General features: G+C 44.8%; 35 protein-coding genes and 2 non-coding genes across 50 annotated transcripts in view; 21 read left to right on the top strand and 16 right to left on the bottom strand.

Annotated features, from left to right (window-relative positions):
* LOC4325505 (uncharacterized) overlaps window positions 1–1,201 on the top strand; it is a 4,328-nt gene extending 3,127 nt beyond the window's left edge. For 2 of the 4 annotated variants that reach the window (XM_015783055.2, XM_015783005.3), the window contains exons 6-9: window positions 116–237; window positions 327–402; window positions 706–765; window positions 851–1,201. In XM_015783055.2, the coding sequence (XP_015638541.1) occupies window positions 116–237; window positions 327–402; window positions 706–765; window positions 851–979 (387 nt within the window). In that variant the 3' untranslated portion in view covers window positions 980–1,201. The remainder of the gene's footprint in view (window positions 1–115; window positions 238–326; window positions 403–705; window positions 766–850) is intronic. The other 2 variants (XM_066304289.1, XM_015783097.3) reach the window with 1 other exon arrangement.
* Window positions 1,202–1,968: 767 nt separating this feature from the next.
* Window positions 1,969–2,791, top strand: LOC4325504 (uncharacterized). The gene has a single exon (XM_015780300.3). The coding sequence runs from the start codon at window positions 2,019–2,021 to the stop codon at window positions 2,502–2,504; it is 486 nt and encodes a 161-aa protein (XP_015635786.1). The 5' UTR covers window positions 1,969–2,018; the 3' UTR covers window positions 2,505–2,791.
* Window positions 2,792–10,736: 7,945 nt separating this feature from the next.
* Window positions 10,737–14,357, bottom strand: LOC4325503 (BTB/POZ domain and ankyrin repeat-containing protein NPR2-like). Its single transcript, NM_001397722.1, has 4 exons — window positions 13,631–14,357; window positions 12,340–13,090; window positions 11,944–12,138; window positions 10,737–11,456 (listed from the first exon to the last, which is right to left on the bottom strand). Exons 1-4 carry the CDS (start codon window positions 14,330–14,332, stop codon window positions 11,197–11,199), a joined length of 1,908 nt encoding a protein of 635 aa, NP_001384651.1. The 5' UTR covers window positions 14,333–14,357; the 3' UTR covers window positions 10,737–11,196.
* Window positions 14,358–21,992: 7,635 nt separating this feature from the next.
* LOC4325502 (DExH-box ATP-dependent RNA helicase DExH6) lies at window positions 21,993–32,258 on the bottom strand. The gene is made up of 15 exons (XM_015756470.3): window positions 31,671–32,258; window positions 30,390–30,480; window positions 29,916–30,225; window positions 29,712–29,786; window positions 29,295–29,339; window positions 28,830–28,920; window positions 28,691–28,749; window positions 28,027–28,188; window positions 27,172–27,224; window positions 27,052–27,085; window positions 26,554–26,643; window positions 25,474–26,475; window positions 24,774–25,332; window positions 23,437–23,936; window positions 21,993–23,016 (listed from the first exon to the last, which is right to left on the bottom strand). The coding sequence occupies exons 1-15, from the start codon at window positions 32,107–32,109 to the stop codon at window positions 22,609–22,611; spliced, it is 3,918 nt and encodes a 1,305-aa protein (XP_015611956.1). The 5' UTR covers window positions 32,110–32,258; the 3' UTR covers window positions 21,993–22,608.
* A 218-nt stretch (window positions 32,259–32,476) lies between these two features.
* On the bottom strand, window positions 32,477–35,662 carry LOC4325501 (protein TUNICAMYCIN INDUCED 1). The gene is made up of 3 exons (XM_015756483.3): window positions 35,449–35,662; window positions 34,977–35,327; window positions 32,477–33,441 (listed from the first exon to the last, which is right to left on the bottom strand). The coding sequence occupies exons 1-3, from the start codon at window positions 35,581–35,583 to the stop codon at window positions 32,659–32,661; spliced, it is 1,269 nt and encodes a 422-aa protein (XP_015611969.1). The 5' UTR covers window positions 35,584–35,662; the 3' UTR covers window positions 32,477–32,658.
* A 6,979-nt stretch (window positions 35,663–42,641) lies between these two features.
* TRNAQ-CUG (transfer RNA glutamine (anticodon CUG)) lies at window positions 42,642–42,713 on the bottom strand. The gene has a single exon. It is a non-coding gene; the product is annotated as a tRNA-Gln (tRNA).
* Window positions 42,714–43,206: 493 nt separating this feature from the next.
* Window positions 43,207–43,280, bottom strand: TRNAT-AGU (transfer RNA threonine (anticodon AGU)). Its single transcript has one exon. It is a non-coding gene; the product is annotated as a tRNA-Thr (tRNA).
* Window positions 43,281–44,458: 1,178 nt separating this feature from the next.
* LOC4325498 (uncharacterized) lies at window positions 44,459–47,872 on the top strand. Its single transcript, XM_015757605.3, has 10 exons — window positions 44,459–44,960; window positions 45,057–45,243; window positions 45,389–45,522; window positions 45,611–45,723; window positions 45,809–45,932; window positions 46,155–46,304; window positions 46,464–46,616; window positions 46,886–46,965; window positions 47,078–47,127; window positions 47,440–47,872. Exons 1-10 carry the CDS (start codon window positions 44,577–44,579, stop codon window positions 47,616–47,618), a joined length of 1,554 nt encoding a protein of 517 aa, XP_015613091.1. The 5' UTR covers window positions 44,459–44,576; the 3' UTR covers window positions 47,619–47,872.
* Window positions 47,873–49,773: 1,901 nt separating this feature from the next.
* Window positions 49,774–54,708, top strand: LOC4325497 (protein CROWDED NUCLEI 4). The gene is made up of 8 exons (NM_001397721.1): window positions 49,774–49,970; window positions 50,891–51,100; window positions 51,262–51,515; window positions 51,705–51,975; window positions 52,056–52,139; window positions 52,219–53,834; window positions 53,937–54,153; window positions 54,253–54,708. Exons 1-8 carry the CDS (start codon window positions 49,785–49,787, stop codon window positions 54,376–54,378), a joined length of 2,964 nt encoding a protein of 987 aa, NP_001384650.1. The 5' UTR covers window positions 49,774–49,784; the 3' UTR covers window positions 54,379–54,708.
* A 4,663-nt stretch (window positions 54,709–59,371) lies between these two features.
* LOC4325496 (probable xyloglucan glycosyltransferase 1) lies at window positions 59,372–64,135 on the top strand. Its single transcript, NM_001397720.1, has 5 exons — window positions 59,372–60,615; window positions 61,366–61,674; window positions 61,780–62,070; window positions 62,167–62,280; window positions 62,925–64,135. The coding sequence occupies exons 1-5, from the start codon at window positions 59,878–59,880 to the stop codon at window positions 63,543–63,545; spliced, it is 2,073 nt and encodes a 690-aa protein (NP_001384649.1). The 5' UTR covers window positions 59,372–59,877; the 3' UTR covers window positions 63,546–64,135.
* Window positions 64,136–69,356: 5,221 nt separating this feature from the next.
* Window positions 69,357–71,208, bottom strand: LOC136355493 (RNA-binding protein 1-like). Its single transcript, XM_066308121.1, has 4 exons — window positions 71,070–71,208; window positions 70,379–70,560; window positions 70,212–70,275; window positions 69,357–69,802 (listed from the first exon to the last, which is right to left on the bottom strand). Exons 1-4 carry the CDS (start codon window positions 71,206–71,208, stop codon window positions 69,357–69,359), a joined length of 831 nt encoding a protein of 276 aa, XP_066164218.1.
* Window positions 71,209–75,737: 4,529 nt separating this feature from the next.
* On the bottom strand, window positions 75,738–78,938 carry LOC107275749 (uncharacterized). The gene is made up of 2 exons (XM_015783912.3): window positions 78,553–78,938; window positions 75,738–76,552 (listed from the first exon to the last, which is right to left on the bottom strand). The coding sequence occupies exons 1-2, from the start codon at window positions 78,850–78,852 to the stop codon at window positions 75,914–75,916; spliced, it is 939 nt and encodes a 312-aa protein (XP_015639398.1). The 5' UTR covers window positions 78,853–78,938; the 3' UTR covers window positions 75,738–75,913.
* Window positions 78,939–79,523: 585 nt separating this feature from the next.
* LOC4325495 (uncharacterized) lies at window positions 79,524–83,632 on the bottom strand. The gene is made up of 3 exons (XM_015774594.3): window positions 83,005–83,632; window positions 81,363–81,550; window positions 79,524–80,293 (listed from the first exon to the last, which is right to left on the bottom strand). Exons 1-3 carry the CDS (start codon window positions 83,564–83,566, stop codon window positions 79,850–79,852), a joined length of 1,194 nt encoding a protein of 397 aa, XP_015630080.1. The 5' UTR covers window positions 83,567–83,632; the 3' UTR covers window positions 79,524–79,849.
* A 3,755-nt stretch (window positions 83,633–87,387) lies between these two features.
* LOC4325494 (uncharacterized) lies at window positions 87,388–88,820 on the bottom strand. Its single transcript, XM_015787074.3, has 5 exons — window positions 88,544–88,820; window positions 88,342–88,437; window positions 88,118–88,243; window positions 87,992–88,031; window positions 87,388–87,852 (listed from the first exon to the last, which is right to left on the bottom strand). The coding sequence occupies exons 1-5, from the start codon at window positions 88,685–88,687 to the stop codon at window positions 87,800–87,802; spliced, it is 459 nt and encodes a 152-aa protein (XP_015642560.1). The 5' UTR covers window positions 88,688–88,820; the 3' UTR covers window positions 87,388–87,799.
* A 3,902-nt stretch (window positions 88,821–92,722) lies between these two features.
* Window positions 92,723–93,649, top strand: LOC4325493 (uncharacterized). The gene has a single exon (XM_015778527.3). The coding sequence runs from the start codon at window positions 92,856–92,858 to the stop codon at window positions 93,402–93,404; it is 549 nt and encodes a 182-aa protein (XP_015634013.1). The 5' UTR covers window positions 92,723–92,855; the 3' UTR covers window positions 93,405–93,649.
* A 10,519-nt stretch (window positions 93,650–104,168) lies between these two features.
* On the top strand, window positions 104,169–105,903 carry LOC4325492 (uncharacterized). Of its 2 annotated transcripts, none has more exons than XM_015761469.3 (2): window positions 104,169–104,667; window positions 104,930–105,903. In XM_015761469.3, exon 2 carries the CDS (start codon window positions 104,946–104,948, stop codon window positions 105,618–105,620), a length of 675 nt encoding a protein of 224 aa, XP_015616955.1. In that variant the 5' UTR covers window positions 104,169–104,667; window positions 104,930–104,945; the 3' UTR covers window positions 105,621–105,903. The 2 variants fall into 2 exon arrangements, with proteins under 2 accessions (XP_015616955.1, XP_015617035.1); XM_015761549.3 differs by having other exon boundaries at window positions 104,328–104,641.
* Window positions 105,904–110,128: 4,225 nt separating this feature from the next.
* On the top strand, window positions 110,129–112,629 carry LOC4325491 (protein DETOXIFICATION 33). The gene is made up of 8 exons (XM_015779882.3): window positions 110,129–110,631; window positions 110,723–111,264; window positions 111,353–111,439; window positions 111,534–111,590; window positions 111,685–111,923; window positions 112,032–112,150; window positions 112,246–112,332; window positions 112,423–112,629. The coding sequence occupies exons 1-8, from the start codon at window positions 110,197–110,199 to the stop codon at window positions 112,495–112,497; spliced, it is 1,641 nt and encodes a 546-aa protein (XP_015635368.2). The 5' UTR covers window positions 110,129–110,196; the 3' UTR covers window positions 112,498–112,629.
* Window positions 112,630–113,017: 388 nt separating this feature from the next.
* On the bottom strand, window positions 113,018–113,611 carry LOC107281095 (zinc finger A20 and AN1 domain-containing stress-associated protein 3). Its single transcript, XM_026021244.2, has one exon. The coding sequence runs from the start codon at window positions 113,588–113,590 to the stop codon at window positions 113,093–113,095; it is 498 nt and encodes a 165-aa protein (XP_025877029.1). The 5' UTR covers window positions 113,591–113,611; the 3' UTR covers window positions 113,018–113,092.
* Window positions 113,612–122,510: 8,899 nt separating this feature from the next.
* LOC4325488 (putative calcium-binding protein CML19) lies at window positions 122,511–123,569 on the top strand. Its single transcript, XM_015777786.3, has one exon. The coding sequence runs from the start codon at window positions 122,601–122,603 to the stop codon at window positions 123,261–123,263; it is 663 nt and encodes a 220-aa protein (XP_015633272.1). The 5' UTR covers window positions 122,511–122,600; the 3' UTR covers window positions 123,264–123,569.
* A 3,959-nt stretch (window positions 123,570–127,528) lies between these two features.
* On the top strand, window positions 127,529–130,426 carry LOC4326899 (uncharacterized). Its single transcript, XM_015779239.3, has 3 exons — window positions 127,529–127,677; window positions 127,792–129,794; window positions 129,992–130,426. The coding sequence occupies exons 1-3, from the start codon at window positions 127,647–127,649 to the stop codon at window positions 130,082–130,084; spliced, it is 2,127 nt and encodes a 708-aa protein (XP_015634725.1). The 5' UTR covers window positions 127,529–127,646; the 3' UTR covers window positions 130,085–130,426.
* Window positions 130,427–130,898: 472 nt separating this feature from the next.
* On the top strand, window positions 130,899–132,546 carry LOC4326898 (serpin-Z1-like). Its single transcript, NM_001408979.1, has 2 exons — window positions 130,899–131,360; window positions 131,490–132,546. The coding sequence occupies exons 1-2, from the start codon at window positions 130,950–130,952 to the stop codon at window positions 132,312–132,314; spliced, it is 1,236 nt and encodes a 411-aa protein (NP_001395908.1). The 5' UTR covers window positions 130,899–130,949; the 3' UTR covers window positions 132,315–132,546.
* LOC4326897 (uncharacterized) lies at window positions 132,418–141,289 on the bottom strand. Its single transcript, XM_015763364.3, has 8 exons — window positions 140,873–141,289; window positions 138,716–139,455; window positions 136,546–137,900; window positions 135,349–135,410; window positions 134,665–135,265; window positions 134,499–134,580; window positions 132,949–132,996; window positions 132,418–132,847 (listed from the first exon to the last, which is right to left on the bottom strand). Exons 1-8 carry the CDS (start codon window positions 141,219–141,221, stop codon window positions 132,644–132,646), a joined length of 3,441 nt encoding a protein of 1,146 aa, XP_015618850.1. The 5' UTR covers window positions 141,222–141,289; the 3' UTR covers window positions 132,418–132,643.
* A 2,248-nt stretch (window positions 141,290–143,537) lies between these two features.
* LOC4326895 (uncharacterized) lies at window positions 143,538–149,511 on the top strand. Of its 2 annotated transcripts, XM_015770640.3 has the most exons (9): window positions 143,538–143,824; window positions 143,929–144,004; window positions 144,611–144,650; window positions 145,453–145,511; window positions 145,712–145,749; window positions 148,363–148,426; window positions 148,518–148,571; window positions 148,871–148,972; window positions 149,050–149,511. In XM_015770640.3, the coding sequence occupies exons 1-9, from the start codon at window positions 143,610–143,612 to the stop codon at window positions 149,146–149,148; spliced, it is 747 nt and encodes a 248-aa protein (XP_015626126.1). In that variant the 5' UTR covers window positions 143,538–143,609; the 3' UTR covers window positions 149,149–149,511. The 2 variants fall into 2 exon arrangements, with proteins under 2 accessions (XP_015626126.1, XP_066164974.1); XM_066308877.1 differs by lacking the exons at window positions 143,538–143,824; window positions 143,929–144,004; window positions 144,611–144,650; window positions 145,453–145,511; window positions 145,712–145,749 and adding an exon at window positions 147,290–148,011.
* Window positions 149,512–150,265: 754 nt separating this feature from the next.
* On the top strand, window positions 150,266–156,397 carry LOC4326894 (uncharacterized). Of its 2 annotated transcripts, NM_001408977.1 has the most exons (8): window positions 150,266–151,442; window positions 152,916–153,137; window positions 153,242–153,479; window positions 153,561–153,751; window positions 153,975–154,210; window positions 154,817–155,060; window positions 155,146–155,253; window positions 156,046–156,397. In NM_001408977.1, the coding sequence occupies exons 1-8, from the start codon at window positions 151,398–151,400 to the stop codon at window positions 156,172–156,174; spliced, it is 1,413 nt and encodes a 470-aa protein (NP_001395906.1). In that variant the 5' UTR covers window positions 150,266–151,397; the 3' UTR covers window positions 156,175–156,397. The 2 variants fall into 2 exon arrangements, with proteins under 2 accessions (NP_001395906.1, NP_001395905.1); NM_001408976.1 differs by lacking the exon at window positions 150,266–151,442 and having other exon boundaries at window positions 152,890–153,137.
* A 1,031-nt stretch (window positions 156,398–157,428) lies between these two features.
* On the bottom strand, window positions 157,429–161,173 carry LOC4326893 (probable indole-3-acetic acid-amido synthetase GH3.2). The gene is made up of 3 exons (NM_001408978.1): window positions 160,731–161,173; window positions 160,461–160,562; window positions 157,429–159,250 (listed from the first exon to the last, which is right to left on the bottom strand). The coding sequence occupies exons 1-3, from the start codon at window positions 161,078–161,080 to the stop codon at window positions 157,858–157,860; spliced, it is 1,845 nt and encodes a 614-aa protein (NP_001395907.1). The 5' UTR covers window positions 161,081–161,173; the 3' UTR covers window positions 157,429–157,857.
* Window positions 161,174–189,231: 28,058 nt separating this feature from the next.
* On the bottom strand, window positions 189,232–192,763 carry LOC4326892 (uncharacterized). 3 transcript variants are annotated; one of them, XM_015766355.3, is made up of 7 exons: window positions 192,536–192,763; window positions 192,047–192,309; window positions 191,076–191,133; window positions 190,531–190,602; window positions 190,341–190,442; window positions 190,111–190,203; window positions 189,232–189,947 (listed from the first exon to the last, which is right to left on the bottom strand). In XM_015766355.3, the coding sequence occupies exons 2-7, from the start codon at window positions 192,193–192,195 to the stop codon at window positions 189,879–189,881; spliced, it is 543 nt and encodes a 180-aa protein (XP_015621841.1). In that variant the 5' UTR covers window positions 192,196–192,309; window positions 192,536–192,763; the 3' UTR covers window positions 189,232–189,878. The 3 variants fall into 3 exon arrangements, with proteins under 3 accessions (XP_015621841.1, XP_015621840.1, XP_015621842.1); XM_015766354.3 differs by having other exon boundaries at window positions 192,047–192,217; XM_015766356.3 differs by having other exon boundaries at window positions 190,347–190,442; window positions 192,047–192,217.
* Window positions 192,764–192,938: 175 nt separating this feature from the next.
* Window positions 192,939–198,453, top strand: LOC4326891 (isopentenyl phosphate kinase). 2 transcript variants are annotated; one of them, XM_015766353.3, is made up of 13 exons: window positions 192,939–193,073; window positions 193,142–193,378; window positions 194,247–194,344; window positions 194,520–194,562; window positions 194,936–194,997; window positions 195,138–195,194; window positions 195,603–195,638; window positions 195,757–195,834; window positions 196,077–196,143; window positions 196,285–196,347; window positions 196,785–196,888; window positions 196,981–197,092; window positions 198,092–198,453. In XM_015766353.3, the coding sequence occupies exons 1-12, from the start codon at window positions 192,998–193,000 to the stop codon at window positions 197,065–197,067; spliced, it is 1,008 nt and encodes a 335-aa protein (XP_015621839.1). In that variant the 5' UTR covers window positions 192,939–192,997; the 3' UTR covers window positions 197,068–197,092; window positions 198,092–198,453. The 2 variants fall into 2 exon arrangements, with proteins under 2 accessions (XP_015621839.1, XP_015621838.1); XM_015766352.3 differs by lacking the exon at window positions 198,092–198,453 and having other exon boundaries at window positions 196,981–197,288.
* Window positions 198,454–200,797: 2,344 nt separating this feature from the next.
* On the top strand, window positions 200,798–205,352 carry LOC9269022 (clp protease adapter protein ClpF, chloroplastic). 4 transcript variants are annotated; one of them, XR_010740224.1, is made up of 12 exons: window positions 200,798–201,422; window positions 201,509–201,677; window positions 202,270–202,690; window positions 202,921–202,980; window positions 203,054–203,145; window positions 203,247–203,325; window positions 203,401–203,494; window positions 203,741–203,853; window positions 204,263–204,308; window positions 204,417–204,570; window positions 204,650–204,808; window positions 204,897–205,352. XR_010740224.1 is itself a non-coding variant. In XM_066308862.1 (12 exons), exons 3-11 carry the CDS (start codon window positions 202,367–202,369, stop codon window positions 204,803–204,805), a joined length of 1,005 nt encoding a protein of 334 aa, XP_066164959.1. In that variant the 5' UTR covers window positions 200,798–201,422; window positions 201,509–201,677; window positions 202,270–202,366; the 3' UTR covers window positions 204,806–204,808; window positions 204,897–205,352. The 4 variants fall into 4 exon arrangements, 2 of the variants coding, with proteins under 2 accessions (XP_066164959.1, XP_015621133.1); XM_066308862.1 differs by having other exon boundaries at window positions 204,530–204,570; XR_010740221.1 differs by having other exon boundaries at window positions 200,811–201,677.
* Window positions 205,353–207,726: 2,374 nt separating this feature from the next.
* LOC4326889 (chorismate mutase 1, chloroplastic) lies at window positions 207,727–210,861 on the top strand. Its single transcript, XM_015765648.3, has 6 exons — window positions 207,727–208,074; window positions 208,875–209,094; window positions 209,181–209,267; window positions 209,734–209,877; window positions 210,169–210,261; window positions 210,406–210,861. Exons 1-6 carry the CDS (start codon window positions 207,914–207,916, stop codon window positions 210,640–210,642), a joined length of 942 nt encoding a protein of 313 aa, XP_015621134.1. The 5' UTR covers window positions 207,727–207,913; the 3' UTR covers window positions 210,643–210,861.
* A 489-nt stretch (window positions 210,862–211,350) lies between these two features.
* On the bottom strand, window positions 211,351–214,825 carry LOC4326888 (protein RETARDED ROOT GROWTH, mitochondrial). The gene is made up of 7 exons (XM_015772984.3): window positions 214,412–214,825; window positions 214,109–214,220; window positions 213,776–213,935; window positions 213,215–213,363; window positions 212,969–213,120; window positions 212,094–212,208; window positions 211,351–211,996 (listed from the first exon to the last, which is right to left on the bottom strand). Exons 1-7 carry the CDS (start codon window positions 214,732–214,734, stop codon window positions 211,859–211,861), a joined length of 1,149 nt encoding a protein of 382 aa, XP_015628470.1. The 5' UTR covers window positions 214,735–214,825; the 3' UTR covers window positions 211,351–211,858.
* Window positions 214,826–216,626: 1,801 nt separating this feature from the next.
* On the bottom strand, window positions 216,627–217,335 carry LOC107278016 (inactive protein FON2 SPARE1-like). The gene has a single exon (XM_015791880.3). It carries the CDS (start codon window positions 217,252–217,254, stop codon window positions 216,898–216,900), a length of 357 nt encoding a protein of 118 aa, XP_015647366.1. The 5' UTR covers window positions 217,255–217,335; the 3' UTR covers window positions 216,627–216,897.
* Window positions 217,336–230,577: 13,242 nt separating this feature from the next.
* LOC4326887 (probable glutathione S-transferase GSTF2) lies at window positions 230,578–234,640 on the top strand. Its single transcript, NM_001406289.1, has 3 exons — window positions 230,578–230,991; window positions 232,916–232,964; window positions 233,845–234,640. The coding sequence occupies exons 1-3, from the start codon at window positions 230,842–230,844 to the stop codon at window positions 234,291–234,293; spliced, it is 648 nt and encodes a 215-aa protein (NP_001393218.1). The 5' UTR covers window positions 230,578–230,841; the 3' UTR covers window positions 234,294–234,640.
* A 951-nt stretch (window positions 234,641–235,591) lies between these two features.
* LOC4326886 (PLASMODESMATA CALLOSE-BINDING PROTEIN 3) lies at window positions 235,592–236,844 on the top strand. The gene is made up of 4 exons (XM_015759157.3): window positions 235,592–235,763; window positions 235,852–236,094; window positions 236,180–236,213; window positions 236,335–236,844. The coding sequence occupies exons 1-4, from the start codon at window positions 235,703–235,705 to the stop codon at window positions 236,618–236,620; spliced, it is 624 nt and encodes a 207-aa protein (XP_015614643.1). The 5' UTR covers window positions 235,592–235,702; the 3' UTR covers window positions 236,621–236,844.
* A 108-nt stretch (window positions 236,845–236,952) lies between these two features.
* LOC9269364 (uncharacterized) lies at window positions 236,953–239,020 on the top strand. Its single transcript, XM_015759145.3, has 3 exons — window positions 236,953–237,703; window positions 237,822–238,163; window positions 238,236–239,020. The coding sequence occupies exons 1-3, from the start codon at window positions 237,029–237,031 to the stop codon at window positions 238,746–238,748; spliced, it is 1,530 nt and encodes a 509-aa protein (XP_015614631.2). The 5' UTR covers window positions 236,953–237,028; the 3' UTR covers window positions 238,749–239,020.
* Window positions 239,021–239,259: 239 nt separating this feature from the next.
* Window positions 239,260–252,089, bottom strand: LOC4327034 (glycerophosphodiester phosphodiesterase GDPD6). Its single transcript, XM_066308119.1, has 12 exons — window positions 251,888–252,089; window positions 249,742–249,920; window positions 249,007–249,190; window positions 248,162–248,236; window positions 247,762–247,871; window positions 246,985–247,203; window positions 246,671–246,826; window positions 245,959–246,191; window positions 245,230–245,309; window positions 244,222–244,352; window positions 242,314–244,092; window positions 239,260–241,247 (listed from the first exon to the last, which is right to left on the bottom strand). Exons 1-11 carry the CDS (start codon window positions 251,901–251,903, stop codon window positions 243,811–243,813), a joined length of 1,665 nt encoding a protein of 554 aa, XP_066164216.1. The 5' UTR covers window positions 251,904–252,089; the 3' UTR covers window positions 239,260–241,247; window positions 242,314–243,810.
* A 2,616-nt stretch (window positions 252,090–254,705) lies between these two features.
* LOC4327033 (uncharacterized) lies at window positions 254,706–259,398 on the top strand. Its single transcript, XM_015766930.3, has 2 exons — window positions 254,706–255,195; window positions 259,152–259,398. The coding sequence occupies exon 1, from the start codon at window positions 254,774–254,776 to the stop codon at window positions 255,185–255,187; it is 414 nt and encodes a 137-aa protein (XP_015622416.1). The 5' UTR covers window positions 254,706–254,773; the 3' UTR covers window positions 255,188–255,195; window positions 259,152–259,398.
* Window positions 259,399–272,942: 13,544 nt separating this feature from the next.
* Window positions 272,943–275,817, top strand: LOC4327032 (transcription factor PCF6-like). 2 transcript variants are annotated; one of them, XM_015771045.3, is made up of 2 exons: window positions 272,943–273,199; window positions 274,461–275,817. In XM_015771045.3, the coding sequence occupies exon 2, from the start codon at window positions 274,525–274,527 to the stop codon at window positions 275,446–275,448; it is 924 nt and encodes a 307-aa protein (XP_015626531.1). In that variant the 5' UTR covers window positions 272,943–273,199; window positions 274,461–274,524; the 3' UTR covers window positions 275,449–275,817. The 2 variants fall into 2 exon arrangements, with proteins under 2 accessions (XP_015626531.1, XP_015626542.1); XM_015771056.3 differs by having other exon boundaries at window positions 272,954–273,199; window positions 274,465–275,817.
* Window positions 275,818–276,115: the final 298 nt, after the last annotated feature.

Here is a 276,115-nt window from a genome sequence, read left to right as displayed (position 1 = left end):
CATTTATTTTATTTCACCATTTGTTTACTTTCTAGGTTACTGCTATTCAGTGTTTATTCAATTACTGTGTGCTCTGCTGTTCATATTATTCATCACTTGGGTTGACCATTGTCAGGTTCTTCACCACTTGCTGTCAATTATTTCTTTAGTCTATGCTATTTATTCTGAAGAAGGACAGTTGTACACATACATGGTTCTCATCTCTGAAACAACCACACCTGGAATCAACCTCCGATGGTATGCTTCATGAAAAAGATCATGCACCTTTTCTTTATACTTATTTTACTTCAATCTATCTGACCTGTTATGTACCTTCTTCATCAAAGGTTTCTTGATACTGTTGGAATGAAAAGATCGAAAGCCTATCTTGTCAATGGTGTTACAATGTTTGTTGCATGGCTGGTAAGTGAAAGTTGCTACACTGTAATTGGAGGTTAGAAGTTAAAAATCATGCATTGACTGCAGGTGATCGGATAGTTATGTACTATTATTAGATGTACTACATGCATGCACGAATTATAATTGAATCTGTATATAGCGAGATTCAACCTTGTTATTTGTTGTGTGTACGTAAGTATGAGAGGGAGGGAGATTTGGAATCGTGCTTAATCAATAATAGTTGCCTAATCAGTTAGACGCTGTCTCTGGTGCTGTTTAGGAAGTTCTTATATATCTCAAATGTGGACCACCATTTGCTTACTACAGGTGGCAAGGATAATTTTGTTCATCTACTTGTTTTACCACATATACTTTCACATTGATCAGGTGCTATATCCTTCTGATTTGATATATGGGTACATGTCTACATGACAAAAATCACTGAAATTAAACTGTTCTTGTTTATTGACAGGTTAAGCAGATGCGCACCTTTAGCTGCATTCTGATATTCGCTGTGCCCACAATACTATTAGTGATGAACACAGTGTGGTTTGTCAAAATCTTGAGAGGTCTCAAGAAGACGCTAGCCAAGAGGCAGTGAAGAGTGGTGAATTGCTCATAGGCGCATCTACAACCATCCTTTCGTACAGTCACATACAACTACATATATTTTCTACGTTAAGCTTTATAGTGCAACTCATAGCGCAAGCAAAAGATCCCTTGTACACATGTTGGAAAAATCTCCTCAACATTGCCGAAAATTTTTGTCCCTGTACGGTTCTACATTGTACATATATATATATGCACGTCTAGTTATGGCTGAGGATGCTTTTATCTGTGCACTAATGATTCATAGTTTCAATTTTCAACAACTGGAGATACTGCCATAGTGGCCATCTCATAGACATATAGAGAACTCCATGATTCTAGATACAACTTGAATGTGCAATTCGTATTGCTCTCACTATGAACGTTTTTGTAGCTCGATTCTAACTCCAGATTTGTAGTTCATTCCCGTCATTTCAAGGGAGCTGGTAACACTCATCATTTCCGTTCTTCAAATATCGTATTTCTGTCTAGTCCAGCGTCGCCTTAATTGGCCTTCTAAGTGGTAGATGCCGTCGTCATTGTTGTAGTAGATGGTGCGGTCGATGCCATCGTATCTGTCCTAGATGGTACATTGTTGTCGTAGATGGTGCGGTCGATGCCATCGTATCTGTCCTAGATGGTATGGTCGATGCCATTGTATCTGTAGCGTGCTGATTATTCCCTTTTACAGTTACAGAAACCTCTAAAGCAGGAACAATAGTGGAGTAGTATATATTTATACATAACTATTATCTGAACTAGATATTTTATTTTAAGTTGATTATATGTGATTTAGAGCTAGTAGCTTGCTGTACCATTAAACTACTCTAAATACGAGAAGCACAGAAGAAGAGTCGTTGCCACACTTTGGGTAATTACGAAGGAAAGATCGTGAGTTGCGACTGTCACGAGCACGCGGTTCGAACGCGCGCGGGTGCTGACTTGGCGTTGACCTGTGAAATTCTCTCGCTTCACTCGAGTCTCTTGGCCCTTGCTCGAGGCAGACTCATCGAGCAGCCCAAAGCCCCAAACGACTGCGCGCGAGCGATAGAATGGCGCTGCGCCTCGCTGCCGTACCAGAGAGCGCCGCCGCCGACCTGAGCGCCGCCGCCAATACCCTGCCGTGCATCTCCTACCGCGACTCGATCCGGAGCGTCGCCGCCGTCGTCTCCGGCGGCCGAGGGCCTCTCTTCCAGTCCGAAGATTCCGCCTCCACCTGGTCGTCTTCCTCCTACGCGTCCGACTGCTCCGGCCACTCCTCCGGCGTCTCCGCCGCCGCGGCCGCTGGCTTCAGGGCACTCACGGCGCACGAGCTCAGGGAGGTCGCGCGTCGCATGGTCGCCGACGGCTACGCCCAGCGCATGGTCCAAGCGTTCGACGACGCGGCGACGGTCGAGGTCCTCGAGGGGGAGGTGGTTCTTCGAGCTCGACGTCGACTGGGTCCTCCGAATCCGCGAGGGGCAGGGGTTACGGCAGCTGGAGAAGTCGGCCGCCTCCTCCCCGTCGTCGTCGCCGCTGCAAGATCTGGTGGAGAGTGACAGATTATGTCTTGTTTTTACTATATATTTTTAACATCTATTTTTGAGATAATAGTTGGCTGCCTTAGGATGTAAGGCACTAGTAATTTTTTGAGATAATAGTTGGCTGCCTTAGGATGTAAGGCACTAGTAGTTTTCCTTAGGATATAAGCCACTCCTAATTTTTAGGATGTAAGCCACTAATCTATACCTTATGGTGTAAGCCACTGGCCTATATATATATATCCAACCAGCCATAGTTGATTGAGTGGAGAATAGAAATTAAACTAGCCTCAAAACCTGTGTTCCTTTTGCTAACAATTGGTATCAGAGCAAGGTTTATCTGACTTCCATCGACTCCCCATCCAAAAATGTCTCTCCACTCCATTCGTTCCCCCTCTCTCTCGTCCCATGCCTCAAGCACTTCCAGCGGACGAGGCAGCAGGCGGTCGGCGGCCGACGCTGAGGGCGACGGCGATGCGACTGCTGTTGCGCAGGAGGCGCGAGCGGCTGCGCGGGAAGCGCGCACGACGCATGAGGAAGTGGAGGCACGGCTGCAGGCAGCCACGAGGGCGGCACGTCTCGCGGCGGCAGAAGCTGAAGCAGCACGCACCGCGGAGGCGGCCAGGCAGGCTGCAGCTGTGTTGATAGAAAACACGAGGCCTGGGAGATCTACTTAACTCCGGTGCAGGTCCAAAGCTCGCCTTCGAATGTATGAGCGTGCCAGTTGATTTGATCCTGTAATCAACAAGAAATAGAGACAAAGAATTCGTGGTTAAATCTATAAATGATAGCCGATCGGCTAGGTGCCGATGTCATATATGAATCGATCGGCGGTTATAAATAGAAAGTAAGGAACTAAATCTATTCGATCGGCTGTAGATATTAACGATATATAGTTCTTATATTAATATATACTTAAATCAAGTGATTGGGATAGATCGGTCACCATGCCGAGACAGTATAAATCACTTAGATCGAAATATATATTAATAACAGGATTATATATGTTTATAGCATAGCCGATCAGATAGATCTAGCATGTATCGGCTAATACTCCGATACTACTTTATATAAAGATATCAAAACAAATATAATTTACCAAACAAAAGCTTAATATACTTAAATACAATAAGATCTTGATATAAAGGGCGGATTTAACATGTCATTGAAGCATATAGATCGAATATGGTTAAATCAGATAAGATCGGCTGAAACTCCGATACTACCCTAATCGGCAACCATAGGACATGCTAGAGATTGATATTCTAAGCACGACTTAATAGATCAAACTCAACTGATGCAGCATTAAGTATGAAAAGAAGAACAATATCTAGACAATCAAGCCGCTGGGTGTTTCATAAAGTGGTAGATATCTTATATAATCTAGGACAACGTCGCTATTTAACCTAATCGGCTGCCTTCTATTAACAGATGTTAGCCGATTGTAGGTTAGATGACGATATTGCCAAAGATTATGTAAGATATATGATAACTTGACGAATTATATAGACAAAATTAGAGTGTCATAATGATGGAAGCACTAATCTCGAGAACACAAGTCGTCATAACAAGTTTTACCTCTTGTTGAAGATCGAAACCGATGTAGCTCAACCCGAAAGTAAGAACTCGTCGAAACAAAACTAAAGCAAAAAGGTGGCGATGCGCCAAAATTGTATTGAACATGTGTGTTAAAAATTACATAGGGCTCGGGGTCTATTTATACCCGAGAATTACAAGATATGTCCATACTGGACACGACCGCTATCTCTAACAAACTCTAAGATACCATAAGTCTTTGCAGCAGACTTTTGCCCAAACATATATCTAAGGAAGTTACATAAAACATCCTAATTAATAGATACAATTGCCTTCTCAGGACTCTATCCATGTGCGGCAATCATCTTGAAGCACCTCAATTCAACCCAATGTCATACACCAAATTATACTGTCAGAATCGGCTGCATCGGCTCACCTAGTCCGACTCAGACCCAGCCGATCCTAATCGTAGCCGATTTGGAATTCAGCCGATTATTGCTCTGTTCTCGGATCAATCTCCGCCTTCGACTCCACCTTGATCTAATCTCCTTTTCCGACTGTTGTTGCGCGGGTTGCGCAGGAGGCGCGAGCGGCTGTGCGGGAAGCGCGCGCGGCGCGTGAGGAAGCAGAGGCGCGGCTGCAGGTAGCCACGAGGGCGGCACGTCTCGTGGCAGCAGAAGCTGAAGCAGCACGCACCGCGGAGGCCGCCAGGCAGGCTGCAGCTGCTGCTGCTACTTTGCGAGCTGAGGAGGAGGAGGAGCGACGTGACCTGGAGCTGACAGACGCGGCCCGCGTGCGACGCGACGCGGACCGGGATCGACACATAGGCCGACGTGATCGCGACTTCAGCCCCCATCGCAGAGGATCAGATCTCCACCGCGGTGAGGAGGAGCGGCGCGATCCATGGCGCGATCCTCGAATCAACCGCGCTCTGGAGACCCAGCGACTCCGGGAGCAGGCAGCGGCGATTGAGGCACAACTGGACTTCGACCGGGAGCAGGGTGGACGAGACGTTGGCGCACGGAGCCCTCGCAGGCAGCGCGCCTCCCCTTCCCCGGACCGGCGCCGTGGTCGCCGTGGACGCTCCGGCTCTCCTCCCGTTGTGCAGATCGTCGTCAAGGATGTTGGCGGCGCATGGCCCATGCTCACCAAGACTAACTACGCCGAGTGGGCGATGGTGATGAAGGTGAAGTTGCAGGCGCGCCACATGTGGGACGCGGTTCGATACGGCGACGTCGACTACGGGGAAGATCGGCGGGCGTTGGAGGTGCTCCTTGCTGCTGTTCCGACGGAGATCCAGTCCTCCATCGCGAGCAAGCGGACCGCCAAGGACGCCTAGGACGCCATCGCTTCGGTACGCATTGGCAGCGACCGCGCCCGCAGGTCCACGCTTCAGAAGCTGCGTCAGGATTGGGAGAACCTGGCCTTCAAGCCGGGTTAGGACATCGACTACTTTGTTCTCCGCCTCAACTCCTTGCAACAGCGGTTGGCGCAGCTCGGCGACACCACCATCGATGAGGAGAGAGCCGTGGAGAAGCTCCTTTGCGTCGTCCCCGAGAAGTACACGCAGCTGGCTCTGTCGATCGAGACGCTGCTGGACTTCACCGAGCTCACGAACGAAGAGGTGACAGGTCGCCTCAAGGCCGTCGACAACCGCAAGCAGCTACCTCCCTCAGAGCCGATCACCATTGGTGGCAAGCTTTTCTTCACCAAGGAGAAGTGGCTCGCCCGCCAACAAGAGCGGAAGAAGGGGGAGGCCACAAGCTCTTCGGCTTCGGGATCGTCGAGCAGCCGCAAGCGTCGACCACGCAAGTGGGAGAAGGCGCGTAGTGGCGCTCTTGGCGGCGCCGATGGCGAGCGCAAGGGCAGCCGCAACGACACCTGCCACAACTGCGGGAAGACCGGCCACTGGGCCAAGGACTGCCGGCAGGCGAAGCACGGCGGTCAAGCACACGTCGCTCAAGCGCAGGAGGGTGATGAGGTGGCTCTGTTTTTCGTACACGGAAGCATCGAGCCACACTTCACTCCCACACCGGACGCTACCGCGCCCCTCCACCTCGACGAGCTGTGGGCCCACGTCTTCCTCAGCAACGGATCCTGCGACGACAAGATCGACGGGTGGTGCCTCGACACTGGTGCCACTCACCACATGACCGGGCGACGGGAATTCTTCTCCAAGCTTGACTCCAGTGTTCAAGGCTCCGTCAAGTTTGAGGACGCCTCAGCCGTGGAGATCAAGGGCGTCGGCTCCATCCTCTTCACCACCAAGACCGGCGAGCACCGGCTGCTCACCGGTGTCTACTACATCCCCGCGCTGAGGAACTCCATCATCAGTTTGGGACAACTGGATGAGAACGGCTTGCTCGTGGAGATAGAGGACGGGGTCTTGCGGGTTTGGGATCGCCATCGTCGCCTTCTCGTCAAGGTGAACAGGGGTGCCAACCGCCTCTATGTTCTCCATGTACAGGTGGCGCAGCCCGTGTGCCTTGCAGCCCGCCGCGACGATGATGCATGGCGGTGGCACGAGCGCTTTGGGCACCTCAACTTCGAGGCCTTGAAGCAGCTCAGCAACAAGGAGATGGTGCAGGGCATGCCACGAGTCGAGCACGTGGAGCAGTTTTGCGACACCTGCGTCCTCACCAAGCAGCGGCGACTCCCCTTTCCCCGCCAAGCAAGTTTCTGCGCCAAGGAGAAGTTGGAGCTCGTGCACGGCGACCTCTGCGGTCCCGTGACTCCGGCCACACCTGGAGGCCGGCGCTTCTTCCTGCTGCTCGTCGACGACGTGTCCTGCTACATGTGGGTGGTCCTGCTCGACTCCAAGGCAGTGGCTGCAGACGCCATCAAGCACCATCAAGTTGCTGCGGAGAAGGAGTGCGGCCGCAAGCTTCGGGTGCTACACACCGACAACGGTGGCGAGTTCACGACGGCTGAGTTCGCAGCGTACTGCGCCGACGAGAGGATCCAGCGCCACTTCTCCGCGCCATACACCCCGCAGCAGAACGGCGTTGTGGAGCGCCGCAACCAGACAGTGGTGGCCACTGCCCGCGCCCTCCTCAAGCAAAGAGGGATGCCGGCAATCTACTGGGGGGAGGCGGTGATGACTGCCGTCCATCTCCTCAACCGCTCGCCCACCAAGGCCCTTGATGGCAAGACGTCGTACGAGGCCTGGCACGGGCGCAAGCCGGTGGTGAGCCACCTCCGCGTCTTTGGCTGTCTCGCCTTCGCCAAGGAGCTCAACCACGTCGGCAAGCTCAACGACCGGAGCTCGCCGGGAGTCTTCATCGGCTATGCGGAGGGTGTCAAGGCCTACCGCATCCTCGACCCTTCGACGCAGCACGTCCGCATTTCTCGGGACGTCGTGTTCGACGAAGGGCGAGGTTGGGCTTCGTACAAGGCGGTGGACGACGGCTCGACTTCGACTCTCAGAGACTTCGTCGTCGACTACGTCCACTTTAGGGCAGCCGGGGGAGCTAGCAGCTCATCTTCACCGAGCTCGTCCACCTCGGCACCCGGCTCGCCATCAGCTCCGGCGAGTCCTCTACCACCTACACCACCAGCAACTCCTCCATCACCAGCTACGCCCCGCTCTCCTACACCGGCGCCCACACCACCGGTGGAGTTCGCCACTCCGTTGTCCAACGACGAGGATCGTGTTGATGCGTACCACGACGACGAGCCTCTGCGCTACCGCACCATGGACAACATCTTCGGTGATCAGCCCGTCCCTGGACTGGAGACGCGCGACTTCGAGGCCGAGTTGCACCTGGCGCATGAGGACGGCGAGCCCTGCTCCTTCGCAGAGGCGAATGGAGATGTGGCATGGCGCACTGCGATGCAGCACGAGATGGACGCGGTCGAGCGGAACTGGACGTGGGTGTTGGCAGATCTTCCTGCCAGCCACCGCGCCATCACCCTTAAGTGGGTCTACAAGCTCAAGAAGGATGAGGCCGGGGCGGTGATCAAGCACAAGGCACGTCTAGTGGCGCGCGGCTTCGTTCAGCAGGAGGGAGTCGACTTTGACGACGCCTTCGCGCCCGTTGCGCGAATGGAGTCTGTTCGTCTGCTCCTCGCGCTGGCAGCCCAGGAAGGATGGCGTGTGCACCACATGGATGTCAAGTCCGCCTTCCTCAACGGAGACCTGAAGGAGGAGGTCTACGTCCACCAGCCGCCGGGATTCGTCATCCCCGGCAAGGAGAACAAGGTTCTCCGCCTGCGCAAGGCCCTCTACGGCTTGCGGCAGGCCCTCTACGCCAAGCTGGACTCCACTCTCAAGCAAATGGGGTTCCAGCAGAACTCTCACGAAGCTGCTGTCTACCAGCGGGGCAAGGACGGCAATGCCCTGTTGGTAGGCGTCTACGTCGACGACTTGGTGATCACCGGCACCAAGGAGGCTGAGGTGGAGGCGTTTAAGGAGGAGATGAAGGCGACTTTCCAGATGAGCGATTTGGGCCTTCTCTCTTTCTACCTGGGGATCGAGGTCCACCAGGACAGCTCTGGCATCTCCCTTCGCCAAACCGCCTACGCCAAGTGCATCGTCGAGTTGGGCGGGCTCACCGGCTGCAACCCAGCCTACACTCCCATGGAGGAAAGGTTGAAGCTGAGCCGCGACAGCACGGCTGAGGAGGTCGACGCCACGCAGTACCGGCATATTGTGGGCAGCCTTCGCTACCTCGTCCACACGCGGCCAGACTTGGCATTTGCTGTTGGCTATGTCAGCCGGTTCATGCAGCGACCGACGACAGAGCACCAGCAGGCTGTCACGTCGAGGGCACCACCGACTACGGCTTTCACTACCCGAGGTGTCCCGGTGCGCAGCACTTCATCGGGTACAGCGACAGCGACCTCGCCGGCGACAGCGACACGAGCAAGAGCACCAGTGGCACGCTGTTCTTCCTCGGCAAGTGCCTGATCAGCTGGCAGTCGGTCAAGCAACAAGTGGTGGCCCTGTCTAGTTGCGAGGCAGAGTACATCGCTACCACAACCGCCTCAACTCAAGCTCTCTGGTTGGCTCGGCTGCTGGGTGATCTCTTGGGCAGAAACACTGAAGCAGTGGAGCTCAGGATGGACAGCAAGTCCGCTTTGGCCTTGGCAAAGAATCCCGTCTTCCATGAGCGCAGCAAGCACATCCGCATCAAGTATCATTTCATTCGGAGCTGCTTGGAGGAGGGGAGCATCAAGGCCAGCTACATTAACACCCAGGATCAGCTCGCCGATCTTCTCACCAAGTCCCTTGGGCGGGTCAAGTTCCAGGAGTTTCGCGCCAGGATTGGAATGGTTCAAATTCCCCAAAAGGCGCCACACATGACTTAGGGGGAGAATGACAGATTAAGTCTTGTTTTTACTATATGCTTTTAACATCTATTTTTGGAATAATAGTTGGCTGCCTTAGGATGTAAACCACTAGTAGTTTTCCTTAGGATGTAAGCCACTCCTAGTTTCTTAGGATATAAGCCACTAGCCTATATATATATATATATATATATATATATATATATATATATATATATATATATATCTGTGTGTGTGTGTATGTATCCAACCAGCCATAGTTGATTGAGTGGAGAATAGAAATTAAACTAGCCCCAAAATCTGTGTTCCTTTTGCTAACAACGAGCCGACGCCGTCGCTCGCGCGGTTCGGGGAAGCTTGCGTCGCCAAGATGGTCGGTTTCGTCGACGCCGTCCTCGCCGCTCTCAAGCTTGTCCACGCTCCGCCGCCGGAGAAGCTACACGCCCTGGTCAGCATGTACGGGCACGCCATGGACGCCTCGTCTCTCCTCTGGTCACAGTGCCGCCGCGTGCTGATCACCCACCAAACCACCCAGGCCATCACGTTCGACGCCATGGAGAACGCCCTGTTCAGGAAGGCGACCGAGCTGCACGGCGCCATATCGAGCACCATGGAGGAGACCAAGGCGCTCGTCGAGGCCGCCGCCGACGACGACCCGACGGAGATCGCGCGAGGTAGCGGAGACGACGTGCACACGAGCGCTCGCGTCATGGTGGACTGCGTCGCGTACGCTGGGAACGTACAGGGGATACCTGTACGCCATGATCGACGTACGACGCCATCGGCTACCTGAGGCGTCTCATCAGGAGGAAATCCAAGCTGTGCCAGGGCACGGGCCTGAGGTACATTTTCCTGCTCAACAACTCGCATTTCGTGGCGCAGCAGCTCGAGCCGTTCTCCAACCTACGGTGGATTCGTTGCCAGTGGCGGCTACATCGACGGCTATTTCAGCGCTTCTTGGGCGCCCGTGCTGTCCTGCCTATCGTCGAAGTCTGGCCTCTCTCCCTGGAGCAACAAGTCCTCGCCATTGAGGAAATTCGAGTTGGCGTTCCATGAGACGTACACGGCTCAGAAGCTGTGGAAGGTCCCAAGCCCTGAGCTTAGAGGAAGGCTGCGAAAAACTATCACCGAGAGAGTTGTTTCAGGTTATCGCGAGTACTTGTTGGAGCATCCTGAGCTGAAGAGACTGGTTAGCCGCGGAAACAGCAACACTCCTGCTGACCTGGAGGAGATGCTGGCAGAGCTGTTCGAAGGGTGACAAGTTATGGTCTACAGTAGTTTGCAGCTTCAGAATTGTAAATACTGCTGTGTTGGTTTCATTTTTGTTTCTATTCCATTTTATCTTGTGTTTCACTGTCAAATCTGGGTGCCCTTGTGCAAGATTCCGTAGATATATAGATAATTAGTTGATATGCACAGCTGCAATTACACAAGATTTTTCTTTTTTGCATATCCATTACCTGTGTCTCACAGCCAAAAAAAACACTTGTTCTCCGATACATAGCGTTGGCGATAAGCAACGCCGTCTTTTTCTTACAAAACTTGCAGCTTCTACGATCTCAATAATGGCAGTATGCTTACGAGACAATTAGCTATATATCTATTGAAAAGATTTTATCATTATAGCCATCCTGAACAAAACAGAATGCTACAAACATATTCACGAGAGACACTGCTTTGGAGCCTCTAATCAGCTGGTTTTCTTTTGCCAGTTTCACCGCATGGGTCCCATAAACCAGCTGAGTGCAGCCCAGAACAGCACTTTCTAATATTCGAAGAAGCTTCGATATCTAATTGTTATACCACTGTAAGACTATACAGGTCTATTGATCGATATCTCTTGTCCCAGTAACATCACGAGCGGAAATTTGTTACAAAACTTCTGTCATTTCTTTGCAACCTTGGGAGGTGGCGAAGATGACGATGAAGATGACAAGATAGAAAACATGCTATTATCAGCTCTGTCTTTGCTGAATGCCTTGCGCACATCCTCCTTTAACTCACAGAACCGCATCCTTTTAACATTTTGCTCATCAGAAGTGCCATTTTGGAGGTCGAGTGCATCAGGACTATCGGGCAAATCATCCTCCAGAAATTTGTCGAGCACCTGCGAGCAGTTAGGGAAGTAGCGACGTCCCAGCTCAACTGAAAACAGAAGAAAAAAAATATCATAAGAATGATCATCAAGTTCTGAGGAAAGGGTGCTGAGAGTAAAACAAATTACCAATCAACATTTGAGTAAATAAAAACCCCAACTATTTGTGCTCATTAGGTTCAAAGTATGCAAAATGTGGAAATCACGCCAGTTTTACAAGAGACAGGAATGTTTTTAACATGAACTACAACATCCTCACATAACATTTGACAACTAAATAATTATTTTCCGTGTTCCATTAGCAGTTAAAATTTTAGCCGGGAACTAGCAACGTGCGTGCTGGGGTGATTTTTTTAGTGAGAGATGGTGGAAGAAATGGGGATTTTGAACTACCACGGTATCAACACCACCAACTCAAACATTTAAAGTACGAAGATGAAGGTATTAGCAACATGTGAGAATTTCTGATGGTAATCAGTGACATCTACTCATAAGCTATAATAGTTTGCATATAAAGAATGTGTCATCAGTTCCGACCTGTTTTCATGAGTGCATCCACCCTTGAACGGAGCCTTTTGTTTTGTGTTACTGGTGTCTCGTTCAGATCGACTTCCTTCAATTTTCCAGAAGTGCTAGCTGCAGGAACAATGCCAAATTCTGGTGTGGTGTCTGCTTGTGCAATTTGCATTGCAACCTTTGCTTCTGCAGGAAAAAATAATCTTGCAAATGCAACTGCAAGAGAAAATGCAATGTGTCAGCATGGATTCTCCAGGTGAATGTAGTATGGTTGAAAGCAAACGTGGTAAATGCTAGGATCACTTGTTTATGTAGCATAAATGTATAATTTTTCTCCATCCTGTTTCTGTTCGAGAAAGGTCTGAAACAAGCTGCACCACGAAGTGCTATTCTACCGAGCATGAAAAGAGACTTCACCTCTGTTTTCAAGGTAGAGAAGCTTCATGTGAAGATCGTCAGCCAACAAAGGCGAGGTGACAGAATCTTCCACTGCCATAGGTTTCCTTATCATCTCCCTATCTAATATATCAATACATAATCTGTCTTTGTTTGACTCTTGGCCTTGCTCCATCTTTGTATTGTAGTCTTTCATCCTTGTTAACCTCCGGCAGATACTCATTGCACTCTGGCCATCAGCAGTCAATTGTGATACAGCTGCTCCTTTGTTTAGGAGACACATGATAATAGCTGGCTCTCTCCTCATAGCAGCCAGATGGAGTGCCGTGTATCCACGCGAATTCTTCAAATTCAAGTTGGCAAGTCTCAAGTCTAACAACTCCGAAACAACTTTCGAATCACAGTAAGCAGCAGCATAGTGCAATGCATTGGCATCATCCAAGGTGATCTCAGATTCGTTAAGAAGCAACTTCACAAGCTCAACATCATCAGAATCCAGTGCCCTGTGGATTCTTCTGACCCTTTTCTCATGTACAGGGTCTGAAATGACGGTGTCACCCTCATTTGGCTGAGATTTTTGGCGAATCTCTTTTATCTGAACAGCAACTTCTGGAGGAAGTTCCTTATCCAACGATACATTATCAAGATTTGATCTTGCAATTCTCCGAATACATTTTTCAAGCACTGGAGTCAGCTCTGAATGAAAAGCAACTTGCAGAATTGGAAGAACATCTTCTACTAGAGTCTTATCGACGAAGTTAAGAAGCCGTCGCTGTGGTAGAAGAAGACCGTATTAACCCAGATTAAACAACAGGTCATAAAAATATAAGCTAAAAGACTTTGGGTTATTGGACATGTAGTGGATTCATAAACCGTTGAACTATATAAGCTGAGACAACCAAGCTAATTAGTCCACTAACCAATCTGGAGCACACTGATACACATCACCAGGACCAGGACTGCATCCTAGCTCCTCTAATCGAACCCAATATAGATTTAGCAAGTTTCTTTCAACTTAAAAAAGGTATAACACAATCTAGTTAGAAGATCTGAAGTGGGGACTTGAGAGCAATGTTTACAAGCTATCAAGCTTATGTAACACAGCCTATGTGCTTGAACGACTTCCAGAATCCAGACTCAAGACATCGTGCAGCTTGAAGTTATTCGCATGCAAAAATTGGTTGAAAATATGTTTACACCATCAAATACAGATTGCATAAAAATATAATCGGTGACAGAACAGTTTCTAGTTCTGCAGCTACCGTTTTTGGTATCCTAACAAGCACAAGAAGAGCATCCTTTTGTATCTCACCTGGAACAGCGAGATGAGCTCGGTGATCTTGAACGCCCACGCCGCGTACATTTGCTCGACGTTGAACCTGATCGCCGGCGGGCACGAGTCGTGCGGGCACATGGGGTCGGCGCAGGACACCACGTCATCCGGCGCCGGCCGGAGCTTGCCCGTGTACAGGTAACCCAGCAGCGACAGGAAGGCATCGCGCCCCACGCGGCCTCCCGGCACGAGCTCCTCCATCTTGTACCGCGGCCTCCCCCCAGTCCTCTCCCCTCCCCCACCACCGCCGCCGCCGCCGCCGCCGGCAGCCCCATCGCCGCCGCGGCCGCGCGCCGCGAAGAGGTTGTAGAAGAAGGTGCTGCGGGCGGCGAGGATGCAGCGGTGGACTGGCACGGGCGGGCCACCGTCGGCCACGTCGACGTCGGCGTCGCTGCAGTCGAGGTCGGAATCGAGGAGGAGCCGCTCGAGGTTAGCGCTAAGCCGATTCAGGCTCACCACCTCCACGCTACTACTCCCTCCTCCTCCTCCTCCTCCTCCGCCGCCGCCGCCCTCCCCGGCGGCAACCGGCGCCGCCTGCGCCGCCACCGCCCCTGCCCCCGGCGGCGCAAGAGAGACCGAGCACGGGCTAGACCCGTTCGAGAGGTACGAGGACGACGACGCGATGGTGATGGACGACGAGGGCTCCATGGCTATTACCACCACCGCGCTACGCGCCGGCATCTCACTGCTACTAATACCACCACCACCACTACTACTCGTGCCGGATCACCATGGCGGGTTCGGGGAATCCAAAGGCTCCCCCACTTTCCGGCGCCTCCCGGGCCAAACCACCCAATTCCGGCGCTCCCCCCTCTGCTCGTCTCCACGCAGATCCGCGTCGGCAAACAAGCTCCCCAAACCAAAGTACCAAACACTTTCGACCCCCCGCCTGTTTGGGAAACGGATCTCGGAGAGAGGGGGAGAGAGAGAGAGAGAGAAAAAGAAATCCTTTTCTTTCCTCGCGAGCGGCCGGAGTGGAGGGAATTATTTGGAAATTGGAAGCGACTGCGACCTGGTGGTGGTAGGGGAGAAGAACAGTGGGGGTCAAACGGAATCGCGGGGAGGCAGTTGCGAGGAAACCAGGGGCTTTGGCTCGCGGCGAGGGATGAGAGGAGGAGGAGGAGGAAAAAAAAATGGGAGGAAGACGACGAGGACGAAGGGGGGAAATCGGAGGGAGGAGGAGACCGATGGATTTGTTCTGTCTGTCCTCTCCTCGGTGCTATTCATTTCTTTTTCCTTTTCTTCTGTTGGGATCGAGTTGGAAAAGAATTCTTCATCTGGGACCTTTTAAAAATGGTTTTTTAGTTTCTTTTTCATACTGGTGGTATATAATTTAGTGAGTTGTCTAGGAGGATTTTGATGGGTAGGGTCAGGTGTGGGGAGGCGAGGATCTTTTTGTTGTTGCCGTCCTCTCTCGTGCCTTTGGGAAATAGTATGAGTAAAATACATGTGAAATATAAATTAGAGTGTGTTTGAGGCTACGAAGATGATGTCAGCACACACGTAAAATACAAAAACTATTAACATATGAGTTTATATTATTATAAACTTGAAAGTATTTTTATTTTATATTTTAAAGCAATTTTTATACATAAAATGTTTTTAAGAAACACATCGTTAAGCTGTTTTAAAAACATGTTAAAAAAACATAGGTAAAATATGTATCTTAATAAAAAATATATACTGTAAGTAAAAAACTTAAAAACTAGTAATTTTTAAAGGAAAAGGTATACTTTATTTTAAACTCACACTATTCATAAAAGAATATTATTGATATTGTTTAAGATAATCAAAGATGAGGAAGAGAAGGGAGTACAACTGGGTTTGAAGGTTAAAACGAAAAAAAATACTATTAAAGATCTAATGGACATCTACTTAGAAAATAGTCTCTGTGAAACAAATCTTTTAGGTGCGGAGAGAGTACATACATCGCTACACAAACGGCAAGTCTATTTCTATTTAGTGTTTGTGATTTTAGTCAATCTAGATCCAATAGTAGGGTTATTTGTCAACCAGTATTAGACTCTTTTCTATGAGTATGTGGTACAATAGAGAGTCTACAAAAATTCCATTCATGTGCTGTACACTCACAGCATCAAGTAATTTAAACGTGCTGTAAAAAGCCCTCAAAATGTGCAAGTTCAGATATTCCTATGCACCTAGTATTAGATATTTTATTGAGCGAAAATAGCTTAAATTTTTCCAGTAGCACTACTGTTCAGATCAGTCAGCATCCAACACATCTCCTTCATTTCTTTTTGCCATACACATCACCTCACCCCCCGGTCACCCCACCGGGAGTCTGTACCCTTCCTTGCCGTGCACTGCGGCCGTCCACATCTCTCTCTCTCTCTCTCTATCTCTCTCTCGTCTCGCCGCTATGCCGTGGCATCGCCTCTCTTCACACGCCTTTCCTGTGGCGTTCCACCATACCTCTGGGAGCTAATGATGTTGGGCTGATCCATTGATCGAACACCACAAAACTGACTAGAGATCTAAGGCATTCACCGCTACTAGCCTGCACCACCTTGTCTCGGCATTACCGGTCATTTTCGTCGAATTAAACACGATCTTGTTGTTGAAAGATCACGAACATGAGGTGACCCTAACAAATTACTAGTAACACATCCGTTATAATAAAAAAAAAGTACAGTGTACGGACGGTTCTTGTAAGGTGTGTCATCCAGATTCTTAAGCTCTCAAGATATATATTCAAGTTCCAGAAATTGTCCTAGTGTGTCATCTAGATCTCAAATCGCCACACCCTCTTCAAGATCCTACGTGACGTTGATGTGGCATGCCACACAAATATGACGTGGTGTTATTTTGACTGACAAATGGGACACATTTATTTTTTTTTTCTTTTTCTTTTTTTCTTCTCTTTTTCCCCTTTATTCTCCTTTCTCTGTGACCCGAGCAGAAGAAAGTAAAAAAAGAAGAATGAGAAGAAAACGGAAAAGAAAAAGAAAAATAAAAGAAGGAAAAAAAATAAAAGGACACGTCACGTCCATGTGGCACACCACATCAGCGCCATGTAGGATCTAAAGGGGATGTGTCAATTTGGGACTTAGATGATACATTTTGACAAGTTCTGAGACCATTTTCAGAGTTTAGGGACCTATATGACACAACCCTATAAGATTAAGAACCGCTAATACACTTTACTCTAAAATAAAAGGTATAGTAACTTTTGGTCATACTTTTAGACCAGTAAAATCATTTTCTTCGTGATAAGTATGATAGCATAAGGGCAGTCCCAACTCATAGTGTCCATAAGCAGTGTCTATGGTGCCATGTCAATAAGACATCACAATAGAAACTACACTTCACAACCCATGATTTGTTAAAGTGGGCCATTAATAAATACACCATCTCTCTTCTCTACCAATCATATTTATTCTTCATCTATTATGAAGACAATATTCTCTCCCAATGCAAAACTTGATAGTGTCTAGTGCATAGGTTCTCGTGTTGAAGCTGTGTTTTGCATGAGACCCAGTTTCTTCATCTCTTCACTCTCTCTCTTAATTAATATGGTACCACATAAGTTAAAAGTCCTACATGGCAATGTAGTTAATGCTATAAGTACTATCCTAAATAGAGAGTTGGGACTTCCCTAATTCCTATTAGACCAAACAAGTGAGAAATTTATTGGTCTAGATTTGAGTCTATCCTGCCAGAAGAGCGGTAACAAGGTTGCGTTTAAATGAGGGGTTAGCTTATACTTATCCGTAAGATAAATCATTATTGAACGACTACTTATCTATTAACTATTACAAATTTAAATAATAATGTTATCATTTTAAAATAATTTTTTGTATAAATAGTTTTTTTGAAAAAATAACCGTTCAACAATTTGGTAGCGTGTTTAGGTTGAATAAGAAAGTAGTTCAATCCAAACGTTAATGTTGTCATGTTGATCTTGTGCTCGAAGAAAATAACAGTACTCCATCTATTCTAAAATATAATAATTTGTAACCATCAATTTGAACAAAAGTAAAAATTTTAAAATATAGCAGCTTAAAAAATAAAATAATTATGCTCCTTCATATTTGTAGTTAAAATTACTATATATTTTAGAATCGGTGTAATAGCATGGATTGTCAGGATTAGTTTTACTGTTCCTTGTGGTTATCCTCATAGAAAGCGGCCGGACAGATGGTTATCGCGACGTGACATGTACGGTGAGAGGCTCACGCCATCACGTCGTGCCCTGGCCAAGAGAGGCAAACCCCCAGCGTTATCCTCTCCTACTACTCCTTCCGTCTCGTAATAGATGACATTTTTGATTTTTTATTTATAACGTTTGACCATTCATTTTATTTAAAAAATTAGTGCAAATATAAAAAAAGATAAGTCATATGTAAAATACTTTTGATAATAAAGCAAATGATAAACAAAATAAATAATAATTCTAAAATTTTTTAAATAAGACGAATGATCAAACATTGACAAATAAAAACTTAAAAAGACGAGTAATATGGGACGGAGGTCTCCAAAGCACAGGTGGCGGGGCAGCGCAGGGCAGAGGCCGCAGGCGCGTGTGTGTACTGTGGATAGGCCGTCGAAATCACCACCTCCTCCTCTCCTCCTCCCAGGCTCCAGCTCGCTCGGTCGGCTTCCCCGTCTTTGCGCATGCCGAGCCGATATGTCCCGTAGGTACACGATACAGAAGTTGCCGTAACACACACACCGCGTGCAACGCAAACGGCGCAGGCAAAAAGGAAAATCCGTGGTCGCGGGACGCGGAGACGCAACCGCGATGCGCCGCGATCTCCCCAAGGTTTTTTTCTTTTGCTCGGCAACTCGGTGCATCTTGTTGCCTGGCCGGCCGCAGCAGCTGCTGCTGCGCTGCGCGCGACTGTTTTTTTAGCGGAAAGATGGCATCGGCCCGGTTTTTTTAGTACGTAGGAGTACTGTATTGTACTCCCTCCATCCCATAATATAATAATATAAGGGATTTTGAGTTGTTGTTTGTATTGTTTGACCACTCGTCTTATTCAAAAAAAATTTGTGTAAATATAAAAAACAAAAAATTGTGCTTAAAGTGCTTTGGATAATAAAGTAAGTCAAAAAAATAAATAATAATTTCAAAAAAAATTTAAATAAGACGAGTGATCAAATAATGTAAAAAAACTTAAAATCTCTTCTATTATGGAGTATTCTTTCTAGTCGTACGAAACGAGGGCGTCGGCGAGGGAGGCGGTGGTGGTGGTGGGGCCCGCGTGAACGGGTGAGGTCGCGCGGGTGACGTGAGGCGCGCGGAGGTAGGCATCGCTGACGCGGACTCACCCCGCGTCACCGACCGCTCACCCCCCCCCGTACTACTGACCCCACCACACCCCTTCCCCCCTCCGCTCAATCATGCACCCCGCGATCCTCTGCGCTGCCCTGCTCGTGTGGCTCACCACCGCTCACCTCCCCTCTCCACGCCCCTACCCTACTCTGTCCACCGAAAATGCGAAAATCCATGCGAGCCTCGATCGTGTCGTGTGGTCGTGTTGGTGTGGTAGACCAGTTCGCTTCGCGAGGTGAGGTTAACCTGGCACGGTCAAAAGGAGAGTTAATTAAAAGGCACGGGGGGTGCGGGCGCCGTGCGCCGCCGTTGCGCGCGATCGCGTCCATACCTGACGAGAGTTTGGAGACGCTACGGCCTACTACTCCCCCGTTTCATAAAATAAGAGATTTTAATTTTTTATTTATATTATTTAACCACTTATCTTATTTAAAAAATTTGTGTAAATATAAAAAACAAAAAAATTGTGATTAAAATACTTTAGATAATAAAGTAAGTCAAGAAAAAGTAAATAATAATTTTAAATTTTTTTAATAAGATGAGTGGTTAAACAGTGTAAATAAAAATTTAAAATCTCTTATATTATAAGACGGAAGAAGTAGTAACTACGGGTGATGGTTAGATCTTGTGAAAATTGCAGGAATACGTAGTTTAGTCGTGGGGTGTTAATAAACTAATGCGGTCATGGCAAAGTTGACCAGGACTCCCCGACCTTTAAAGTCGTTAAGACTTGGGGACTAATATAAAACACTCCTGAGATGGGATCGACAGCTCTCCCCCACCGGAGCATTTTTAGCAAAATATGCTTACGCTTGCGAATGGCGAAAGCATCAACCTTTCTTTGCGTCCTCAAAAGAGAGAGAACTTCTTTGCGATTAAAAAAAGCAGCAGCTATTTTAGAACGTAGTAACGGAAACACGATGTACTGTACTGTACTATTTTATTTGATTGATTGATTGTTGACTCGGCTATACGTGGTGTGAATATAACTTTGCTAACGCCATGATCCCAGCTCAGCATGCTCATAAATTTATCACGGCCGATGTCAGCAATGAGCTATATCGAAACCTGAATCACAATGTAAGGAAGTAATCTATTGGTCTATGACGTTTTCACTTGAGCACCCGGGCTTGTTCCCTTCATTGTCCCTAATAAACCTAAGGGCTCCTTGGTTGCTCCTAATTAACGTAAGGACTACTAATTTATTGCAATAGCCTATTAGTACCACGATGTTTATCGCAATGGTTGCCATAAAATTTAATTTTGTTGCATTAGTTCTATATTACAACGAATTTAAGAGTCCTAAGATATTATACACAATTGTACTACTCTGTTAAAATCAGTACTACTCTTATTGTAGATTACTTGTCATTCTAATATTCATATTTTGTATCGAAATGCTTCACTCTCACATTTCGATACAAAATGCTTCACTCTCACATTTCAAATGAGTTTTAGAGGTGGCATTCCATCTCTACTCTGTTTGTCAATGCAGGCAACTACTGCTACTTTAGGAAACATTTGGGATATAGTTAATGAGGGTAACCTTGTTATTAGAGACATCTACATGTTTAATGTGAAATTTGCTAAAATGATTGATAACATTAAACGAAAGGTAGCAATAGTCCTTTATTTTTCACTTCTTATCTACAAAATTCTCCCTCCGTCTAAAAAAAAGATAAACTCTGGGTTTCCGTGTCCAACGTTTGACTGTCCGTCTTATATGAAATTTTTTTTATAATTAGTATTTTCATTGTTGTTAGATGATAAAACATGATTAATACTTTATGCGTGACTTGTCTTTTTAATTTTTTTTCATAATTTTTTTAAATAAGACGGACGGTTAAATGTTGGACACGGAAGCCTAGAGTTTGTCTTTTTTTTGAGACGGAGGGAGTATAATTGCTAAAGGGTCTATGCGTTTTGCTATTGTAGCAATAGTCCTTTATTTCACTTCGGATGACTCTATTTGGATCCGGATCAAATGCAGTAGTAGTATGGACTGTAACTTAAGCAGCTGTAGCTGCTACGTTGGATCTAAATCCAACGGTAAGGATTAGGCCGGTTGCTGTAGCAAAAGTACCACGACATAAAATATTGTTCAGGGTACTATAGCACGAGTACGGTAGCAGTTGATCTGTACTGTTGATCACAAAAATAAATAGCTGAAAATGGATGCAGTCCTAAGGTGCAGTCGCAATTACGACTGCACCGATCTCAATCCACTCTATATCGTATTCTGGCTTTGTACTATGTCATTGGAGAGGCAGGAGATGTGAAGTTGTGAACCATTCCAATTATATTCTACAAATATATCCTCCATAAAACAATAATCTGCTGACAATAGGAGGCAATTATTGGTCTAATCAGTAGTAGTACTGGTCAGATGCTGTATACTGCGATGATCATATCACAAAATAGTTTCGCATGACAGTATGGCACGAGTCGTCGAGAACGAGGTAGTACGGCGAAAACATGATGGCGCCACTGCCCACTGGTCGATGCCCGTACAAGAGCAAAGCCTTTTTTCACGTACGAGTATTAAACCTGCCATTGGGCCATTAAAACACGTCGACATCCGCCAGCTATGTAACGTGATGGGCGTGGCAAATCCGTGTTCCAAACGGGCGGATGTTGGCACCTGCTAGACATTCAATCTCAGGTCAGGTGGTCCTGAGAGACACGTGCATTACGGAGTACTACAAGGTTGCTACAGTGTTATTATTTTTTGGGTGCTAGTAGTGCCCCATTGGTACAAGAGCAATTATATTTCACTCAATTTCTCTTCTTCACGAAGAGAAGAGAGGCCGGTCCTGGAGGAGCTTCTAGCTGCAGTTTCTCTCGGAATTGCTGCAGTTCCTCTTATAATCAGAAGCTCCCTAAATAGTCTAGCTTTCAATGATTCTGAGAAGCTATATTTGTAAAATCCTGAAAATAACCTAAAAACCAGAAGTTGTGAAACCCAACTTTTCCAGATTATCAGGAGCTCAGCTGCTTATCCAGCTTCCCAACAGGCCCGCAGCGTCTCTGGGTGCGACTGCTATCTCAAACCAGAACGGGAAAATTTAGGCGCACGGCATAACATCACTGTGGTTACACATGGCATGGAGAATTTAGGCGCATGTACTACTAGTACTACTGTACTACTCCAGTACTATAAAAGAACCATAGGTCGAAGAAGGGAAACACACCACTTCTTCACGTACATCATCAGAGCAAAACAAAAGTTTCAGACTACCAACCTACTACTCCTGTATGGCTGTATGAGGGACATCAGAATTCAGACTCCCGTTGAGCCTGTATGGGTCACTCTTCCAACGAGTACAATTTGGTGGTTAGACACCAGTGGACTGTGGCATGGCATGGCGTCGCCTTGCCATCAGATTACAAGGCACGCTCAAGTTGGGAAGCAGAGCTGAACAGAATAGCAACGTGCACCGAACAAAGGAAGGCTGCAAGTCACCAGCAAAACAGCGTTTCTGGATTATGATTTCAGCTCAAGGCATCACGTTGCCATCGTATGGCCCTTCAACAAAGGAAGGCTGCAAGTCCTATTTAACTCCCGGCCAAGACAGCAATCCTTTATTTCTGCCACAAAAGCCTTTCATCCAATATTCCAGCATAGCCGAAGGATCTGCAAAACGCGGCCGCTAGTCCAGAGTCACTGTGCACCGTTGCGCTGTCTTTTGAAAGTCCGTGCTGCTGAACTCCCAGGTCCAGAATTATTACGTTGAGGATGGCGAGACTGATCAAATCTACCGACGGAGGTCCTCGATGACCGAATATGCCCTGAAGCTCCATCTGGATGATTAAAGGACTTCTGAAAATGAGGCGCATTAAGAGGTTTATCCGATAACAAAGACATGAGGAAACCGCCAGGTGGAATATAACCGACTCTACGACCCTGAGAGAATCTGCTTGATTCAGCTGAACTTTGGTTTGAACCCTGACTTGTAGCAACATCATCAGATGTAATCATAGCAGGCAAGCCATCGTATGATAGGATGCACGCAATAGCATACATAGTTGCTCCAAGATCAGGTGGGAGGACATCCTGTGGATGTTTGACCTGAGAAAAATAATTCCATTTTTTTTCAGAAATAATTGGACTATAAAGGTACTAAGAATGATGCAGAAAGCAGTATGATGATCTATTGATCCAGATCCATTATCTGATTGAGACAACTCAGAATGAACAACGGAAGGCAATGCAGTCTATCTACATGCCTTATAGATTTTTCATGTATGCTTATTATCCAGATTTCTGCACTGGAGAAAAATCAACACAATATATTTAAAGGAAAACTCGGGGGTCAGAGTGGGACAGTGGGAGTGTGCAGACTGAAATGTAAAACAAAAGTTTGCTAATATGCTGGCAACCATGCATGGCATCTTAGAAAACATTGGATGAAAGAGAGAATACAAAAGGAACAAGTTGTATTGCATTAATCAAGCTTAAATTAGATGATGCAAGATATAAAAATCTTACTTTGAAAAGAATAGCTGATGCTAGGCGCTCCCTAAGGCAGTATATTTGAGCAACATCAAGAGCTGTAGCATCAAACCGAAGCCATCGATCAATAACAACTGAAACAGAGTTATCAGGAGAAGACATTATCTCTTTATGTTGTCCCAAAGTGACTTTCTCAGTTTCATCCTCACTAGAATCCCCATCCTCTTCATCACTATCATCGTCCTCAGGTGGAGCAACAACCATTTCCGTAGCAAGAATAATTAAAGGATAGGACCCAACAACCGAAGAGTTTTTTATGTACATTCCACCATCGCCTCGAGTGATCTCATCATATATCACTAATGGGTTCCCAGAAGTCTTACGGAAAGACAAGTTAAAGTTGCAAGAATGTGGATGCAGTCGAACTTTGGCACCACTTGCTGTTTCAATGACTGCTCTTCTAGTATTTTTGCGAGGGGGAAGCAATCTCCCTACCATTGGATAAGCACCGGCCATAAGGACAGCACGAATGATACCTACAGAATTTAGAAGTCAGTTAAGTACAATAGAACAATTAAAACTTTGATGCAATAAAGCATAATTTGTTAGGAACTAAGGAAGATTGATGAAGTTCGGGTGACAACTGATTTTACTACATAATTTTACTAAGAATAAAAATAGAATCCAGCAAATACTCTAAAAATAATTTTACTACAAAGAAAAGGCAAGGACGATTTGCTCGTGAATTAGAAGTAAGAAGAAAATTAAAAAGATTGAACGGGGAAAGGATGGAAAACTCTACAATACAGTGAATGATATATGTAACTTAGTAGCTACTAACTTTAGAGTGATATATGTAACTTAGTAGCTACTTGTACTAACTTTAGATTGGTTCTCTTATTCATATACACTCTGTGCACTATGACCTTGTATGTTGTAAACCCTGCTGTGTATAGGCTTAAGGAACTGCTAATCCACAATACAACTAATAAACCCTGCTGTGCATAGGCTTAAGGAACTGCTAATCTACAATACAACTAATCAGGGGATGGACTATCCCCTACAATATATCCAAATGGGAACTAGTAATATAGGCGTGAACATATTGCAAGACTAATTCATAGAAACACAAGGTTTTTCTTTGTAACTAACCATGGAAAACTCTAGTTAGCTATCCTGAAAAGGAACACCCTTCTCACTGAGTATATTATATACTAGGGACTTAACTAATCAACTTACTTGCTGCTTACATAATACCATGTATCCCTCAACCATGCATATACTATAGTTAAGCAAAGCAAAGTGGAAACAAACAAAAGAAATCACATGAACAAAGAATATGTTTCAGAACTCAATTTTTTCTAGAAAAGTACCTGGATCTCTAGCATTTAAGCTGCATGCAGATGCATCTACAGGAACAAATCCTCTTTGGGCTAGTTCATTCTGAAGCTGTTTCCTCATGTTTGAAAGCATATTCATGGTGTTAGAAGACACAAAATACTTAGAACAAAATTGAGCTTCTTGGCCCCTATCTTTGGCACGTCTCCAACAGTCCATTGCTGCTACAACTGCAAGCTGATCACTGTATCCACCATACAATGAAGCAAGCTCAACTTTGGCTGCAGCAGCCCTTTTCCTCTCATCTGGAGCCATTGGAAGGAGGAAAGGATCTCTATAATCTGCTGCACATGCCAATGTCAACGCCGGATCTAGGCAATTCATTAATATACCAAACAAGAGCATCTTGCTTGTAGATGGATGGACCGGAAGGGAGCCCAACTTTTCCCCTAACTCTGTCAGTTGTTCATCTTGAGTCAAAGCACCAAGATCCTGAAGTACGGTGATAGCATTTCTTACAGTTTCTGGAATTGGAGGGTCCAAAGTTTTCCTTAAAAAGTCTGCAATTCTGCAGTTCGGATCAAGCAGTTTGACCTGCATAATACAGATTGAAACATTTAACAGCTATCAGTAAATAAATGTCATTCTTATTGCAGCGAACCATAATATTGCAGAAGTATTGATTTCAAGAGTTATTGGAGGAAACAAATCTACAAAGGTTAGCTAGGAATATACCTGTAAACATAGTTCCTCAATAGGCATCCTCTTTATTTCAGGGATTTGGTATTCCAGTAATGAGGCTGCTCGAAATCTAGAGTAGAGATGGTAGCACGTTCCTGGCTGACAACGACCCGCACGCCCTTGACGTTGTCTGGCATTAGCTTTTGAAACCCAGGAAGAATGAAGTGTTGAGACATTATTATATGGATCATAACTTTTCTCTTTCATTCTCCCACTATCTATGACAAATACGACGTCATCAATTGTCACAGCAGTCTCTGCTATGTTGGTTGAGAGAATTATTTTACGAGATCCTGCTGGTGGACGCTTGAAAACTTTTTTCTGCTCCGAAGATGGGATCATGGAATGGAGTGACAACACAAGAAACTTTGACGAATCCTGAAAGAAGGGAGAAGCAAGCAACCTTTCCCGTGTTTGATTTATATCTTCCCACCCAGGAAGAAACACCAAGATAGCTCCTTCATTGGAATCAACACAAATTTTTCTGAGCAACCGTTCTATTAGCACAGTATCGATGTGCTCAGGATTGATGGTTGCCAAGTATTTATTGAGCAGCTCATTCTCTTCAGTTAACTTTGCTGAACCACATTCCATATGTTTCTTAATAACTTCGCAAACCTCTTGCTGATTCCCTTGTTCTGCCCAACCTAATGCAGATTTTCCATCATGATCCCGTGTAGAACAATCCACCCCAAATGATAGAAGCATGCAAATGTCCCCAACCTGACCTTTTCCAGCAAGAACCATCAAAGGTGTCACACCAGTTTCTGAGTGCTGGTAATTGAAAATTTCTTGGTTCTGCTCAGCAGAAATAAGCTCAAGAAGAGGATCAAATTCATCATTATCCAAAGCTAGGTTAATGGCTTCATCCATTGAGCTTTTGTAATCATCTGTTAACAAACTGCTCTGTTTCAGATCATCTGTTGTAGGATCAAGATGATTATCGCCTACAGATTGCAAAATAGAAAGCACATCCTCCAAATAGAAAGTTTTGACCTGAGAAAAAAGAGCCAATGTTGCCATCAATTACTTCAATATCTTTCTTAACAAAATGTAAATTAGTGTGTTACTAACAGGATGGGTAAACCCTGGGACTTGAATAAATGGGCATCCACTGAAATAATTTGAGAACCGCTCAGCATCAATCGTTGCACTCATGAGTACCTGCTCATTAAACTAGTTAATACTCATGTAACGGAAAGCGGATACACTCAGAAGAAATTCTGTGCTTCAAATATGGAATGGAAATATGGATTCTGTGTTCCTTGGGGTATATGAACCTATTTTGTCTTGTGAACTTGAAAAAGGAACAAAATGTTCGTAGATGTAAAGCACCATGCCACGAGTGCAATTGCAAAATTTGTGCAAAATCATGATCATATGTGTACTGTGCAAAAATAACAACAGAGACAAACTAACAAAAGATGTGGACTAACTTTTGTCTTTTGCACAGTTATCTGGTAGAGGATTTTGTAAAGCCGTACCCTAATCTTTTGGATACATGATAGAGGATGCATGATTGTGTGTAGTTATTACTATAGAGCCTTAAACTAGAAGGAAAAATCTTCTTACCAAACGCAGATGAGGATACAACGGCAGCAAATCTCTACATAATTGTTTGGCAAAAGATCGTTAAAGCACTAAAAACACAATCTAAGCAACATGTGGACGAAACAGCTTTTAGCATAATACCTTAGAATAGCCAACATGAAATCTGAAAACCTGTCCCTTTCATGGATTTCATCCTAAAGAGAAAAGGAGAGTGCCAACTCATATTACCAATAAAATATATACTGGCAGTATATGCCATTGAAAATCAATTCAGTAAGGAAGTGCCTTGTATAAGGCTCCAGTTCTGAAGCACAATAATATATGAAGCTTTCCAAGATTAAAAAAAACATTGTATTTCACCAAAAGACAGTATGCTATTAGAAGCTCAATAACAAATAATCATAAATTTCCATTCCAGTTATTTTTGCAATAGAGTTATAAACTAAGTTGCACAATACCTCTTACATCTAATTGATGCATGACTTGCCCCAGTTCAACAATGACAACAATATTCAATGGACAATGCTAAGGGGTGCTAAGATAGTACTAAACAAATAACAAGATTTGAATAGGTAAGCACTGACATAACCATTTTGCAATTAATGCTCACCAAATGCTCTGCCCTCTCAGAATTACAAAGGAACAGTTGGTAAATGTTTTCTGCAATACGCTGTATCAAACTACAAAAGAAATGCAAGTACAGTTATAATATTAAAGAAATAATTTCACACTAGACGGGAAAATAATTTCTGGTTGTCATAGATCTACTTAGAGCATTAGAGTTAAGTTTCTGCAACAAGTCTAGTGTCATACAAACCCAGTGGTTGATTAAATATCTCCTTCCCCCCTTGTACAAAAAGCATCATATTTAACTACTTGTTGGTACTAATAGCATGGATGCAGTGTTGGTGCAAAATAAGGAGTGTAAAGTATGTGCAGTTCAGAATACAATAATTTGCAATCAAGCTATTTGAAAGTTCTAAGATTAAACATTACCACAATAATATGTGTTATCCCAGTAACTGCATCATCAAATGAGCGTTTCTGATTTTGTTCTTTTGAAATATTAGTTACCCTGCCTATCAATAGCCTCAAAAGAACACCATTTGTGCAGAACATGATTGATGAGTTCTTCCCTCCTTTTGACTCCAAGCGTATCTGCAATTGAAATAAACAGCGGAATAAGACAGAGGTACATATCCACATTATGTGCACAAGTGCAAACATGTCATAGATGACAAATATATGAACATTAAGGACGAAAATTGAAGTTAAGAACATAGTCCAAATTACAAACTTTCTCAACTTTGTCAAGCGAAATAACAAAACTGGTGTTTACTCGTTTCAAAATACAAGATACTGATACTGTTTCTTGAGTAAACTTTGTCAATTTCTACCAAGAAATTCTCAAACAATGCAAAGTTTGTTTGCACAAAATAACCAAGGCAAATTCATATCTACAAGTATTTTAGTGTTATCATAGACATGTCACTGTACGGATAAACTACACAATAAATTTACGGGCAAAGTTTCGTAAAAAAACATTCTTTTTCAAAAAAAAAAAAGATAACATTTTTTGGGTGTCATTTTCAAACAGATGAATAATAAGTACAATTTCAGTCCAGAAATGCATAATAGAAAATTCTAAAATTTGGCATACCTTATACCCAACTGTGTCACCCACAGACTCTCCTCTTTCCGCAGAGATTCTCTCAGCAACTGTGTACATGAGTCATTTGACTCTCAGCTGCTTAAACAAAAACAATAGCAATGAAAGAGAAGTCATTTGACAGAATTACCTGAGATAGCTGATATTCGCCTTGGTTGAGTGCATACAATCTTACATGATTCACCCTTACCCCACATATGATCCAAGATATATTGAGGAACCTAAAAAAAGAATGGTACGATGAGTGAGCCAGATAAGCAGAATATCATTCCAAGGAAATCATAATTTAAGAAAAAGAAAGGTGTCCACATCATTCCATGGGCACTAAAACAAGAAGTACATTTGACTATCGATTTTGTGAAATTTCTCACAAATCAGGATGTTTTAATACATATAACACGATAACAACAAACACAAAGTAAAATATCAAAATAGCAGAAAATAGGCATAGATTGGATCAATTAATCAACACAGAGTAACAGAATGAGAAGATACATCTGAATTTATTGCAGGAAATGTCACAGTGAAGTTAATTACATACAATAGTTGTTTCATGGTCAAAACAGAGCAAAACAAAAGTCAAAAGAACTGGCACCTGTGTTGTTTTACCACATCCTGTTTCTCCAGAAATAAGAACCACCTGACAGGGATGAAGGTCAAATTGTTATCAGGTCATGTTAAAGGAAATGTTCATTCTGGAAGTTGGCAAATGTCAAAGATAAGCATGGATCAAAATAAATAGCTAGGTTCAGGAAAGTGATAAGCATTTTCCTGAAGAGGCATCCACCCATTATTGGAAAGCAGTCAAGCCTACCAAGAATTGAAACTACTAAACAAGAAAATAATAGTAATTTCTTGATTTGTCTTGAAGTATTACAAGGTAATATATAGAATGTCTTGCTATTAGCCCCGCCACCAACAGAAAAGACAACCAGCACCACCTTTGATGTATGCATCAGGATGAAGCTCGAGTGAAGCAACTTTATTTCCATAAAAACACAAAGAACAATACCTGGTGATTCTCTAAAGTCGAAGAAATTGCATCCTTGTATGAGGAAATTGGAAGTTTAGATCTATCTTGGACAATCTGTATAAATGTACAACACTAAGTTCAATTAGATAAAACTATCCAATATAACATATATAAAAGTAGGAATTGGCTAAACTGAATGGCAAAAAGGACACCATATCAAGCCAGATTGCCAGAATATACAACCTTCCTCAACTGTTCGGATTTATTTACTTTCGATGCAAGCATCTCCACCTTCTTCAATATATCCGGTTTGCGCAATGCTGGCCTACAAAATGCACCATCTGGCTTCCACTGAATCTTTACAGCCTTATCACTAGAATTCCTGACAGTATGCCCATTTAGCTCCGCATCATCTGGGGGATAATGCATAAATAGATCTTGCAAAACATTTCTCGCTTCCACAGAAAATCCAAGATGGCTAGGTCCTTCTTCTGTTTCAAGGCCCTGGTTCTGTTTTCTTTTGTAAACAGATAGGCATCGTCGTTCCCCATTCCTATAGTTAATTAATAGATTTCAGAAAACATCAGATACACATAGTTTAATCCTACTAAGATAACAGTCGCTATGATGAATGAAGTTTAAAAGATGCTTATTACTCTTTACTAGAACCAGTGTACGGAATGCATCATTCCAGAGGTCAATTAGACTATCACTCACCCAGAACTTTTGGATATCATGCCCATTTTTCTACACATCTCATGTATCGCCGCTCGCTCTTGTTTCGATATGCCAGGTTCAAATTTGTACACTGCAAAGTAAAATTTTGTAGATACGTGACTTTTTCAGCTGACAGCATAACAGAGAAAACATGTGTGTTTCATTAAAAAGTAAAGAAAGAGACAAGTAGTGGAGGAATTGATATAGGAGCCTGTTTGGAATCCAGGAATTTCACAAGAATAACAGGAAAAGTTCCCCACATACCAAAAGAAACCTAAACATGCCATCTACCATGCAGGACCATAATGGGGCAGTAATGTGCTAAAACTCAGTCGAGGCAAACAACGCAAGGGAAGAAAAAACACCACAGCACAGCACATGCTATGACCTACTCCCTCCGTCCCAGAATATAGCTACCTTTCTAGTTTAAATTTGAATTAGAAAGGTAGATATATTTTGGGATGGAAGGAGTAGCAAGCAATGGCTCTGCAAGGGATGCACAAAAAATGTGAAAAGAAGATATACAAGAAAACATTGCCACCATCAGAGTGTGCAAGCATGTGTGCGGGTGGTCTTTTCATTGTTGTTGGGAGGAGGGAGGAGGGTTGTTATGAGAAGAGAACTAATAAAAGGGTGCTACTTTGAACTAACAGAATCCTAATAGTGTTTTGCTTGAGACTCCTCGTTGGGGTTTATGCAGGAGCTTAATTGCACCCACTAATATCAGCCCAAAGAGTTGATTCTCATGCATATTTACACAACAGTCTAGTGGCCACCTAGGATTACTGTTGCAAATCAATTCAAGTGCAATTGTCAGGTTAGATGCCATTGTAGTAAAACCTAAGAAATACTTTCTAGTCAGTCAACAGACCAACTTATCTAGCGACAAACTGACAATCATGAAAATACCATGTCACATATTGTGAGATACAATGGTCAAACATAAAGTAGACGGTATTCCTCTTCCCTTGTTACCAAACTCAGAATCAACTGTGAAGCTACAAACATTGGTGACGTTAGTGATCAGTACACTAGAAGGCCAGTAAAGTTAGTCAATCATACATTAGGAGGACTAATAAAAAATGCAACAGAGAAGAGAGAACACAAAATGGGCATGGCCGCGCGCATGGCCCAAACCATCGCCTCAAATTCACCAAAACCAAGCTCCCAAAGTATCGTATTCGTGCCACTATCCCCAACTCGCTCGAACACCGCGATGACAGATCACACCAGACACCATTGAATGGAATGGAGAAATTGGGCAAACGAATGAGAGCGAACCCTGGGCGTCGGAGGCTTGGAAGTCCTCGAGCACTTTCGAGACGCGCACCAGCGTCGCCTCCCGAACACCCCCTCCCCCGCCCCCGCCGCCGCTTCCTCCTCTGCCGCCTCCTCTGCCGGCACCGCCGCCTCTGCCACCGGTGCCGCCGGCGCCAGCCGCCGCGTCCTTGCCCTTCCGCCCTCTCCTCACCATCCTTCCTCCCTCCTCCTCCTCCTCGTCGTGGAGCGGGGGTGGCTTGGTTGCTACGACGTCGGGCGAGGCGGCGCGGCCGGCTCGGCTCCGGCCCTTCCCGCAAGCGGTCGCTTCGTTGCTTCCGCGCCGCCGCTGCGCTCTCCCGGAAAACCTAGGCCCAGATGGCGGTGGCTGCGCGCTGCGTGCGAGCGGGCGGCCCATGAAAACCAGGTTCAGACGGGCGGCCACGCCTGACGTGTGGGCCATGCCTGTCGGTGAGGAGGGGAGGCCGTAGTAGAAGCGAAGCCAAGCCTAGCCACGTGCCCACGTGCGAGCGCGCGACTAGGGCCGCGACCATGCGACGCCGTACTCGCGTGCACGGTGCACCGCCCAACAAATAGCAGCCTAAAACAATTGGAGGCACGGTGTCCTTACGAGCGGCTTATCCAATCAAATCCTCCAGGAGCCTGGGAGAATATTCGCACCGCATACGCTACATATGCCACCGGCGGCGAACTTCAAAAGCGGCGACAAGGACGTCGTCGGTTTAACTGAAATGAAACAAAAGATGCAGTAACTGAAAAGTTGGCACTCTTGGTTTCAAAAAGATATACAATTGCCTATGGATGAATCCTTTTCCTGTAATGGTTCGTTCATTCATTATTCAGTTTGGTAATTTACAAAGCTGGCCAGTATAACATACCCCGTACAACAATTTTTCATGCTAATGCAGTTAATAATACTCGCCGCCAAGAAACTTTCGCCGCTTGTCATTTACCGTGATCAGCTCACTTAAAACCGGAGCTTCAACTGCTCTCAAAGAGTGAAGTAAACCGGCGGCGGATGAACCACCTCCGTCTTCGACATCGACACATTCCCGGTGAGCACGCTCTCGGACATGGCCTCGTCGGCCTCAAAAGGCTGCACCTGCGCGATCCTTTCAGGGATCGCCTGGCCACCCTCCACACGAGCAAGAACCTCGTAGTGCGCCCTCAACTTCTTGGGCTTCGTCTTCCACTCCGGGAAGTTGGACCAGTTCACCTCTCCGTCAGCAATCCTCTTCTCCACCGCAAACCCCATCTTGACGTACGTTTGGGCAGAAGCTCGCGCCTTCAACAGCTTGAACGTCCCCTTCTCACCTGCCTTCTTTCCAAGAACCGAGGCCAGCAACTCCTCAAACCCCTGCAGGCTGCCATCTGACCCATTCAGTGACAGAAGGGGCCACAATCCAGCTGCGTGTGATCCATCACCATCATCGTCTGTAACAGCAGGGATTGCACGCGAGGAGAGCTCCACTTGGCCTGGGGCCAACCGTTTGAGCTTGAGCCTGTCATTGGGAGACATGGAAGGAGTCGAGGACAACGACGTCGGACCTTCGATGCGGAGGGAGAGCAGCGGCTTCTGGTTCGACCGGGCGGCGCCCCGTAGCGTTTGCGCAATGGATATCAAGCTTGACAACCGGCCCTTGTAAGTGGTGCGGTTGAGAGGGAGCGGTAATTCAAGTGGCAACCGGAGGCTCACAGCCTTGGCACCCTTCACTGTTACCACGGCACCATCTGATAGCACTACTTTCTTCAGCGTCCCTGCTTCCACATCATGCTGTAAAGAAAACAGTATTAGCATATTGTATTTAAAATACATAGTAAGAGAACAGTATTAGCATTTTGTATTTAAAATACATAGTAGATAAAGTAATTCACCCAGTAAAGCAATGTTAGGCATGTGTGTAACATAATGGTTAGATGAACCTTCCCATGGTTAAATACAGCAATGGCAACCAAATGACCAATCTTAAATGAACCCCAGGCCGCAGATGGTGTTAGCATTATGGCAAATGCGTAAAAGTCTATACCACCAACTTATGAGGCAACTATTAGAAATAACTATGCCTTGCAAAATAATGTCAAGTTTCTAAAGAGATAGGAATTATAAAACAACACATATTGTACACACTTCAAGGTCTTCTTCCTGCTCTGTCTCTGGGGGCTCTGGAATCATCGCGGTGATGTAGTTTTCAGAGGAGAATCTCCTCCTCTAAATCGTTTAGCAACAAAGTGCATAGAGGATGCTACTCTCTGGGCGGAAAGATTGAACTGTGCCGACAGGATAGTAGTAGAATCCTGGAAACAAATTCTATCTTCTCCCATCCGTTCAAATGTACCCTGACTTAATGTACTCGATCTCTCTTTAAATCAAAATTCAGGTGGAAAAGCTCCCCCCCCCCCCCCGTTGACCAGTCTAAAAAAAAACACATATTGTAAATATTCAGAGTTTAAGCCTAGCACAAAACAGTATTTACAGCTAACTAGGAATCACAGAACCTCCAGATGTGAGACATTCCATTGCTGTGAAAGGAGTAGGATATTCCATACAGATTTGCTCAACATTACTTCAGAGCAGAACGCGCAATGAAGAAGCTACTAATGTTGTAATGAAAAACCATTCTGGTGTAGAATCCACAATGAAGAATACTAACGCAGATTTGCAGAACACTGACTCTTGAACTCACCAGGACAAAAATCATCATATTCATTGCTGAATGAAATCTTACAATACATGAACACATAAGCTCAATTCAAATCATTCTTTTGTATACGTGAACAAAGTTGGTGTTCGTTATTCAAAGTCTGCAAGCACACAAATAGTTCAGACTTCAGAGCCTATTACGCCAGACGAAATGACGATGACGAATTATCAACGTAATCCAAAAATTCACTTCCATAATTTCATAGAACTAAATTGAATTGCAATCAGATGAGACGTCAGGTGGCTTAATTATAGCAGCAACTGAAACTTTGCCTTGTTATCAAGATGACATCAGAAACCTGAAGTTATGCTCTACAATCTCTATTTTCCCAACTGTTGACACATTTCACATTTGAGGTGTAGAACGATGTATTGTTAGCTTTGATACCTAATTCTACTTTGTATGTTTTTTTAAAAAAATTGCTGAAGGAAAATTCATCGTTTTTAAACACAAACAGTACTTTGAAATATAAACTGAATTGCCCATCTTCCCTAATATTAGTTTTTGGGTTGAACTGGTTGGTGCATGCAACTTAATAACAACAAAATCATTCCGATGAAAATATCCTTTTAACCATAAGCACGAGAAGAAAAAAAAATTCTCTTACCGGCAAGGCGAGCCTAACGTCGTCGCCGTCCTGGATCCAGAGCTCCATGGGCCCGGCGAGCTGGAACGGTGGCAGGGTCGGGTCGAAGGCTCGCTTCCCGCTCTTGCCACGCCGGATCTCGGCGAGCGCCGTGTCGTCGGCGTCGGCCTGGGACCGGAAGATGGGCAGGTCGACGAAGTCCCATCGGTTGACGTCCTCGAGCAGGCGCACCGGCACCACCTTCCTCCCGACCTCGATGTCGAACTCGTACGCCACCGCCTGCCCCACGAGCGCGTCGCGCACGTCGAACCCGGACACCTTGAGCTCCTCCGACTGGAACCCCAGCCCCTTCACGATCGCCTCCCTCAGGTCCTGCACCGATCGATCCGCCACACGCGCGCATCGTTACATTAACATATCAGAATCGTTCCGCGACAAGGACGAATCGGCCAATCGGGCGTTGGAAGAGGAGAAATTTCTTCGTGTAACTCACCGAGATGGCCTTGGGGACGGGAGGCTTGGCCGCCGCCGACGACGACGCCTGCCTCACGAGGCCAGGCGACGACCCGACCGCTAGGAGAAGAGCGAGCGGCAGCGCGAGGATTCGCCACCGAGCTCGAGCGGCCATTGCTGCCTCCCTCCGATTCAACCAGCGAAATTTTCTCCTGCGAGAGGAGGAAGAACACCGCGGCGGAAGCGGAGAGATTGAAAAAGAGGGAAATTCATTTTATTGGTCCAAATAAAGTTTTTCTTGAGAGGATGACCCGTGGGCCCCCGTGTCCGTGGGCCCCACCTAGAGCTACGTGGAACTCTCTAGAGCGCGGCCACGTGGGTTCGTTTCGAGTAAACGAGGGGAAAACGTGTATCGAACCAATCAAGGGCGAGCAAACGATTGCGTGGACGCGGGGCCCGGGCGGTTGCAGCAGCGGCTTCTCCGTCGGTTTGCGAACAGACCCAGATAATTTAACCGCCAAAAAAACGACCCGATAAAGCGATAAGCCGGCCGCTTGAAGGATTTCTTAGAATTCAGAAAATTCTTTTTTTACGTCCAAAAGAAATCATAAAAGTTTAAAACTCGTCACTAAACTTTTCGAACCAAACTTTCCAATAATTTAGATAACTTTACAGAATTAAACAAACATCAAACCATCAATCGAGATATCGAAACTAATAAAGGCAGAGCTCACGAAGGTGTGGCCACGATAAGGATAGTCGTGCCAAGCCAACAACGAGCTCACGAAGGTGTGGTCACGACAAGGATAGTCGTGCCAAGCCAACAACATAACTTGATACACATTAATAAGTCACTACATGAAAATGTAAAAATAGGGAAAAGAAGACAACATAATCGTGTTGCAAAATCAACTTGCTTGCGTTTTCTCATATTATTCTTTTTATTCAGCCATACGCGTAGGTAACAAAAAGTAATTGAATCAAACATTGTATCTCTAATCTTCATGATGTGTCGTTCCACACTATGACGAAGTTAGAAAATTTCTAAGCCTATGGCTCAAGTAGGACTTAGCTGATAAGATATTTGGTTTTCTTAAATGGTGATTTAAAAGGGATTTAAACATGAATATTGAGGCAATCCTAGAACTCAAGCCTAAGCTGTTCTAGGCTTGTCTCCGCACCTGTTCCACATACAAGCAATTACATCTCACAGTGAAACTCACGTAAATAATTGCCTTGTCAAGATTTCATGAAGTATGGTTACTTCAATAGAGAGATACTCCCTTCGTTTCACAATGTAAGTCATTCTAGCATTTTCCGTATTCATATTGATGTTAATAAATCTAGAATATGAATACGGAAAATGATAGAATGACTTACATTGTGAAACGGAGGAGGAAGTACGTCTTTGGGTGGAACTAGTTGAGCGATGACAACCAAGCAAGCTCTCACACGTGAGGGTCGCCCATTGCATGGAGCAATAGAAGGCAAGGCCCGTGCGATGTCTGAGCTCGTGCTTCAAGAGGTTAGACCGTTGAACAGAGGTGCAACAGGTGATCTCCATGCGAGACCATAAAAAATGAGGTTAAGGCAATGGCAGAATAAAGCGCTTGGATGACTAGGCTCGCGCAAGGCAAGCCACATAGAGACAGCTTAGGCCCTTCACAGTGTTCGTACGTGGAGGAGTTTCCTACCGCGCCAGCTTGGATTCTAGCGTACGTAGCACTGAGACCCTAGGTGGGAGACACGTTTTCTCGCCGAAATGAGGGCGTGTGGGGGAAGGAATCTTGCACTGCGGAGGTCATTGCTTCGATTCGGCGTGACCTCGCCTCCTCTTTCTCCGCCTTTGCCGCCGCTCGTCGGGAGAGGTGAGGTGAGAGGGGAGCCGTGTAACGCCCCGATTTTCGTTCGGGATTAAAAATCATTTAATAATGCATTTCCTAGAAATTAAATAAAAAGTTAAGCAATTTAATCAAGTGAATTATTGGGAGAATTAAAATTTTCCCTTAAAAATCAATGGCCGGGAATATTTTGTAATATTCTTTGTGCCCTAATGTACTCTCCGGAATTTTCCGTGAATTTTCGGAGCTCGAGAAATAGTTTTAATGGCACAAAGTTCATCGAATCAATTAAAATAAAAAGAAAAGAAATTAAAATCCTCTCTCCTCTCTTTGGGCCCCTTTCGGCCCAACCCCTCCTTTCTCTCCCTCTCGGGCCCGGCCGCCCTCCTTTTCCCCTCCTCCCTTCTCTTTGGGCCGTCGGCCCGGCTTGCCCCCTCCTCGCGCAAGTCCGCTTCGCCTCCCTCATCCTCCCTCCTCTCCCCGAGCCGCCGACAGGTGGGCCCCACCTGTCGGGGTCATCCCCAACCTCAGGCCGGCAGCTGCCGTTGCCGCCATGGCCGCCGAAAACCGCCCACGTCGCCGCCGTTTCCGCCCACCTCCTCCACCCCGCGCGCGCGCGTTTGTCCGTGGGACCTCGCCGCCCACGTCCGCGCCGTTTCCCCCCACTCTCCCCGCAAAATCCGGCCACGTCGCCGCCTCCCGCGTCTCTCTCTTCCCCCACGACGCCGCCCCACTTCCCCTCGAAATCCGCCGCTCCCCGGCCCTCTCCTCGCCCCTTTGAGCTATAAAATCAATCCCCGTGCTCCCCTTGTCCGTTTCCCCATTTTTCCCGAGCCCGGCATACTCTCCCTCGCTCTCCCCACGCCGCACCCACGCGCTGCCACACTCCGGCGAGCTTCGGTCGCCGTTTCCCGCCGCCACAGCCGTCGCCGCGCCGAGCCACCGCCACCGCCAGCTTCGCCACCGCAAGGGGAAGTCCGGCCGCCTCTTATTTCCCCCTCTCCACCCCTCGAGCACCACTCCCACCGCACACCCGAGGCCGCCGCCCCTTTCACCGCCTCCAGCCGCGTCGCGCCGCCGCTTCGGTCGACGTCGACTCGCGCCGTTGCCTCCCTCAGCTCCGCAAGGACGAGGAGGACCTTGGCCGCCGCCCCTCTTCGCCGGAAACCCACCGGAACGGGGTATCTCTCGGTCGCCGGTGAGCCCCACCATTCCTCTCCTCTCTGGCGTGGTATTCTCGCCGCTCCGGTCGCCTATTTCTCTCCCTAACCGCTCCAATATTTTCCCTAGGTCTTGCCGGCCCTCGGCCGCGGCTCCGCCATGGTCGGGCGTCGTCGGACCGCCGTTCCCGTCGCCTCCCGTGTCGGCCGCCACCATCTCTTTCCGCCGCCAGCCGCCTCCCTGTGGTCGTCTCGCCGTCGCCGTCCTCGGTGAGAATCCCCACCGTCCCTTCTCCTTTTTTTTCCTCCTCCGCCGCTCCCCGTGCCCGCTGCCGCGATGCGCCGCTGTCGCCGGCGGTCGTCTGGCCGTACGCCGCCGCGCGCTATCGCTCGGCCGAGCCGGTTTCATGCCGCGCCCGTGCCCCAGCCGCGCCGCCTCGTGGCCGTCCGATCGGCTTTGGGCCGATCCGGGCCGTCGGTTCCCGTGGACTGAATGGTGGGCCGCCTCGGTGGTCTCGGTCCACGGTGGACCGATACCCTTGACCCGCTGACGTGTGGGGCCCGCCTGTCGGCGCCGGCCTCTTTGATGACGTCAGCGCTTAAGCTTTTCCTTTGAGAAAATAATTAATAATTGCGCAATAATTCGATAATAATTATAGAAATTCATTTAAATGGCTCAAAACTTCTAAAATTCATATCTAATTCATTCGAACTCCGAATTGAGCCATTCAACTTGCAAAATTCATCTAAAATTGAGCTCTACATGTTTGTTTAGTTTTTATGTACTGTTTTCTTGGTTTTTATTAGAGTTTTTCCTCGTTTTGCGTGCCAGCGTGTAGTTTCCGTCGTTTCGGAAGTCCGCGGTCGCGAGGAAAAGAGTTCGGAAGATCAAAGTGAAGAAGCAAGGCAAGTCACACATTCCCCTTGAGCATGTTGATCCCAATTTATAAATGTTTTACCGTTTACAAATAAATATGCATGTTTTGCTAATTACATGGGATCAGGGTTTACCTATCTGCTCGCTTGTGCCATGTTTACTTGATATCTGTCCTTTGTCAACCTTGGGTGATAAATCGACTAGCTTGTGTTACTTATGTGACCTAGCTAGAACTATATGCTTAGCCATGCTTAATTACCACTAGCTCAGTCGATGGGATAATTACAGTTTTAGACCTTTCTAGTATCTTGTTGAGCTGCGTGCTCGAAACACCTGGCCATGTTTCATGGTCGTAATTATCCAACTAAAATGCGACTGAATGGTGGGCTGTGGGTGCATGGTTTTTGTGAGTCGCACCCATGGCAATTAAGGACCGGTTCACGGGAAACCCTGGAAGACTTACAGCGCTTGCCACAAGCGGGAATGGGTAACTGCTTGATCTGAAGTATAGCTCGACCCTTTCCTAGGCACCGGTGGCGAGGGTGGGCGTGATGGAGTTGGGTCGGCCGGGGTGTCCGGTTGTCCAGCTGCCGGATTCACCGCGGCGCAAGAGGGGACCGCCCACTGCCTTTTGAGGGGTGGGGGTGAAACCTTAGCGTGGTGTGGATGGTTAGGGGAGGGTTATGCGAAGGGTCTCGTCACAATCACTCGACATGGTGACGTGTGCATCATGGGCACATGATGACACGGTGACATGTCGGTGGGTTGTGTCTTGTGGGTACAGTTGTGCACCTCTGGCCAGAGTAAAACTATTCGAATAGCCGTGCCCGCGGTTATGGGCGATCGACCAGATTCACCGTGATTAGTCCCACCTTAATAAATCGACCCAATGCACTGTAGTCCAGGTGGGTTGGTTGGGCCTGTTCAACGTGGTGTAGCGTTGATCAGTGGAGATTTTAATGTTACTTTAATTACTCAACAGTTTTACTGTTTTGCTCAATAAAATGTTTTACAACCGCCTTTATGCAAATAGCCACAAACCATCCTTGTATCCCCTTGCACGTCTGCATCATTGGTGTGGCTTGCTGAGTACGGTGGTTGTACTCAGCCTTGCTATTATTCCCCCTTTTCAGAAGTGTAGTGCTTCTGAGCTGAAGACGAAGTTAGAAGACCAAGGCTCAGACCCCAGTTGAGTTTTGCCTGTGGAGTGGAGCTGAAGCCCCGCTAGGATCGCCTTTTTCCGCTGCTGCTGTTTTTGTTTCGGTGTGAGGACTAAGTGCCTTTTCTGTAAGTATTTTACGCTTTATTTACGTTTGGAACTGTATATTACTTGTCGTTTTGTGTACCCTGGCTGGTCCTGGACAGGGATTTAATACACAAAATAGTCTGGAAATTTGGGCTAAATTTCTGGGCGTGACAAGCCGGCAAGGCCTCGCCGCCGCCGCCAGCCCCACCAGCAGTCGCGGCACCTTCAAGAGCGCCGTTGCCTCCGCCGCTCGCCCCGAGGCCATCGTCGCCGCTTGGCCCCGACGACACCGTCGTCGCTCGGCCGCCGAGATCCACCTCCGCCCTCTCCTCCTAGCGCCAGGCCAAATCTGACAGCCCTGTCGAGGGTGGCATCGATCTCGTCGCTCAAGATACACATCCATCGGTCGGGAGATGAGGACCCCCGGCGAGTTGGATCTGTGGTGTCGTCGTCGCCCTCCACCGCTCGAAGCAGGGACGGCCCCCGCGTGGGGAAGGGGAGGGAGGAGGGGAGAGCTCGGCTCGGACCGGAGGAGAGGAGAGCCGCGCCGGCGGAGGAGGAGGGGAGCCGGCGCTGCTGGAGGGAGCAAGGGAGAGCCGACGTGGTGAGTGAGAGAGGAGGAGGCGGGCGTAATGATTGAGGGAGTTGGGGATTTGGTAAAGTAGTATATGTGTGTCCCACTAGCGGTGCTTGCATTGTGGAGAGAGTGTCTTTGAAGCTCTCCACCCTAGGTGTCACCTTGTGGTACCTCACAATAGGTGCTTGCACTGTGAGTGCCCTTATTGAGATCATACAGGGAGGGGGCATCAAGCTATATGAAACATTTGCCAAGCAGAGAATGATGAGGACGAAAGGTAAGGAAGGAGAGAATCAATGTGGATCTTACTTCCTTTTTTAGTAAAGTGCACGAAAAGTCTCTAAACTTGTGCGGGTGTGTTACCTAAATTCCTGAATTCTCAAAATGCATTTTGGATCCCTTAACTTGTCTCAGGTGTCATATATATCTAAACGGGTTCCAACCTGCTCCGTGTGCTGACGTGGCATGCCACGGTTACTCCTACGTGGCGGTGGGATCCACATGTCACTCACACAGAAAAAAGAAAAATTTAAAAGGGATGAGAGTGAGAGAGAGAGAGAGAGAGAGGAGAAAATGATGTTTTTAATTTAAAAAGTAAAATGAAAAAGAGAGGAGAAAATATATGTTCTTAATTTTTCTATACGCGACTGACGTATGGGTTCTATTGATACGTAGGAGTCACCGTGGCATGCCATGTCATCTTAAGGAGCGGGTTGGAGTATGTTTGGACCTATGTGATACACATGACAAGATCGAGGATCTAAAATTACATTTCGAGAGTTTAGGGACATAGATGACACATCCGTTCAAATTTAAGTACCGCCCGTGCACTTCACACTTTTTTTTTACTATAATGCTAGATAAGCACCCTGTAAGCTTTAAACAATCTAGTTCTAGTTATGGATGAGGGGTGTAAGGTAAATGATTTGAAATATTGTAGTATGAACATCGTCTGATATGAAGAGTAGGAGCAGATTTTATGAAAGTTCAGTGACTTAAAATGGATTTTTTTTCCTTTTTAAAATAATTAGAATTATATTTCTATATGATTGAGATTTGACATCAAATACTCAGTGCTTCACCTTTCACAGTTTAGACTGCGTTCGGGAGTGAGGTTTGGGAGCCCTCACTCCCCGGCACGCAAAACGGAGCAGCGATTAGCGTGTGATTTAATTAATTAATTATTAATTTTTTTTATAAAAATGGATTAATTTGATTTTTTAAGCAACTTTTGTATAGAAATTTTTTTTTAAAAAGTAACGTTTATTAATTTGAAAAACGTGCGCGTGGAAAACGAGGAGGAAGAGTTGGAACCTGGTCTGCCGAACGCAGCCCAGTTAGTAGTACAACGCTTCTATGAAATGGCCTCATGGTTATGCAGTAAGTTTGGAATTCCAAACATAAAAGAACACAATTACTGCTCCATCCGTTTTATATCGTAACATGTTTTGATATTTTTGGAATTCGTACTTCTTTAATTCGGTGGCACACGCAAAGACTACAGCAGCAAGCAAAAATTTACGAGAAAAAAAAGGTCCCACCGAGATTTGAACTCGGGTTGCTGGATTCAGAGTCCAATGTCCTAACCGCTAGACCATGGGACCATTTGTGACACACCGTGACTTTCATCCTTTAAATTAGTTATTTCTTGAGATTCTACCTAAGCACACAGATAAAATAAAACAAGAGTAAATTTCACGAAACTACATGAGTTTATGGTTCAAGTTGCAGAAAACCACACACAGTTTGACACTTGACACTTAAGTACATATATTTTGGTAGTTTAATTTCACAAAACCACACTATCGATGAATGGATTCATCCGTGAGATGACGTGGTTGTTCCATCTAGGATGGGGACGTGGCATCCTGTTAATTTTGTGTGATGGCTGGTAATAAGATACCATGTCCTCGTCCTATGTGAAACAACTATATCATCTCACGAGTGAATCCATTCATCGATAGTTTGGTTTTGTGAAACTACACGACCAAAATATATATAATTAAATGCTAAGTGTCAAAATGTATGTGATTTTTTTGCAACTTAGACCACAAAACATGTAGTTTTATGAAATTTACTCATAAAACAAACTCAAATTGCTTTCGTTGAGAGTCGAACTCAAGACCTCCCGCTTACTAAACGGGTGCTCTAACCAACTGAGCTACGAAAGCTCTTGGCTTAACTGAAAATTAGAACTAAAATTTCCTAGAATTGAAAATTAGAACTAAACTTGAGGTCCAATTCACCTCAAAGACAAAAACTATAACTAAAGTTTAGCTTTAAATAGCAAACTTACATGCTCAGGTTCAACTGAAAGCCTCATATGGTTAACTTTGGCATATGAACAGACGCATCAGACATTGGGCACACAAGAACCTGCGTTAGAAACAGGCGTGTCACAGGTGGCGCCGCCCAGCACGTCAGCATCTGCTGGTGGTGATCTGCTACTACTGAGGAGGTCATCGAAAATAGACTTGAGCGATCTCAACGGGATGAGCACCGCCTCGAAGAGGCGCCGCACCTGGCGGAGGCGCTCCACCATGCGCGGGATGGAGGCGGCCGACGCGTCCCCGCCGCGCGACGCCGCGAGGTCCTCGGCCAGGGTGACGTGGGCCAGGGTCCACAGCTCCGCGTCCCGTTCCACGAACGCGGCGTGGAGCGCGCGGATCCGCGCCGCCTCGCCCGCGGAGACGGGCACCTTCTCCCCCCTGCTGGGGAGGCCGCCGCGGAAGGCGATGAGCTGCCTGTCGAAGGACTTGAGGAGCTCCTCCTCGAAGCTCCTGCCGATCCCCTCCATCCCGTAGAAGGTGACGCCGGAGTCCACGGCGTGGCACCGGACCACGCCCACGAGCCCGTCGGCGGTGGCATGCGCCGCCGCCTCGGGCGACAGCATCCGCTGCTCGAGGCTCCAGGACAGCAGGTTGATGAGGACCGACTCCCTGATCGCCTTGTCGATCGACTTGGAGTAGCGCGCCAAGCGGTGAACCGGGAAAGGCACCGGCTCCGGCTCCGACGACGACGACGACGACGACGACTGATTTGCGACGCTGTTGGGCGAGGTAGAGGCGGCGCCGGTGTCATCACCGTCGTCTCGTCCTCCCTCTCTGGCCATGATCGATCGATCGATCTATCTATCTCTGCAGGAAAAACCCGGTCGTTTCCCGTATTGTTGGCATATATGTACACGGAGCACAGGAGGCCAGGACGGACACGGTCCAGGAACAAGTTCTTGATGGGCCGGCCTCAACGAGCCCATACACAAAATCAACGGGGCCCACCTTGAAAGATCACGTGTCACCCGCGCCATCTAGTGAGTGGACAAGTGGACTGCGTGAGCCGCCCCCACGTCACGATCACGTCATAAAGCTCCCCTTCCGTCCGCGCCGGCACGCACGCCGCCACCTCCGACGAGAACGAGCTCACCGCTGTCCACTGCTCCTCCCCACCACGCCGGCGGCAAAGCGGCCATGCGTCCGCTCCCTCTCCTCCTCCTAATCCTCGCCGCCGCCGCGTCGGCCCTGGCGAGGGCGCCGCCCCGCTTCCCGGTGCCGCACGCGCGGCCGCGGCGTGGGGTGGTGGGGGCCGAGGAAGCGGTGAGAGGGTACGACTACGAGACGCGCTACTTCCGGCAGCGGCTGGACCACTTCAGCTTCCTGGAGGAGGAGGGGGAGGAGGGGGATGGGTTCTTCCAGCAGCGGTACCTGGTCGGCCGCGGCGGCGGGTGGGCCGGCGCCGGCGGGCCCATCTTCTTCTACTGCGGCAACGAGGGGGACATCGCCTGGTTCGCCGCCAACTCGGGCCTCGTGTGGGAGGCCGCCACGCGCTTCGCCGCTCTCGTCGTCTTCGCCGAGGCAAATTTATCCTCTCACCTTGCACCAGTCAGTGTGTTCTTCCTTGGGTGTGCGCTGATCGTGCGAGATCCGATCCCGTTTACTTGTTCTCTGCAGCATCGGTACTACGGGGAGTCGATGCCATTCGGCAGCAAGGATAAAGCTTACAACAATTCCAAGTCCTTGGCGTATCTCACAGCCGAGCAAGCGCTTGCTGATTATGCTGTACTGCTCACTGACCTCAAGAAGAACTTGTCATCAGAAGGCAGCCCTGTCGTGCTCTTCGGGGGCTCATACGGTGGAAGTAAGGCTTCTCTTTAACTGGATAGCCTTGCCTGTGCAAAATCTGTATTCCGTAGGGTCTTCTTGAATGTGGCTTGGTGGTCTGTTGGGCTCCAGCTTCAATCTGTATTTCTGTACTGACACCATTGAATGTATGATTGCTGCAGTGCTCGCTGCTTGGATGAGACTTAAATACCCACATATTGCTGTTGGGGCTCTCGCGTCATCAGCTCCAATCCTTCAATTTGAAGACGTTGTCCCTTCTACCATATTCTACGATCTCGTGTCAAATGATTTCAAGGTGTTTATTTTGCAACATTTCCTGTTTCCTTATTATTCTCAATATACGTGAGTGACATGACAGATGACACTTATTCACTGTGTTTTAGAGGGAAAGTTTAAGCTGCTTTCAAACAATAAAGGACTCTTGGAAAGCACTGGATGCTCAAGGAAATGGGCAAGATGGTCTGCTGAAACTAAGCAAAACTTTCCATCTATGCAAGTGAGTAATTTTTCTATTCACTACATCTTTTTTACATTGAGCTTTATTAATCGGTAATCATATATGTATAAAAAATGTTTTGCAGGACTATAAAAAACACTGGGGAACTTTCAGATTGGTTGAGCTCAGCGTACAGTTACCTGGCCATGGTGGATTACCCAATGCCAGCAGATTTTATGATGCCTTTGCCTGGCAATCCAATAAAGGAAGTTAGTTCCTTTTTGTGATAAAATTTAATTTGCTAACATTCATCAACCATTATTTAGTTTGTGTTCTCAAGACCCAACAAAGAAGATAATCTAGAGTATCACTATATCAGAATGATAATTTAGTGTGCTGCAACATTCTGAAGCCTTACCTGCTTACCATGTTCTATTTTCTGCATGTCATCACTACTCCCTACTTACTAGGTTATCTGGTTTCTCTTTCAGTTGTGTACAAAAATTGACAATCAACCTGATGGAACCAGTATTCTGGAGCGCATATATGCAGGAGTAAATGTATACTACAACTACACTGGTACTGTTGACTGCTTTGATCTAAATGATGATCCGCATGGAATGGATGGATGGGACTGGCAGGTCTTGCAACTAAAACTTTATGCTGTTTCTATCCATTGGATATATTTGATACTCCCTCTAAATGGGCAAAAAAACATTTATATTTTGGGACAGAGGGAGTATATGTTAAGGTACTTGAGTTATCTGATATGACATATCTGCCATTATTGCTTAAAACAGGCTTGTACCGAGATGGTTATGCCAATGTCATACAGTGAAGATAGTATGTTTCCAGCAGATAAATTCAACTACACTTCATATGAGAAGGATTGCATCAACAGCTTTGGTGTTGAACCAAGGCCTCAATGGATTACTACAGAGTTTGGTGGGCATGTGAGTTATAGTATCAAAATCTCAAGGTTTTCATAAAGCATATACATTTGTTTTTAACAACTTGCTCTGCTAGATGATTTGTCATCGATAGGAAACTTTCTTAACTAAGAAAAAAATGTATTATTATTAGATATGTTATGGAATGCTCAAATTCTGTTCTACTCCATAAACTATTCTGCTTGCAATACAACTGATTCTTCATATTTTTTTCAGCCAAAATATACATGTGAGAGAGTTTAATGACTTCTTGTTTTTTTTTTCTTGTTCAGAATATTAGTCTAGTTCTGGAGAGATTTGGTAGTAATATCATATTCTTCAATGGGCTTCTGGATCCTTGGAGTGGCGGAGGGTAAACAAACTTCACTTGCCTTTTGAGCTTTATTTCCTCTGATGACGATCTCACCTACACGAGCCATTTTCGTGTTATGATCTTGCCGTTATCTGAACAATGAACATTACAGTGTCCTGAAGAATATATCTGAGAGTGTTGTGGCCATCATCGCTCCATTAGGTATGCTGTTTTCCTACACTTCCATTCATCAATGGTGGTGTTAATCTGTACTAGACTCAAGTGTGTGGGATACTGGGATATAATGGAATCAATAATATACTTGAGTATACTACTCCCTCCGTTTCACAATGTAAGTCATTAACATCAATATGAATGTGGGAAATGCTAGAATGACTTACATTGCGAAACGGAAGAAGTACTTGACTAAATCACGTTGATGTGGTGCAGTTTGTAAGCAAGCACATTGAGTCTCTGGTTTGCATCATCTTGAGTTATTGAATCGTAAATCCGCTTTGTGATTTGCCTTTGCAGGAGCTCATCACATCGATCTGCGCCCCGCGAGCAAGGACGACCCGGATTGGCTTGTTAGGCTGAGAGAATCAGAACTGGGCATCATATCGGGCTGGCTCTCGGACTACTACGGTGCAAGAAGAGGGGCGCTCCTCCAGCGCGCCGCTCCCATCCCATGGACTCTTCTGCACCATTCGTGACGATGATCGGCCGTGCGCTGCAACTCCCAACCAGACGCTGATTTTCGCAGCTGCATTTCCCGTGTCTAACCAATAATGTACCCAGTGCTGGTGCCTCGCTCGCTGGACGGCTGGAGTTCTCCAAGCTGGCCATGATGTCGCAGTAGTAGTAGTACTAGTACACCGTTGGTAAGGTAGGAGCAGAAGCTTTCACCAGTTGTTCATGGACTGTTGCTGCCAACAGACTGGGAAGCTAAAAAATTCATTAGTGGTAAGTGTGACTGTAAACCCCTCCGTTTCCCAGTTTCCACAGCTGTGGCTATCACTGTGGCCGTCAAAGTCAAGGGCACAAGTTTGGTGGGGCCCACATAAAAAACCAGACCACCCCACCACCCACCTCGGATGCGTTCTCACTGGCGCCACTCCCGAACTGAGAGACCTGACCTCATCCCCCTCATCCAAACGTATCCACTTTTTCCGCCATCGCGATCACCAGCTCAAACGAGCTGGGCGCCACGCCGGAAACCCACCCAACTGAACCCCGATCCTCACGAGTCACGATCGCTCCCCTTTCCCGTGCCGCTTCCATGTGGGCCCCCCGAATCCCCTGTCCCCACCTGTCATGGGCGATGGTCTCCGTGTGCGGGGGTGCTCGTCGCGTCGCTACGGCTTTTCAGCGGCAGCCGCAAAAGGCAGCCGGCCGCCGGTGTCGATTAGTAGCTGGGGAGACTGACGTGTGGGCCACGAGGGATTTGGACCTACGTGTCATGCTTAGTATGCGTTACACCTGGTGACGTTGGTTAATTGTTTTTTATTTACTGCCGAAAAGATCTCCGAATCCTCGGATGCTTCCGTGGACCAAGCCTACAGTGTGCCCCGGGCTTATGCCAACGGAAAGCATACTGTCATCTTGCTTAGGGCCCGTTTAGTTATCAAAAAGTTTTTCCCAAAAACATCACATCGAATCTTTGGACACATGTATGAAGTATTAAATATAAATAAAAAGAAAAACTAATTGCACAGTTATAGGGGAAATAGCGAGACGAATCTTTTGAGCATAATTAGTCCGTAATTAGCCATAAGTGCTACAGTAACCTACATGTGCTAATGACGGCTTAATTAGGCTCAAAAGATTCGTCTCGCGGTTTCCCGGCGAGTTCTGAAATTAGTTTTTTCATTCGTATCCGAAAACCCCTTCCGACATCCGGTCAAACGTCCGATGTGACACCAAAAAATTTTCTTTTTCCGAACTAAACACACCCTTAATTTTTTTTTGTCAAAAGTAGTACTCCATATATGTTTTTTTACTATACTATTTTATCTATATAGTTTTAAGAGGAAAAGGTCTGTATAGTTCAGCAGGCCAAATAGTTGACATTTCAAGGTTGTTTGTGAAAAAAGTCATTCAAATGTTTTTTTTAAGCAATATGTATGGCAAGCTAAAGTCTCTGTTTCAAATAAACGACACGTTTGATGGGACTCCAATGTCTAAATTTAACTCCAAAACCTAAGTTTGGAGTGAAGTTGTAGAACAAACCGAACATTTGCTATACCTTTTAAATTTATTCTGTGAGAGCACTTCAGTCCATTCTTTTATTTTTTTTCACATGCATTTAAATTTGTTTAGTTTGGTTTCAGCTTAATAAAAAGTAGAGTAGAGCTGAAGGTGAAGCTCAGCCAAATCGGCCTAAAACAAACCCGATCTCCAAATTAAAAATTAGAGTACAAATGGAAAGCGAAAGCAAAGAAAGAAAGAATCTTGCCAATAATCATCAGTCTCTAATACGGTAGAGCACCACCTCCATAAACCCGGTCCACCCTGAACTCCACGGTCCCACACCTCACCCAGTCCCTCGTCCAGTGTCCACCCATCAAACCAAACCCTTCTCCCTCCACCGAATCCCAAGCCGAGTAAAAAATAATAATAAAAAAAACCTCCGTCTCGCGCAGCACACACGAGCAGCCGCCCAAAGGAAGAGAGAGAAAAAAAGCTCGAGGGGAAAAGGAGAGGTGTGCGAGAGAAGGGAGAGAGAGAGGAGAGAGAGAGAGGAGGCGAGGAGGGAGACCTCCACTACTCGCACGGGAAGAAAGCACTGCTGCGCGCGAGGGGCGCGTGACGACGGGTGGTCGCCGCCGCCGCCGCCGCATCGTGCCGTCGAGATCTAGGGTTCCCGGCGGGCAGGAGCCATGGCGAGCCCGCGGTCGGCAGGTGGGGTGGGAGGAGGAGGCGGAGGAGGAGGAGGAAGTGGTGGCGCAGCCGCGGGGGACGACGCGATCTGGAGTAAGCTCCGGGAGGCCGGCTTCGACGAGGAGTCCCTCAAGCGCCGCGACAAGGCGGCGCTCATTGCGTACATCTCGCGGCTCGAGTCCGAGGTACCCACCTCACTCTCTCTCTCCCCCCTCCTCCCCTCCTTGTGCGTGCTGGATGGCAAGGTTCTTGGATTTCTTGATTTGATGGTTTGACTCCCTCAGTAGCTAGTTCTTGGTGGAGGGTTTCCTCCTAGGAGAGGAGAAAGATTGATGGCCGAGAAGAATCGGCGGAACGTCGATGAAGTCTTCCTCTTGGAATCATTCGCTGCGTGGGTTCTTGTGTGACTAATGTCGAGTTTGGTGCGCTATGAGTTATCGGGAAAGAAGAAAAATCATTTTGGGATTTTGGTGGTTGCTCAGTTCTTTGTTTCTTAGGTACAGCTGACATGCTGGATGGGTTTATTAATGATTCAAGAAGCTATTTTTTTTGCGTTGGTGTTTAGAATCGTTATCTTGGAATGTTTGTCATTTAGTTTAGCTTGCTTGGATTAGTTAGTGGCTGAACTGTAATTGTATAAGTTTGCTTCTTTTATTTTTTTTTTTACATTTTTACATTCAACTTATTTATCTATTTCTTTCGCTTTGGGGTTTCTACTGTTGCAACTATACATATGTATTCTGGGTTAGCTTGTCTGGATTGAAATAGTAGATTGCTTTATGCATTGCGGTAGCATACGATTAATGTTGGAAGATGCCATGGCTATTATTACATTGGTATTTGCCGAAACCATTCATTGATCTGTATGCAATTTGTATCAATAGTAAAGTCTGCACATCAGTAAACCAGTTAGTCTATTATTTACTTCTTTCCTATTCACCATCGGATGTATGCCCAAATGTTAAATACCTACATTGTCATAAGCTATCATATTTAGGACCTATTGCACATGTTGTAACTAAAGGCAAATTTACACGTTTTGCTCTGCAGAAGAATGGTAAATAAAATATCTGCTTTATCTTATTCTTTGCTTGTTTTGTTGTAGATTTATCAATACCAACACAATCTTGGTCTTGTTTTGATGGAGCGGAAGGAGTTAACATCCAAGCATGAGCAACTTAGAGCTGCTTCGGAATCTGCTGAGATTATGCACAAGCGTGAACGTGCAGCCCAGCAGTCTGCTTTAGCTGAAGCAAGGAAGAAGGAAGAAAACCTGAAAAAGAGTTTAGGCATCCAAAAGGAGTGTGTTGCTAATGTAAGTTTTTATCCCAAATAATAGCTCAGAAGCAAAATTTATTATTTATGTCTATGAGAACAAAAGAAAAATTCACTGTACATGAGACATTCTGAGATTTAATTTTTTTATCCAATTCATATATAATGATAATGTGGCCCTTATTCAATTTTTTCTGGTAGCTTGAAAAAGCATTGCATGATATGCGTGGGGAAACAGCTGAAACAAAGGTTTCATATGAATCGAAATTGGCTGAAGCTCTTCAATTGATGGAGGCTGCACACAAGAAATTTGATGAGGCAGAAGAGAAGCTTCTTCTAGCAAAATCTTTGGAGGCAGAGTCCATACGGACTCATAATGCAGCACTGAGAAGTTTACATGACATCGATGATCGCGAAGATCAGCTTAGAAGAGACCGAATTTCTTGTGAGCTCGAGTGAGTGTTCTATGTTCCACCTTTTCAATTAAATCGTCTTTCTTATATAGTATAGCTTAATTCAGTTCAGTAAATCACTGTCAAAATGCTTTTAATTTTTTTAGTCAACTGTGTACTTTGTAAGATATTCTTGCATAGTTTAGTGGGCATCTTTTATTCCTTTTCCCTAAATCAGGCATGCTAATGCAGGAATGAGGCCAAAGAGAAGGAAATTAGCCTCCAGAGGAAATCGTTGAACGATATGAAGAAAATTTTGCATGAAAAGGAGGAAGTATTACTAAAGGAACAAGCTCTACTCAATCAGAGGGACGAGAACATCCTTGAGAGATTAGCTTATGTTACTCACTCAGAGAAAAGAGTGGAAGAAGAAAAGAATATTCTTGAAGCTGAACGGAAGGTTTTGTTAGAGGAAAAATATAAGTTGGAGCTGAAAATGGAGGCAATAGTTTCAAGAGAGGAAGTATGTATATTTTTCTCCTTTTATTACCACCTATATATCATTGCGAAAGTTCTGTCTAACAAAATTGATCTCTTTTGCAGGCTCTGATTCAGAAGGAATCCCTGCTTGACAAAAGGGAGAGTGAATTATTAATTTTGCAAGAGACAATCGCAAGTAAAGAACGGGTAAGATTCTCCAATTTCACTATTGACAATGTGTGTTGTGACTTAACCTCTTGTAAATCATCTTGAATTTCTGCTGCAGGCCGAGATTGAAAGGTTGAATCAGGAACAAGCTATAGCCTTGGAGAGGAGAAAACATGATTTTGAATCTGAGATGGCAAACAAACAAATGTCTTTTGATGCAGCAATGGAGGTGACAAGAAATGCGCTGCATCAGAGAGAATGTGCTCTCAGTGAGCAGGAATCTGTGGTTGTGCAAAGATCCCAGAATCTTGACCTTCAGCTAGCTGAATTAGCAAGCAAGGAAAAGGCGTTGGCAGGGAGATCAGATGAGTTGAAAGAGGAGGAGGAAAAGCTCTTGTTACACAGAGAAGCCATACACAATGAACTTCAAAAAGAAAGGGAAGAAATACAAAGGATTAAATCGGATTTGGAGAAGGAAAAGGCTTTCTTTGAAGAGGAGAAACGGGAAGCAATTCAAGCCCAACAAGATCTAGCAATAACACAAGCAGATAGAGATGAGTTGCTTACTCTGCAGATGAAACTTAAAGAAGAAATTGACAGCCTCAGAGCCCAAAAAAGGGAACTCATGGCTGATGCAGATAGGCTGCAAGCCGAAAAGGAAAGGTTTGAGATTGAATGGGAGCTGATTGATGAAAAGAAAGAGGAGCTACAAAAGGAAGCGATCAGAATTGCTGAAGAACGAAGAGCAATAACTGAGTATCTGAAGAATGAATCTGATATCATCAAACAGGAGAAGGATAATCTCCGTGTTCAGTTCAAAAGTAATTCAGAAACACTCTCTCGTGAACACAAAGAGTTCATGAGTAAGATGCAGCAAGAACATGCAAGTTGGCTGAGTAAGATTCAACAAGAAAGGCAAGATCTGAAGAGAGACATTGATATCCAGAGGGTGGAATTGCTAAATTCTGCTAAGGCAAGGCAGATGGAAATAGATTCTTATTTGAGGGAAAGGGAGGAAGAGTTTGAGCAGAAAAAGGCCAAGGAACTCGAACACATCAATTCTCAGAAGGAGATGATCAACACAAAATTAGAACATGTTGCAGTTGAATTGCAGAAACTTAAGGATGAGAGAAAAGAAGCTACTTTGGAACGTGAGAGGAGAGAGCAAGAGTTGTCTGAGATAAAAGGCACTATTGAAGCCTTGAATAATCAACGGGAGAAGCTGCAAGAGCAAAGAAAACTATTACATTCAGACCGAGAAGCAATTACAGTGCAAATTCAACAACTTAATGTGTTGGAAGAACTGAAAATTGATTCTGAAAATAAGCAACTGTCTTTGTTACAACATGATAAGTCAAAGCTTGGAAGTGATATAAATGTGAAAGACAATCATCATGATAACTCCCATTCTTCACCAAAGCAACGTTTTGGAAGGAAACTAGACCTTTCTCCAGTCTCAACACCGATTTCTTGGGTTCGAAAATGTGCTCAGGTGATATTCAAACGGTCTCCAGAGAAGAGCGCTAGCCATGATCAATTTGTCCAGAATGGTGTGCCAAAGAAAGTTGGAGACTCTGTGGATGTTGAAGATGTGAATTTGGACTTTGCAAAAGTTGGTCAAAAGAGGCTTAATCATTTGGTTTCTTGTGACCAAACTGAAGTTTTAGAGCCAAAACGAAAGCACAGAAGGAGTACTATTCAGAAAGTTAATGGAGGGGAAATCACTTCCAACTGGTATGATTTGTTTTTACACTACTATCTGAACTTTTGAAAGCAGCGTGACTATTTTAATTTAATGTTTCTTCATGCCCTTCACTAACAATCTGATATTGACAGCCTGTCAGCTCTAGAAGAGAAATGCTCCAAGAATGAACATGATGAAGCCCCACTTGGTTTATCCAACACCTGCAAGGAACATGAATACGGCGATAAAGGGCCAGAGAACCTTACAAAACCAGGAGAACCAGCTTCATCTGTTGATGTGCCTTACGTGAACGGAATAGTGGATAATTCAGATTCTGTCCAAGAGGAACCTTCGGTGGAGGCTACAGTGGTAATTCCTCTTTCAGCTGCAGCTGCACTATTCTCATCATATGCTTTTAGTATGTGCCTTGGTCCATTGAACTTACTATATTCTGTTTTCGATTTGCAGTCTGCAACTGAAACATCTAATGTAGATGGACCTGAGGACAACAATGACTCTGACGAGGAAGATGAAGAGGAAGAGGAAGAGAAAACATCTTCAGCGAAGAAGCTGTGGCGTTTCCTCATAACTTGATGGAGATTAGTTTCACCTCTGATAGATAATACAGAGCTAACTGTAGGCTGACAGTTACCTCTCTTATAAAGATAATCACTTTAGCTGTATTGCTTTCGGCATTGCCCCCCTCTCGGATTGAAAGGGGAAGCCTTTGTGTCTAGTTGTGTGTGCATGTGGTATTGTGAGCAGCGGCAGTTTTGGAAGCCGCTGCTGAGCTGAATCCTCCACTGTGTTTTCCATCTTCTTGCCTCTGTTGCTTCTTCGACTTGTAAAGTGGTTGTGTAAAAAATGATGGGGGCGCCCTGGTAACCTCTTGCTGTTGTGCGAAGTGGAAGCAAAGTTAACGTAGATGGTTTGATATTCATTTGATTCGTCTTATTGGCTTAAATACCGTTATGTTATAAGTAAGGCCGTGCCAAATTTCTCAGTGTCGGGTCCATGTTTCAGGATGTCTGTTTCAACTGAAGATTAATGAGGATGTCTGTTTCATTATATCAGAAAATGATTGTTCATGAAATTGATTACCCTTTGCCAAGCTTCCCATTTCATTCCCACCTACTTTGGGTAAATTGATTAGGAAGTATTTATTAGGACGCTGTTACAACTATGTTATTTTGTCTTTACAGATCAATACGAAAGATTTATAGCAAATAAAACTCTATTTCAATAAGTAGTTAAGTAGTACAAACCCTGCTAAATATTCTGCTAATTTTTTAGTACTAAATTGATGGTCAATGTGAACTCGTCTAAGCACGCAGAAAACGTTCAGACGTTCTATTAGTGCACCCCACGACGGAAAATCATTAGTGGTCGTCTGCGTCTAAAACAAAACCTGAAGTTTAGTCAAACTCAAACAAATACTACTAGCACGAATGACATTGATGAGCGACCTAATGCAAATTATTTACATAAAGATGTGCGCCTGAACTCAAAAGCACGTACGCTGATCATGCTGGAGCTCCTGCTGGATTTGCCGTTACAACGATGCGATCGATTTGTTAATTCCATCCTTTTTCCCATGCTCGCCTCTCATCACGATACGCAAGTCTGCGACCAACTTACAAATCGCCACGATTAACACATAAACAATCAGCTGTTAGTCATTCGTGGCGCAGCAACAACACTCCCCGATTCTTGGGATGAACACACTGTGGCTAGTATACTAATTTAGGACTCCTATTGCAGTGAAGTTTCCGTTGCCCGGTTGTGCAGCGAATTATTTTGCTGGTTGACAGACTGAATGACAATGTCGGCTGTCAGGCAGCCTGTAGTATATCATCAGGTTGGCAGCGACAGACTTACTTATACGGCACATCTAAAACCATCGAGATCTGATAACCTGAAATTTAAGACTCCCTTTTGGAGGAATTTTAGAGTATTTTCGTAGGAACTGAACTACTCCCGGTAAATTTCCACACGAAAAACTACAGCCTTTTCATGCTTGTGCAGCGTGTAAGTAATGCTACTATTGCATTGCACGGATTGAAAAGGAGGAATCAATCAGAGCAAGGCGGCATGGGTGATGGATCGATCGAGATGCAGATTGGAATGATTCCTTACGTCCTCCCCGGCAATGGCAGCACAAGAACGGATTAAATTAAATAACAAGCAGCATCGTAGTAGCTTATGATTCTCCTACTCGTGCGTGGTACTACCAGTAGTATTGTAGCAATAGGAGTTAATAATGGCTGGACCCTCGCTGCCTGCATCGCTGCATCCAAGCTAAGGTACAGCAGGCAGCAGCATTGAACGTGAGCACATCTGAATCTGACGACGCTGCCCTCCTGTGTGATTCGATGCGATGCGTGTGTTCTTGCCATCTCTGAGATGCTCAACGCTGGATCTGTCAGTGAAGTGAGCAAACCAAGCCATCAAAGAAGTTAATATCTTGAGAAATGAGAAGGGTTAATCAAGGTTATCTTTAATCACCATGTGATAGATAGAGTGGGGAAAAAAGATCTACCCTACAACCTGAACTCTGAACTCTGAAGAAATAGCTAAAGAAGAGGGGAGACCACACCTGGATATCTTGAGAAATGAGAAGGGTTAATCAATGAGGTTATTTTTAATCTTCATGTGAATCGCGTGGGCATATACTCTAGTACAACCGATGATGCGGTAGCATGGTACGATCAGCATTATTTCTCAGGATTTACTGACCCAATGGTGACATGATGGTAGTAAATGGGGATTTACTGAATCTTTATTAATAGCACTCCATATGAGAAACACAACAAACATTCGCCCCAGTTACTCAGATGCAACGCGGGGTAGGAAATTGCCTCTTGCCATCGTATTCCATTTCAGCCATGTCAGTGCAGTACATGTCACAACGGCCAACTTGATGCATCAACAAACAGAAATACTGAAAAGAGAGGGGGGCCATCACACCACTTCAGTAGAAGCAAATTGCTTACTAGTATCAGTAATTAGCAAGTGCAGCTTAGGAAGGAGTAACTAACAGCGCAAGCTTGCCAGGTTCTGTAGCCTGCGTAGAGATTCGATTGGCATTGCCAATTGCCCTTTTCTTTTCTTATTTTTTTTCTCTTTCATCAGTTATCATGGATGGATGTCGTAAATGGGGCATGCAAACGAAACTTGTCCCTACCTGAGGCAAGTTGAGCAGTTTCAGATCTGATCTTGGTTTGTTTCTATATTGGCTTTGGGTTCTGATCATGTGTTCTGTCTTTCATGGGTGGTCTCTGCTTCCTCCTTTCTTCAGATGTTCCGTCCTGACAATGCTTTCTTCAGAAGAGAGAGAGAGAGAATGATGCAGCCATACGAGTTTGATAGCAAGAATAGAATGTGTGTCCACTGCTTCTCAGCAAGACAGCAGAATGTGTTTCTTGAAAGTTATTTTGAGTTTTGCAGGGTCAGTTTTTTTTTTTAAAAAATAATACTACAAACATAATACTATAAGAATATGACTTTGGCAACCAGAAGAGCATAGCTTTCTGTATTGAAAACATTTCTTTTTTGGACAGTATTAATCTTTTGACTTCTACGTAACTGCAGGTGTCTAGCAACAGCTCTGAAGGAGCAGACAATGGATTGTTCTGAAAAAGGTGAAAAAAAAACTTATCTGCTTAATTTGCATAGGGAATATGAAGTCTACACGCAGTCTGTAAGCTGTAGTATACAATATATGGAAGGCCTCAAACATTCAGTAACCGTGCCACATGAATCCAGCAATGTGCAATCTAAGTTTGACTAAAAAAGGCGATGTTTTTTGCACATATATCCTACCAAACATGATCCCACTATATATCTTCTATAAATTCCTTAACCATTTTGATCATATATAATCATGCAATCTCCAAGCAAACCCAAGTGGCCACTGGCCAGCATAGCTAGATCTAATCTCCCCTCCAGTGCTTCTTCTCTCTCAAATAATTTCGCTGAAAAACAAGTACGGGGCGGATCCTTTGTTTGATCTTGTTTTCTTCTGACTGGATCTCTTCAGATTGTTATTCCTCTTCTGCTCGGACCAGACCTCACATAATTTTTTTTATACTTCCATCTCTGTCTATATATATATTATGAAAAGTTAATTTGGGGAGTTTTCTGTTGTCTTACCAGCTTCAGCTTTCTGTCCTGTTTTGTTTGCCTTTCTGTAAAAAGTTAGGCATTTCCTTTTCTGAAAATTTTACCTTACATATATTTTTACATTTATTAATTGTTTTGCCTTTCCTATCAAAAGCTTGGCATTTCCTTTCCTGAGTTATTCTACATTACATATATTTATACATTTATTATTATTTTTTTGCCTTTCCTGTCAAAAGCTTGGCATTTCATTTCATGATATTTTTATGTAAGTTTGGCATTTCCTTTCCTTATTTTGTTACCTTCTATCTCTACCTCATTAATTATTATGCCAATTATTTCTGGGGCCTTGAAACATACTCTATCCGTTTTAAAATATAGCAACTTAATAATGAATTAGATGTAGCCTACTACGAATTTGGACATATTATGTCTAATCGAGTACTAGCTAGCTATATTGTGTCTATATTCATTGTACTAGAACACAACGTAGTACTTTGAATCTGGACATATATCATAGTATTATGGGGTGTCTAATATGGTACGTTGCTATATTATGTCCAGATTCGTAGTGCTACGTTGTTTCTAATACAATACTAAACTGCTATATTGTATTCGGATTTATAATATTAGGTCGTTTCGTTTTAGAACAGAGAAAATGCTTATGTACTGAGTAGTACAACCCTATAGATTCAGACAGATGGCAGCTGGAAGAAATCACATTCTAAAAACGTCACATTGCTGCACGCACCACTGATGATGCGAGTAATAATCCACTTGTACTGTGCCTCCTACTACGTGTTTTGGTGTCGGTATAAGTGCTGGCTAGTAAACGGTTGGAGCAGTGTGTGTGGTGGGCACGTCAGATTTCCCAAGTTGGTTCTTTTTTCCAACATTTTTTTTAACGTTTGTTAGTATCGTTATGTAGGGGAGAACATACTACAGTATTAACCACTGTCCGGTTTGCAACAGAAAAAAAAAAAACCTGAAGAACATTCTCAGAAGTCACTGGTTCACTGGCTTTAATTTGCCTGCAATTTTGCTCTCTATCTGTTAGAATCACTCTGCTTGCATCAATTATGACCGATGATGCGCTGTAAAATTCGGTGATCATCCAATCCATTCACTGAACACTGATTTGCATTGCTGAAAGAAACAGAGTTGATTTGGATCAACGAAAACAAACTACAGTACTAAACTAGTAAATCAAATGAGTAGCAGTAGCTGTGCTAAAATCTTGATGATGAAGTGGTAGCCTGTGGTAGGATGAGCAATGGTGGTGAGCAGCAGCAAGGGGGCGGGGCAACGTGGTGGCAGAGCAGTAACGAGACCAACCCCCGCGGGGACCCCAACCAATCCGGTCGCCACCGACAGCGCCCGGCCGGCTCGGCTCCACGCAACGAATCAATCAGCCTCCCCCCGACGTGCTAGCCCGCACCTCACGTGTCCCGTTGCACTCGCTGCCTGCTTCCCTGCTCTCCTTGAATCTTTGATTAAGCCGCGTTTATCAGCTTGCTTAAATGGAGCCGTAGTCGTAGTTACCCGCCAAGAAGCCGAAGCATATCGAGTCGCCAATTGGCCCCCGATCCCGAGAGCGAGGGAGGGACTGTGTTCTTGGCTTAATTTAATTGGAATGCTCCGGCGGATTAGTTGATTAAGCTTCGAGCAGCAGCGTAAAGGCCGTCGTCCTGTACTTGCTCTCCAGCTGGAGGAGAGGAGGAAAAGGAAAGGTTGGAATTTTAATTTTTTAATTTTTTTTTTTGGGTGAGGTGGTGGTAATCATAGGGGAGTGTATAAAGACCGGGCTTGTCTGGAGCTGAGGAGAGTTGGGATTGGATTGGATCGCGACGACGTGGTGAGCTGTTTGTTTCCTCTTCTGCTCGCCGCCGCCGCCGCCGCAGCCGCGTGCGTGTGGGGGTGTTTGATGAGGAGGTGAGGTCGTGGGGGGAGACGGAAGGAGAAGAAGCGGCGGCAATGGCGAGGTGGTGGGGAGGGGAGGGGAGGGGAGGGAGCGGGACGCCGGTGGTGGTGAAGATGGAGAGCCCGGAGTGGGCGATATCTGAGGTGGAGGCGGGGGCGGCGGCGCCGGGGTCGCCGGCGGCGGGGGGGAAGGCGGGGAGGGGGAAGAACGCGCGGCAGATCACGTGGGTGCTGCTGCTCAAGGCGCACCGGGCGGCGGGGAAGCTGACGGGCGCGGCGTCCGCGGCGCTGTCCGTGGCGGCGGCCGCGCGGAGGCGGGTGGCGGCGGGGCGGACCGACTCCGACGACGCCGCCGCGGCGCCGCCGGGGGAGAGCCCCGCGCTGCGCGCGAGGTTCCACGGCTTCCTCCGCGCCTTCCTCCTCCTGTCCGTGCTCCTCCTCGCCGTCGACGTCGCGGCGCACGCCCAGGGCTGGCACGCCGTCGTCCCCGACCTGCTCGCCGTCGAGGGCCTCTTCGCCGCCGCGTACGCGTCCTGGCTGCGCGTCCGCCTCGAGTACCTCGCGCCGGGGCTCCAGTTCCTCGCCAACGCCTGCGTCGTCCTCTTCTTGATCCAGAGCGCCGACCGCCTCATCCTCTGCCTCGGCTGCTTATGGATCAAGCTCAAGGGAATCAAGCCTGTGCCCAAGGCTAGCGGCGGCGGCGGCGGCGGCAAAGGGTCGGACGACGTCGAGGCCGGCGCCGACGAGTTCCCCATGGTCCTCGTGCAGATTCCAATGTGCAACGAGAAGGAGGTGAGCTGCGAGAACAAACATAACTAATTCCAATTGTTTGTTGCTTCGGCATTTGCGCAAGGTTGCATTTTTAGGATTGGGCGTTGAGTGCCATGGCCGCATCTGTGGTTTGCAGAGACCGAAAGATTCGGTCTTTGAACTGCAATTGGGGGGGAACTCAACAAGTGGATAGGAATAATTCGGCAGATTTAGATTGGGGTATCTTGGTCGTAGTGCCACTGAGGCAAAATTTGGCTGCTACTTGCATACTTCAATATTGGGATTGGAGTGATGGTTACATGCTGGGATGAAACGGTTTCGATTTTTGTCCACGACTCAAAGTAGACGATCACTACATAATCTACATTCTGGCCTATGGGTATTCCTGATATGAAGCGTTTGGTGGGTTGTAGATTTAATTTGGGGATTTGAATATGTGAATAAGAAGTTAAGAACATGTTCAGTTTTTTTTTTTTTTTTTTTGGGGGGGGGGGGGTGGGGGGGTTAAAGGCACTGTTTTATGTTTCAAAGTTTTGTATCTTTACAAAATTCATTTAATTCTCGTCAACAAAATGTATAAAGAATAATTTAGAAAAACAATTATAGATATAAGATGTTATACTGATCTAAGCTCGGGAGTCGGGAGTAGCATTACTTTTGTTTCCTTTGTGATGTGTTCTATGTTCATGACATTCAAAAAAGGCTAACAGAACACCCATGTTAGAACTACAATTAAATTTAGCTTATTCCTTTTAATTTCTATCTTTGCAGGTGTACCAGCAATCCATTGGTGCTGTCTGCAACCTGGATTGGCCAAGGTCAAACTTCTTAGTACAAGTACTAGATGACTCTGATGATGCTGCCACCTCTGCACTTATTAAGGAGGAAGTGGAGAAATGGCAGCGAGAGGGTGTCCGCATATTGTACCGACACCGGGTGATCCGTGATGGCTACAAGGCTGGAAATCTCAAGTCAGCCATGAACTGCAGTTATGTTAAAGATTATGAGTTTGTTGTTATCTTTGATGCTGATTTCCAACCACAAGCAGACTTCCTGAAGCGAACTGTGCCCCATTTCAAGGTATAGCTGAAATATTTCTGATGTTGTGGACTTGTGTTACATTCTTATATGTGTCCAAGGCAATGAAAATTATATTTACTGACTAGTTGTGTGTTGGACCTCCAGGGCAATGAAGATGTTGGATTGGTTCAAGCAAGATGGTCTTTTGTAAACAAAGACGAGAACTTGCTGACTAGACTGCAAAACATTAATCTGTGCTTCCACTTTGAGGTGGAACAGCAGGTTAATGGAGTATTCCTCAATTTCTTTGGGTTCAATGGAACCGCAGGAGTATGGAGAATTAAGGCACTTGAGGACTCTGGAGGATGGATGGAGAGGACAACAGTGGAGGATATGGATATTGCTGTCCGAGCACATCTCAAGGGGTGGAAGTTTCTGTACATTAATGATGTCGAGGTACCTGCATACATTTCCTTGTGTTTTATGTGCGTTCTGTGTTGTATTCAAACTTGTGATGACAATTCAAATTGTTGCACACAATTATCCTTTCAGTGCCAGTGTGAGCTGCCAGAGTCATATGAAGCATACAGAAAGCAGCAACATCGATGGCATTCTGGTCCCATGCAGTTGTTTCGACTCTGTTTTGTCGACATCATCAAATCAAAGGTATGGACCTTCTCTCGTAGGCATACTCCAAAAGCTATTTTTGACAACATCATATAAAGCATGCCACTACATGGTTAGGTTCATCCCTTATTCTTTCTGTTGAGAAGATTTTGGCTGCATTCAGTAGGATAATCTAGCACAATCAGTTGTTTTGCCAATAAACATCTGCAGGATGCATAGTTGCAAGGGATTGTTTTACTATCTACCAGTACATTACAAGAGCAACATCAGACTAATAGTTACATGAACCTTGTTTCGCTTCAAGTTAGTTACAGAGCATAAGTTTCATAGACTGATTTCTTCACTAGTAAAATGGACCTGCAGCTCATTTAGTCAAATGTTTCATGACGTCAAACACAGACTAAACAGCTTCATCTGGAAAAAAGGACTGGGTGTAAATAGAATTACTCTGCAAATAAATTGCTAACCTGAGCTTCATCTGGAAAAAAAGACTGGGTGTAAATAGAATTACTCTGCAAATAAATTGCTAACCGGCAAATTGTTGATGCTGTAGATAACTTCACTTCTATCAAAACACAGCTACGATGGAATTCAAAATTTTACACTAACAGCATTTGTCAATGTTTTATACATATTTAGTCGTTGAAACTGATCAGAACTATTTTTACTTACCTCAACTGCAGATTGGAGTATGGAAGAAGTTCAACCTCATCTTCCTTTTCTTTCTCCTTCGCAAACTCATATTGCCCTTCTATTCCTTCACACTTTTCTGCATCATCCTTCCCATGACAATGTTTGTCCCTGAAGCTGAGCTCCCTGCATGGGTGGTGTGCTACATTCCAGCAACCATGTCCTTGCTGAATATTCTCCCAGCACCCAAATCCTTCCCATTTATTGTTCCCTACCTTCTGTTTGAGAATACCATGTCAGTGACAAAATTCAATGCCATGATTTCTGGCTTGTTCCAGCTCGGGAGCGCCTACGAGTGGGTTGTGACCAAGAAATCGGGCCGTTCTTCTGAGGGCGATCTCGTTTCTCTTGTTGAGAAGCAGCCTAAGCAACAGAGAGTTGGGTCTGCACCCAACCTTGATTCCCTAGCGAAGGAGTCCCATCCGAAAAAGGATTCGAAAAAGAAAAAACACAATAGGATATACCAGAAGGAGCTGGCACTCTCCTTCCTTCTATTAACAGCAGCAGCTCGAAGCCTGCTCTCGGTGCAAGGCATACATTTCTACTTCCTTCTGTTCCAAGGGGTCTCATTCTTGGTTGTCGGCCTCGACTTGATCGGCGAGCAAGTCGAGTGATAGAATACATGTGGTATAATCGGTTTCTTTTTTTCTTTGGAGGGGGATATGCAATCAAAGAGAAGTTCTGGTAAAGGGAAAACGATACAATATTGATGCAAAGACAAGAAGCTCTGGTCCCATTGATGGGGGGTTACAATTCATCGGAGACTCTGAATTGTTGGGGGTGTAGATATATGGCTTTTGGAGTCGGCCTGCAATGATGGTCTTTGATGTCTCAATTCTTTTGTAAGAATTCTCAGTGGTTAGAATGGGTTGTTTCTACTTACTTGACAGTTTACCTTCAAATGGAGATACTGTTATTTTAAATGTACTTTGGCCGATCACTATGGATGCATACTGTGGTACTCAATAGTACACCTTTTGATGAAAGATAGTAATGAGAAACCCAGCAATGGATCACTCTATGCATGTATTTTGTGAATGCAAGATTGCAATTATGTAGTATGAATTATGCATGAGAGGAATATCATGATGTACAATTGTACATGAAAGCTGTATGGCTGGGTTATACTACTTCAGTACTTCTAGTTCTAGCCTTTGTAATATACATTCACATTTTCAGAGAAAGATCTGTTTGAGTTGTGCTGTGTCGCTATCTTGGCAAGGACAGCTAGGCTTAAGTACCGGGGATTTGTCTCTTGCATTAGCAACAATCCCATGTGGATGCAAATAGAGAGGGTATTTAGTGTACGATTATTGTCCTGCATCTTGACGCAGATATGTTTGTGGCCACTTGCAGCATGTTATTATACTAATGATAATTTACATGTCTTCCACTTGCAGTACGCTATTATACCTCTATTAATCAATAATTCCGAAATGGGATTTATCTGCCTGCTGATATTTCACCCCTAATCCTTAAAAATTCCTCAAAATTGTTTTTTTCTGAAAATCCTTTGAGATACTCCCTCCGTACTAAAATAGTTGTCGTTTTAGGATTCAAATTTTGTCCCAAAAAGTTTATCACTTTACAGTAACTCTTGACACATCAATAACCTCCAATTCAATTTTTTTTCATTCTACTCCTAACCCTATACCATTTAATAGGGGGCACTATAGTCATTTTTGCTAAATAATTTAGAGTAACAACTATCATGAGACGGAATAAGTATATGGTACTAACCACAAACGTAGTTCACTTGTTGATCCAAGTGATCCAGCTCGAGAGATCGAGCTCATGCCTCATGTATCGCTTTAGTTGATCTGTCACAAATCAAGGGACCCTGTTTGTTTCCCCGGGAGAAATCACACGTCATGGATTCATTCATGGCCTTGGCCTGCGTCGTACTCCACTGCGTATCGTCCCGATAGAGTAGTAGTACAACTGGACAAGGACGTCTCATCTGCTTGCTTGGTTGCTCTGCTGCCTGCCTGCGTGCCGTACGTACGTCTGTCTTGGTTTTTGTTTGCACCATCGCTCTCGTTCTCGTACTTGGATGTCATCGTTTCGCAGTACTCCCTCCGTCTTATGTTATATGTTACGAGATGTTTTGACTTTACTTAAAGTCAAACTGTTTTAAATTTAACTAAGTTTATATAGATAAATATAGTAGTATTTATAATACTAAATTAGTTTCATCAAATCAATAATTGAATATATTTTCATAATAAATTTGTCTTGGTTAAAAATGTTACTACTTTTTTCTATAAACTTGGTCAAACTTAAAGTAGTTTGACTTTGAACAAAGTCAAAACGCCTAATAACTTGAAATGGATGGAGTAATTAACATTTATATACACGTGGTCTACAAAGTTAACACTGAAAAAAAATCTAATCTAACCTATTTAAAAAGTCTGCATCTCTTTGTTCGCCACATCTTTTTTAGTCCGTCATTACAATTTTTCACCGCACATATTGTTTTCTTCATCCGTTATTTTCGTTCTTTCCATCTTCCTATAACTCAATGCGCAGGTAGACGCGAGAGCCAGACGAACTCCGCTTCCTTTCCCTATTGTTTCCTTTCCGTTGCAACATATCGTTTCCAATTCTAACGCTACTTTCTTTCCGTTAAAGCTGATCACATGTGGAAACTGGAAACAAGATACACATATACAAGCACCCCAACATATTTTCCTTCCATAATTTATTTGTAGTAATTGTTGAGCAGATTTTAAAACCGGCATACAAATACATGGTAAGCTTTTTATTTTTTAAGTTGAATAAATCAGATTTTGTTCTTGCTTCTGGTCCAGTCCTACAGGTGCCATTGTTGAAGTGATTAGGTTAAAGCTGTAGTGGTTTTCTTTTCTATATAAGTGGATTGGATTTGAGGGTCCGGATGATATCGCACAATGCGCAATTCATGTTAGCGTAGGATCTATTTCTAGAACTAGATTGCAACCTGAAACATACATGACCATATTTGCATTCCATGTAAGGGTCTGCTTTCGATTATATATGTTCCTCAATCCTATCCTTACTTACCTCTCTCTCTCCCCGACTATAGTTTGGTGTGTTGTCAAACAAGCACCTCCTTTTTTCCAGTTTCCACATTGCTGCCTTATTCAACATTCTCTATTTCATTAACTTTGCAACATTTTCTTCCTTTCTCGATTTAATTCAACAGAAAATGGTCGTGGTTAACAACTCTAACACGTTAAAACTAGGAGCGAGTGAAAACATATAGGCAATAGGAGTATATGATATACTACTAGAACCATTTTATTTTACGAGAAGGTTTTTTTTCCATAAAATCTTAGGCTGTGTTTTGTTGGTTTGTGAACCCTTCACTGTCACGTAAAACAAAGCCATGGATTAAGGCAAGATTAATTATATATTAGCTAAAAAATAGATTAATATGATTTTTTAAAAACTTTCATATAGATTTTTTTTAAAAAAGCACAAGTTTAGCAGTTTGAGAAGCGTGTGTGCGGAAAATGAGAGTAGAAGTTGGGAAGAGGGATATCTATCACAGAAATTATGTGTTGATATTGAAGGTGGTAGTCAAGGAATATACTATTTTCAACAAGTTACCATGTCCACGTAAAAATATGATTTTTTAAGGGATATATATCATAAAAATTAAACCCAAACTTCTAATATTTATTGTAACTTTTATTTCAGGATGCAACGCACGGATATTTTTTCTAGTAATATACAATGATCAAGATCAATGCTAAAAATAGCGTTTTAATTTGCTATGGCTGATAAACTGAAGAATATAAACTATGGAACCATCAAAAGTGGCTGGAAGAATCGTGCTATACAGTAACAGCCGTCGTCGTCATCTATTTGGTTTCATCCTTCCTATGATTTTTTACACAAGCACTCTCTCCGTCCTAAGATATCCTCCGTAATAATCTATAACCAGATTAGACAGTACACATAGGGAGTACTACTGAGTGATGAAGCTTTGATCATTCGTACTGCATCGAATTAATTTGTTTTTCTTTTTGTTGTGAAATTGCTGCGTTCCAAACAGAACATAGCAACCATTCATGTTGACACTTGACAGCCTATCGATAGCCTGGAACGAACGTACTGCTGCTGATGAAACAACGGCAATCCTAGAGATCGAAGCAGCCTTGCCATATGCAAAGTGAGATTCGACACTAGCTTTTTTGCCAGAGCTCACATGGATCGGATGGATTCAGATAAGCTCGTCGATGGTTTAGCCGAGCACATGCACGACCGATCAATCGATCTCCCCGTTCTCCCGTGTGCATGGCATCTAGCAAACACCGATCGAGACATGCGCGCCACCGGATGACAGATCGAACAATGCATGTTAACTGTCTGTGAAGCACAAAATAAAGAGGGAAAATGACATGAAGCATGCATGTCAGAGCTACAATTCTAGCTAGCACAGATGAAAGGAAAGGCTTGATCGATCAATCATACGATCATATCCACGAATTAAGATGCTGCAGTGAATTAAATCAAATTGAAGGAGCTACCGATATGATTGAACTTACTGGTGTTCATCAAGCTGCATTGACAATTAGTTATACCTGCAGATGGGTCGTTGCAGGACCAGGAGATAGCAATGGTAGCTAATTAGTTATAAGATGAAATATGGATCATGTATCATCATTATTTCTTTAGAAGCAATACCTGCTAGCTGGCTGCCTCCTAGGTAACCATAACAATAGCTCAAGAAGAAAAGGCTTCAAAATGTGTCATGAGAAATGCAAATGTTATTGCTAATTAATCCATGTTGACAGTTCTTGCATGTACATTTATATATCCAGCTGCATACACGCCAGACAACTCCAGATTAACATATATATTAGCATGTTCTTTTCTCAATGTTCAGAAAAAGAAAAAAGTTCCTTATGATCCTAGACCATGCAGCACGAGTAGCCAACATAATAAGGAATTCTAGATAAATGATGTAATTAACAAAAAGAGGAAATATTTTGGCTTCAGTCAACAGTATGATCAACTTGGCTAGTCTTCAAACAGCTAGCCAGATGCCCATATCGATCGCTTGGAAGAACAGTCTTCACAGCCAGTCAATAATAGAGAGAATTGAAGAGCGAACCCGGCCACATTCCCACAATCATTATCTGTTCAACAAAAGAATATAGTCAATCGCATTGTTTTTGTTAATCAAGTATAACGAAATGTTAACAAGTGATCATAAAAAAAACACGAAAGTGTCTCATTTGACTATTTGTCAATTTTGAGCAATAACTGTAATATCTGAAATTTAATGTGATGATACACTTGACTAGTAGATAAATGGGCATTGGTAGCGCATAATATGTATCTTAACTGGTAAAAACTTATGAATGGCAATGTGATCCATGCATATACATAGTTTAATTTGCTGTAGCGACGAGTGGAAGTTCATTACTTCCATTACATAAAAAGAGTTAAAATAAAGTTGTGAACAATGCTTAAGAACAATATATTTATCAATATGTAGTCAAATTTTGCCTTTATATTTTAAACAAAAGAAATATTAATGGAGATATATATGTACCAATCTGAATATTAATTGAACACGTTAATCTATCTGGACCTATTAATTTAGCACACACGTTGATCTGCATTTCACTATAGTATGCATGCATTGTTCTTGTTTATTTAGAAACCTTGCATAAATACAATCAATTGCCATGCATATGTCCATAGACAACATAAAATGTCCACTTTTATGTTTGCTGAAGTGATTTACATCCCTTATTGAGAAAAAAGGAGTTATTCGTACCTCTTAAGGACCATATAATCACTCTTAAGTACCGAATACTAAACATATGCATATGTAGATCTGAAAATGAATACTTAAGAATGACATAAATAAAAAGCATATGCATGTTTTCAAAATTATGTTCTTACAAAAATGAGCTGGATCGACATGCATGAAGTTTAACAAACAAAGGTGCATAAACCTTGGGAAAACACCTGACACCCAAAACCGTTAGAAACTTAACTTGAAAGTCTCTCTATAGAGATTATATATATCTAGCCATTTAGATAGTTAATTAAGAAATCATAATTCTTCCCTACCTCACTATTACACACACCCAAAAATTCAGGGAAGTGAGTACATCGAACTTTGCCAGAGCAAATAGTTGAAACTAAATACCATGAGTTCTTTTAAACAAACAAGCAAGATCGAAGAAAATTAATTGAAGGAAATTAACTAAACCACATACATTGTGTGACAGAACTGTGACCTGATAATTAGGCATAGATTGGAATGGCTTCACATCATCGCACCACTATAATTAGTAAGTATGAAAAATATATTTTGCTCCTAGGATTTGCCAACTTATATATCTCAATGACACCCCCCCCAACACACACACACCCCTTTTGTGACACTGTGACTTGATAATTAGGCACGCATTGGAATAGCTTCACATCATCGCACCACTATAATAATGTGCTGCTTGAAGATACATCGCTGAGTTTTGAGGCGGAACCTCACCACCTCCAAGGTAGGGGTACTGGTAGGAGTAATTAGCAGTGACAACATTGATCACACCATCACTCAGTTTCATCCCAGGTACCTCGAAGCCAATATGAGGGTTAAAAGTACTGCCGACGACACAATTCATAGGTGTCACCACATGGACAATATTAACGACGTTGGGATAATTAGCGGCGGCGGTAAAGTTTGATGATGTCGTTGGATAAAACGGGTGAGCCTGAACTGGCAATTTGCTAGTGCCAGAAGTTGCATTCTGCTGCTTGGGCATTGCAAGGCTCACCTCCACCCACTGGCCATAGAGGAAGTGCCTGTCCTTCTTGAGCGCCCTCGCTGCGGACTCCTCCGACGCGAACTGGATGAAGCCGAACCCACCTAGGCATCTTCGTGTTAAGGTCGGTGACCAAGATTGCACGGTCGACCTCGTTGAATTTGCTAAAGTATTCTTTGAGCTGCTATTCGGTGACGGATGTCGGCAAGCTGCCGAGGAAGGTCTTCCTCTTCTGGTCACCTAGACTGAGTTGTGGGCCGCCAACGGGAGGATTTGGTTGGGCTAACTTGACATCCATATGGGAGAAAAAACAGTAGAGTTGATCAACATTGTATGTACTAGAAAACAGCTCATGTGTCCAAATATAATTAGTAAGTATGAAAAAGTGTCGCGCACACAAACACACACACACACACACACACATCGAGTGAGATCGATCACCCGACGAAGAAGAGAAGAGAAGATGAGAGCATGTGTGTGCATGACAGGACCAGATCTGGGGTGTGTGTATACCGTGGTGCCAGCGGAGGACGTTGCGGTCGGACTCCGCGGCGATGGCGGCGTCAGGGTTCACGAACTGCACGAACGCGAAGCCACGCGCGGCGCCCGTCTACTTGTTCTTGGGCATGTCGACGAAGGCCACTGCGCCGGACTGCGAAAAGTGGGCATGGAGCTCAGACTCGCTTGTCCCCAGCGGCACCCCTCCCACGAACACCTTCCTGTGGCTCACCAGCTTCCTCCCCCTCGCTGTCCGTCGCCTCCCGCTGCTGCTCCTCCATTGTCACGGTCACCGTCGTATCCGCCTCCGCCTCCATGATCTCTCGGACGAAGCAAATGATCGAGCGAACGCGGTGATCAGAAACTGATGCAGTCCAGTTGTGTAAGTGCGAGGCAACGCGAACGCAGAGCTTGTGTTTTTGTAACAAGGCGAGGAGAGATATGGTGTGGTCGTCACGCAGGCAAAGCAGCCTGAGGATGACTTACAGTTGGGGGCTTGGGCCCAACGTCTTTGCCTCTCGGGGAAAGCAAGACGCTAGTGGGGACCACAACCTGCAGAGCCAGGTAGGGGAGAGGGGATGCGAGGGTCAGCGCTGGCGTTAGCCGTTTCGGCGGTTGATAGCCACGTGGCGCATGCGTGTTTGAATTGCATATAGATGCAACGAGAGGCGAGAGCGAGAAACGTGAGCTGTGGTTGGGGTGGTGGTGTGGAGTGCAATATTTTAAATAGTGGGTAAGACATTTAGTGGTTAGCTTGTCAAACAGTTATATCAGGCTAAATGGGCTAAACGTGAGACGTGGTTGGGGCGGCGGTAAAGTTTGATGATGTCGCCAGATAAAATGGGCGAGCCTGAACTGACAATTTGCTAGTGCCAGAAGCTGCATTCTGCTGCTTGGGCATTGCAAGGCTCACCTCCACCCACTGGCCACAGAGGAAGTGTCTGTCCTTCTTGAGCGCCCTCGCTGTGGACTCCTCCGACGCGAACTGGATGAGGCCGAACCCCCTGGGCATCTTCGTGTTAAGGTCGGTGACCACGATTGCCCGGTTGACCTCGCCGAAGTTGCTGAAGTATTCTTTGAGCTGCTATTTGGTGACGGACGCCGGCAAGCTGTCGACAAAAATCTTCCTCTTCTGGTCACCTGGACTGAGTTGTGGGCCACCGGCTGATGGCTTTGGTTGAGCTAACTTGACATCCATCTAGGGAAAAAATTAGTAGAGTTGATCAACATTGTATGTACTAGAGAACAGCTATATAGCTCATGTGTCCAAATATAATTTGTAAGTATGAAAAATATATTGTGTCACACACACAGAGAGACACACAAATGTGTCACACACACACACACATGCACATGAGACCTGATGGTCCTACATGAAGTAAAATTTGTGTGAGTGGCAAATCGATCCTAAACTACAACTACACGCAAGCAGGCTAGCTACGTATCAAATTAAAGGTCCATTTGTGGTGTAAATTAAAACTTTGGGTTTGGGTGTACACATGCAAAATGTGTTATTTAATTTTGGAGATATATATTGAATTTGCGGGCTAGCTACATATGAACACATATCCTAAGCTACATGTATATTGAATTTGCTCAGTCCCACGCTAAAATGAAGATTTGGGTGCACACATGCAAAAATGCCATCCTCACACGTCTGACCTTGAGTGCCCTAGGCCCTAGCAAGCACAAGAAGTTGGAGACTAGGAGGTGTTCTATATATGCACCCAGCCTTAGTCCGAAACCCTATCATGGCATGATCTTCCATAATTTAATATAAAATTAAAACAGAATGCAATTCATCCGTAACACTTGGGCACAACACGTGAAATCAAACAATCCCAGCTAGCTACATGTACTCTTGTTGACGACGAACCACATTAGCAAAATAAGTCACAAAGAGAGAAATTAGCGAGAGCCATGGTAGCATTCGATGGAACCTCACAGCAAATGGGCAGCACTCGGCAAATCGGCCTATCGACTTCAATTCTTTGGGGCTGCCAAATCCGTCTTCTATCAGTCAATCTAGAAGGCCTAGGCGCTGCCGAAGTGCAAATTCTTCTCTTGGCTGGTCACGCAAAACAGAGTATGGATGACAGAAAGGCTGGAGAAAAGAGGATGGCAAAACCAAAAGATTTGCCCACTTTGCTACACTGTTGACGAATCGGCATTACACCTCCTGGCCAAATGCAGACTCACAAAGAGGATATGGGCAGAAATTCAGAGATGGACCAGGACTGACCTTCAGATGGACAATTGGGAAAACTGTCACTCAGTCGATCAATGTTGGACCCTCGTAGCGGAGTCCCCAAGCACCCCGCGCAGGCCCCTCAGGACCTTGGTGATTTTAATCCCGTGGAAAATCTGGTGCGAACGAAACGCAAGAATATTCCGCAACAATGCATCGGCGCCGTCCTCAATTTTGACAAAGATCAAGGAGGAAGGAAGAGCATGGGTCAAAGCAGGGGGCTTCAATCCTGCAGGAGTTTGTAATTTTGGGAGATATCACTTAATACCTATTTTTTTTTGTCTTCTTTTTTGCGGGTTCTTGCTCTCTTTCGGCTAACCCTGTATATATCTCACTAATTTTCTCCTGCTTTATTAATATATACAAGGCAAAGCTTTTGCCTTCTTTAAAAAAACAAAGAGAGAAATTAGCAGCAAGAACTAAAGTTTTCGTCGGAATATAAAAAAACCTTACAATGCCTTAAATATTAATCAATTGTATGAGCAGAACGAATCTTACTTTTACCACTAATCTATAATCATTACATCTAAATTATGATGCAATTAAACACAGCTCAGCTACAACTCGCCAGCTACACGTAAATTTATGATACCAAGGACTCGTATATAGACAGAATTAACAGAGCACCAAAAGCATACCATTTCTAATCAAGCTCTAACCATCACTTAGTTAAGAGAGTTAACTAATACTGCGGTCACCTGGTCACGGATAGCAACGACGACGACGACAGTACTGAACAGAATCACCAACCCACCGCGCCGCGAGCAACACGATGCTACGAGCTAAGCCCACCATGCAACAAAGCAAGAAGCCAACCTCGTCGCAGGAAAGCAAAAAATCGACGATCCCACGCTCTTTCACTTGCACCCGGGCGCGGAAGCAAAGCATGCATGATGCAAGAGGACAAGAACATGTAAATCAAGGACACATCGAGTGAGATCGATCACCCGACGGAGAAGAAGAGATGAGACGAGAGCGTGTGATCGATGGGAGGACCGGATGATCTGGGGTATGTGTGTGTGTATACCGTGGTGCCGCGAAGGACGGACGTTGCGGTTGGGTCCCGCGGCGATGGCGGCGGCGGCGTCGTCGGGGTTCACGAACTGCATGCACGAAGCGCTTGTTCTTGGGCGCGCCGACGAAGGCCACCGTGCCGAACTGCGAGAAGTGGGCGCGGAGCTCGGACTCGCTTGTCCCCAGCGGCACCCCTCCCACGAACACCTTGCCGTGGCTCAGCAGCTTCCTCCCCCTCGCCGCCCGTCGTCACGGTCACCGTCGACGTCTCCGCCTCCGCCTCCATGATCTCTCGGGATCTCTCCGACGAAGCTAGCGAGCGAGAGAGCGAGCGAGCGTGATGACCAGAAACTGATGCGGCCGAATTGTGGAAGCGCGATCGAGGCAACGCGAACGCGCGCGGAGCGTGTGTTTTTGTAATCAGGCGAGGAGAGACATGGTGCGGTCGTCACGCAGCACACGCGACGCACGCAGCCAAAGCCCAAAGCCGCCTGAGGATGACTGACAGGTGGGGCCGGCGTCTCCGCCTCTCCGGGAAAGCAAGACGCGGAGTGGGGACCACACCCTGCAGGGCCAGGTAGCTAGGGGAGGGGAGGGAGGAGAGGGTCAGCGGTAGGGATGCACGTGGGTCGGGCCGTGTTGACCCAAGGTCTGAGCCACGGTGGCTTGTGGTGTGATCTGATCGATGCCTGATGGTGCATTGTCAGTTCGTTCGTTACCTGCAGATACGTCAGGACCAGGAGATAGCAATGGTAGTTATAACTAGTTAGATGCAATATGGATCATGTATCATCATTATTTCTTCAGAAGCAATACCTGCTAGCTGGCTGCCTCCTGGGTAACCATAATGATAGCTCAAGAAGAAAAAGCTTCAAAATGTGTCATGAGAAATGCAAATGTTACCGCTGATTAACCCATGTTGGCAGTTCCTTCATATACATGTATATATATCCGGCTGCATATACACGCCAGACAACACCAGATTAACATATTAGCAGGTTCTTTTCTCAACGTTCAGAAAAAGAAAAAAGTTCATATGATCCTAGACCATGCATGCAGCAGGTACGAGTAGCCAACATAATCAGGAATTCTAGATAAATGATGATGATGTAATTAACAAAAAAGGGAAAATATTTTGGCTTCATTCAACAGTATGATCAACTTAGCTAGCTAGTCTTCAAACAGCTAGCCAGATGACCATATCAATCGCTTGGGAAACAGCCTTCACAGCCAATCAATAATAGAGAGAATTGAAGAGCGAACCCACATTCCCACAATATCGATCAGGAGTTTTGTTATCTGCTCAACAAAAGAATATAGTCAATCGCATTGTTTTTGTTAATCAACTATAACGAAATGTTAACGAGTGATCATAAATTAAAAAGGCACGAAAGCGTCTCATTTGACTATATATATTTGTCAATTTTGACCAATAACAGTAATCTCTGAAATTTAATGTGATGACACACAGTTGACTAGTAGATAAATGGGCATTGGTAGCGCATAATATATATCTTAATTGGTAAAAACTTATGAATGGCAATGTGATCCATGCACATATACATAGTTTAATCTGCTGTAGCGAGAAGTTAATTACTTCCATTACATAAAAAAAGTTAAAATAAAATTGTGAAAAATGCTTTAGAACAATATATTTATCCATATGTAGTCAATTTATATTTTTTATGTAGCAACAGCAGGAATATTAATGGAGATATATATGTACTAATCTGAATATTAATTGAACACGTTAATCTATCTGGACTTATTAATTTAGCACACACGTTGATCTGCATTTCACTATGGTATGCATGCATTGTTCTTGCTTATTTAGAAACCTTGTATAAATACAATCAATTGCCATGCATATAGTCCATAGACAACATAAAATGTCCACTTTTATGTTTGCTGAAGTGATTTACATCCCTCCTTGAGATTAAAAGAGGAGTTATTCGTACCTCTATCAAGGACCATAAATCACTCTTAAGTACCGAATACTAAACATATGCATATGTAAAAGATCTGAAAATGAGTACTTAAGAATGACATAAATAAAAAGCATATGCATGTTTTCAAAATTATGTTCTTACAAAAATGAGCTGGACATGATGTTTAAGAAACAAAGGTAAATAAACCTTGGGAAAACACTTGACACCCAAAACTATTAAAAACTTAACTTGAAAGTCTGTGTATAGAGATTATATATATCTAGCCATTTAGATAGTTAGTTAAGAAATCATAATTCTTCCCGACCTAGCTCACTATTACACACATCGAAAAATTCAGGGAAGTGAGTACATCGAACTTCGCCAGAGCAAATAGTTGAAACTAAATACCATGAGTTCTTTAAACGAACAAGCAAGATTGAAGAAAATTAAATGAAGTAAATAAACCACATATATTGTGTGACACTATGACTTGATAATTAGGCATAGATTGGAACAGCTTCTGAGCTTCACATCATCACACCACTATAATAATGTGCTGCTTGAAGATACACCGCCGAGCCTTGAGGCTGAACACCACCACCTCCCAAGTAGGGGTTCTGGTAGGAGTAATTAGCACTGACAGAATTGCTCACACCATCACTAAGTATCATCCCGGGTACCTCAAAGCCGATATGAGGGTTAAAAGCATTGCTGATGACGCAGTTCATAGGTGTCACCATAGGGACAATATTAACGACGTCAGGATAATTAGCGGCGGTTGTGAAGTTTGATGATGTCGTCGGATAAAACGGGCGAGCCTGAACTGACAATTTGCTAGTGCCAGAAGCTGCATTCTGCTGCTTGGGCATTGCAAGGCTCACCTCCACCCACTGGCCACAGAGGAAGTGTTTGTCCTTCTTGAGCGCCCTCGCTGTGGACTCCTCCGATGCGAACTGGATGAAGCCGAACCCCCTGGGCATCTTCGTGTTAAGGTCGATGACCACGATTGCCCGATTGACCTCGCCGAATTTGTTGAAGTATTCTTTGAGCTTCTTTTCGGTGGCGGACACCGGCAAGCCGCCAACGAAAATCTTCCTCTTCTGGTCACCTGGACTGAGTTGTGGGCCGCCGGCTGATGGCTTTAGTTGGGCTAACTTGATATCCATCTGGGGAAAAAACCAGTAGAGTTGATCAACATTGTATGTACTAGAGAACAGCTCATGTGTTCGAATATAATTAGTAAGTATGAAAAATATATTGTGTCACACACACAAACACACCCGCGCGCACCCACACACACACGCGCGCGCGAGGCCTGGTGGTCCTACATGAAGTGAATCCATGTGAGTGGCAAATCGATCGTAAACTACAACTACACGCAAGCAGGCTAGCTACATATCAAATTAAAGGTCCATTTGTGGTGTATAGAGTCAATATAGAAATAAAATTTAGTAATAATTGAAATTCAAAATAAAAACGAATATTGAAAGAAGAGTATAGAGTCAATATGGAAATACAATTTAGAAATAACTGAAATTCGGAATGAAAAAATAAAGAATATTAGACGAAGAGTATAGAGTTCATATAGGATTACAAGTAAGAAATAATTGAAATTCGGAATAAGAAAGTAAGGAATATTGGAAGAAGAGTATAAAGTCCATATAGGAATTTAGAATTAATTAAAATTTGAAATAAAAATAATAAAATTAAAATTAGAGTTTAGAGTCCATATAGAAATATAATTTATAAATAACTAAGATTTGAAATTATAAAATATATACTGGAAGAAGAGTACAAAGTCCATATAGGAATATAATTTAGAAGTTGCTGAAAATCAGAAATAAAAAAATAAAGAATATTGAAATATGAGTTTAGAGTCCACATAGAAATACAATTAGAAATAATGAAAATTCATAATTAAAAAATAAGAAATATTGGGATAAAAGCCTAGAGTTCATATAAAAATACAATTTACAAATAAAGAAAATTCCTAATTAAAAAAAAGGAATATTGGAAGAGGAGTTTAGAGTCCACACATGAGTATAATTTAGAAATAACTGAAATTCTAAATTTTAAAATGAGAAATATAGGAATAAATTTTATAAGTAATAGAAATTTAGAATTAAAAAATAAAGAATATTGGAAGATGAGTCTAAACTCCATATAGAAATATAATTTAGAAATAACCAAACTCCGATACTAAATAATTAATAACTATCATGTATATACAATACAATATAAATATTATACATTGGTAGTTTGGTAAAGTTAGTACAAAATTAAAATTATGTTATTATTTTAATATATTTTAAGAATAAAATAAGAAAAAATATATGCTATTATATAAGAGAAAATATAAGGATGCTCGCTGCGCAATTTCTGTGGGCCACTATGCTAGTTTAATATAAAAGTATAATGTAATTCATTCGTAACACTTGGGCACAACACGTGAAAATCAAACAATCCCAGTTAGCTAATAATAAGGGACACCTTTTACTCCTGTGGACGACGAACCACATTAGCAAAGTAAGTCACAAAGAAAGAAATTAACAGTAAGAACTAAAGTTTTCGTCAGAGCTAAAAATAACTTTACAATGCCTTAAATACAATCAATTGTATATGAGCAGAACGAATCATACTCTTACCACTAATCTATAATAATTACATCTAAATTATGATTCAAACACAGGTCAGCTGTAATTCGCAGCTACACGTAAATTTATGATACCAAGGACGCATATAGACAGAATTAACATATCACCAAAAGCATACCATTTCTAATCAAGCTCTAACCATCACTTAGTTAAGACTTAAGAGTTAACTAATACTGCGGTCAACTGGTCACAGGTCGACGACGAGTACTGAACAGAAACTAACCCACCGCGCCGCCGAGCAACACGATGCTACGAGCTAAGTCCACCATGCAACAACGCAAGAAGCCAACCTCGTCGCAGCAAAGCAAAAAATCGATGATCCCACGCTCTTTCACTTGCACCCGGGCCGCGGAAGCAAAGCATGCATGATGCAAGAGGACGAGAACATGTAAATCAAGGACAGATCGAGTGAGATCACCCGACGGAGATCGAAGAGATGAGAAGATAGCGTGTGTGATTGATGCATGAGATCGATCAGGACCGGATCTGGCCTGGGGTGTGCGTGTGTATACCGTGGTGCCGCGGATGACGTTGCGGTCGGGCCCCGCGGCGATGGCGGCGGCGGCGTCGTCGGGGTTGACGAACTGCACGAACGCGAAGCCGCGCGCGGCGCCCGTCTGCTTGTTCTTGGGCGCGCCGACGAAGGCCACCGTGCCGAACCGCGAGAAGTGGGCGCGGAGCTCGGACTCGCTCGTCCCCAGCGGCACCCCTCCCACGAACACCTTGCCGTGGCTCAGCAGCTTCCTCCCCCTCACGATCTCCCCCTCGCCGCCCGTCGTCACGGCCACCGTCGTCTCCGCCTCCGCCTCCATGATCGATCTCTCGGTCTCTCCGACGAAGCTAGCGAGCGAGAGCGTGGTGACCAGAAACTGATGCGGCCGAATGGTGGAAGCGCGATAGAGGCAACGCGAACGCGGAGCGCGTGTGCTTTTGTAATCAGGCGAGGAGAGATGGCGCTTGTCGTCACGTAGCACACGCGACGCCCGCAGCAGAAGCAGCCTGGGGATGGCTGACAGGTGGAGCCCGCAGCAGAAGCAAGGCGCGGAGTGGGGACCACACCCTGCAGGGGCCAGGTAGGGGAGGGGACGGGGAGGGTCAGCGCCGGCGTTAGGCGTTTCGGCGGTTGATAGCCGCGCGGCACGCGCGTTTGCATTGCATGTCGAGGCAGCGAGAGCGAGAAACGTGAGCCGTTGGCGTGGTGTCGTCCGCCTCCGCTCCGCTCCGTCGAGGCGTCGAGCGGTTTATGGTCCGCTCTGCTGGAGTTAGCGGTACAGAGACTGTTTTGGGGATGCAGATGTATGTCGACATTGGAAACTGCTGATGACGACGACATATAAATCACGAATGTTATCATTAGAGACGAGGGAATACCGGGTAGATAAGTATATCAGCTTCGAATTTCGTATAGCACTAGAGTAAGAGGGGAAGTGTGTCGAGTTTTGCGTAGTGCCAGCTTAAATGCGTCATAAGATATTCTAAGACATTTGACAGCAAATGAGAGGATATCTTGCATTCAGAATCCAGTAAGTATGAGTGCTGCACGCTATCGTGGATATACAGTGCACACGCAGGTGACATAGTGTATATATCTATGTACAAAAAGAGAGCGAACATAAATACATCATTACATCAACATGCAATTAGGATGAATCCGTCACTCAGCAACAACACGGTTCCCTTTGCTGTAGCTGCAGAGTTTCGATCATTCAGTAACAGTTGATGTTCTTCATGAAGCTAGCCGTTGTCTTGTGTTTGCGACATTGAACCGAGGGAACTAGTACTGGCTGCGCTGCTTAAGCTAGCCGTCTCTCAATCATCCTCTTCATCCTCCAGATCACTGAAGGATATGTCTTCCTCCTGCCCTGCTGAATTGACGTTGCCTGTTTTGCTGGACACAGGAGCCACATCCTTCAGCCAGTCCTCCACCTCTTTATCATCATCGTCCGAGGTGATATGCAGATTAGCCTTCTCAGAGTCAGAAGGTATACTCTTGGTCTCATTTTTCACCACCAGCTCTTCTTCAACCACGGACTTGTCTATTATTTCCACCTCAGCGACTGAAATCGGATGCTTGTCAGCCTCAACCACATTCATCGGTACAGAAGTTGCTTCTTCCAATGAAGGTGCTTCAGACATTCCACTGTTGTCACCTTTGGTAGATGCAACATTCCAGTTTTGTGATGAACCATCATCAGGTCCCAGCCTTTTCTTTGTCGGTGAACTTTGCAATAATACTTCTCTTGCTTTTAGGATCTGAATGAAATAAAAGATAAAGAAGGTGAAATGCAGCAAAAGTGTATGCGCAATGGACCTTCCAGTGGAGTAAAAACAATGCAATAAGGATTTTCTGTTACAATGTACTCCCTGTATCCCACAAAAAAAATCAAATCCTGGGAAATTTTTTTTTTTTTTGGGGGGGGGGGTGCGAGATAGGGTACTAATTACAAGAAAATTGCTACTGCATATATACTGATAGTAACTTAACAACAAAATATACAGTATGATCGACAATCTATACATCTGTTACATGTTCTCAACGTGAGCTATAGGGGCATGCATACATGGACTATATGATTAGTAATCAAACGTTACACAGCCTTCACATGTGCTGATAGCATACATAATTAAATTGGGAATGCAGATCTACATGCTTAGATGCATAATTCCGAACATATAATATAAAATCAGTTCAAAATCACAAATACGAAGGTCTCAAGCATATCCTCCTGCTGTTCTGGATACTGGTTTAGAGTTCTACAACGTCACTGATATTTCCCTTTGGAAGGCTATGATTTTTCAGCACTGCCAAGTGTTTCCACCAAAAGAATTGACAAGACTGGATATATTCAACATGATAATTAACTAAATATATGCCTGTAGTTTAGCTTTGTTTTGTCGGTTGAAACTTGCAACAAATTCTTGATGCTACAATGAGAAGTGAAGAATGCCCAATTTTGATGCTATAATGAGAAGTGGAGCCCAAATATTGATTGTACGCTTACACAAGCATAAAAGTAATCCTCTATGTTTATGCTCCCACACTGGCAGCCACAATCTAATGCAACTTTTGGGCTTCGGTAACTTACATTCTTAAGTTCATACATAGTTACATTCTCCTTACACACCTGACTTATCATAGTTTGTAACTTGGAAACAAGATATACCATTTGGTAATATATATGCATAGACGGTTTGTTAAAAAAAAAAGGTTATGGGGCTATGTGTAGGAAAGCATGCATTGTAACAAGTTGACATGATAATCCGTAATTACTTAAGAATGTTTGCCATAAAGACAGAATATGCTGAAGAGCAGGGAATATACCTGTGGCGTTGAAAGAAGTTCAGCATCTTGCTTGCTGAGTTTTGAGTGAAGAAGCACAAAATAGATCTTCCAAAAGCATGCTTCACTCATATTGGTAGAGCAAAGCTCGGTCCTAAGATATGACAAGCTTGGAACAACACGCTCTATAGCCAATGCATGTCCATATTGTGTGTCTGACAGTTCAAAATCTGTACGCAAGAAGCATTGCAGTAAGCAAAGGAATTGAGGAAACCAGTCAGGCACGACAAGTAAGGCATGACTGACATGATGGAACAATATACATGCATGGCCTCCATTTAACAGTAATTCCCTACATATTGAAGATGGCCATATGCATATGTAACAGGTTAACGAGTTCTAGCCATTCCAATTTCCAGAACACAGTTGTTACCTAGTACTATGGCAAGTTAGAACCAAAAGGTATAAAAGCAAATAAAAATAGGAAACCATGGTCAGCATTTCTGAGAGACAGGGGCAAGTAGTGATCATGCTATAAATAACAGAACATTAGAAATTCATATATTAAACCCATGTAAAAAAGCTAATGTATAATAAATTTGTTGGATGAAATATACTTTGATCCCATTAGATTTTGCACATGTAATCACATCATTAGCGACGTTGAATCCTTGGATATAGCTAGACTTCCACAAAGTGTAGGGAGCATTCAACTCTTGGAGCTATTTGACCGAAATAGTAACACTAAAGGTTAAAGTGATGATTCGACAGTTGAATTAATTTGTGACAAAACCCCTATTCTGATGTTGCCTTGTTGGTTAGGTGATTAATCAGATTGCAGTGTTGTATGTGTGTTACAAGTTTGTGTAATAGTTTGTCCCTCGTTTAATTTATTGTTTCTCAATGTCTCCGGTGAAGTCGATTATAGCATACAGCCTCTGATAAATGCATAGTTAATACTGATGTATCAGCAGAAATGATGGTTTCATACAGTTCTTACATGTCAAGTGATCTAAGTCTCATTAGACATTTTTACAAAAAGCAAGATTACTGAAATGCGACATTAAGGTTTGTGTTCGATACTTTTAAACCTTCCTTAATTACAAGCCATTCCTACTCTCTTTTTTTCATTTTGGCAAACGAACTTTCTATTTACTAATTATCCCTTTGAATTAATACAATCCAAATGTGAAATTTTGAACTACAGCCCTAGCGATACTAGAGTAAAACAAACGATTAACCCACCTCAGTTCATGTACCTACTCTGTCTAACTAACATCAGCAAATGCAACCACATGAAGTAATAAAAGTTTCTATTAACATGAATTACAATTTCCTGGCAAACCTTCATACATGTAAACAAATGAACTCAATTTCAAAATAACATGATCTTAAGAATTGAGTGCCACTCTTAATTGTAAGTAACTACCCTTCCCACATTAAACCTTAGTAAATAAACATGACTGGAGCCAAGCTGCTAAAATTATGACAGAAGATCCCACAATCTTAGTATCAGAGCGAACAGAGCAAGAAGCCTAAGCACTGAAGCAACTGGAACCAATGGTCTCCTAAATGAATGTATAATAGACCAAAATAACCAATCCAGCATTCTATGCAAGCAAACCAAAGCACTACAAACGCTGAAGAGATCCAGGAAGAGAAGTTTCATACTACTGCCTCTTACCATCCGCGTGCCGGTCGTTGACAAACAAGGGGAAGTCGAGCCACGTCTCGGGATGGGTCGAGATGTGCCTCACGAACTCCACCACCTCCTCGGTCACGCCCACAGCCTCGGCATCGTCGTCGTCGTCGTCGTCCTCTCCGGGCCCGAACGGCAGGAGCGACGAGGCGATCTTGGAGATCTCCGCCACGGCGTTGGCGTTCGAGAGCAACGAGATTCCGCTCCTCACCCTGCCCCCGATCTCCGCCAGGTCGCTCCGGATCCCGGCGATCCGCGGCGACCGAGCCCCATCCTCCCCCTCCCCCACCGCCCCCGTAGCCGTCTCCGCGGCTTCGGCGGCGGGCGCAGGCGGCGGAGCGAGGAAGGAAGCGACGCCCCAGAGGCCGCGGGTGAGGGAGTCGGTCAGCTCCGACAAGTCGCCCTTGACTCCGCCGCCGCCGCCGCTCGGGGTGTCCGGCTGCTCGTCCCTATGGTCGTCGCCGCTGCTCGCCTCGAGGTTATCGCCATCTTCATCAGAGTGGGAAGAAGAGAGGGTAGCCGCGATTGAGCGCGCGAGCCATGACATCGCGGCGAGCTCGGGCGGCGGCGGCGGCGGCGGCGTGTTGGGGAAGTGGAGTGCGGCGGCGAGTGTGCGTGCTCGGGAAGGATACACATCGCATAAAATATCACTACCAGGGATCTTTTTGAAATAGCCCAATTCTGTACTGTACTCATTGGTAGCGAAATACTGTAGCGGTCCAAAACAGGTGGGGGGGGGGGGGTTATGCACAACTTAGGGCAAAATAGGGGGTTTTATGAAAACAAATAGGTCCACTTCCAGTGTTCCAGTGGTAGCGCGATCATAGATAAGAAGGGGGCTTTATGCAAAACTGTTACCATCCGTGGTGGGACTGGAGGCTGGAGCGATTTCTACCGTTGGATCTAGCCCGAACGGTCCATCAGAGCACGGGCCGGCCGGTCGCCGCAGTCTCCTCTCTAGTCTCTCCTACTCTCCTACCGCCGCCGCCCCTCCTCTGCTCTCCCGCGCCAGAAGCTTCACAGGTGCATTTGCCTCTTCTTGACGCCGGCCGCTGTCTCTCCGCCACACAGCCGATGCAACACCTTGCTCTCACCACCGACTTGCCGGCTTGCCGCACGGCCGCACACCGGGCGCGTCTGCGGCCGCGTAGTCGCGTACATCCCCGTCGTTCCGGCCCTCTTGCCATTGACGACGACGAGGAGGTCCTGGGATGGCACGAGGAGTCGTATTATCAGGACACAAGGATCGTACCTCAGCTGGATGCTGCGAGCTGTAAACTAGCTTGGTCTTGTTGATCCCATTCCCATCCAAGATCCAACCCTTTTTCTGCTCCATGCGTTTCAACTCATTCGTAGACAGAGTGGTTGCCTTCTACAGTTGTACTGATCTGCATTCTATGCTGCAACGCTCCCTTACACTGTCTCTAAATATCTAATGTAAATGGTGGTGGTAACAAGGGGCTGATTGATGTACTGGAGCCTACTGAATACTGATTATACGAAAATTCAATTCTGAAACTTGTACTTTCTTCACGACGTTTGTATTTTTTTTTAGTTTTATAGAAACGCTAAAGAAAAATAGTATTCTTTAATTGCTAAGAAACCTAGTATTATTGTATTTGTCAGAAGCAGGGCAGTTGTGGCCATTTGATTTTTGATATAAATTGTGTGCAAATATATATATATATATATATATATATATATATATATATATATATATATATATATATATATATGTGTGTGTGTGTGTGTGTGTGTGTGTGTGTGTGTGTGTGTGTGTGTGTGTGTGTGTGTGTGTGTGTGTGTGTGTGTGTGTGTGTGTGTGTGTGTGTGTGTGTGTGTGTGACAAAGTATTATCTGTCTTACCCATTTATACTTGGGAATTGAACTAGTGTTATTATTTGAATGAAGTAAAGTATTATCTCCGTCCCAAAATGTAACAAACTTTGAACAAATGGGAGTAGATTATGATTTTAGTGTACTAATAAAGCATTATTTTCCCTATTAGGGAACTGAATTACGATTTTTGATGAAAAGAGTGCATGGATATTTCTCAGTTCTCATAGCATTTATGTACTATTTGAATGAATTATGATGAAGCAAAAACGAGAAAGATTTGTTGTAACTTGATGTATGAGAAAGGGGCTTTTGTCTTGCTTTCTGATGGGACATTCTCAGTCGATTTTACAAGGGTTAATTTTAACAAAGATAATTTTTAATGAACTTATTCTGTAAGAAATTTTCCTCTGAATTTTGTGTTGTTCAGCTTGAGAGCTCTGTTGACAGCCTTTTGTAGAGAGGCACTGATGATGCAGGAAAGGAGATAGTCTGATATTTAGTCTCTTCTACATCCCATAAGGTTGACGCAAACATATCATGTGCCATTGCACAAAGATAACAGATGAGGGGTAATTATCAAGTTTTTCTGTCCATATCAAATTCAAAGATTGAACGAAACTCATATTCATAATTTCTCTTAATGTTTGAATGTGCTATCGTTTGCTAATTTATAGGGGCAATTGCTTATTTGACCCTGTTTTGAACTGTAATTGCCGAATTGGCCCTACTTTTGAACTTTGCTTATTTGACCCTCCTTTTCGAGTACGAAGCTCCGGTCTGACCCTATTCCGTTTGGGTGAGGTGACGGTGTTAATTTAGGGGTAAATAGTCCATTTTGCCCTTGCTTATTTGACCCTGTTATATCCCTTTTGTTTGCTTGTTTGACTGTATATATTCAACAATGTTGAAATATTTGTAATAATTTTTGCTCAAGTAACAGATTTGGCATTAATTTGACAGATTCGAATCATTTTGTGAAATTTGACTTAAATTTGACAGAATTTTGTGAAAATAAATTAAATAAAATGTGCCCCAATTATGACAGATTTGGCATAAATTTGAGAAATTTAATTCATTTTGAAAGATTTTACTAAAAATTGTCAAATTCGAAGCAATTATGATAGATTTTGTTAAAAAAAATTGGACAGCATCGACGCCATCGACCTCACTCTCTCGGCAGTCGGCATGACAGTGGCGGACGGTGCGCACGGCGGTGCGGTCGACGGTGAGCGGGGGCGGGCGGTGGCGAACGAGGCGGAGAGGCAAGTGGGCGGCGGCGGAGAGGCGGGCGAGGCGAGCAGCGGTGGAGAGGTGGGCGAGGCGGGTGGCGGCGAAGAGGCGGACGAGGCGGGCGACGGCGGAGAGGCGGGCTGCTCCCTCCCAGACCTCCCCCGCACCCGCCTCCTCCGCGAGGTCCGCTCGGCGCGCTACGACGCCGGCCGCGCGCGGTGGCTCGTCGACGCCATCGACCTCGCCGCCCCCACAGCTCGCCGCCGCCGCCGCCCTCCCACCGTCGCCGCGTGTAGCACCCGCCGCCGCCGCAGCCCCCACAACTCGCCGCCCTCACCCCCTCAGATCGGCGCCGCCCCGCGCCCCATCAAACCGCCGCCGCCGCTGGCCTCCACCTCCACGAGCGGGCGCCGGCGTGGCTGTACATCACGTCGCCGCCGCTGCCTCAGCTCGCCGCCGTCTCCCCCCACAGATCGGCGCCGACCCGGACCGGACGCGCCGCTACCGCCGCCCTCCACCACAACGAGCGGGCGCCGGCGGGGCTGTGCTTGACGCCGCCGCCGCCCCCTCAGCTCGCCGCCCCCTTAGCTAGCCCCCGCCGCACGCGTACTCACCGCCGCCGCACGCACGCACAAGTGAGAGAGAGGTACGCGCGAGTGAGAGAGAGAGAGAAAGAGTCAGAATAGGGTTTGGCTTTGGAGTGTATTTTTGCCATTAGGAACTCTGGAAACATTTTCTTTTTTTTTTAAAATTGAACCTTAACGGAGTCAGCGAAAGAGGGTCAGACGGAAGCTTCGTACTCGAAAAGGAGCGTCAAATAAGCAAAGTTCAAAAAGTAGGGTCAAATCGGCAATTACAGTTCAAAACAAGGTCAAATAAGTAATTGCCCCTAATTTATATTACATGTTTCGGGTTATGTATTTATTTTCATATTGATGTTTGTGTTCAGGTACCTGTTTATAGTGCGCAGATTAGTAGCTTAGGTTATTGTCTATCTGTGCTCTATATGATGGCAAGAGAGAAATTGTAGTATAATTTTTCAAAACCAGTACATGACTATCTGAGATGTATCTTTTGTTCAGGGAAGTTCCCAGCGATTTTTTTTGCTGGGCTCTTGCTCAGAGCAAGTGTTCTTGTCCAGAATTGAAAGGAGATTGCAAGCACAGAATAACTTTCCCAAACCAAGAAATCCTCAGTTTTCGTGTGCACTCAACAACACAATTCCTTGTTGACAAACTCATCATCAACTGTTCCTCAAAAAAGAGGGAAAAAAGCATATCACAATCTGCATCAACCTGCTTATACGAAGCAAAATTTTTCCCTCACTTTGTACTATTCAACAGCATATTCTACAAAGGTTGAGTATGAGAAAAGTAAAATAACACACACAAAAAGAAAAGCGAGAGAGGAGCTAACAGGCTCTCAGTTTTATACTCTCCTGCTAACCACACCGCAATCCAATCAAAGTCTACGATTTTCTAATCAATTCTCTCCACAACAGCAACAGATGTGTGAAGTAGAATCTCCATCGCGGCCAGCTCCAGTACGCTGGCCTTCATTGTAGAAATGGATCTGCAAATTGAGACCGCATGCTGCAGCACGGGCAGCTCTTCTCGCCAAAACACACAAAACAATGACATGAGCAGCAGAGCATGAGACCTCCTGACTTTGCATAGAATTCTGCTCTAGGTTGTGGCCGCTCTCACTCGCTCTAAACGACAGCGGCGAAGAAGATTTGGTTGGTATCCTCATCCTTGTCATCTCCTGTAAAAGGGACCCGTTACAGTCAAATTCCAGTCACGAATCAGTAACAAAGCATTTGCAACTAACGGTTGCGGTCAGTTTCCAATCACGAATCAGTAACAATCGCTGCAACGAACAGCAGAGCAAGGTAGAAGATGACCTGTGTCTGGCCCAACATGCGCCGTCCACTCATCGATGATCTGCAAGCGCGCACACAGGTTGGTAAAATTATGTTAGATTTGTCTTGACGAATGACTGGAGGAGGGGACGGTGGGGGTGAATTCACCTGGTTGAGATTGGCGTCGGTGGCGGCGTCCTCTTCGGACATGGGGGGCAGCCCGGAGGAGGCGAGCAGCCGCTGCACGGCGCTGCGCTGCACCGCGAGGCTTGTCCGCATTGCGTCGATCAACTCCTGTGCACGCAACGAACACTATAGGCGTCAGTCGCGGAAAAAAAAAAAAGAAGGGCGGAGCCCGCGCATTTGGTGGTCGATTCGAAGTTTTGGGTAACCTGCTTCTGGGTGAGCAGATCGCGGCAGAGTCCCTTGACCGCCGCTACCTCTTCCTGGATCCGCTTCAGCCGCGCCACCAGCTTCACCGGATTCGCCTGAAAAAAAAAAACGCAGCACGCGGGGAGACCGCGAAACGCATCAGCCTCGCCGCGCGGGGGGGTGGGGGAGAATCCAGCAAGGAGGAGGGGCTAGCTTACTGACGTGATCCGGGTAGGCGGCGCGGAAGTCGGCGTCGAGGCGGCGCTGCACGTCGGCGAGGGTGCTGTTGGCGGCGGCGAGCGTCGAGAGCACTTCGTTCACCGCCGCGTGGTGCCGCGGCCGCCGACCTCTCGGATCCGTGGCCATCGCGCGCTCAGATAGGCTCGGCGACGGCGGAGGAATCCACGGAGCTCGGTGCGGACCGCGGACGACCTCGATGGCGGCGGTGGAGTTCAAAATTGGAGTTGTGACCGGGAAGAGGAAAAAAAATGAATAGGGTAACTGCCACTGGGGAAGTGCCCAAGGGGAATTGGAAGGTGACTGACAGAAGGGGCCCACCACCGAACGGGGTTAGCAGCGCAGCAGAAATAGCATGCCGAAATGTTTATGGGAGCTTCAGTTGCAACTTCTCCGTATAAGCTCCACTAAGATTGTGTTTGAGAAGAAGGGGATTGAGAAAATTGAAAAGATATATAAAACGAGATAAGCCATTAACTCATAATTAATTGAGTATTAACTATTTTAAATTTTAAAAATAGATTAATATGATTTTTTAAAGCAACTTTCATATAGAAATTTTTTGCAAAAAACACACTGTTTAGTAGTTTGGGAAGCGTGCGCGCGGAAAACGATGTGCATTCTCACTCCTTATCACCCAAAGGAATGCAGCCTTAGGCTACGTTTGAGAGCAGGAGAAAGAGAGAAAGATAGTTTTGTTTTCCGCGCGCACGCTTCCCGAACTACTAAACGGTGTGTTTTTTGCAAAAAAAATTCTATAGGAAAGTTGCTTTAAAAAATCATATTAATCTATTTTTGAAGTTTAAAATAATTAATACTCAATTAATCATGTGCGAATGGCTTACCTCGTTTTGCGTATCTTCTCAATCTCCTCAATCCTCTCCTTCTCAAACACACCCTAAGGGTCTGTTTGGGGGAGTTTCTAACTACTGCAACTTCTTCCAAAATCAGAAGCTCTTCCGAACAGTTTAGTTTTCTGGATTCTACAAGTACAGTTATTTAGATTCTAAGAAACTGTACTTGTAGAATCCAGAAAATGAATTAGAAGCTAGAAGCTGTGAAATCCAACTTTTTCAGATTCTCAGAAACTGGCTACTGACCAATTGTTTTTTAGAATTTTAAGCTCCCCTAATACGTCCAAGGTATTGTTGGAAATTTTAGGACTCTATCAGTAAATTTTCCTGTCTGTAATGTTGTCCAAAATAGTTTATTTTCTCTGTAAAACGCAGGATCGACGATACTCACGAATGTGTACTGGTAGTGGTAGGCCCGCCTACATTTCTTTTTCGGGCTGTTTCCTTTTCAATTATGAAAATTTTATGGTTCTTAAAAAAGTATCTTGAGATATCTAAATTTTACATAAATTTTTTACATTGAGGTACTTATCTAGAGGTACCAAATTTCACAATAGAAAGTGTAATAACTTTTAGTAACTTTTCAAGAATGGTAAAATTACCCAATGAATTATGGTCCACGTACTCTTAGCCAGTGAAAAAAAATTATGTATATATAACTTTTATACTTACAAACTTGGCACGAATTAAAACAATTATAAAAGATAAGGCAAAATATACATACAACTATACAAGCTGTTTTAAAAAACAGCCTACCAAAGGGGACCGAATTTAGACCGTGTAAACTGAACTGTTTTGGTCTGCTGAAAAAGGAAAAACGAGATGATCATGAACCCATGTAGGAATTCAAAGAATAAAAATGTAAAAGCCGAAGACTACCGGGATTATGGCCGTGTTTAGTTCCAAAATAATTCTTCAAACTTCCAACTTTTTCATCACAACAAAACTTTCCTACACATATAAACTTCCAACTTTTTAAACACATCGTTCCAATTTTAACCAAACTTCAAGTTTTAGTGTGAACTCACAGTAAAACTGGAAGTTTGATTGAAATTGGAACGATGTGACGAAAAAGTTGGAAGTTTGTGTGTGTAGGAAAGTTTTGATGTGATTGAAAAGTTGGAAGTTTGAAAAAAAAGTTTGCAACTAAACACGGTGACAACCTAAGGTCTAGTTTAGTTCTCAACTTTTTCTTCAAACTTCCAACTTTTCCATCACATCAAGACTTTCTTACACACAAAAACTTCCAACTTTTTTATCACATCGTTTCAATTTTAATCAAATTTAATTACAATTTTAGTATGACCTAAACACACCCTAAGAAGGAATGAGTTTGATCTAATCGCACGAATCAATCATCCACTAGCCTTGTCTACCTCCTCCTTGGCCTGCGCACTAGCTTCTTATTCTGTACTCTCTCTTAAGACCAAGTACACCTATAAATACATATGGAGGAGTGAGAAATAAATACATGTGGAGTGAGAAAAGAAGATAGAACAAAAACGAGCAGTACGGAATTCAAATATATTACGTTTGTATGAGAGGTGGGTTAAGTATTAATTGTGCGATATATATTTAATAAAATAATTATATGGGTAGACTATTAGAGTGGATGTAAATGATGCGTCAATTTTTTAAAGCTGGCATTTGACTATATTATGAAACTTGTTCCCTCACCTCCTCTCGATGACAACAGCCTCGTCCGCTGTGCTAAATCAAGACCGAACCGAAGCTTACTATAGGAACAACCAAGAAGGTTATTTATTGCAAGGTGACCGTCTTAAGACGCACCGCGAAAAGGAAGGGCGCGATGATAGGAACATCGTTGCAGCTAGAGTGGGTGTCGTTGGGCAGGCTGAGTGGAGGATTTGTCTCATTGAACCCCTTTAATGCATTATATATGGTCTTCCTCATTGTATCTCTGGTAATGTATTACATCTGTATCAGAATATAAGAAGTTTTAGATTTATATATAGTTAATGAGAATGTTGATTGGCGGAGAAGGGAAGGTAAATGGAAAATTTTGAATGGTGAAGGATTATGATTGGTTGAGAAAAGAATATTTGTGAAGAAGTTGTTATATTTTAAATAAATTATGAAAGCTATCAGTTGTTATATTTTAAGATGGAGTGCTTTGCTTAATAAAAATCGGTTGGCATCTTTTCGCCAGCCCGGAAAAAAAAGATTGAGCAGACGGTTTGGCTTTGGACAAGAGTTCAGACGTTTTATTTCTTTCTGAGAACTGAACAGTCTCTTATCTCTGGGAAAATTTAACACGCGCATTTTGAGTGATTGTCTTGGTGCGAAATGTCAAGCTCTGGATTCTCGAGGACAGGTACTCTTCTTCAAGTCTCAAAATGAAAAATTCTCTGTGTCATCGAAACGAAATGGCTTTACAGAAACGCACAAAAATGAAAATGTCCTGGTAAAGCAAAGCTTCTCATCAGTGTTTCACTTCATCACTTGCTCCTAGTCCATTCCTTAACGCGCTCAACATTTCTTCGCTTTTAACATGATGTGACGGCGGTGTGTTTTTCTGCCATTTTTCGCCTTAGGTCTTCGCAATTCCAACATCAACAGCCAGCTTACGGTAACTTCTCTCACGGGCAAGAAAGATTAGCATATAGCATCATAAAGAACTAATAACATCGCATTTCTTCCAACAGATTTGATGACTCCTTTTTACCCTTTCCACTTTGCAGTTGCAGCGCTGAAACAAGCAACTGCGACGGCTTAGCTGAACGTAATAACTTAATCACATTTCCACACACACTGTTAACTTGAACTGACTCAGACAAGGTGCACCTCACCGCTCACCGATCTTTACGTTTTCGACGAAAACCAATCGAAAACCATAAAATTTTAAGGTTCCATTATGGGATGAAAGTAGACTCCAAGTAAAATTTCCGAATTGTTCTCAATACTTTAAGATTAGGGGATTTCTCTCTCAGGAATTTAAGTTTGAAACAGTCAAATTCAACTAAAATTTATTGAATTTACCGAGGAATATCCTAAATTCTCCCGACACAGCTCTGCTCAACCTTGCCATCTCGATCAATCGATCCTATCCCAAAACCGTGGACGAAATCGAGCAAAAATACACGCGAAACCTGACCATTTCCATGAGTTAAACCCGCGCCTGAAAACCGCCTCGATCGGCCCCACCGATGAGCGGAGCAGATTGCCAATTCAAGACTTTGCAACCAGGTGGAGACGCGATGGAACGAGATGCCGCCTTCGTCTCCTCGCCGACGTCACCGCCACCCGTTGACATTGCTCTATAAAACGGGAAGCCTCGAGCCCCGTAGACGAAATCCCGAAGCCGACCAAAGCAATCAAAGCTAGTACTACTAGTAGTAGTAGGACAGCGAGCCACTCTTCCTCGTGCCAGCGCGAGAAGCCAATTCGACGCAGCGCGCGCGGAGCGGCCGGAGCGGAGAGAGATGAAGAAGAAGGGCGGGAGCGGCGGCGGCGGGTGCCTGGGGGCGCCGTTCCGGGCGCTGTCGCGGGCGTGCGACTCGGCCTGCGACCTCTACGTGCGCGGCATGTCCGGGTGCGCGGGCCGCGTGCCGGCGGCGATGGAGGCCGTCGCGGTCGGCCGCGGGTTCGGCAGGCCGGCGACCGCGACGGCGACGATGCGCCTGCGGGGGCTGAGCTCCCGCGACGTCGACGACCTCGTCCGCGCCGCGTCGAGGCAGCGGCGCGTCGCGGCCGAGCCGGCGGTGGGGGCAGCCAAGAAGGTTGGGTATTATCGCGAGGCGCCGGCGGGGAAGAAGGGGCCCTTCGAGGAGGCGGCGGCCGCCGTCCCGGCGCCGAGGAAGAAGGGCGCGGCGATGGGGACCATCGCCGAGGACGCGCCGTGCGAGTTCGTCGCGGACACCACGCTGAAGGCCACGCCGCCGGTGAGGCGGGGCGCCTCGGCAGACGGCCTAGCGGCGCGCGCCGGCGGGTTTGGCGCCATTAAGGTGGGGACCGAGGCCTTCGCGCGCTAAGCGAAGTGTATAATACATGTACTGCTACTGCCAGTGTATAATCAGTTTTTTTTTTTGCGAGAGTATAATCAGCTTTTTTTTATTATTATTTTTGGCTGGAGTATAATCAGCATTTGAACGTCCATAGAATCTGAAATTTCTCTCTATTTTCATCTTGATGTAACGGTGATGAATGTAAATGGATATGTATTTGTACAGTGGAAAAAAAAAGGAACAAAGCGTAAACTGGAACTCATAAAACTGAAGTCAAAACTCTCTAGAAGTTAGCTTGAAGCAACTCGGCTTTGAAGCACAGTACATGCGCTATCCTGTGATATATCACTGACGAATGCTTAAAATTATACACCGTTGTGATAGCATGATGCTCGAGAGATTTAACAGTGTCTGTTTTTAGTTTTCGGCATGAGATGGTTTGCCACGTTTTATTACCCAAAGTTTATTTTAGATCACATTTTATACATTTTTTTTTCACTTTTGTCTGGCTAGTATATCCAATCCAAGTATCCAACTTTTCCTCATGTACGGGTTCCTCCGTAAAAAAAAAAAAGCTAATCTAGAAGAGGATGTGACCCCTCCTACCACAACGAATTAGGATTGTATTAGGAGGGGTCACATCTTCTTCTAGATTGGCTTTTTTTTAGGGGGATGAAGTAAAAGAGAACATCCGCATGAGGGTACCGACCGTACCGTCTTCTTGAGACTATTGATGTACTTGCAAAGAGAGTTTGGATAATAAATGGTGGTTTAAAGTGTTGTTCACTCATTTTATTATTCCTAAGTTAAAGCATTTCGTTAGTTTATGACATTTTAACACTATGCGTAAGGTTTAGTGATTTCTTCTTTACAAATCATTGTCATCTCTCTTCTCTCCTTAAGTTATATTATATTAATTGTTTCTAGCACTCCGAGAATTAATTTATGTTCTACATTATCTTTACTATTTCTCTTTTCCCATGATGCCACAACAACTAATTTTTAGGTTTTTTAAATGATCAATCTATGTTCTAAATTCTCTCTTCTATGAACCTATATTTCCGTGGCAACAAGTGAAGTTCCATCTGGTAACCAATATACTGAATATTCTACTCTCTCCGTTAAACAAATATAAACACTTTTTAACTTTAACGATCAATAAAAGATCATAAATATTGATATCGTGAAAATGGTGTTAATAGTCTTATCTTTAAACAAACTATTATAATATGTAATATAATATGAGACTCTTTTTATTGGAAATAATTTGGTGAAAATGGCATATTAGAAACCATGTCAAAGTTTGAAAGTGATTGTAATATTGTTTAGGGAGGGAGGGAGTGTCAATTTTTAGTTTGATCTTCCACGCACGTGGATGACGTGGATTAGCCCACGTGTCAGGTCAGATCATGACCATCATTTAAACATGCTCAGGCAGGGAGCCAAGAAACAACCGTTTGGACGCCTCACACACAGACGGCCACACACCCATGCGAATTGGCAAGTGGCAAGCGGATGCAAGGCGATATGGCGGCCGGCAAGGCGGCAACCACGGTTTCTGACGGTACACGGTACACCCCATTGCTGGTTGATTCATCCATTTTGTGCATTCTCTAAGCCCTCTTATTAGTTTTCAGCATTATCTTCTAATCACTAATTGTCGACGTTTGATGTCACGATTTCGGTATTTGCATGGTATGGGGATCGTTGGTACTAGGATATACGTGAGACTGAGGTAAAAGAGACGGAGACGAGGATTTTTATACAGGTTCGGGCCCCTGAATTGTCAGGTAATAACCTTACATCCTGTTGGTTGAAGCCAGTATTACTCTTATTCACCATAATCACACTAGTACAATATTTGGGGTAGCGTATCTAACTGTTGTCGACATGGTAGTCTGAAGGTCTGACTCGTAGTCGACAACAGGGTAGCCTTCCTCCTTAAGTTCGTGCCCGGCGAGATCAGAGATAGCGCTTTCGTCTCTCCTGACAGTACCTAGAAACACCGTAGGGGACTAGCCGTGCCTATCTCTGAAGTCGATATCTGGCGTCTTGTCTTAGCGTGTGTTGGCTTGTATGTTGTGGCTTCTGTCTTGATCTATTGTTCCGTAGATTGTGGTGGGTGTTGATTGTCTCGGGTGTTGATCGTCCCCTCTCCTCCTATGGGGCCTTGTATTTATACCCATAGGTGTCCCTTTGTCCAAGTAGAACTAAGGAAACCAATATGGATACAATTCGAGTAATCCTTGTTGTTTTCATGTAGAACTCAGGTTGTCTTTCCTTATCAAGAACTTCTCCTATATCCGCAGGTTGTTTCCGTATAGGACATGGTATGTGGTGGGTCCTGCCGAGATTTAGTCAATTACTATTAGGTATATGGTATCATAACCCTGACACTGACACTAATAACATATGTATATAAAATGTATCCATAAATACTTTTTATACAAATTTATTTATTTATTTTAGAGAAGGGGATTTTTGTCTGGCATCCGCATCCAATCAGATATACGAGGTCATTCAAATTGGTAACTTAGGCTATGTTCGTTGCTCTTTGTTCCCAACCATTTCCCTCGTGTTCCGCGCATACGCTTTTCAAACTGCTAAATGGTGTTTTTTTGCAAAAAAAAATTATATATGAAAGTTGCTTAAAAATCATATTGACCCATTTTTGAAAAAAAAAACTCATATTTAATTAATTATGCGCTAATGGACTGCTCCGTTTTTTTTCGGAGGGAATGAGTTCCCAAGCTAGAGAAACAAATGCGGCGTTAGTCCCGCAAACAACTCAGTCTGAAATTTACTGCTAAGGAGATTTGAACTAAAGACTTTGGGATATATCAATCTAAAATTCACTCATATGAAGATTTAAACTCAAAACATTAGGATGTTACTCAGGTCACCATAACCAATAGATTATATCCCTTTTCACCCTTTTATACTGATACATCGTACGATTTATTATCCGCATAACAGTCGGCCAGCAAGTAGCCTACTAGACACTAGCACCTTCGACTTAAGTTTACTGTAGCTGCTTGCTTAGCTGGAAGCTGCTTGGAGGCTGTGAATTGTGATGTACAAGTTCATGTTCATTGCAACCGGAAAAGTACTCGCTGACTTTAGAAGGGAAGAAAAAAGGAAGCAAGTTGAAGCAGCGGTATTAACGGTACAAGGGAAACGGTGTCATGCTCTTGGATTCTACTAATTCAAGTGCTTGTCGTGAGCGCCGTCCTTGTAGTTTCTTACTGTATCTCGTAAGCCCAGTCCTTGTACTAATGGAACTAGGAGTCCAGGGGAATGGCGTCATGCATGCTCTTGTACTAACAATTCAGTAATCTTAATTCAAATTCTGCAATATGTGATACTGTAAGCAACAAACCGATTGAAATTCCCGTGAATTTTTGAAGAATTATGCATGTTCGGTATGGACCCTGCCTTACGGTCAATATCCACATCATCATATTCCTGACTAGGGCAGAGTTTTTGTTATCTTAACTCATATTCCTGGTGTTATCTGGAAGACATATCACTAAACCAGGTGCAGAGTGTTACAAGGACACTAACCTTTGCTGCTCAATTTTACTACTGTATGTCATTATCGGTCAAAGTACGAATAGTAAAATGCCAATTTATCACTTGTCTGTGATGCATGAGCATAAGATGAGCTTGGACATGTACTACGAGGAATTCAATTGGCTGTCATAGATTTCCTTAGACGACGCGTTCCGCGAAATGCTAGCTTTAGACTCTGTTTAGATGGGACTAATTTTAAGTATCTATCACATCGGATGTTTGGACACTAATTATAAATATTAAACTTAGACTATTAATAAAAACCATCTATAATCTTAGACTAATTCGTGAGACGAATCTATTGAGTCTAATTAATCCATGATTAGCCTATGTGATGCTACAGTAAACATTCTCTAATCATGGATTAATTAGGCTTAAAAAAATTGTCTCGTGAATTAGCTTTCATTTGTATAATTAGTTTTGTAAGTAGTCTATATTTAATACTCTAAATTAGTATCTAAATATATGGACTAAAGTTAAGTCCCTAGATCCAAACACCACCTTAGCCGATCATTACGGTGATGACGTGACGACTTGGAGATGACTTGTTTTTTTAAAAAAAAGCAAAAAATTGACGTGAAGTTTTGTACTCTACTGACTACTAATAATAGGCTATCTTTAGTTCAGTGTAAAGTTTGGATTTTGGTTGAAATTAGAGATGATATGACTGAAAAATTGTGTATGTATGACATGTTGATGTGATGGAAAAGAACTGAAGTTTGTATCCAAACACAGCCATACACTAACACTATGCAACCATAATTCTGGAAGCGACGGATATGGAACAAACGATTTTGATGGTGAAAACGGACAAACGGTTATTTAATTTTGAATATAGTATGCAGGATATGAATCACTCAACCAAAGGTAAACTATTTTGCTTCCGTAAAATGAACAGCACGTAGCTATCTTATCTGCTCCATTTTTCTTCGCGCATGGTAGACATTTCTCGCCGCTGCGTACCGCCCACGGTTATTTTGAATATTTTTCAGCTGACATGGTACAATATATGAGCCGTTTTTTTCAAGTGCTCGTCATTGTCCGTGACAATTAATCTGCATTTGTCCATGATTGATATATATGTGCAGCGATTTGTAGCGTTTAGTCATCACTAAGTTCACTATCGATCGATGTACGCTCGCTGATGCCTCACCCGAAGCAATGAATCAATTGGCGTCACTGTCGGCGACATGCGCCTCTGAGCCATTGGCCGCCGTTTGTCTTGCTGTCGTTGTACCGTACTAGACTAGTCTGAGATTAATTACGTGACATATACTACATGAATATTTGCCAATCTAGAAAGTATGTTTCTTTTCATTTTGTCTGGTCATATGTAGAGAAGGCAAAGACAATGTACTACACCTTCTAATTGTCAAATGGCGTCGTACCGTCGCGTGAACGAAGCAGAAAAATGAGTGCTGGACTTCCCGCTTGGAAGATCAACCGAACATTTCCATTAAGGGTCTGTTCGGTGAGCTTTACATTCTAAGAAATAGGATCTGAAAAAGCTCTGAAACCCAGCTTCTCCAGCTTCTGTTTTCTTAGTTCATTTTTTAGTATATGTAACTATAGATTCTCAGAAGTTGTGGACTGTTTGGGGCAGCTTCTAGCAGAAGCAGCTTTTGGGCTGGCACAAGCTCCCAACAGGGCCTAAATCTCGGTCTTCACAGTTAAGCTAGCAACAACTCGTCTCGACTCAAAATAAACCAATCTAAAAAAGAATTAGATAATCTAAGACAATAAATCTGGACAACCTCTAAACTCCATATTACAACACTTACACCTGTTTAAACATGATTACGATTTTTGCAAACTGCTAAAGAATGTATTTCATAACAAAACTTTATATATAGAAGTGGCTTTAAAGTATCATATAAATTCATTTTTCAAGTTTGAAATAACTAAGACTCAATTATTCATACGAGGGGATGACCCCTCGTTGTTTGCATACACTCAAATAGTTTATAAAAAAAATTGAGAAGATGTATTATATGTGATATATCACTTCACAAACATTCAACTTCTACATATCACAACAAAAAAACAAATTAAATTATAGCTAGTTAACGTATATTCACAATCAATTTTTTTGCGACATGTACAAGTTGAATTTTAAGTTGCATGTTTATAGAGTGATATATCACACGTTAATACATCTTCTTATTTTTTTTCATAACTATTTAAGTGACATTGCAATCAATGACGGACGTCCCTCGAAAGTTTAAGATTCACTCCCTATATGCTAATAACTTTTGTTTTATGTACCCGCACTTAATTTGCTTTCGGCATGTTAAAACGGGTCCTTAATCATGTAGATTTACAAAATCATACTTGTCACGCCCAGAAATTTAGCCCAAATTTCCAGACTATTTTGTGTATTAAATCCCTGTCCAGGACCAGCCAGGGTACACAAAACGACAAGTAATATACAGTTCCAAACGTAAATAAAGCGTAAAATACTTACAGAAGAGGCACTTAGTCTTCACACCGAAACAAAAGCAGCAGCAGCGGAAAAGGCGATCCTAGCGGGGCTTCAGCTCCACTCCACAGACAAAACTCAACTGGGGTCTGAGCCTTGGTCTTCTAACTTCGTCTTCAGCTCAGAAGCACTACACTTCTGAAAAGGGGGAATAATAGCAAGGCTGAGTACAACCACCGTACTCAACAAGCCACACCAACGATGCAGACGTGCAAGGGGAACACAAGGACGGTTTGTGGCTATTTGCATAAAGGCGGTTGTAAAACATTTTATTGAGCAAAACAGTAAAACAGTTGAGTAATTAAAGTAATATTGAATCTGCACTGATCAACGCTACACCACGTTGAACATGCCCAACCAACCCACCTGAACTACAGTGCATTGGGTCGATTTATTAAGGTGGGACTAATCACGGTGAATCTGGTCGACCGCCCATAACCGCGGGCACGGCTATTCGAATAGTTTTACTCTGATCAGAGGTGTACAACTGTACCCACAAGACACAGCCCCACGACACGTTTCCGTGCGCCGGCATGCCACCACGACATACCGGAAAGAGGCCGTGACAGGACCCTTCGCATAACCCCCTCTAACCAAGCACACCACACCTCAGGTTTCACCCCCACTCCTCGCAAGGCAGCGGGCAGTCCCCTCTCGTGCCTAGGTGAATCCGGAAGCCGCATAGGCCGTCGCAGGGCCCATCCAAACTCCATCACGCCCACCCTTGCCTGGATGCGTCGGCTAGAGGAAAGCTACACTACAAGCCCAGCCGTTGCCCACGCTGGCTTGTGGTAAGTACGATAAGTTCTTCCAGGGCATCCCGCGAACCGGTCCTTAATTGCCATGGGTGCGACTAGCAAAACCATGCACCCACAGCCCACCATTCAGTCGCATTTTAGTTGGATAATTACGACCATGACACATGGTCGGATGTCTCGAGCACGCAGCTCGTCATGTCATGATACTAGGAGGTCTAATACTGCAATTATCCCATCAACTGAGCTAGTGGTAATTAAGCATGGCTAAGCATACAGTTCTAGCTAGGTCACATAAGTAACATGAGCTAGTCGATTTATTACCCAATGCTGACAAAGGACAGATAGCAAGTAAACATGGCACAAGAAAGCAAATAGGTAATACCCGGATCCCATGTAATTAGCAAGACATGCATGTTTATTTGCAAACGGTAAAACATTTATAAATTGGGATCAACATGCTCAAGGGGAATGTGTGACTTGCCTTGCTTCTTCAAACAATCTTCCGAACTCTTTTCCTCGCGACCGCGGACTTCCGAAATGACGGATTCTACACGCTGGCACGCAAAACGAGGAAAAACTCTAATAAAAACCAAGGAAACAGTACATAAAAACTAAACAAACATGTAGAGCTCAATTTTAGATGAATTTTGCAAGTTGAATGGCTCAATTCGGAGTTCGAATGAATTAGATATGAATTTTAGAAGTTTTGAGCCATTTTAATGGATTTCTACAATTATTACCGATTTATTGCGCAATTATTATTTAATTTTTCAAAGGAAAAAGGCTATGCTGACGTCAGCAAGGGGTGAGGCGCGGACCGCGTCACAAAGGGGCGGGCCCCACACGTCAGCGGCAAAGCCCACCGTGGACCGAGTCCACGGCGGCAGCCGGCCACGTGGGCGCGCACCCGACGCTCCGGATCGGCCGGGGCCGATCGGACGGCCGGGGGCGGCCGAGCGGCACGACCGGGCAGGCACGCCCACAGGCGGCGGCGACCGCCGAGCCTAGACCACCGGCGACGACGCCGGCGGCGGGCGGCGACGGCGCGAGAGGCGGCGAGAGAGTGGAGAGGGAGGCTGTTCTCACCGAGCGAATGGGGCGGCGAGACGAAGACGAGGAGGTGGCCGGCGGCACGGATTAGGCGGCGGCGGGCTCACCGGGGATCAAAAGGAATGGAGCACCGGTGGGTTTTCGGTGGTTTGGAGCGGCGACCGATCTGTGGCTTGAAGCGGCCGAGCCGGTGAAGGAAACGGCACGGCTTGGCGGTGGCCAGGGCGACGGCAGAGGTGCGACTGGAGGCACAAAAGTGGCTGTGGCTCGGGTTCACCGTGGAGCGGGCGGCTCGGGGGTGGAATGGAGGAGCGGCGTGGTGGCCGGGCTTGCCGGCGGAGCAGCGAAGCTAGTGGTGGTGGCGGCGCGGCTTGAGGTGGACGGGAACGGCGGCAAGAGGCTGCCGAAGGCGGCGAAACGGCGGCGGTGCTCGGGTGAGCGATGGAATCGGTGTTTTGATTGTGGTTTGGGGAAACGGAGTTGCGGACGGTGTGCGACAATGCGTCGCGAGGCCGGTGGCGCAAGCGGCGTGGCGCGGGGACGGCTACGGCGGCGGAGGTGGCCGGCCGGAGATGGCAACCGGCGGCGGCGGAGGGAGGTTGGTGGTGGCGGAGTGGTTTCGGGCATGGGGAAGCTTGGGAAAGAGGGGGAAACGGAGGAGGGGAGCCCGGGGATCGTTTTTATAGCCTCGAGAGTCGACGGGGAGGCCGGTTGGCGACGGATTTGAAGGGGGAAAGGGGCGCCGGCGACGTGGGTGAGTGGGGGCAGTTTGGCGCCGGTTTTGGAGGGGAGAAGTGGGGGAAATGGTGGAGGAAGGGGATGACGTGGGGTGGACCGCGCCCACACGCGCGCGGGAATCGGAAGACGCGCGGGGAGGGGCGGCGACGTGGGCGGCTCGGGCGGCCATGGCAGTTGCCGGCCCGGGCTGGAGGTTGGGGATGACAGGTGGGGCCCACGGGTCCCACCTGTCGGCCTGAGTGAGAGGGGAGGCCGGGAGGGAGGAAAAGCAGACTTGCGCCAAAAGGGGAGGCAAGCCGGGCCGCGGGAGGGGAAGGAGAGAGGATTTTGGGCCGAGCCCGAAAGGGAGGAAGGGGAAGTTTATTTTGTTTTCTTTTTATTTAAATTAGTTTAATGAACTTTATGACTTTAAAATTATTTCTTGAACTCCGAAAATTCACGGAAAAATCCGGAGAGTATTTTAGGGCACAAAGAATATTGCAAAATATTCCCGGCCAATGATTTTTAAGGGAAAATTTTAATTCTCCCATTATTTCACTTGATTAAATTGATTTAACTTTTATTTAATTTCTAGAAAATGCATTATTTAATAATTTTTAAACCCGAACGAAAATCGGGGCGTTACAATACTCCGCCCGGTTCCATATATAATTGTTGATGTTTTGGACAATGACACAGTCTACAAAATATATATTTAACCTTGATTTTCTAATATAACTAGAAAAGATATCCGCGCGTTGCAACGGTAAAGCCAATTTAATTTGTACATATGTGTCGGTGGATAAATAATCACAACCCATTGTTTCGTTTTATTCATGTGCTTATCCGAATCATTTATTACTAAATAAAATAATATATGTGTGCAAATATTTTATATATATGTTCTTAGTGACTCAAAAACTATTATGGTAAAATAAAGTACAATAAAAAACCAAAAAATCGAATCCAAAATTAAGTTCTAAAGTTTAAATTTAGCTTATAAGAATAAGCATAAGCCAAATAATGAGGCCTTCAAATACGAGTTTGATTTGTCATCCAATTTTATCTCAAGTCGGGCAGGGACCGATGACGGACGGAATCAACAACTTTGATCCTCCTTTATTTCGATTGGCATGTTCTTTTTGAAAGTAAAAATGATTCTTACAGATTATTGTAATGGTATTCCTGGTAATACGTAAGAGCATGTGTGGAGACTGACTTGAACTAACAGGTTGCTTGTTCATTTTGGTTGTTTTCTTTTTTCCTCTATTTTTTTCTTTTCTTTCTTTCTATATGGTTTATAAGGGTAGAATGGTCATTTCATTTATATAGTTGCATTCGAGAATGACTTGGCATGCTAATAAGGCATATTTTGTGGGTCTAAGGACTATGTTAACCCAAATGATTAATTTGGAGAACTTGTTTTTGAAATCTCAATAACTAAACTGAGCCCGAAGTAGAAATTTAGGAGTAGGGACAGTGTTGGCTATTCAGAATTATGAAATCGAAAGGAACATATACTTTCTAAACTCTTCTCGTAAATAGGTTGTGTTTAGTTCCATTCAAACTTCCAAAAATTCCATCACATCAAATGTCTACACATATGCATGGAGCATTAAGGTGGTGTTTGAATCTCCTGAAGATGAAGATGAAGATTAAGTGTTTCATGCAAAACGAGGTGGTAATAACGTGTGATTAATTAAGTTTTAATTGTTATAAACTTGAAAAATGGATTAATCTGATATTTTAGAACAACTTTCATATAAAAAGTTTTTACACGAAACACACCGTTTAGCCGTTTGAAAAACGTGCCACGAAAATCCAAAATTTAATCCACTTCTTGTAGTGGAAACGAATATGAAATTGTACAGTTTGCATGTAAATTGCGAGACGAATCTTTTGAGCTTAATTACACCATGATTTGACAATGTGGTGATACAGTAAACATTTACTAATAACGGATTAATTAGTCTTAATAGATTCGTCTCGCAGTTTACGGGTGGAATTTATAATTTGTTTTGTTATTAGTCCACGTTTAATAATTTAAATATGTAACCGTATAATTAAAAAAATTGAAAAGGAACTAACACGGCCATAGTCGTCTTCCCTTTTCTGCAATGGCACGTATCTCATCAATGCTCTTTGGCCGAAGCTTCGGGACATCGGACGGCAGCTATCAACTTATCAAGCCACTTGCCATTGCCCCGAGGGGCCGAGGGGCTCCCACGCGGGACGGGACGACCACGCCCGTCCGACCGTCTGTTTCGTCCCCGCAGTAGGAAGAACGGAGACGGGCTCGTAGCCGTCCGCTTCCCAACCGTCGCAGTCGCAGTCGCAGCATCCACGCCACGCCACGCCACGCCACGCGTTTGTGTGTTTCACTCGAAGGCTCGCTCCACTCGAAGACCGAGGCGTCCACCACCACCACCACCACTCGAGTTCCCCCACGATCCCCAACCCTTCCTCCTCCGATTCGCCGCCGGTAGCTGCCAGCGTCTGCTCCCCGGCTCGCCGCGCGCCGGCCGGCGAGTGCACCGCGCGCGGGCGCTTGGTCGACGCTATCTCCGGAGTACTCCGCGTGGATTTGGGTGAATAGTGGCTCGTTTCGACAGGGTGACTTGTGCTGTGCTCGATCGCGGTCGTCGCTTGCTGTTGATCGACCGGTCCAGATCCGCGTCGTTTACACGGTGCGTGGCTGTTCCTCAATCTACGGGTGAGTGTTTTCTGAACGAATCGATCCTACCTGTTCGGGATTGCTTGTAGAAGAGACAAAAAGAGAGTGATGTTGTTTCACGCAACCGAGAATTAATTAATTAAATCGTCTGGCATGGTAGATTTTGCTGCGTGCGTAGAAAAGAGATTTCCTAAATTTGGGGATACTAGTGGACGATCGATCGAGCGCCTATTCTGTCGATCGGTTCGTGGATTCATGGCTTGAGCTCATGAGTTGGTTGGTACGTTCCCGCGTTTTGTAGATCGGACCTCGGACTCATGGAGAACCGCGTCGGTGAGTCGTCGGCGACCGCCGTCGATGGCGGCGGCGGCGCCAAGGACTCGGGCAGCTTCGAGTGCAACATCTGCCTGGAGCTAGCCCAGGACCCCGTCGTCACCCTCTGCGGCCACCTCTTCTGCTGGCCGTGCCTCTACGAGTGGCTCCACGTCCACGCGCACTCCCGCGAGTGCCCCGTCTGCAAGGCCGGCCTCGAGGAGGAGAAGCTCGTCCCCCTCTACGGCCGCGGCAAGGCCTCCACCGATCCCCGCTCCAGGTCGGTGGCCGGCGTCCAGATCCCCAGCCGGCCGGCCGGGCAGCGGCCGGCGACGGCTTCCCAGCCTGATCATCACCACGACCATTTGCCGCACCACGACCCGTGGTTCATGGGCGGCGCCGGCGCCCCTGTGGCCGGCGGTCGCTGGGGGAACTACACTTTCTCGGCGGCCATTGGGGGGCTTTTCCCATTGCTGAGCTTCCAGGTTCATGGGTTCCCGCAGGCGGCGGCGTATGGACCTGCCGCTGGGTTTCCTTACGGGTATGGACATTCGTTCCATGGCTGGCATGGCCATGGTTTCCCGCACCAGGCACCGCAGGGCCAGCATGTTGATGTGTTCTTGAAGGTATTGCTTGTTCTGGTTGGTGTTCTTGTGATTGCCAGCTTGATTGTGTTTTAGATGTGTGCAGTTAGCTATGGCCAATCCTCGGTGATGAGCCTGTATGAAACGGTTTTATTGTGTCAATATTAGGTAGTAGCTCCCACGGGTTGATCAGTGTGGAGAGATAGTACAAAGATGATGCTTCAGTAGTTACTAGTAGGATTCTGTGATAATGAGTGGTAGCTGATAATGTTGTCGTGCTTCTCGATATATTACTTGTGCAGTTGCAAGTCTTGTTTGTAGTTTTTAAGTGAAGTTTGAATCCTTGTTATCTTTTCATAATGCATTTGCATTCCAACCTTGTCCTGTGGCTGTCGCAAGGATAATATCTTGCATTATTTGTGTCATATATGGATTCTTGATTGTGCATATACATCAATACATCATTGGTTGTATCTGAAATCAGCACTTGGAATTTGTTTCTGAATTTAAAATATTGTACCGGACATTTTCTACTTTCTGTTCTCTTTATGTGCACATGGCCTTATTTTATCCCATACAAGTACTATATGAACTTGAAGTAATTTCTTGAAGTAATATCTGAATACTTACTTCTTACTGTTTCAGCATAGTTTGTTTAATCCGAGTCACCAAATAACCATAATATCTACCTTGCTTTGCATTTGGTGATCTGAGATAAACCAAGATGGTAATAAAACTTTATGTACCTTAATGGCGATGTATGTAACTTGTAATATTCTTCCCCGATCAGAAAACGAACTTGCAGTACTATTCAATAATGCAAAAAAAAATCAACTAAGATTATCTTTTTTTTACCTTGTTTTTTAGCTGGTGATCCATTGAGTGCAGAATCTGTGCAGTATAATTTAGACATTTGTAGTTCCATAAAACAGTAGCAATTTGACCTGTACTTTTTTTTGCTAGCCTGTACTCGCTCTGTAAAAAAAAAAGAGCAACTTCTAGGGATGAGTTCAGATTCATCCCTAAAAGTTGGCTATTTTCTCGGGCATATCAAAGGTCCAACAGTAATATCAATTTTGCATTTATACACTCAGTTTCATTTGATGGAAAATTTGTTTGAAACATGAGTACTATAGATGATGTTGGAACATACTTATTCTGTTTCATAAAAAAAATAAATTCTAGATATGAATCCAGACATCACCAAATACTTTGATTTTTTTTATTGGAGAGAGGGAGTAAATATCTCGAGACTCCTAAGGATGCTTTCAGATATTTTGGTCGGCTGTTGGCATACTGAATAGTAGATCCATGTAGCCATCACCAAAATAATTTGTACATGGAGCTCCATAATCCATAGGCCTCTCAGCTCTGAGTTTGATGTTTATCCAACCGTGTTTCTTTTTCTCGGGATTATCCAACTAATTCGGATTAATGGACTAGTAGTAATCTTACTAAGCTTGATTGTTGCAGTGAGATCTGGCGTTGAATCAGCCACTCAGCAAGCTGAACTCAAGTCTAGTTCATGGTCTCTCTCAAAAAAAAAAAAACCTGTTCATATGGTCCGTTTCTTTTGGGCCGGAAAGTTACTGTGACTTACCTGTGGGCTGTGGCAATATAAATACTGGGACTGGACTTATGAGTTAGTTCAGTGGCAATATCTCGGGAAAGTGATTTCACCGCTCAGGGGATATTCCTCGTGTCGAGCATGCCACCTAAATAGTCATAAAAAATATAAAAAATTTTGGCAACATAGATTAATATGAAATATATCACCCTTTTTTAAGGGAAACACTGTAGGGGAAGCCTCCACAGTTAATAAATTAAATTAAAAGAAGGAATACAAAATATTTACAAAAGGTTTATCCACTGAGATAAGGCTTGTCTCTCAAAAACTTTTAATCTAAAGACTAAAAGGGAAAGATCAATCTTAAAGAGAGCTTTCCAGGAAACAACCGAAGGTGGTACATTCTGAAAAATGAAAGCATTTCGTTGCTTCCAAATGTTCCATGCAGCATAGAGAATTTTTTCAACAAAATGAGTGGATCTATATGAGATCTTTGCCTGCAGCAGCATATCATCAAAATTGAGAGAAAGGTTCCAGACAATTCCCAGTTGCGCCCAACAATCTGAGCTGAATTGACATTGAAAGAAAAGGTGGAAAGATGTTTCCCTTGCTTGAGCTGGACAAAGGACACATGCTAGATTAGAATTTTCAGGAGGGTAGTGCCTTCTCTGCAGCATATCATAAGTGTTTAATCTGTCAATTAGGAGAAGCCAAGCAAACACCTTAACTTTCATAGAACATTTGCTTTTCCAAATCCAACTTAAGTACCCAGGGGCTTGAACATGCATGAAATTTATTGCATAAATTTTCTGTGAAGAGAACAGTCCATTCCCCCAGACATAAGCCCAAACATCTTTATCACCAGATAATAAGTTAAGGGGTCTGCTTCACTCATGGATTCATATTCCTGGAAAGCTTGTTCAGATAAAGGCAGAGCAAAAAGCTGTGCTATGCTTTTAGTAGAAGTTATGCTTACAGAGTCCTTGTGAGAGAGGGCAAAAGAGTGAATTCTAGGGTAAACAGCTGACCTGACTTTACCATTCCAAAAATCACTCCAGAACAAACAAGTTTTCCCATCACCCACTTTACAACTTGACAGACTTATGAAAATATCTAGAAATTGCAACACATCCTTCCACCAAAAGGAACCTCTTGGGCGAATAGCATGTGGTAATTTATCAGAGTAATAAGAGGTCCAAATCAAATTAACCCAAGGAATAGGATGCCTGTTGTAAAATTTATGCAAATTTATGAAATATATCACTTCATAAATATGCAAGTTTAAATTCAACTTCTACAAGTTGTAACAAAAATAACAAATATAGTTACAAATAACTATTTTCAATTTAATTTGTTATTTTTGTTGCAATTTATAGAAGTTGAATTTGGTCTTGCATGCTTGTGGAGTAATATATTCTGTATTAATCTATGTTGTCATTTTTTTCAATTTTTTTATAACTATTTAGATGATATGCAAACTATGAGAGGATGTCCCATTGAGAGATGAAAATCCACGTCCCAATATCTTCAGTTTTTTGTTCTCAACTGTGCATATCGAAATGGGATCTGTTTTTACGCCGGTGGGGATTTGAACAGCCCTCGACAATTCGGCCTTTCTTCTCCAGTGTCCAGATTACCTGGATCATCTTCAGAACCTTTGCTAGTGTAAGCGGACTTTATTTGCATTGCCCCAGATATCCACGGAGGCCTAGCTGCCTACTCTTTTTTCACATACGCGCAAAAAAATCACGTCATATTAGAAGAAAAAGAATTTTAGTTACACAACACAATCAGCCAGACCGGCTTATGTTAGGGGAAGGGAGAAAAAGCAAATGAAAAATAAACTGAAGCTTAGAGAAACTACGGTGGCTAAAAACAGACTTCAAGCAGCGGGAAGGAGCCAAGCCACGCTACACTCCTAACAAATCCTCAAAAACGGCGACGCCAGTTAAAGACCACATATGGCATTCCGAATGGATGGACTCCAGAACCACAAAAACTGAGGAGAGAACGGAGTCGAAAACCCTAGAGTTTCGCTCATACAGTTGCCAAGAGACCAGGAGCACCAAGGAGTCGAAGCTGTCACGGAGGTGCTCAGGTAAGCAGGCCCTGGAGGACGGCCACCAGTCCTGGAACCAGCTGCCACGGGGGAGAGAGGGCAGCCCAGCTAGGAGGCGACAACACTCAAAGCCAGATTTGCCGAGCGAACACGTGGTCGAGGAGGATGTGGTTCGCCGTCTCGAGATCCTGGGCGCAAAAGGGGAAGGCCGAGTGACTATCGATGCCACGTTTCTGGAGGAGATCAGCCGTCCAGGAGCACTGTTGGAATGCAAATCAAAGGAAGAACTTGCATTTGGCAGGATTCTTTGCGTGCTAGAGAAGATCAGCACAAGTAAAGGAATGCTGGCCATAGAAGAATGCCTGGTACGCCTAACGCGCTGAGTAGCGCTGGTCAGCCGTCTAGCGCCAAACGAGACGAACACCCGGTGAGAGCTGTACGTGAAGCACCGTATCCCAAATAAAGAGAAACTAGAAAATGACAGGACAACGAGGACACCGTGGATATTAAAGACCCATAAGTTGTTCGTCAGGCGGCCTAGCTGCCTAGTCAACTCAGATTCAGCATTCAGGAGAAGATTTCTGGGGGTTGATAAACTTCTCGGAGGCACACCAGGTCACCAGCACGTGTGCAAGCTAGAGCTACTGAGCTAACTAAATACGCCTCTGCAGAGTGTCGTAGTATGCCACACCGGCACGGTTGTACATCGGCTGGCCGCAACAGCGTTGCACGGGGAAATGGATTAGACGGGCTTATGTCGGAACTCAGGAGGAGCTCTATCCACTGGAAGTCAGGGGTGGATCTACAGTATAAACATCGGTGTCAGGCGACACCGACGACTTTCGGTAAAACCTAAAATAAAACTGGTTATCCATATACTATAACATTATGTTCTAAGTATAATTAGCATACTATGATATCGATATACACGTTATGATACTAACAAACAGATTTTCTGGATCCGCCCTGTAAGTCCACGGCCACCTACTCCATCGTCCACGTTGCGCGACCCTAAACGCTCTCCCCCCCCCCACACCTCAGCTAGCATGCTGATCGATCCGCCGTGCAACCGCATCCACAGTGCACGCACGCAGCTACAAAGATGTCGTACGACCACGACCGGTGGCTTGTCTGCTCTACGTTACACTGTGCGTGGCTTGTCTCTGCTCTATATGTGTACCGCGTCGTCGTGTGCACACACACACACACACAACCGTACTGAGGGTGGCGCGCGCACGGGGCTGAGGAGCGAAATGGCGCCGCCGGCGGGGACGGAAGCGGCTGGCGCTGGCCACCGCAAGAACTGGCGGGGCGAGTCCGGGAACCTGTGGCGCATCGCCGGGCCGGTGATTCTGACGGAGATCTTCCAGTTCCTCATCGGGTTCGTCACCGCGGCCTTCGTCGGCCACATCGGCAAGGTCGAGCTCGCCGCCGTCTCCGTCGTCAACGGCGTCGTCGAGGGCCTCGCCTTCGGCCTCCTGGTAAAAAATCACGCCAGGACGGTCAGTATTGATGTGATCGATCATCGCTAGGCATTTTGTTCATGGCGCCTGTCGCGCTCGTTTTGATCAGCTTGGCATGGGGAGCGCGCTGGAGACGCTGTGCGGGCAGGCGGTGGGGGCCGGGCAGCCGCGGATGCTGGGCGTCTACCTGCAGCGGTCGTGGGTCATCTGCCTCGCCACGTCGCTCGCGCTGCTCCCGCTCTACCTCCTCGCGTCCCCGGCCCTGCGCCTGCTCCGGCAGTCGGCGGCCATCTCGTCGGTGGCCGGCCGGTACGCGCGGTGGTGCGCGCCGCAGCTGTTCGCGTACGCCGTCAACTTCCCCATGCAGAAGTTCTACCAGGCGCAGAGCCGGGTGTGGGCCGTGACGGCCATCTCCGCCGCCGCGCTCGCCGCGCACGCGCTGCTCAACTGGCTCGTCGTCGCCAGGCTCGGCCACGGCGTCGTCGGCGCGGCGCTCGTCGGCGACGTGTCCTGGTGGCTGCTCAACGCGGCGCAGTTCGCGTACCTCGTCGGCGGGTCGTTCCCGGAGGCCTGGAGCGGCTTCTCGCGGAAAGCATTCACCAGCCTCGGCGGCTTCGTCAAGCTCTCCCTCTCATCCGCCGTTATGCTGTGGTTCGTAGCATTGTACATGCAGTTCAAGTTCCATTTCACGGTGAAAATTAGCAAAATATTTTTTTCATGGATGAATTGGTGCCTGCAGCTTGGAGATGTGGTATTACACAGCAGTGCTGATTCTGGTGGGTTGCCTGAAGAACCCAGAGATTCAAGTTGGTGCGATTTCAATATGGTTAGTACATCAATTAGCAATGTTCTGATATTTTTATACCTGGCAACGATTGAACATTAAGTTTAAACGATTCAACTTACTCTGTCGTAAACAGCATGAACTATCAGCTCTGGACACTGATGGTTGCAGTTGGCTTTAACGCTGCAGTGAGGTAACGCACTTATCCTATGCGTTGCTTCCACTCAACTCACTGGTAATTTTCTGAGCTCACACACATGCTTTGCCTGTCACATTTTTTCTGTCAGTGTTCGCGTGGCAAACGAACTCGGCGCGAACCACCCGAAAGCAGCCAAATTCTCGGTCATCGTCGCCGTGGTCACGTCGGCCGCCGTCGGGCTAGTTTTCACTCTGGTCGCTCTCGTGGCGAGGAAGCAGCTGCCGAGGCTTTTCACGGACGACGACGTGCTCGTCAGGGAGACTGCAAAACTGGGCTATCTTCTTGCAGCCACCATATTCCTCAACAGCATCCAGCCGGTGCTATCAGGTACAGAACCATTCTATAATCAAGTGAAATATATGCTCAAATTGCTTCAGGATTTGACACTTGTTGATGCAACTATGTTGTGCCATTGGTAAATGGCACAAATTGCAGGGGTGGCGATTGGGGCAGGGTGGCAGTCATCGGTTGCCTTCGTAAACATTGGCTGCTACTATCTCGTTGGTCTGCCTATTGCAGCCGTTTTTGGCTTCAGGCTGAGCCTTAATGCAACAGTAAGACAGACAAAGCCGGCGGTCTAAACTTTTATTTTTCAGTGATGATTTTCTTGCAGGGAGATGTGGTAACCGTTGTGTACTAACCAATGCAGGGGATTTGGGTGGGGATGCTGATCGGAACAATCCTGCAGACTGTTATTCTGCTTGTCATCCTCTACAGAACCAAATGGCAGAAAGAGGTACAGTGAGCTCGCTTCATCAAAGGACTAGTCGAAGCTGATCGTCTCGGCTTAGTTTCAATTTTTTTTTCAAATGTTTTTGGACGGCAGGCCATGCTAGCAGAGGAGCGGATAAAGGTGTGGGGAGGGGGTGTTGAGCTGCCAACCATTCAAGAAGCAAGTTGAAGCGAAAAGATTCTAACTACACATACTACAGATATAATAGAACGCTACGCGTGTCACATTGTTTGCTACGATTCCATTGCAATTGTGCATGGGCTGCGGTAAGTATGAATGTAGTATGATCGTTTTACAGCAGAGCAGAATAAAGATAAAGTTGGTCAATGTTCAGCTACTCAGATCTGTTCGACTCCGTCGACCACATGGCTGCGCGACATGTTCACTTACGGCAAGTACAGATTACAAGGCCACTGTATCTGGCCGTGACAACCTGACTAGCTTGGTGCTCGTCTAGTGTTCAGATATGAGCTCACGACAGCGTACGTCTGGGGTAACCGGCGTCGGGTGCACCGCGCACGCCAGAAACGACCGGGTTTCGCGACCTCGATCAACGTACGACCATGGCCTAAGCAAACACCGATACACCATGGATCGTCAGAGAAGAGATACAAATTAACTGATGTAATTGCATAAGACAAGGTACGGCGATTCATTACACGGATCAACGACACCGTTATCATGGGAGTGGTGACTTGTGAGCCTACTGAAGCTGAATTAACAATTTAAAATGCATCTATGGCTAGTTTGCACCAGACGGCGATCAGATCTTGTTGGTCAGCTTCTCGCCCTTGATGAGCGGGTTGGCGCGGGCTATGGCGTCGCGGCTGGCGCCCTTGAAGTCGAAGCCGCAGGCGTGCTTCTCCGGGTATCGGTGCGTCCCGCAGTAGGTAGCCCCGCATCGGCATGCGAACCCCAACAGTCCCACCTTCTTCTTGCACGACGCGCACCGGTTCGCCGGCGCCTTCTTCTCTACTACCGTCGCCGGCTCAGGGTTGTTCTTGGAGGAGAATGCGGCGCCATTAACCTCAGCGGAAGGCACGGAGCAGGAATCAGACGTAACTGCGCCGGTCGCGACGGTAGCGGCGCTCGCGGCGGCCACGGAAGAGGAGGGCCCCGTCGCCATCGTGGCGCCGTTGAGGAGGCAGTGCTGGCGGTAGCAGACGGAGCACATGTCGAGGGTGGCGGGGTTCCCGTAGAAGCCGCAGCCACTGGCACAGAGGACCGGTTGGCCGGCGCTCGCCTGCTGCTCCGACGACATCTTGATGATATTGGCGCGTAGAACGATCGTCTCTCTTGCTCTCGGGAGGAAGACGTACGTCTCCGGGGGCGCCGAGCAACAAAACGATCGATCGAAGCCTCGAAGGCGATTGCGCGTTTCGATTGAGGCGAACACGATAGCGTCGATGGGCCTCGGGGGACGTGGCTTTATAGGGCCTTGGTTGGTTACGACACGGAGTCGTAGTCCGAAATCGTTCACAACACGGACTGGCAATGATTCCGCGATTCTGTTCGGAGTCCGGCCACTTCTAGGGCCCTCTTGACTCAGGTAGGCCTCCCTCTTTACCGACCCAAACACATAGCGGCCTGCTAGCCCAAACACATGCAACGCGGCAGGCTCCGGAGCAAAGAATAAAGGCTATATTACCTCCTTGTGCTGACTCCAGCTAGTGATGACTCCAAGTCTGAATTTCCTTCCTCACCCACAAAATCAGGAGTCCCATTTTTTTTGCCTAAACTAGACACGCCGTATCCTTACATGTCAAAACCAGTTCAATTTATCTTTTTTTCTCTACACAGTGATATTATCCGATACGATAATCTATTTATACCTAATTAAAAATAAGTAAGGCTTCCGGAACGATTTTTCGTCCATCGTTGTCATCATCCACTACATTATTTTCTTCCAAACGAAACGGATGACTAAACTGTAGGTTCGCTTGTTTAGGATAGAACTCAATTTCGAGCTCGATACGAAGCGGATTTGCTCTGATTCTTGAGAAAACGGAAAGAGTAGGAGATGAGGATAGAAACCTCTCAATTAAGTTTGGATTATCTCCAAGGGTACGGCTGGATTTTACAGAGGAGGCAGTTTCAGGCGGCGTCAGGCACCCGAGGGAGTCCGGACGGAGGTTAGGGATGATACTGTCGCGATGGGTCCACGTGACAGTGTGAGAGAGAACAGGGGAGACCAATTAGACATTCGGTTGCTTGCTGGGCCGAACATGTGCTCACGGGCTGAGGTGGAGGAGAGAATAAGGGAGGAAGGTGGGCTGGCTCTTGTGCGGGTTGAGGAGGAAAATGAGCTATAAATGGCCCATATAGAAAAGAGGGTTTTTATTTAGATTTTTATTTAAATAAATACTAACATGGTGTTTGTATTATTAGAATTAGCAATTGGCCTCTAAAAATTCCAAGAAAAATTCAGAGAGTGTAATTAGGCTGTGTTCTTAAGTCTATGTTTCCAACCTCACTCTCTCGTTTACCGCGCGCACACTTTTTCAAACTGCTAGACGATACGTGTTTTGCAAAAAAAATCTATATAAAAGTTAATTTAAAAATCATATTAATTCATTTTTAAAGTTTTTTAAGCTAATAATTAATTAATCACGTATTAATCTATTTCTCCGTTTTTCGTGTCGGAGGTGAGGGTTCCCAACACTCACATAAGAACATAGCATTAATCATGGATAATTTAACAAAAGTTAAATCAGCATGCAATTTTATTTGTCACGCTTACTTTACCTACCTAGTTAGAAATACCCCAGTATTCCAGAAAAATTGTATTTTAGTTAATTAAATAATGTAAATCTTTCTCAACTTCTTCTCAATTTTCTTGTCTTTTCTTCCCTTTGTAACGCACGGGCAGTTTTTTAGTCCAGTTAGAAAAATAAAAGATACATGTTTCACATAACGTATTTCTTCCTCCTCTCTCTCTCTCCCTCACAGACTACCTTGTGGCAAAGGTAACACGGAGATGGGGCGGCAGTGCTCGAGTCGCTGGCACTACTGGCGACACCAGATAAGTAGGCCAACTCAGGGCCTACCTTATTGTTGCTGTTGAGACGAGAAGTTGCGAACATGGTGTTAGCGCCCATCTCAGCCTTACTCACATGCGTCGCTTCACCTACATTGATGCGACTCTCGTGCTGCACTTGTTGTCCCATTCCACCACACTCTTTGCTCTCTCATCACTAGGCATGACTTGTGTATGCTAGCATGCAACATTTGTCACGGTGAAAGCTTGTCGGAGGATGTGGAGACGTTTCTGCCGCACGGTGATGTGCACGGTTGTGGACCTACGACTGGCACAACGATGCGAGGAATATACTCGGTATTCTCGCGTGGGTGTCTCTCTGGTGGATTGCTACCGTTGCCATCGCCGAATGTACCCTAGCTCTACCATCATGTTTACCACCCTCATTTGGTTGTCTTTCATTTTCCTTTATTTTTTTTGGTTGATTGTATCGCCATGTAAATGTAACGTCAAATGAAACCCCTGTCAAAACCATCCGGGAAGGTTTATTGAATCGGTTTTAATAGTTGGACGATATGCTATTATATGCTATTATGTTTGATATTGTGGTGGAGTGAGGAAATTCAGATGCTCGTTCTACAGTAAAGGGTGGTGGACTTTTTTTACGGGTAAGGGAGGTAGATTTTTTTTCCCCGAACAAATCACGATGTTGGTTCGTCGTGATGGACATACAACTTTTTCTTCCCCTTGGACCAGCAGCACGAAAGCAAAACGTCGTTCCGGTGCAGGCGCAGCTCCGCTTTAACCACGCCCAGCGCGAGAAGCATCAGAACAGGTAACAAGGCAAGTTCCCTTCAGAGCCAGCGGCTCAGTAGTCCATCCCAGGCTCAGCTCCCATGCTCAGTAGTCCCGGCAAAAAGGGGAGCGCCGAAACTTACCAAAGGCCAGCACACGCGCCAGCCGCGCGCGGAGACGAAAAACTCTCACAATCAGGAATCAGCTCGCCATGCGGGCGCGCGCTCCGGCAAACGAGTGAAAGAGCGACCTTCCAAAGGGAGACACGCGCGGAGACCGAACTTAACTGGAAAGCTGATGAGCACTTTTCTCCCCGTGTGTTGGGCAAAAGTTGGACGACGTACGAGTAAACGTCGCACGAAACGCCTCGGTATCCCTACCTAGAGGCGGTACATTTTTCGATCGGAAGGCCAATGCTGTGCATAAGGGCATTAGCAGTGCGCGGTGAGTTTTTATGGAGCCTTCGTATGCCAACTAAGCTCAAAAACACCCAGGAATATTGTTAGCTACATGCTACACAGTGCATACTCCTTTAAGTGGGTCCCACTGTCTACCCTCACTTTTCATCTCTCCTCTATCTATTCCCCACCAGCCGAAGGTAGCGAGGCAGTGGCAGAGAAAGCGAGGCGGCGACCGGAGCGGGGCGGGGCGGTCGAGCGGCGGCGGCGGCAGGCGTTTGAGCATCGGCGGAGTGGTGGCGGCACCAAGCTCCACGCCTCCATCTCTCCTCGTCAGGCCTGGAGGCGACGATGCGGCGGCGTGGCCCAAGCTTCGACCGCACCGGGTGAAGCTCCCCATCTGGCGCACTGCCGCTTCCTCTCCCCGTCCGGCCTCCTCCCTCGGTGGCAGGCATGGATCGGGGGGCGGCGCGGCCGGTGAGTCTCGGCCGGCGCAGATTGGGGAGGACGACAACATCGGCATCGACGCTTCTCCCCTCCCTCCCTCTTCTTCACCTCTTCTCTTGTGGGCCCCAAAGCTGCGATTCTGACGAAGAACGGGGAGCCAAAATTGGCGAGGCTCCAAGCTATGCCTAGGTGGAGGGGAGTCTCTGAGCTGGCTGCATGAGAGAGAATGACATCTACGTGCACTGTGAATAGCCTCAGTGCGTGCCTTCCCTCCAGGATACAATGCGAAAGAGTATTTTCTGAACGGAATTGCTATACATCTTACGACAGTTTTTGAAGGGAAAATCTTTTGATTTTTGGGCCATTGATCCATCCTGACATTCGTGCATAGATAGATTGGGAAAAAAATTAACAGGGATGACGTGAGCTAAGGGGATCAATCCCGCTTGCTCTGTCACTCCATTGAACCATCCTCATCACTGTGCTAGCACTAGTTTTACACTCCACAAATCTACACTCTAGTTATACATCATGTAGGTACATTGTACTATAGTGTACTATACTGTAAGTGTAGTTATATTGTAACTACACTAACTTATTAAAGTAATATAAAAAAACTCCGCATTCGCTCTCACGGCATAGAAATCTCATATTAATCGGAGAAAAAAAATAAATTTCATATAGAAACATAATTTAAAAATTACCTAAACTCGGAACAAAATAAGAAATATTAGAAAAAGAGACTAGAGTCCATACATGTATACGATTTAGAGCTAAGAGAAAATTAAAGTTCATATAGAAATAAAATTTTAAAATAGCCTAAATTCAAAATTAAAAAAAAAAAGAATATTGTAAGAGGAGACTAGAGTCCATTCAGGTATGCTATCTAGAGCTAATTAAAATTTAGAATTAAACAATAAGGAAACTAAAAGTAGAAGTTAGAATCCATATAAAAATATAACTTAGAAATAACTAAAATTCGAAATTAAAACATAAAAAATATTTAAAAAGGAGTCTAGAGTCCATATATGAGTACAATTTAGAAATAAATGAAATTCGGAATTAAAAAATAACGAATATTGAATGATAAGTTTAGAGTACATATAGAAATACAATTAGAAATAATGGAAATTCATAATTAAAAATAACAAAATATTATAAGAAGATTCTAGAGTCCATAGAGGAATTTAAAACTAATTGTAAGCCAGACTTAAAAACATTAATTTAGAGAAAACTAAAATTCAAAATAAAAAATAAAAAAGACTAGGAGAAGAGTCTAGAGTTCATATCATATAGGAATACAATTTAGAAATAACTAAAATTTAGGATTTAAAAATAAGAAATATTAGGAGAAGAGTTTATATAGGAATATACAGTTTAAAAATAACTGAGATTTAGAATTAAAAAAATATTAAATAAGAGTATAGAGCTCATATAGAAATACAATTTAGAAATAACTTAAAAAAAGATCATTGACGGAAGGGTTTAGAATCTATATAGGAATAAAATTTATAAATAATAGAGAGCAACTAAAAAGTAAGAAATATTGTAAGAGTAGACAAAAGTCCATATATGGATACAATTTAGAAATAACTAAATTAAAAATTAAAAATAGTTAATAACTATCACGTATATACAATACAATATTAATATTATATATTGGTTAGTTTGGTTAAGTTAATACAAAATTACTATTTTAATATATTTTAATAATAAAAATTAAAAATATACGTATTATTTGAGGAAAAAAAATATAACAATATTAGCCGTGCAGATTTCGCGGCTGTAACGGACTCTCCCAGGGCGGGCTCGCTTACATCTGATAGCCTGGTGTGCACCCGGGAACACCAGGAAGAATTTCCCGGTCGGTCACCCATCCCAAATTGCTCCAGGCCAAGCACGCTTAACCCTGGAGTTCTTTGGAGATTGACTTCCGGAAAAAAAGTTGCAACTTGTTAGTATGAGTATTCTATTAATTCTATTAAGCCCTAGGCCGGGATGTTACACCCTCGCCCCCTTAAGAGAGATCGACGCCCCCATCGATCAACCCCAGGCCAGGAACGTCCTCTCTTGGCCACGTCCATGTGTCCAGTGCCAGCGCATGTGCCATGCTGTGTAACCACTCCCGGTCGTCCTCTCTTGGCCACGTCCATGTGTCCAGTGCCAACGCATGTGCCATGCTGTGTAACCACTCCCGGTCTATACCAGCCATGCGCACCATGCTTGCGCAACTGCGACACACGCGCCCATGAAACCGACTCACGCGCCCATGAAACCGCGAGAGTCGGCTCTGATACCATTTTGTAACGTCCCGCCTCTCCCAGGCCGGGCCCGCTTACACATGTCTTTTCTTTGTCCTCACTCGTGTGCACCCGGGAAGAATTTACCGGTCGGTCACCCATCCCAAATTGCTTTAGGCCAAGCACGCTTAACCCGGGAGTTCTTTGGAGATTGGCTTCCGGAAAAAAAGTTACAACTTGTTGATATGAGTATTCTATTAATTCTATTAAGCCCTAGGCTGGGATGTTACATCCTCACCCCTTAAGAGAGATTGACGCCCCCGTCGATCAACCCCAGGCCAGGAACGTCCCATCTTGGCCACGTCCGTGTGTCCAGTGCCAGCGTATGTGCCATGCTGTGTGATCACTCCGGGTCCACACCAGCCATACGCACCATGTCTGCGCAACTGCGACACACGCGCCCGTGAAACCGCGAGAGCGGCTTATCATCCTAGTTATGTCGTAACTACATTCTAATCTTTATATATCTTACATATAAAGATTAGATTTGAAGTTTTTCACTCAAAAGCAGTTTTTTAAAAGTACCTTTTCTAAATAGGTGCATTTGCAGTTTTGCATCTAGGCTAGGGTACTGTCCATTGACAAGAACAACGCTTTTTTTCAAACCCCTCGATTAGGCGAACAGTGTCCATTGACGTTTCTAAACCCCTCGAGTGGTACTTAGAAGCCAAATTAAGTGCAAGTGTTCCCCGCAAAATACAAAAATAGAAAAGAAACGTACGTCAATGGACACTGTTCGATATATACATATACTCTATGACTAACGTCAAAGAATTAAGTGCAAGTGTGCAACATGGTCTATATATATACACTCTATAATTAATGTGATAAACTGGTACTAGTAAATATCTAGAGCAGCACCTATCACGGTGCGATCAGTGACAAATTTTACAACCTTATCTTCCGGCACATCGTAAAGCTATATGCACGTCACCAGTAAATTTAACCAACCACGCATGCAACTATGCAAGAGTATATGCAACTACGAGCTGCGGGATCGCAATTTTTTTGTGGGCGTTGCCCGTGCCATGAGCCCATGAGTCGTCTCTCCCCTCCTCTTTTGCTAGCGGAGGAAGCTTCCTCTCGCCTTCCTCCTGCACGGCCTGACCGAACACCTGACGTTATCTCCCTCGGGCCTCTGCTCGCCTTTCCGGCCGCCGCGAGTAGTGGTTCAGGTGAGAATTGTGAGATCGGTGGTGAACCCGCCCCCCGGCGACGCATGCAACTTGCGATTGATCATTCAGAAAAAACGAAAAAAAAGGTTGGGTACGAGTGTTGTGTGATTGCTGCGCATCCACCTGACAGATGGGAACAAACGCAGCCAACGTATGCGTGCATGGTCAATTGCGATAAACATGTGGCCATTTGATCGGCAACATGTACATGCATGCGTGCGAGGATCAGGTAAATTGAGCGCGTGGGCGGCTGCTTTGTGCCATCGACCTTGTGGCGATATCTGATTGGGATTTTGCGAGATTTAGGAAGTAAATAATTAATCACGGCAGCAATTTGGTATAGGAGGCCGGCCGCCTTTCGAATTGCAGCTCTGTATTGGAGAGGGATAGTTATACGAGGAATAATCACGTAATATCCATGCATGATTCCTCTTGTATTCACGGCTTGCGTCTTGCATGAGCATCACACCACTTACAGCGGTGTCCTCGATGTTTCAGGGGTGTCTGATCGAACCAGCACTCGAGCGCAGTATTTTGTGGTTTTGTCTGATTGGTATCTTACGCGTGTATATCTATATATGTTAGTGTACTCCAAATGTCCACAACTCCACATACTATGCTAAGCACTCTCTGTTGCAAATGTTAGGAACACATGCTGCCCACCGGAGATGCCGAAACCACAGAAACAATTCATTATCTGCATAAATGGGAGAGTTAATTTATGAGGGGATATACACACATTATTTGTATGTCATTTATATGGTTTAGAAAATAATAACATAGATAATTGTGCGATGTATTTCCTCCGTTTCATATTATAAGACTTTCTAGCATTGCCCATATTCATATATATATTAATGAATCTAGACATACATATGTGTTTATATTCATTAACATCTATATGAATGTGGATAATGCTAGGAAGTCTTATAATATGAAACGGAGGGAGTATCACTTTATCAATATGCAAGTTTAAATTCGATCTGCATGCTAAAAAAAATCTTTTGTTTGCGAGGAAGAAAATAACGAATGAATAATACTTCTACTACTCAATGTGTAGATTGTTTCTCCTCTCATCCTATGAAGAAAATTTTAAGTTATTCTTTTGGGGGTGATAGTTCATTAATGCATCAATATTATCATTTTTAAGATTTTGTTATAGGTATTTGGGAGTTACAAACAAAAATAAACATAAGGACATATCTTTAGGGGGGGGGGGGGGAAACCAGTTCCCCACGAAGCAAATGGTCTTCCAAGAAATGCACCATGAGAACTTCCAACCTAATAAGTTAGTAATAACTTGCCATGGTTCATATCTATACTATTTTAAATGATGTTAGTGGTGGTGTCCAAGTCTACACCAACACCAGAAACTCAAACTAGCTATCATAAACATAAGGTACCCACAACATGTCAATGACTCTAGAATTATTAATTCAAGAAATTATAAGGGGTTACATACAAAACCTTTAAATTCACCTTTCATCTACAGATGAATTATAAGCTTCTAATCTTGTATTATCCGACCGTACGTATAACTTGTGGAAATAGATAAAAAGAGGTGATCTAGCAGTATATTTCCGTAGGGTTGCTTGTGAAGATGAAATTATATGCCTAATTAACTAACTATACTATAAACCTGTAATTTTTGCTTTTACTTTTATCTTTAAAAATATCCGTTGCAACGCAGCTAGTTTCTCAAAGAAAGAACACATAATGATACTTCTAGAAAGAACACATATTTATGCTTCTACGTATGGTTATTCTGGTTTGATTTCTAGCTAGTGATTGTCACTTCATTCGGAACCTCAATCACTTTCTGTTATTTAGAACGAGTCATTTCTCATTAAAAAGAGCGGAAAACAAACAAACTTTTCTGGCTGTTACCTGCTAGTGACCATTGGTGACTAACTCGCCAAACATGCATGGACTGATGGGCCATTGGATCGGTCGATCCTTCTGACGGAAAGCAAGAAAAAACAGAAAAAGTAGGGTGAAACTTCCCCTGCTGCGTGCTGCCGGCCGCCGTAAAATACAGCACTTCGCATTGCGAGTCTCGCGCCTTCCTCCGCTATATATACGCTCGCACACTCACGCTGCCTCCTCACTAGCTAAGCTCGGGAATCCTAAGTAAGTGAAAGCTTAGCTAGCTTCGCATAAATCCAGCTCTCTCTTGCTAATGGCGGGCGTCGAGGTCTCCAAGCCGTCGAGGCGCCTGTCGCCGAAGGGGAGCTTCAAGCTGAGCCTGCCCAGCCTGCTGGCGTGCGGGCAGTGCAAGGCCACGGCCGTCTCGCCGCCGGAGTCCCCCACGGGCGTCGGCGCGAGGTCGTTCTCCTCGTCGGCGTCGTCGTCGGCGGGGACGTCCCGGGGGAGGGAGCGCGACCGCCTGGCGGAGCTCCGGGAGATCTTCGGCCACTTCGACCGCGACATGGACGGGCGGATCTCCGGCGACGAGCTCCGCGAGTTCTTCGCGTCCATGGGCGACGACTCCGGCGCCGCCGCCGCCGCCGCCGCGGCGATGGGGCTCGACGGCGCGGCGGGCGGCGGCGAGAGCGGCGGCGGCGGTGGCGGGCTGATGCTGGCGTTCGAGGACTTCGTGCGGATCGTGGAGCGGAAGGGCGGGGAGGAGGAGGAGCGGGAGGACCTGCGGCGCGCGTTCGGGGCGTTCGAGGCGGTGAAGGGGTCCGGGAGGATCACGCCGCGCGGGCTGCAGCGCGTGCTCAGCCAGCTCGGCGACGAGGCGTCCGTCGCCGAGTGCGAGGCCATGATAAGCGCCTACGACGACGACGGCGACGGCGAGCTCGACTTCCACGACTTCCACCGCATGATGAGCCAAGACTAAGCTATAGCTCCGCCGTGCGTGCGTGTTCCGCGCGCGCCGTCCGTCGCCGCGTCGTCACGAGGAAATTTGCCTCCGCGGGTTCGATCGTGTCTGTTCGTGTGTGTGCTGTTGTGTACGTGTTCGTGCGGGTTGTGGGAGGCCGGCTGTGACTATGTGAGATGGAGTGTGTGTTTTGGTCGCGTGATCGTATCGATGTGCGTGCGTGCGTGCGTGCGTGCACGCCGCGCGCGGCGCGGCGTCGTACGGTTGTCTGCTTCGATCGGTCGATCTATGTATATGGTGCACGAACGCGGGACGCCTTAGCAATTTAGCTGTGCTTTGTTTAACACGAAGCCAGCATGAGTACTAGTAAAAAAAATTCCCTTGTACCTCTAGCTAGGGGCAGTATCTGTTTTGTCTTCTTCCACTGATCGGTGCACCGATGCCACGAGTTGCTTTGGCTCGCCATGCCAAGAGTCCGTGACTTCGCCTTAGTCGAGGTCGTGCTTTCGTGAGGCTACTTAGTGTCTTGCAGAGGGTACGGGTGCCCTGGTTGAGCTAAGGTCATTAGTCAGGGTTTACAAAACCGACAACATTCTTTCTGAGGTCATAGCCAACGCTCCAGCATGGAGCGTGGTCTCATCCTTCCTGAGACGAATATTCACGCCAGCTTGATCGATACCACACCTTGGCAGAGTGCCGCGACACGCAGTAGAGGGCCAGGTAGTTTCATCAGCTTATCGTTGTTTTTGGGCGAGGAACGGGCAAGGAGCCGCGTTGGGGAGATGCCTCACCCCAAGCCGTTGCCCCGCGTCGTTGTTGCTCCTACCCCGAGAAGAAGATGGAGAGGGAGAGGAGAGTCGCCGTCGGGGAGGGAAGAAGAGAGGAGAGGCCGCGATGCCGCCGAGGAGGAGAGCTCGAGCAGAGGGAAGAGGGTGGAGGAGCTCGGCGGAGCTCGAATGGTGAAGTAGGACGGCGTGGGGAGAGGGGATTTTGGGGTGTTGGTGGGAAAAAGGGGGAGGGAGGAGAGATTTTATATTAATTTCTGTATTTTTAGGTGTTTAGCGTAAAATTTAAACTTCTATATCTCTATTTTTTTTACTTAAAAAATAAGAGTTGCTTCCATCGTCTGTAAAAAAACCATGGGAGAAAAAAACCGTGCGAAAAAAACCGGACCAAAAAAACTATGTCCGATAAAAAAAACGGACGAAAAAAATCCGCGGGCGAAAAAAACCGTGTGAAAAAAAAACCAAACATGTCCGATAAAAAGGGCGAAAGAAGGGAAAAAAAATGAGTCCGATCAAAAAAAAAGTAGGGACGAAAAAAAGGAAAAAAAAAGAAACGAATCTGACTCGGTCTACACGGTAAAAAAGGGTGAAAAAAGGAAAAAAAATTAAATGAATCCGACTCTGTCGACGCGGTAAAGAAAAGGGTCAAAAAAAAAAAGTACATGTCCGATTCCAAAGAAAATCGAATCCTATTATATGTGACATGGCGTGGTAAAAAAACAAATCGAATCCGATTCCATCGACGCGGTAAAAAACAAGCGTAAAATTTTTTTTGTCCGATTCCAAAAAAAAAAGTTGCGAAAAAAGTTTTCCGTTTCTCTCTCTATCTCTATCTGTATCTCTATATCTACTACTTAAAAATTAAAAAGTATTTCCATCGTCCATCCGTGAAAAAAAAGCGTGAAAAAGAAATCGGGCGAAAAAAATCGAATCTGATTATATGTGACGCGGTAAAAAAAATTAAAGACGTTTTTGACATCCGTAGTAACGAAAAAAGGGCGAAAAAATGAAAAAAAAAAGAAAGTCCGATTCAATATCTATATATTCCTAATTAAAAAAATTTGTATGGCTTATGGGTTATAGTTTTCATCCATAAAAAAATTCCATCGCACGTGCGATCGATTCCGCTTTAATCCCTCTCCGATGGCAAAAAATAAAAAAAGAAAAGAAAGAAAAAAATGAGACACCGTATCAAATTTGGACCTAAATTCTAAAGAAAACACTACTACAAGAATACAAGATCAGATTCAAGAACACCAAGAAAACGCCGACACCGGAAGGGGAGGGTGTCGTCGTCGCTGCTGAACCGCCACCGCCGTCGCAGGGATGTCGGATGTCGGGCCGCCACCACATTGTTTTGAGAGAGGGGGGAGGGGAAATGTTTTAGGGTTAGGGTTTGGGCTGTTGAACTTTTATATAGGTCGGGATGACCGTCTATCAGATCGGACGGCTCTAGCTTCTCTCGTGTCAGGCCGAACGCCATTCCCAGGCCGCCCACACGGAATAAGTTCACTTTATGTCATTTAAGTTGTTCCTACCCGATTCTATTCCCAGGCCACCCACACTATTGGGCCGCCTCATGGACCACGTGTACGCTCCGTATAAAACAAGTTCACTTTAGGTCACTTCAGTTGAACTTTTTTATTTCATTATAAATATATTTTCTTAAAGAGCTCATATCATGTAAAACTAAACCTTAATCATATAATATTTTTATATTTCTTATAATTTTAATTACCCATCGCAACGCACGTGCATTTTTTCTATGTCAAAAAAAAAAGATCACGACATACGAGTGAGAGATATATATCACACACACCCGCAGGCTCATGTTTAACTGAACTGGCAACAGATTTTCAATTACAGGTCTAATTGTTTTATTTAGGTGATTAAATTTGTTTTCATTTATATAATTAGTTTGCTCTATTTAAGCCTTTTGAAAATTGCTAAAATTTGAGAATAACTTTTCCTACTTCGTATTATATTATTTTTTGCTAATGGAATTAATAGAAAATTAATTATATATTTTTATCTTTTTGACCAAAGGTCACTGCAATTTTATTTTATTAATATTATTATTATGATTATGATTCCTTTATTTTTGTTCCACCAGTATACATGATTAAAATTACCTTTACCCATTGCAACGCACGTGCATCATTGCTAGTAAATTGGAAAATTGTGAGTACTAAAGTGAAAAACACTAGGGGCTGAAATAAAAAACGAGACTACCACATGAAGCAACTTGCACCGTGGGAAATTAATTAGCTTTTTGGGGGGGTGTTGCCCCATCTACTTGAGCGTATCCCTTGCGTTGGCCATGCCTTAAAAGCTATAGGCTGGGTTTGAGGTTGTGTCGATGTTGTGAACAGATATACTCCCTACTAGGTTGTTATATGATATAAACTTTGGTGGGGGAGGAGCTCCCTTTTTTTTTTGTGAGGGCCTGGAATGGGAAATAGCAAATGGCAAAAGTTTTGGTGACAACAAAATTGGCATTGCAAAAATACTAGTTAGTGTTTAAATGCATCTTAAAGTTGTCATTTTAGCACTAAAGAGAGAGAAAAAGAGAGAGGGTGTGGTCCCAGAGCACTTTTTAGCAAAATTTGCTACCATGAACTAGCAAATGCCAAATATCAAATTGCCACCTTTTGCTGTTAGTGTTTAGATCTAAAATGACAAAAAGAACTCTAAAATATCAAAAGTTTTACTATTTTAGAGTATCTAAACAGGCCATGAGACTTGCTGGTTAGCTGCTAACCCCAGCGTGTGTAGTGTTTTTTTTAACTTAAATCAGCGTGTGTACTATTTTTCTTTTACTTAAATCAGCGTGTGTACTGTTGCCTTGGGTTTAGCTGTTGTAAAAAAAAATGTTTATTTATTTTGGGAAGGCTTGGTTTCTAAAGGTAGGTAATGGATGTTTAGCTGTTGTAAAAAAATGTTTATTTATTTTAGGAAGGATAAAGTAGGAGTAAGGGGTGTTTAGATAAGGGGTATAAAGTTTTAGCGTGTCACATTGAGTTTTATATAGGGTGTTGCATGGGGTGTTTGGACATTAAAAAAAACTAATTACAGAATCCGTCAGTAAATCGTGAGACAAATTTATTAAGCCTAATTAATCCATCATTAGAAAATGTTTACTGTAGTGCTACATTATCAAATCATGGAGCAATTAGACTTAAAAGATTTGTATCACAAATTAGTCGCAATTTGTATAATTAGTTATTTTTAAGCCTATATTTAATATTTTATAAAGGTGTTCAAATGTTTGATATGATAGGGTGAAAAATTTTAGGATGAGATGTAAACAGTGCAAACTTCTCCTAATAGAATCCTTGTGTTTCTGAGCAATTTCTCTGCAATTCTCCGAAGACAAGAGTGTACTCCTACTCGGCTACTTGCACGACACAACACGTGCGGCTCGACCGTCGTCCGGACTCATGACGAGTGTCACACGGCGCGCGTATAAAAACCGCATCGCCGGCTCCAACGGTCGGCAAGATCCAAACCGGTTCAAATCCCCAAGCCACCGTCTCTTCCCATCTCCCCATCATCCCACCCCCCCGAATCGACACCCGCCGCCGCTCCGAACCATCAAATCAACCCCCTCGCCGCCATGGATTTGCCCAAGCGAGTTCTTCCGCATGGTGAGTGGGTGCTGCCGCCCGGATCTAATCTAATCTAAGTCTCCTCTCCGCGTATAATTCCCCTCAATTTTCGGTTGCTTCGTCGCTCAATCCGCTTTTACGCGCCGTGTGCAGGTTCCCCGCGAGGAAGTCCCATGGCGACGAGGCGAAGGGACGCGGAGGCGGACGAGAACGTGAGGGCGTGGAGCGAGAATCCGGGGCGTCTCGGTGCCGTGGCGGAGTGGACCGCGTCTCTGGAGAGGAAGAAGGTGCTGGGTGAGAGGAACGGCGGAGGCGACGGGAGCGGGGAGGCCGCGTCGCCGCCGCAGTTCTTCTCCCAGGCGAAGCCCGCGACGAGCCCGCCGTCGCTCTCCTGCCGCGGCGAGGGGCCGTACGACCCGAAGACGAACTACACCACGCCGCGGCCGGAGTTCCTGCGCTACAACCCCGAGAAGCGCCGCGAGATCCTCCTCCGGCTGGAGCGCGAGGCGGAGGACGAGTCGTCCAGTGCCACCTCGGCCACCCCCACCCCCACCCCCTCGGAGTGCGTGTCCTCCGGGTCGTCGGTGAGAGGCGGCGAAGCCGAACTCGACCGCGCCGACGCCAAGGAGGAGGAGATTGAGATTCCGTCTCCTCGTGGTCTCGACCGCGCCGACGCCGAGGAGGAGGAGATTGAGATTCCGTCTCCTCGTGGTGGGTGGGCACGGCGGCTGCTTCTTCTGCTCGTCGCCGCGGCCTGCTCTTGCTGCTACATCTATTGTATGAGCTCCTCTCCCTTTCCTACCTCACAAATGGGGCTCGATTTTGCTGGAACAACTGGGAGCGTGCATGATGCTAGCGCTCATCAAGTAGGTTCTCTGGAGTTGCGAGCACCAACTGAGATGATGGGTTCACATCATGTGTTTGAAGAAGCTACAGATCAAACTGTGCCCAACGGCAGTGAAAATGCAGCCCAACTGTATGGCCCCATGGGTGGTTCTCGTAAAAACTTCATGGCGATTGCTGCGATGGGTTTGGCAGATTCATGCCCAAATGTTCCATTCGGAGAATTTACATGCCAAATTGGGGACAGAGCCGTGGAGGATGTGCAGAATTCCAAGGAAGATTTTCAACTGAGTGAATTGATGGTTGCAACCTCTGAGAATGCCGAGCAATTGGGTGAAGTTGTAAGCCTGAATGAAAATGTCACTGCAGATTCCATTGGTTCAACCTACACCGCTGATATGGTGGAGGGAGAGTCAGGGTTAGTTCATCAGGAGGAGGCAGGGGAGGATCACTCGCAACACTCCCAGCAGTTGGCCTCCATGGAGAAGACAATAGAACAAGAAAACAACGAGGTAGGGTATGATGGAGAGGGCCTGGAAAATGACAGATTGGATCAGGCAACCGAGCTATTGGAGTATGAGAATCCAGCTGCAGCTGCAAAGGCAATAGTAGCTATGGTAAAATCACTGTGGCCTTCAATAAAACTTCACTTGATGGAGATCTTGGCGTGCTTTTCTGTTGCAGCATTTGCAATTGCAGCTGCTATGCTCAAGTGTTTCCAGAGGTCTCCTAAGGGTGCATCAGTGTCAACACGTAGGCTTGAACAATCCCCTTTAGCTCCAAATCCAAGATTGCCAGTGCTCCCTTCACCACAATCTGTGCTACAACCTGTGCAACTGACAGTTCCCAAAGTAGAACCGCCTGTCAATTTGAAGATCCCTACACTATCACCTTTGCACAAGCCTGACCTATTTGCCAGCTTCAGGGAACAGGTGCCATTGCCAGAGCCCATACCAGTGTCATCTGTCAACCTCAATAATGCTGTGCAATTTCCACTGCCCAAGCAGATTGATTCCGGGAATCGTCCTCAGAAAGTTCACCAAGATGATGCTGGCAGTGCTAGGATTCCAGACAGCTATTCTGTTGGCCGTAGAGACATTGACAGCTCGAGACCTCCAGTGGTGGCATTGCTTGGGGAGTTCTCACTTGTGGATGCAAGTAGCTCAAGAGGAAGCTCCCGGAAAGGATCAAATGAACATGCTGGGGATGTTGCAGTTCAGGAACCATCAGTAACTCTGAGAAAAGATGTGGTGAAGATGCAGAAGGAAACTACAGCAATTAAAAGCCCTAGTGCTCGAAAAACGAAAAAGGAGGTAAAATTCAGTGTCCTCAAACACTTATCTTTACACCTACAGGCTACACATAGTGTTCAGATGCTTAGATAAGTCTTTTATCATCATACTGCTGACATTAATATGTTTCCATAATGGTCAAGCATTTGTTTTAGTACACAATATCGAGCTGTGGGTAGCAGTGCTACTTATTCACTTCCTTTTGTTTTCTGCATCAGGAAAATGCTGCAAAGGTGGAGAAGAAGGATGTTACCACGCCAACTCCATTGAGACGCTCAAATCGTCTCCTTAACCGGGTGACTTCTCCTTGAGCCAGAATGACACATTAACACTGTCAACAGATGCTGATCCTTACTGTGGAGTGGAGAGAGTTTCGGGACTACAACTCCTGGCTGTTACCCAAGCAAGTTAGCTTTTCTTCTGTAGCACTTCGCAAGTTAGTTGACGTACAAGACTGCAGTAATAACTCATTTAGTCCTCTTCTCTCAAAGTACCCGCGGAATCTCATTCGCTATATTCATGATGCTTTGATGTTCATGTACTACTCATTTTCTACTCCTGACGGTAAAAACCTGTAACTGATGGATGTATTGGATATATGGTTGTGTCCTGGTTTACCTAATTGAGTCAATCAATATGCTTCTGAATCTGCTGATCGCTTAATGCGCCGTGTAAAGACTTTGAGAAGAGTTGGTCAGTCGATTGATGTACCAGTAACAAAGGATTATTACTGTTTACCTGGGTATTTATTAGTGTAGTAGGTATGGCTAACTCTATGGATTAGAGCGGACTGGGAGTATAACTAACCATATCTTCACAGCCCACGGATTTTATTTCAATTTTCATGTCAATGCGAGGGACCTAGTCCAAAACCACCTGTACACTGTTCTCTCTAAAAAAACACAGCCGTATGTGGAAGTGGAACCCTGGAATTGGCAACAACATTATCCCGAAGCGTCCCATCCACGCGACGCGGCACAACCTCCCGCGCCCAACACACTCACCATTCCGGACTGGGGACATGTCACGGGGAATGTAACCGAATCCCAATCCCACCATTCCACGGTACAAAAGAGAGAAAAAAACACCCGCCGCAACGCAAACACACACACACACAACAACAACAACAACCAAAAATCCAAGAAAAACCCCACCGTCTCGAGAGGCCGCTCAGCCATGGAGCTCGCGGAGGCCGTCCGGGACGAGACAGCCATGGCCATGCGCCTGCTCGGCCACCTCGCGCGCGCCCCACGCGGCGGCGGCGGCGACAAAAACCTGGCCGTCTCCCCGCTCTCGCTCCACGCGGCGCTGGCGCTCCTCGGCGCGGGGGCCCGCGGCGAAACGCTCGACCAGATCATCGCCTTCCTCGGCCCCGCGGGTGGCCCCGCCCACGCGGCGCTCGCGTCCCACGTCGCGCTGTGCTCCCTCGCCGACGACAGCGGCCCCGGCGATGACCGCGGCGGGCCCAAGGTGCGGTTCGCCAACGGCGTCTGGGTCGACGCCGCGCTCCGCCTCAAGGCCGCGTACGCGCGCGTCGTCGCCGACAAGTACCGCGCGGAGGCGCGCCCGGTGTCCTTCCGAGACAAGGTGAGCCCCCGCGCCTGACTAACAAACCTCTCCTCCATCTCCATGTGATTCATCCATCCATCGAAATATTTTGGTTCTTGCCGCAAAAATTACGATATAATCTCTCTTGGTCGATGGATGCACGTACAGCTAGAGGAAGCGAGGCGAGAGATCAACGAGTGGTTCGAGAGCGCGACGGCCGGCCGGATCAAGGACTTCCTGCCCAAAGACGCCGTGGACCGCGCGACGCCGGCCGTCCTCGGCAACGCGCTCTACTTCAAGGGCGACTGGGAAAGCAAGTTCGACGCCCGGTCCACGAGCGACGACGTCTTCTACCTCCCCGACGGCGGCCATGTCTCCGCGCCGTTCATGTCGAGCGGCAAGTGGCAGTACATCGCCTGCCGCGCCGGCTACAAGGTCCTCAGGCTCCCGTACGCGCGCGGCGGCCGCGGCCGCGGCCGCGACACCGGCCGCCTCTTCTCGATGTACATCTACCTCCCCGACGAGCGCCACGGCCTGCCTGACATGCTGCGCAAGCTGTGCTCCGACCCGGCGGCGCTGATCGAGAGCTCCGCCGCCCTGACGGAGAAGGTCCCCGTGGGCGCCTTCATGGTGCCGAGGTTCACCCTGTCGTACAAGACGAACGCGGCGGAGACGCTGCGACAGCTCGGGCTGCGCCTGCCGTTCGAGTACCCCGGCGCCGACCTGTCGGAGATGGTGGAGTCATCGCCGGAGGCGGAGAAGATCGTCGTGTCGGCCGTCTACCACGAGTCCTTCGTCGAGGTGAACGAGGAAGGCACCGAGGCGGCGGCGGCGACCGCCGTCGTCATGACCCTTGGCTGCGCGGCGCCATCGGCGCCGGTTCACGTCGTGGACTTCGTCGCCGACCACCCCTTCATGTTCCTGATCAAGGAGGACCTCACCGGCGTGGTGGTCTTCGCCGGGCAAGTCACCAATCCTTCGTCCTCGACCTAGATTCCGATGTGGTGAAGTAAGCAGCGAAGAGAACACGGAGCGGTTCGTCAGATCATGTCCCTGTAGTGATCTTTGCGTGTAAAAATTCCGGATCACCGGTCAATTCTGTGATATTGTAGCAACTATATATCAGTTATGCAGCAAAAGGAATAAGTACAGTATTGGTGTCTCGTCAAAAGAAAACATGAAAATTTGTTAACTGTGCACGAAACTGGAAGCATATTATTCATAAGCAGCTGTAGGAACTTAGTATCATTCATGCAAAATTGTTTACTGTGCACGAAACTGGAAGCAACGAGGTTACGGAATGTGTCTACGCGACAATCATGTTAGGTCGCTTCAGCAGTCGTCTCCTTTGGCAAAATCAGTGCAATTAGGCATTCGGTCGGATGGGGCGGAAGTTCTAGCATCCCACAGGCCTCAGGCGTGGGAGGAAGGATAAATAGTAGCCTTGACCACAATGGCTTGACAGATGGAATCTTGATCACACCGGCGCATTCTCTCTGTTTCAGATAGGATATAAAATCCCGGAACTGCAAGATAAACACACATAAGTAGTGAAGGGTTAATGTGGTTTCATATAAAAATAGATATTCAGGTAGTGGGGTTGGCAGTGTATATAATAAAATCATACCCCTTTCTGATCACCATTCGAACAGGGTAATAGCCGACAGACCTCTCTCTGCAAAGTGAAATAACAAACAGTAAACATTATTCCCCTGCGAGATGCGATAGATAAAAGTAGCTCGAGATTTTCTCTCTGCACCACACTGAAATACATCAGCCCCATCATTAATATATGAGTAAATTTCACACTGCACCATATGTTTTGACCAAAGTTTCACAATGGGCAAGGGCCAACCCAACCTTTTCACTTAGCACCACATATCTTTGCACTAGTTGGCACTTTGGACTAGGGTTGAGCAAATCAATGGAAGTTGTCAGAGAAAAGCTAGTTCAAATCATCATTTTTAGTTCCATAGTATTAAGATAAATATCTTTAGAAAGAAATAGAAAATCACAAAACAACTTTGTTCAGCAAATCACACTAAAATAATGATGCAAACATGTTTAAAAGTGGCACAAAATGATATATACATAGGGGCAAATGAATAAAAATAAAATACTAGAAAAGAGTTAATTACCACTCACACTAAAAATAAGGAAGAAAACATAAAATGTTTTGCCTTTTATAATTATCCATGTGTAAATCATATGAAGTTTTCTCACATTCCCTTGCTTTGCTCACCCCTAGTCCAAACTGAAAACTTATGTAAGATGTATGGTGTTAAGTGAAAACAATGATTTAACCTTAGTCCATTATGAAATCTTGGTCAAAATATGTCGCCCAATGTGAAATTTACTCTTAATATATTAAAAACCTTTCTGTTTAATCTAGATAAATCGTTATATGGACGCATTTGCCCCACAATGAGCAAGTACTTAAATTGTACTCCAAAGAAAATTCATTGACATATCAACTTCCACATCTGAAACATAGCCATGCTAACCTACAAGTGGCTTATCATCATTGACCGCACAATCGGCTATAAATTAGCTGCTCACGGCTTATGGCTTAATAGGGGGTAACTTCTAGTAGCACCATCCCATTCCTAACGATCTGCTGCTTTTCATGCATACATAGTGAACTGAACTAAATAGCAAAAGATGCTATTTGCCAGATTTCAAGTTCAGAGATATGACCATGCACCATTAGCTGAATTAAATATCAAGAATTTCAATTTAAAAACAACATAGAAGTATTAGCACTGCATTTATTAAAAAAAATCTCAAAATAGTTATTCCCTTACATCCAGGTATAAAATATTCACTTATTACTTAATTTTAGCTCAATCATCTCAAATAAAACCAAGATGATAAAATGGAGATCCCTTATGCAATGAACTTGTGCCAAATTAACAAGCATCAATGCTGAGGATCCTGGCACCTAAATTCATATATATCAAGGACAAAATGTAGAAATGTTCTCATGGTGCAGTTTAGATGAAACATGGTATAAACACACAACTATAAAGCATGATTGGTGAAAATACAAGAACAGTCTTCAGAAAAGTTATGCCAACAGAAAAAAAGAGACTGAATTATGGTGAGACTACTTAAACTGTAAAATTACACTAGGCTAGAAGTATTTCTGAAATAGTACATGGCCTTCTAGAGTCTTACTTTGCTAGGTGGAGTATTGGAGAAAGTTGTCTTCACATGTTGGTAATCCGTTCGCTTTGTCACATCTAATCTTGAAGGCCACCTAAATGTGCAAACAAGAATGTTTTAGGAGAATATGTAATGTTGTAATAATAGAATGTGTAGGCTGGATTGATGTATCTCTTACCCTGTCGGTTCAGAAACTGCATGTTCATATCTACAAGCATCCAACTCTATTCTACTTGCATAGATTGAACAGTAATGTAAACCACTTTTTGAAAGAGAGCCCTGCCATCGAGGATGAGAACGTTGCTTTTGTGAGTCAGAAGGGTCAGTAGCAGGTTGAAGCGGAGGAGGGGAATTTGGGGGTGGTGGCACAGAAGGTGGCTGAGTAATAGGTAGTGGTGGTGGAGATGGTGGTGGGGGTGGTATATCTTGACGAGTAAATGGTGGGGGGGCTACATTTGGTGGAGGTGGAGGTGGAGGTGGCCTTTTCTCAGACTGCTGTGCTGAACCTCCAGGAAACTGTGTAAGAGGGGTAACAGAAGATGGTATAAAAGGAAGAGGAGCAGGTGGATTCATACGGAAGCTACTTCCAGGCATCATTCGAGGAGAAGCGTGACTGAAGGATGGATTTGGGGTAGTATTTTCCCACGGACTTCCTGGACCAGGATATACAGGACGGACAAAAGAAGTTTGAATAGGTGGCGGTGGTATTACAGGACCACGGTGTGCAGAAACAGGTGGGCATGGAAGGATGCCTTGTGGAGCTCTGGGAGCCGATGGACCTGCATGTCAACCATACTGTTACATGGAGCCAACTCATGCACAAACTCGCAAAATTTGTTAAATTAAAGAATACTAGACTTACCATAAATTGGTCGCTCTGTTGGTACTGTGAAGCCTGCATTATACCCTGAAACCCTTGGATTCCTGCAGATTTGATTGTTTCATAGATGTGTAAAATTAAACAATCAATTGCATACAGCAGCAATGTGATACTCCCAAGGTGCAAGCAACAAATGACTTTCAAGCACTCAAAACCTTAATTTAGGTATACAAATTACTAAAATATAAGCAGATCGTAAAGAGCAGCATAACAAACAACACTAGTTGACATAATGTTCTACCATGAGCTCAATGGAAAGGGAAGACATACAAATCAGTATTCTGGAAAATATTTAAGCTTGACATACCCACATGGAAAAAAAAAACCCATGTTACAGAGACCATATATTTTTTACATTCTGCAGGTTGCAGCCTTAACCAAATAATTTCACGATCATCAGGTGGCACTGATATATGAAAGCCTAAGATGACGAAATTTTTGTCCACAGGCCTGCTTGACGTCAATATTAGTGCATGTAAAACCTATAAAAAGACTTTCATGCAGTTGGAGAAATGCAATCAAAGGCAAAGCTAATGGAAATACCGGCTATATGTATGAAGCTTTATATTTGAAAAAGCAGCCACTAGCATGATACAATGCACATAAGGCACCAGCAAACAACTAGGGACTAAGCAGTGAAGGAACAACCATGTAATGGTAGGTCAGTAGCACTTTGGAAGTTTGACATTATATCAGTATTTGACATACGAGCGCCAAAGTATATACAGATACATGCATAGTTGCACATACAGGATAGGAGGCTGCAGCACCAAAAATAAAGGATGGGTACTAAATGGCCCAATACCCAAAATATCCAACAGAGGATCTAAATCAGCAAAAAATAGGTATGTCAAATCAGCGATAGCATCCTACATTCTAACAGTGCATTTTCACAAGATTCAAGATAGCTGGAAAAAAAATAACATGCTAATAAAACAGGTGCACAAATAGATCGATGGCATATGCAAACCAATACCACCCACTGCATATGATCGTACAAATCATGGGATGACTCCAAATTGCATTGACCAGGTCTAGAAAAGTTGCATTAACAACAGACCGACTTAGCACACTTTGGGAGCTATGATAAAAAAAATATACAAGTTTTAGAACTGTTGCAACCATCAACCATGGTTATATCTGTACAGGATTAAGAAGATAAGAAAAGGTTGAGCTAACCTGATCTCATGGTGACTGCTGTCAGAAACACTCGGGGCTAGCATTGGAACAGAAGGCGACAAAGTTTTATCATGCACAGATCTCGATTCAACACTAATTGACTTCAGCCCAAATCTTGCACCATGCAGGTGAGATTTTGCAGTGGCAGCAGCATTAGGTGATCTATAATCTATCAAGCAGTTCCCATCAAGCTTATTGAACTGCCACCTTATGACCTCACCAAATCGTGAAAATGCATTGATAAACTCCATGTCAGGGACTGAATTGTCTATGTTCCGCACAAAAAGTTCATGACCAGAAGTATTCTTGTCCTGGGAACAGACATCTGGATGAAGCTGGCGCCTAATATGGGCTTTCGCAGCAGCTGCATCAGTTGCTGTCTCAAATTCAAGAAGCAAAGCATTTTCACTGGAAATATCTGTAAAGCTACATGGCCTCTTCAACCCTGCGGCCTTTAATTCATCAAACACCTCATCTTTATCTTTTTTGTTCTTAACTTTAGCAACATAAATATGACGACTTTCACCAACAGCTATACCACTAGCAAATCCCTTGCTGCCTATAAGTCTATCTAAATACCTTATTTGGAGACCACCACCCCAAACAGAGGAACCCTGCATACATCCATATGCATGAACAGCATGCATTATGTTCCCGTACTCAACCAAGGCAAAATTCTTTGGGGGATAAAATAAGAAGTTTGCTAAGGGGCCAAACTCCTCAAATTTCGATCTAACTAGTGACTCTGCAGCACTATTTCCCAGTGAACCAATCCAAAGTTCCTTTGAAACTGAAATCACATCCCTCGAGAAATGAGCACCATAAAGATCAGATGGTTCTGAATATGAATGCTTCGCCTTTCCAAAATTCTGCCCCGGAGAAGTGAGAGTTGCAGCTCCCCCAGCAGAATCATGTGTTGATTTTGGTGTGTGCATATCAAGTCTTGCAGCTTGATGCCCTGCATCAGAAATTACATTTCCTTGCTTGCAGACATCGAGTTTGACATCTGCTAACTTCTCAGTTTTCACCTCATCAGTATGCACCATCTGTGCATTCTTATTCTGCACAGTTTTCCCTCCATATCTATCAGCGATATCAGTTTTCAAAAGCATTCTCTGTTCATATGAACATGCCAATTTATTGGGTTGCAAATACCCCCCTGAATTTTCATCAATCTTGTCCAGCACTGATGATTCACTGCCCATGTGACTTTTATTGTCTTCAAGTTGTGTTAAAGAGCCCAAAACATTTAAACACGATGATACCTCTGAAACCACATCAGTTCTACAGGAATCACACAGCTTTTTGTACCTCAATAATATCCAGCCTTTCAAAGATGGATGCCTAGAGATGGCCTGCAAGTGAAACCTAGTAATAACATTAGATAAATAAACATAAAGAACACTAATGAGTGAAACTACATAACAGTCTTTTACCACATATAATTAAGTGAAAAATTGCAAAAAAAAAGACCCCTTAAGGATAACACATTTATAAAATAATTGTTTATTGCCTGGCAATCTGTATATCATATATTAATATACGCTCATAATACTCATCCTGGGCGCATAAAATTTCCTTGCCCCCATAATTTGTTGAATTAATGACAAAACAAACCATTTGATCAATATTTATGTCACAGAGTCAAAGAGTAATGAATAATGGCTAGCAAAAATGCAAATGCATTTCACTCAAATGAATCCATTGCCAACTTTCACTGAAATGAATTTCCACACAGAAGAATGAGCTAACCAAAAGGCCTCGTGCAACACCCAACAGTAATGAAGGGTCAGAAAGGCAGCACAGTTAGGAAAGTGATTAACAAGTTGCACATAAAATAGGCACTTTGAAACACACTGATAATATATATATCTTTGTTATAGCAAATCTAGCTTATAACTTTGAAACCTTCTGGCTTACTTTTAGCCTAAGTGTGTGCAGATCCTTATCATGGATAAGGAAATGAACATCGGTACTCATTTGACTGTCCATAACCCAACCATCCTATTGGTGAAATGCGAAATAAATGGGCAACTAATATAACCACTATCAAATTGGTGCTTAGTAATTGACTTTATATGCTAGAACCCATCATCATTTCTAATGGGAAAAATTCAAAAGTACTTGACCGAAAGGTTAAAATGCTTCATCAATCAATAGTGGTCCATACCATTGTCATGTAACACTCATTTGGCTGCAACATAGAACTTCCTGAAACACCAACACTATGAGAAGATAGATTGGAATCAACAGATTCTTTGGTGCTAGGATGATCTACGTCCATTCCTGTACACTGGGAGATTCCATCCCCCTGAACATCGAGAGCATCAGTTATGATACCACTGTTCAGATGGCAGGTTAGCTGCTTTAGAAAGTACAATCCTTCTCCGTTTACATCTTCTGCAGAAGCAATCAGCGCAAAACAGGCATCTAGTATGTTCTCTGGAAATAAAAGAAATATGCATAGCAATGAAAGTGCTCTCAGTTCAACTAAACAGTCGTCTGCCTGTTGGTTGTCACCCCCTGAATCCTGCTTTAGAATGTCTAACAGCTCCACAGGGTCCTGAAGATTTAGAAGTTTTCTTGAGCCTATGTGATAGATATCCTTCCCATCAAATGTTGAAATGAAGAATGTGAGGACAGTAATATAAACTGCAGAGCAGATTCCTGTTAAAACAGATGATTTGGGTGCTTCACAGGATGCTGTGGAGCATATGTCAGTTAAGCCAAGAATACAAGCCCTAGCAGTCTGGTATGCCACACCATCCACATCTTCCCCTCTTGTTACAATGGCCAGGTTCCATTTATACATGTTGATGGAAACTTTGGTAGCTGCCTCAAGTGCAGTAGGGCAGTATGAGGCATATTGAGGAATCAAGTCAGCTAAAATACGTTGAACGCTTGTACAACCTGCATCGAAGGTAAGGGAAAATGATGAGGATGGTTTTTAAGCATGGTAAAACAGTAATTGCTTTCAATATATGAAGTTTTATCCATGTAATCAAGTACCTACATGCCCCAGTGATTACATTAATTAATGTCTCTATTAAACACACGGAACTTCACAACATCAGAGTCTTTCAGTCCGATGCTACAAATAAAAGCTAAGTGATAAATGAAAAACAATTCAAGTTTTATATGATCATCGTCTTAAGATAACTTGGCAAATTAGGTTGCTACAATAACTCTCCTAGAGATATTCAACCTCCAAAAGTTCCATTCTCTGTTAATCAAATTGGTAAAAATATAACTGAAAGAGTACAGAAACATGAATGCTGCCAAAAGAAAATTCGAGCATAGCTAGATAAGCTCAAACATGTGAGATTAAGTTTCCAAATATAAAGAGCATTTAACCCTAAGCAGTTTTTTTCTATGTTGTTGGTTAACATGTGATGATCAAAATGTCGATACCCCACGAACTTACTTCAGTTTTACATCAGTGATGCAGTATTATTTGATCAACTTTTGCTTCTGTTTTTTTATTAACTTGGAAACCTGGATTTAATATATTTGTTATCCTTTTGTGATGCATGCTTATGATTCACACAAGCATACAATCAATAAATACAGTTGGACACTGATTTTGATAGGAGTTCATCACTAGTAAGGCCAACAAAAGCTCTAAGGATCGATAAACAAACAGGTGCTCCTTTAAATCAGTCGTGGTGATGAACCAGTTGTGGATACACCAACAATAATTTCCATACTGTTGGTCACAAGCATGTGACTAAGAATTATTCTCAGGAACTACTTCCGAACAGGTAAATAAGTAGTGCCTACGCCCTACAGTACATCTCCCAAGCACATACCTCTCTATTGTGAGCCTGGATCAAATACGTACACAGCTTGTTGACCTAAGACCTAACCAAGTAGATTAAAGTTTCAAACTACACACGGGGCAGGAGTACAGAACAGGTTAATCATGTGAAATTTGTTGCTGGATATTTTATTCCCATGGCAGCTCATATGGATTATGGATCCATAAATCTATTTCACTATAATATGCTGGCAGTAAAGCATCCTTTTAGTCACCATTAACCACTGTATACTTCCTCTAATGATATAATCCAACACCCATGCAAGCCTTCTGCTTTCCCTCACCTGATTAACACAAACACACAACGGAGCAAGAAAAATAGGAACGAGGTGCTCAAGTAATAAGTAATAACCATCAATCGAGATTAGAGACGGATCAGAACTAAATTCTACTAGCTTCGAGCGTAGAGTGGTATCGAGAAAACGCCACATCGACTCGCTATACGAATTTCGGCACTTTCCAATTGCGCTATCTTGATGAAGCGTGAGTGGGAGGGGAGAGTCCATGCACCTCGAGAGCTGGCGATGAGCGAGAGGTACACCTGCTCGAGCTCGGGCAGGAGGCGCGCGTCCTTGCGCTCCACGCAGAGGCGGATGCGGCGGTAGCACTCGAAGAGGCCCCGCAGCTCCTCCCTGTTGCGGCGCTTGCGTACGGCCTCCTCCGGCCGCGGGGAGGCGGCGGCGGCTAGGGTTTGTGGGGGAGGCGGCGGCGGCGGCGGCACGCCCGGAGGGGGCGGGACCGGGGACCGTGGCGAGGCCGGCGCGGGAGCGGAGGAGGAGGAGGGGCTCGGGGCCGGGGACGGGACATGGACCTCGACGAGCCTCCGCTTCTTCGGCGGCGGCTCCGCCGACGACGCCATGATCGGGGCGACGCGGGGGAGAGGAGTCTACAGTGTCAACTCCGTAGTCCGTTTGATGACACCCCGTCAGTTCAGGCGTGTGTGGCCTGTGGTTTGGTGTGTGGCATGTGTGCCTGTGTGGTGTAATGGCAAACGGACAGATACTAGGAATCTGTTACTCCTACTAGCAATGAAACACTCCACGCCATATCCATTTCATAATGTAATAAATCTAAAAAGTCTTACATTATAAAATAGAGAAAGTAGGACTACCTTAGAATCTAGAGGGATGCGACCAGATTCATAGTCTTAGAATATGTTACATACCTCTAAAATCCCTTATATTATGGGACGGGGTACATGATTATAATGGATTTATGGTGAACTGGTAAGATAAAATTTGCGCTTACGTTAGTTTGGGTAAAAAAAATACTTAGGAAAAAGTACGAATTACCCCCTGAACTATCGCGGTCAACCGAATTACCGCCCTAAACCCAAAAACCAGATATTACTCACCCTAAACTTAAAATACCGGACAAATTATCCCCCACAGCCCAATCCGGAGCGGTTTTGTCCTACGTGGCGTACGCGTGGCAATCCAGTCAGCAAATTATTTATTACAAAAAATGTGGGTCCCACTTATCATACTCCTCTTCCTCCCTCTCCTCTCTCTTCTCTCTTACCGAGCAGCGCACAGGGGCGGGGAGGTGGGCGGCGGCGTGGTGATGGGCAATGGGCTGGAGGAGGCGCGGTGCTGGCACCTGCGGGCGGTGGTGTTGGCGGTGGAGGGTGCCACCGGGCGGCGGCTACACGCCGCAGAGGCCGAGCTGGGGCTCGCCGCCGATGAGGGGATCGACGAGGCGGAACTACGGCTTGTAGAAGATCGGGTCATAGACAATGACCCAACCGTGGCCGGAGCCAAGGCAGTTGCTCCTTTCAGGGAGGAGCATGGCCAACCTCTCGTGGAGCGCGGTGGAGATCCTCGGGGACAGCAACCATGCGTTGTGGCGATTCCGCCAGCCGCCCGCGGCTGCCTGGCGCTGGATCTAAAATCGATGAAAAAAACAACAAACAATATTTCTTACATGATAGAAAAGGGAGATCTTAGATCTAAATCAATAAAAAAAGCAACAACCAGTAATTCTTACATGATGGAAAATGGATATCTTAGATCTAAACCGATGAAAAAACTACAACCAGTGATACTTACATGATGGAAAAGGGAGATCTTAGATCTAAATCAATGAATAAACAACAACCAGTAATTCTTACATGATGAGAAAAGGAGATCTTAGATCTAAATCAATGAAAAAACAACAACTAATAATTCTTACACGAGCAAAATAGGATGATCCTCCCTCTTCGAGAGGCAGGGCAGATCGAGATCCTAGTTCTAAATAAATGAAGAAACAACGACTAATAATTCTTACACCAGCAAAGAGAGAGGTTGGCGAGGGGCTCGTTGCCGCCTTATCCCTCCATCTCCCCTCTTATTCTTCTTCCATCTTCCTCTACTCCATGGGATAGGGGGCTTAGGCCCCAAGTACTCGCGTTGGATCCGCCACTGTATAGAGGGGATGGGAAGAGAGAGATAATTAGGGAAGAAAGTATGAGTATAATGAGGGGAGATATAGCTAACCGGTGCTAGAGAAGGATAATCATATATATACCTCACCCTTTTATAGAGAAAGAATTAAACTCCATTCTAAAACTAGAATATAATTAGACAGAGCGACCATAGACACATATTATAATTATAATAAGAGCGGTTAGATATCCTTACAGATTAATATAGTACTATCATCGCTAGTATTAGCTTTGTGCTTACTCGCCCTCGGAAGTTTATATGAACAAAACATTTGGAAAATAATTAGAATAGTTGTTTGACATGACATAAGAAAAACACAAGGAACAATTATAATTTTCCCCCTCAAAATCCTTTTGCAATATTTCATACTACCTTATGGGATATTGTTATTGTGCTGTAATCCTTTCCACTCGTTCCCATTCCTATTTCAAAAGTGCATTAAAGCCAGAGGCTATGAGACATGTTAAATACTCCATACGCAAGTTTTTTTATAGGCTCTACACGCATTTTGAATATGGACAGTGTCGTTTTTTTCCCCTTAGAGGCTTAGATATCGAATTTCCTTTGCAAATGGAAGGTATCAGAATTTTTCACCAAAGCAGGGTTCTCGAAGCAACTTTGCTATCCTTAGCCCAACGGCCGACGCGAAGGATGTTTTGGGCCGACTTGCTAGTCAGCCCAGCCCAACGAGCACCATAGTACTACACAAGGGGATTATCTCGCGCGCGGGAAAAGGGAAAAAAATCCCCAAAATCTCCCGCGTTCAGCCGGCCGCAGCTTGCAGTCTCCCTCCGGACCCAAGCCCCGCTCGAGCGAGCGCGATGGCCTCGGCGAGGGACCTCGCCGTAGCGTCCATCTCCGCCGCCGTGGGCGCCGCAGCCGCCGCGGCCGCGCTGCGCTTCCTGTCATCCTACGGGGCCAGCTCTGCCAAGCAGCGGAGCCCGCCCACGCCGTGCGCCGAGCACCTCGCGGTCAACGGATGCGCCGCCGAGCGCCCGCCGGTGCAGTCCCCCTTCGATCCCGCCAAGAGGGAAGGGTTAGTCCTAGTCGCCCCACCGGCTCACCCTCTTTGATTAGGTGTAGCCGAGTTAAAGCTCGTTTTTGGCATCTTGTGAGGATTTGTTGCGTTCGTTTCTGCAGGTATATCTCCTGGGACGACTACTTCATGGCGATCGCGTTCCTTTCGGCCAAGCGGTCCAAGGATCCTAATCGGCAGGTAAAGTGCATCTTCGTTGCTTGCTAAACTGCCCGTGTAAGGATTCCAACGAACGATTGTCGACGTTTAACGTGTTTGAGCTCATGCAGTCATACTGTTTGTAGAAATGCCTCAATGATACTATACTGTGGAGAATCATTAAAATTGTCGGAGAGCAGTGGACTGTTGTGGTTGATGATTTTTTTCGGGATGATGCTACCCTTTATTATCCTACTTTAGAAGAATTCACCTACCTATTTGGACTTGACTTTCTTTCAATCTTTTTTAGACAATAAGGCATGACTTTCTTTCAACCTTTTGCCAACCATACATACCAGAGTGGCAAATTTTACCCCTGGGTAGGATCATTTGGCAATACAACTATACCAAAATGTCAAGTAGTAATGCTTCATTTCATCTCAAGTTTGTTCACGTATATCTTTCTTGCTCGTTTTGCAAATGTCATGTAATGGAAGAGGAAGGATAACATTTGTTTTGAATGTATTTGTTTGTTGTTGTCATAAAGCAAACTTTAACTCAATTAAGCAGCTCGTGCATGCTTGATTAGTTCATTATTTCACCTATTTCATTAATGATTTAATCAATTCATCAGTATGTTGTATGCAGGTTGGAGCATGCTTGGTTAGCCAAGAGGGGATAATCCTAGGTAAAGTTGAAACTCAAAGAATACCTTGTTCAGGGTTGAAATTTTATAGCCTTTTTGCATTTTAGTAGGTTAGCTGCTTATTTAAAAACAAAAACACACAAGGTTAATCCATGTAACCATTGGACACTGTACACATTTTTATGCTATATCTGAAACTGATTTTTCATAAACTAGAAGCATTATGGTCACAAATCAAATTTGATATGCTTTTCACTCTTAGGAAGTGCACTGAACTGCCTTATTATATCCTTTTCTTGTTTGTTGTTCTCTCCATTAGACCACATGATTGGCCAGTGCAGTACTGTTTTGTGTACTGAGATAGTGCTGTGCTAGTGTGTGCAACGGACTTCTTCTCGTGTTACCTGCCTACCCCAGTGTCGATATATTATTTTGTATAAATTCCATTTTGTTACTGCTTTATTGAGGGGCATTTGTTACTGGTTAGATACACTATTGATATCCCTATCCAGTTGTGGCATAATGGCATGACATTTCAGTCTTACATTTTTGGCTCTTCACAGCAAATCACAACCAGCATGGCAGTCCTCTTTTTAATTACATGTTTGCTTTTGGACTCGCTGCTACATTTCAGTTTTTTTTTTTGGTAACATTGATCCAGCTATATTGGTTTTTCAACACATGCTACTTTTTTTTTTGAAACATATAATAATGCACCCTTTTATTTGGTGGCTTCAGACTGCAGCATTGCTGTGAAATGTATGTTGTTTTGGCAGGCAATGCACCATTAATAATATGTATATCATGTTGTTCTGATAGTGTAACCCAATCTTAATGCAATCAGGAATAGGGTATAATGGATTTCCTAGAGGTTGTTCTGACAATAAGCTACCCTGGGCAAAGGTATATTTTTTCTGAAGCTCTTTTTTCGTATGTAACAAGGACTACTAAATTAATTATTGTACTGTTAGTGCAAAGTCAAAATTCATGTAAGGTGCTCATTTTGTAATTATTTAGCACATACAAGCTGCCACATGCAAAAGAGTCCCATAGCTTAACATCTATCACTTCTCTAGTATTTTCCTAATTGCTTGTCATTTCAGAAATCTGCCAAGGGAGATCCATTGGAGACAAAATACCCGTAAGTCATGAATTTATTTTCTACACTAGTTTGATTAGCACTATCCCTTTTCTTTGTGAACATGCAAAAGGATTGTGGGCCAAATATATTAAAGGAAACATGAGCAAATACAACAAAACGTCAATATTCTAGCAACAAGGAGGAAATGCCTTGGGCTGTGTACACCTTTCTAAGGTGTAGAGGCCGGGTTAATAATCCATTATCTAAAAAACAAGGAGGAAATGCCTATAGACTATTAACACGATAAGCACCACCTGGGAAGCATGAAAGAGCAACTGGTTGGAAACATCAGTGGAGAGACATTGACAGTATCTTTTATTGATACACTGTAGCTCTATAGGCTTTTTGGGATCAGTACGGGCAATTTACTTTAGCAGTGATGAGATAATTGTTTTGTAAATATGGATATCCTAGATATAACCATGAGCTCTAGTTCTAAATGTACATAATCACTTGGTGCCACCTATTTGGAATGCAGAAGCTTAAACTATGTGGTAGATCATTGACAAGGATCTTTCTTCAAAATAAACAGTTAATGCAAATGCCTTTTATTTCCTACTCCCTCCGTCCCATAATATAAGGGATTTTGAGTTTTTGCTTGTAATGTTTGACCACTCGTCTTATTCAATTTTTTTTTAAAATTATTATTTATTTTATTTGTGACTTACTTTATTATCTATAGTACTTTAAGCACAACTTTTTGTTTTTTATATTTGCAAAAAAAAATTGAATAAGACGAATGGTCAAACGTTGCAAGCAAAAACTCAAAATCCCTTATATTATGGGACGGAGGGAGTATTTGATTTCATAATCTAGAGAGGAGAAAACCTTAAACTGTTGGGTGGTGTATGTGCTGAGCTGATGATTTGCGTCCCAGCCCAAAAGTCTCGCATACACCAGCTGACTTCACAAACCATATAGAGTAAGAGTGATGATATGTTCAAAGAATGAAGAGCATAACTGAATGCAAAAAAGGAAGGGCGGCGTGGATGGGATCCTGTGTGTTGACTGTTAATAACTCGGGGAAAAAAGTTCCCAGAGACATGCACATGGCGATTTTTTTTTATTTTCAGCTATCTTGTGACCTGTGAGGCACAAAAAATCTAAAGGGATTAGTCTACAACTCTATATGTGACCCTTAAAAATTATCTAAAGGGATTAGTCTACAACTCTATATATGGCCCTTAAAAATTTACTTCTATGCTCCTGTGTCAGGCTCATATCTACTGATCCTTGTTGTTCTAGACTTTAAGATTTTTTACTATCCTTGAGGTTATGCAGTACGGCCGTTGATCTGGCAACACCCTACGGTCAAAAATCGTCGGTACCTCATGGTACCGCACCTTCCCATTGAAGCGGTACTGTGGATGGGAGGGCAGTTTTGTACTTTCGTCTTTATTCCGCGTCACGCACGCACGCGGCATCTCTTCCTCCTCCGTCTCTGCATCTCACAGGGCAGGAGCAGCGTTGAACTAACCGGCGGCGAGAGATGGCGGCGGGAGCAGGGGCATATAGGTCCCGAACCCTAGATCGGAAACCCGACAGCGGCCCAGATCGGCGATGGGTGGCGGGAGGACCGGGATAGCTGCAAGCTGCGTCGGGAGCTTGATGATGGTTGCGGCGACGATTCATCGGCGACGACGGCCGCGGCGATGGTTGCGGCGGTGATTTGTCGGAAGCTCGATGTGACGGTGGCCGCGGCGAACTTGATGCGACGCCGGCACGGGGATGCGGCAAAGAGAAGAGAGGGGAAGAGGGTAAGGCCGGCGATGGTTGCAACGGCCATTCATCGGGAGCTTGACGATGGTTACGGCGGCGATTCGTCGGAAGCTCGACGCGATGGCTGCCGCAGCGGACTCGATGCGACGCGGCGGCGGCCGCGGCGGACTCGATGCGATGCAACGGCGGCAGCAGCGGACTCGATGCGACGCGACGGTGGCCGCGGCGGACTCGATGCGACGTGACGGCGGCAGCGGCGGACTCGATGCGACGCGACGGCGGCAGCGGCGGACTCGCTGGCACGGAGATGTGGCAAAGCTTTGGAGAATACGAGAGATTCATTCATTCATGGCACGTCGCCGACGAGTATCTTGTCGCCCTCGTCGTCACGAGCGTGTACTCGCCGGACGCCGCTGCCGCTGTCGAGGAGCCCGGCAATCGCCTCCTCGCCTCCTCCCGTGCAGCTCTTGCCGCCGGCGGCGGCGGACATGGTTGGGTCCCTTTGAGCCACCACGAGCAAGCAAGCAAAACGCCATCAAGAGGGTGAGGGATTAGCGCCACCCTAAATTTGTTTAGCCCGATCATACCCCTCCTAAATCAACGGTTAGATTAAATTGGTACCTCATGGTACCTCGTACCTCATAGTACCTCGTATCTCATGGTACCTCGTAGTACCTCCTCAAGGATGGGAAAGATGCTCTTAGACTTTAGTTAGCTTGTACCCAATCCAGTTGCGTAAAATTTGTGTGAGAAGCCCTGGTGTTAATTCCTCTAAGCTTTACACTGTGCTACACTACATATGCATTCCTTGAATACAAAAATAGTCTCCTATAGCAAGGCTTAGATGTTGAATTCTAAGTCCCTAATTGTGACCGTCATCTTTCACCCTGACAGCTATGTTGTTCATGCTGAGGTTAATGCTATTTTAAATACAAACCATGCTTCAGCGGCTGGACAGGTTTGGACTTCTAATCTCCTACAAACTTAAAGCATCTCATTAATTTGCCTTTATAAGCTAAGAATAATCTTGTGTTATCTTCTCTTTGCAGAAATTATATGTTACCATGTTCCCCTGCAATGAGTGTGCTAAGATTATTATCCAGGTTTGTTTCTGGATAGAATCAGTATCTTAAAGTTAAAATGTATTTTTGTCATCACCTATTTAAATTACTCTCACTTTGAGGAAATGCATTATAACACCATATATCTCAATCATACACTTCATAAAACCTAACGGCACATTTTAGCTTAAAAGTTTCATATTTACTGCATGCTTTGCCGGTTAAACTTTAGTTAATGTATACAAACACATTGCATTTTATTAATAATTTACTAGTAAACCGCGCCTTTTCACTTGAAGAAATTGGTTCAACACTAACTATAATACTTATCTTTCTTGCAGTCAGGTGTATCTGAAGTCATATATTTTGTAGAGAAAAGGATTGACAACTCTGATTATGTTTACGTAGCCTCGCACAAGTTGTTATCAATGGCTGGTGTAAAGGTTTGTAGGATTGACCTATATGAATATGGTTATACTGTGTTGGAATGAGTTACATACGTTCTTATGCTTCATGGCAGGTTAGGAAACACCAACCACAGATGTCACAAATACCAATCAAGTTTCAGGAGCCTCGAAACGGTGAGCCTTCAATGAACGCAGCAAGTATATTTAGCTGATCTTATCTTTGTTTGTTGTCTCCTTATCTACATATACCTTTACTGTGCGGTTATGTGTAAGATTTCTGTTGATCATGGCATCAAAGAACAAATGCTTGTCAGTCATTCAACGTCATCGATTGCCATATCCTCCGGGGTGCTGTTGACCGTCTTGTTGTAAACTTGTAATCCGTGAGACTACTAGATCATCAAAACAAATTATGGCTGTGTTTAGTTCAGCGCAAAATTTAGATTTTGGTTGAAATTGAAGATGATGTGACTGAAAAGTTGTGTATATGACAGGTTGATGTGATAGAAAAGGACTGAAGTTTGGATTCAAACTTTAGATCTAAACACAGCGTATATATATACTTCTTCCAACAACATTACAATTTGTTTGACCTATTGATTTAAGTTCAAACAAATTATGTGTTGCTTAAAATCGTGTCTGGATTCTGGAACAATTTATGTACTCTCTCAGTTCCTTTATATTTGTTGCTAAGCACAATCTATATTTAAACATTGACCATTCGTCTATTTTATAAAAATAATCTAAATATTTAAATAGATGTCAAATTATCAAAGTGTATTACATACTTAAACATAAGTTTTAAAGTTTTATTTATCATCATAATCTAATCATCTAAAAATTATTTTCCGTGATCAAAGTTGCAACGGTGCCTTACAACGGTGACAAATATACTCCATTTACGGGCAACTCTTGCTTGCGCAACGGGCCTTCTGGGCCGTTAACGGACAAATCGGCCGCGGAGGACGAACCCATCAACCCAGGACATCCAGGGTTGTTCAAGGCGGCCGCGCTTCCACGCCCCACGCACCGCCAGCCGTGATGACCGGCGGCCTCCCGCCGCCTCTCCGCCCGTCCACCGCGCCGCCGCCGCCCTCCGTCACGCGCGCGCTGCACGCGATCAACACCTGCACCACCGCCGCCGCGCTCGCGCCCATCCGCGGCGCCATCCTCGGGGACCGCGCGCTCCTCCGCTCCACCGCCGTCGTCTCCGCCTTCTTCCTCGCCTGCGGCCGTCTCCGCCACCTCGACCCGGCGCTCTCCCTCTTCGCCTGCCACCCGCGCCCCCACGTGTTCGTCTTCAACTCGCTCCTCCGCTCCCTCGGCCGCGCCCCCGCCCGCTCCCCGCTCCCGCTCTTCCGCCACTTCCTCCGATGCCGCGGCGTCCGCCCCAACCGCTTCACCTTCCCTCTCCTGCTCACCTCCCTGTCCTCCCTCGCCGACCTGAGGGCCGTGCATTGCCAGGTGGTCAAGTCCGGGTTCGGGCCCGACCTCCACGTCCGCAACGCCCTCCTCGCGCGCTACGCGGACTGCGACCCTGACCTGGCGCACGCCGAGCAGATGTTCGACGAAATGCCCCGACCGGAGGTTGTCGCGTGGACCACTATGATCACCTCATACAGGAACCGAGGCCGCACCTTTCACGCTCTGGCGACCTTCCGGCGGATGCTTGCTGCTCATGTTGCACCCAACCGCGTTACCATGGTTGCTGCTCTTGGCGCTTGCGCGGCCCATTGTGCGGTCGACACTGGCATCTGGATTCACGAGTACGTGCAGAAGCAGGGATGGGAGATGGATGTTGTACTGGGCACAGCGCTGGTAGACATGTATGGGAAGTGTGGAAAAGTCTCAGATGGAATGCATGTGTTCTCAAAGATGGCCAAGAGGAATGTCTATACTTGGAACTCTATCATTGGAGCACTTGCTCTTGCACAGGATGGCAAGACGGCATTGCAGTGGTTCTCTCGGATGCAGAATGATGGTGTCCAGCCAGATGAAGTCACACTTATTTGTGTTCTTTGTGCCTGTGCACATGCCGGGTTTGTTGACATTGGGAGGAAAATATTTAACCTGGCCATACAAGGTGAGTATGGGTTTCAACCTGGGATCAAGCACTTTGGGTGCATGGTTGACCTTCTTAGTCGCTCTGGACACCTCGATGATGCCTTTAGGGTTGTTGAGACAATGCCATCACAGCCAAATGCAGTGATATGGGGCTTGCTATTAAGAGGCTGCAGGGCCCGTGGCGACTCATGGTTGAGTGAGCATGTGACAATGAGGCTGGTGGAGTTGGAACCTGAGAATGCATCGCATTATGTTCTGTTATCAAATTTGTATGCTGAGACAGGGAGGTGGCAGGAAGCTCAGGGGATCTTGCATTGGATGAAGAAGAAGGGACTGAGGAAAGATGCAGGCTGGAGCCTTCGAATGTTAGAGGACAAGTCAAAGAAGTATACTACTGATGGATGTTTGTTGGAGTATGTTGAGTGAGGAACAACATTGGAAGGTAATTCAATATATACCATGTAGAGAATCATGCCTTTGCTTTCCTTCTGAGTTTGGATGTGATCATGTAAGTTGATTCGGGAGCAGGAATTGTAGAAAGGTGCTTCTTTACTAAGATAACGGTTTTATTGGTCACAGATAGATTGATGAGTGCTTTTGGCACATGCACTTCATGAGATGTGGGGTCTATACTTGGGAAGCAAAATTGATAATGCTCTATTAATTCAATGCCATCATTAACAAAGAGTGGTTAATTTTGGTGGAAATCAGACAATTCCGCAACTCCCATTTCATACAATCTATTTCCATTTTTTGTTGGAGGTAATTGACTAATTGTACAGGTTATGGTCCTTAGGCAAAATGTTAATGGAAATTTTGACTAAGCGATATTCTTCAACAATGACTTTTCTTGCCTTCTGTAGTACTACTTCAGGAATGACTTTCTTACCCTTGTGTATAGTTTCTATTTGTACTAGTGTTTCCATTATACTCCCTCCGTTTCATATTATAAGTCGTTTTGACTTTTTTCTAGTCAAAAGTCGCTTTGACTTTTTTCTAGTCAAACTTCTTCTGGTTTGATCAAGTTTATAGAAAAAAAATTAGCAACATCTACGACACTGAATTAGTTTCATTAAATGTAATGTTGAATATATTTTGATAATATGTTTGTTTTGTGTTGAATTTGGTCAAACTTTAAAAGTTTGACCTGGAAAAAAGTAAAAACGACATATAATATGAAACGGAGGGAGTAATATTTTAGCTTGTAACAGGAAGGTTTTGCAAGGTTGTTTAATACTGTTAAATGAAAATAGAACCAATAGAACTCAATGCCCCTGTTAGTTAGACATTGCCTTGAAGAATAAATATCCAGCTGTCTAGTTGTAAATGTGATGCAAAAGAAGATAAAGTTAGACTGTTCCTGGTATTGGGGACATGGACAAGTTAGCCTGAATTGGAGCCTATTGGGGACATGGGCTCCTTCAGATTATATTTGAATATTTATCACAAAAACCTAACTATGTGCATGTTTGGTAGCATAAGTGATGCATGAAGTGCCTGTGGAAAACACCGATGAATATGACGGCCCAAGTTGGTTGGTACCACTTCTGATTTCTGAACTAGAAAATATCTCATCATCTAAGCTCTGAGTGGCCTATAGAGATATGAGGGACCAGCAGGACAATTCTTACTTGATTGTGACCACTATCTTAAGTACTTCCAAACATATAAAATAATTGCTAGGTTAAGATTTGCTTAGTTTCTTGGAAATATTTTAATAAGAGGATTTATCACTTATTTTTCAGTGCACTTTCGAGATGGAGTGTATATTTGAAACCATTCCTTCCTGGGATTCCTTTGTCTTTGCTCATTTTGTCGTTTTTTGCCTGACTCATTGCTATGGATATGCTATCATTATATAGAAGCATGAGCTTCCGGAAGGATGAACCTCTGATCCCTTCCCTCCCTGCAACAGAACATGGCTCTTCCAACACCAAGATTGGTAGTTCCTATAGATGTGAGCAAGAAGCCATGGGAGCAAAAAGTCCCTCTCCATAACCGCTGGCATCCAGATATCCCTCCTGTTGCAGATGTAACTGAAGGGGAATTGTTCCGTGTTGAGATGGTCGATTGGACTGGAGGAAGAGTCAGTGATGATAACTCCGCAGATGACATCAAATTCCTGGATCTCACAATTGTAAGTATATATATCGCTCCTGCAAGAGATGCCGTTTAATTTTTTTTATCACAGCGCTTATTACAAAACAAGATATCAGCGAAACTGACTATTGATTCCCACAGACTCATTATCTTAGTGGGCCCTTAAGAATAGTTGATGCTGAAGGGGTTCCAGCTGCACCTGGTGATCTTCTTGCTGTAGAGATCTGCAACCTTGGTCCACTTCCCGGTGACGAATGGGGATATACTGCCATATTTGAAAGGGAGAATGGTGGTGGATTCTTAACCGACCACTTCCCTAGTGCAAGAAAGGCGATTTGGTATTTTGAAGGAATTTATGCATACTCCCCTCAAATACCAGGTAGAATTTTTTTTTTGGTGTTGTTCTAAATGAAGCTTTTCAATTTAGGATACCTCAATAGTTCCATTGTGTGTATATCAGGTGTCCGATTTCCAGGATTAACTCATCCTGGTATAGTGGGGACTGCACCATCTGCTGAGCTTCTCAATATATGGAATGAGAGGGAAAAAATATTGGCTGAGACAAATCATGAGTCAATCAAAATCTGTGAAGTTCTACATCAGAGGCCTCTTGCCAACTTACCAACCCCTGAGAACTGTTTACTTGGAAAGGTATGACCTTCTGCCAGATTAGTGGTTTTACTTCAGTGCAAGGATTAAATGAAACATTGTTTGTTGCAGTACCTACAATTATTATTTTCATCTGGTCCAGACTGTCAGTGCAGCAATTTTACATATAGATATCAATCTAAGACATGGTTATTGGTTAAAGAGCCCTGTTTGTATTTTTTTTAAAGGAACAAACCATGTCTATAATGCTTGTTGCATGATTCAGATTCAAGAAGGGACTGCTGATTGGCAGAAAATCGCAAATGAAGCAGCAAGAACTATTCCTGGAAGGGAGAATGGAGGGAATTGTGACATCAAGAATCTAAGTAGAGGTTCCAAGGTTTATCTCCCGGTATTTGTTGATGGAGCAAATCTGAGTACTGGTGACATGCATTTTTCCCAGGGTGACGGCGAAGTCTCATTCTGTGGAGCAATAGAAATGAGTGGATTTCTTGAGCTCAAGTAATTACATTTTTTCTTGTCTATAATTCTGAGTACTTGTTAAGATGCACCCAAACAACTACTTAAAGGTGAACAAAATCCACTAACACTAATGTAACTAATCCTTGTATTGTTAGGTTTTTCACAATTCCTATAAATATACTAGACTTGAACACCTGCATAGATCATCCACATAGACATAGCTGCTTGCTTGAGACTTTTCATCTGAATGGGCACATCAAGAATGTTAATTTAAGGATCAAGGAGCACTGCTGTCACCACTCACCAAGTCAATTGTGATGGTCTGTAATATTCCATCTCCATGGCACTGCAGTAGTTTATGCTTCTTTTCTGTCATCAATGTAAGTTAAAATGCTCTAATGATTTCTAATTGAGACATTGTGTTGGTTTGCATCACTTTTGGTTGTGGAAATCAGAATCGCTCCACTAATGCATATAGCACCAGTTATTCCTAAATCATGCATCATAGTTATATCGTACTTGAGAAACTACATTTCCACTTGACTGTGCAAGAGATGCTGAGTGCTTGTGAATAATCTGATCATGAAGATTTGCTTCTCGTGTTCTTGTGAAAACCAACTGATTTCATTCTTACATTTTGTGTAGGTGTGAGATCATAAGAGGTGGGATGAAGGAATACTTGACTCCAATAGGTCCAACACCACTTCATGTGAATCCTATCTTTGATATAGGTCCAGTGGAACCACGTTTCTCAGACTGGTTAGTCTTTGAGGGCATCAGTGTAGACGAGTCTGGGAAGCAGCATTTTCTTGATGCATCAGTTGCCTACAAGCGTGCTGTCCTCAATGCCATTGAGTACCTTTCCAGATTTGGGTACTCCAAGGAGCAGGTAGACACAGGATTTTTGGTTATCCTGCTAATATTATGTGATCTGAACATTATCCTAAAATCAGATATTAACGGATTATATACAGGTATACCTTTTGCTATCATGCTGCCCATGTGAGGGTAGGATATCTGGAATAGTAGACTCCCCTAATGCAGTGGCAACTCTTGCCATCCCTACAGCAATATTTGACCAGGTTTGGTGCCAACAACCGAACACAATTTCCCTTACTCAGAATATCTGTTACCAATCTGTAATTATTTAGTTACAAAATATATCATACTCCCTCCAGTCAAAATTAATTGATGTTGGAACGTCAAATTTTTTTTACTAGAGGGAACCAGGGAGTAATAGAACTAGACTGACACAATTATAACTTGTTCCTTTGGTCTGATCTTAGATCTAACTATGTAAGATAGGCTAACAATTAATTGTGAATGAGTACTCTCCATGTATTACAAGTTCAGAACAAATCGATATCATTCCTGGTAGACACTTGAAACTCCTGTGTAACCATCAAGGCATTTAAGGCTGATGGCCTAGGAAGATTAGATTTATAATCTACCCATAATGCTCTCTATTCAATTATAGAGTAATCTTTCTGATTAAGGTTGGTTACACTTCGTGATGGGCTTGAATAATCAAATTACCCGTGACTCAGTGATAGAAGAGACTCAAAACAGCGTAAAATAGAACTCCCCTGATGATTTCTGACTTACTACTGAGGTCAAATCACAAGAACTAGGATACACAAGGCACACAGATAAAAAACATATCATTTGTAGTTATGCTTTGGTTAACCTTATTAACATATTGCAGTAAGAACTAGCAATAATCCAGCTGCTATTCATTCTGATCTAAAAATAATGGAGGTTTTTTTTTTTTGGGCAAGTCACTAGAGTCTACAATATTTCCTTCATAAAGATCTTTTTAAGTAGGATAATTTTATTTTAGAACTTCAGTATGTGACATTTGAATGGTTGGCTAGGATGTAAAACCAAAACGCCTGAGTGGGAAACAAGGACCAAAGTTGAGAAGGCTTCCAGATGTTTTGAGATGCTCGTCCGATGGACACCTTCCTGTTACACAGGACCCAAGCGGTACAAAGGCACCTTAACTACTGCAAAATGCGTGGTCATATTCACAATCCACTATATGATTAGTAATTATAAATCTAAATAATCATATTTATTATTCCAACATCTATCTAGTGTAATCCATAATGTGGGTCACATGTTGTATTTTCTGTATTGTACGTGCCGTATTTTCTGTATTGCTACCAAGCACCAACTCGTGTTATCTGAGTTGTGCAAGCAACTAAATTTCCTTATTGTCCCAAATATCACGGCTTGTTTGGCAACTTGAGGGAAGAGGATTGGGAGTTTACACGAGGGAATTGATGGTGAGATTAAGATGGAAATTTGATTTTTCATCCTAGTCTCTTGTTTGGTAGAGGTGGTAGAAATTGATAGGGAGTTTAGTTGGAGATTAGGTCATTAATGAAAACGGATGGCTGAGATTTGTTTAGGCGAAGTAAAGGACCCCCTACCCAGGTATTGAAAAGGAGGGAGTTCATTCCTCAATTCCCCATCCCCATCCCACCAAAATTTCCATGTCTCCTAACCAAACAAAACATTTAATAGCCTCATCCCTCTAAACTTCCAATCCCTCCTAAAAACTCCCCCTAACCAAACGGGCCATGAGTGCAAGCAGCTCGTCTTTTAGTTTTTTTTTTAAAAAAGAAAAATATCTTATTTGACTGTTAATTAGTACTGAATTCTGTGACAAGCAGACATGGGAGAGTGGAGCTGTGGTAGATTGGAATCGATAGGTTTTTGCACAAGTCATTGGCAGTGGCAATGCCATGTTTCCTTTTATGTGCAAGCTATAGCAGTTTTAGCCCCATAATTAGAATCACTTGTACCTACTACAATATTCATGAATAATTTAACGATTGAAACTGGTAAATTAATGTTCTGTGAGAGGTTGCAAGTTGGATGAGTTCAGGTAGGATTCAATTTATGCAGGAAGTGTTGCGTATTTCTCTATATCAAAAGTTCAAATCTAAACATAAGGTGATACTTTTGTCTGTTGGGAATTATATGTTGTACCAAACCCGGGCTAGGCTGTAAGCAGTGTACTAGTGTAGCAAGTTACAGAACTTTTTCCCTCCCAAAAACACTGTTTATTTTAGAGTCATGCATTACAAAATAGGGAGCTACGTCTGTGTTGAAAACTTTAGCAGAAAGGATCATGCTGTAGTAATAGAATAATAAGAGCGATTTAAACATATACTCCACTATAAGTAGTGTATCCTAGCAGACATGGGTGACGCTGTACCAACAGACATACTCTCATGGAGGAACATGAGTGGGGTTGAATTCCTGGGGTGTCAGTGTCACTAGTTCACTCCCATTTTTGCACAAGCAGAAAAAAGTACATATGGGTCAACAGAAGTAGTTGGTAGATACTCCAACAAGGCCTATTATGTTATTCGGCCAAGAATGACGTTACCAGCTTACCCCATCACAAACACTCGCCATTTCCACTTCAGAAATAACATCTCACACATGATTACATGGTAACTACCACTGGACAGCATGATCTAAGATCAAAGAAGCAGGCATCCAGGAGTATGGCCCTGATGCCCTCTGCCTTAAACACGAGAAATTACACACGCACTGACACTGACACCGACTGTATAAGCACTGGGACTGAGTGCTGGTAGTAGTAGTTGTAGTAGAAGGCTATATATCGTTGTGTCGTCTAGCTCAACTGGACCGTGTAGTGTAGTGAGTGATCACTTCTTGTGCGGGCTGTATTTGGGGCAAGCCGGGCTGAAGTGCTTGGAGATGACGCGCGAGTTGAGCAGCTCGATGATGGGGCCGAAGGAGACGCAGCGCGGCGCCTTGTACTGGTTGATGGAGGCGCCGCGGGAGATGGCGTAGTCCATCACCTCCTCGAACGTGCCGGCGCGCACCACCCGGATCTCGAGCGGCCCGATGGCCTCGCCGTTGCGTCCCTGCCTGTACACGGCGTTGAGCGCCTCCTCCATCTCGAGGCAGCACCGTTCGAACACGCCGCGGCCCTCCTCCTCCGCCGGCGGCGGCCACGCGCCGCCCTCCCGCACCATCAGCTCCCAGTACACCACGTAGTGCCCCGGGATGGTGGTCGCGTCCGCCTGGCTCGTGTACTCCACGATGCTGGCGCCGTAGGGGGACAGCAGCGCGGACGCGCGCTCCACCGCGGCCTGCAGCTCCGCCTCGTCCGTCTTGTCGGAGTCGATGCTGAGGAGCACGTTCTTGCGGCGGACGAACCGGAACTGCGGCGCCGCGTTGTGGAACCCGGTCACCTGCAGGATGTCGCCCACGCGGTAGCGGCAGAGCCCCGCGTAGGTGGTGATCACCAGCTCGTACTCCCTCCCGACCTCGGCGTCGGCCAGGTCGACGAGCCGCGGCGGCGGCGCGTCGCGGGGCAGCGGCGGCGCGTCCGGGTCGTGCGGCATAAGCTCGAAGTAGCCCATGTTGGGCATGATGGTGTACGACACCTCCGACGGGTCGCACATGGGGCGCAGGTTGAGGCCGAAGTAGCACTCGGACGACGCGTACATGGTGCACGCCATGGGGAGCCCACCGCTGTAGAACTTGAGCGTGGGGATGTACTGCGCCATGGCGCCCGTGACGATCACGTCGAGGTACTTGGTGTTGGGCCACATCCTGGTGATGATCCCCTCCCACTTGTCCTTCCCGCACTCGGCCTCCACGAACGCGGCGAGCTCGGCGTCGGGCGCCGCGAGCACCTCCGCCACGGCGTCGCGGATGGACGGCTCCGTCACCTTGGCGCTCAGCGTCCCGGTCCTGATGTCGTGGGCGAGCTCCCTCCAGTGGAGCTGGAGGAAGCGGATGGCGCGGAGGAGGCCCGAGGCGAAGACGGCGCCGACGCGGAGCACCTCGGCGCGCGCCACGAGGCCGCACAGCATCTGCGCGTACATGGACTGGAACGCGTCGGTGCACAGGATGGCCGCCGTCGGGCTCGTGTACACGTTGTAGGGGTCGAAGGGGCGGTGCTTGAAGTGATCGCTCTTGTAGTAGCTGGTCAGCACCGGCCTCGCCGGCAGCCCGCCGGGCGTCTTCGTCTCCGACTTGATGAACAGGAAGTAGAGCCCCTTGCCCTTGTCCAGCCCTGGCACGTACCTGTCATTTTTTTATTTAATTACCTTTAGTTAATTTAATCTGAGATAAACATATTAATCACTAGTACAGTACTATCTAGCTATAATACTAGTTTACTACTACAGTCATTCAGTCAGCTAGCAGCTGGTTGGTTATGTCGTTGAATCGTTAAGCAGGAAGGGATCAACAATGATCATGCAGTGTAATTGATGGCCCACTGATGCTGAGTTCTGCATGCCGGATTAATTAAAGATTCAGGCCGATGTTGACATAACCTATGATAAGATATCAGATGTACGAAAGATTTAGCATTGTGATGGCTAATTAACAGAGATACACCGGTGGTTGCACCATTCCTTTCAGCTGGGATACATTAATGTGGGATTGACACAGGGCACGTAATAATGCTGATAAAATTTTATGAGCATGAGCGTTAGTACCATTAATTTACGTGTGTGTTTATTCAAGCTTCAAGCTAATTGAATGGTTCTGAAAACTCCCTTTCTCTTAGCTTATTTTAGCGCAACAAGGCCGGTAGCCGATTTGTCGCTTTGTTTGTAAGGTTACACTCCAACTTCCTGGTTACGTATGCGAGCGACTTTGAGCTGCTACATAATCTTATTTTAGGAAGCTAGCTAGCTATCGTTAGATGTCTTACAAATTAGAAAAGGAATCTCGGTGCCTAAAAAGTAGAGAGACACCCAAGGCAGCAGCACCTCTAGCGTCTAAGACACAAACACATTATATTTTAGGCTCAACGTGAATGATTAATTAGCCACACCTCTCGCAAGTTGCGGTGTTTCTTAGCCAAACCCTTGTGAGGTCACCAAGGCTACAAACGCATGACTCGCTCGCCCCGGTCATTACATTTCCCAAGTATTATATTTAGCATATGAAAAATTAAACGTACTGTTTCTTGATCGGTCGATGGTAAAGTTTAAACGGAAAACGGTTAGGTTTAGGTTTGTCTCTGTAGATTAGATTAATTAGGCCTTAAACTAATGCATCGATCAATGACACTAGATTAAGAAATCATTTCTTTCTTTTTTATTAAAAGAAGATTAAAAATTGCATGCTAGAAATTAATACGGCTACTTGTATCTTAGCTAGGTAGCTTCAACTGTTGCCGGGAGTCAAGAAAACGTCCCAATCAAAGGCATGGTGAGAAAAAGAAAACAGTTAGATGGCTAAAGTAGGATAATGGCCAGAGATTCAGAGATGGATCACCCACAAGTTCATGACGGGCATGAGGAGGCTGTAGAGCATCTGCCTCCTGTCCAGCTCATCTTCTATCGTCGGCATTAGCTTCCTCTCCCCCGCCGAAGTCCCCGAGCTGGATGCACACGCACGCCAATTAGTAAGCAAGAACGATCAACCAAGCAACGACCAAAAACTAATCAAACAATTAGTTGGAGTCAATGGCGGAGCCGAGCCGGCAAATGAAAGGCCGGATTAATTGAAAAAAGAAATTGTTTGGGTTAGCTAGCACTACTATACACACCTGGTGAGGAACTCGGTGATGGGGTGGGAGGAGATGATGTTGGAGCGGTCGCCGTTGGCGATGCGCTCGATCTCCGGGCGGAGGTCCTCGTAGGTGACGACGGGGACGCGCGCCTTGAACGCCTCCCGGTCGGTGCGCCCTTCCATGCCGTGGCGGCGGAGGTACTCGGCGCCGTTGTTCCGCGCCAGGATCGCCGCCAGCACCCGCTCCTGCACCGCGTCGAACCCCCTCGTCATCTCCTCGATGAACTCCAGCTTCTCCGCGTCGCGCTCGCACGCCGCCACGGCCTTCCCCGCCACCGCCGCCGCCTTCGACCCCGCCTCCGCCGCAGCCACCGCCGCCGGAGCCATGAATATCTCTCTCCCCTAATTAGTTGGCGTTGCTTGCCGGCTAGCTTTTGCTATTTTTTCTCGCTCGCTTAGGCTTAGCTTGGAGTGTGCGATGAGAGGAGGCGGTTGCAAGGGAGGGGTATATATAGCGGCGGGAGGGGGGGAGGAGGCCGCGCGCCATGCACGTCGCGCGCGCGCGCGCGGGCGAGCGAGGCGGGCCGGTGAGGGTGGGGACTGGGGAGGCAGGGCGTGGCCCACACGGGCGTCACTGCCCGAGCGAGGAGGGGGCACGTGGGCCCGCCTGGTCGGCCACGTCGGACGCCCGGGCCCCGCGACGGGACGCGCGGCCGGCGCGCCCCGGCAGCGAGCTTAGCCATCGGCGCTGACGAACGAGAGCTAAATTGGTTTTAATTACCCGACCGGTCGGGTTGTGTAGTTGTTCGTCTCCGGATTAATCAACGGCAATTTCTCATCTGATGGAGAAATTAATAAGTAATATACGACATGAATAGGTTTATAAAAATGTATTATCAAGGTTGGACGAAAAGAAAATGGAAATCCAGGAGAGGGGGTGTTTTGTTGCTGCTTGGGTATGTGTCGACACAGTAGTGTGCAGCGCCACACCTGACCAGATCATCAGAGAGAATTATGTGCTAGTGTGAGGGTATTAAGGAAATGGTAAGTGGACAGGGACTGAAAGGAGAAATGGGATTTTTCTTCCTTAATACAAGTGAGCCGGCAGCTGGAGATGCATGCATGGAACAAGCGGGGCATTGACGGACAAGAGAATTTCCACAAGAATATTTGACATTTTAGCATTGTAGAATTTTTTATTTGCAAGTTAAAGTAATGTAATGTAAGTTTGAAAAGTTTCTTTATGCTAGGAATTCTACCCTTTCATCGGTTTAAAATTTTTCACGATCGACATCAGTTCAAATTAGTAAAGTGATGACTGACGACGGGCTAGTGTTCCAAAATATCCATTTAAAATCTAACACGGCTCTAACTAAAAATCCATTTAAAATGTGTTCAGTATTACATATACATATACATACATACACACACACACACACACACACACACACACACACAGACAGTTTACTAATCACACACGACCCACAAATAGGATCTTCTGCTAGCTAATTAACTTCACGTCGAAATATAGACTGCCGGGCTGGACGTAATTAATCATGTGAACGTGTTGGCTGCATTTGTCGACTCATCTTCCATATAAGCTCGTTAGAATATAATTAGCAAATCCTTCCAAAACCTCTTTATAAAATTAGCACGTCACAAAAATAATTTGTGGTTGATCCACAGGGTACGTACGTATATATACATAGTGGTACTTGTACGGCTGGATAGACCTACGGGCTACAGCAATAATCATATTATCATATATACATGTGGAGACAATAATGTACTAATCCAGCTTGTACCGCGCGTGTCGGCCTATCTATCCCCTTTCTGTGATCGCGAAGAGCCAAACGTGTTTTACGTGTCGTCCATCGAATCATCCATCGATCGGGTCGAGGCGTAGAAACGATCACTATTTCCCGTGTCTTGACTTGTGCTAGCTAGTACACCCAATTATTTTCGTTAACATCGGTTCAATTAACGCGTCTCATGAAGTAGTAGCTAGCTAGCTAATAGCTAGGATACGATCGATCAATCGGATCGATCTGTCGATCGAGTTGTTCCTTTCAATCAAGTTTTAACCTCTCGTGAGTCAATTTTGGTGGCTAGAGATGGTTTTGTTTGGTTCTGAGCCCCCCTGTAAGGCTGTAATTAGCAGAGTCTGATCTTTTGGCCACATGTTTTAACTGATTTTACATTGCATTTTTTTTTCACTGAGAAATTTACGATCGGTGTTACCGCGCCGGTCCATTTCGAGGATCTACAGTAAATCTGCGTGTCCACTGTACTAGGAGGAAAACGATCGAATGGGACATGGTGACAGGAACAAGAGCGGGCGTTTGCACCCTCAGCCGTACAGGGAATGGAACAACACATCAACCTATAATATAAAGGACAAAGCTAACTAGCGAAAGAGAGAGAGAGAGAGATCGAGAGCAGAAATACTGAAATACGTACACAAGTACGCAACCCCTTCTGGCCAAGTGTACAGTACACCACGTCCAATTTAACAGGTCATTCAGGTTTCCCTTGTCAGAACGTCAGTCTTGACCCCGAGATCGATAGAGACCGACGAGTCGTACGTTCACTTCACAGACCGATCGATCTACGTCGTTGTATATCCCAAATACGCGAACTCTCCATAAGTCATGTCCTAAAATATAACAATCTAATATAAAATATAAATATTCATTCGTAATTACTAAAATACTTTATGTTACATCCCACACTAAATTATTATATTTTAGGATATAAAACAATTAACAACACTACTATACTACGTGTTGGGTACTGTCATTACACGATAGCTGCTATAGTATCAGCAATATCGTGCAGCCTTGTACTACTACTAAAAATAAATGGTAAATTTGCTAGTGGAAATGTCTACAGTACTGTTGATAAAGTAGCAGACACTGATATTTAGACTCGGACTCACATGTTATTCACTGCTATTGTATGAGTAATATTGCAAAGAATCTTGTATCTGTAAATTTATCGTATAAGTATGTTTATTATTAAAAAACCGTATAAGTATGTTTACGAATTGACCCAACCATAACCTTAGCCGGCGCAGACCCACGGATGGATCAGCGATATTGGCACTTTTTTCTCAGGCGAGTGTGCCGTGGACTCGCGGGGTGGGCGGCCGGGGCACGCGTGGTTCTCGCTCGGTCGCTCGCACAGTCGCACGTACGTGATCGGGGCCGCGCGATCGAGCAAGCCCATATGGCGCGCGCGTGCGTGCCAACGTGCCAAGCCTCGAGAGCCGCCGTTCTTTTTGCGCGCGTACACGGAGCGCGCGCGCGCACGGAACTCCCGCACCGCGAATGCATGGGCAATACTGTACTACTTGTTCTCGCGGGGAACAGCAGGGTGTGGAACTGTGGATACAGTCAATCGAGTAGCTTACCTTTTGGCTTTCGACTCTGAAATTCAGAGACGGGCAGTACTGGTGATTGGTGAATATGTTTCTTTATCAAGCCATGCTATTGCTGTCTTTGCAACGGAATACGGCATGGTCTTTGATGTGGAACAGGGGAAGACTACAGAAAAAAAAAAGTATACTGGATTGATACTGAGATGACGGGAGCAACATATTAATTCAAAAAGGAAAAAAAAATACTCCGTATATCCTGTACATACATATATTGAGAGTTATTCTCAATGAGGAATGCTCTGGTCTACAGTTAATTAAGAACTACTCTGTAAATGATATGATAAAAAAAGCGAAAACGACATGACCTATTTTTTATGTTTGTACATTTCTTAGAGTTCAGATGGCTTGTTTTTAATGCTTTTATCAGAAACCAAGTTAGGTTCTTCTCTCAAAACTGTGGTAGCCAGCACACAAGAGCTTGCCTGTCATTCTCGTTTCATCTAGAAATCAAGCAACGGTTGTATTCTACTATTATATCTGCAGATTGGTGAACAGTACACATATAATATGACACCTATTCCATTCCCCTCTCCGAGATAAACTAAAATCCAGATCGAGCAACCCAGCATTAATAAAAAAAAACTAAAAGACTCGTCAACTAGGCTAGTTTAATTATCTGGAAAGAGACAAGAGGACGATACCTATCTAGCAGGAACGGCGTCATGATCGATCGATCGATCGCTCTGCCTGAACCAAACACTAGTATTTTCCCACTGCACCTGGTGTCTGTTGGAATTTGCAGCTAGCTGGCTCTCGTCCGTCTTCTCTACACCAAGTCAAAATCTACAAACATTATTCAATTCTATACACGTAGCTAGCTGCTGCTGGAAGTATATGCCAGCACCTGGACGCACACATGCAAATCCAAGCCAGTACGACATGCATGCATCCAACCATGTATCCATCCATGATCCATCCATGTTGCATTTTGTGCACCACGTATGTCTCACGATTCAGGGTACAGAGCATATACATATGCAAGCATGAATGCATCATCCATGACACACAGGTGACGCTGAAGTCTGAACAGGTAGGTGGTGGCTTCTCCCAGTAATCCCAGTGGCAATTAGTTTACTCGGGGGGAGATCTGAGACAAAGATGCTCTGTCTGCCTAAACACAATGCGTGTGGGCGATTGGCAGAGGACGACGAGCTACGCGAGGCTGCCGGTTGCCTGTTCTCTCTGCTGCATAAGCAAGGAGTACGTATGTGCAACTTGCAACTAGAAGTAATACGAGCTAATTTAAGCTAAGCTCTGCTTAGTTAGCCTCGAGTTAGATAGGGGGGAATCCCCAACCTCCTAAACAAGTTAACTACGCTATAATCAGGAGATTTTTTTTTAAGCCGGCGAAACCAATGGTTAGCCGGATGGGACCGGAGCAGCGAGCGATTCCCTTGTCTATTAATCAATCGTTACCATGTTACGGAACATAGATGTAGCTACTCCCTCCGTCCAAAAAAAAAAAATACAAATCCTGGGTTTTCGTGTCCAACTTTAACCGTCCGTCTTATATAAATTTTTTTTATAATTCGTATTTTCATTATTGTTAGATGATAAAACATGATTAATATTTTATGCGTGACTTGTCTTTTTAATTTTTTTCATAATTTTTTTAAATAAGACGGATAGTCAAACGTTGGGCACGGAAATAAGGGTTTGTTTTTTTTTTGGGACGGAGGGAGTAGGTTGCTAGCTGCCTAGCTAGCTGACGGAGCGTGGGGCTCCTCACCGGGAGACCGCGCAGGCCCCCCTTTGCCGGTTCGGCCGGGGGCGCTAAGTGAGGTTCTTCGCCCTCGATCTGAGGAACGTCAGCGAGAGAGGAAGTGCACAAGACACGGGCGACGTAGACAGGTTCGGGCCGCTGAGAAGCGTAACACCCTACTCCTGTGTTCTGGTGGATCTGTGCGTGAAGGAATACAGAGAGCCGGAGAGCGAGAGAGAGTTCAGGCTCTAGAACCCCTTCGCCAGAGTCCCAACCCCCTTCCCTTCTTCTTCTTTTCTCTCTCTTTTTAGGCCTGGGCCTCCTTTTTATCTGGTCCGGGGTCACCACATGGGCCTCCTGCTGCCTAAGAAGGGAAACATGCTTTTTACAATGAGGGCTAGTTTACAGCCGGAAGTGACATCTGACAAGCAGAGCACACGCCTCCTGCCCCGCTCGCCCGCTTTTCCGGTGGACGCCCATTTCAACCTTCATTTAATGGCCAGCGACTTCCTTGCCATACTTGCGCTGAAGCCTGGAATGGATCTGACCGGGACTGACATACCAACTCCAGGAGTTAGCACGCCGGCTCCGGCTAGGGACGAGAGCCAGGAAGCTCTCATCATTCCGACGGGACGGGGCGAGGCGTGTGACAGGCCGCCTGTTGGCACCTAACCCGCGATCTGACCGGTCTGTGACCGGTCACACACCGCGACCGGTCACGGACCGGATAAGCGTGCGCTGCGCCGCATTAAATGCGGCGTGGCGCGCTCGTCCAACCTGCTATAAATGCGGTTAGGTGAGCCCGCTGTGCTCACCTAACCTACACACGTGGCGCCAAAACCACAGGGGTCGGGGCGCCCCAGCCCTCGGGGCCGAAACGGGAGCGGCCCGACCCCTCGGGGAGACAGAGGGAGAGGTGGCCACGTCACCCTCGGGCCCGACCCCCCCGAGGGGGTCAGGCCACGTGGGTGACCGCGGCTACCCAAGCCTCTAGTCACGATACCCCCGGCCCCATGTCACCGACAGTAGCCCCCGGCGTTACGCCAGGGCGATCGCCCCCCTCGAGGGAAGCGCTCGGGCGTGACGCCACTCCTTAGGCCCGGTGACAGGTGGGGCCGGTCCCTACAGGCGGGCAGAAACCCGGCGGTCGCAAATCGCGCGCATCGGCAAGGGAAAACCGACCGACAATAATGAGCGGCCTCTTTAAGACCGCTACATTACTCGAGCAGCGCGCGAATCGGGACGAGCCGGTTCGTTTCGCCTGGAGACATGATGATGACGCTTTTCACGGTTGGCGGGCGTAGTTAATGCGCGCACGATCTGCCCCATCTCAACCGCCACGGCCGCACATCTTCCGCGTGCGCCGCAAACGGGCGAGTGGGGTTAGTGGAGGCGTGGGCGCGAGAAACGAGGGGGCGAGGTAGTGGGCGCGGGAAGCGAGGAGCCGGGCATAGCGTTGGCAAGGGTGTAAAGACGCCAAGGAAGGGATTCGTTTCTTTCCTCTCGCCACTCTTCCCCTTGCCTTCGCCACTTGTGCTCTAACTCTTCGTTTCCTGTGCCCTACCCTTGCCGCACTCGCTCGCTCTCAAGCTCCTCCTCCGCCGGCGTCATGGCACGGGGCTCCGCACCGCTCGATGGTAGCGTGCTGCCGCCTTCCCGCATCGTGAGCGAGAGGCAGGCCGGGCTGCCGCGCCGATTCATGCCGGAATCTGCCACCGGCCGGTAGGTGGTCGCGCTGGGCGAGGGACGCCCGGCGCCACACTACCCGGGGCGGTCCGTCTTCTTCCTCTCTTTCGCAATGGCGGGGCTGGTCCCGCCATTCTCTATTTTTTTCATGGATATTCTGGAGTTTTATGATCTCCAGATGGCGCACCTCACCCCCAACGCGATAATGACGTTGGCCATCTTCGCGCACCTGTGCGAGATGTTTATCGGGGTGCGCCCATCTCTCCGGCTATTCCGGTGGTTCTTCACCGTACAGCCGGTGTCACCGCCGACGGTAGTCGGTGGCTGCTACTTCCAGCCGCGGGGGCAGGTGCTGAACCGCTACATTCCCTGCGTCCTCCGCAAAAAGTGGGACGACTGGAAGAGCGATTGGTTCTACACCCCCCTCGCCGACGAAGCGCGCCTCCGACTTCCGAGCCAGCCCCCGGCGCAGGCCTCCAGCTGGCGGGCGGCGGTAGATCTGGGAGACGGCTACGACGCCGTTCTTGACCGCCTGGCGGGTCTGCGATCCCAGGGGCTCACGGGGGCCATGGTGTTCGGCGACTACCTTCGTCGCCGGATCGCGCCGCTCCAGCGGCGCGCCCGGGGCGCCTGGGAGTACACCGGGCCCGAGGACTACATGAGGACCCACCAGGGGCGCAAATGGGACTGGGACCCTGAGGACTTCAGGATGGTGGTCCAACGGGTGCTGAATCTCAGCTCCGTGGAGGCATCCCTCATCCCCCAAGGGGTCCTCCCCCTCTGCTGCGATCCAGAGCGCGCCAAGATCCTGGCCATCATGCAGGTGGTCGGGGCGTCGGGGGAGCGGGCCCCCCGGGGCCACGATGGCGCGGGCGGGAGCCGCAGGGGGGAACAATCTACCCCGGGAGGGGGTCGTGCTTCTGGGCCCCGCGACGGGGGCCCGGGGGGCAGCCGCCCTGCCGACGCCCGGGGGAAGAGGAAGCAGGAGGGTACCCCTCCCCCATCTCCTCCCCGAGGGGGAGGGGCGGTGCGTGCCAGCAGCAGGCGCCCGGAGGGTGCCTTGCCGACGCCGCAGCCCGAGGGGGAGCGAAAGAAGAAACGGCCCCGCAAGATGGGGGGGATCGTGCCATGCCGGGGGAACCTCATCTCGCCCCCGAGGTGGTCGTTTAGCCGACCTCCCCGCAGGTTCGTCCCCGCGCCCACCGCGGCCGTATTCATTCTCCCATCTCCCAAGGCGAGTTTTCACTCACCCGTTTCTTTTTGTCTTCTGGTTTTTCTTCTGCCTCAGCGAGATCCCGTCGCGCCCCCCCCCGCCATTCCAAGTCCGGTCGGTCTGAGGCCGAGGAGACGGCGACCGCGGAGGCCCGGAGGCGGGAAGCTGACCGGCGAGAAGCCGCGGACCGCCTCCGGGAAGCCGAGGAGGCTGCCCAGGAGGCCGTCCGGGTTCGCCAGGCTGAGGAGGCCGCTCGGGAGGAGGCCAGACTCCGCCGGGCCTGGGAGTCCGTCCGGGAGGCAGAGGCGGCGCGCGCACACCAGGCGGCCTGCCAAACCCCCGACCCGACTCCGCCCGAGGCGACGATGACTTCCGAGGCCACCCACGACGAGGCCGCGGGCGCACCGCTCGGGCCCGACCCCTCGGGCGACGCTTGGGACGAGCCAGCTTCGGGGGACGCCCCCGAGTCCGGCACGTCGATCGGCGGGCCGAGCCGCGCGGCACCCACACCGAGGGGGCTCTCCCCTCTGCCTTCCGCTGCCCCACTGAGCGCGGAGCCCCTCCTGCAGGCCTTGGCCGCCGCGAACAGTACGGTGCTGGACGGGTTAAGTGCCCAGATGGAGGCCCTGCAGGCGGAGCGGGCGGAGCTCGACGCGGCGTGGGCGCGCGTCGAGGAGGGGCGGCGCTCGGTGGAGGCCATGGTGGAGGCGGGCCGCAAGGCACACCGCCGGCACGCCTCACAGCTCGAGGCCCGTCGTAGGGACCTGGCGGAGATCGCCAGGGAGGTGGAGGAGGAGCGGGAGACTGCCCTCATCGCCACCGCCGTGCTCGACGAGGCGCGGGACGACCTCCGCCTCCAATACGGGAGCCGGGCGGCGGAGCTAGAGGAGAAGCTCGACGCCGCCCGGGGAGTCCTTGACGCCGCCGCTGCCCGAGAACGGCGGGCGGCGGAGAACGAGGCGGCGTCCCGGCAGCGCGAAGAGGCCCTTGAGGCTCGCGCCACGGCGCTGGAGGAGCGCGCCCGCGCCCTGGACGCGAAGGAGAGAGACCTGGCGGACCGCGAGGCCGCCGTCGCCACCCGGGAGGCAACACTGGCGGCGCACGAGGCCGCCTGCGCCGAAGAGGAGTCCGCACTCCGCCTCCGCGAGGACGCGCTCACCGAGCGGGGGCGAGCTCTCGAGGAGGCCGAGGCCACGGCGCAGCGGCTGGCGGACAGCCTGTTCCTCCGCGAGGCAGCGCGGGAGGAGCAGGCGCGCCGCAATCTGGAAGGCGCCCGCGCCGAGAGGGCCGCACTGGATCAGCGGGCCGCTGAGCTCGAGGCGCGGGCGAAGGAGCTGGACGCGAGAGCGCACAGCGGCGGGGCGGCCGCGGGCCACGGCGACCTAGCCGCCCGCCTCGCAGCCGCCGAACACACCATCGCCGAGCTGCAGGGCGCGCTGGACTCGTCCGCCGGGGAGGTCGAGGCCCTCCGCTTGGCGAGCGAGGTAGGGCCCGGCATGCTTCGGGACGCCGTGTCCCGTCTAGACCGCGCCGGGCGGCAGGCGGGCCTCTGGGGCGGGCGGTACGCGAAGTACGCCGCCAACCAGGGGGGCCTCGCCCAGCGCCTCTCAGAGATGGCCGGGGCCCTCGAGCGGCTCCCCGAGGAGCTCGAGGAGACGATCAAGTCATCCTCGAGGGACCTCACCCGGGGGGCGGTGGAGCTCGTACTGGCAAGCTACCAGGCCAGGGACCCTGACTTCTCCCCGTGGGCAGCGCTGGAAGAGTTCCCTCCCGGAACCGAGGACGGCGCGCGCGCAGGTCCGGGACGCCGCCGACCACATCGTCCACAGCTTCGAGGGTACGGCCCCTCGGCTCGCGTTCGCGCTCGACTCCGACGAGGAGGGCGGTGATGACGGTGCGGACGACAGCGACGACGAGGCCGACGACCCGGGCGCGTCGGAGTGAGCCCCCAGGCCCCCGCCAATCTTAATAACTTTTCCTTCTTCTTCCGAGGCTTTCGGGCCCCCTTCTTGTATAGACTGATTTAATCTGCAATCAAGTAAAGAGGAAATTTCTGCGTCAGTTCTGTTTGTTGTGTGTATGAGACGAGGATGGTCTGTGCCGCGGTCCTTCTGTGTCTTGGCTTGAACAAGGGCTCGTGCCCAGGTCCCAGCCTCAAACGGCGCGGGTCGGGGCTAGTGCCTGGGGAGATCCTCGTGTCGAGACTGGCCAGGCCGGGAGCACGGTGACCGAGGGTTATGGATGACCCGATTGTGGGCCTTTGCCGATTCCCCCCCGGAGTTCACCACGCCCCGGGGCACGGCTCGGTTCTGGGCCCCGTTTGGCGATTTTAGCCGGCCCGGGCCACCGAGGGCAGGGTCGAGCACGAGCGTGCTAATTCAAGCCAAGATTCTTCAAAAGGAAATGATGGCACAGACACAGTCCTCAGGAAATCGAAAATGCTTTTATTGAAATACGGAAGAGAAAAAAGGTAAGTATATGCATGTGGTAGCCCCCGGCCAACCCTGCACGCCCGGGAGGGGGGGTGCAGGGTTGGCCCGAGCCCGAGACATGACACCCGACCCCCACTAGGGGTAGAAGCGGCGAAGGTGTTCGATGTTCCACGGGTTAGGCAGCTCTGTGCCGTCGCCCGTGGCCAGCCGAACGGAGCCCGGCCGGGGGATGCCGATCACTCGATACGGACCCTCCCACATTGGTGAGAGCTTGCTCAGTCCAGCACGCGTTTGGACGCGGCGTAGGACGAGGTCGTCGACGTAGAGTGATCGGGCCCGGACGTGGCGCTGATGGTAGCGCCGCAGGCTCTGCTGGTAGCGCGTGGCTCGGAGGGCCGCGCGCCGCCTTCGCTCTTCCAAATAGTCGAGGTCGTCTCGGCGAAGCTGATCTTGATCAGCCTCGCAATACATGGTGACCCGAGGGGACCTCAGGGTGAGCTCAGATGGGAGGACCGCCTCCGCGCCGTAGACGAGGAAGAAAGGCGTTTCTCCGGTTGCTCGGCTTGGCGTGGTTCGGTTCGCCCAGAGCACCGCTGGCAGCTCCTCGATCCACGAGTCGCCGTGCTTCTTGAGGATGTTGAAGGTCTTGGTTTTGAGGCCCTTGAGGATTTCCGCGTTGGCGCGCTCCACTTGGCCATTGCTTCTGGGGTGGGCGGGGGAGGCGAAGCAGAGCTTGATGCCCATGTCTTCGCAGTAGTCACCGAAGAGCTCACTAGTGAACTGGGTGCCGTTATCCGTAATGATACGGTTAGGCACCCCAAACCGAGCAGTGATGCCCCTGATGAATTTAAGCGCAGAGTGCTTATTGATCTTGATGACCGGATAAGCCTCGGGCCACTTAGTGAACTTGTCGACAGCGACATACAGATACTCGAACCCGCCCGGGGCCCGCCTGAACGGACCCAGGATATCGAGCCCCCAGACAGCAAACGGCCACGAAAGAGGTATGGTCTGCAGGGCCTGGGCCGGCTGATGGGTTTGCCTGGCGTGGAACTGGCACGCCCTGCACCGCCGGACCAGGTCGACCGCATCGTTGAGAGCCGTCGGCCAATAGAAACCCTGGCGAAAGGCCTTGCCAACCAAGGTGCGTGAGGCGGAGTGGGCTCCGCACTCGCCTTCATGGACATCGGCGAGAAGCTCGACGCCTTGTTCCCGAGGAATGCACTTCAGGAGGACTCCGTTAGCCGTGCGCCGATAGAGGGTCCCTTCCACCAGCACGTAGCACTTGGAGATGCGCCGGACGCGTTCACTCCCTTCGCGGTCCTCGGGTAGAGTCTTATCTGCGAGGTACGCCTGGATCTCAGTGATCCAAGCAATCAATCTAGGGGAGCTGGGAGCGCTCCCCTCGGGTCCCGAGGCCTGGACTCCGACGGGCCTCGGGGGCCGTTCAGGCGCGTCCGTCTCCCCTAGGGGGTCGGGTCGCGCCGATGGCTGGGCAAGCCTTTCTTCAAAGGCGCCCGGTGGGGTCTGGGCTCGCGAGGAAGCGAGCCTTGAGAGTTCGTCGGCGACCGCGTTATCCCGTCTGGGCACGTGCCGAAGCTCTATCCCGTCGAAATGGCGTTCCATACGCCGCACCTGGCGCACGTAAGCGTTCATCTGCGGGTCAGAGCACTGGTACTCCTTACAGACCTGGTTAACGACCAACTGGGAGTCGCCTAACACCAGGAGGCGGCGGATCCCCAGTCCAGCTGCCACTCTGAGTCCTGCAAGGAGTCCCTCGTACTCCGCCATATTGTTGGTCGCCCGAAAGTCGAGGCGGACCAGGTATCTGAGGGCGTCTCCGCTCGGCGAGGTCAACGTGACCCCCGCACCGGCGCCCTGAAGAGACAGGGAGCCGTCGAACTGCATCACTCAGTAGGCGGTGTGAGGCAGCTGCGAGGGGCCCGAGCTGGCCTCGGGGGCGGAGACGGGCTCGGGAGCTGGGGTCCACTCCGCCACAAAGTCGGCGAGGGCCTGGCTCTTGATCGCGTGGCGTGGTTCAAAGCGCAAATCGAATTCAGAGAGTTCGATTGCCCATCTCACCACCCGTCCAGTACCCTCTCGGTTATGCAAAATTTGGCCGAGGGGGTAAGACGTAACTACCGTGACCCGATGCGCCTGGAAATAATGGCGCAACTTCCTCGAAGCCATCAGAATAGCGTAAAGCATCTTCTGGGCCTGAGGGTATCGGGTCTTGGCGTCCCGGAGGGCCTCGCTAACGAAGTAGACGGGCCGCTGCACCTTTCGGCGGGGCCGATCCTCTTCGCCAGGGGCCGCATCTCTAGGGCGCTCTTCGTCCGAGAGGCCACGCGGGGCGTACTCGGCTTCTGTGCCGACGACCTCGGGGTCAGAGGGCGACAGGCGCGGCCTTCCCGCAGTGGCCCCGGGGCCATCCTGGGGGTCGGGGGCGCCTGGCACCGTCGGACAAGCAGGCGGAGGGCCAGCTCCGGCCGTCGGGGGCCTTGGGCCGCCGTTCGGCTCGGGGGCCTCTCCTCCCTGCTCTCTCCCGGGTCGAGTCGACACAGGGTGGGGATACGCGGAGTGAGGGTTGTCCTCGTCGCGCTCCACGACCAATGCCGCGCTGACCACCTGCGGGGTTGCCGCCAGGTAGAGTAGCAACGGCTCATCTGGCTCCGGGGTGACCAGGACTGGGGGAGAACTGAGGTACGCCTTCAACTGAGTGAAGGCCCGCTCAGCCTCCTCCGTCCAGGTAAACGGCCCGGAGCGTTTGAGGAGCTTAAATAGGGGTAGTGCCTTCTCTCCCAGCCTCGATATGAACCGACTTAGGGCGGCCATGCAGCCGGTGACGCACTGCACATCCCTAAGCTTGCTGGGGGGGCGCATCCGCTCTATAGCTCGTATCTTCTCGGGGTTGGCCTCGATGCCTCGGGCAGAGACCAAGAACCCGAGAAGCTTGCCCGCAGGCACGCCGAACACGCACTTATCGGGGTTCAGCTTTATGCGGGCGGAGCGGAGACTTTCGAAAGTTTCCGCTAGATCCGAGAGTAAGGTCTCTTGGTTGCGCGTCTTCACAACCAAGTCATCAACATAGGCCTCAACATTGCGTCCTATCTGGCTACCCAAAGAAATTCGAGTAGTACGTTGAAAAGTAGGACCTGCATTCTTTAACCCGAAAGGCATTGTCGTATAACAATAAGTTCCTATGGGGGTAATGAATGCAGTTTTTTCCTCATCCTCCCTAGCCATGCGAATCTGATGACAACCAGAGTATGCATCTAGAAAACACAAAAGGTCGCACCCCGCGGTGGAGTCGACAATCTAATCTATGCGTGGCAGGGGGTAAGGGTCCTTAGGACATGCCTTGTTAAGGTCGGTGTAGTCGATGCACATCCGAAGCTTGTCGTTCGCCTTGGGAACGACGACCGGGTTCGCCAGCCACTCCGGATGGATGATCTCACGGATGAATCCGGCCTCCAGAAGTCGCGCCACCTCCTTGCGGATGAAGGCTTGACGTTCCGGGGCCTGCCGCCGCACTTTCTGTCGGACCGGCCTTGCGCCCGGCCGCACGGCAAGACGGTGCTCAATCACCTCCCTGGGGACCCCGGGCATGTCCGCCGGGGTCTTGCCCTCACGGCGCTCCTGCCTCTTCTCCTCCTCCCACTTCCTCGTCCGCTCAGCCAAACTTTTGACCGCGCGGCAGAGTCCGCGAGGTCGTGGAGGGAGGTGTTGTGCACAGTACACCACTTGCCGGTCGGGCGCTCCCTGCTGGGAGCGCCGGCCTCCTTCTTTTTGTCGCTCGCAGGCCTCCCCTTTCGGGGGGCCCGCGAAGCGCCCTCGACGGCGAGGACATGACCCTCGTCGTCGGAACGGGCCGACCCCTTCTTCCTCCTCCTGTCCCGCCGCCCTGACCGAGCGGCGGACCCAGGGGCGGCCGGAGCTGCCACACCAGAACCGGAGGAGTTCCAGGTCCAGGCCTCCTCCTTGCGAGCCACACGGTCCGCGAGCTCAAAAAGCTGCGCGGTGGTCTGGGGCTCCTTGGAGGCGATCTTCTCGAGCATGCGGTTGTGCCGCACGCCCCCCCTGAACGCGTAGATCACCGCGTGTGCGGGGATGCACGGTATGGTGTTGCGGACTTGACAGAACCGCTGAATGTACGAGCGAAGAGACTCATCGTCCCTTCGTTGTACCGCATACAAGTCCGCTTCTTCGCCTGGGCGCGGATATATGCCCTGGAAGTTCGTGGTGAACTGCTGGCACAAATCCTCCCAAGAGTGGACCGACGCGGGTGGTAAGTTCATTAGCCAACCCCGCGCCTGACCCTTCAGGGCCATGGGGAAGAAATTCGCCATGACCCTGTCGTCACCCCCGGTGGCCTCGATCCCGGTCGTGTAGATCTGGAGAAACTCGGCGGGGTTGACGATTCCGTCGTATTTTTCGGTGATGGTGGGCCGGAACCTTGGGGGCCAACGGACGTTCCGAAGGCTCGCCACAAAGGCTCGACAGCCGGCACCGCCAACCGGGGACACGGGGGGCCGGCCCCCGTGCCCGGACCGAAGTGGCGCTCCGGACGAGGAAGCGCCCTCCGTTGCGTGGGCGGCGCGACGAGCGTCGCGCCGGCGCTCGATATCGAGGCGGGCATCCAGCCCCCCACGCACATCTTCTTGGGTTGGAGGCGTTGACGAGGGAATGGCGGACGAACGGCGGGTAACGGCCGCCGCTCGCCGCGCCCTCCGCCTTGACGACATGGAGCCGGCGGCGGCAGCGCCAGAGGCCTCGGTGGCGGAGGACCGCCCGCTGGCGCCTAGGCGCTGCTGCGCCGTCATGACCAAGTCGGCCACGTCATCCAGCCAACGTCGGGCTGGAGTCTCTGGATCGGGGACGACGGGCGGGTGACGCAGGAGCGCGCCCGTAGCCTGGAGCGCGCCCTGGGGCGTGCCGCCATCGCCGTAGACGAGGCGGCGACGCGCCCCGTCTCGCCGTCCTCCCCCGTCGCCCGCGGGCGGCGAATTCGCGGATCCTTCGACCTCCCCGAGCGCCTCCCCCCGCCCAAGATTTCGGCGAGAGGGGGACGGTGGGGTGCGAGCCCGACGGCGCGGGTTCTGCTCCCCGTCGTCGCCGCTAGCGTTCGGAGAGAGGCTGTGCGCCACTGCCCGTTCGGCCATTGGGCTGAGCGGGAGAAGCTTGGCGCACACGAAAGAGGACGAGGGCTTAGAAAGACACGCGCGCCCCTCACCTGGCGCGCCAGATGACGGAGCGTGGGGCTCCTCACCGGGAGACCGCGCAGGCCCCCCTTTGCCGATTCGGCCGGGGACGCTAAGTGAGGTTCTTCGCCCTCGATCTAAGAAACGTCAGCGAGAGAGGAAGTGCACAAGACACGGGCGACGTAGACAGGTTCGGGCCGCTGAGAAGCGTAACACCCTACTCCTGTGTTCTGGTGGATCTGTGCGTGAATGAATACAGAGAGCCGGAGAGCGAGAGAGAGTTCAGGCTCTAGAACCCCTTCGCCAGAGTCCCAACCCCCTTCCCTTCTTCTTCTTTTCTCTCTCTTTTTAGGCCTGGGCCTCCTTTTTATCTGGTCCGGGGTCACCACATGGGCCTCCTGCTGCCTAAGAAGGGAAACATGCTTTTTACAATGAGGGCTAGTCTACAGCCGGAAGTGACCTCTGACAAGCAGAGCACACGCCTCCTGCCCCGCTCGCCCGCTTTTCCGGTGGACGCCCATTTCAACCTTCATTTAATGGCCAGCGACTTCCTTGCCATACTTGCGCTGAAGCCTGGAATGGATCTGACCGGGACTGACATACCAACTCCAGGAGTTAGCACGCCGGCTCCGGCTAGGGACGAGAGCCAGGAAGCTCTCATCATTCCGACGGGACGGGGCGAGGCGTGTGACAGGCCGCCTGTTGGCACCTAACCCGCGATCTGACCGGTCTGTGACCGGTCACACACCGCGACCGGTCACGGACCGGATAAGCGTGCGCTGCGCCGCATTAAATGCGGCGTGGCGCGCTCGTCCAACCTGCTATAAATGCGGTTAGGTGAGCCCGCTGTGCTCACCTAACCCACACACGTGGCGCCAAAACCACAGTGGGTCGGGGCGCCCCAGCCCTCGGGGCCGAAACGGGAGCGGCCCGACCCCTCGGGGAGACAGAGGGAGGGGTGGCCACGTCACCCTCGGACCCGACCCCCCCCCCCCCCCCCCGAGGGGGTCAGGCCACGTGGGTGACCGCGGCTACCCAAGCCTCTAGTCACGATACCCCCGGCCCCATGTCACCGACACTAGCTATCTCAACGTACGTACGCATGTACGTTTATTTTGCCCATTTTGATGTGTTCTCCAATCAAGGATTAAGTGGCACATGTTTCGTCAAGATAGATACATACTTTGTCTCTGTCTTAAAAAAAAATTAACTTCTAATTAACTATGTATCTGGTCGTTGGTTTATTGGGCTATGTCCCGTGTCAACGGTGGCAGAACACAGTAGAGGGGTGGGAGCCTGGGAGGCATCAGGCGTAGTACTAGCTAGCTGCAGCAATGACGTGATCAGAACAATTGTGGTTAAGCTAGGCATTGGAGCTGGAGTGGCTAAGCTAATTAAAGCACCTTCTAATTAATATCTACTACTGGTTTTAAGTCTTAATTAGCGCCGTGTGTTCCACACTGAAAGCAACCGCGGATCCGATCGTGGCAAATTAACAAACTCGATTAATTTCTAATCAAAGCGTCAAAGTCCAACGGAAGATAGGAATTAATTGAAAATAAAAACTCTCGATCGGACTGATTGATTGATTAATTAGCTCATCCGAGTCCAAGCGGCCGGTCAGTGTACGTACGTGCCGGTTTGTTCTGGCCCCGTCACGATCAGAGTTCTCGGTCGGCAAGCAAGGAACAAAGAAGGGGAGAAAGGGATGGGGTTAAATGTGCCTTTCTGGTGGCCCTCCAATCTGCTGATGTTTGCCGTTTGCACGCTCGGATGGAAGTGTTAAGAGTCCAATTCACTTTGATTTAGCCTTAGTCTTACACGATCATCTCTGCTAAAACGAAATTGATCTAACTAGTTTTCTTGTGAAGCTACTGAAGCCGCGATCTTTATTCTTCCATTAGTTACACCGTATAGGAAAAACGGGGGTACCAGCTAGGCTACCAGCTTGATCGACTTGAGGTCGCACATTGATCGACTTGAGGTCGCGCGCTGGTCGCAGCTGATTTGTCTAAACCAGCTACCACTCTATATAGAGGCACCATCCACCTATACTTCAAATATAATTTTCTCTTAAACTACTCATCCGATCTACGATCCGATTATACCGTTGTGTTCGTAACAATTAAATCTTTACAACAAGATCTCACATGATTATATTTTGATGAAAAATAACAAATTACTTTTATGATATGTCTAAATTACTTTTAGATTTCACTAAGTTACTTCTTAGATATATAAAAGTAAATTCAGTAAAACCTAAAATTAATTTACATATATTATAAAAGTAACTTAGAACAAAATAAAGGTAACTTTAGCATGTCATTTGAAGTAAATCCGTTGTAGAGATAAAAACATGACTCTATCTAGAAAATAAATTAATCAGCACAAATTATGGAATTAACTAAAATAATAATAAAAGTAATCACCTCAGAGCATTATGAATGTATAGGAAGTATTTTAATCAAATCTAAAAGTAACATATATATATATATATATATATATATATATATATATATATATATATATATATATATATATATATATATATATATATATATATATATATATATATATATATGATAATTTGTTCAATGAAAAAAAGGCATTAATTAAAGTTACTTTCTTTCTGTTATAAGTTACTTCTATAATTTAGGTAAATTACTTTTAGGCTTTACTAAATTTACTTTTATATGTCTAAGAAGTAACTTACTGAAATCTAAAAGTAAGTTAGACATATCATAAAAGTAATTTATGATTTTTCATCAAAGTATAATCATGTGAGATTTTATTGTAAAGATTTAATTATTACGAACACAATGATGTAATCGGATTGTAAATCGGATGATTAATTTAAGAGAAAATTTTATTTGAAGCATAGATGATAGGAATATTTCCCCTACTTGCTTAATGGATTAATAATAACCAAAACTCATAAAGTATTAACACGTGGGTGTCTCTGGTTAAGACTAATTGGAGAGGCCTCTTCAATTAGATTTACCGTTTCTGTTAGGGTAGCGAAGTCCGCCATCGACACTGGCTGGAGATATTAAGTCCCTCGTAGCGCTATCAACACTGGCTAGACATTAATTGATCGAGTGATTAGATTTTGGGTTTTATCGCAAATGTCCTCTCTCCTCTGTGATTTATCCCTTTTATTCAAGTAGGACTCAAGGGTTTATCTCATATTTAAAATCAAAATCTGTTTGTGGCATTGAACGACACCATCAACGCCATTTTCTCCTACCCCCCTCCACTCTTAATTATGATGTAATCCCTATGTAAACCTTCGTAACTCTTGGTCTCGCGTTTGGAATGAATTCAGGTGGGAAAACTCTATCCCTCGGTGATTTGGTAAAAAGAAAAAAATTGTTTGTGTCACACGAGCAAATTTTATCTCTTCTCTTCTTATTCGGTACGGGATAGGTGGGCCCTTTCCGAACGATCCGTCAACAACAAGTATATAACAGTAATTTGTTTGTATAAATTTTGAGTCTTTTTTTATGACTAGCTGAATTCCTGTACTTTGCTAAGGATGAAAGAAATTATACTATCTGAAATAAATAAAAATATATTTTTCACAAAATGTGTTACCCATTCTCTTTTGCTATAGAGAATATCAACCCCAATTCAATTTTATATGTGCTTATCCATTTACATTTGCTTGTTTTTAATATTGAGAAGTTAAAGGATTAATTTATAAAATCTATTATATTATTAAAGAAATAGAAAAATGAGCCTCCACGTTCACTCTCATGGTTTAGAAATTTTCACATTAATCGAAGAAAAAGAAAAGGCAGAGTCCATATAGAAATACAATTAGGAAATAACTGAAATTTGGAATTAAAAATAAGGAATATAGAAGTAGAGTATAGAGTCCATATAGAAATACAAGTAGGAAATAACTGAAATTCGGAATTAAAAATAAGGAATATTAGAAGTAGAGTATAGAGTTCATATAAAAATACAATTAAGAAAATAATAGAAATTCGGAATTAAAAAATAAGGAATATTAGAAGTAGAGTATAGAGTCCATATAGGAATTTAAAACTAACTAAAATTTAAAATAAATATAATAAAATTAAAAGTAGAGTTTAGAGTCCATATAGAATACAATTTACAAATAACTAAAATTTAAAATTTTAAAAAAAACATGGGAAGAAAAGTTTAAAGTCAATATAGGAATACAATTTAGAAGTAACAGAAATTCGAAATTAATAATTAAAGAATATTGAAAGATGAGTTTAGAGTCCACATAGAAATACAATTAGAAATAATAAAAATTTAGAAATAAAAATAAATAATATTGGAAGAAGAGCATAAAGTCTATATAGAAATACAATTTACAGAAAATTCGAAATTAAAAGAAAAGAAATATTAAAAGACGAGTCTAGAGTCCACACATATATATATATACATATATATATATATATATATATATATATATATATATATATATATATATATATATATATATATATATATATATATATATATATATATATATATATATATTTACAAATAACAAAAATTTGATATTAAAAATAATTAATAACTAACACGTATATAAAATACAATATGAATAGTACACATTAGTAGTTTTGTAAAGTTATTGCAAAATTTAAAATTATGTTGTCATTTTAATATATTTGAATAATATAATGAAAAAATATATATGCTATTATATGAGAGAAAATATAATGATACTAGCCGCGCAATCTGCAAATGCAACCGTGCTAGTTTACAATGAAAGTAGATACGGTGTTATCACTACATTCTTTTAGTATAAATTACACACTACACATGTAACATCGTACTCCTACATTCACAAATACAGTGGTGGAGTGAAGGCCCGGTCACCATGGGCATGTGCCTGGGCTCCCCCGCATTAGCCAGTGGATTATCACTTAATAACAGTGCCTAATTTGCTTCTTTTAGTGGAGGTTACATCAGCAGCTGTTAAGCTTGCTCGTGCTCAAGGAAACTTGTAAATCCGCCACTACACAAACACATCTCTTAACACACACGATTAAAGATGCATATTCTACTAAAATTCTTTCAAGAAACACATTAAATATACTCTTATTACCAACCCATGCATGTATACATACTACTTGTGGCATCAAGATTTAAACTCTGGAGGTGGAGTCATATATGCACGCATGACTTCGCAATCACACTACAGTATTGATGTAAGTATGATGTATCCCATCAACCCACCATATTTAATCAGTGTTAATCACGCACTGAGATGTACACAAGTCAAGATTAAGGCGTAACCATAATTATTAACCTCATTATGTATAGTGTTCAGTATGCATGTGTCAACATGGACAGGTACGTGAGCACCGTGATTGGCTGCAGCCGTGTGTTCATGAGCGCGACTTATCCATTAGCTAATTAATGATCGAACGAATGAGGTAGGAGTAGCTAGCTAAGAGCACCCGCAATGGTAAAGTAAGGTGTTCTCTATAAAACATGTGCATCTCAGCAATAGACTAGATTAATAGTAAACCACCTCAATGGTATGTCTACATGGGTATCTATAGCTCTCTAATGCATTGTCTCGTTTTTCTCTATAGACTATCTCTAGGTTAGTAGATAGCTTTGCTCTCTCTCTTCATTTAATCTCTTCCAAGTAGGAAAATATGCTGATATGGATCTCTTGTAGAGAGCCTATAGATAACCATTGCAGGTGCCCTAAGGGGTGTTCAATTAGTTCGAAACGGTAGATGAAAAAGCTAGTGGTTGATTAGCCCGGTAGAAGTCATTCGCGTATGTCGCTAGATTGACTTTGTGGCAGCACTGTCTCTGCTTTCCTGGGCATAATTGGAGGTTCCCTGAAGTGGACCGGTACGATAAAGAAGGGTAGTTACAGTAAAAAAATCGGCTGGTCTCTCATCATGCCTAGCCTTTTCAGCGACGGCGTCGTCACTGATGAGTTGATTTCATTCGTAGTGCTGCAAGCTGCAACTGGCGGTGGTTGAGCAAGACGACGGCGCTGCTAGTCCATCCCGTGCGTGAATTTTCTTGGCCTATATTCTGGTGTCTGGACATGTGTCGAGTGGTAATTAGTACTCCCTCCATCTAATTTTAATAGTTATATTTCTAAATCTGAAAAATTTATTTTTGATAGGCATATTTCAATCCAACAACATATCATCTTAATGACTTTCTCGGATTTAATACATGACTCTCCATTCTTCCACATATGATTTGCTATATGGGCATTGAGAAATGTAAATATTAATGAATCGTTTGTTTACGAGGAATGACTATTAGCATATTTAAATGGATGATAAGTAGAATTATTTATCCTTGGTCTGTGTGTCAAGATGAAATATGACTATCAAACGTAGATGGAGGGAGTAGTAATTAACAAGTGAGACGATGTAACTTCTCTGTGAATTGAAGATGATATATATAGGTTGTATATAATGTGTAGTAGTACTCCCCTTCCATAAATATTTAATTTTTAAATAAGATTTAATTAAACTTCATATTATTTGAAAATCAGTTTTATAATAAAATATATTATAAAACCTTATTAATATTACGACGGTAATTTTTGAGACAAATATATTGGTGTCGATTTTCTATATTTTTAGGCGAAGCATTAAAAAAATTAATTGGTGGGATCTCTAAGTTGGACTAAATTTTATTCAAAGTGATACTCCCTCCATCTACTTTTGATAGTCATATTTCATCTTGACACATAGACCAAGAATAAGTAATTCTACTTATCATCCATTTAAACATGCTACTAGTCATTCCTCGTAAACAAGCGATTAATTAATATTTACATTTCTCAATGCTCATATAGCCAATCATGTGTGGAAGAATGGAGAGTCACGCATTAAATTTGACAAAATCATTAAGAGGATAGGTTGTTGGATTGAAATATGCCAATCAAAAATAAAATTTTCAGATTTCGAAATATGACTATAAAAAATAAATGGAGGGAGTATTTCTTTAAACCCGTACAAGGCTTGCACAACGATATATTAGCAAGAAAAAACAGTTTTTATAACTGCCACCCACTAAGTCAAGTCCTAGGGGTTACCGCCTTACCGGGAGAGGGGAAGAGCACACTAGGCTAACTAAGAAAGAAAGGCAACCGATCAGCTTAAAGCAACAAGGAAAAAGAGAATTCATAAGGAATTCTAACTGCCAAAAGGAATTCATAAGGGACTAGGTTTCGCTACAACCAAAGCTTCCCTTCTTGCACGATGTGATTGACCATAGTGTTCACCGTGAAAAACATCCCCTCAAATACGCCAGTGTTTATTTCCAACAATTGGTGCCAGTACCACCAGAACGAAGGGGTTGAACCCTTTCCAATTTTGATCTTAACTGTAACCGCCGCGAGAGGACTCTCACCATACTTGAAACGAAGCTTCTGACAGGGTGAGAGGGAGGCCAGTCCTATCTTGTACTCCGACAAGATATGGTGATTTGTTTTCAATCTCTCTGTAGACATAACACATAGTACGGTGTAACTGCCTATTTCACGGTTGCACATTTTTGGTTGGCCGCCGCTAAAGCGCAAGGAAAAAGCTCCGGGTTGTAGACGCAGGGGGAAGACATCGAGTCCTCAAAGAACGTGTTGTAAGCAATGTTTTAAATAGCAGGCTAAGGCATTTAGTGATTAGCTTCTCAAATAGCTATAGCGGCAGCTATAGCGGGCTAAATAAAGATATAGCGGCTAAATTGTACATGAGAGTAAATAGCTAGAACCCTTCTCAAACAGCTATAGCGGGAGATAGCGACAGCTATAACGAGAGATTTAAAACCCTGGTTGTAAGTTGAGGTGACGCTCTACCCATCATCCGTCTAATGTCAGATGAACTTATCTTGAACAGAGTCTTACATTGAGAAGTCATGTACTCTATCTCATGTTCTAAAAAAAAATTGTACTCTATCTCAAAGTGTAAAGAATTAAGAGAGCATCCTTATCGTTAGGGCGTTGGTAACGTCAATAGCCAAGCATTGCCAGCGAAGCCAGACCAGAGAGAGGTATTGTCATGCACCGATGCACGCAAATCGGCAAATGCTATCGCGTCCTGCATGTCTCAGTTAACATTAGCAAGACGAACCAGCCTCTACAGGCTACAATTTGAGGTCGCATTAACAAAGATCAAGCTTGGACCCTGTCGGCAGACACGCCTGATTCCTCTACGCTCAAAGAAGACGCCCTTTTCATTCCTGCCCATCACAACTCCCCCAATCCTATCGCTAGCTCGTAGCACGGTATAGCATCCATCAAAGATATCCTTCGATCCACGCCTAGCGGCTACTGTGTAGTAGCTAGCCCATGTCGTCAGGTCCGAACCGAATCCTGATCAAAACGACGCCCCGTGAAAACGAAAGATGGCCGAGCCCGACCGTCCGCATCTAGCTTCTCTATAGTAGCATATATCGTGTGATCGATCGTGTCCGATGGACCCAGACACACGGCTACCGCTACGTGCGTGACGCGCCACGCTACGACTCCGATTGATTCGGCGCGAGACCGATCGAGCTACCGAGACTAGCTAAATCCACACACGCACGCGATGAGGCGACGTACGCGAGACGCGCGAGCGGGCGCGCTGCTATACGGCGACGTACGCCGTCTACCGCCGCCTATGCTACGCACGCGCACGCTGGCGCTACGTACGAGAGATGGACACACGGAACGCGGCAGGACGTATCGTTCACGTGGCGGTGTCGGGCGCGCGATCGACCATGACGTGAAGACCGAATACCACCGCGCCGCCGCCGCGGGAGCGCGCGCGATGTTCGCAGCAGCGGGCTATAGCTTAGCGCCTCTCGCGTGCGTGCGTGCGTGCATGCACCTATCGTCGTCGTCGCCGTGTGCATGGACGGCAGCACGCCACGCCACGCTCCGCGCGGAGCGGAGCGCGCGGCACGGTCTCTCTCCGGTACGACCGCTCGTCCCCACGGGTCGCCGTCGACACCCGGCACCCTGGACAGCGACGCCTTATTAATTTGCACGTCTAATTAATCCACCATGGTCACGACGACGAACGGGCGAGAGAGTCGTAGATCGACTCGCTGATCAGCATGCAGGTGTGATCGAATGGCTTAGTACATTGTCTCTGATTGTCAAGGCCACTGAGTGTACGTAGTACGTAGTGTATCCTGTTCCTGACTAGTCCACGCGTGAACGGGGACTCAACACGTACACGTGAAACAACCCCCGAGTTGTCGATCGATCGCAAGGTGATAATCGGCCGAAGCGTCGAATCCTGACTTTTTTGCAGTGGGGTGAGCCAGTGAGTGTACCCGTACCGATCGATCGAGGCGAGACTAACGTAGCCGGCCTCGAGCGACCGATCGATCTTAGAGGGATCGGAGGGAGGGGACAGCACGGCTCTGCGGCCTCGGGACCAAGGGACAGCGGCATGACAAAAGCCCGCGAGGGTCTCCTCCCGGGAAAATATCCGGTAAAAAATAATACGGAGTATCGAATAAATGAAAAACTCCGTGGACCATGTTATAAAAGCTCTCTAAAATTTTAAAAAGTTCCTATTAAAATAACATCCACAAAATTTCAAGTCGTTTCTTTCGCAAACGCGAAAAAAATACACGTCAATATATTAGAATAAAGCCGAAATTCAGTTACACAATACAACAGCCAGAGACAATTGTTAAGGGAACACAAGGAAACGACTAGGGAAGAAGAAAACTCTAAAGGGAGTAAAGACTCCGAAACCATTGACCGAAACTGGCAAAGTATCAAAAGAGTACTACGATCCTCCCAACAAGACTCCTAGATGAGCGACGCCTACGCTTGACCACAACCGACCTTTAAGCTTGATCGATTCGAATACTGCATGGACATGCGAGAGAAGAATTGAAAAACCTCAAGTTCCTTCTTCCTAAGTTGCTAAGACAAAATTTCAAATCCAGACTCAATTTGTTTTGGGAGAAAAAAAAAACAAATGAAGCTATATATTGGGATTATGTACCCATGCATTAGGAAATAGGAAGGTATCCTTCGCGTGACGATTCGCTCCACCCCACTCATCCTCCTCATGCCCTCGCTCCATGACGCCACGTGCTCGCCTTGGTCGCCACCCAATTTTTACGTTGCACCGAACACCTTCTCTGCTATACGCGTTGCTCTTCGAGTGGGAGGGGAAATGGGGGGAGGGTGGGGGGGGGGATGAGGGATGGTGGGTGAATCGGACGGGAGGTCGCTCCGTGTCGGCCTCGTCTATGGCGGGCCCTCCGCAGAGAGATGATGGGAAACATCGTTGTCATATTCATTTCGTGTTGAGGGAGGATGGAGAGCATCATAGTTCTACCATCTCCATCCTTTCTTCTCTCATTTCTCTCGGCTAGATCTGATAGCTAATGGGTATTGGTTTATACCAATGGGTAAAAAGTTTAGTATCGATAGGTGTCGGTCTGTTACTAATAAGGTATCAACTGAGACCTAACGGGTATGGTTCAGTATGGGATACTAGATTTAACATCGTATCAATATATCTGATATTATCTCGAATGAGATCTCGTAATATAGTACTTCCTCCGTTTCACAATGTAAGTTATTCTAGCATTTCCCACATTTATATTGATGGTAATGAATCTAGACATATATATCTATCTAGATTCATTACCATCAATATAAATATGAAAAATGCTAAAATGACTTACATTATGAAACAGAGGAAGTAGCCTCCTTCCGGATATTTCCCCTCGCACCGGCTATCACCCAGCCGGTGGCCGCGATCGATGGTGGCCATGGCGCACGCACGTACGCGCGCGCGTGTGTGGACCGAGCGCCCGCGTCTCACCGCGTGACGACGTGGGCGCGGGGAGACAGGCCGTCGGATCGATCACCAAACGCTACGGACTCTAGCTAGCGCCAGCGCGCCTCGGCTCGACCGGGGCTGCCCCCACGAGACGTTGCTGTTCCCGTCACACGTTTGGTTCCCCCCCTCCTTGGCCTCGAGCCCCTGTACTCATCCGGGCGAGCGACCTCACGTCCTCACCGCAAGCGTGCTCTCGATCGATCGCTTGGTGGTGTCGCTGTCACACGAGGTACATGTCCCGGTGGTGGACAAACCGAAGTTTGCACGTTGGATGCAGACGGGTAGTACTGTTTGGTGGTATAGTAGATACTGCAGCTGCAGGTGCCCAACAGTAAAGGGAACAGAGTTCGATCACGATTTTCATGTACAGTGTATGGACATGTTCTGCTATTGCTATGGCCATCAGCCAATAATGCGCACGTAGTATGGACTAACCACGTATGAGTTTTGTCTAATACTCCAACAGGGGTCGTTATTTGATTATTTTCGTAGGCACCGAAAAAATATATTATATTTAGTATTCATGGAAGCTTAAATAGGACAAACTATGCATATGTGGCTGAATATCATTTTGGAGAGTACGTGTTCCTGATCCATAACTCCATATATGCTACATTGTGCTTAACTTCTGCCTCCAATTCCTACTCTTGCTGAATTTTCCTCCTGCAAAGTGCAAACAGGCAGGAGATCGTATTAGTTGCTAATATGAAATTAACAAAACTTCTAATTTCATGCAAGCCGTCGCTATGCCAATTACTCATCTCTGACTGGATTACGAGATTAATTAACCTCGTTCTTTTCAGTCAAAGTCTACAATTTCCAAAACAAAATCAACACACAAACAAATTGTCAAAGACTCAGACCTTGAAATAAACGACTGCTTATCTCTGGTCAAGAAATCGCCGGAATAACAAACAAACAAACAACCGGGAAAATATATAAACAATAAAAGGGAGAATGCCGATCGAGCTAGCTCGTGCATTCCGGTCCAAAACCGTTGGCTGCTCGACCGAATCACCTACCGTGAACCAGCCGTCTTCTTTACCTTCAAGCCATCTCCAACGTGCCAGTATACACCTTCATCAGCTCTTCTCCCCCTGATTAGACAGTACGGCTCCCTAAAAATAACAACGGTACGATCAGTGGCTGACTTCCAATGGTGATGTGAGCTCCTGACCTGTCTTTCCTTGGCTGCCAAATCTCTTTTGCACAAAGCTATTGCTGGTTGTCAACTGTGTTGACTTTGCATGGTTCGGCTACCTTGGTTTCGTGCTGTGCTCACCACTGTCTCCTGCTCTTGAGATAGGCAGATACATAGTAGCTTGAGCTGTAGTGTAGTAGACTTTTGGCATGGAAGCAGGCAGGCATACGTGAGAGCTATGTTAACTTGACAAGTGGCTGCGCCGACCTGCTTGCTCCCCTTATGTTTCATGCTTAATTGCTGTGCTGTGATGTGCCTACCACCTCAGAATTTTCTCTCTTTTTTCTCCTCTTTTGTGCTGTGTGATGTGTTTAACTCCTTTGTGTAGTTACCTGTATTCTGAAACTTCCTCATGAGCCTAACTTACTTGATAGAATCGAATTTTATGATCTTTTGCATGTGTAGGTAGTAGCAGCGATCTCAGCCACTGAGACTGAGATCCTGGGAGAAACATCGGAAAATTCCTTACGCTAACCCTAGGAAACGGACAATGCAGATTACAGCTGTAGATTGGTGATTTTATCTGTTGCAGACTCGCAGTCCATGTAAACCACATAGCATTGTTTGTCCAAGTCTGAAACGATCTCAGCAGCACAAGTCTGCACATTAGCTCTTGTGCCTATTTCTTCACCTATTGTCTCCTATAGAGTAGTAAACTAATTGGATAAGTGAACTTACCTCATCCCATCCACAAGATTCTCTGTCAGCCTAACTTGCTTTGTAGAGTAGAATTTTCAATCTTTTGCAACCAGACAGCAAGGATCATGGTCATACAATTCCTTACGCTATCAGTTCTGGAAACAGATTCAACAATTGCACGGAGCATTGCAGGCCACGGATATGCACAACTGAGGAAACATTATTGAGGATTTACAAGTATCAGGGATGTGACAATGATCAAAAGCTGCCCGTCGTCGAATGACATGAGTTGTTAACATCACGGTGAATTTTGTCTAAGCATGCGCATGCAGACATAGGAAATGGAATCTGGCTGCAGCACGCCATTATCAACCTGATTTGACTCGACAGCCTGATTGCATCTTCTTGGCTCGGCAATCATTTTTTTTCCCGAAACACAATAGAGGCTCATATACACACGCGCATGCTCGGCAATCATATTGGAAGAGATTGTTCAAGCTGCGCATAAGCAGGCATTTCGGTGCCAATGGCCTCATAAGCAAGAAAATAAAGGAAGGGGGAAAAGATTCCTAGTACTTGTGCATCACCTACAACAAATTGCCTCTAGCAGGCAGGCAGGGAAGCTGCCCTTGCTAGCTGACGAATTGTCAGCTCTGCAAGTCTGCATCTACAAAACTTATCAGGCGTATACGAGAGCATAAACTCAGAGTTTTGTACATGTCTCAATGAACTGCACAGCCTTTTTCATAAGGCAGCAGTACACTAAGGCAGCAGTACACCGAACAGATGCTGATTCCGTTGTCTTTGGTTTAGTGTGCACCGAACAGAATAATATATGCATTGTGGAACTCAGGTGTCACCCTGTTTTCCAGAATTATCTGCAGATCTCAATTCTCTGTTCATATTATCTAGGTAGCGCTGCACAGAAAGTAAAAATCTTTTTAGGAAAACAAAGTATGATAGTCAATGTCACTAAGCAGATGTTCAGCTAAATGAACTATGAGTACTGGTTTTCAATAATAATTACATAATCGAAACAACGAAGTCTACAATGACGTCATTTGGTATTTGTTGTATGTACCTGGAGTATGCAAACCGCAGCAAATTTATCTGTCATTGTTTTGGTTTCAACTGGGTCATGTAGTTTCAGAGGATGTAAAAGGGCTTCTACACACTGGAGACATAAACAGATCAATCAAAACACTTCACCATAAAAAAGTACTTGAAAAGTAGGATAAAATGGTCACATGAGTAATGCACCCCATGCTAATATGTAGTTTCATGTTTGAGAGATAATGGGCAAAAAAGTACCATCACCTTCGAGGTAAAATTTTCATCCCAATAGGTGTAACTCATATCATCAAGTTTCCCAGTTTTACAGAGCTCTCCAACAAGAAGCCTTACTTGTAATGCCTGCTTAATAGAAAAAGGAAACATCACCAAACATATAGTGAGAAAATGAGGTGCACTATCCCAGGCTCCCAGCACAAGAGCACTTTACATTTGGACTAGATTGACCCTGCAAGTTGAACGGATAGCCGACAACAAAGCCTGCAAGGGAGTATTTTGAGACCTATTCACAAAAACAAAGAAAAGGAATTGGCTTCCATGTATGAAAAATAGCAAAACATGAGTGCTTTTAAATGTTCACCAGAATCTAAAATGAAAGAATATATGCATCATGAGCTGTCTGTAACTTCTATTGCTAAATCATTTATGATTTCTTTGTGGACAATGTCACCCTCGAGTATTTTGGAAATGTAAATGACATGAGTAAATTGAGCAGTAAAGAACAGCATATTAGAGAAGGCCTGTAACCCTGGCTTCCATAAATGCATCGTAACCTCAACACACATGCTACAAAATTGCTTGTGCAGTATGCAGGCATGCGATGCAGCCATGCAGGATGATGTGACATGGCACATTAAGCACTCGATCTGATGTAGGATGATGTTACATGGCATATTAAGAACTCGATCTTTTGGTAAGTGATTCTACAATCTGATTACTCCAGAATTTAAATGTCAGTAAACATATTCAGCATACCAAAGTTACGAAATCATCCGCCATCAAGCTGATGTTTGTCTTTGTCCTGCTCAATACACTGTAGGAGACAATGCAATTGTTAATCCCAATAGGAAAATCCATTTCTTTAAGGGAATGCATGCAGATCATATATCCCATCACTAAACTATCATAGTATTGGCCACAAAAAACCAGGTAGGCAGGTGGATTGTTGCAAATTCAAGAGAGTCAATATCTGATAAAACAGGGGTGTTATCCTGAGATAACCTTATGCTAGCAGTGCAGACAATGACCACAAAATTCTAGATAAACGCATACTTCAGCAAATCTAGATCCACTCTGTCTGAGTGCTTAGGTAGGTAAAAGGATATCAGCTTTAGCCAAGTGCAGTCCGTCCATCTTAACAATGGTAAGTGAAGAATTTCTCGTGAAGAAAAGCCTTATAAGGCTTAAATATGTTAAAGACTAATATTTTTAAAAATAATAAAGGTACACTATGATAGTAGGGATAAGATCTTGTGTATCGATATATTGTAAATTGCAAATAATTTTCCTTAAAGTTTGAAGGCAACTACAGTTATTTTCTAACAAACCGAAGTTTAGTATAGTCGAATTAATCAAAGAGAAGGACCTAATACAACAGACACAGCACAATAATAGACTGTCTTACAAAAGCCAGAGACCATACAAACTGAAACAAATTCTGATAGTTGGAAGATTCCAATCCAACATGATAATGATTTGAATGAAGTACAACAAAAAATGCCGATCCATTGAAATGAGTTGGAAACTCAACATTCCTACTAATCCATGAGAGGAATGGAATATAGAACCGCCTGCATTTAAATCATCACATAGAAAGTGATGTTCTAATTTTTATGGACACACTGGAATCACTTGTGCTAAATATGTTCTGGAAACATCTCACTATCTCAGTGAAACCTTTGGATCAAGGAACACAATATTCAGCTACAATAGTTTGAAGTGCATACCTTAGAGGCAATGCGATCCTATTTTTGTCGTCGGAAACAGCCAGCCCAACATACTTACTACCAACGTCAAGCCCAAGCAGTCGAGATTGCTTTCTCCACCCGCCGTCAATGACTTTCCTGAACAACTGATCCGCTTTCAACAGCCTCATTGTATATTTACTCCAATTTCAACTGCAAGCACATGAATCAACAAGGGGATTGAATTGAATGACAACTGATGCCACGATTTCGACGGCATAGATTATCCCTTTTAAGCCAGAATCCTAGAACAGTCAGAGACAAAAGGTAAATACTAACAGGAAAACTAGTACTGAATCGGGCACAAATTAATGCTCAAACAAAATGCATGCATAAATGCACAATGCTAATGTACAACAGCATAACACTGTCACCCGCTTGAACAGATGCAAGTTGAATAGTAGCACATACACACAAAATTAAAACGTATACGAATCTGAGCTCGTAGTAAAATTACAAAATAACACTGACCTGCACAAACACACACACAGACGGGACGAGCCGGCGGCGGCGGCGGCGCAGCGAGCCGAGAGGCAGACACACGATCCCGGATCCCGAACAGGGAGGAAGCCAGAGGGCGAAGCTCGCAGGAACAGGCCAACAAGGAAGCGATGGAGACACGGCAACCCAGGAGCCCGCGCGACGGCGGCGTCTAGCCGGTGACCGGCGAGCGGGATGCGGCGGTGAGACGGTGAGGTCGGAAGGGTTGCGGTTTCGTGCCTTGCTCTTGTTGGCGACGGATCGGGCCGAGCAGGTTTGGGCCGAGAATTTCCGCGAGCGGATGGAAAAGCTTTGATGGGCCGGAGCGGCAGGCGAAGCACCGGCCCAGCATTTCTGGGCAATCCAGAAGTGCCGGTTGCCACTGAACAGCACCAGATTCGCCTCTCCCTCCCGAGGCCTTGGCCGGCGCGAGGTCGAGGAGAGGAAGCTCCCATGGCGGAGGAGGCGGCGCAGGAGCAGCAGACGGACCCCGCCGCCTCCCGCCCCGTCCGCTGCATCGTCAAACTCGGTACTCGCGCGCGCTCCGTCGCTCCCTTGTTTCCTCTCTGCTCCTCTTTAGCAGCTTCGATGGCGCAGGTGGAGCGGCCATCACGAACAAGGGAGAGCTGGAGAGCATCGACGCGGCGAGCTTGCGGTCGGCGTGCGCGCAGCTGCGGCAGGCCATGTCCCACGGCGGCGCGGCGGGGAAGGTTGTGGGGATGGACTGGAGCAGACGGCCCGGCGATCCGACCGGCCCGGTCGTGGATGTGGAGGGCTTGTCGGAGATGGGAGGCTTGGGGCTCGACTCCAACTTCGTCGTCGTCCATGGTGCCGGTATGCATGGCTCCTCATCTGAACTAACAACTGTGCCTATCTGTCATTTTGTATTGCTGATGAGTTCATGAGCAGAACTGGGGGATCGGTGGTCGGTTGGGATCTGGAGACGATAGGATCAGCTTGATTGCTGTATTTTGGTTTCAGAATACTACTACGGCTAAGTGAAAATTTGGTGCGAAACTGTGAACCAAGTACCATTCTCAATGTGTATCAATGACAAGCAATTGTAAACATTGTTCACGACCTGCTTAACCGGTCTATATTCGGAACGTAGCTGACCTTCGTGGAATATATTTGAATAAATCTGTTTTGATTGGTAGACACCCTGAAAATATAGTTTTAGATCATAGACCATCGGGCCCGGCTTTTATAGAAAGCCAGAAGCGGCACAGTGGTGGGGGAGACCCACTTACAAGAGTTCAGCACAAAAACACAGAAACAGGGCAGAAACCAAACCATGCCAAGGGATACAAAGGGGTTGAAGCTAAGCGACCAAAAGCAAAAGACAACTCAGGCACCTCTAAACAACTCAACAGATAACAGCTAACCAACAGCACCACAGAAAAAGCATCAGTGCTTACCCTACTCCAGCTCTGGGAGGACCAAGGGAGGAGACTGCTTCCATAAGTTTGCTAGCCATGGCCTCCAGCTTCTCAGCATCCTTCCTGCTTAGGACTTTCCACTGCATCAATAAAGATTTGATTTGAAAATGTAGTCCTAGGCAACCAGGGGAGAATAAAGAAAATAGCTCACACTTCATGATGCCTGTAATACTGGCCGACTATAATTGGCCTGTTGTAGTTTAAAGGATACAGCCCACGATTTTGGTGGTGTAATAGCTGACTACCTACATCTGCTACCTCAGGGTCTTTTGGTCACTTCCAAGCAAGTAGATCTGGAGTCCATAAAGGGGGTCTTCATTCAACACTTGTGAAGGCTGGCTTTGTGGCTACAAGAATTTCAGTAAGGCTAGTTTTTGAAGTTCTCCTTTCACGTTCATATTATAATCTATATTTTTTTTCTCCATCTTACTTTCAGAGATATATCTTTGTTGCCCAGTATATCGTCAACATATGTAGTGCTTCTTTGATGCGCATGCTTGAAAAATAATTCTTATGATCTGCATATTACAATTCAGGTCACTTCTCTCAACCAGGAGATTGTTAGAGCTCTTGCAAGAGGTACACAACATTGAGATGAAGGACCACTCTTCATATTTGAATCACAATCATGTTTCTTTCGTGCTATCAGGATATCTATGTGGTCATTTTTGTTACTTTGTCATAAACTCATGCTCCATTATAATCTAGAGAATATATGTGTTTTGTCTGGAATTTTACTGTGCGGTCTTCACTTAACCCGTTGTGCCATCCAAGGATCCATTGTCATTTGTTATGAACAATTTTCCTATGTAATCTTAATCCTGAACTAACCACTATATGTATCCATCTTTTATATGATCTTGATGCATTGCTTCAGTCTATTGCTGTCGGTTTATCATCAGTAGCTAATAATTAAGTAAATGTCTTTTTTGAACTGTGTATGATTCTGTAGAAGGAATACCGTCTGTTGGGATGTCACCGTTTGCTTGTGGATGGTCTACTAAGCAAAGAAATGTGAGAAAGCAAACAATTAACTAAATTTCTTCTGTTTCTTTGGACATGGACTTGACATTGCAAAGTTCTTGAAGATCTATGTCTAATCCTATCAACAGAGATGCCCTTTGATTTTTTACCTTCCAGTTTTGCACTTACAGCTTGAATCAGTGGATGCTTCTCAAATCATGCTATCACTCCATGTTGGCTTTGTCCCTGTAAGTTATTGTACTTCATAATCTTGAATAATTATTTCTCTAGAATTTACAACGACTAAAGTTTTATATTAAGTAATGTAGTTATATGGGTCACTTCTTATGTATCCATATTGTAAGAAAAATATGGCGTTTCTGGAATATTTATGTAGTATGTAACATATTCATTACACATGTTATGTGCACTGGTAATTCTTCTAAGTTGCATCCTATTTTGCAATACATTTTCTATACCAACTTAGCTGAGATTTTGTACTGGTAAATAATGAATTAGTTCAGATATTTGAACATACTATGAGTAAACTTTTGTTCAGGAAATGTTTCAAGAATAGGGAAAGCATTGCATACTTCCACAGCTCTACTTATGTTTTCTTCATCTACATTAAAAAGAACATAAAAAATTTCTTCCAGGTTTTGCATGGAGATGCTGTTCTTGATGAATTGCTGGTGAGCTTTTGGATTGAATCACGCCCATGTCCTAATTTACACTTACATAGAGGTCTCTCTGGACTATGACACATTTTGTGTACTTCTCAAGACTTATGTGGTATAATTAAATGACCAGGACTGCACCATTTTGAGTGGGGATGTCATTATACGCCATCTTGCACAGCTTCTGAGTCCAAAATATGTTGTATTTCTGGTATTGCTGCCTTCTCACCTTTGCCATGACTTGACAATTTATATTATGTATGTGAGATGGTGCGTGCATCAAATTATTTACATGGATGAAATGTCTTTATTCTAATACTTGAAGTTCGTATTGCTGTTATCACTTATCAGACAGGCCTTGTTCTATCACATTTCTGTGCACCACTCTTTGCATATGTTGCCCATCCTTCATTATAGTTGCTTTTGCATAGCACTCTGAAAATTGAGATGTAGACAGATGTCCATGGAGTATTTGATCGTCCTCCATCAGACCCGAATGCAGTACTTCTCAGAGAGATAGGTTAGCATTCAGTACTCACCTACTGGAATTCCTGTTTGATATGCATCAGAAATTGTAGGGAGCACACGAAAAGTAAAAGATATGCAATTACCATTTGCTTTCTGTCTTAGGCTGACCTGTGTTGTTTGCCTGTTTAAACAGCGGTGGATGAAAATGGCAGCTGGTCGATTGTAAAACCAGCATTGAAAGGCAACAAGAAAGGAGGTATAATTTATGTCTTCCTTCCATGTGTACGCTGGTGGTTGAGTTACTCATAGCAGTTGTACTGAGTAACTGATGCAACTATTTTCGTTGTAACAAGTTCAAGTACATAAAAAATTATCAGATCGTAACAGGCACATGATTAAGTAGCTACCGGTGACGATTTTTCAATTAATAACTTCTAATGAACAAATACATCATTTGTTCTTACGCATTATGCAGAGAAAATTGGAAGTCTCAATGATTTGGATCAAATACTATACTTATGGAGGAGTGACAGTTTGAAATATGAGTATTGGGATCAAAGCTATAATCTTTTAAGCCAGGGGCTAATGAAATTCATGATAAAGACACACTGTTCTTTTGACCAGCATAATAAAGATAAACTGTATGTTGTAGCTTGTGTAATCCTAACAAAGATAATCTGATATGCATTGCAGTGGAGATATCTGTAGCTGCACATGACACCACTGGCGGAATGGAGACCAAAATATTGGAAGCTGCTGCGATAGCTAGGCTTGGAGTTGATGTGTATATTACAAAGGTCTGGTAACTTTTTCCTCCCCTCATGACTTTGTGTATATAAAATTTTCAATGACCCTTTTTTTTCCTTTTTCCGTGTGACTTCTGATGCAGGTTGGTACAGAACATTCACTGAGAGCCTTAAAAGGGGACACGAGCTCAGAAGATTGGCTTGGAACCGTCATACGATCTTCCAGATAGAATTCTTGGCCTATCATTTTCGGGAGTAAGCATCCATTGGCAAATATTTTATCACCATTATTGTAGGACGATTGTGAAGCTATGAGCTGATCACCTGTCAAATGATTCATGGGGTTATTATTGCTGAATCTCATAGCAGACAATGAGGCAGAGCTCGGTGTTATGCTACAAGTAACAGTCCTACGACATTATAATAAGTAACCTTATTTTGTTTGCTGGAAGTTCACTTGACCATTTGACCTCAGAAACACAAGAATGATTCGCCATTTATCCCGTTACATTATGTTGGTGGAAAAAGTTCTCTACGTTCATGGCATAAAAAAGAATCTTTTTTTTTCCGAAAAAAAAAATTGCTGCCGGAAGCTTGTTCTGCTACCGAATGACCCAGCCTAGGCTGTATGCCTTATCCTGAATGAGCTTAGCCTGGCTAGCCACATCCAACAGGCACTGTTTGCTTGTCTGAATTAGTTAAGCCAGGATGGCCCGAGGTTGGTTGAATACAAATGCATGCAAGTTGGAGATTTTTGTTGGTTGTCTGTATATATTTTGAGTGTGGTGAAAGATAGGTCCCTCTTGATGGTAAGTTTACCCCTATAGCTTACATATATTCTTGTGTGTGTAAATTAAACTACTCTTAATTGTAATATATACATGTGATATTGGATAAAACCTGCTAGAAACAATAAAAACTAACTGATACCCTTGCATTGCTACGGGATGGTTGTGTACACATCAATGAATTTGAAAAGATGTACACGCTATAAAAAAAACGAATGGGAAAATTATGATGTTTAGAGGTTAGCAATAGAACAATATATATATTTTTTAGATGAACTGAGTTAAGATGAGATGTAGTACACACAAAAAAGATCAAATCACTATTTATAATATTTAGAATATGAATTGGTATACTTATAAACTGAAAAAATGCTATTCCTTTTCTTTGTTATGTTCTTATCTCCAAACTAATATTATGAAACATGTCAAACGCTCATTCCATGTTTTCGAATTCAACTTTAAACAGGAAGAACTATTGAAAAATCTTGAACCAAGGCTTCAAATTGCCGTTCGAAGGGCTGGTGAGAACAAACGGCTACAATAGATCGATCGATGGCATTTTCAAGCAGAAAGAGAGGAAAAACTATATGGTTTTGAGTACTGTCAAGAACGAGGGCTCAAAGATATCTATCATGCCACTGTGCCATAAGAAATTAATGAAGAAATAAAGAAAAATATGTTCTAGCACATACACTTTGTGCCGTAGCAAATGAAATAGATGTTCACAAAGTTCAAATAGATACTACCGGCCTTATCTTTTAGCTTATGCTTATATTTATCAGCCAAAATATGCATTTCAACCTTAAATATGAAGTTTATTTTGGGATTTTTTTCATCGTAGTTTATTTTGTAGGCTTTGCTTTTTAAATCGTTAAGAATACGTATATAAACGTTATATTCACAAATTATTTTTATTTGCTAATATGTCATTTGCTTATGCTTATAATCAGCCAAACGATGTCGCCCTACTTGTCGCAAAAGAAGGATCCACCTTCTTTGTACTCATGAACTCATCCCTCGAACAACATCAGACATTTTGTACCTAATGCATTACAGTACTAATGCATTACAGTACTGCACACGAATAAGAAAAAAAAAAGACATAACAACCACACTCTATTCTTAAAAAAAAAAAAACTTAATCTAGAAGGGAACGTGACCCTTCCTAAAGCAACGAATGGGTTTTTTTTTGGAACGGAGGGAGTAATGTATTGTATGAGGGTCTCAAAACTATTGTATTGTATGTACGAGGCACCAGGCGCACCAGCACAACGCAGTCAGCGCATCTCTGTGGCCTCGGTCACTCGGTGCACATCTACGCTGGAGTGCTAGACACTAACGTCGGGCCCGTGTGCCCGTGTCCCTAATGCCAAATCGGTGGTCCGTTGCCATATCTGACAGCCGTGCGCCTGTGCTCGAGTGCCCGACGAGTGTGAAGAACAGGCGACGAGATGAGCGGGGAACCGCGTTCCTCCTTTTGGGCCAAAAATTGTAGGGATAATTGCATCCATGCCCTCACTTTGAACCTCAACTGCTGTTTTACTCCTACTTTTTAGAGTTTGCAATTTTGCCTCATCTTTTTGAACATGAACCCACCGTTTGCCCTCACTTTTAGCCCCGTTAGATGGGTCCCACAGTTTTGGGTTAAAAATGGGCCTGTTCGGTGGCACTGGGTCCCACAAAGAGAAATAGAAATTTCTTTTTATGAAATATTAATTTACTGTTGTACCCTTCAATGAATGGATAAGGATCGAGAAAAACTATGGGATGGTGTACCGTCTCAACGGTATAGTTTATAATTTATACTTACTAATCACTCACCGATTCTTTTTCTCTCTGAAAGCGTGTCGTGTGCTGTCCTTTCACATGGAGGCTACCGACTAGTGATGACTGACGAGAGGTCTCTTTTCTCCTACAATACAAAATAGCTATGAAATACTCTAATACAGCACTACTTCTACACCTCTTTAGGTCCATATGGGTCTAACACCTGCTTCAACTAGTAAAGTTAGAATTAAGCACTAGAGCTAGTAGCATTAGCCTAAACAAAGCATGTCAGCAGCACGTGAGCAAGTTTGGCTGTACTTTCTGGCCTAGCTATGCATGGTCCATCTTTTTATTTGACTGTTGAATAGAAGTATATAACCCATAAATATTAGAATTAGTGGTATCACATCTGAAGTCTCGTATCATCACACCCTATATTTGGTATCAGATCCTCTACTAATATGTATCAACCCGGTATCTAGGTATTGGATCCAGTACTCATAGGTATAAGATCAGATACCCGATACCCGGGTATCCGATCTAATACTCATAGGTATCATGCGCGATACCGGATCCGATACTCATAAGTATCAAACCTGACCTAGGTATTGAATCCGGTACTCATAGGTATCAGACCCGATACTTAGGTATCAGACTTGGTATTCATAAGTATCATACTCGGTACCTGGGTATCCGACCCGTTACATATAGGTATTGGAACAAATACTCATAGGTATGAGATCAGATACCCGATACCCGGGTATCCAATCTGGTACTCATAGGTATCAGACACCATACCTAGTTATCAGATCCGGTACTTATAGGTATCATGCCAAATAACTCAGCATCAGATCTTGTATTTATAGGTTTCATACTTGGTACCTAGGTATTCGACCCAATACCTGGATATCATATATGATAATCTAGCATCTATGTATCACATACTAGAGTTTCTAAGATGTGGTATAACCAAGAGCCCAACATGACATATCTAATTAGAATAATCCATTGTATCCATGTATAATCTAGGTAATTATTTGTCCGGTCTAATCCGTGCATGGTATAGGATACAACAAATAGATGCAACCCATCTTAGACACATAGCTAGGCTACTAGGCTCCTCCATAATAAGTACCCTACATAGCTAGGGTACAGGTCTACTAGTAGCTATTACAGGGATTTGGCATGCACAACAACCAGCTAGGCTAGTATCAAAGGCATGACTTAGGCATGCTAGGTACTAGCTAGCTGTCAGGAACAAGACTATACACTGATACACACAGCAAACCTGTGTGATAATAATCCTAGCAGCATGCGACATACTCGGGAGAAGCCGGCACGTGGGGTCGCGGCATGAGGGATAAGTGGTATATACCGTTGTGTAGTCTTTCTCATAAGGATCCAAGCAGGCAAGCACAGCTCTGCTCAGGTCAAGCACCGTGCAGCGACGGCGACCGTTCCGGCAGCGGCGTGCGCGGCTCCGGCGGCGGCTCCGGCGGAAGGCGCGGTGATGGCGACGGCGAGGGCGGCCGCCGTGGCGAGGGCGGGCGGGCGGCGAGAGCTTGCACGCGGCGCGGCGGCGGCTGCGGCGAGGGCGGGCGGCGGCAAGGGCGTGCGCTCGGGGGCGGCAGCCGCGGCGAGGGCGGGCGGCGGCGAGGGCGTGCGCGCGGCAACGGCGTGCGGGCGACGGCGGCGGCTGCTGCTGCTGCTCCCGTGGCCGCTGGCTTCCACGCCGAGGCATCGTCGTCAGCCCCCGCCTCCGCCTGCCCCCACCATCGCTTTTGCTGCTACTGCTCCCGTGGCCGGCGACGACCCCATCCTGCTCGACGTCGACGTCGGCGCCTACGGCGCCCTCCTCCCCGTCCCTTGTTCCAGGTCCTCCCCTGCACGATATTGCTGGATGCAGAGGGTATACATGTCCCTAAAAAGTGAAGATAAAACAGCAATTGGGTTTGAAAGTGGGGGCGTAGATGCAATTGCCCCAAAATTGTAACCAAATCTTGATGAAGGGAAGGGAAGGAGAAGGCGAGGTCAGAGAATCCTAAACGTTCGCTGGTTCTTGGACGGTCAGTTTCACCCAAGTGCTTAACCTGCAGTCGATGCACTCCTGATCCAGGTCACACATTCTATCCGGTATCCCGTCGACGACCGCCACACTTTGAGCCAGTGGTAGTTACGGCCGAGAAGCGCGCGGCCCTCCCCCTTTCTTCCCCGTTCGCCGAGACTCGTCGACGCTTCCCCGCCTCCTCCTCCCACCGAAGCGCGCGCCGCCTCGGCCAGAAAAGGTATCTATCCTTCTCTCCACGCTCGCTACATGGCCGGCGGCGTAGACCGGAGTCCCATTAGGATTTCTTCCTTCTGAAAAGGGTTGGATTGGTTTCGTTTCTTCGGTTGGTGATGAACTGTGGCTTCTTTGATTGGTTTCGTAGCTTTTTTTTTTTTCTGGCGTTTTATCTTGCTGCGGGCAACCCCTTACCTCTCCCGTATAACCCATTAGTTTTTGAGGATTTTGTTTTTTTGCGTGATAGTAGAGAGCACTGATAGATATTACTCGAAACAAAGCGTACTGGTAGGTTCTAGCACTTTATTATTTCCAAAGAGTTTGAGGGTTTCTTTGCTTACTCGCCTGGACCACGTTAGGTGCGATTTACCTTCAATAATTCAGAATAGATTGATCAGTATCTACGGACAAAAAAAAAAGAAGATAGTAAAATGTTTATTGCACATTTACGATATGGTAGGGTTCCAGGCACTACTTGTTAGTTTGTTAGTTAATAGTAGTTTGTAATTATTTAGATGCCACAATTCAAAGCCTTTCTTAGTTACCTAGTGCATTTTGTACTAGTTTTAAGCAAAATGTTTTTGTTCTCTGCGCAGCTGGAGATGCCACTGGCTTGCTGATTGCAACTGTCAGTGTGGTGATTGGACTACATCAGTTGTGGGAATTGAACTGGTCAAATCTCATACCAATACAATGCAAGGCATTTTTGCATGTGGTTCAATTTCCTCGCCCCATGGATCATGTTTTAGACCAGCTTGTCTTGCAGTGGATGATCTGAGGTTGTTTTACAAAATAAATTCAATAACATGTGGAGCGTACTCATGGCGTTGGTGTGTGAAAAAACTACATATGAGGACCAATAGAAGGCAAATGGGTACTACAGTGAGAACTAACGCTAAATGGCTATTTGGAGGAGATGACCGTAGCAGTAGTAATGCAAGGCTGGAACGCAGTGAGTCTGCTAACGAAGACATCTTAATCTTCTACTTCCAATTGGACCTACAAACCCGAATACAGGTGAGTTGTTGCTTCCTTACCATCATTTTCTAAAGCAAATAAAGTTACCAATCCAGCCGGCAACGATTCTTTTTTCACGGATCAATTCCATAGACTAGTAGCAATCGGCTAATGAAATCTACCATCATGATAATTGCATCATTCTTAGTTGCTGGCTACTGGTCCATGCAAATGTTTGATACTTATCTATGCACGTCCAGCCTAACTATTAATTTCTTGGTTCTTACCAGTATGCATTGAATATAGAGCAATTTGATGTGGCAAAACAATTGAGGGAAAAACTCACAGAGGTACCAAATGATTTCACTTGAAGATAAATGAATTCATTGTATGAGGCTTGCTAAAGAAAATATCCTCGTCTAGATTGAAACAGAGATAATTAGGCAACGTGAAGCTAAAAGAGGCTCATCAAAGACTGAAGCTCAGGACAAAGCTATAAACCTTTTACGCGTGCGGTATGTTAATAGTTTCCATTTCTCCATGATGTTCCAGTGTTATGTAGCATTGGTTCATTTGAGAGATCAGTAGATCACTTAGCTTTATCCATTTGTTTCAGTGCGGATTTGCAAAAGGCTGTTGACAGTGAAAATTATGCTTTGGCAGCTGCACTGCGTGATGAAATTGCTAAACTTGAGGTACAACAAAACTGTAGTGCACCGACCATGTGATGGTAATGTGTTAATAACATATTAACTTCAAACATCATGTAGACAGAGTCTCTGGCAGTCTCCGCTAAGGCCCTTGCATATCAAAATGTGGAATATGCATTTCGACTAGGGCAGAAAGTACGTCATAAGGTACACGGTGAGTACTGCTATACTACCTACTTCGTATTGTTGTTCACACATTATTTCTGAAGCTGTTCAGAAAATGGATAACTACTACAATTTCTTTTCAAACTTTATATGAAAAGTTAATTTTTCATAATTGCCATTATCCTTAAATGGAACATTTGCATGTGTTGAAGCACACTTTATATCAAATATTAACTTCAGTGAACACACTTTAGTTTCTCTTCTTAATTTTACATGATAACATCACCTGCTGAAGGATATAGAGCTGTGATTTGTGGCATGGATCCTGTGTGCTGTGAATCCAAGTCATGGATGGAGACAGCAAATGTGGAAAACTTGTCCAAAGGACCGAATCAACCTTTTTATCAAGTAAATGCTGCTTGACTTATTCCGATTTAGTAGTTCCTCAATGCCCATAGTTCATAGAAATATCATTTCCTTCATGTAGCATCAGTTGTGACTTATCTATCATGGATGGCGATTATGTGTAATAATACCTACCTGTTCTTGTTCTTAATTTGCAAACTCACTTATGGAGTTGAGATGGTGATATTCATCATTGCCTTTTTCTCCTCCCTTTTGGATTTTTTGGGTATAATCAGGCCGTTCATGATGCAATTTTATTAGCCTGCAATTGACTGTTTCTCTATGCAATTAATGCTTTCTTTTGGACGATAGTGCCCATGCATACTGAATTACTGATGTGTTTGCATAATTTAGTCTTTTGAGAATTGAGATGCTTAGTGATCCTCTGTGATTCATTGCTGAAATCTTGCAGGTCCTTGTTGATGTATATGCTGATCCAGAACTCCTTGTTGCATATGGTATTGATTTTTCTTTTCCACTATTTTGATAGACATGACCACTGGTGGAAATTCTATCTTGAGATCTGTAACTTTTAATGAGCAATCTTGTTTTGTGTAAAATGGCAGAAGAAGGCAAGATAGTAGGCTATGCAGTAGTCAATTGATCAAATCCATCTTCACTTACTGTTTTATGCCTATGCTGCGCCATTTTGAGACATGTTATGTCTGTGTAATTTCAGTTGCAGAAGAAAATCTTGCAGAAGCTGAAATATCAGAGAAAGTGAGTTTGAGTTCTTCATTTGCTTGGTGGTTTTCATTTTTGGTCAAATTGAACTAATGCTGTCCCCGTTTATAAATAGGGAAGATTTGATCACCCCTATATTGAATTTCTGTTTTTTGGCGAGGACACTGCTGGGGACTTCATTCCTATCAAGCAGCTTCGTGAGAAGTATGATCAGCCACGTTATGAAGCTTCTGGGGATGAAGATGACGATGATGGCAGCACGGATAGCTGAAAGGTGAGCTTTTCACTTATAATGAGGCGTTCGTTTAATTGGCAAGTGGACCACAAACTTAATATAATCTGTCCCTGCGTGATACATTCAGGTAGGCAGCAAGAGTTGTTTTGATGCCATTTCCGATGCCTTACCACCGACTGAATTCCGAAATGATGAAGGAGCTTGTTACTATCTGATGTAACCACAGCGGGCTAATGTCAGTGAAGACTGGTGACTGGGCTAACCCGGAACCTGAACAATCCACAGCAATCTGCAATGAGGCAATCTGCATTTGATATACTGATATCTGACCTTGCAGATTCACGATTGAGGGTGACACCCATATATAGTGGCCAATCCATGAAGCCCTTTACGTATACGGTTCTAAAGAAGATCCTTATGGATTTGCAATCTGTACTTCCCCTAGTTCTTCTGTAACTGTGTTCCCTCTGATGGGAATTTTGTAGATAAGCTGCATTCGTCAAACCTGCAACTCTGCAGCTGGAGAGGAAGCAAAGGGTTGACGTACATCTATTGGAAAATTGGAATTTACTTCCGTGGAAAACTGGAAACCACAGAATTTTCTACGCTCAGGGAAAATAAGAAGGGAAGACCCCAAAAAAAAAAAAGAAATGCTCCGGCAGTGTTGGTGTTGCTGATGTTGAAATGCCGCTTTCTAGAACTAGATAAACTCTGCCGTGCCTGAGAAGAAGGGAGTGCAAAAACGTCGTAGAATCCCCACTTGCACGACCGGCTGCCAAGTCGTCGTGACAGGGACAACCTTCCCACGTTTGAAGCGGCGGATATCGTCAGGATGCCATGCTTTTACATATTGGCCGTGTTTAGGCCGAGTTTAACTTTTAACTTTTAACCATTTCTTCAAACTTATAACTTTTTCAACCTATCAAAACTTTCCTGCACACATAAATTTCCAATATTTCCGTCACATCATTCCAATTTCAACCAAACTTTCAATTTTAGCATGAACTAAACACACCCTTAGATTCAAACTTTTATCTTCAAGCTTTCAACTTTTCCATCACATCGAATGCTTGGACACATACATAGAACATTAAATATGGACAGAAAAAAAACTAATTGCACAGTTTGCATGTAAATCGCGAGACGAATCTTTTGAGCATAATTACGCCATGATTTAACAATGTGGTGCTATAGTAAACATTTGTTAATAACGAATTAATTAGGCTTAATATATTCGTCTCGCAGTTTACAGACGGAATCTGTAATTTGTTTTGTCATTAGTCTATGTTTAGTACTTTAAATGTGTGTCTATATACTTAAAAAAATTAGCACATAAACTAAACATAGTGTTTGCACAGCTAATGGCCTACTAGCACTACTAGTAGTATAGATTCCGTTGTGTTAGACTAGTTGCTTCTTAATCCGTACCCCTATGTCTAAAAAAGCCAATCCTAACGACAAACATGGAGTGGTACACAGTTGTAGGGGTGTAGCGGCTAACCTATGAACTAATTTATAAGTCAAAATAGAACAGGTTCATAGTTTATTTTAACTTAAATTAAGTTTCGTGGACTAGTACTACCTCCGTCCTAAAATAAGTGCAGCAGTAGAAATCCGTGTCCAACGTTTGACCGTCTATTTGATTTAAATTTTTTTAAAAAAATTAGTCACACATAAAGTACTATTCATGTTTTATCATCTAATAACAATAAAAATAATAATCATAAAAAAATTTCAAATAAGACGAACAGTCAAACGTTGGAGATAAATAGTGTAAAACTGCACTTATTTTGGGACGGATGGAGTAACTAATACCCTTACACGACCAGCAAAACTAGTGTCGTTCACATGGTAGGAGCACTTTTTTATTTGAGGGGGGATGATTCTAATCTCTCACTCTCAAGGGAATATGCTCTCATATAATTTTTTTTCTCAAGTATAATTTTAAATAATTTAAGAACGAGTATATTAAAGTCCACCACTACACCAAAAATCATATTCAAATTCAATCTACACATTTGATAATATCTTAACGTGTGGGTTGAGTTTTGACTTGATTTTTTTAAAAGTAGTTTATGTCTATATCATAAATGTTAGATAGTGTTTTAATAAATTAGAGGGCATCCACTCGAAGAATTTTAAAAAAATAAACGGAGACATCAGGAGTTTAAAACACTTTTCATGTTTTTGGTGCCTCTTGTGTTTTGTCTCAGTTGACGGTAGCAGAAACTATTCAGACCTGGACCTGGCCATTCGTTTCCGCCTCGCCTCAAACCCGAGGCCGAAGCTGACGCGTGCCGTGGTGACGAGCCTCACGCTCTCCCGGCCCTCCTCGCGCCACACACCACGCGCCGCACCGTACCCCACAATACCAACCCCGTAACCCCGTGGTACGCCGTGCGCCCGCGCCACCTCACCTCCGCCGAGAACACGGGAGCAAAAAAGTGAAAAACCCCGACACACCTAACGTCCTCCTGGTACCGGCTACCGCCCCCAATTTTCGCAGTTTTCTCACGCCGGCCTCTCTACCGGACGAGACGAGACGTCGGGACGTTTTAAGTCCCTATCATATTAAATATTTAGGTACTAATTATAAATATTAAATATAGACTTTTAATAAAACTCATCCATAATCTTAGACATAATATTGAACTAATTCGCGAGACGAATTTATTGAGCCTAATTAATTCATAATTAGTCTATGTGATGCTCAGTAAACATTCTCTAATTATAAATTAATTAGGTTTAAAAAGTTTATCTCGCGAATTAGCTTTCATTTATATAATTAGTTTCGTAAGTAGTCCATATTTAATCCTCTAAATTAGTGTCTAACTCCATGAAATAAAAGTTAAGTAACGAAATCCAAACACCACCTCCCACGAACCCCAACCCCACACCCACCTACCTCCTCCTACCTCCTCCTCCTCCCGTCCTCCGCCTCCGCCAACCATCCCCCCACCCCTCCCTTCCGCGCCGTCACCTCACCTCCCGTCGTCGTCTCCTATTCGCTCTCCCGCCGCCTACAAAAATCGCGGACGACGACGCCCCGCATTTCATTTCCCCCACGCCTACCCACCCCTCCCTCCCTCCCGACGACGTCCACCCTACCAACCCCGGATTCCATTGCGCGCGAGCGTGCGAGCTATGGAGTTCAACAAGGTGGTCTCCAGCTACAGGGCCGCCTCGCCCGCGCCCGTGGGGATGGCCCGCGGGGGAGGAGGGCCGGCCAGCCGCGTGGAGTTCGTCCCGTCGTCGCGGCGGGCGCGGCTCGCGGCCACCAACAACTCCGTCACCCCCGTGACCAAGTATGAAACTCTTCTCTAGTCCCCCCCCCCCCCCCTGCTCGCGAGGTCTCCTTATGCCTGCCCGGTCTTGGAATGAATCGGATGCGTGATTCTCTGTTTGGCGTTGGTGGTGTAGTAGCATATAGCATCTTCGTCTGTGCGATTTGTGCATTAGTGCTTTGCGAATCGAGACCGGGTTAGCGTTATGCTTTAATTGATGGATTCATGAATCGTATACTATCCGATTCGAGGTGGTCTCTGGTTCGGAAGAAAAATGAGGAATGGTTTGATGTCGAGTTGATGGTTGAGAATTGGTCTCCTAGTTGGGAAATATTTTCTCTCAAATGATTTCTTAACAACATGGAGTTGATTGTGCTAATGATTGTGCTTGCCAGCTTTGACTTAAAGCCATACTGTAGTTTTGAGTTTTGATTAGTTGAATCCATATTATGGTTTTAATCATTGTGTGATGCCAAGGATGCTTAAACATGTAAATTTCATGCAAGGTATTTTGCCATTTCGACCAAAAATCGTGGGCAGCTGGTGACTTGACCAAAGTCTTTGTGTAGAAAACTCAACAAAGGGTGAATTATTTTTCTTGTACGACTGCTGTAGTATCAATCCCTGAATCGCAGCAAAACTTTCTAGATAAACATGTGCACCTTTTAAAAGGGAATTGACTTGGAAACCAAAGAACTTTTTTTTTCTTTGCAAGGGACAAATAACATATTGATAACCTGGTTAAGTCATTATGGCACTCCTACAAAACCTTTTTGTGTTACATCAAAGAAATTAATACTTTTCTCTTGTACTTTTTGCAGGGAGGAGAAACAGAGGATAGATCAAAGTGAAATACTGACCTTGGACAACATTAGAACCTCCTTGGTTAGGCAAGAAGACAGCATCATATTCAGCCTCTTAGAGAGAGCACAGTTTTGCTACAATGCTGATATATATGATAAAAATGCTTTCCATGTGGATGGATTTGATGGCTCTTTGGTTGAATTCATGGTTAGAGAAACCGAAAAACTACATCAACAGGTAGAGCAGGGTTGTAACTAGCAATATAATTGTTCATTGTATGCCAAAAATTGCAAAATGTTGATGGTTCTGGCCATCTTGTGTAGGTTGGGAGATACAAGAGCCCTGATGAGCACCCATTCTTTCCGGAGGATCTGCCTGAACCACTGTTGCCACCTCTCCAGTATCCAAAGGTAATGCATAAACTCGTGTTCTTAGACATCTAGTTCTTCTCTGTAGGCTTTCAGCATTCCTTTTGTTAGTATAGGCAAACATAGTCCTTCATTGACTAATCACTAATATATCAGGTTTTATTATTTGGGTTTATGCTTGCCTCTCTCTCCCTATCTCTCTCTCTGAACTGACAGTAGATGAATTGGTTATGCATCTTATGTATTCGTAGATGTTGAATTCTTCTGTGTGGGCTTGCGTAGCTTCTTTTGTCAGTGAAGGCAAGCATGTACCTTTGTTGACTGACCACTAGTATATCGGTTCTGTGGTGGGATATCGTGCTTACTGTCCACCTGCAACATAATACAACTTTTGATACGAAGTGGAGTACCATCTATTGAGACTCACATTGCTAATTGATTACTGTGCTGTTGTATTGTTATAAGTAAATTTGGATAAAATTCATATTTTTGTTCTTGTCTTTTCTAGGTTTTGCATCCTATTGCTGATTCTATTAATATCAACAAGGAGATTTGGAAAATGTATTTTGATGAGCTTCTTCCAAGATTAGTGAAAGAAGGAAGTGATGGTAATTATGGATCCAGTGCTCTTTGTGACACGATCTGCTTGCAGGTACTACAGTTAGTATACCAAATGTTCTAATAATCTGGCCTCGTACTGCTTCTGGCTACTGTGCTGTAGCTTTCATTTGCTCAAAATAATTTAGCATTAGCAAAATAATTCTTGTAAAACCATTTCTTGTTGTAGTATTGCTTCAAGATGTTCTGCTGCCAGAATTTTCACCAGATGTCATTTTCATAGTATTAGTACTATACTGTTGTTCACTGGTGACTCGTGCAATTAGGCATTTTTATATTGGGAAATTATGCTCACCTGTTCTTGTTTTCCTGTTCTATCATCCAGGCGCTCTCCAAAAGAATTCACTATGGTAAGTTTGTGGCAGAGGCTAAGTTTCAAGAGTCTCCTGAAGCTTACATGCCTGCGATAATAGCACAGGTTTGTGTTCTGTTTTGCTGTATAATCTGTCTTTATCATGGGAAGCAAATAAATTCCATGTGTTTTCTTGTACATTACTTTAGGTACATATCAAAGTTGAGTCTATTATGCAAGCGGCTAATTATTTTTATCTGGGAATTTCAGGACTGCGATCAACTAATGCACCTCCTCACCTATGAAACGGTGGAGCGTGCTATTGAACATAGGGTGGAAGCTAAGGCTAAGATCTTTGGACAGGAGGTGGATTTAGGCGCTGAAGACAACGGCGCTCCACCAATGTACAAGATAAGGCCCAGTTTGGTGGCTGAACTGTACAGCTACAGGATCATGCCGCTAACCAAGGAGGTTCAAGTAGCCTACTTGCTGAGGAGATTGGATTGATTGTTTACGATTGTAAACTGCCAGCTTCGGTTTCCTGGCATCAAAGAATAAATTAGGGGAAAGACAACCATAGGTATCCATTTTGGGACAACTGAAAGAAAATATTTTATTCGGGTTTACACTATATTTTGTGGCAAGAACAAGCAGAAGCAGGATATCACATGAAATGATATGGAGATGTTGCATATAATATAATAGATTTATACCATCTTTTTTGCATCGTTTTTGTGTACTGGAATTGTTTATGTAATGATCGGTCGCAGCCATCGGTTGCGATGATCTGGACATGCGCATCTCCGTAATGTGGCAGAAATTCATCGCAGGTTTCCTAAACTTCAGGCCGTGCGCACTCCTGAAAATTGGTAGGGCTCCAGCATGTTGAACTTGAAAACTATTATTCCTTCATCCAAAACTATAGCAACCTAATCCTGAATTGAACATATTCTACAACTAGGATACGATAAGTTGCCATATTTGGGAGTCTCCAAATTCATAGAATTTCATATAATAATAGTAGTAGGTTATGTTCAACAGAGGGAGTAGTGATTTAGGATTCATGCAGTCTTTAGTGGGAGAGAACTGAAGCACTTCTGTGTATCGCCTGGGTTGTACAAACTACAAAGATCCTTGAGCACAGGTAATTTAAGAAGAGTGGTTTAACCAGAGATCATAGCATCTCGCTAAATATCAATACAAAGACAAATATAGTAGTAGGGACGCTTATAGTACAGAGGATATGCCATTAAATATTTGACGTTTTCGCATCATTTTTACATCCCTTCTAATAGCCGGCAGCCTGCTGGTCTCATGTCTTACCACAAAATTGGGAGTTTGGGACCAACATAGGTCCTACAGGAGTAAGTAAACCCTGACAGCAGTGGTATCAGCAAATGGGGCATGTACCAAGAACATCTGTTGAAATGCATAAAGAGGAAAACCAAAACTCTTCCCGTAGAAACCTGGGGAACTGAATTCCTGGGATTTGGAGAAAGAATTAACTGCTCTTGTTAGCTGTGAGGTATACTTGGAACCAGCAGAATAAATAAACTAACAAAAATGCATCCCAGGCAGTATAACACAAAAGTAAAGCTATGAAAGGGAGCTTTTACTTCCTTTCAACTAAGGTTAGCATCAATTGTGGGAAGTAGAGTGTGGGTTAGCATAACAGTAGGGTGATGTGGGTGGATGGCTGTCAAAGATGTTGGATAGTGTGCTCTCAGGACATCATGCTGGAATCCTTGATAATTTCGTATAATGAGATGACAATCTCGATAATCAGCAGTATAATGACACCCCACTCCAGCAAATCTGATCTTCTATTCTGGAGAACTTCTTGAAGAAAATGAATGTTGTGCTGTTGCAATAATAAAGTGTAAGCACGAATGGGAACTCAAAATTTTTTAAAAAAATCAGCTAATACACTGAAAATGAACACAAATCGAAGAACTTACCTCCACAAATTTCAATTTGAAGTCGAGGCTTCCAAAACGTTGGTTCAGCTCATATTCTTCCCGAAGATACTCAAGTATTTGAGCATAATTTGAATTTTTCCAAGCGATTTCAGACCTGAAGAAAAAGTCATTCTTTTAAGGGGCTGCCATAAGATACGCAAGGAGACCGTATCCACGATGTCGTAAAATTCCCTTTAGATCAGCTTTTATCCATATTTTTTTGTCATGGTAGTCTTGGGTTCTTATCAAACCATGTGGATAGTTGGCAAATTCCAAGCCTTACAACTGGAAACAGCCAGTTGAGGACACCAAAATGTTTTGCAATTTTCATAAGCTAAGCATGATATGGAAAGAGGAATTTTATTAAAAGGTGGAGTATTATGGCAAATCAGCATTAACTAATGAGACTTCCGACAAAAAATGCCACCTTCACTCGGAATATAAATAATTTATGTTATAGAAGCCATATAATTCTTCCTTTCCTTCAATTATTCCCTTACTTAAATGGCAAATGAGTATGCTTCCTTAAGTAAAATGGCATTTGCAGAGCTAGGGTTAATGCAAAGCATCAGGGAAAACAATAACATAACATTTGTATAATGAACAAAGTGCTTTTATAACACAGAACTGTGGCATGTAAACTCCAATTTTACAGTTCAGAGCTAAAATGCATTAACCTTTTAAACACACCAGAAAAGAATATCAAACTACATGCCTCCTTCCCCCACAGCATAGCTTGTCACAATGCACGTAGGATTGGTATACAATGAGATTACTTCCATACATGATAAAAAAGAGAGGAAATTATGCAATTGCAACGGAAGACATGAACCATCTAAAAAGGGAATGTGGTACTTAGATTGTAGAAGAGATACCTGTCAAAAAGGCCAAGTCTGATGATAACATCAGCAAGGTTAGAATTAGCCTTGCCAACAAGTTGGAACAGCTTCTTTCTTTGCATGGTAAAGTTCCCAGTCTTCTCCATGACACGATTAATTTCAGTAAATTCCTCAACCATGTCATCGACCTACCAAAATTAGTGTTTTTTAGAACCTTAAGAACAAAATTTCAAGGCTACCACCACATGGAAAAAGCTTGTCGAAGTTGCCCCTTTTCAGTACCTGCCGTATGTAATGATCAAGAGCAATACTTTGGCCAAGAACACTTGCAATGATGCGAATTCCATCTGTATCTAGGCTTTTAAGAACTATATAGTCAAGACCTCCTTTCATCCATGTTGTCAGGGAGGGCTTCTCAACTACTGCATAATCTGGTCATTGTAGAATTGATATCATGTGAGGATGTAATACAATCTTAAATTCTTAACCTTACACGCTACTTCACTACTTTGCAAATGAGCCAGTTTTGTCCCAGTGAAAGAAAAGCTTTTGCAACTGTTTAGGGGGTAGAAGGGGAGCTACTCAACTCTAAATGACTTCACATATTACCAGCCTATGAATGCATCACGTCCAATATCAATCAGATGCATATGGACTCTCTTGTAGTTCTATGGGATTTTATCAAAATGTAATTTTCACTAACATAGAAGGCAATTGAATTATATGCTAGTCGTACACACAATATAATGGAACAGTGTGAAGAAAACTAGAAGTACCGAGTAAAATGTCTTTGTTCACAAGGTAAAATATGACAAGCAAGATAGTGAATAGCATGTGTAATACCATCTTTTCTCATCTCCGGAAGCCATCCTGAAGCATGTTTCCTGATGATATCAAGATAGTGCTCAGCCTCATGGTCAGCAATGTTGAAAAGCACAGCCGAACCATATTGGAACACAACCACATAGCGATAGCAAAATCTGTTGTCCTTAACTCCAATGTCCTACAGAAATGTTAGCCAATCATTGCAGAGAAGTTAAATTTTGCAGTGCAGAAAAAGAGAGATTTCACAAAATTGCGTTCAACAAATTACCAAGGTGGAGTTAATAACTTAAATTTGTTGATTCAAAAGCATTTGGACCAGGAACTATGTGATGGTAAATTGGAATCACTAACCATGATTTCTTGAGGGAATTCTGAGTATCGGAGTGCAATGTAGTTCAATGATCGGGTCGACGGAGGTACCACGTCGCTCCCATGGTCCGCCTGCAAACTCTTCAAATCAATGCTGCCACAGGGGGAAAGAAAAATCAGACAAACAAAACATCATTTTAGTCCTCTGCATCTATTAGTCGTGCCCATCCATCAAAATGGCATAAGGAAGATTGAATTAGCACAATATGATAGCAACATACACCTTTGAAAAAAAAAATCAACAAACACCTGTCGTGCAAGCACGCGCATATGCTTCCAACGTACCTGGTGGAGAGGAAGTACGCCTTGACGGGGATGCAGCGCGCGAGGCCCTCATCCTCCTCCTCTTGCTGCGGAGGCGGGGCCGGGGCCGACTCGGCCGCCGCCCGGATCCAGGCCCAGTAGGCCGAGCTCCCGAGGCCGGAGTCGCGCGCCTCGTGCGGCACCGCGACGGCGACCGCCGAGGCCGACGAGAAGGCCCTAGCGGAGAAGCACGGGAGAGTCTGGCCCGTCGTCGTCGTCCTCGGCGGCGGCGGCGGCGGAGCCGGATGAGGAGGCCTCGTCGCGAGGAGGCGACGGAGGCGGGTGCACGCGCGCAGCCGCCCCATCGAAGCGTTCGGTGCGTGCGTGTTTTGGTGGTGGTGTGGTGCGGCGCCGCGAGCCGCCAAGGGCTCTCTCCCTCCCTCCTCTGCGGCTTCCAGTCTCGTCTTGGACTTGGAGAGGAAGAAGGGAGGAACGTGGTGGGTGGGCCCATAAACTGCAACACGGAGGCCTGCGCCGCAAGAAATGGGCCAGTACTCCTCTTCTCGGTGGGCCTGAGTACGTACTTAGCCTCCATTGATAGATGGCCCATTGGGCTCGATGACATTTCTCTTCCAAAAAAAGGCCAACTGCATATTTGTAACGATTTTGCTATATCTCACTCGAAAGATTTTTTTCTTATCTCTTACTCGATTTTCTCACTCAAATTTACGGTGCATTTTCTTGTAAGTTACAGTGTAATTTATGAAAGTTACACTGTAACTTTTGTAAGTTACACTGTAATTTTTAAATCTTCGCATGTAAATTTTAAATTTTGTATTGGATTTGGTCTTTTGCTTGAGGATATGGTAATTTAGTGTCCATTATAGTGTTTCTTAATTGCTTTTTGCTTTTTATTATATCTATTGGATTTTAATTCAAAGATTAAAAATCTATGTGATACGATCATAAAAATCTTTCGAAAAATGTATAGGTAATCTCTATTTGTAACTGTTTTGAACCGGTATTTTATTAAATTTACAACTTAAAAAACGTAATTACATGCTTACCATCAAAACTGTTGGCACCCGTAAATCCATAATACTTGCCATTGGATTCAAGGCCAGGAATAACACGATTAGAAGATGGATTTTTCCAAAAATTGGTAGAATAGGCCATCCTACATGGTGATTCAGAAATTGCTGACCCCTTCCCCCCAACCCTAATTGGTGGTACCTCCTCCGTCCACCATTGTTGCTGCTCTTGCTACAACCCTACCAACTTGCTAGCTTGCTGCTGCTCCCACCGCGGGCCTATAGCGAGCTGCTGCACGCGATGCTCCCGATGCAGGCATGTTGCAATTGCTATCACGAGCGACGCGGGATCGCCTCCAGCGGCTTTCGTCGACTTCCTAGCACCTCTAGCAATATTGCTCTAGAAAGGTGAGATTTTTCCATTCTTCTAATTTCTTTTTTATAAAAAATGATATTTCTTTTAAAATTTGACTCTAAACTTTTTTAATCCATTCTTCTACTTTTTAAATCTGTACTGAATGTGATATTTCTTTTTAATAAAAATTAATTTAAACAAAAAATGTGTTATTTCTTTTAATGTTTTGACTTGTATGCCGTACATTATGGGTTCAAATCCTTGACATATCAACATTTTTTCCATTAATTTTGTTCGTTGGCCGATGTTTTCTTTCAGTTTGGTGGGTAATAGGGTGATTAGTACCGTATATATTTTTTTCAAAAACAGAAATCATCATTAATCATTTATATGTACGCACGGAGATTGAAGATTTGAAGAAAAAAAACAAGGAAAAAAAACGAAAATGGCTGACCTGGGATTCGAACCCTAGTCCTAAGGTACACCAGGCAAAGGAACTTACCATTGCAGCAGTACATAACTAATTCATTACAAGACATCAGTCTGTTTACCATGTATAAGGGGTCAGCGCCAAATACATTTGCGTTGGTGCCATGCCACGTCGCTCCTCGCCCGCCACGCTGGCGCAATACCAGCGCCAGTCCTGTTGACGCTGACAGGAACAACCTCAGCGCTAACAACTTTGGCGCTGAGCCAACAGCCTATATCTGGATATAGTTTTTGGCAAAGACTAATTTCGAAATAAGTTTTCTACAAGGATCAATTTGTCAAAAAAAAAAACAAACTTTGTATACGTATGCGTATATAAAGTTTGTATACACGTATACAAAGTTAAATTGTATATACGTATACAACATATACATGTATGTAGTTTTTATATAGGTAAAAAATGTATGCATATGAATAAATTTTTATGTTTATTCGTATGTGTATACATTCATTTATTGTATGTAGGAATAGTAGTAGGTATAGTAGTATAGTAGTGCTAGTATAGTAGTAGTACAGTAGTACTATAGGGGCGGACTGACCGCGGGCGCGCGCCCAGCCGCCGATCAGCCGCCCCCGCGCAACGGGAAGAAAGATCAATGAGGACGCACGCCCGCATGCAATGCAAGCGGCAGATACACGATCGATCGATCAGTCTAGTTGTGCAGCGGGTTCGGTCCGCTCGGCACGACCCGCTTGGACACGTCGTAGCGCGCGTCGATCTCCTCGCCGGCGCGGCTGGGCGGCGGCATCGGCACCCGCCGCCGCTTGCCGACGCCGACGCCGCCGCCGCCACCGCCGTGGCGCCGCCTCGCGTGCAGCTGCTGGCACCACGGGAGCCGCCGCCGCGTGGCCCCCTGCTGCTGGTCGCAGAGACGGCCCAAGAACTCCTCGTCTGGCATCGCCGGTGCAGTCTTCGCCGAGGCGGCGACGGCGACGACGAGGAGGAGCTGCAGGGAGGCCACCGCCACCAGCAGGGTACAGACGCCGACGGAGGAAGACGAAGGCTTCATCTTTGCTGCTGTTCTTGGAGAGCTTGTTGATCCGAGAACAATGGAGGCGCGCGCGTGTGAGAGATCGATCGAGACGATGAGAGGCTAGGCGTGTCTGGAGGGTAGTGGGGCTTTATAACAGGGGGATGAGAGGAGATCGCGAAAGCGGCTGGAAAATCGGAGACGGTCGGGGACGGAGAGCTTCACTGCACGGTTGCACGCGACACGCTCTGAAACTCTGAAGCGAACAACCTGCAGTGTACAAGAGAGTAGTGTTTTCGAGCGAAATTTGTTGGGATCAAGGGAAGTTTGCTAACGGATGACAGTTCGCGGTGCTACTGGATTGTTATTAGCGGATCGAATGCGAATTCGGGCCTAAAGTTGGGCGTGTACGGGCCATGGCCCATGGCTTGCAGCCTTATTGTAGGATGTAGAAGGGCTGAATCTCTCCACTAAACATCTAAAGCTTAAATACAAGCATAATATTTACTTACTAGCACTACTAGTATCTCCATGTAAGCATACCACATCAACCCATCGAACATATAAAGCTCAACATTTAAACATATAGTAATTATGCCTATAAATTATTTTATTCTAAAACTAAACAAACACATGCTAAATCATCATTATCAAATCATTGTTATAATATTTCAATCTAAATCATGTTATCATTTCTCCAATATGTAACATATATCCGTAGCAAAAGCACGGGACATCATCTAGTTATTATTTGCATGTGTGTGAGGGTTTGAATTGCTCCTATAAAAAAAGTGTTGAATTGTAGTGGCTAATGTTTGAGAAGTACAAGTATGCAGGAATACTAGCCAATAGCCAGTTAGTCGCGTGACTTTGGACGCCTACAAAAAAGTGGGAGGGAGGGAGAGGGAGAGGTGAGGAAAAAGATGAGATGATGAAAATGTTGTTGACATGTGGGTTATATCTGCTAACTGAATAAGTCAGTCGTGATCATACTGTTACATCAACAAAAATCATTTTCTAAAACATTGCAGGAGTAGATTTACACCGGTTTTTGAACATGATGGAGCCGTTATACTCGATTTTATGGTTAAGAGAGTGATTCAATCAAGAGAAAGAAAGAGATGAGAGTTATAAAACACACTTATTCCAAAATACAATGTTTTGTCGATTTGAAGCTTAGATGGGTTTGTACAGGCCATATGCCCCTGCCCTTCTTTTTGTGTGTGTGTGTGAGAGAGAGAGAGTAAGTGTTAATTATTGATGGGCGATGGGCTGATGTTTTTATGTATATGTATTCAGGAACATTGCTGAAGAGAGAAATTGATACTGTAATAATATATACTGCTCCCTCCGTCTTAAAATATAAGCTTTTTTTTACTTTGACACAGTCTTCGAAATGTTATTTTGACAAACAATGTCTATAAAAATAAGATGTTTTAAATAAAAAAGAGTTACATATAATGGCAGTTTGTTTAATGATAAATCTACTAACATCAATTTTATATAATTGATTTTTTATTTTTTTTGTTAATAGTTAAATTTAAAAAGGTTTGACTTGGCACTATGCTAAAAATATTTATATTTTGGGACGGAGGGAGTATTTCGCAGAAGTGCAGTGCTGGGCGTTGATCGTTGACTTTAGACTATTTTGTGGAGTCAACCGCAACGAAGCTCATGCCTTACATTACATCACATCGGTAGAAATATCGTTATTCAAATTACTTGGTGCTGTGTAGTGTACCAAGAGTCTCATCGGTTATCCATATTCTCTAATAAGCTAAAATGACTTATTAGTAAATATAAAAATTAACATGTAAAACTTTTATATATTTGTTCGTAGCGACTTAAAAGCCAATGTTAAAAAGAAATTACTTTAAAAATATTTTAATTTTAAGTTAAAAAATTTAAATTTTGATTTATACTTTTACTTATTAGGCCAACCGATGAGGCTTGAAGAGTCAAGGAGCATCTAAGGAAGAGCTCCTAGCAGAAGTAACTTCTCTTATACGAATACGAGTAACAAACTGAGCGGTCACCGTTAAAAGAGCATCCCAGGGAAGCTTTTCTCTTCATTAATTTATTTTCTTTCAACTTATTTTTTTTCTAACTTGAAAATAAATTCCTTCCTCTTGTGTTATGTGATCATGATTCATTTCGGTAACACAAAATTTACTATAGAACATCCAAAAATAGTGTAATTCACTATAAGACACCACAAATACGTGACACTGTCGATGGTCACTATAAAAGTTGTCTAATTGGATAAGGCGATAAGCACTTTCTAACTCTGGACTATCAGTCTACCTCTTTAAAATTTTAATAGCAGCACATCACACTAACCCTATTTTACACAATTAATATTATTTGAACTTCTAAAAACTTTTACAAATTATAATATGTTATTTGTTCTAATATCAGTTAGGCACATATTTGTGCTGATAATGTTGCATGTGTTGGACTTAATGAACATTATTTACTCCACGATGAAACTTTGTATATGAAAGGAGATAAAACATGGTATTTGTTTCTATTAGAAGTATTGATGGTTTTTATGTTCCGAGAAATATTGTTTCCATATTTGTATCCAATCATATTCAATTCTAATTATTTATATTCAAGATAACTTGTATTTAATTTCGTATCCGAGTTATTCGTATTTATTTTTATATCTAGCTATATGAAAATGAATATGATATTATCACTATCCGTCTGTATCCGCTGCAGTCTTAGGACATCCACAATATTATATGCAAAATAGTCTTAAGGAATAAAGCAATATTTTTTTCTACCTTTATGCATTGGGACAGGAGAAAACAAAGAATATTGCTATGGCCAAACCTAAAATTAACTCTACATCATAAGAAATAAAAAATTAGTTCATGTTTTTTGCAACATGCATGGTGCTTTTTCATTCATGTTGAGTAGAATTTTTTTAGGTCCTAGCTTAAGATCAAGAAAAGATTATATGTAATATACATATAGTATGTGTTATATACAAAAGAATATAAGAAAGTGGATCCCATCTTAGAGCGAGTACAATAGCAGGCTACAAATCAGCTATAAGCATATGTGGATGAGATAAGAGAAGAGAGAGAAGGAAAGCGGGCTACAGATTTATAGTCAGCTGCAGCACGAACTTTAAAATATTATGTATTTAAGATGTGCGATCATGTATTAATGGTGTAGTATATATTTATAGGTAACTATTATATAAATAAGATATTAAATTAACTATATATGATTTGGAGCTAGTAGTTAGCTATACTACTCCCTCCATCTACTTTTGATAGGTATATTTTCAAATATGAAAAATTTTACTTTTGATAGGCATATTTCAATCCAACCACCTATCCTCTTATAACTTTCTCGGATTTAATGCGTGACTCTCTATTCTTCCATACAAGATTAGTTACATGGGCATCGAGAAATGTAAATATTAATAAATCGTTTGTTTACGAGGAATAATTAGTAGCATGTTTAAATGGATGATAAGTAGAATTATTTATCCTTGGTTATTGTGCCAAGATGAAATATGACTATCAAAAGTAGATGGATGAAGTATTAAACTTGCTCCTATTGCTCCAGTGACATTGAACAATTAAGGATGCCTGTTACTATCATCCAACCGATCACAGGCGCAGCAGATCCCAACACATGTGTTGGTTTGTGACGTTCGTCGGTATGTCATTCATGGGACATCGACGGTTCGACGGCGACCAGCAAGTGCAATGATTTGTGGAACCAGTCTGCTAGAGCTTGAAAGAGTTGGTGACAATATTCGTCTCGTTACCAAAACTGTCAAAATTTCATGGGACCAAGTGGAACATAGGGTGTGTTTAGTTCACGTCAAAATTAAAAGTTTGATTGAAATTGAAACGATGTGACGGAAATGTTAGAAGTTTATGTGTAGAAAAATTTTGACGTGATGAAAAAGTTAAAAGTTTGAAGAAAAAGTTTGTAACTAAACTCGGCCATACTAACTTCAAGTGGCACAGCTGTACAGAGATTCGTTAATTTTGGATATATATTTTTTTTTCACCTTAGAAGCACAGCACAGTTTGATAAGGTCACAAAATCAACATAATTCACATTTATTTGTCTAGCCAAAATGTAGTATCACCAACTTAATTATTTTGATGATTAAGGTCCATCTAGACACCAATAAAAAATGTCCAAAACTCAGAGGGCAGTCTAATTAGTGAGACTAACTACTACTTACAAGTTACAAGTCGCACCAAAGAACACTTCATTGAAATACGGACCATACGGTATATAATTAGCCAATTAGGGCCATGGCCGACTGTCTGAAACTGATTGCTCACTCTTAGTTTCCAGCTATTAGTTTCTTTGTTTATGGAGGTTTTGCTGTCTCAAAGTTTTGAAACCAACAATGGCACTGTAGATGGTTACAACACTTGCCTACAATATGCAAAATAATAAAAAAGATTCCTTGTGTTAGCTAGGCCCTTAGTAGATAACCTGCAAAAATTGGATTGGTTGCTCGTCAGGTAGCCAATCCTGCTTATGCTTCAAGCTTAGCTCTACCCTTTTTCACTTTCAGGTTGCCTTTGTAGCCACCACACACATTCTATTTTCCTTCTCGCGAAATGTTAATTTTAGAAAGCTCACGCCGTCACGCGTAGTGATCATTGCTATGCTATCATGCAAAGGAACATGTTGATCAGTGTAGTACGCATTTGCTAGCACGAATCATCGATTATTCCCTCATCCATTATCTACAAACAAGAACATCTTTTTTCCAGATTATAGACGTTGCTGGGGTCCCCGATTAATAGTGAATTGTCTTAGCTCAACTATTAGTTACGGAGTAGTATTACAGAAAACCGTTTTTCAGAAGATTTAACATGTGGATGAATAATTAATTGCTAGATTAGGTGCTGGTTAATTGGAATGTACATCAGCCATGATAGCTCGTGCATCTTCGGTCACTGCTGACATACATCGATCGCTTGCGTCGACGACTCGACGTCGTTGAACGGTTCAGAACCGTCCAAGCTGAACGACCGGATAGTTTTCTTGGTATATTGAACGTTTTCCCATCTGATGTTTCACCTAAAAGTTGTACATGCATTCTTTTTCATATTACAGGTAGTTAACTTGTCATTTGTCAAATAAGAGCGACATTTGTTTAATCAGATTAGAGGATAAATTTATTTGTCTAATTAAGAAAGCCATAATAGAGATTCCAAGCTTGTTGAAGAAAAAAACCAGGAAAAATAACAAGGCAGAGCAAAATGAAAATGAAGACAAAGGAACAAACTGCGACGTACTAGGGCAATTCATCTCTAGGAAACTTTTCTACAGTACTTTTTCAAAAAAAAAAAACACCAGGACAGTTCATGCCTTAGGCTGTGTTAGTCACTTGTTATTGGTAACTAATCATCGCGCACCTAAGACGGAACGAATCATTAGCGTATAATTAATTAGTTTTAGTAAATTGATCAATATATTTTTAAAGCAATTTCTATACATAAAACTTCTAAAAAAATATGTACCGTTTAACAGTTCGAAAAACATGCGTGTGGAAAACGAGAAAGATGAGTTGGAAACTTCAACTAAAGAACTCAAAGAGACCAGAGTTAACCTTTGATCCAGATATAGTGATAGCATGGAAAACAATGCATCATATGCTTTTACGAGCCCATCGCGATGAGCTAGTAAGAGCAGGTACAATAGGCGTCCGATTGCTAGCGATAGCGATTCCACGTAGGTTTGATGATGCGTTGGAGGAGAGAGAGCGCGTTTGCGGGCGACTAATTAGTCGCTGAGCGGCACGTGCGCTCCAAGAAATTGTGGGCCCAGCAGGTAGCATACACGAGCTGCGAGATAAGTCGGTTGATGCAGTGTCGCGAGTTTGCAACCATGAGTCCACGAGTCACCCGCCGGCCGCCGGGGAGCTCGTCCGATGGTGATTGATGTTGTCGAGCTGGGGTCGCCGTCATCAACTGTGTGGAGCTGGGTTGCCGATGGTTCACCGCGGTCGGCGACGCTTGTGGCCACCGCGCTCGAGGTTGGTTCCTCACTTAGATCTGGTAAGCACCTCTTGAATCCAGCTAGTATCTAGCAGTGGTATGCACGGGCTCATGCCATGGCGATGGAAGCAAGGTTTGAGAGGGCATGACCATGGTCCACGGCCAGCAATGGTGAAAGGCCTTCTCGCCGGCGCTACCAGCCGAGGTCGGCTTGTTCTCATGTTGAACGGCAGCTCCTTCCCGTGGCAACGATGCGTGATTTTATTCATCACACAACTCATTCGTGGTCTTGCTTGCTTCGATTTGATTTTTTAGACATCAAGTTTTGATCTTTTGATCTTAGATTGATCTGATTTCTTGTGTTGTCTTGGACGGGCTGGTGGAGAAGAAGAACAGAGAGAGATATGTGGGCCCATGTGGAATAAAATAAATGTGTGATGCGTCAGATTATAGCCCACTTACTGTATCATCTGTCTCTTGAGTTTGATAAAAATGACGTGGAATAAATTGGAGTAATCAATAGACTATACTATTAAACTTGCTCTAAGTGGTCTTGCCTCTCCACGTTATACGTTGGGCGTAAGCAGGCGATCTGCGCACGAAACCATAGGCAAGGAACGACATTGGGCAAGCGTGATGCCACGCGTGTGTCTCAAGAGATAAAGGAGGGAACTGGAGTAACATACGATGGTTTATCAAACAACGACCCAAGCAGATTTATTGCCGGCAACCCCTCAACGTCGTCACGCTCCTCTATGCCACACCGTCTAGCTTCTCCAAGTCCCCTGACATGTGTGAGGTAAGGAGGGGCCGTGTCACATCCCAATCCGGCACCACCGTACAACGGCACCTGATAGAAGCGTGTCGTAGAAAAAACGGCGCGAACCGCTTCCGACGAAACCGCGATCTCGGAACCAGTCCTAGGACATAGTGCTGGTACCCACGGTGACAAATATGGACTAAAATAAATAGAGTACTTATTTACCTTAACTTAGGTTGCAGCTCAGAACAGCCCGAGAATGCAACCGACGACGCGGACGGGGAAACACCAACAACAGCAGCAGCAGCGGAACCAACGGTCTAACACCCAACACCACAGGCGACGGCTGGGGACCAGGCGAAAAATCTTCACTTCACTTTATCTTCTCTTCAGGGCGGAGGAACTATATATATTTATATAGAGCAAGGGTGAGTACTTTCGTACTCAGCAAGTCACGGGAATTTAGGTGTTTAATGCAAGCTTGGAAGAGAGGCAAGGTTGTTTTGCAAATCCTTTGTTTGAAATCATTTTTGAAATCACTAAGTGATTTATTTCTTTTTAATTTTGGGTCGAAAGGAGACTTGCGTCTCGATTCGACTTAAGAGATGATTTTCAACAACTCAAATGGTTATGTACCGACCTCCCGGGTCAGATCATTACTTATCGGCTCCCAGAGCCATTTCACTTGATTAACTGGCTCCCAGAGCCTTTTTCAATTTCTCGTACTCCTAGAGTCTAGCTGCCCAGCAGCACAACAATCCGCTTCCACTCGGGAAGACTAGTCTATGATGCCCGTAGACATCCCGAATCACACAGATTCGTTTCTGACCACTCAGGTCATCCATCTGCCACATAGGCTGATTCTTGTTACGATTCCCAATCCACAACAACTTTTCACAAAGCACATGCAAACAAATCTACGCAACGGGAACCACCTCACATCCGCCCATGACCGTGGGCACGGCTGTTCGAACAGTTAGTTAACCTCTGTAGAGGGGTACACTTTACCCACAAGACACGAACTTACTCCAGACACTGGCCGGTGTTAGAGATTCGCGATAAAGCCTTTCCCAAGCCGACCCAGGGATACCTCATGCCACATAGAAGGATCAAATCCTCACATAAACATAGGCCATTTTAGACAGTCACAAATTATCTCCAACCATCTCGATCGGTAAGTTAGCAAGCTTCTCGTTCTTGCCTTACCAGGAACCCGGTTTGGCTCCAACCGACCCCACCCCGGCGTTCCCAACTATTGGCATGCGAGGTTTCCCTGAACCGACTAGTTACTTAGCCAGGGTGTCCCATTCCACCTTGTGGTTGCACTTTGATTATGTTCGATGAGTTTCCCACAGGAATCGGTCCTTATATGCGAATACGGGACAGTGCCACATAGGCACAACCCCCGCATCGCGAGTTTTCACAATTCATTTTATTTTCAAACACACCGACACCACATGTCAGGTTTTGAAGGCTTCACAAACCCATTTCCCAAGTTTTCGACAATCAACGGTGTATGTGGGATATTTGGTACACGCGCTCAGAGAGCACGGATACCGAAGTACCACAAGGGTGGACCGACAAGGAATCAGGGTAGTACAACCTACAGGAATTAGTGCGACTACTGGGTAGGTTCGTCGGTTTGGCACGCAAACCGAGGCCAAGCAAATTAAGTGTGTGATTCTAATAATGCAAGTTGCAAAAAAAATAATAATGATTTTCCAATTATAGGAGCAATTGGTCAAAGGGTGACTTGCCTTGCTCAAAGTCTTCACTGAGCTTCTCGAATCTTCGAGAAATCCACGATCGACGAAAATCCGGTAACCGCAACTATACGCAAACAATCAAAAAACTAGACAAAAGACCAAGAAAAAGACCCTATTTAGACTAAATAATAGTGCCATTAAATAGATCTCAATTTTACGGAATTAATGGAAGTGGAACGGAGTCAATCGGACGAGCGGTTGAAGAGATATGGATTTCCTAAGATTATTTGGATTTTTTGTCTAAAGGAAAAGGATTTATCAAATCCTTTGGAAAAGAAAAGGAAGGAGGGATGTCATTTAGACTTACTTGGGCGGCTTAGGCGCGGCCCAAGGGGTCATGCGCAGCGCGGTCAGGCCATTGGGCCGGCGCGGGCGCGGGTGGTCGACCCATTAGGGGCGCGCGGGAGGGGGAGGCCGACCGGTGGACCGGGTGCACCTTGCGGGGTCCCGGGTAGGGCCCGCTTGTCGGTGACTGGGTTCACTGAGGGAAGGGCTCACGGGAGGGGCGGCGATAAGGTTTGGTGGACGCGGTTCGGGCGCGTGCGCCGGGTGGAGCGAGGCGCGATGGGCCCACGTGCAACCACATGGCGCACCGTGGTCTACGCGCGCACGTAGGGGGAAGCGAGGCTAGCCGGTTTGACTCGGTCTAGCCGAGTTGGCACCGACGTGGCGCCTACGCAGCGGCCACGTGGGCCGGTGAGAGGAGGAAGAAAGGGGGCCCGGCCGAATGGACGGCGGACGGCGGCCGAGTTCACCGGAGCTTGTCGCGATGATTCGAGAGAGAGGGAGCACACCGGAACGATGAGATGGAGGAGATAGAGTGCGCCACCGGCTCGGATTCACCGAAGGGAGACCGGCGACGACGAATTGCGGCGGCGCTCGCCGGCGGCGAGAAAAGGGGCAAACGGCGGAGGGGCGACGAGGATTCAATTCGAGGCGGTGGAAGCATCTCCGGGGTTCAAGGAGTCCGTTTCCGGCGTCGGATGGGGCGGAAGAGCACCGAGGAGGGCCGGCGACGAGCAGCGGCCTCCAAGAGCGGGCGGCAACGGCGGCGAGGCCATACCGGGCGGCGGCGGGTCTAGGGGCGACGTCTACGCGCGTTCGGGAGTGCCACCGAGCTATCACGCAGACTAGAGGGGGCGAGGGAGAGCAAGGAAGGGGAACGGGAGGAGGCACTACCGAGCTGGGCGGGCAGTGATAGGCGGTCGACGGCACGGGGCGAGCTCTCCGGCCTTGGACGGGGAAGGGGAAGAAGAGGGGTGGCTGGAGTCTTATTCGGCTCCTCGCGCGCCGGCTTCTAGGCACGCGCGATGGCGAGGAGGCGAAAGCGACGAGCGGCAACACGGTAATGGCGCGACGGCAGTGGAGGGGCAAGAGCAGAGAGAGAGCGGGGGGCGGGAGTGGCTTGGCTTTTATAGGCGGAGAAGAGGCGGTTTGGGAGGGGGAACCGACATAGGGCGGTCAAGGCGGCAACTGGCTCTGGTGCTAGGGCGCGGCTGGTGGCCACGGGCGGCAGAAGGAGACAGCGGCAGAGGCCGGGAAAAGGAAAAAAGGGTGAGGAAAAGGGGACTCTGCTCCTTGCCCAAAACTGGATGAGGGACAAAGGGAGAGAGAGTGGGGGCAAGGAGGGAGAGGAGCTCTGCCTCCATTGTTTGGAAGGACGCGGCTTGGAGCAGCGGACAGGGGGTGACGCCGGTGGTGACCACGGAGGTCTCTGCCTCCCGGTTTTGGATGCTAGCGGCGTGCAGCGGCAGAGCGGCAGCGTGCGATGCAGCTGGAGCCAGGGCAGTCGGCCACCGCGCAGGAGCGCGCGCGCGGAGCGCGGGCGCGGGTTCAAATTGCGGCAGCGGGAGTTTTGGCGCCGAGGTGAGAAGAGGGAGAGAGCTCGGCTCGGCGATGGCTCACGCGCACGCGCGTGTGGCGCACGTGCGGAGCGAGGGAGGAGAAGGCTGAGAGAGAGAACGGGCCGAGAGAGATGGGCCAAAGGAGGGAATTGGTCCATCCAAAATAGAGGGATGCAAAATAGACTTCTTCCAAGAAACTGATTTGGAGAAGATTTGAACATGGAATTTGACTTGGACTTCTGGATTGGGATCTGGATGAGAGGAAGGGTCTAGGAAGAGATCAAAAGGGGAAAATTTGGATATTTTTGGGGTCGGGCGAAAATTTGGCGAGGATTCAAAGAGAGGACTTGAATTTTGGAATTTGATTTGGAGACTTGAATCGGAATTGGAATCTTGAGGTGGACGATTTTGATGGCGACGAGAGTGAACAACAATGGAGATTGAATTGAGATCCATGACACGACTTAGACTCACACTCAAAGAACGAAATTTTCGCAATTAGGGTTTTGCCGAATTAGTTTTTAACGTCTCACGAAAAGCGGAGCGTTACAGGCCGCAAGCTCACCGCCACCTAGCTTCTATCTCCGATCCGTGCTGTAAACTTGCCACCGAGCTTCACACGTCACCAAGGAAAGGGGTAGCAGGTCTGGCGAGCTCGATGGGGCAGTGGGTGATATATGGAGATGGCAACGGTGGTTGTGAATCGAGCGAAGGAGGGAGCGATAACAACGATGGATTGGCTAGGAGTGGTAGACTAGTTGTCAGCAGCGCCGATTCCATGGGGAAGAAGAGAGGAGGATGTGGAATAGAAAGCGAAGAAATGATGGGTGGATCCACGTAGGTTGACATAATCATATACAAGATATTTGTGGGTGGACTCAGGGACGTGTTTTTTATTTGGTTTCTAGCAATGAAGTTCTCATTGTAAAATGTTTCAACAGAAGTATAAATTAAAATAGTTTAGGAGCTGATTTGAAAAATATAGTGTTGAACTGGAGGCAAAAAATGGATTATGAGCCCCTAGAAATACTATGCAACGTGAAATGTGTATCTTTTCAGTGGCTTTATTTTACATGGTAATACCTATTGATCATATGTGAAATGGTTTGAATTATTTCTCCTTGGCCTCAACCACGATGACAACTTGACAAGGCTCCAATTAGTGAGGTTGAACACTAGTGCACTACAAAGTGATATTTCTTCCGTTTCAGAATGTAAGATTTTCTAACATTACTCATATTTATATAGATATTTATATAGATGTTAATAAACTTAAGTATATACAGTGTCTAGATTCATTAACATCTATATGAATATGAATAATGCTAGAAAGTCTTACAATATGAAATGGATGGAGTAGTTGTTTACTTTCTTCACTTTAAAATAAAGCAACCTAGCTAATATTATATTTCTAATTTATTTTATTTTGAGATGAGACGAGTGGATGCCAGAGGCTGCAGTGTGTGGGTTAGGAGAAAGAAGAGTACGATGGATCGTAGGATTGAAGTTAGATTGAAATCCAAATGTATGTACAAGAAAACCGCGTACATGTAATTTATTCATAAGATACATGTATTGTAGTATCTCTTAGCATCTCTATGATATAGATGGTCTTTTAAAGACAACGGCAGATATGAGCAGTATTGAACTTCACTCGATCGTGCTGCTCCAGTGCTGCTCGGATCTCGACGCCTCGTTGGCGCGCTAGCAAGTACTCCCTCAGTCCCAAGTGCAATTTTGTACGGTTTATATATACAAAGTTTGACAGTTCGTCTTATTTAAAAAAATATATAATATTTTTATTGTTATTAGATGATAAAATATGAATAATATTTTATGTGTAACTTTTTTTTATTTTTTTATAAATTTTTTAAATAAGATAGATGGTCAAATATTGAACACATATACCCACGGCTGTACTTATTTTGAGATGTAGGTAGTAATAACTTTAAATACTTGTACTCGTAGTCGGACTTGAATCCCTCCCGATTTGTTACTGATGTGCGAAAAATATTCGTACTCGCATCTCGCGGTACGATCCGTCATCGGTGGAGGAAAAGAATAGTACTGTCAATATTTTGATAGCAGTACAACTAGCAAGCACTACTAATTTTTTGGTAAATATTGGCATTATCAATTCTGAGACAAATTTTATAATACAGTAAAAAAATTCTAGATCTATACTTCAATGAATCATCAGCTTTACCAACCATATATGATCAAACTAAACTATCACATTTACTGTTTAAACTAAACTATCACATTTACTGTTTAAACTATAAAAAGTTAGTAGGATATTGTTTTAGCATCAATCCAATGCAAACCAGTACTCCTACTCTTAATTCTTAAGGGACACTCCTTGATTATTAGAACAAATTTAATAGTAATAGTATAGTCAACTACTAACTTCAAATTATCTATATTTAATTTAATAACACATTTATATAATAGTTATCTACTACATCATTAATATATAATCTCACATCTCACATATACGTAATGTTTTGGAGTCTGTATCTGGCTATAAATCTTTAACTTATTTTTCTTCTCTCTTCTCTCTTATTTTTTTCGCACGTGTTTATAGCTGATTTATAAAGTAGTACTTGCTCTTGGCATCCACAATGTATGAAAAACCAGGTAATAAGCATGGAAAAGACCCCTACTACCTGGTAAGAAGCATTATGGAAGTGATAAACAACAACAACCAGGTCATAGTCCTATTGCCGGCAATAAAAAATAAACTACAATATTGATACAGTACTATATGGTAACATGATGCTGAGAATAGATGCTTTCCAATAAGAGAGTCCCACCTTATTTCCTAGTCCTTACACAGATACATTGTGGACTCTATGATGTACTACTACCACCTGCTCTTGGTCCCACTCATGGCCCCACACTACTATCAAGCTCGGCAATGAGGTTGCCCTTTTATGGTTACAAAGAAGGAAAAAAAAAAGTGGAACAAAGCCTCGGAGGCCGGAAGCATCTAGACTCGCGGGGCCATTTGACCAACCGAAACTCGACGGCCCACCCACCAACCACCACCACCACCACCACACCCGCTCCTCCTGCTCCACCGCACTCTGCAGTCCGCACCCGCGCGAGGCTTCCGCTCCGCTCCCCTCCGATCCGTGGCCTCCTCATCGCCCCTATTAAACGGGAACCCAGCCCGGCGTCCCCTTCTCGGCTTCCTCCTCCACCATCCATCCATCCGCGCGCGGTGCGTAGTAGCGAGAAGAGAAGGGGGGGAGGGCAAAGCGATGGCTCCGATGAAGCTGTACGGGTCGACGCTGTCGTGGAACGTGACGAGGTGCGTGGCGGTGCTGGAGGAGGCCGGCGCCGAGTACGAGATCGTGCCGCTCGATTTCTCCAAAGGCGAGCACAAGGCCCCCGACCACCTCGCCAGGAACGTACGTGCCCACCGCCCCTCCCCTCGCTCGCTAGTTGTTTCCTTTCTTTTTGTTACGATTTCCCTCAGTCGACGACGAGATATGTTGTTTCCATGCCCTCACTTTCAGTCAACGGGAGCGATTTTGCTGCGGCCGCTAATATCTTGGGACTTGGGAGTTATCACCCAATAAGAAGTCTAGGAGTTCTACGATGAGGCGTTTAGGTTTAAGACGAAAATAAAATATGTTTAAGAAGTACTGTGTTCCAAGTAGACATATGAAAGAGGTATATATAGTTTCTTCCGGTAATCCTTCAATACCACGAATTTTGGGTTCTGTCATCCACAGCGTAGACGGTAGTAATCCTTGCTTCAGCATCAAACCACCCTTTCTCCGCCCCCCCCCCCCCCCCACAAGGCTAACATCCTCACTTCCTGCAACCACCACCGACGCTGCCACGTACACACAGCACTATGGTATGTCATGATCATGCTATATTAGGCTACCATTTTGATGATGTCGTATTCGTATAGCCCTCAAGTGGAAGATCTGATCTGTCCATCTTAGATCGAATGGCTGATGTTGACCCAAAGAAATTATGGTGTGCTTCTCTGACTTGCTCCTGGGATTTAGACGATCTCCAGTTTTCTATTTGAGAGGTTTGTTTGGATGGTGCCCTGACCTGAGCGCTCTCACTGGCATCCAACCACAGGCCACCAAAATCGGACGCCTGTTCTCAGGGTGTGAACCAAACAGGCCTTGATGATAAATGTGCGCAGCTTTAAGTTCAAGAGTATGTAGCAAGATTTGGGTGGGTGAACTGGATCAAATGTGGAAAAGTTTATTGTTTATATCCGTTCAAAGAACAGAAATTTGTAGTTCTTCTAATAAACTGTTCGAGAGAAGGTGAACTGGATCAAATGTGGAAAAGTTTATTGTTTATATCCGTTCGAAGAACAGAAATTTGTAGTTCTTCTAATAAACTGTTCAAGAGAATTGCTAATAAGAATCGATTTCCTGCCATGTTAATTTGTGAACTAGTTACTCCTGATCTCCAAATCCATTTGAGAGAAAGGGAAAGGGAAAAGTGACTGGAGTGAAGGAAGCTATAGGTAGGCAAAGAACAAACAAATGCCTCCATTTAATTTTCTGGGGAACAAAGGAGGCGTGATAATTAGGTGATGAGGTTTAGAATTTAAAAGGAGGTAGTAGATGACCACTTGTCGCTGCCAGGTGTTTCCTATAGTAAATATTGTCTGGTAGACCGTACAGTATTGTTTGAGGAGAAATTTTTTTAATCAACTCTGCATGCTTCATCAGCCTTATCCTGACCAATATAAATTTGCTGGCTGTGCTCTATTACTTCTAACATTTTCAGTGTCCAACTTATGGACTTTTTGCCTCTTCCAACCATTGAACAGAGGAATAGATGGGAATGCCATCTTTTACACGTTTGTTATACAACTAACCAGATGCCCATGCATTGTAATGGTTTCTATTTTTCTAATAAATATGTCGTATTTTTTAATTTGAGAACTCCTAAAATAAATATAGTTTTCAACCAAACATCAATCCATAAAGGACATTATTAAAAGTCACATGCACAAATATCAACTTCTTAGATAATCCTGGCAACTCAAAGAGGTGGTAGGGGCTGGCACATTTCACCACCGGCACCACCATTAGCTTCCTTTATATTACTCATGTTTGATGGTGATATATTTATATGTGTATGCTTTTAGTTGGTTTGTGATGTAGCAATTTAATTTTTTACACTTGTTACCATATGTCACCTTTCTGGAATCTGTTATGTCGTGAGTGAAGGTCCCTATCCATAGGATTATCTCACCAGCATAACTTTGACAATAAATACATTTGTCGCACTTGGGGGATAACTATGACATTTGTTTGCTAAACTCATTGTTTCTTGTGATATCCTCTGCAGCCCTTTGGTCAGGTGCCGGCTTTGCAAGATGGTGACTTGTTCCTCTGGGGTATGATGCTATCTCTTGGTGTTGTTTTATCCTTTTTTCCCCCTCGTAAATAAAGGGAACTGATGCTTTAGCTGATTTTTCTTTCACCGTGGAAACTATCATGCCTCTTTTCCTAACATATACTAACAACGCTAGCACATCCTCACATGACCTTTTTTCTGGAAGCACCTGATTCAGTGTTATGGATATTCTTTATTAAAGGATAAATGAGTCCTTTTTTTTGCCGGGTTGGCCAAAAGAAGCGACCAACCAATTGCATTAAGATTAAAAGGAGGTGTCTACAAAGATAAAAGGAGTCTGCGAAATTCATTAATACATTATGGTGAAAAATACAATTAATAAAAAAAAGGAATAGCCAGGAGGAGGCTAGGTATCTTGGAATTAAGAAGAAAAGGTTCAAGAAATCCCCGAGGAGAAAATTTGCCAGATTCAAGATTCAAACCCAGGTGGGCTGTGGGAACAACCCTGCAACAAACCACCTCACCCAATGAAAAGTACAATTCATTGCCATCGCGAACTGTCATTGTGTTGTCAGGGTTAAGGTTTTTATTGGTAAAGTATTAAGAGTAACCAAACTGAGCCTTTTAGTCATGCACCATAGTCTCATGGTCGGGATGGTCTCAAACTGATGAAGCAATAAATTTCTTTTGAAGAATATGATGAAACAATACATACTATTACTGCCAATTACGAGTTCAAGCCAATGCCTATAAATCATGTTTATAATTTTAATTCCTACGACAGGCATAGTATTGCAGTTTTGGGCCAGTCTCTTAGAGTAAGAGACCACTGTTGAGCATATGCCTGTAGAATCTTGGTCATTTACAAATGTTGTTTTTTTAACCATAACTGATAGCTCTGTCTAATTTCTTCTTGTTAGAATCACGTGCAATTTGCAAGTATGTATGCCGCAAGAACAAACCAGAGCTGTTGAAGGATGGCGACCTCAAGGAGTCAGCAATGGTGGATGTGTGGCTTGAAGTGGAGTCCAACCAGTACACTCCTGCACTGAACCCCATTCTTTTTCAGTGCCTAATCCGTCCGATGATGTTTGGGGCACCCCCCGACGAGAAAGTTGTTGAGGAGAACCTTGAGAAGCTGAAGAAGGTGTTGGAGGTGTACGAGGCGCGCCTGACGAAGTGCAAGTACCTGGCTGGAGACTACATCAGTGTCGCGGACCTAAGCCATGTGGCTGGCACTGTATGCTTGGGGGCTACTCCCCACGCATCCGTGTTGGACGCATACCCGCATGTGAAGGCCTGGTGGACTGACCTGATGGCAAGGCCGTCTTCCCAGAAGGTGGCTTCACTGATGAAGCCTCCTGCTTAAGGTAGTTGTTCTAGGCACAGGTTTGTCGTCCATGGTCCACAGAATAAGCTGAGGTGTGCCCAGTTGGTTGCTCGTTTAAGGATTTGTGTTATTATGTGTGTCCTGGATGTTGAATGTTCAAGCAATCAGGATTGTGTTGTTATGCTGCATATGATCCAACCTAAGTCTTGTACTGCTATGAGCATTCTTGTGCTCTGGCCTTCGCTCTTGAGAACCTTATAATAAATTCTGCTTTTAGTCACCTAGCCCTTGGTAATTTTTCATTCGTCGATTCGTTGATCATGTTTATGAAGTTAAAATTGATACAATTCTGGAGTTTACAGAATATCATCGGGCTTTAACTTAACAAAGTGAAAGTGCAAGCAATTGTGTGCGTTTGTTTGTTGTGGAATTAGATAATCTAGAACAAGGGGGAAGAGATTTTTCATGTGTTACAATATACTACTCCCTCCGTCCCATAATGTTGCAACCTAGAATGGGATGAGACTCATCCCATCCTAGGTTGCAACATTATGGAGACATGTCCAGATTCGTAGTTCTAGGATGGGTCTCATCCCATCTTAGGTTGCAACATTATGGGACGAAGGAAGTACATGATTCTTATGTTGGAGATATTTGCCACATGAACAGGCCTGGTGACTTCTGAGTTCTGACTTGGTTGAGAACTGATAAACCAATTAGTGTTCCTCCATCAATTTCTCGATCTTGGTTTTGTCACTTTGTGCATCTGCTGGAAATTAGCAGTCCCCGAATGTAGTAGTGCAAAGCAGCCTGAGCTGAAAATACAGATAGAACAGCTGATGAGTGATGATTGACAGACATCACACGCGGACGTTCAATTTATCCCAGCATGTGCAGGATACATGTTAACTCCCTAACCTTTTCCTTTTTCTTCAAAAGAATGTGCTACTATATACCATACTGTGTGTATACATAACTTTGCTTTTCGAAAAAAAAAAAGGAGGGGGGAAAAAGCTCAAGATTATCTGGTAAGCACTACCACTCACTGTCCACCACGAAGAACACAAGTACAGCAAAGCTGCCAGAGCACGGCACAGCACACAGGTGACGGCTTTGCAGCTCGCGACTTTGCAATTGCATGCCTTTACTTTGGGCGACGCCGGCTCGCAAACCCGGCCTAAACAGCGCCGTTCGTCGCGCGGCCGGGGCAGCAGCTACGCGCAAAGGCGACAGCTCGCGGAATGGTCGGAAAGCGCGATAGAATCGGACCAGCCCGTCGGTGAGTGGTGACTTGCCGTTTTCGCCAATAAATAAAGAGAATGAGAAGCTAGCCAACTACTCCTACAACCAGCAGCGCAGTTACACCCAAACCAGCAGCATCGACGATTCGCCGAGCTAGGGGCAGAGGCAGAAGTGCAGAACGTACACGCGTGGTGAGCAGAGGAGCAATGGCGACTCGGCTTCTGCTGCTGCTGCTGCTCTTGCTCGGCATGTCGCTGAAAGGATCAGGTGAGTGAGCGATCGAAATGGCTAGCTACGTAGCGGGTATATCGTTGTCACGGGCCGAGCTCACACGACGCGCGCGTGCGGTGTGCAGAGGGGGCGTGGTGCGTGTGCAGGCCGGACGTGGCGGAGGCGGCGCTGCAGAAGGCGCTGGACTACGCGTGCGGGCACGGCGCGGACTGCGCCCCGGTGACGCCGAGCGGGTCGTGCTACAGCCCAAACAACGTGGCGGCGCACTGCTCCTACGCCGCCAACAGCTACTTCCAGCGGAATTCCCAGGCCAAGGGCGCCACCTGCGACTTCGGCGGCGCCGCCACCCTCTCCTCCACCGACCCCAGTACGTTTCTCACCTCAACTCTGCTAGTACCTTTGATCTTCGATGTGTTTACTTAACACGATATTATTCTGTTTATGTTGTGCAGGCTCAGGAACCTGCAAATACCCTGCAACCGCAAGGTGATTAACCTTCAACTTTCAATGGCCAAACTCAAACTGAATAAAATTAGCATCTGTGCTTGGAAGATGAACCCATGATTCATGAACTGAAGCATTTTCCTTTTCACATGTTCTTGTGCAGTGCTGCAGGGACAAGCACCGGAACCGGCACGGCGGGTGCAGGCACAGGCACCGGTACAAGCACGAGCACGAGCACGAGCACTTCTTCCCCGGGCTCTTCAACTGCAGCCACGGGTACGCCGATCATGGGAGGGACCTTCGCTACGCCGATCGGCGGCGGCGCGTCTGGGCCGACGACTAGCGCCTTGAATCCTGACAGCAGCGAAGCACCGTCCCCGTCCCTTGGACGTCATCTTCTCCTCACGTGCATTGCCTCCATGCTGCTCTCTAATTTTCTTTTGGCGTAGTAATTTGGCCGGAAAGTAACGTGAACTGAAGCAGCATACTGTGGGAGAATGGAGATTTGGCTTTCCTTTTCTGCTTTGGAGCTTGTCGCGGCCTGTTCTTTTTCTTTACCAGAACTGCAGGTCCTGGGTGTTTACACCTGTTGTACCAGTGCCCAGTGAACTGGCCGTTTGCATCATGGCATGTTTAGTATGTTATCGTGCTAGTGTCAGCACATTCTCACTGATATTATTGAATTTCCTACTCAGTACTCAAGTAAATGCCTTGAAATTACAGTGAAATCATTTCAAAAGGAGAGATCATACTAACTAGGTTCGAGCAGATTTGGTCCAGCCCAATTTCAGGGCACAAGTTGGGCCGAACCACTCCCGAGCAGAAAGTTAGTGGGCTTTTTTTTGCTGGACCGGCCCATGAACCCAAGTCGTGTACTCGTCTGCTGGTGTTTTTCGCGCGATGAAAGCGTGGGGAAACCCCGCGTCGTCGCTGCCGGGTCGCCATGTCCGAGCTCCGCGTGTCGAGAGCACGAGCCACCTCCGGACTCGCCGCGATCCACTTATTCCTCGCTCCCAATGCTATGCATGGCCGCATGCTTCTTCTTCTTCTCCACGTCCCCGGCCTCTCTTCTCGCTCTTTCTCTCCCCTCGTTTCTCTCTCCCTCTCTTGATCTGTGTGCGTCTTGCGCGCGTTGTTTGGGCGAGAGCTCTGGCGGCTGCGCGCGCGGGTGTTCTCTTCGTGGCGAGATCGGCGTTGATGCGCGGCGCGGCGTGGCGGTGGTGGGCGTGCGTGCGATGAGGAAGCTGTGCCCGAACCTGGACCGCGACGACTCGCTGGACACCGTGCTGGAGGTGCCCATCCCCGATGAGATGCTCATCAACGCGCCAGGCACCGACAAGCGCCGCGGCGCCGGCGGCGCCAACATGCGCGCGTGGCTCAAGAACCAGGCGTTCGACCGCGCCACCGTCGGCGGCCCCGCCAACGCAACCGCCGAGCTCCAGCTCTTCCTCAACGTCGTCGGCTCGCCGCTCATCCCCTGCCCCGTCCCCCACGACCGCGCCTTCAGCCGCTCCATCCGCGACTCCTCCATCGTAAGCCACCGCTCCCCTGCCCGCGTCGCGCGCGCGCGCGTCCATGCATGCTCCGCTGCCGGTTGGTTCTTGACGCGTTCATCCCCCTCCTCGTGTGTGTGCGCGCGTGTGTGGTCAGCAAGCGTCGACGGCCAAGTACATCATGCAGCAGTACATCGCGGCGACGGGCGGGCAGGCGGCGTTGCAGGGGCTGCAGAGCATGTACGCCGTGGGAAAGGTGCGGATGTGCGCGTCGGAGTTCCACCTCGGCGACCAGAACGTGACCGCCGCGCAGGGCCGCGCCGAGGTCGGCGGGTTCGTGCTCTGGCAGAAGTGCCCCGAGGTCTGGTACTTCGAGCTCATCATGGCCGGCCACAAGATGAGCGCCGGCAGCGACGGCAAGGTCGCCTGGCGCCAGTCCGCCGCCGAGAACTCCCACGCCTCCCGCGGCCCTCCCCGCCCCCTCCGCCGCTCCCTCCAGGTCGATCGCACTTTGCTCGCCGCCGCGCCGCCGCTTCCCTCCCTCTCAACGAGCTTCGATATCACGATGCAGGGGCTGGACCCGAGGTCGATCGCGAACCTGTTCTCCGACGCGGTGTGCATCGGCGAGAAGATCATCACCGGGGAGGAGTGCTTCATCCTGAAGCTGGAGGCGAGCGCGGCGACGCTGCGCGCCCGGAGCGCGGCGGCGTTCGACATCATCCACCACACGGTGTGGGGCTACTTCAGCCAGCGCACGGGCCTGCTCATCCAGTTGGAGGACTCGCACCTCCTCCGCATGAAGTCCGGCAAGGGCGCCCGCCGCAGCGAGAACATCTTCTGGGAGACCACCATGGAGTCCACCATCTCCGACTACCGCCACATCGATGGCATCAACATCGCCCACGGCGGCCACACCGCCGTCACGCTCTTCCGCTACGGCGAGGGCTCCGTCAACCACAAGCGGAAGCTGGAGGAGACGTGGACGGTGGAGGAGGCCGACTTCAACCTGTACGGTCTCACCACCGACTACTTCCTGCCGCCCTCCGACCTCAAGAAGGACATCGACGAGAAGCGCGCCGGCTGACCCGCCCGGCTAGAATAAGATCCCATGCAGGCCTGAATTTTGGTAGAGGTGGCCATAGGTGTATGGGGTTTGTTCTTGATTCCTTAACATTTTTTTTCTTCTTCTTTTCTTGTCTAATTGCAAAGTAATTCAACCATGATCCAGGAATAAAATTACTTAAAAGGGTTCATTTTTTTAGGACAAAGCATGGCTGCTGCAAAAATATAGGTGGATAGGAGCTTGACTGTTTCTGTTTTTAAAAGCTATTGTAAGAACTGTGATGCCATTTATCATTTGAATGATTCAAACGTTTAATTCTGGACAGGTACAGTGAAGAGTGCATACAATCTGATCACCGGGTCAGCAGCAGCACACTAATGTTCAGAAAATTACACATTTGCTTATAAGATTGTTAAAAGAACAGTTGTAGCAAAAAAAAAACTCCATATTAGATTACTAAGGCATAATCATCCTCTGTAATTCAGATAGTTATGAAATACTTCAAGCAGCAGGGAAAATTGAACTGGTTAACTTCAGGAAAACAGCATATAAAAATAATCACCAACTATACCATTTTACTTAATACAAACCAAATATTACAACTGCACATTTCATCAAGAATAACTGTGTTTTAAGTTCTACACTCTGCAAGCTACAATGTTTTTTGAGCTCCTTCAAAAAGATCGAGCAAAAGTTTCTCCAAATCCTCAGGCTTATACTTTATGTATCGCTCTAGGTGCCTAGTGCCATCAAGGCGGCTATAGTATCGTCCCGTGAAAGTACGATAGGCCTGTATAATTTTCAGGGATATCGAAATCCTGACATCTTCACGGAGTTGGTCATCTGGGATAGACCATCCTGTTTGAGTTCGATAAGCATCTTCAAATGACAGATTGAAATTTTTGAATTTCTCTTTAATGATTTTACGAGAAGCACCATCCCCAGCAGCACACAAGCCATCATCACTCAGAAAAGAGAGAACATGACTCCACGATGCCCTCTCGTAGCTCATCGCTTGCTGCTGAAACTTCCGATTGTGCACCCGGATCCAGTCATCACCAAGAAAGATTTTAAGCTCTGAGTTTTTCACTTTCTGGACCATGTAGTAGATGTTGTTCATCATAAAGATGTTTCGTAATCGATCATCTCTATATAATCTGGACCCAGCTTCAAGATTTTCTTCTAGAATTGCAGTAACTGACTGCAAATGCAATGCACTGACAGTAAAATGAGGACATTGGTTTGCCATAGACTGAATGTCAGTGGAGAAATGCTGGCATCTTCGATCTGTGTCCTTTAGAAGCGAATCAAGAGTTTTGCTATAAGCTGTGAGAGCTTTTATATAGTTCATAACATACTTTGTAAGGGGATGCACTTCACCACGGGCCATTGCATTGGATGAAGTGTAGGACTGGACAGCATACTTGAATTCTGTAATTGTTTTTCTTACTGATTCTCCCAGCTGTAGCAGGACTTCATTATATTCAGTCAAAACTATATCATCACATCCTTCTTGAAACAAGAATTCTACTTCAGGGAGTAAATCATTTAAGACCTCATACATATCAAGCAGACGGAAAAGCTTTTCTGGTTTAGGAGGTCCAATTGCTACAGATTCATAAAAGGTCAGAAGTTGCATGACTGAGCTCAATGAAATCTCATAAAAACACAAGTCTGCGGTTGATTCTGAAAGTTCACCAAAGACATGATTGCTAAGGCGCTTCTCACTTGTAAGGTAGACTTGGACAAAGACCTTCATTGCACGATTCCACCTCTTTATCAATGAACTTAACTTGGTCCAGTTGGTGCTCAAAAGTTCTTCCATGCTGAGCTTGTCAATACGAAGAGACCCAAGGTTCTCATCTACTGCACTCTGTCGTGTGCTTATGTAAGCCTGGGAACACTCCTTATCATATTCACTCAGAAACATGAAGTTGGCAATGGACTTGACAGCAGAGAGTGCACCATGTTGAATCAAATCAGTCGCAAAATATTCTGATCCTCCAGTAGTTTCAGTCTGTGTTGTCTTACCGTCACATTGTTCCTCATTGAATGAGCTGCTTGAAAAATCATCCACACTGCCATCCTCTGTAGACCGGAAAGAAACAAGTCCTTGTTCTATTGGTTGTTTGTAATGCGTAAGAAGATAAACAAATTCCTCTTCAAGCCTTGCCATTGCCATATCAAAAAGGTCGCCAGCATATACTATGAGCTCATTATGCTCTTTGGCTTCCCCACCAGGGTGTAAGCTCCCTAACCTTTCAGTCAGCTGCCGAATTTTGTACAGCACTTCCAAGTACTGAAATGAGTTTTGCGGATCATGAACACGCATGGAATTTTCAAAATCCAAAGTAAGAATCTTCTTCCGCAGTGCCTTGAGTGCATGCTCAATATCACATAACTCCTGTTCTTCTCCCAGGGTGATGTTTGAAAACTGCTTAATTAACTCAGCAGCCATCATTTTGTAGACTATATATTCAACGTCTTCTATAAAATCAGTGGAGGTGATTTTCTTCCCTGCTTCACATGTTCAAACAAAAGAGCAAGTCAACATCATTCCACTTTGGAGTTTGGAAATACAGAAAAGCTAACGTTCAAAGATGAATACAGCAATGATTCACGACTCACAAGAATATCTTGAGAATTTGAGATGCAAGTATAAAATAAAGTCATGAAAATGAAACATGAGTTTCAAAAAATTAAGCATAACAATATGCAAGCAAACGTGGAAACAGAAAGAATTACACTGTGGAAGTCACATCATGGTTGAAGATCGATTCTCCTTTTCCCAAAGCTTTTCATTACCCAGCCAATTCTCCTTTTTCTTTGATTTTGTAGAAAAAAAGACAATAGAAAAGTTCCGGTATATATATCTTGGATTGTGGAATAAATAAGCTCCAGTACATATGTTGAATGTCTGAACATGTATTATCTAGCTGGATTTGATTAGATAAGATACCACGAAGGCTCATAGTAAGAGCACATCTTGCCACTTCTTACACCAAAACCAAACAACTTCAAAGAGTAAAAACTTATTTGATAGAACTTGTTCAGCTGTTCCAATTGAACAACAAATACAGATGCAATTAGTACTATATTTATTACAAAACAACTTCTTAAATCTCCATAAGAGTTGAGGTTACCATAAAATCAAGTCGCAATCGCCTTTTTTTCAATTTTTGTCCACAAAAGATTACTTTTTATATATATTACAGTATTTTTTTTACTCGATGGCTATTACACAGACTTAGTTCTTCCATAGTTCAGTAATTACTCGATTAGGCCCAAAAACAATAACAAAAAGAAACACCTCCACCATTCTTTGCACGTTTTTGCCTATCTCCAATCAAGAAATCTCATACTCCCAAGAAATTTTTAAACCCAGCTCATCATCTAACACATCAAGCTCTCAGAACGAAAAAAAAAACTCATGCCAGAAACAGCCCACCTCCATCATCAGAGCTCCAGTTCTAACCGGGCCAGAAATTAACAAACACAGAAATACACATACCAAAAAAGGTGTTAAGCCCTGAAGCCCCCCTATACTACTAAGCAAGAGCAGTAAAGGGAGGAGAAGACGACTCACCGCACTCCCTCCGCAGCGAAAAGCCGCTTCTTCGCCGGTCCCGACCGCCGCTGTGCTCGAGAGCCACCGGAACCCAGGATTGGGGATCCGATCAAACCGCCGTGGTAAAGAACCTGACAAATCCAAGAGGAGAGAGATAGAGAGGAGGAAGAAGACGGAAATGGAGTGGTGAGGCGGAGGGCGGGGAGGTGTATGTACAACTACAGAGAGAGGACGAGGAGGAGGAGGAGTCAAGTCAACCCGAGGGCGAGCGGGGCGACGGCGACGGCGACGGATGGTGTGGCAGCGGGTGGAGGAGGGGGGAGGATGTGGACGGTCAATGGAAAGGACGGGACTGAATAAAAGGGAACGGGAACGGATGCCGTGCTGCCGGGGTCTCCCGTTGAAAGGGCCGCTGACCGTTCCGTTCCCGTTCCTGTTCTGACGGCCGGCGGCCTTCTCTTCCGTTCTTTCTTTCTTTTTTTTTTCCCCTTTTTTCTTGCAGTTGCAGCCTTCCACAGTTGCACTGCACTGCAGCTCGTTTGTTGCGGGTTGCGGCGACCTGTGGAATGGTGAGACGGGAGAGAGGAGAGCGTGCTTTCGTACAGGGTACAGCACTTGGCTTGCGCTGACGGCTGACCGTGACTGCTTTTAGCATGGCTAGACTTTCTGTAGACTGCAGGTGTATAAACCAAACTAGCTTTTCAAACGGATGATTATCCTAGATTATTTATCGTTTATAAAATAAATTAAATATAAAAAATAAATTTAGCAAATTAGTACTAAGACCTGGTTTAGTTCCCAACTTTTTCTTCAAACTTTCAAATTTTTCATCACATCGAAACTTTCATACACATAAACTTTCAGTTTTTCCGTCACATCATTCCATTTTCAATCAAACTTCTAATTTTAATATGAACTAAACACACCCTAACTCAGAGCAAGTTGAAAGTGCTCCAAGAAACTTATCGAAGTATTATATTGAAATTTTGACTATTTATCTTTTTAAAATACTTTCTAAACTGATAAATAGATGCTCCCTTATTGAAGTGTATCGGGTACATATTAAACATAAGTATTTAAGTTTCGTTCGTTATAATCTAAACATTTAAAAATTACTAAAGGTCAAAATTACAACAATTTTTAATCGATGGTGATAATTATATAGTAATAGAGGGAGTATAAGAAAACATATTTCTAGAAACGTAGAGCAGATTATATGAAGTAAACAGAAAAGAATTGTGACACGAGAGAACGACGAGGGACATCATTTACGCTACGAGGGACAATGACACAATGTGCCCCTTTTTTTTTCTGGACGAATGAATTCTACAGGAATTTCGCACGGGTTGAATTTTAGTCTCTGTAAAATTCTTACTTTTCAGAGTAGAGTATCGGTTCCGTAGAATTCTAAATCTGAAAAAGATAAATGGTGTCGCGTTGAAGATTACTACGTACGTGTATAAACTATCACTCCACGTCGATCGCGCGTTCATTCCATTCCACACAAGAACCACTCTACTCCAGCTGAACCTGGTACCACTGCACGGAGCCGACCTCGCCGTCGATCTCCAGCTCGCAGACGGACCGGACGAGGTACGACACGGCGTCGTCGACGGTGTCGAACCTCGCGAGGTCCGGCGGCAGCTCGCCGCCGGGCCACCGCTCCAGCCACCCCCTCAGCCTGCCCTCCAGCTCCTCCTTGCTCACGAACTCCTCCTCCTCCCCTGGCTCCATCAGCACGTACGTCTCCGACTGGATGTCCGCCCTCCTCCGCCGAGCCGCGCAGACGACCACCACCTGAAACACACACGCACACACACACAAAAACCAAGCAGTTCGCCGGTGAGATCGATGAGCCCCCACGCTGACCGCTACGGTGGTTCACCGGCCGGCGGCCGGTAGCCGCAGTGAGACTGACGACTTTACCTGGATCACGTGGCGACTGAAAATGATGCGAGAGCCTGCAAATGCTGCGATTTTCTGCTGGCGATGCGCGCAGCAGCAGAGCGTAGTGTCTCGCGATCGCCTCTTGTGGGGTAGAGGCGCTGAACTTTTGCCTGTATTGGAAGGAACAAGCTTTTGACACTGAAATTATTTTGCCTGTATTGGAGGGAACAAGCTTTTGACACTGAAAATTGCAAGATTTCGGTAGTGGTAGGCAGTGCAGGCGACTGAACTGAAGGAGTAGTAGCAGCAACTGTAACAGCAAGACGCTTTTGACTGTTGGTGGAAAAGCTCGGGAGCATTTGATATGGAAGTCGTTATCAAAAATAATAAAAGAAGACATGGGAGTTGATTTTTTTTTTCTTTTCAAAAGGTTGTTCGATTCAAAGATAGACTGATGCATGGGGCGCCGGTGCTAAAGTTGGGGAGAAAAGAGCAAGCTTTTTCCAAGATATTTCAGTATTTACTATTATACCGTGAGGTGTGTACCCATGATATTTTTCAGTAAGAGTTTTTAGTAGTAGTAGTAGTAGTAGTAGTTTGGTAAAGACTCTAGGACTGAACTTTAGTTAGTGGTTGCTGTTCCAAATTCCAAGACATGTAGTTTATGCAGTCATGTTCTACTTGAACTGCAGGACTGGAGCATATTGGTTTTGTTTAGCTAGATTGTCCTGGTCAAAGGGGGTGTGAGAAAGAAAAGAAATATTGGCTGCACTTGGCACGTTATCCTTCAAAGTCGTCGTCCCTAGAACTCAATATTCTATTGCCATGAACATATTCCTTCTCTAGAAGTTGATTAGATGACCAATTCAAGATACTAATAAAAAAAATTCTCAGAAATCTTATCACCTAACACTGGAGCTCACAGCACAATCTACTAATCTAGTACTATCAAACTGACCCGGGTCACAACGAAGAAGATCAAAGTGTTGCATCATGGCATTCTCGTAGCTTTTGACAGAGGACAGGAGTGGGTAGAGCTGCGGTTACCTGTCAAAAGTTCGCCGGTGGAGGCAGCCGCCGCCGCTTCCATCCTTCCTCTGCTCAAGTTGTGTGGCCTGAAATCTTCCCTTCAAAAGCTTTAGCTGAATGCCTTATCCTTCATGGCTCTTCTTTACTCACTACCATCTGCATTGAGATTGGTGAGTTGTACCAGTTATCAAAAGGAGAAGACTTGGTTCCCTTCCAGTGAGAACAGAAAGGGACTTGAAATGCGACTACCGACCACACATCGGCTGCCTGATCACTCCGGTCTCCGCCACTGCACAAGTGGCAGACCGGAGACGACTATTTATTATAGCAGAGGTCAGCTGTGTTCACTGTCATTACTGATTTCCAGTTTGCATTTCAACTCTCAATACCAATTCCAACTTCCTGTTGTTGCTTTTCACATCTGCACTGGTAGGTATGCACACATCCTGAGTTCCTGACAACTTGTCCAAACAGCTCCATCTCAATGTACCCATCAATGAACTTTGTTTCAAGGAACTAATCAGATACAACTGTTTTAAAGACAATTATTACAACTGTAGAAATTTCTCCCCGCAATTCAGGGATTTATAGTTATAGAGGTGTCTACAATCCGTTCTAACTGCTAGCCACCAGAAAACAAGTATTTTTTTCTTTTTTTTTTTGTTCTGTAACATTCAAGGTCACCCTTGATCACTAATGCGTGTATATAAGCATGTCGATTAACGGAAAAATGGAAAACATGATCAGAAACCTTCATATTGGGAGATCATTTGAGCAATTTTTACTAGGAGGCTGTTTGCAGTTTCATCCTTCGCATGTGGAGCTACCAGTTCCTGGTAACGGTGCAGGGATCCAGTGAAATCAGTGAACAATCCATCGACCCCCATGCTGTTTATCCAGAAATCATACTCAGCATAAGGGTCCTGATGGAAGTTGAGGTGCAGGAATTGGTTCTCGTTCCTGTATGTGTACGGGTGTACCTGCAATGACAGCAAGAGTTTAATTATCTAGATACAAAATTACCTGCCAATTTTGTCATGAAGTATGCATGTTATGGGCCAACAAAAGGCAACATAAAGTAGGGCAACAAATCGATCTATCTGAACTATGTACAGCAGAAAGTTAATGCACCTTAATGATGTACAAAGAGTCATGTGAAATTTAAAGACATGCTATGCATTTTGTTCAAATCATTCAGTTACTCAATGTGCAATACTCATTGCATGACACATGAGACCAAAAAGTGGACAATGACGATAATGTTTCCATTCTTCTCGTTATTCAAATCAACCGTAATAGATTTAAACATAAAATATGCTGAAGGTGTTATGAACCCTGAAGTATGGAAATTAATGCATAAAACTTATCGCATCTTGTACGGATTATATCACAAGTAGGCAATAGCTCATGGAAACATGCTATTCCAGGTAACTGTAAAGAATATAAACAAATACCATACCTGAAGATTATGAGCATGTGCTCTTGCAACAAGATCAGTCGGTGCCATCGTATAGTTTTTGGCTGCTGGAACAACCGTATCTTTCCATGGACCAAGGCCAACAACATAGTTACTAATATATGCTAGGTAGTCATCAGAAGTGATGTCCCAGTATGACTGCATCAGAAAAAAACATATGTTATATGCATTCAGATGTAGATTATCCAGCCAGATTCATTATATTTTTGTAACATTGAAACCAATGGATATCAACCTTTTCCAGAATAAAGAAAGAAGTCAATGGATATGAAACATTTTATTAACAAGATTAGTACCTGGTTTGTATCTTGTGTTCTCACTGAGAAATCGTCAATCAGGAATATCTTGGGAGAGTCTGTCAACTTTGATGCATGTACAAGGGAAGTAGGAGCAAAAGATTGTATAAACAACGGCTGCTTCAGCCAATTTTCTGACATATATTGGCCTTTATATCCATACTTCAGTAAGGTATCCACAAATTTGTCCTCAAACTTCTTCCCACCATCCCACTTGACCTATCAAGAGTAGAATACAAAATTCCTCACTTATGGCACATCCGAAACTGGAAATTTGTTATGAATAAAGTTTTTTTTTGTGAATTGTAAACCTTATCTAAACCAAATTAAAGTATTTTGAGGTAAAAGGCATATCAGCTGCTGCTGCGTCATTATTCACATGCAATATATATTCTTGCAGACAGAAAAATAGCATTAAATATTAACTCAAGATTTATGACAAAAAGAAATTCTTGACAGAACTAAAACATGTTTTCTTTTGCTGTTCATGTGTAAAACACTATGTTTGTTCCTTTGGTTTTCTTGCAAAGCCGGGTAATGCAATTACCTATTCTCTTAAAAATAACAGAACTAAAACATGAAATTCAAAGCAATACATTAAAGTCCACATGATTCATATTATAATTATTTGATTAACCTGCAAAGGTATGCAGCTAGACATATTAAAATCATTTCACAGAAAATTTCTGCATAACATGTAAGCACAAATTTGTGCTGGAAAACACTTGACAATGATGTGAATTTTAAATGTTGCTTCTTGAGGATGGGGGACCTTACATGCTTGTTGATAAAAACTGGATCTTTCATCTCTGGGTATATTCCGACAGTTCTGCTTGCATCCAAGGCAATAGAAATGAATTCTTCAAATGTGATAATTGAAAACTTGCCTGCACCATCAGATAGAAAAAAAATAGTGTTAATCCTTTATTCACAATTATATGCCACCAGAATGTGCACTCTTACAAACATTGGCAGTTAACTTCCACATCTGTAGAAAGACTGGTAAAGATGAAGCCCAGCAGTATCGCATTATCAATAAAAAGAATGCACGTGAATGATCTTTAAAATTATAACAACATGACCTATAGAAGAGAGTAATGATATTGTGTCTGACAATCATGATAATACAAAGAGATACAAAAGAAAAAAGATACTCAAAGGGTATATGACCGCATACCATTGTATTGTTGGTCTCTGAATGGGTATCGCTGATTGACTTTCAGTGTTTTAAGTTCCTCAAGTGTGAAGTCCACTGCATATCAACACATGTATATTTAGGATGAATAATCAAAAAGATATAGCTTCACAGGTTTATCATCCTCATCAGTCCCACCCTAGCAATATGCAGTTTAAAAACATATATCAACCAGTATAACCTTTAACTAATTTAGAAAAAGGAAAGGATATGACAAACATAAAATAAAGGGAGAAAAAGTAAGTGGAAGAAATAAATATGGATATATTCTCCCTTGTGAATCACAAAGATAAGATGATATACATGTTTCCTATGCCAATCATGCTACTCCCTAGTTGTCATTCTAACTTTGTCCTAAGTCAAACACTTCTATCTTTGACCATCAAATTTTAGAAATTCAACTAGTTTAACAACAAATAAATTATATATGAAAATATTTCTCATGGTGGATCTAAAAACACAAATCTTACGATGTTAAACTTACAAATTTTTAGAAATTGATGATCAAAGATACAAATGTTTGACTTAGGACAAAGCTAAAAGCCTAAAACGACAAGTAATTTTAAAATGGAGGGAGTAGCAAACACCAGATAGTTTATGGCATTATCTGAAAATGGCACAATACCAGTTGCTAATGCAGGCATAACACTACAGGTAATGATTTTAAGAAAATCTTGCATGCACTACTTTCAACTGTAATAAGTTCAAGCTAAGGTCTCAAGAAATAATCAAATGGCATGCACAATTAGTTCCTATTTCTGACTTTTGATGCTGCAAACATTTACAAGAACGAGGGATGGAATTAGGTTTGGTTGTAATGTGCAAACCTACAAACCAGCCAGTAGCGTTGAACCATTCCACCTCGTAGGTTCTTCTTCTATTGGAAAACTCCTTGCGGCTGGCAACGTCAGTTGTAGCATCCAGTGTTACATCATGAAAGCAGATCAAGGCCCCATCTTTGCTAGCAAGGATGTCCGTTTCTATAAAATCCGCACCTTCTTCAATAGCCCTCTGCGAAAGATAAATATTATTTAGTGCTCTATTATTTATATGGTCCTATTCTTTTTCCAATGGTGAAATATTGCAGGATAGAAACATATTGGAATCAAATCCAATAAATTTGCAATCGTAAACATAGGCTATTGCATTCCATGCAAATAGAATAGCATGAAGTGTTTTGTATTACTAAATGCCTATACTTCTGCTATGAATAAAAATGAAGCAACATGGCCTAATATTGTTCAAAACAAATAATGCTTTTTTTTATATATGCACCATTCAAATGTTTGTAACGACGAATAATTGAAATTGTTCACACAATTATAATTGTAAAATTAGCTTGTATACATAGTGTGAAAATTTAGTCATCTTAGACCTCTTGTGTTATATTGTGAAGACCAAACAAAAGATAGCAATATGTTGATTTTTGAAGGACTATCAAGTAATATTGAAGAACTAGGAAGTTCATAGAAAATGGATGCGGAAGAAGTGGGGTATCTGATTCACCGCCACCATTGTCTTCTTTTAAAAAGGAGTACATGTAGCATATCTCTGAGTTGTACCAGGTAAGCAGCAGCTGTTTCCTCAGGAATTTCCCCATTTGAGCCACGGTGAGCAATGTTATATGGTCGAAAAGTTTGTAAGGGTCTCTTCTCTATTCCATTACTCTTGCTTGGTAGTGGAAAGAGTGGTCTAGAAAAAACCACATGTGGAAGTAGCAAAAGAAGAAAATAGATAGTACCTGCCAATGATGACAAGACAAATAAATACAGGACCAAGCTCATGTGCAGAATGCAAATACAAACATATTAAAAAGGTCAACACAATAAGACTATAAATTCAACTAATTCCCAAACTTTTCATTAGTAACCATGTTTGGTTATCTCAGGAATATTTTTCAATGTGTATATGTGATACCATGCCTTAACATGTTATAAGAAAGTTATCTGGTCAAAGCAGAGATTCTATCCAGGAAAAGGTAAGTGTTCTCAATTTACCATCAGTGATAAGTACAAAAGTCACAGAGTCCTCTGAATACCAGTAATTAAATTGTTAACCATTTAATTTTGTTTTAAGGGATCGTGTACTGCAGAAACCTGAACTCAAGGTTAAAAATGGATAGATTCAGACACATTACCAAATATAACTTTTTAAGACAAATACTCCTACAAAAATAGCTTACAGCGCAAAGATGTCATCATCTGCTCACGAATATGGTCTATTGCTGGAAACAAGTGCTGCAGTAATCGTATGGTTTTCAGGTTGGATGCTACATGGAGAATATAAGATGAACTAGAAAATTATTGAGCTGCTCTCACTGGTTTCTGTTTCTTCATTATATATCTAAGAACAATTGTACGTGCACATCCAGGCTATGAATACGGCCAATGAAAGATTTCTTTTTTGGACAAAGGAAAAGGAAAGATTCCTTTTTGTCCAAAAGAAGAAAAATCATCGCCTTTTATTTTGTGTCAATTTCCATGCTATTGCATTGTGGGCCTGTTTAGATCCCCTGGCAAAATTTTTTACCCTGTCACATTGAATGTTTGGACACATGCATGGAGTATTAAATATAAACGAAAAAAATAACTAATTACACAGATTGCGTGTAAATTGCGAGACGAATCTTTTAAGCCTAATTGCTCCATGATTTGACAATGTGGTGCTACAGTAAACATTTGCTAATGACGGATTACTTAAGCTTAATAAATTCGTCTCGCAGTTTACAAGCGGAATCTGTAATTTGTTTTGTTATTAGACTACGTTTAATACTTCAAATGTGTGTCTGTATATCCGATGTGACACGCCAAAACTTTACACCCATGGATCTAAACACCCCCTGTGTTCCAAGATTAGAATTCATGGGACTGAATCTGAAAGTTTCTAATACTCATTCGGAACAACATACGTCACACCTAAGTTGTTCTCTACTCCCTTATCCCACAAAAACTCAACCTAGTACTAGATAATGTAGGAGCACATATCAAATGACAAAATTAGATAACAACTAACAACTCTATAAGAATTTCCCGCCTCCAGGGCTCCAGTATAAAAATAGCAGAATGTTGGTCAAATTTGCCTAACCAAGCCATCATTTACTCAGTTCCATGGCAAACAATTGCTAATATATTGGTCTAGTTAGACCGATCAATCCACAATTCCACTTGTAGGAGCAGCTGCGCTAAATATAGAAGATATCTCAACTCCATGTTACTATATTCCTTTCACCTAGTCATAACCAAAAATAAATAAATATTCACACCCGGAAAAGTACTAGTAGTAGTCTACTACTCCGTACCAACTTGATCGGATCAACTGGCACAGAGATACAGAATCACTCGTAAGTTCGTAGTAGTAGTCTACTACTCCGTACCAACTTAAGTCGTAAGAGCTACCGCTAAGCAATTCAGAAGCAAGTTCGTTGGTTACTACAGCTCACTTTTGCATAATTTCACGGTTCTTGCCTCAACAAACAGCAACCATTGCCTCTAACTCCGTGTCAAGAAGACAAACAACCCACCTGAAGAAGCGCCATTCTTGTGCCAGGCCTTTCGAATGCAACAGATCGAAAGATTTCACAACCAATCGCAAATGCAAAATCACCCAAGGGGCCGGCAAAATGACCAAAAGAGAGAGACGATCTGTTTCCGGTGAATCGGAGAAAACCGGCGGATCGATCGGGGAGGAGAGAGAGGAGGGGACACTTACGGAGCGAAGGCCGCATGCTGCCGCCCGCTGCTTCGGTGCTCCCTCTCCCTCTCGATCTCTCGTCCCTCTCGGCCTCTCCTCTCCACTTCGCTCCCCGCACCAGCGAGAGCTCGAGGAGGAGGGGGAGAACGAGAAGGCCTGGGGGAGCTTGGCTTCAATGGAGAAGAAGACGGCGCAGCGGCGGATTCTCCTCTCCACTCCTGCTTTTTTTTTTCTTTTCGTCACGCCATTATTTCCTCACCCTTACCAAGCACGCTACGCTATCCCAACCAATAATGACCTTCCACGACACGGTAGCGACACCTACCCGTCACTGACATGTAGGGACACACCTCCGCGATGCTGGGACATGGACCCACCTGTCCGCGACACTGGAGGCGTTCCGCTTGTTATACCTGGTTCCAGCCTTGTGGACGGAATATTCGTGGGATTACGGCGGGTTTTCCGAGGATTTTGGATGGGCGAACAATATTCGTGCTATACGCTGGCTGACATGTTGGATAGAGCGATGGCCGTTGCCGGTGCTCGTTTTACATGCGGAAGGGATTAGTTTCTTTTTTTTTTTAGGGAAACCGAAACTTTATATAACTGATCCAGCTAAATCACTGGTCACCAGTCGTTCCATCCCAGTGCTGTGGCTATCAGAACGGCAAAGGAGAAGGGTATGGCGCGAGTTGAACTGGAAACAGATTCCCTGATGCTGTGCAATGCACTCCAGAGTAACTCTTTCAACTTATCAGTGATGGGTGGAGTAATCCTTGAGATCAAGCATGTGATTGCTAGCTGTTTTTATTCTTTCTCTATTAATTACTGCCCACGAAACTGTAATAAGGTAGCGCATGAATTAGCTGCTTTGGGTTGTAACCTTCAGGACGTTTCCTCCTGGAAAGGATTAGTTTCTAAGATCAAAGAACAAACACGGTCTCGGTGGTGTTCATTTCGACAGGAGAGATGGACAATAATAAGCTAGATGATGGAAAAGAAATATAAAGTAAAAAAGGAAACTTTTTAAGAAATTTCGGTAATAATCCATAAACTTAGACCGAGACATCCATAGACTTATAAAATATACAACTAAATCCCTAATCTTGATTTAATATGTCACATGTGGTCCATCATAAATAGTCACTTTATGATGGTCAGAATTTTGTATTTAGGTCTCTCCACTGCAATATGGCATTTCCAGATCCACTCTCCGATTTACATCCCAGTTAAAGTTTATGGAACGACCATGTATTTTATTTGAAATATAATTATATTCATGAAAACATTAACAATAAGTTTTATTATATAAATCAAATTCTATTTAAAGCTTATTGGTCTTATAAAATTTCTTATAGCTATTTTTGTTGAACCCACGCAGATTCGAGGGCTCATTTGATTTGAAGAAAATTCATGGGAATTTCAAATGATAGCAATTCATATGAATTATCGCTATATATGTTCTTTTTAACAAAGGATTGCAGCATTCCAAATTCTTTTTTTTAACTCATAAAGTTTTATTGCATATTAAACAGAGTACATGGGAGGGAACGACATTCCCTGAAACATCGTTTTGCAAGAAATTGACAACAACAAACGTTAAGGACCATCTTCCTGAAAGAAGGTAAAGATTGAATGATTAATGATTGAATGAAGGAGCATTCAAAATTCCTTTGAGATCAATAGGAAAAAAGCACATGAACTCAATCATCTTTTTATCATTTCTTTGAGAAGTCCAATGCAACTTTTCCCGTCTCTCTTCTCTATTAAAGCACATCCAAAATCCTTTGTTATTTTTATGTGAACCATCCAAACACGTTACTTTTTGAATTCATGTGTTTTACGTTTCTATAGAACTAGTTGATACCCCGTGTTTTTGTCGCGGAATATGTGAATAAATGCATGTTATACATTATAAAAATAATATACGTATGAAAAATGATGTGGGGATAATGATTTGACATTGATTGCGGTCTCGTTATTTTCTCCAACAAGAGTTGGATGAAGATTAAGATTTTCGTGGCACGTTTTCCAAACTGCTAAACAGTGCGTTTCAAGCGAAAACTTTCTATATGAAAGTTGCTCTAAAATATCATATTAATTTATTTTTCAAGTTTATAATAATTACGAAGTAAAACTCAATAATTATACGTTAATATCACATCGTTTTGCCTAAAAAAACTTAATATTCATCTCCATCTTCAGGAGAAAAAGAACACCACCTGCATATTGAGTTCTAAAAACACAATAAGATTGTAAATGTTATGTCATATTTGTATGATATTTAAAATACTCATAATAATTGCTAGTGAATGATGATGTGGCACACTTGCATGTGATTTAAAATACTCTAGTGAAGTGGGTGATGATGTGACACACTTGCATGTTGAGCGTTAGTGGACATCAACTTTATAGTAAAATATAATTCGCACCTACGTGATATCCTAACTTCTTCTCATTCTTATGGATCAATATTTTCGCTTTATGCTTATGCTTACTAGTCAAAATTTGAATTTTCAATATTAAATTTAGAGTTGATTTGTTTTTTTATCGAAGTTTATTTTTTAGCCTTTGCTTTTAAATCGCTAAGAACATATATATAAAAGTTTTATTTACAAACTATTTTTAGTTTGCAAATATGCAGTTTCGCTTATCCCCAAATAAGCGAAATGTTGGGGCCTTTATATTTTTGCAAAAAAAAACGCGAGTGAATTTCATGAACGATTATGCTTTTTCTTCTTGAGCCTTTCTACATCGATCAGACGGTCCAGAACGCGCCACGTAGCGCATCGAAGAGATCCAGCATCTTCTCCACCTCGCTGTATCCATCGGCCGCGTTCTTCGCATCGGTCGATCTCCCTCCTCTCCTCCTCCGTCGCGCCGCAGACGCCAACCCCGATCCCGATGGCCGCCTCCGCCTCCGCCGCCGGCGCCGGCGCCGGCAAGTCGCTGTTCCAGACCTTCCGCAAGTTCTTCAAGAAGCCGTGGGAGATCACCGGCCCGTGCGCCTCCCCCGAGTACCGCAGCGCGCTCCCGGGCGCCCTGGAGTACCGCCACCGCTGCCCGGCCACCCTGACGAAGGACACGATGGCCGTCGTGCCCACCTCCGAGCCCGAGACCGTCTACGACATCAAGTACTACACGCGCGACCGCCGCCGTGACCGCCCGCCCGTCCGCCGCACCCTCCTCCGCAAGCCCGACCTCGAGCGCTACATGGCCGCCAAGCAGTTCGACCCCGCCAAGGACTTCCCCGTGCCTTACGTGAACACCGCCGTGGAGGAGGACTACGACGCCGTCGGCGGCGGCTACCAGAAGTGATGGTCGAGGTGAGGAAATCCTTTGCTACTTTACCTTTCTAGATCTAGGATTGGACGGACCTAGGGTTCCGTATCTCCTCGTTGTGTTGCCAAATTTGCCATACGAAAACAGTTGTGCGAAACGTTACCATACAGGCATACGGTTTCAATCTCCCCGTTGAATCCATTTGTTTTCCTTTATGATTGAGGATATGATTTAGATGCATGTAGACTGGAACGAAAATGCTGTGAAATGAACTATTGCTAGATTGCAAAACAGTTACTCAAATGTAGCGGCTCTTGAATTTGCTTGCAAAACAGTGAGAATCGTAATAAAATCAGAATGAATGATTCTGCCGCTGATTTTGAATTCTAACATTTTGATTTTATTAGGATTTTAATTTTATGGGCTTTCATTGTCAATTTATTATCTTGTTCTCTTTTCATGATTGCTAAGATGACAAGTAAAAAATCTACCTAAAATTATTCTTAAAATTCAAAATCACTTTGCATTAGTCCGTAGCAGAAACAAGAAGAGCCACCAAATGCTGACCTTGTTACTTTGCCTATTGTTTTTATCTTTGGACTGGATTTGGTGGAATCTTCTTTTGAGTTTTTGATGCGTATAGCGCCTTCAAATGTTGTTACTACCTCTGGATGGAATAATTTGTCATTTCAGACAGTGAAAATGACTTGCACTTAGTAGTATTTGGCTGTCTGAAATCCTGACAGGAGGGAGTATGACTAACTAGTCAATTCTCAATGACATCTCAATTAAAATGAGACTTATCTGTCGGGTTGTTCTATTTTGTCGGATATTAGTACAGAATACCAGTTCTTTGCTAGAAATACAACTCCCTGCATTCTGAATATAGTAGCAACTTTTTCTTTCATTTTGTGATCTCATTTGGTTAGCTTCTTTAGAGATTATATTGATACAAATTTGATCTAGAGATAAAAATTAAAATTGGTTTCATATTCATCAGCTTATTTTGGAAGTATTTTGTTTTCCTCTTAACTGATAGCAACAACATCAGATGTCTGCTTGCAATAGCTAGTGTTTGCAAAGTGCAACGATCTGTGTTCTTAGGCCCTGTTTGTTTCAGCTTAAGATTATTGTAATCTAGATTATTGAGCCAGATTACTATAAGCTGGATTATAATAAGCCGACATAGAATAAGCTGTTAGCTGTTTGTTTCTCTAGATTATTTGCTGTTTGTTAGCTGTTAGCAACCCAATAATCTAAAAAAAGCACCTTTAGAGTGGATTACTAGATTATAGTAATCTGGCTTATAGATTGTAATAATCTATTAAAATAAGCTATCTGTTTGTTTCAGCTTACTACTAATAATCCAGATTATAATAATCCTAAGCTAAATCAAACAGTGCCTTAGTGTAGCTGCCGCTTAGCTAATATGAATCAGGCACAGTGCACTCAACTTAATTTGGCCATTTGACCTGACTCAAGGGTTCACTCACATTCTGCTGGACGCAACAGAGCCACAGAGGTGTGTGCCGCAGCAGGAAAAAAAAATTCTATAAAGATGTACACCTGTGAGTCCATACCACATACAATGTGTTCTCATAGAAGTTTCTTTCCCTATCAAAAGCTTTGCGGTGCTGCTGCTCTATTTTCATGGTTAGGCCTTGTAATGTGAGGTCTGGTTTAGGTTCTTCCCTCTAGTTGCAGATGCAAGCATATATTTTATTCTAAATTTCAATTGATCTTTTTTTACAATAAAACAATAGTTAGTCACCAAATATTCCGGGTAAGAAATGGATCACTTCCCGCTATTGAGTTCTATGACTTCTATCATCTATGCACGATCAACATTATAAGGAAATATATGCCATTGCTAGCTAAAATTGAAAAGAATTTCCAATAGCTAAAATTGAAAAGAATTTCCAACTTATTGGGATTTATGGACGATTAAACCGATTAAATTAATATTCAATTATGAGCCATTGCTAGCTAAACTTTGTAAGTATTATAATTTTGAGGCTAACACGGTGAAGATAGGTACCTGAAATGACTCTGGTTTAGAATGATTGGACCAGGGCTATTGTGTTGCCTGAGCTGGTTAGGACTTAGGATTGGTTATGGAATTTGTACTTATTGCGGTGACATGTTGTGATGTTTGCGAGCAGGGGGCCCTAGACTAGAAGGGCATAGGCGTGCTCGACGGGAGGGCGAGGCTGCTCACCTCGCCGCCTGGAGCCGTGATGGTGGCGTCAAGCTAGGGTTAGTGATGGTGGTGATGGGTACCGTCGAGCAGGTGGTAGAACGCCAGCCACACTTTCTCTTCCTTCAGCGTACACGGCCCCCTGTAAAATTGCTCGCAGCGGTTGAGAAAATGAATCGGGTCACCCTTACGATCGAACTTTGGAAAGTCAAGCTTGTGGTAGCATGGAGGGCGGTCGCCGTGGCATCCCTCACCTCCGTGCCCCAGGGTGAAGCTGTCGCTATCTGCGTCACAGCCACCGTGGTGTGGAGCGTTGTCGTTGCCAGCCCGTTCCAGGCGCTGGATTGCGACGTGGTGCGCTTGTTGTTGGTTGTTGAGGTCTGAGATCTGGCCGTGGATGGCATTGAGGCGTTCGATCACCGCAGCAAGTCCTGTCTTCCAGTCGTCGGCCAGCGACGTTGGTGACGGTCGACATGGCGCAGCATCAGCGAGCATGACCGTGGTCTCTAGATACCAAGATGTTGCGAGCAGGAGGAGGCCCTAGACTACGAAAGGCGTAGGCATGCTCAGGGGGAGGTCAAGGCTGCTCACCTCACCGCCCTGGAGCCGTGATGGTGGTGTCGAGCTAGGGTTAGAGATATTTCTTGGCTTGCTTTATTGATTGAATGAACTGCCCATATATAGGCTTACAAATTGAACTAATCTGCTGATTGAAGGGAAATACTAACTACTAACAACTCATATCTTTAACTAACTAAAAACCTAATTTGATTGCAAGCCGTAACAACCTTCCTACACGCATTCTGCTTCTTATCCTTCCACCTTCACTGCTTCTGCCACAGGCTGCCTCCGTTGCATATACATACGTTCCACCATAACATGTGACCTGGGGTAGATTTTTTAAAATGCATTAACAAAAATGTTTATCCACTATTTTCTTGTAAAATCACGTTTCTAAGAGGGAAAAAGTTTTCTTGTATAGAGAAAACTCAGTTGCATTTGGGTCACTATTATCCAGACCTTCCCTTACAGCTGCTTGGCTATTGTAGTTTTGAGTGTTGATACTATGTTGTACAACATATCATGCATTAAAGAATAAAGAGAATGCTGCCTTATATTTTCTGGCTAGGAAGTTTTAGATAACCTTGCCATACAACTAAGAACCCATGTTGCCTCTTTGTGCATGGAAGTTCGACATTTTAAACTGCCCCTAACTGATTTATTTTGTATGACTAATTCAGTATCCCATGTGGACTACAAGTTTTCTGTTGCATTTCTGACTTGTCCAGAAGTACTGACGCTCTCCGGTGCTTTGCAGTATCTGTTTCACACTGTATTTATAATCTGACAGCTTTCATGAAAATAATCCTCCCAGTGCCTGTCCTTTTTGTTTGTCCAACAAGTGCATTGCAACCCCAATTAGTAGCATCTATTTCTGACTCTGTCATGCATTTTGTGTGGCAAATTGTGTCCAAGTTACTCCCCTCCAGTCAATATTAGTTGACGTTGGGAGAACTGAGTTACGTCAAATATTTTTTACTGGAAGGAGTATATGCTAGTACTCCATTTATAGGCACAGGTGCACTACTACGTTTAGAATTGCATATACTATTTAGTCATCTCTAGATTTCTGGTACCTTCAGTTCAAAATGAGATGCAGCACTTGAAGCGACTAGGTGGGGTTTGTGACTTTTAACTACCTAATTCCAGACGTGAATCTGAATTCTTGCTTAATTATTTCTGTCTTCATGAATTATCATTGTAAAAAAGGATAATGATTCGACCATTCATCTTTTTTTTCAGGTATCTACCTTTCTTGTGCTTGCACTTCGTCAGAAGTTGCATTGTCTTCATTTGTGCCCTTGAAATCCATTTTGTATTTCAGAGGAAAAAAAATCTGGTTGTAAGAGATGATGGCGGCAATAATATGACACCTGTGGACTTTGCTGAATGTATCTTTCTTGTAAGTTGTATCCTAAAACTTGGAACTACCTGATGCTGATGCTTTGGTAGTATGGTTCAATGAAAGATGAAATGTTTCCTTCTGTAATGGCCGCATCATCTACTCTTACTGCAAAATTATTTTGACTGAACGAATCGATTGAAAGGTTCTCTTAGGCTGTGTTTAGTTCCATGCTAAAATTGAAAGTTTAAAGAAATTGGAACGATGTGATGGAAAAGTTGGAAGTTTGTGTGTGTAGAAAAATTCGATGTGACGGAAAAGTTGGAAGTTTGGAGAAAAAAGTTAGAATCTAAACAGGGCCTTAATTGAAAGTAGTAGAACTCTACTACTCAACATAGACCGAGTTTAGTTTCAAACTATTTCTTCAAACTTCCAATTTTTTTATCACATCAAAATTTTCCTACACACAAACTTCCAACTTTTCCATCATATCGTTCCAATTTTAACCAAATTTTTAATTTTGGTGTGAACTAAACACACCCATAGTATATCAGTATGGCTAACAAGTTTTGGCATACGAAACTTTTTACACGGTTGGCTCAATCGTGGCGAAGAACTTGCCACATGACCAGCTAGCAGCAACTGGTAGGCCATTACTGAACCTGCACTTCGTGGAATTGTGCAGATAGCCGAAAAAAATTCTCTGCCGGCATGTGCTGAATTGTGTGTTCAGATTAATGAATCCAGTTAGGCTTAACTACTACTGATCAGGATAAAGGTGTCAGGGGTCTCACTGATTTCATGCCAGTAATAAGGCTGTCTAGTTTGACTATTGCTGCCAATGTTGCTTTGTGGAATGGCATGTGCACTCATGGTTGGTGCTGGAAATGCAAACTGTTTGCTGTTTGGTCTTGTTAATCAGCCCAGCATGTGGAAGAACATGACCACCATGTACTGTCTTGATGTTTTCCTCTTGGATCTACTCGTGGCAATGATTACTGAGCAAAGGTGGGAACCAACATGTGCCTTGATCTTTGCTTCTGCTTGCTTGTGGCCTTTAGATTTGCTGATCCTTGAAAGATTTCTTGTGACGATAGATTCTCGAGAAAGTGCTCCTTGCTAAAGGTCTCCTTTAGAATGTACTCCCTCTGTTTCATCTATCCCATTTATTCTAATATTTATTTTAAAGTAAGTTTATTTTTATCATTTATCTACCATCGTTCGCAAATTGAGGAATTTGATTCCTTCAATACCTTTATCCATCTACCAATACTAATTTTCTATTAATGAGAAATATTTTGGTATTTTTTCCAGAAAAAAAATTAAATCTCAATTATAAGAAATGAACTTTATGTTTGGATAGATGAAGTAGTAATTTTACATGGTTTTCATTATTTCATAGGAATTAAACTTATTCATGTGAAAGTCCTCTTAAATTCCTCTTGTTCCAACTAAGAGATCTAAACAGGACCAGAAACTGCTATCATAATCCATTGACCGACCATTTTTTTTTTGAAGTTCATCACTGGTCCCTAAATTTGTACCGCTGTGTCATTCCGGTCCCTAAATTCGCAAATCGACCGCTCAGGTCCTCAAACTCGTTCAATTGTGTCATCCCGGTTCCTAAACTTGCAGATCACTCGTTTAGGTCCTCCAACTTATTCAGTTGTGTCACCCCGGTCTCTAAACTTGGATTTAAATATCATCTGGGTCAAATAGAATGGTCTAAAGACTTTATATTTAAAAATAATTCATAACTTTTTCATGTTAACTCTAATGAAGACAAACTTTATATCAAACTTGTAGCCATCGACGCGATCTACAACTTTATAGTTGATTTTTTTATTTCAAGTCATTTTTGTCCCAATATGTAATTTTAAAATTAAAATTTCAAAATCTATAAACATGCAACAATATTTTGGGACCCTAAACAATTTTAATTCAAAAACTTTTCAATTACAAAGTTGTAGGTCGCGTCGAGGGCTACAATTTTGATATAAAGTTTGTCTTCATTAGAGTTCACATGAAAAGGTTATGAATTATTTTTTATATAAAGTTTTTAGACCGTCCTGTTTAGAGACCGGTGTGACACAACTGAATAAGTTAGAAGACTTAAACGAGTGATCTGCAAGTTTAGGGACCGGGATGACACGGTTGAACAAGTTTGAGGACTAAACGGTCGATTTGCGAGTTTATGGACCGGGATGACACAGTGGTACAAGTTTAGGGACCAGTGATAGACTTTATTCTTTTATTTTTTTTTTGATAAACTGGCAGACGCATCATATTTTGCTTGGACTTCCGACTTCTTACATGGACGGATGCATATGCAGAGTACTTCTCCGGCAGGCTAAAAATTGTCGCTCGATCTATGTACGCAAAGCACGACGATGAAGTAGTCGCTACTGGCATCGCTGTCTCGTGGAAAATGTCAGTTGTTTTGTCTACAGATCGTTACGCATTAACTCATGGCCACTAGCAGTCAAACGACCCTCTCAAAAATGGGCTGACAGAGGCAAGGGGACCCCCTGGGTTAACTTTGTCACGTTGCTTCTGCAACAGTAGTCCACGGTACCACCACCACCACCACGCCAAAATTTCTTCGCATTGGAAGCAGAAATATCTTCGCTTTCCAGGCTTAGCTACGTTTTTTCGTCGATCCCCTTTGAAAAACCGATCCGAACGTGTCTGTCTAGTGTATACCCTCGAGACCTTGAGTTTCCCGTTTTTACGGAGCACGGTACAGTGGCGAGGACTACGACCGTGCACCAGAAGGAAAAAGAAAAAGGAAAAAAAAAACTCCGTCCGTATCGTGTCATCAGATGTGCTGTCAGCTTCGTGCGCCCTTGACCCATCTGTAGTTAAGCGTGTGCCGCAGCTTTCATGCTTTCATTCAAGCAGCATGAATGAATGCACTGCATGCAGCAGGCAGCAACAACATCAAAGAAAAAGACCGCGCGCGATGACGTCGAAACGCACAGGAGATGCATGTGTTGATGATTGGTACTGGAGACGGCTGAACTCTTCTCGTCTGGCCACCGGCCGCGGCCCGGCCCGCGACACATGCATGCAGTCAGCCACGGTCACACACACACCTGATCGACCTGCCGCCTGCCGTCTGCCCGTCTGCCGCGCGCTGCTTCTCTCTCCGTCCGATGGCGCGTGCAGTGCGTCCCATTGCCCCCTCGTTAATTTTTTTTTTCCCGCTCGTCTCGCGCGCGCTACAAACGCGAACGGTCCCACGGCGGCGCGCGTACAGGCGTGGTTAATTCGCGCATGCATGATTTGTACCACAGTTTGACGGTTAGCCTTTGCCCATACTCGCTCTATCCCAAAACGGCACAACCTAATTTAATCTTAAGACAATTATTTTATTCGGATTAGGTGTACTAGAATAGATCACATCTTATTTTAGATTAGGTAATTTTTTTTAAGACGAAGCGAGTATAATTTTCTCTCAGATCGAGGATCGAGCTGCTCCTTTTGCTGCTATGTTAGTACTTTGGGTTAGAGACTACTCCCTCCGTCCCAGAAAATAAACATTTTTAGAGTTGGACACAATTATTAAGAAAGTATGTAGAAGTGAATGGTGGAGGGTTGTGATTGGTTAAATAGTGGTGGTAGGTGGGAAAAGTGAATGGTGAAGATTTGTGATTGGTTGGGAAGAGAATGTTGGTGGAGAAGTTGTTATATTTTGGGATAAATCTTGAGGGCTAAAAGTTATTATATTTTGGGACAGATAGAGTAGCTAGAGGGTTCACGGTCGATCTGATTGTACTCCCTCCGTCCCATAAAAAACCAATCTAGTACTGGATGTGACATATCCTAATACTATAAATCTGGACATACCTCTGTCTAGATTTGTTGTACTATAATGTGTCACATCTAGTCCTAGATTCGTTTTTTCGGAACGGAGAGAGTACGTAGTTAAAGGGGGAAGAAAGGCGTTAGGCTGATATGTATATATGTATATGTATGCCATGCTCTAAGAAGACGCATGGGTAGGTGTGCTTTTGTTTCAGAAGTACTCCCTCCGTCTAAAGAAACCAACCTCGTACTACGACGTGATTAGGATGCGTCACATTCTAATACTAAGGTTGTATTTTTTTTTTTGCGGAGGAAGTATATGGTTCGACTAATTTCTGTGATAAGGTAGATTTATGAGTGCGATCTGATCAGGCGCAATGGTGCACACACAGTTGTTGCATACACATATATGTGTACGATGGATATGCCATGTGGTGCTGATGGCGATTCGTGTCTCGATCGATCTGTGCCAGGGCCTGCATTGTGCCGGCCGGCCGGCTGCAGCGACGACCATGCGATGCAGGGCAGAATAAGCGCCTTTGGAGCATGCAACCTAACTCCAGCTTGCAAAAAGGGCGTGGCGACAAACCGCTAGCGGAGATCGAACATGCAACATGAATGATCATGCGCGGGGGCCATTTCATTGTTTGATCGTGCGTGCATGCGCGCGGTTGCGCTTGGACCGGCCGGCCGAGCGCCTCCTCCACCCATCGATCGCTTTCTCTGCAGATTGGAAGCAGACTTTATATTAATTTGTCCCTCCAGGGACATCACATCGTTTTATATATGGCGTTCAAAAATAATAATAAAAATAAAATATTTATCAAGATATATCAATATATGATATATCTTTTCGCAAACATACGAGTTAAATTTTGACTTATACAATTCAAAACAAAAATAATATGACCGTGAATTACACGTTCTATTCGTAGTCAAATTTATTATTTTTATTTCTACTTATATAAGTTGAATTTGAATTTTTTATATTTATGAAGTGACATATAACATATTAATTTATCCTACTATATTTTTTTCAATTTTTTTTATAACCTAAAAATGGCCCAACCATCATCACGCTCATCAGCTCATGCATTGTCGCTCGATAGGTGCAGTTGGGAGACAGTAGTAGAGATTCAGGGGAATTGAAACAACATTTACAAACAAATTAAGTGCAAACTCTAAATAATGAGATCTGCTTTAATTAACGAACTACTCCAGTATTTAACCGTATGACGTCATACAGTCGACTGTGCTAGCGATATTTTGCTAGCGGTGCTTCCATATTTAGCCATATGACTTTGTGCATAGTTAGGGCAACGCTCTAAACAGTTAATGGAGGTATGTATTATTCATGCCACGTTTTCAAAATTGCGCTTTTTGGGTCAAACAAAATTCCTACATCCACATTTGTTATATTTATAATATTTAGGACCTGTTTTAGATCCCTGGCAAGTTTTATCACCATGTCACATCGAATATTTAAACACATGCTTGAAGTATTAAATATAGACAAAAAAAACTAGTTACACAGATTGCGTGTAAATTACGAGACGAATCTTTTAAGCATAATTGCTTCATAATTTGACAATATGGTGCTACAGTAAATATTTGCTAATGAGGGATTAATTAGGCTTAATAAATTCGTCTCGCAGTTTACATGCGGATTCTGTAATTTGTTTTGTTATTAGGCTACGTTTAATACTACAAATGTATGTCCGTATATCCGATATGACACGGCAAAAATTTTCACCCCTGGATCCAAACACAGCCTTAATCTAATTTACCCGTATATGAGTAACTTTCATCCAGTCATAATTAATAAATCAATTCCCAGTTAGAAGAAGTTGGTAGAATAGTCGATCTTAGGGTAAATTTAAGATAAGCTGAATCTATCGTCATTTCTTTACTCATTTGGCATTCTAAGATTATAACTTAACAAACAACTGTTTGAGATAACCTAGCTAATTACTTCCTCCGTTTTATAATGTAAGTCTTTCTAACATTGTTTACATTCAATATATATGTGTGTCTAAATTCATTAACATCCATATGAATGTGGACAATGTTAGAAAGTCTTACATTATGAAACAGAGGGAGTATATGATTTCAAACGGTAATGCTACATAACGTTATCTCATTCCAAGGCATGGAATGAGATGCTCTTATGCTCTTTCCTCCGCAAATGCGAGGGAGGGGCACGCCTTGCCGCTGCATGGTTCAACCAGCGAAACCGCCTACCGCCAACACTATTGCCTCTTGCTCCTCTTCCTCCTCCGCAGATCCTCGCCACCGTCCCCATCTCCGCATGCGCAGTCGCCTCCCTATGTCCGCCTAGCACCGCCAAACAACGAGTAATACACAATGTGACGATGAGCCTGAGCGGCATCCTCTAGAGTCTAGACATTACGGAGCAGGACACCAAAATGCCTTGCTACAGTTAGAGAGCTTAATTTGCCAATGACTTGATGTCCTCCTCCTCTTCCACTTGAAAGAAGTTTGCGATGGACATGGTAGCCATGAGCCTCCTGGATTGATTTTGATTTGAGTCGATGTATTTGCTACATCCTCTTGCTTCTAGAATCAATATACTTTTCCTAGATTCCGAGACAACTGTATGGGTACGTACTTGTCATTGTTGCAAAACTGGGCTAAGTATGCAAGGTGGCTATATCTTGATTCATCATGGGGTAGTGCTCTCTTGAGAATTTACACCTGATTCCGAGTTTCCGACATGTATTAGGCTTGATACACCTAGGTATCGATCGGCCTGTTACCGGATGATATCATTTTTGTACTGATGGGTATCACTTGGTACAAAGAGGGGGTATCAGATCGATCTGGTACCGGATTGGCGAGTAGTACTATTCAAGATGCTCTAGCAGTCCCCTGATTCAATTATGCAGTTAGCTTGTGGAAACACTACCAAACTCTCCTCTTTTAAACATGATCGATGAAGATTCACACGCATTATTATTTTTGAACAGTATTAGAGCATCTGAAGCTCTGAACATGTATGGTTCATCTTCATCCGTAGCAAATGCATGCACAGGAGTTCAGCTACTTCCTTATTTACACCGTTCCTAGCTGTTTGAAGCTGCAAATCCGGGGCTGGCCTGTATAGTACTACACATATACACCACTTGGTGTCCATTAATGTCGAAGCATGCGTGGCCCATTTGTCTCCGACCATGCATGCATGGGTACTAACCGTGCTAGCAGAGGTAGATTAATGGAAAGGCCAGTATATATAGCAGAGTGTGCGTACACATGATCAGACAGAATGAATGCGTGGTCGGTCTCGACGCTGCGTGTAGTTCCTTTCAAAGTTAAAAATTTAGGTTGAAATTGGTATGATGTACTGAGACTGAAAAGTTGTGTATAACATGTTGATGTGATGGAAAAAGTTGGAAGTTTTGATCTAAAGACAGCCGGAGCTTAATTTGCATGCTCTTCGCTGTCACACTACTACACGTACGACCTCGCTGAACAACCTTAGAACTGCATGTGATGAATATCTAGCGAGCCATCATGCCAGTACTGTGTACCGTAGCCTGAATATATGCATGCATGCATGCCTGACGAGCTGAGTGATCGATCGATGGCAGCACGTTGCTGACAGCAAGCATGCATAGACGAGATGCATGCATGTGTGATCGATCGAGGCGCTAGCTGCCGCGGTGATAGCGTGCATACATGCATGCAGTAGTGCAGAGTGCATGATCGAGGTACTCACTCCGTTTCAAAGGCCAATATGAACATTTTCAGGATTTAAACTTTATTACCACATAATAGCATTTTCTAACACCTAAGACATTAATTCCAATATACAAGGTGATATAATCGAGGGAAACCAAGCAAATCAAAATTTAAAATTTAACCATTAAGATGACTAATATAGTACATTTTAAGCTTTACCTACGCTAAACAATATAGAGGTGTTTATATTTAGAAACGGAGGGAGTATAAGCATTTATAGGATATATATAAATTTTGTAAATACTATTAAGTATTTTTGAAACATTAATTTCAATGCACGGGATTCTAAGCATTTTTTAACTAACAAAATACAAGTGTTCTTAGGGGTGTTTATGAGGGAACTTAGGCAATTCAATTTTCTTTAACGAATCAGCACAGACCGTGCCAATTTCATTAAATATAGAGGGAGTAAAAATTTATGTACACGAAGTGAAAAAAATATGAGTTGTACAAAGATATGCTAGGGCATCATCAATGATTAAGGTCGCTAAAGGAATAAGGTGGGAACCAATAGTCTTTTCTTGATCTTGAGCTAGGACCCACTGATAAAAAAAACTCTATTCAGTAGAAATAAAAGAGCATCATACATGTTGCAAAGGCGTGAACTATTTTTTTTTATTTTTTATGATCTAACCTTAAGCTTAAGATTGCCCATAGCAATATTCCTTGCTTTGCTACTCTCCTAATAATGCATAAAGGTAGAACAAAAATACTACTTTATTCCTTAAGGTTACTTTGCATCCAGTATTAGCCTGCAACATTATAGATGCCCTATGACTCTTGCTTTATGGTATTAGCTGCGCTAGCCGATCTTTACACCAACGAGCACCCAAGTTTTCCCTTCTTCCTTGATTTTGGCTAGAAGCGATAGCATAAACAACCTCTTTTGCTAAAAAAATTCTCTTGTTTCACTCTTTCCAGATTTTTAGCAACCTTATCATGTTTGTCTTTAAATTTGTTCAACGCGGTGACTGAATATTTTCCTTTATCCTTAATTTTTGGCAACCTAATGATGCTTTATGTTTTGAAACGTTGGGAGTAGTAGCTACTCCCTCTGATCCCATAAAAAACCAAACTAATATCGGATGTGACACATTCTAATACTACGAACTTAAATATACATATGTTCAGATTTATCGTACTATAATATGTCACATCCGATTCTAGATTCGTTTTTTATAGGACAGATGGAGTACGTAGCATGCAGGATGCAGCCAAGAGAACCCATCCGTGGCCATCGCTAGATCTATCCATTAATCCATGCATGGATCGATCGATCGATTGTGCAGAGGCTGCAGACATGCGTACGATGGCAGAAGGACACCCAAATTAATTAAGCTCGCGCGCGCGATCGATCGACGATCGATCGCTATAGCTACTAGCTATGTGGATGAGAGCAGAAATCGATAATTAATTATGACAATTACTACTGGGCCGGCGACGAACAGACACAGAGAACCACGCATATCTGCAGCTCGATCGATCACACTGATCTGCATCTGCATCGATCGCGATCAATCGATCGATCGGCGGACGGCGTACTGCCACCTGCTGCTGATCGAACTGCTGATATATGCGAGGCCATTGCGCCTACGTACGCGACGGCATCTCATGCGTCGTCTTGGCTGGCCTCAGCTCAAATGGGGCGGGAGCTACTGTCTTGGCCTCAGGCCCTCAGCTGAAATGGGGCGGGAGCTACTGCTAGCTGTGAGGGTAGTAGCTTGATTGCTGCTACGGATAGTTCAGATGATATTGAGACTGGCAGCCATGCATGCTGCTGCTCTGCTCCCTGCATGCATGCCCAAGGGCTGCATACCCCTGCATGCCTGGCCGGCCTGTATACATCGATCTATCCATATACTACATGCATTTCCATTTCAGCTTGGTTTCCAGGGGCAGCAGGCAGGAGAGGGAGGCTGCTGGCTGCTGCTGCAGCTAGCGCCACTGCACTGCACACACAAACTTAAAGGTGGCCTTTCATTCATTGCCCCTCGCTAGTGGCCGCTGTCCCCAACACTGCTCCTCTGCCTGCCTCCATCCTCCCCCCCCCCCCCCACCACACACACCCAACCACAGGACCACCTCTTCGATCTCTCTCCCTCCTTTTTCAGCTGCACCAGCTGCAACTCTCTCCTCTCTCTCTCTCTCACCGAGCTGCATTGCCGCAGTGGTCACTGCTCAGATCAGAGCGGTGAAGCATGCAATTACTGGCTGACTAGCTAGCTGCTGAAACGAGCTCAAAAGGAAAGAGCTGAGCTGAGCCGGGCGCGCGGGCGAGGCAGCATATGCATGCATGTTTTGTATGATGGGCAATGAAACACTGCAGGGGCAGGCACTAGCTACTTGCTTGACTGTGCCTGCTCACAGGCAGCTAGCTGTGCGAGCCTGCATGTCTTCTAGTGTGCCTCAGCGAGGAACAGAGATATGGATATTACTCGTAAAGAGATTGGTCCTAGAAACAGATCGATCTGCATGCATGCCTTTCAAACCCCAAAACAATTGTTTGCTTGGGTTGCAACCATATGGTGGAAAGCTGTCATATATGCTAGTATTGCTCATGTATGTTTTTCTCACATTTGCAGCAGGATATCGCAGGTGTTTCCATGGCCAATTTCTGTGTGTTTCCTACAGCAATTATGGACTTACAGCAGGTGTACATGTGCGTGACCCAGTTCTTTTTTAATTCCATCACCACCGCCCTCTTCTTATATTCATTCATCCATTAATTCCTGTGCTTGCTATCCATTGGGGACCTTCAGTTAGTTTGGGCCCTCTGAATGAGTTGTCCCAAGGAACAATCTATAATGATGTTCTGATGACTGCCACTGCATGTTGTGGTGTGTGTTTGTCGCCTTGATGTGTCTGTGCATGCTAGTAGTAGTAGTATATTGCAATAAACCTTTTGCACACAAGAAAGGGGAGAATGCTCTGAGGCGAGACATGGATGATACTCCTACCGAGGAGGATCATATTCATAGGTTTTGTGCGGTGCAGTGCGTGCTAGCGCCTGCTGCAAGCAGGCATGTATCAAGATTCAAGATATGGCATGCAAGATGCTTTGCACTTTTTTACTGTATCTGGGATGATACTATATACTCGTACTATGCATGATCGATTCTCGCATCGCATGCATGCATGAGCATGACTTTGCCAATGGGATGTCAGTGATATATGCATGGCTAGCTCATCGCTTCTGGGTATTATGTTGCAGTGATGCAGCCTTGCTTGCACGGCCCAATGCAACGGAAAGATCAGAATATACTCTCTCCATCCTAAAAGAATTTCTATCCTGGCTATGAATCTGAACACACAATATGTCTAGGTTTCTAAGTTAAGATTGATTTTTTATTGGATATATCATTGATCTCCTTTCACATACTCCTACCTACTCCTGAACAGGCACAATTAAAAATGGTGAGAAAGAAAGGGCAAGATCGCAAGAGGAAATGTCAATTAACTAAATAAATAAATATATAATCATCAGTGTCATATTGTGTGTGTATGTGTGTAAGAGGAAGATAAGGGGGAGCCGTGGAGGCACAGGTGAGAACTGAGAACTATGCTCGATCTTTGAGAACGTGAGAAACATTGCAAATGATACACTGCTGATTCTGATGGGTATCATCGTCACTGGGTGGTAGCTACTATTCATATGGCCACCGTATAAAGCAGCTAGCTAGGGAACATTGTTCTGATTTATGACATGCACCAGCTAGCTAGCTAGACTGATATTTACTCCATCCATATATGTTTTCTTCATCCATCCTAAGATATAAAGCTGCTCCCTCTATCCGTGAATATAAGAGATTATACTTTTTTTTTAAGAATTAAGGAAGTAAGAAAATGACATGTGATGAGATAAAATGTGATGTGTGAAAGAATAAAGTAGTACTCTCTCCGTCCTTTAATATAAAATCCCTTATATTATGGGACGGAGGGAGTATAAAAATTAGTAGGTGGGAGAATAAATTAGTATAAAAGTAGATGGTAGATGAATAAATTAGTACAAAAGTTGGAGAACATGATGCTGTCTTGGAATTCTAAAACCCCTTATATTTTGGAACAAATTTGATAAAAAAATCTCTTATATTCATGTATGGAGGGAGTATACCTCTGCAGCTCAATATACATATATATTTCGTAAGTACATATAACATCTCTCTAAAAGTGTTATATATAAAAGTTTGATTTATTTTAAATAAAGCAATAATAATATTGTACGCTTATTGAGGATACATTCAAAATTCATCCTTTTGTGTCGAAATGACTTCAATTATATTTACTCCTCCGCTTCATATTATTTATTGTTTTAGCTTTGTCCTAAGTCAAATATTCCTAAGTACTTTAGCTATATATTAATTTTAGATATTCATATAGTTTATAATATATGAATTATTTATGTAATGAAAGTATTTATCATGGTGAACCTAAAACAATACTAAATTTTATAAATGTTAAAGTATATAATTTTCTAAAAAAAGGTCAAAGTTAGTAATATTTGGCATATATAACAAAGCTAAAAACAACAAATAATTTGAAACGGATGGCATAAAGTATTTTAAAGGCAAATTATTGGGTAATTAAAAATAGTTTGACTTAACATAACGGGAGAGATATTAATTAGTAATTAGGATAGCTTGAGCCAGCATTATGTATTTGATACTGCTAATTAGCTAGAGCAATGAACAATCAAAATCAAACAACTGAACTGACCTATTGCTGACAGTTTTCTGTGAGCATGAGAAGATGATACTAATCCCAAATCCTTTTCCTTTTCATAGAAATGATCTTATCTGATTATTTCTCCCTTTTTTGGGTCCAAATTTATGTCTTTACTGAGGATAAAAGTAGGTGTGGTCCTGCTAGCTACTAGTTGATGCTCAAAAGATGGATGGTCCCTAGACTAAACTAGCCTCCTAGATTTCGATGTTGAAAGATTTGTAAAGGTACTGTATTTTAGTGGGAAGAAGAATATTATTCAACAATCTAACAAAATTCAAAATCAAGTATACATACTACCTGCCACTAAATGTTGATTTTTTTAGAGAAGGGTATTTATACCCAGCCTCTAAATCCAACCGGATATATGCAGCCTTTTTAATTTAGAAACTTAGCCCTCAAATAATCCAATCTAAAATTTGCTTCTACGAAAATTTGAACTCAGCATCTTGAAGTGCTACTTAGTTCACTGCAACCACTAGATTACGTGCCCTTTCACACCAAATGTTTTGATATATAACATCTAAGGATCTTCCTTTTTGCAAACAACTCTCATCAGCTTTCAAGACCATACTAATTCAAAGAAAAACAATTAAAATTCCAGCTGATATAGCTATACTCATGGAACACTAAAAACTCTTTAATTAGTTCAACCTAATTAATTCACCAGACGAAGTTAGTGTAATCCGAGGAATAGAAGGTGTTCTATGAAATTAAGAAGCATATCTAGGCATTGGCATCCTTGTATCTTGCTAATCTAACCCCATGTTAATGCTAGTAGCACTTTGATTTGTTGTCCACTGCACACAGGGGGTGCTAGTTGATTAATTAGGTCAAGCGTAGTTTATTTCATCGTTTGTTTGATGGCTTATATATCAACCGCAACAAAATTTAAATTTTAAAAATTATTTTTAAGTTGATTTAAGTTTTTTTTACTATAGTTTATTTTCCAGCGTTGTCTTTAAATTGTTAATTAGGAAAGTTATAAAGAGTTTTCCCTCAAAATAATAGTTATAAAGAGTTTTCTCTTAAAAAATAGTTATAAATAGTTTTATCTATAAACTATTTTTTATTGCCTAGTCATAGATCGAGCAAACGATGCATGAGAGGTTTAGCCAGGTCAAGTGTACATATGTAAATTTAGGAAAGCATGTATATGCCCGTATATACACTCCGCTAACATATGGCATTGAGCTTAATGAGCTTATCAGCTCGCCAGGTCAGCTCCGATCCTCTGCTGGCCAAATTGCCAATATACGATCTATACGATCGATCGATCAGGGAGAGTGAAGTGAGCCGGGGGAGCAACAAGGGAGAGAGCATATGGTGGTAAAAGGACAGTGACGCGACAGCGACGACGCTGATCATTTATTCCTCAGTGTAAATACCCACCACAAAGCTTCACAGGTCGTCTTCCACATCCTTCTCTCCGACGACGCTACCTAGCTAAGCTGCTGCTCTGTAGCTGGCAGGCTAGGGTTTACGCTAGCTGATCGGAGCTACCACCAACGCCGGTGGTTGGTAGCTCGGCGGCGGCGGGATCTTCTTCTTGCTCGGGTTAATTGGCGAGCTATATATATATCTAGCTCATCGGCGGGAAGGGGAAATCTCGGCTGACTTGAAGGGATCGGAGGAGGCCATATATATGCATGGCTGAGTTCTTGTAAGTGTTTCTCTCTCTGAATACATCTGGAGCCGGTTTGGGTGTTTGATTTGTTAATTCTTGGCGATTATTCTATGGATTTGGGGATCACAAAATTATGTGTGTGTGTGCCTTTTGAGAGTTTTTAATCTCCCCAGCTTTCCGTGGTCCTTGATTAGGATTTTATGCTGTGGATCTGAGCCCAGATTTGTTAATTCTTCTTCAATTATTTTCTGTGAGACTGTACAATTCCCTCTTGGATTTCTTTCGTACCTGAGTTCCATTTCTTTTTCCATGGAAGGTTTCTTCTCTGAACCTGCAGTACTGGGTCGCCAACCAAATAATCTTTGTTTCAATTGCACCGGATCGCCTCTCTCTGATCCTTTTGCTTCCGGAACGACCTGGTTGATCGATCTGTCAATTTAATTATCCATTTTGCCCACTGCTCTTCATTTTTTTCCTTTTTTTTTCCTGAATATAGTGTTCAGTTCTAGGAATCCCCAACTGAGTAAATTAATCCTCTGTCAAGCCTCCAAAAAATTTCACCTTTTTCGCTCGCCACACAAATTTCCTCCCTCGATCGATTGGTTTCAAAGAGCACAATTTAAAAGCTAATGACTGCTACAGTTAAAGACTGGGTGCATGCTGCAGGCCCTGCAGGATTAGCTAGCTAGCAAAAGCTATTCGTCTCGGCATAAAGGCTAGCACTCAATACAAACCCCCCGACCCAGCCTTCTCCTGTTCCTCATTCCCATGGGCAAATAGTGATCCTTTGTACGATCCAATTCATAGCTCTTCTTCCCACCGGCGAGACGAATCATGCATGGCTGCTCGATTCAATCATGGAATCATATCATTCCCACACATAGTGCCACTGCTGATGGCTCGCATGCAGCTCACCCAGCTAGAGCTGCAAGCGCAGCAGGGAAGAGCCGGTCTTTCGATCTCGATCTCGCTACTAGCTACTACCTAGGTAGATCGATTGATAGGAGTAGAGATATAGCTAGCTGTTGCTCGCAAATACGCAGCGAATAAAGCTGGCTCGCTTTCCCCATTCCCCAATGGAACAGTGACACAAGCAGAGAGAGAGAGAGAGAGAGAGAGAGAGATAATCCGTCGAGATCGGGTGGTAGACCCTTCCGTGCACAGGAGAGATTTATTTACCCCGGGTTAATTACTAGTAGTGCTGGTTGATTATGGCGCGAAATTTTATGCTAATCAGTCTGCATGCGATGTTACTCCTAATTAATTAGGTGTTGTTGTGTGTGTAATGATTGGGTAGCTAGCTAGCTAGGTGGATCGAGGACTGACGATGGGAGGATGAGCTCGAGGAGGCGTTGATAAGGATGATACTAGGAAGCAACCAAGCGGCCGCCGCCGCGGCTGCGGCAGCTGCGGCGGAGGAGGAGGCGGCGGAGCTAGCGAGGAAGCACACGGCGGCGGTGGCGACGTCGCGGCAATGGTCGGCGCAGACGGAGTCGCGGATCGTGCGCGTGTCGCGGGTGTTCGGCGGCAAGGACCGGCACAGCAAGGTGAAGACGGTGAAGGGGCTGCGCGACCGGCGGGTGCGGCTGTCGGTGCCGACGGCGATCCAGCTGTACGACCTGCAGGACCGGCTGGGGCTCAACCAGCCCAGCAAGGTGGTGGACTGGCTGCTCAACGCGGCGCGCCACGAGATCGACAAGCTGCCGCCGCTGCAGTTCCCGCCGCAGGACCACCTCTGCATGGGACACCACCACCACCTGCCGTCGGCCATGCCGCTGATGCACCACCACGGCCACCACCACCACGCCGACGACGATAAGTACCACGTCGCGGCGGCGGCGGCCGCGCTGGCCGCGGAGAAGGAGGCGGCGGCGGCCGGCGGCGGAGGAGGAGGAGGGGGAGACGACGTCGACGGCGGGGGCGGCGGCGGAGCGGCGCACATAGTGGGGAGGTTCCCCGCCGGTGGCTACCACCGGTTCATGGGGCTGAACAACCCGCTGGGGATGGTCAACAGCGCCGCCGGCGCCGCCATGCCGTTCCACTACGCCGGTGAGTCATGGAATAATGGCAGCGTGCAAGACAGCGGCGCCGGCTCGCCGCAGGTGGCCGCCGCCGCGGCTCACCACACCTCGCCGTTCCCTTCACTGCTTTCCTTGGCTCCAGGGCCGCATCATCAGCTGGTGTTCTACTCCTCCGAGGCCGAGCAGTTCACAGTAGACAACCTTGGCTCGCAGGGCTTGTCCCTGAGCTCGGCGAGAGCTTTCCATGATCAGACAGGAAGCTAAGCAAGCTCGATCTACACAGTACACACACTGGAACAACACTCTTCGATCGTCGACAAGGTAAGGATCGATGAGCTCTACCAAAAGAACAAATCTAAGCTAGCTAGTGCAAGTGTGTGCATTGCTTTGATCTATGTATTAATTTCTTTCAAGGGAACAATTAAGCTTGTGGGTTAAGATTTAAGAAGGAAGATACTGCCAGCTAGCTGGCTGCTAATTTCTTTTGCTCTGAAACTAGGGCAAGAAATATGCAGGGCTTTGCTGCATATGCCTGTGTGCAATACGGATTTGTTACTTCTTTTTATATGCAAAGAAGTAATTGATGTATTGGCTTGTGTAATAATTAATAAGTTCTGAATTTTGAACCTTTCAGTTCTGCCTAGCCTTAATTTTCTTTATTTTTTCAAAAGGGAAACTTCTTTGTGTGTGTATTCAGTTTTCTGACGCCGTTGCTGCATCCCAAGCTTCCTGGCTGTACACAAAACATTGGGCAATGAATATCTGGTTGACACACTGCATACTGAGGAAGTATGTCCCTTTTTCCAGTTCATTCTGCGAAATATAAATACACTCCCTGCAAAATACTAATTTCCTTCCAGGTATATGTAGACTGAACCCTGAAGTATACATTATTTATATTCTAAATGTGAAACAAAGAAACTTACAGTGG

This window comes from Oryza sativa, chromosome 1, assembly GCF_034140825.1.
Source record: "Oryza sativa Japonica Group chromosome 1, ASM3414082v1".
Lineage (NCBI taxonomy): Eukaryota > Viridiplantae > Streptophyta > Magnoliopsida > Poales > Poaceae > Oryza > Oryza sativa.
Note: the sequence above shows the minus strand (reverse complement) of the source record. Positions and strands in the feature narration are given on the sequence as shown.

Bases quoted from the DNA above. Each gene is read 5' to 3' on its own strand.
- LOC4325504 (XM_015780300.3), top strand. From the start codon at position 2,019: ATGGCGCTGCGCCTCGCTGCCGTACCAGAGAGCGCCGCCGCCGACCTG.
- LOC4325503 (NM_001397722.1), bottom strand. From the start codon at position 14,332: ATGCCGGCGCGTAGCGCGGTGGTGGTAATAGCCATGGAGCCCTCGTCG. The intron at 12,139-12,339 runs GTGAAGTCTCTT...TTTCTCTTGCAG, and splicing joins TCTCTACCTTGAAAACAGAG to TTGCATTTGCAAGATTATTT. The intron at 11,457-11,943 runs GTCGGAACTGAT...TTCTGTTTTCAG, and splicing joins GGATGCACTCATGAAAACAG to TTGAGCTGGGACGTCGCTAC.
- LOC4325502 (XM_015756470.3), bottom strand. From the start codon at position 32,109: ATGGCCCACACGTCAGGCGTGGCCGCCCGTCTGAACCTGGTTTTCATG. The intron at 30,481-31,670 runs GTTCGCTCTCAT...TTTACTTTGCAG, and splicing joins CCAAGCCTCCGACGCCCAGG to TGTACAAATTTGAACCTGGC. The intron at 27,225-28,026 runs GTAATGTTTAAT...TTTTCTCTTTAG, and splicing joins GGATAACACATATTATTGTG to GATGAAATCCATGAAAGGGA.
- LOC4325501 (XM_015756483.3), bottom strand. From the start codon at position 35,583: ATGGCCGCTCGAGCTCGGTGGCGAATCCTCGCGCTGCCGCTCGCTCTT. The intron at 35,328-35,448 runs GTGAGTTACACG...CGATCGGTGCAG, and splicing joins CCGTCCCCAAGGCCATCTCG to GACCTGAGGGAGGCGATCGT. The intron at 33,442-34,976 runs GTAAGAGAATTT...TTTTCTTTACAG, and splicing joins ACGTTAGGCTCGCCTTGCCG to CATGATGTGGAAGCAGGGAC.
- LOC4325498 (XM_015757605.3), top strand. From the start codon at position 44,577: ATGCGTCCGCTCCCTCTCCTCCTCCTAATCCTCGCCGCCGCCGCGTCG. The intron at 45,933-46,154 runs GTTAGTTCCTTT...TTTCTCTTTCAG, and splicing joins CTGGCAATCCAATAAAGGAA to TTGTGTACAAAAATTGACAA. The intron at 46,617-46,885 runs GTGAGTTATAGT...TTTCTTGTTCAG, and splicing joins CTACAGAGTTTGGTGGGCAT to AATATTAGTCTAGTTCTGGA.
- LOC4325497 (NM_001397721.1), top strand. From the start codon at position 49,785: ATGGCGAGCCCGCGGTCGGCAGGTGGGGTGGGAGGAGGAGGCGGAGGA. The intron at 51,101-51,261 runs GTAAGTTTTTAT...TTTTTCTGGTAG, and splicing joins AAAAGGAGTGTGTTGCTAAT to CTTGAAAAAGCATTGCATGA. The intron at 54,154-54,252 runs GTAATTCCTCTT...TTCGATTTGCAG, and splicing joins CTTCGGTGGAGGCTACAGTG to TCTGCAACTGAAACATCTAA.
- LOC4325496 (NM_001397720.1), top strand. From the start codon at position 59,878: ATGGCGAGGTGGTGGGGAGGGGAGGGGAGGGGAGGGAGCGGGACGCCG. The intron at 60,616-61,365 runs GTGAGCTGCGAG...CTATCTTTGCAG, and splicing joins CAATGTGCAACGAGAAGGAG to GTGTACCAGCAATCCATTGG. The intron at 62,281-62,924 runs GTATGGACCTTC...CCTCAACTGCAG, and splicing joins TCGACATCATCAAATCAAAG to ATTGGAGTATGGAAGAAGTT.
- LOC136355493 (XM_066308121.1), bottom strand. From the start codon at position 71,208: ATGCCCAGGGGGTTCGGCCTCATCCAGTTCGCGTCGGAGGAGTCCACA. The intron at 70,561-71,069 runs GCACTAGCAAAT...GGACTGCATCAG, and splicing joins GCAGCAGAATGCAGCTTCTG to TTTCTGATCACCGCGTTCGC. The intron at 69,803-70,211 runs GTATACACACAC...GAAGATGCCTAG, and splicing joins CGTCCTCCGCTGGCACCACG to GTGGGTTCGGCTTCATCCAG.
- LOC107275749 (XM_015783912.3), bottom strand. From the start codon at position 78,852: ATGGAGGCGGAGGCGGAGACGACGGTGGCCGTGACGACGGGCGGCGAG. The intron at 76,553-78,552 runs GTATACACACGC...TTTTTTCCCCAG, and splicing joins ACGTCATCCGCGGCACCACG to ATGGATATCAAGTTAGCCCA.
- LOC4325495 (XM_015774594.3), bottom strand. From the start codon at position 83,566: ATGTCATGGCTCGCGCGCTCAATCGCGGCTACCCTCTCTTCTTCCCAC. The intron at 81,551-83,004 runs GTAAGAGGCAGT...TCTTGCGTACAG, and splicing joins CAACGACCGGCACGCGGATG to ATTTTGAACTGTCAGACACA. The intron at 80,294-81,362 runs GTATATTCCCTG...TATTTCATTCAG, and splicing joins AACTTCTTTCAACGCCACAG to ATCCTAAAAGCAAGAGAAGT.
- LOC4325494 (XM_015787074.3), bottom strand. From the start codon at position 88,687: ATGGCCACGGATCCGAGAGGTCGGCGGCCGCGGCACCACGCGGCGGTG. The intron at 88,438-88,543 runs GTCAGTAAGCTA...TTTTTTTTTCAG, and splicing joins GCGCCGCCTACCCGGATCAC to GCGAATCCGGTGAAGCTGGT. The intron at 88,032-88,117 runs GTGAATTCACCC...GCGCGCTTGCAG, and splicing joins CCGACGCCAATCTCAACCAG to ATCATCGATGAGTGGACGGC.
- LOC4325493 (XM_015778527.3), top strand. From the start codon at position 92,856: ATGAAGAAGAAGGGCGGGAGCGGCGGCGGCGGGTGCCTGGGGGCGCCG.
- LOC4325492 (XM_015761469.3), top strand. From the start codon at position 104,946: ATGGAGAACCGCGTCGGTGAGTCGTCGGCGACCGCCGTCGATGGCGGC.
- LOC4325491 (XM_015779882.3), top strand. From the start codon at position 110,197: ATGCTGATCGATCCGCCGTGCAACCGCATCCACAGTGCACGCACGCAG. The intron at 110,632-110,722 runs GTAAAAAATCAC...CGTTTTGATCAG, and splicing joins GCCTCGCCTTCGGCCTCCTG to CTTGGCATGGGGAGCGCGCT. The intron at 111,265-111,352 runs GTTCGTAGCATT...TGGTGCCTGCAG, and splicing joins TCATCCGCCGTTATGCTGTG to CTTGGAGATGTGGTATTACA.
- LOC107281095 (XM_026021244.2), bottom strand. From the start codon at position 113,590: ATGTCGTCGGAGCAGCAGGCGAGCGCCGGCCAACCGGTCCTCTGTGCC.
- LOC4325488 (XM_015777786.3), top strand. From the start codon at position 122,601: ATGGCGGGCGTCGAGGTCTCCAAGCCGTCGAGGCGCCTGTCGCCGAAG.
- LOC4326899 (XM_015779239.3), top strand. From the start codon at position 127,647: ATGGATTTGCCCAAGCGAGTTCTTCCGCATG. The intron at 127,678-127,791 runs GTGAGTGGGTGC...CGCCGTGTGCAG, and splicing joins CAAGCGAGTTCTTCCGCATG to GTTCCCCGCGAGGAAGTCCC. The intron at 129,795-129,991 runs GTAAAATTCAGT...TTTCTGCATCAG, and splicing joins CTCGAAAAACGAAAAAGGAG to GAAAATGCTGCAAAGGTGGA.
- LOC4326898 (NM_001408979.1), top strand. From the start codon at position 130,950: ATGGAGCTCGCGGAGGCCGTCCGGGACGAGACAGCCATGGCCATGCGC. The intron at 131,361-131,489 runs GTGAGCCCCCGC...ATGCACGTACAG, and splicing joins CGGTGTCCTTCCGAGACAAG to CTAGAGGAAGCGAGGCGAGA.
- LOC4326897 (XM_015763364.3), bottom strand. From the start codon at position 141,221: ATGGCGTCGTCGGCGGAGCCGCCGCCGAAGAAGCGGAGGCTCGTCGAG. The intron at 135,266-135,348 runs GTAAGTCTAGTA...GTTGACATGCAG, and splicing joins AACAGAGCGACCAATTTATG to GTCCATCGGCTCCCAGAGCT. The intron at 132,848-132,948 runs GTATGATTTTAT...TTTATCTTGCAG, and splicing joins CGAATGGTGATCAGAAAGGG to TTCCGGGATTTTATATCCTA.
- LOC4326895 (XM_015770640.3), top strand. From the start codon at position 143,610: ATGGCCTCGGCGAGGGACCTCGCCGTAGCGTCCATCTCCGCCGCCGTG. The intron at 144,651-145,452 runs GTAAAGTTGAAA...TAATGCAATCAG, and splicing joins CCAAGAGGGGATAATCCTAG to GAATAGGGTATAATGGATTT. The intron at 148,973-149,049 runs GTTTGTAGGATT...GCTTCATGGCAG, and splicing joins TATCAATGGCTGGTGTAAAG to GTTAGGAAACACCAACCACA.
- LOC4326894 (NM_001408977.1), top strand. From the start codon at position 151,398: ATGGATGTTTGTTGGAGTATGTTGAGTGAGGAACAACATTGGAAG. The intron at 155,061-155,145 runs GTAGACACAGGA...GATTATATACAG, and splicing joins TTGGGTACTCCAAGGAGCAG to GTATACCTTTTGCTATCATG. The intron at 155,254-156,045 runs GTTTGGTGCCAA...ATGGTTGGCTAG, and splicing joins CTACAGCAATATTTGACCAG to GATGTAAAACCAAAACGCCT.
- LOC4326893 (NM_001408978.1), bottom strand. From the start codon at position 161,080: ATGGCTCCGGCGGCGGTGGCTGCGGCGGAGGCGGGGTCGAAGGCGGCG. The intron at 160,563-160,730 runs GTGTGTATAGTA...GTGTGCATCCAG, and splicing joins ATCACCGAGTTCCTCACCAG to CTCGGGGACTTCGGCGGGGG. The intron at 159,251-160,460 runs GTGGGTGATCCA...AAAAAATGACAG, and splicing joins CTCATGCCCGTCATGAACTT to GTACGTGCCAGGGCTGGACA.
- LOC4326892 (XM_015766355.3), bottom strand. From the start codon at position 192,195: ATGAGGCTGTTGAAAGCGGATCAGTTGTTCAGGAAAGTCATTGACGGC. The intron at 191,134-192,046 runs GTATGCACTTCA...TGTCTCCTACAG, and splicing joins AGGATCGCATTGCCTCTAAG to TGTATTGAGCAGGACAAAGA. The intron at 189,948-190,110 runs GTACATACAACA...CTTTCTGTGCAG, and splicing joins CTGCGGTTTGCATACTCCAG to CGCTACCTAGATAATATGAA.
- LOC4326891 (XM_015766353.3), top strand. From the start codon at position 192,998: ATGGCGGAGGAGGCGGCGCAGGAGCAGCAGACGGACCCCGCCGCCTCC. The intron at 193,074-193,141 runs GTACTCGCGCGC...TCGATGGCGCAG, and splicing joins CCGCTGCATCGTCAAACTCG to GTGGAGCGGCCATCACGAAC. The intron at 195,835-196,076 runs GTATTGCTGCCT...ATTGAGATGTAG, and splicing joins CAAAATATGTTGTATTTCTG to ACAGATGTCCATGGAGTATT.
- LOC9269022 (XM_066308862.1), top strand. From the start codon at position 202,367: ATGCAAGGCATTTTTGCATGTGGTTCAATTTCCTCGCCCCATGGATCA. The intron at 203,146-203,246 runs GTATGTTAATAG...CATTTGTTTCAG, and splicing joins ATAAACCTTTTACGCGTGCG to TGCGGATTTGCAAAAGGCTG. The intron at 203,854-204,262 runs GTAAATGCTGCT...GAAATCTTGCAG, and splicing joins CGAATCAACCTTTTTATCAA to GTCCTTGTTGATGTATATGC.
- LOC4326889 (XM_015765648.3), top strand. From the start codon at position 207,914: ATGGAGTTCAACAAGGTGGTCTCCAGCTACAGGGCCGCCTCGCCCGCG. The intron at 208,075-208,874 runs GTATGAAACTCT...TACTTTTTGCAG, and splicing joins TCCGTCACCCCCGTGACCAA to GGAGGAGAAACAGAGGATAG. The intron at 210,262-210,405 runs GTTTGTGTTCTG...TGGGAATTTCAG, and splicing joins TGCCTGCGATAATAGCACAG to GACTGCGATCAACTAATGCA.
- LOC4326888 (XM_015772984.3), bottom strand. From the start codon at position 214,734: ATGGGGCGGCTGCGCGCGTGCACCCGCCTCCGTCGCCTCCTCGCGACG. The intron at 214,221-214,411 runs GTACGTTGGAAG...CCCCTGTGGCAG, and splicing joins GCGTACTTCCTCTCCACCAG to CATTGATTTGAAGAGTTTGC. The intron at 212,209-212,968 runs GTATCTCTTCTA...CTTTTTCTTCAG, and splicing joins AGACTTGGCCTTTTTGACAG to GTCTGAAATCGCTTGGAAAA.
- LOC107278016 (XM_015791880.3), bottom strand. From the start codon at position 217,254: ATGAAGCCTTCGTCTTCCTCCGTCGGCGTCTGTACCCTGCTGGTGGCG.
- LOC4326887 (NM_001406289.1), top strand. From the start codon at position 230,842: ATGGCTCCGATGAAGCTGTACGGGTCGACGCTGTCGTGGAACGTGACG. The intron at 230,992-232,915 runs GTACGTGCCCAC...TATCCTCTGCAG, and splicing joins CCGACCACCTCGCCAGGAAC to CCCTTTGGTCAGGTGCCGGC. The intron at 232,965-233,844 runs GTATGATGCTAT...TCTTCTTGTTAG, and splicing joins TGGTGACTTGTTCCTCTGGG to AATCACGTGCAATTTGCAAG.
- LOC4326886 (XM_015759157.3), top strand. From the start codon at position 235,703: ATGGCGACTCGGCTTCTGCTGCTGCTGCTGCTCTTGCTCGGCATGTCG. The intron at 236,095-236,179 runs GTACGTTTCTCA...TATGTTGTGCAG, and splicing joins CCTCTCCTCCACCGACCCCA to GCTCAGGAACCTGCAAATAC. The intron at 236,214-236,334 runs GTGATTAACCTT...GTTCTTGTGCAG, and splicing joins AAATACCCTGCAACCGCAAG to TGCTGCAGGGACAAGCACCG.
- LOC9269364 (XM_015759145.3), top strand. From the start codon at position 237,029: ATGAACCCAAGTCGTGTACTCGTCTGCTGGTGTTTTTCGCGCGATGAA. The intron at 237,704-237,821 runs GTAAGCCACCGC...GTGTGTGGTCAG, and splicing joins CCATCCGCGACTCCTCCATC to CAAGCGTCGACGGCCAAGTA. The intron at 238,164-238,235 runs GTCGATCGCACT...ATCACGATGCAG, and splicing joins CCCTCCGCCGCTCCCTCCAG to GGGCTGGACCCGAGGTCGAT.
- LOC4327034 (XM_066308119.1), bottom strand. The intron at 246,827-246,984 runs GTACTAATCTTG...TTTCTGATGCAG, and splicing joins GAACACAAGATACAAACCAG to TCATACTGGGACATCACTTC. The intron at 246,192-246,670 runs GTATGGTATTTG...CTGTCATTGCAG, and splicing joins CACATGCTCATAATCTTCAG to GTACACCCGTACACATACAG.
- LOC4327033 (XM_015766930.3), top strand. From the start codon at position 254,774: ATGGCCGCCTCCGCCTCCGCCGCCGGCGCCGGCGCCGGCAAGTCGCTG.
- LOC4327032 (XM_015771045.3), top strand. From the start codon at position 274,525: ATGATACTAGGAAGCAACCAAGCGGCCGCCGCCGCGGCTGCGGCAGCT.